The sequence below is a fragment of the Hoplias malabaricus genome, chromosome 1 (assembly GCF_029633855.1).
Source record: "Hoplias malabaricus isolate fHopMal1 chromosome 1, fHopMal1.hap1, whole genome shotgun sequence".
NCBI classification, from domain to species: Eukaryota; Metazoa; Chordata; class Actinopteri; order Characiformes; family Erythrinidae; genus Hoplias; species Hoplias malabaricus.
In genome coordinates this window covers 11754117-12042474 of record NC_089800.1, presented here as the reverse complement: position 1 = coordinate 12042474, position 288358 = coordinate 11754117, and the positions used below count along the sequence as shown (strand labels likewise).

The following is a 288358-nucleotide window of genomic DNA, read 5'->3' as shown; positions in this document are numbered from 1 at the left end:
TACATGCAGCACATGACCAACATGAATTCTTCCTATATGCCAAATAAACTTGGATGACATAGTACTATGGCCAGATATTTCAGTGCACAACCAGAGCTGTCTTTGTGATATACTGCCTCCCATACAATGCAGAAAAGCTCTTGGGATCAGTCCGTTTAGCTAAGCCCCAATTGTTGGTGTCTATTTCTACATTATAGGGTATACTGCATGCTCTTCCAAACACACTCAGCAAAATCGCAGAATTGTCATAAATCCTCAGAACTCTCTTGAATTCAAAGGTAAATGCACATAGTTACTCAACCAGGGATACTTCAGGATTTAGGTTAATAACTAACCTCGATGTACTGCATCACTGGAAATATTTTACATATGTCCAAAAAGTATCCAGACATCCATTCTTATTAGAAAAATAACTATATTATGGTGCAACCTTTGTTCACACCTTCATTAATTGATACAGCGCCTTAAAGTCTTTGCCAGTAAAATAAGATGAATTCAAGCAGATGCATATGAGTCTATGGGTTTTCAAACTCAATACCAAGTGTCAGCTTAAAGGGATTAAAAAGAAGCACTGGTTTGTGGAGCAGTTATGTAATGAAACTCAATATCCAATACTTTGGAATGAGTAGGAGTGGACATGTGATCCAGAGCTAATCATCAGTACATAGCCTCAATAATATGGTCAAGGCTGAAAGCAATTAAATTCTCATAGAAATGTTTCAAAATCTAGTCTTAAACATTCGCAGAAGACTGAAGGGTATTAATGCATCAACGAAACAAAATATCTATTAATACCCTTGATTTCATAAATGATGAGCAGAGTGTATTTGTTACTATTTATAATTTATATTAGTGTACACACATGTACACAGCAATTCACCAAGGAAAATCCCATGTGTGTGAGTGCACTTGTCCAGTTTACTCAAAATGTGCAGCTGTAAACAAACAAGGCAGTTGCAAAACATCGCTGTCCAATGTAAAACATGTATTTTCATTTTTGAAATTGTTTACAACATAATTTGAGCACATTGACTTCCATTTAGAGAGATATTTCCCCTTCTCCTGTAAACTTGCTATTTTTAGAGATGCATATTTTACATTGCTCAGTGAAGAGAGAACATGAAGGAAATGAAGGAAAAATCATCAGGATTCCAACAAAAAAAGAGAATCCCCAAAACCTCCCAGGCTCCCAGAATACAATATCCAAAAATAACACTACTTTCTGAAGTATTGTTGGATAGATGTTATTGGATTGACCCTGGCTGGATGGCCATCATCTCCACACACAGATACCGGCTTCCATCCAATGGCTCTGTTCACGTTTCTGTTGACCTACTTCAATTCTCCTTTTTCAATTACCTGCAGTATATTACCATTACAGCCATGAGTCAGGTGAGATAAATCACAGGGCCTAGAGCCCATGGCCATCCAGGACATGGCCCCATGCTGGGTTGATAGAGTGTCATGTCTAGGCTGGGTCTTGTCTGCCTCTTAAATATGGTTTACAGGCACACCAAATACAGGTGACCCATATATGAACTAATGGCTAATGGTTCGTACAACACAAGCTTCCCAAATCTCAATGAGTGTCTGTGCTTACTTCAGATTCCAGCTTTCCATGAGCAATATGTTATATTTATCACCACAAAAGGGATGATTTATCATTTGTCATGTTTACTTTTATTAGGCAAAAAAAATCTAATAGTTGTGTAGTTTTTGAAGCAATGTGTGCTGCATAGAGTTGGTACCCACACGAGGGCAGCCATATTTAAAATTAGTACAGGATTATTACAGAATGTGTGATACATGATCTTCCATGTGTTATACAGATAGTATAGCATGTTATGGGTCCTATTTTTAATAACAATATTTTAAGGTAAAATCTGTCACAATACATTACTCTTAAATTGCACAGTTCACAAAAACTATAATCCTGATATTTATACTCTCGGCAGGAACCCATTTCTCATGTTATTTTACTTAAAAGCTTGCAAACAAGTGGATTCAGCATAACACACCAAAAATAAACACATTGACAGAGAATCCTCAAATTTTATGGATGGGCCCAAAGGTTTGAGCTGACAAGCCAGACAGGAGCAGGCATGTGCAAGCTTACAATAGACAATATATGATATTTCTGACATTATTCACTCAGTAGTCTCAAAGACTGCATAGTGGAGCCTTGTTTCTTGGTCAGAACATCAGTAATGTTTATGAAGTATAGAATGCATGAGATGTGGAAGTCAGTCAAACTACTTTAACACAGAAACACCCAAACTTCCCACGAACTCTTCTGAGCTGAGTCGACTGGAAGTATGCGCACACACAGAAAAGATCCATTCTGCACAGTTCTCAGGTCATGTTTATGAACAGTGATGTAGGTGGTATTGAGTGAAGTTGCTTCTTATGTGGAAAACCAAAAAGTGGTTGACAGACAGCAAAATAATTACAGCTCAAGCTGAATGGTACTATATATCCATCGCTCTGCTACCCTCTGTAATTAGCAGAAGCACTGTACTTATGAAAGTAAGCTGCATTGTGACAAATCTGATAAAGGAGAAGATATTTCAGAGGTATATTATTTGCATTTAGTTTCTTAACAAAAAAAACCCCACTCAACTGTTTTTTCCTCAATTTTCTCCCATTACCAATTCCACCCACTATTTAGGTCTCCCCCAGTCACACAGTGCTGCTAAGCTAAGAGGGTGAACACTAGCAGCTGCTTCCTCCAAGAAATGAAGCCAAATACCAGTTTTTTGTGGCTAAAACTTACATTTAGGCTTGCAGCGTACTCTTGGTGTATTCCAGACATACACCTGCCCTCCTGAAGAGAATATGGCAAACTCATCTGATCATATCATGAGCCTTTTTTAAATTCAGATTGAGGTTCAGATTGAACCCACAAACCTTAGGACCCTACACGATCAGAAAAAAATGGTACTGTACAGGTAAATTTTTGTTCACTAAAGGTACAAACATTGTAAGAGTCCAGATGTCTTCCCTAAAGTTACTTTACATTATCTTCCCCAGAAAGATAGGTGAATATTTGCAAATGCTCATAACAAAGCTGTTTTTTACTGAAAGACATTATGACAGTCCTGGGGTTAAAAGGAGATTTATGAAATCAGTGGAACTTCAGAATCTAAAAGCATTAAATGTACTGAATACTACACTATAAAACTGCAACACAAGATACAGAAAATGTACATTGTATTTCCAAGGGTTATGCACTTTTCCAAAAAGCACTGCTAAATCTGGTGCACCATTGAGACCAACCACATATACTATGTCTAATTGTAGTAGATGCAACACACTTGTCAAGAAACCAAGAGTCCCTCTCACAGGACTGAGTGATTTCATGGGTTGTAATAGTTCTGGCAGTTTCTGTGAGATAACCAGCAGAGGCACTTTATGGGGGGGAACATTGACTGAACTGGGAAAACGCTGTCTGACAGAGGTGAGAACATCGATCCTTTTCCAGACTGAGGCTGAGACACAGCAGTGTGGGGATTTAAAACACAGAGGTGTGAGGACACTCTTTAATCAATGCCTCTGCTCTATTGGGGGCGCTCCTACTGTGGGAGAATGCGTCATGCATCACAGGACGTGACGCAGCAGGGCAATGGGAGCATGCTGTCTCTATTGCGCCAGTCTGCAGGACTGATATGGAGCAGTAGGTTCAGCTCTGTAATCATTCTTAGTGGCAGGAAAGCGCAAGCTTTGAACATCCATTCCATTGCCTCAGCCGCGAAGGGACCTGTGCTCTGCTTTTTAAGGTTTGCTTTAATTTGACATGTCTAAATCCAGAGATAAAGGGTCATTAGACTGCTGCAGTTTGTCACAAAGTGGTCAAAAGCTACTCCACTTCATCTCTAAGGTATTGAATGGGGTCCCATCACTCCAGGGAATAGCATTCCACTGTTCCACAATCCAATGCTCACTTTACAGGTCTACCCTCACACTTTAAATAAACTGCAGCTTGTGCAATAAGCAGCTGCCCAGCTTCTTACATTGACCTGTCTGCATCAGCATATCCCACCTATCCTCAAAAACCTGTGCTGGTCAGATAGAATCTGTTTTGCGTGTGGGACTAAACACCAGTCACTGGATTTTAAGTGATTGAGTATTCTCCTGATAACATCTGTGTCTGAACTTTTAAATCTCTTCTTAAAACTTTTTTCCTCACTTTACTGTAGTCTTTATTTTGCAATTCATATTTGACTATGCTACCTCACATATATTTATTCTTATTTGTTTTAAATGCCTCTACTATTGAGACATGATATACTGTGTAATATGCCTCTTTTTTATATAGACTTCCTTGTTATGTCTTTTACCTGTTTTCTTTATCAAAATGATTTCTCTAAATGGAAATATATTTTATTTTAATATAAAATGCATTTCTTCTGTTTTTGTTTAATATTCATTAAATGCTTTGAGCTGTTGGAAAAAATGCTATATAAATAAATTAATAAAATATCATATATATTATTATTATTATTATTAATATTAACTATAATACTGCTTATGATTTTTTCTAATATTTCTATGCTTATTTTATATTTTTGTTCATGATTGGTGGCACAGTGAGTGCCTAGTGACAATGCCCCTGGTCCCCTAGACACGCTTTCTGACTTTTTCTGTGACTCTGTTTTCATACCCAAATAAACCTAAGGTTCTTACATACAGAAGCCTTCCATACAGAAAACTCAACAAATAAATATTAAATCAACCTTTTGGATATAAAGTGTGTCCAGCCTGTCTTTATCATACTCTCCCGCTTGTTTTGCTGGATTCAATACATACTGCCAGATATCATTTGTCCGACTGGCTCTGTGCATGATCCAGTCAAGACACAGCTTTTCAAAGATTGCTTTGGGCATTATAAAATGCTGAATACTGAGAGGGTTTGAAAAGTGACTGTGCACTACGCTCTCCCAGAACTGTCTGGTGTGTTTGCATTTCAGCCCTTATATGAAGGGCACCGTCCGTCCTTCCCAGCATCTCTGAACTGCATCACAGCCATGAAGAGATTGCATATGGCTGTAAAAAATAAAATTCTGATCAAAGCAAAAACCCACTCTGATCTCTCCATCTCGCTTATTTCAGTGCTTCCCAAATCATGAAGCCTACTTTATCTACATCAAAATTTCTTTGCATAACTATAGTGTCAAAATCATAGTGGACACATTTCACTTTTTTTTGCAGACATTTCTTAATTGTGCATAAAATTGGCAGTATTTGTGAAGGGAAACCCAACTTAAATCTATCTGGATACAGCAGAAACTTGCATTGGATATTTCATAAATATGACCTCTTTGTTCTTGACCAAAAGCTAACTAACTAAATAAATTAATAAAAATACACTTATCACTACAACATGTAGAACTTAAACACAACATGTTTACCAGGTTAAAAAAAAAATATATTGAAAATCAGTTATTATTATCATTTAGCCTTAGCCAAATGCATAGAAAATCTCAAGGATCTTCTTCTGGTTGTACCACATTTTCTTGCTCCTGGCTAAATGCTCTACTGTCTTATATATATATATATATATATATATATATATATATATATATATATATATATATATGTGTGTATATATATATATATATATATATATATATATACACACACACACACACACACACACACACGCACACACACACACACTGGAACCTCTACCTATGAACTTGATCCGTTCCGTGACCCGGTTCGTAAGTAGAAAAGTTAGTTTCTCGAGTCAATTTTCCCCATTTAAAATAATGGAAAAGCAATTAATGCGTTCCAGCCCCCACCCTGAAAGACACCCTTTTTGCACTGATATATGTTTACAACACCCTCAAATTAGTAAAAAAAATACATGTTCATTAATAAAAATAAAAAAGAAATACAGTGGTAACAGTAATAAAAAAAGAAATAAAAAAGTTTTAAGTGGTTACACATCGCTACCTTGAAGACGTGACGACAGGCTGGAGCAGTAACACAGGCACTGGCTGTATGACGGGAGGTGGGGGGTGGAATAACGGAGAGTCGGCGGGTGAATGTGGGGAGACGAAGCATAGATATGGCTTAAGATAGCACGAATTTCGATGTCTGCTATTTACACTATCTCTATTACACTACAATTTGCTAATCTTAAAAGCTCACTCAAGTCTGGGCGCGCTGGGAGACTCGCCTATTGGGGTCAGTGGCCATTTCGGGGTTCGTTTCTAGAGTCATGGTTCGTTGGTGGAGGCAAAAAAAATTTTCAAATGCCCGGTTTGTATCTTGGAAAGTTCATTAGTATAGGTTCCACTATATATATATATATATATATATATATATATATATATATATATATATATATATATACATATATTGTCCTTGATAGCCCATGGACACCAGAAAATCTAAGTGAAAGCACAAGCAAACATCACTGTGTTGTGGGTTCGATTCCCGCTCGAGGTGACTGTGAGGTCTGTGAGGAGTGTGGTGTGTTCTCCCCGTGTCCACGTGGGTTTCCTCCAGGTGCTCCGGTTTCCTCCCACGGTCCAAAAACACACATTGGTAGGTGGATTGGCGACTCAAAAATGTCCATATGTGTGAGTGAGTGAGTGAGTGAGTGAGTGAATGTGTGTGTGTTGCCCTGTGAAGGACTGGTGCCCCCCCCAGGGTGTGAGGAGAGGAGTCACTGATCCAGGAGAGCGCTTCTAGTTCAGAGTCCACCTGGAGTCTTTCAGAAGCACTTAGTGATCTCCATATTGGAAAAGCCAGTCCAGCTTCGATTCTTGTCTTGTCTCACTCTGCGTTAGTTTCTCAGTTGAGCAACATCTGAAATGTTGTGCTGTCCTGAATATTTACTAATTGAATCCACCATCTTGCTTAGAGAAAGCTTGATGGGCGGTGCCGGTCTTATTGGGGAGAGTCCAAGTTTCCACAGGGCGGGACTATAGACCATCCCAAGTGTGAAAAGGCCTTGAGAACAGCAAAACTGAGCAAAGTGTGGATTCTTTGTGGATCAGGATGCCTCATCTCCAATACACCTTTACACTGAAATGAGCTGTAAAATCTCACACAGTGCACATTTCAAGTAAAGCATAATTATGCACAAGAAAATGAAATCTGAAATTATACACTGCTAAAATGCACTCTGGCAGTTCATGTCAAAAACGGTCAAACACTGCGATATCAATTAATGTGAATGAGATACAAAATTTTCCTTTCAAAACAACGCCGTGACTGAGCCTTTAATTAAATCATGCTATAATTATTAAGGCCTTTATGAGTTGAGACAGTTGCAGTAATAGCAAAAACAAACATGTCAAGTGTTTTTTAGATTGGGATCAGCGTTGACATGCAATCATGTTTTAATGCTGTTTTGATTCAAACAATGAATGACTTTACGTTCCTTTTATGGATTCCCTGTCTGTTTGTTTACTGAGTGTTGGCTAAACGATTTAAGCCCATATTATCTGAATGTTGGAGGTCCCTCCACTACCGGTAACATCGGGGCCTGAATGCAATCAAATCCTCAAAGCAATGTTGTAGTCTGTAGTGTAAAGAATCTGCTTCGAGTAGAAGCTGTTACTGCAGAAAAGGGAAACAAACACCCTACATTTCAGAAGGATTCAGGCCATCAAGTGTACTAGAAAATGCAAAACCGGCATGTCTGAGGAGAGGAGAAGCTCTATACCATTTGTGGTGTTGATCTGCAGATACACAGATGATGGAGGTAAGACAGAAGAGTGTAAAAGGGTCATACTTCATTTGTTTTCATTGCATTGCATCCTTTTAAAGACTAACTCGCTGAAGAAGATAGGGCCAATAGCTTTAACAGAATATTCCCAGCTTTAATGAAGCTGATAACTGTATTGTTTTTAATTAAACTCTGGCTCTGCGAGTCTAGCCTAAAAAAGAAAGGTCATAATTGTTGGTGTGGGGTGCAGGAATGTGTGTGTGTGTTTACAAGGAATATATCAAATGGTGGGGACCCAAATCTGTTTTCACACTCATGTTGTGTTCTTGCGGGAACCAGACAATTTAAAATGAAGACATTTTAAGGTTGGATTGCTTTTAGGGTTAATATTATAGAAAGTTTCATGGTAAGTCTCCATAAAATGAATGGCAGTCTATGTAATGTCCATGGAATTCATAGATACAAGATTATTAGTGTGTTTGTGCGTGTGTTCTCTACTGATTTCCAAACAATCTAGTCACATTTAATGGTTACATTCTTGTTATTTCTTATATTTTGAGCTGTAAAAATTAAACTACAGACATTATTTTTACTTCTGGTCAAAATAACAATTAAAGAGCACTATGTAGTATTTTTACCTTAAATTTACAGCTTTAAAATCATTGTAATGCTTCACTGACCTGTAATATGGAGAATAGAGCCTTGGTCATTGCTATTGCTGGCTCAGCATTCCAGAAACTGCTCTATGTAAGGAGGGCAAGATCTATTTTTCATATCATATCTATTTTCTCAGAAATAATTCCACAAAAATCAATAACTTGTTCTTAATGGCAGTTGTGACTGGCAATAAATGAAATATTGCAGCAAGTGATCTTTGAAGAACAAATCTTTGATTTCTGTCCCAGGTTTGAGAAGTAAGCCATGTTGGTCAAGTGTGCTCTACTGTGCCTTTTTCTTGGTAAAAAGTATGCCATGTTGCAACTTGGGATAAGGTGTTTTGATCAAGGGCAAAACATTGAGGGTCAAATAAAGGACAGTGAGAGACCTAGTCTTAAAAATCTAGGTCAGTCTTTGTGGTCCCCACCTGGGGTTCCACCCTGGTTTGGGTCCAGGATTTAAGCCTTGACCCTGTGAGGCAGTCAGAGCAAGTACAGCAGAAAGAATTGTGGAGTGCCATTAGAAAGCAAAAGCAGTGTGACAACAGTAGAAAAAGACAGCACTGAGGGCTAGACCGGCTAATTAGAATATGCCATAAATTCATAATAATATTGGCATTTGTATCTCTATGTAGTATTTGAGAACTGTTTTTTAAGTTATGCTGAAAGCAGTTGTTACAGCCTATGCATTGTAAATTCCTACGTGCCTGCATGTAAATTCGAATTTGAATCGCCACTGGTGCATAAGAGGTGGTGTGAGGGCACTCTTGACAGCACTTTAACTGAATGATTCAGTTCAGAGGTCAAACAAAGAGCACTAACTCAGGACGGAACTAACATTGGTTCTATCACTAGGAGATTGTGTGTTGATCTCCTGTAATGCCACTGCTCTCTATGCCCAGGAATCTGAAATAACTGTCCTCACTCTCTCTGATGGCACTCCTCCCTCACCATCACTCAGCACAATGCTAGCTAATGCAGGCACCTGAAGCAGAGTTGGGCAGTAAGTGCTGTCCTCCAAGCATGTTGATGTGCCATTTCATTGGGGGAAGTTTGAACAGAAGTTATGATTTATATATATATATATATATATATATATATATATTATTTTTTTTTAAATGAGGAATCTTTTGGCAACTTTCACTGTTCCAGCTTTGGGACTTCATGTGAATGTGACCTAGCTAGAAAATAAATCAATCAATAAATAATAATAATAATAAAATGAAACTTCCTTCATGAAACTTCCTTCTGTACACCACTAAGTGAGCTGGTTTGTTTTTGGCAGAGCTTTTGAGGAAATTTACCAGGATTTTGTGATGTCTCAGTAGTACACATACCAGATAAAACCCTACAAAGGTCATGTTAATCTCTTTGGGTTTTGTTGTATGAAGTCCTCCCCCAGCTGTAATTGCATTGTAGAATGAGAGTCTATCCCTGTTCTTCATACTATGTGAGAAGTTTGCTGGGTCATTTTGAAATTCAACAGGATAAATACTTGGGTTTACTTGTGTCAGTGCATATTTCTTTAATCTGTTTATCCTTAGGAGCTTTTTCAATAATTATAATATATATATATATATATATATATATATATGTCTCTGTCTTGATCTATGATATGGAAAAGAGCCAAAAGAGAAACAAAGTTAATAGTGTGGATAGACACCCCCATAACGATTGAATTCAGCTACTTTAAGGTGCTACATAGAGGGTAATATCACCATGCACAAAGACACTCGGGGGCTAGAGATTTAAATATACCCCCAACTCAAGGCTGTGGAACAGCAGAACCATGTTCTCTGGAGGGTTGCAGCACCACTGGAGTTTCACTCATGAGCCAGAAGTAAGTATATTTTTGGGGTCATGTAATGAGGTCAGTAAATCTGACCCATCACAGGAACTGTGAAGGGAAACTGGGACTATAAAGGGAAAATAGTGGTGTATGTAAAAAGATTAAATGTTTTACTAGAAATTTGCACATAAGGAACCAACTTGGTCTTCTATACTGGTCCTTAGGGGAGTACGGGCAACTTCCAGGGCTTCATTTATTCTAGTCAGTAGAGCCCACAGCTTTCTGTAGAAGGGGAGGAGGGGGTTTCCAGTTATTATTGTGGTATATTGATGTTAATGTACTTACTGGTAAACAAAAGTGAGAATTATATGTTTTATGTATGTTGTATTTGATGTGGTGTTAGTGTTTGGTGTCACTAAATCTATGTAACCCACTGGCACTAGGGAATAATGGGTGGGTGGGGGAGTGAGACACAGGGGATTTAGTTTCTCTTACTAAGGGCTGGGTAGAGCAATGGCAGGCTATGCCTATGTGGCCCCATGGCCCACGGCTTCTGACACAAGGTCTGGCTGAGGTCAAGCCAGTGGAAGTTGTAGAGATTGCTATAGGAAAACTAGGTTTCCTTTTTGTACAGTTTTTCTTTTCTCTTTTTCAGTTGTTCAGTTAGCACCTGTAAATAAAAACATCACTAACATCACTATTTGAGTGAAATTTACCTCTGGGGTTCAGCCTGAACTTTACTAAGAGAAACATCCCTTTGTCCTCCACACAGCTATACTACTGGTGCAGAATCACAACCCCAACTTTTCCACAGGTCTCCTTAAATATGGTTGTATTCGCTCAATAGATTGTTGAGTTTCGTTTTTTTATGTGTTTCCTAAATGCTATTGTTGACTCTCTGCGCCACTGTAACATTCCCTACCAAGTGAAGCAGTATAGCTGCTCTATGCTTGGTGAAAAATATGCAGATTAAAGCTCTAAGAGGCCAATTAAAAGGCTTCTACCTATAAAAGAAACAATTGTCAGTGAACACTGGCTTATCTGTTATTCTGCAGCATTAGGCATTCTGTTACATGTTGACTTGAACTAAAAGGTGAGAAAATCTTTTAACTGAAGTTTTGTGGAATAGCAAGGCTCCGTTTTGTACGTTGTGACTTTGTGCCACTGCATGCTTTTTCTCAACTGATTAATTTTTTAACAAATCCAACCAGTCAGAAATGAGAGTACACTATTTCTTCTTTGATTTTCCCGCTCCTCCTACGAAGGGGGTGCAACAGCAGATCATCATGAATGTATATTCAACTTGGAATGTTTTTACGGTGGACACAAGGAGTTTCTCCAAGCTCTGTAAGAAGAGAGTGGGTTTTCCCCAAATGAGGAGGCATTTCTGAAACTGTGATCTTTGTAGAAAAGGGGCTAGTCCACCCAAATGCAGGGGCGTGTCTGTCTCAGCCTCCACCCACCCACTCACTCACATTAGTGGGTAGCTTTGCATAACACATATACTTTTTATCGTGGGAGAAAATGCAAATTGTCCTCACTTTTTTTGCAGTAAGAGTTTGGCTTAGATTGCAAACAATGTTCATGATTAAAACATTCAACTAAAGCTGTTTCTTTCAAGTTCATTTTTGTGGTAGAAATGACTGGTTGCTCCTTTAAAGGCAGAGTAAGAAAGAGAGTGATTTTAATTGTAAAAGCAATTGTAAAAGCATGACACCAGCAGGGTGTGTTTGTGCTGTTAAGTTGTACCCATTGTTCCATTTTAACAGTGCTGTAGCTCCCACATATGGGATTTTTCTCTGGCTAAGAGACAGGTGACGCTCTTTATACTCAGCGGATCGTCTCTCAGATCAATCTACCCCTCTTCCTGTCCTTCTTCCCTCTGTGAGCCCCCAGTGTCAACTCAGCTTTGCCCATAAATAAGCTCAGCCCCCCAAAAATCAGGTGCATTATTACTGCCCACATCCTATCCCCCACTCCTCCATCCCTCAATATCCAATCTCACTCCACAAAGTCCTGCTGGGGGTTATCTTCTGCCGCCTGTGTGGAGTTAAGCCTCCCCCTCTCTAGCAGCAAGGAGCTGCAGAACCATGTTCTGACTCACTGCTTTATTGTTACACACCCAGCCCTGTAGGAGCAAGGATGTGTTTATGCCTGTGTAAATTGTAACACTTCTCTATCAATATCCCTGGGATAAATTGTACTTATGATCATTCTGGATAGAGAGAGGGAGAGACAGGGGCTGGGGAGTGAGAGAGAATACAGAGAGGCAAAGAAAACCAAGAGTGTGTGTGTGTGTGTGTGTGAGTGCGAGAGAGAGAGAGACAGACAGACAGACAAATAGAGAGAGTGACAGGGAGGGAGACAACAGAGAAGGACAGGGGAAGAGTGATTGAGAATATTCCTAAGATAATAACAAAGACAGAAAATATCCAAGGTGGAAGCAATAGATCACATAACATTAAAAACTAAATCTAAAATGCCGACAATGATGGTATAAAGTGCAGAATACAAATGTAACTGTAGAACACATGCAAACTGGTTTCAAAAGGTTAGATATTCAGAGTTTCAAAGACACATTTAACAAATATTGAAAGAAAGAAGTTTCAAAATATATTGCTGTGCAAAAATTATCTCAATAATATCCATATTATCGCTTTATCTTTGTTCAAGGTCGGGGTGTATCCAAAGCCTAGATGATGTCACCAGATGTAAGGCAGGAACACACCCAGGCATCAGTCCATCACACACTCACAAAGTCACATGAGTGAACAATTTTGCACTGTCAAACATTTGTTTGTGGACTGTGATGCCGGGAGAAGACATCAAACTCCTCACAGACAGTGACCCGAGGCAGCCTCAGAACCTTGGAGCTGTGTGGCAGCAGCTCTACCTGCAGCACCAAAATTTAAATGAAATTAAATCTAGGGAACCAATACTGGTGAAAAATATTTATCAGCCAGTATTACTGCCAACACAATATATTGATCAGACCCTAATTCATAATAATGAGTGACATTCGTATGTCTATATTAGAAAATATAATAAATCGATAATAGATTATGAAATAACCTGTGCGAATATTTGGGGTTTGGGCATAAGTCGACAATATGTTATCTTGTGGCCTCAACCTATTAATTTTTGGCTACAATATATACTTTTCTTGTCTTATATTATACCACGGCCACAATTTTATTATCCATCCATCCATCCATTATCTGTAACCGCTTATCCAGTTCAGGGTCACGGTGGGTCCAGAGCCTACCTGGAATCATTGGGCGCAAGGCAGGAATACACCCTGGAGGGGGCGCCAGTTCTTCACAGGGCAACACAGACAGACACACATTCACTCACACACACACTTACGGACACTTTTGAGTCGTCAATCCACCTACCAACGTGTGTTTTTTGACTGTGGGAGGAAACCGGAGCACCCGGAAGAACCCACACGGACATGGGGAGAACACACCAACTCCTCACAGACAGTCACCCGGAGCGGGAATCGAACCCACAACCTCCAGGCCCCTGGAGCTGTATGACTGCAACACTACCTGCTGCACCACTGTGACACCCCCACAATTTTATGTTATTTTTTATTTATATCTTATTAAAAACAACCCCCATGTAACCGTAGGGCCTCCATCCCAATCCCCATGGGTGTGGTCCAAGTGAACAAAATAGTACACAAGAAACAACAAGCCCAAGTCTAGGTTAAGTGACCAGTAACACTATATGACTGCAAACAATATAGGTGGAGGATTTGGGTGTGAGAATAACCTACATACTTGCTCTTCATCCTCTTTTCACTGTGTTGTAAATATCTTACATATTTAACCTTTCACGTTAAACCTTAACCTTTCACGTGACCTTCCACCTACACTGGAGGTCATCTCAGCAAAGAACGGCAGTGGCATTAGGAACTGGCTACTGCTTTATTGGAAACCTTTAGGACACGCAAAAGACAAATTAAGTTGAAGTTCTGGCTTGTGCTTTGTGTGCCCAAACAATCCAGTGATTTGGGGGTGGGGGGTGGGTGGATTCACAATTAATGCGATAGAGAAAAAGATCAATTGCAATTAGGTGTGTGTAACACACCCAGGGCTTGATAAGCATCCCGGCTATCGATCACCTCAGAGACGCGTCGTTGCTGTGGACGCGTATTTGCTCTCCTGACTCGAGAGAGAGATCGGCCTAGATGAGTTCATTCAGATGAAGCAGCAATTAGGTTCACAAGGTCAAAGTACAGCATTAATGCCTAGTGCTGCAGGTACACAGTGATAGGAAAGACTCTTTTATGAAGCAGTGTGGGGAGCAAAGCAGCATGTTCAGCACCAATTTAAAACACTCCTCCATACACACATATAATCACCCACACATCAAGTTTTATAAATGCAGATTTCTGTGATAGGCCATACATACACATTTCACTCTGTAGTGACAGTGGGCTTACAGGGTTTGGCAACACTTGACCGAGAATATCAGACAAATATCAGTCAGACACAGCCATACATGCAAGCCAAGAGCTCAGTTAACACAGAGCTGTCCTAACAGCCGACCATAAATTGCCCCCATATCAACATTTCTTAAAGCTTTTGTCATTGAGAGACAGGAGAAAGTCTCTCTCCACTCTTCTGCTATTTCTGTCCTTACCTCCCCTGTGAGAAACTAACAGTGCTATGTGCTATGTGTCTCAAACCATGTGTTAGTTGACTGGAGTTTTCACAGATGTGTAGCAGAATGATCTAGATTTTTGGATATAAAAGCAGGAGTATGAATGATGCTGAAACAATAAAAGACACCTTAGAATAACAAAGACCAATGAGAACAATGGACTATCCTAGAGGTGTGTGCAAAAAAATAATGAACGTAATTAAAGATCCCTTGCAGTGAAAATCTAATTTTTGCCTGCCATGCCCGTGCTGTGTTATTCATATGTTTTGGATCATGGGTTAAACGTGTTCAAACTGCAGGCAGGCGACAGACAGAGTAGTTGGAAGCTCAGTGTGGTATGAAGGTTGAATAACTGGCACTCAGGTGCAAAGTGCAGTTCAGAACATGAAAACAAACAAACAAACAAAAAACTGTGTAATGCACCTGTAAATAATTTGCATTACAGGATCAAACTAACAGTTGGTAAGATATAATGTAATATTAAAATAGCTAACACAAACACAGCTGCTGTGTTCAAATGATGTAGCAAATAAAAATATACAAAAATTGAGATACATGTTTTTCATTAGAGAGTAAGGATATGTTTACTATTGAACGAATAGTAGCACAATATAGGACTTTATTTCCCAATTCTACTTCAATAAATTATATTTTCTTTATGTGCTTGTTGAAGAGACTGCAGTAGGGGAGGCCAGTGCTTCAAGAGCAAGCAATGGTCTTTTTAACAATTTCTAATAGTCATTGAAGCAGGCTTTTTTTGCTCTGAGCACAGCCTCCAATAATACTCTGTTGTGACCAATGTTTTTTAAGTCTACAAAAGACGGTATGTAGCTCATATGGAAGACGTAAAAGAAAAAGAAGATTTGCCTACATTAATCCACTTGGGGAACTGTATTTTCTGCATTTAGCCCCCTCCAGGGTGTGTTCCTGTCATGTGCCCTGTGATTCCGGGTAGGCTCCGGACCCACTGCAACTCTGAACTGGATAGAAGTTACAGAAAATAAATGAATAGATAAAGACTGAGCTGGAGTGGGGTTTATGATCTCGAGCTACCACATCTCCAACATCATCACATCTTTGACCTCACTAATGCTTGTGACTAAATGCCCTCAGATCCCCACAGCAATGTTCCTAAATCTAGCATAAAGTTTCTCACAAGAGTAGAAGCTGTAACTGCACCAAAGGGCGAATTACCCTTTAATAACCTTCATTTCCAATTTACCACAGAAAGGCCTTTTGACTGAAGTAAACCTACTTTATCTATCACTCCTAATTTCACTTTGATTAGGAAGTCCATGAGAATGAGTCACTGTGTTTTTTTTAATACATATTGTTTTTTTCTTAACCTCAGAGTAAAGAGACTTTAGCAAATAAAAGTGTGTTTTGCTTAATGTTCTCTTCAACTGACAAAAAGACGTGAGACAGGCACTACCTGAAAGAGCAGTTGCTTAGTTTCTTAAAATTGTATTTACAGCCTTAATGTCACACTAGAGGACTTCATAAACCACATTAAATATAAAAATACACAAAAATCAATGCTGTAAAATAACAGCAATTTTTCAACAGTATTCTACTGTTGTTACTATAAAATGGCTCTCTACTGCAGAACTGTGGCTGTTTTTAGCTGTTTTTACAGGATTGCAGCATCATCAGAGGCAGCACCAGTGATCTAAGAACGAAAAACAGCTCTTTCCTATGAATCAATGCATCATTATACCCTAATAATTAGGTGTTTGTACCCTGAGAAAACACAATTATGAACTCCTTTTTTTGTTGGTGATTATTGTTGTATGTAGCTATTGTTGTGTAGTTTGGTGTGGCCATGTTTGTTGTTGTTATGTTTTGTCTACCGGGATGGTGGCATTTGGTGCTGTTTAATTTTGAATTTCTTCATATGTCTTTCGCTGAATTGTGAAAACCCACAACCAACACTTTATTTGAGGCTCTGTGCTCTTTCTGGAGCTTCTTTAGCACAACATCCTCACAAAATTAGGTTCACAAAAAAGGGCTATTAGGGTACACCTGCAGAGTTCTTTGTGGAATGAGGTCAATTTTTAAATTAATTTCCCTGCTGTTCTTATATATATTATAATACAACCCTGTGAACTGTAAAGCATTTAAAATTGCAAGAGTTTTCTGGGAGATGTGCTTCATCTTCTGAGAAAAGTGCAGAGGTGCCAATATTTTTGGCCATGACTGTACATTGTTTACACTCATTAAGTACGGTCCAGCTTTGCTATTTATGCTAATGCTGTTATTTAGCATCAGGCAGAACACCCAGAGTAAATATTTGGGAATATTTCAAGGGAAATTATTAATGTGTTTACTGCTGGGTGATTAGCCATGATTAGGGTAATTAAGATAATCTGAATGTGATAAGAGCACACCAATGGGGGATTAATCAGAGGATTTAAGGATGTAAACTTGATCTGCTTGTCCACTGCAGAGCAGTCTTTGATCTGTTCTGTGGCAGGCTTTGCGATTTCCTCATTATTTCCTCGGTAAAGAGCACCAGCACTAAGCCACATGTTTGTCTCTGTTCTCTGGAGACTGTAGTTTAATGTCATTTGAAACCTCTGGGCCCAACAAATTGCATATACCCTTACACACTCTAATGCCATTTTATTAGAAACACCTAGATTGTAGCTCCACCCTGGTGGTATACAGTTCTAGCCTGTTATCTGTCAATACAAAGTTTGTGTAAGCCACTCTCTATCTGTTCATCAGTGGTCATTTTGGAATGGTAGAACCAGTCAAGGCCAGATATTTCAGGTGCTGGACCACTAACAGTAAAAAACCCCAGGACCATTGCTGTGTCCAACTGATTCATATCAGCACCATTTACACAAACCATATCAGTGGCACTGCTGTGCTGAGAATTGTTCACTGTCCAAATATTATCCGCTCCACAAAAGCTGACCAAAAGATGACTAGCAATTTGGACTGCATCGAATAAATCAGAAAGTACTGTGCAAAAGTCAGAAACCAATGTCCTGTGATATACTGGTTGCCCTTTCCAGGGTGTGTTCTTGCCTTGCATCCAATCCGGATTACAGGATAATTACAGTCAAAATGGTCATTAAATACAAGCCATTCATTTTCCAATTGATATTTCTGAGGGGATCATGCGTTCTCAGGTGCAGCATGACAGCTTTGACTTTTCTGGGGAGGGTTTACACGTCATTTTGGAACATTTCTGTACAGGTAATATAATCAGCATCAGTAACAGGTGGACCTGAATTCACTGATGAAAAGGGATGTCTGCTGGACATATGGTGGATATTATATGCAGACCTAATTAAAAAATCAGTGAATGAAAGGTCAAAGCAAGTGAACTCGCAAATTGCATGGCCTCAGGAGTGGGGAATACAATAGATCAGATGTATCTGAACTGGGTTGCAGTGTGTTGTGTCAGAATTTAGCCTCCAGGGGATAAGACCCCTGAGCACTAGCCATCACTTCAGCAGCACCATGCTGTGGCCATTCACTTCTCCTCAGCCTCTGCAGCACACTTCAATTACACACTTTCCTGAGCATGTGATGACACAAGCTCAGTTGCCCTTTAAAGTGACCACTCTGTCAGTTTGCACACAATGTTTTCAAGCACAGTGTTCTAATTTTGAACTATCAAACAGCATGTGGACACATCATTCAGCCTTTAATACCATTTCTGTAATTCTCAGAAGGCTTTACACTAGGTGTTACAACATTAATGTGAGTATTTGATGGAATCCAGCCTTGAAACCATGAAATGGCAACCCAATTAGTATTGGGTGGTGCTCCATTCTTTAAAGATTCCAAGTTATACCCCTCTAGCTGACTCTTGGTACTGAGTATAGTGAAATTAAGCAGCGGCTCCAGGGCTTCCCATATCCTTGCATGCTTTTCTGGGGATATTTCTAGGGTTGTCCCGAATACCATTTTCAGGGCTTAGGAGCTTCAGTCATAATATACGGAGAATATTCAAATGTGTGTGTGGTTGTGGGGGATTATAAGTAAAGGCTGTTTTAGTGTGTACAATTTTTTAGGCTTCATTCATACAAGGACAAGCTTCGCTAGAGTGGAGGGTCCTGGAGACCATTTTTTTTCTTTAATAAAACAACGCTGGACAGAATACTAGTGGATTGGAGCTTTGGCTTTATTGCTAGCCACATTTATCCCCAAAAATGAATATCCTAATCTCAAAATTAAAAAACAAATACCTACCCAATGAACAAATATTTGAACAACCCAATATTTGGAGCCAGCCCTAAAGATTACCCAAGCTGTGCATGTAGAAATGAAACCCATTTTCTACAGTGGGCACAACTTTCAGCTGAATTCACTCATAATAAGGGTGTCTTATACAAATGTTTGGAGTTATAGTGTACCTTTCTCTTAAAAATATGATAAGTGAGAAACAGAAGAAAAAAGTCACCAGCTATTTATATACAGAACTCACCACATTCACTTCAGTGTAATTTATGGCCTGTCGTGCTTGTTATAGATGTTAGAGGTCTCGGGGAGTGAAGAATCTATTAAGAGTTAATTGCACTTGCATGCAAAAAAGAGGAAAAATAGAGACATGAGACCCTCTGAGCATTTCTTCTCACAGCAGGTGGTTTATATCTTTATTAAACATTTAGTTTACTCTTTTTCATTTTCTGTCTTTTTCCATTTCATAAAAAATGAGAAAAAAAAAACACTCCACATACTGCTGTCTTTTAATATAATTCTACTGAATAAACTAACAGCTCATGACTTCGGCATTGCATCAGTCTACATTTAACACATCTTTACCAATAGAATGGCAACTCCTTTAAGATTTCTTCAAGAATTTATGTCTAGACTTCGTCCTCATCTTTAGACAACTTAACTTTCACTTGATCAATAATGATGCAACCTTGCTCCACACGTGTAAGTAGCACATTCTACTCAAACGCAGAATTCAAGAACCACTGAAGAGCCTGGAATGAAATCTTTAATTGAATTTCATTTTAACCACAAAGTGAGTAAACCATATGTAATAATTAATCCTAATCTTGATTAAATTTTAGAGGGATGTTTATAAACTTTTGTAAAAAAATGTAGTCATTTCTGCTTGCATAAATCAAGTATTGGAGTTGACTACATTCATTCATTCATTGTCTGTAACTGCTTATCCATTTCAGGGGTGCGGTGGGTCCAGAGCCTACCCAGAGCCCCATCACTGGGTGCAAGGCGGGGACACAACCAGTTCTTCACAATGCGACACACACTCACATTTCCTCACACCTATCGTCATCCACAACATAATCCTCTTTCAGAAATAGCCTCTTTTATTAATCTTACATTGCCAGATTTTCTTGGGAGAGTCTGGGACCTTTCACCACTAAACACGGCCAAGAACTGGCTACTACTGCAGGAAAATAAATCTGATTGACCAATCACAAGTCTGCTATTTTGGCATTGATGTGTAGAATCAATCAATTGGTGGCAGATAGCCAATCAGAATGTGACTGGCAGAATCCTGACAATGAAGCTAACTTAACACACTGAAAGTGACAGACTCTCAACTTGTGTGCAGAGCATCTGTGGCTGAGACTACTCTACCATCAGAACCTCTGATGATGAGACCAGAACAGCTGCCAGTCTGCTTCCTTATCCAGTGAAAATGACCCAATCATGTTTCAAAAACAAAACGTAAATTATACCTAGATAAACGCAAAAATTTATTTAAAAAAATCGAATTCAATCAAGTCTCCAATTTTAAGACAATGTGTAAATCCAAACATTTATCAATATTAGTCAAGCAAGCCTCAAGCCATTATATTTAAATCAAGTGACGTGACTCGAGTCCTCCACCTCCGCAAATCAGGTACGTGCAAAAAAGGGTGTTGGGTCTAAAGTTTATCCATAAAACATTTTTATTGTCAAGACATAAAAAACATAAAAGTTTACAGTGTTTGGAGGCATGGTTTCATTTTATTGGCCACAGTGTGCAAATGTTTGCCTATAAAATTTTGTGTTATCTTTTTATTTTACCCTCACATTCCTGATTCATGATAATCTGTCTGTCTGTCTCTCTCTCTCTCTCTCTCTCTCTCTCTCTCTCTCTCTCTCTCTCTCTCTATCCCCTCCAGAAATATGGATTTAAAGGTGTTTTCACATATGGCAGGTTTGGTTAATTGAAGAAAAAAAAATACAAATAAACCCCTGATGTAGTTGCTTTGTTCAATAATTTTGAATGGCACCTATCACCAGGTGTCCAACAGAACATAAAAGGATGGCCCATCCTCCCTTTCCATCATTACACTCTCTTAAAATCTGTAGTGGTACCCTGAGGGATACGTCTTCAGTTCTTCAGCAAAATAAACTGGGGAGCAAAATTGTACCATACTCTATATTAAAGGAAGATAGTAACCTGCATTCATTTTTTTATTCAATGTCTCATTTCAAGCTTACAATCATTTATCTTTCTTTCTGCAGAAGAGTATATGATGTGTTTTTAGGGAGCATCAGTGGACTCTAAAAGCACGGTTGTACCACTGATGTACCTTTAAAAGGTATATATCCACTAGCTGACCTATATTTAGTGAACAAAAATGTACCTGTACAGTATTAGATTTTTTTTTAAACTGACAGTGTACACAAACAACTGAATGAACAGAACTGGGGTCTTTACTGTGACCTTGAAATGGATAAATTAAAATGGATCATGAAGATGAGACAAGTGTATTCTGGAATTCTACTAAAAGCATGTTGACTTTCCTGTACTTTCAGCAGTTTGAAACAAAGTGGTGGCTGGCTCACATGACGCATATATGCTTATCTATGTTTCTACACTCTAGTACACTGAAGGTACAAACAGCAAAAATGTACCTTTAAATGTACAACATTTGTTTGAAAATCCAGTTGTGTTCTCTTCTCCAGAAGGAGAGGTGACTATGTGTAAGAATAATTAATTACAGGATTATGTAATATAAAAGAACATAATAAAATACTTTTAGCTTGAAAGACCGAATCAATCATGTGAATGTTGATGAAGATCCATGTGAGCGTAGCAAAGGATGCAGACAACACAGACTTCAAAAACACATGCAGCGGTTTTTATTGAGGGTGGAACATTATTCCTGGGCACATCGATACCACACACACAAACACAGGCTCTAATCTCTTCTGAAGCTCATAAGCAGATGTACATCTGCCAGATTTTGATTGGGCCGTCCCAATATGGTTCTGCCTTATTAACTTTGACTGGTGTGTCTGGCATCTCCCCCTGTGAGGATGGAGAATGTCAGTACTACTCCCTGTCTCTCACACACTCGCACCAACTTATCTTCCAGTAACTTTGCTGTTATTTAGTCCTATTCAAAATGTAGACACGTTGGTCAAATAATTTTGTATTGATTTAGATATGACAGCTTAATATAACTTGTACAGGGAGCAAACAAAGACACATCTGAATAAAAATGACTGTTTATTTGGCAAATGTACATATGGGAAAATATATAAATGAACAAAAAGTCACTTGTGCTGTTCTTTTCTAGTAGGTTCTTTGCAGCCCATGCAATAAATGCAGAGGGACTGTTTATGATGCTGTTATTATTATTTTACTTATCACAGAGAGTTGTGATGAAATCCCCCACTGTTCTTCTTCAAGATGATCAGTGAGGCAACTCTAACACAAGGTGCTTGAATAATGAAGCATGGGAAAAAAATGTGCCAGCTGTGCCAGATGCAGAGGGAAAACAAGCTTGAATATGCATAACATCTTCATCTTCGTCTTAAGGTTAACAATACCAATGATACCAATGTCGTTTCTTAAGGTTAGAGTAAGAGGGGAGGGAAAGTGTGCGAGAGAGAGAGAGAGAGAGAGAGAGAGAGAGAGAGAGAGAGAGACAGCGCACATAGTGATTAATAACAGTCAACAGCCCTGGAGTTCAGGAAAAAACAATAGTAATCTATAAATATTTGTTGTGTTTTAAGCCACATGAAGGAGAATGCAATCACCCGTACACAACCACATCTATTCAGTCCCAGTCCTAAAAGGACAGCAAACAGAGACTGTTTCCTTTTGCTCTTTCATCTATGGAGAAGAACCAGCTGCAGCTTTCACTTTGCATTCTTGTTTGAATGAATTTCCCTCTCTTGTTTGTCCATGGTCACATGGGGGGGGGCACCAATTCTCACTCACAAACCCGCCTCCAACATACTAGCATCTAAGGCAAAGTGTGCAAAATACTTCATAAAGGTTCTTCTGGACATTGCACAAAGCTGGGACATTTGTTTTGGCATTGAATTTACCAGCTAATTATTTGTGTAGGTGAGAGTATTTATTTGTTTGTGTGTGTTGGGGGATTCATTAAGAAAAGCCGACCTCAGCTGCATTCTCCACATCTGTATTCATTTCAAAGGGCAGGACAGCCATTGAATAACTTGTTCCACAATCAAATTAAGTGCCTTGCTCTACTCACACACCGAAATGGCAGTAAAACTCTATGAGCTGTTGAGTGAGTGCATTAATCTGTGCACAATGGTCTGCATGACAGTGTTACTGGAACTCGTCTCAGTGCTTTACTCTAACAAGAGGACCTACATGACAAACTGAGGATTATGTGGCCCAAGGATTATGGCGAGTTTTGTTATCCACTAACACTGTCTGCCTCAAAAAATAACACAAATATATAGTTATTATTTTGGATGAAATGTTAAATTCACAATCTTAAGTATTAGTTGTTTCAAGAAGTGACATATGGCACTATACAAAACCCAAAAGACCACTACTTAAAATGGTCATTAAGTACAAGTAGCAATTTTTCTACAGATTAAACATAAGAACATACACTTGTTTAATGAATGGAAAATCAAAGGACAGTAAGTGAAAAGTTTCTGAAGCTGGAGATTGAAAATGTTCTAAGGTATATTCTAAGGTATAGAAAAAAATGCATTTACTTTATAATTCCGATTTTCTCTTGCACTTGCACACTGACAACTTGGAAGAGTACACCACCTACGCGTTCACAAATGGTCATTCACAGCACAAGGAGAGGAGCAGGCAATGAGTATCGAGTTTTTCCAGTCGGAAAACTTACATCCCGCTTAATTGATTTCTTTTGTGATTTGCACATGAACTCTACAATGTCACAGCACAAATAGGTGAAGATTTCAATGATCACAAGAGATGAACATTGAGTTATCCTTTTTCAACATTTATAACCATTGTGTAAGATATATATATATATATTTTAAAAAATAAATTACTACATGTTTTTTGACAATTCAAGCATTATTAATTTTTTTTTCGGCTTTCACATATAAACTGCTTTATCTGTTTTTGCCGTTGCTACTTGCCACTGTATTCTGGGCAAGTACAGCTTCTGAATTGGACATCAGAACATTGGACCCTCACCCCTCTGAAGACTCATTTGACACACTTCAGGTCATACATAAATAGACCGACCCCTAAGATGGTGTCTGGGATTCACCAGAGTGGAAATGGTTAGACAAAGTTAAAGTTTAGTGTTAAGCACTGCTGTAAACTGAGGTTGTGCGCTGTGTTCGTTTTGATTTTATGAGGCTATAGACAATAAAGAAATAGATATGTCATCATTTAAATATCATTCATTCATGGAACCGCTTATCCAGTTCAGGGTTTTGATGGGTCTGGAGGCTACCTGGAATCACTTGGTGCAAGGCAGGAACACACCCAGTCCATCGCAGGGCCACACACTAACACACTTTGGAGTAGCAAATCCACCTTCCAGCATCTGTTTTTGGACCATGGGAAACCGAAGCACCCGGAGGAAACCTATGCGGACACCAGGAAAACACACCAAACTCCTCATTGCCAGTCAGTCGGAGCAGGGCTAGAACCCACCACCCCAGGACCCTTTGTGACAACAACACTACCTGTAGTGCCACCGTGCCGCCCTATACTTTAATTGTGATTTCATATGAGTAAAAGTGCACATTGGATGGAATCAGTGGTGCATTCATTTTAACATCTTCATCATGGTTTGTCTTAGAAAGAAAAGGAAAGAAGTTTGGAATCTACTAAAAATTTACTACAAGCTGAAAACAGTAAACGATGGTGTGGGTGGGGCGAAATCAACATACGAAACTCTGCCAAACTCTCACCATTTTTTTAATGTAAAGACAAACTCAGAAGTATACATTGATGGGAAAAATAAGCCAAGATTCCTAAGGGCTACTTAATCATCCACATACATAAAGTGGACATGACCAACCAAGACCAGACTTGTGTTCAAACATTGCTTGAATAGGAGCCCAGTGAGCAAAGGGACAGAGTGGATCAGAGTGTTACTGCTGTTCTAAGAACAGTCCACCAATAAATATAAAATATTCAGCCAACAGAGTCCTGTGGGCAGCATCGTGTGTCCATGGATAAAGGTCTAAAGGAAAACCAACACAAATTGTGCAGCAACAGATACAGAACTTACATCTACAAGGTGGACCAAAAACTGTCTCAGTGGACAGTGACAGGACAGTGTGTTTCAAAACTCCAGCAGCCCTGCTGTGTCTGATCCACTCTTCCACGTCACACACTAACACGGCACCAACATCTCAGTGTCACTGCAGCACTCAGAATGATCCATCATTAAAATAACATTTGCTTTTAGTGGCCCTGGCCATTAAAGAACAATGAGAAAGAGGGTTGACAACATATTCAGAGCAACAGACGGACTACAGTATGTAACTGTAGAACTACAACATACACCTATATGGTCAGTGGAGCTGATAGAATGAACAGACAGTGAGGTGAAAAAAACAAGGAAAAAATGTAAAAGAGGAGAGAAATTACCAAGTCAATAGTTATGTTCCTGTAACCAATTGAACCTGTAGGATTGTCTGTGCTAAGAGCTAAAATGCTGTTTTCTAGACACCAATTGCTGGAAAAGTATGCATTGTCTCAGTATGCAGCTCTCAGTCTGAGTGAGCTCTCACTATCACACAATGGCTTTTTTAGAAAGAAGCACAGTGAAAAAACAGCAGCAAAATCACAACTTTATGTAGAAACTGAAGGCAAGGAAATGTCCATCTGAAGCAAGCTGCTCACCTAAAACAAACCATGTTTAGCTAGAGTTTCTGCATCTTATCCGTTCATTGGTTCCTGTAAACACAAGCTCCTCGTTTACTACCAAGTTTGGAAACATTCACTTTGAACAACTACAGTATTTATTGGGGTCTACTTTTGTTCCGGTCAAATTAGATTTTGTTGATATTCTAAGTGAAATAGTGACACCTCTTTTACAGTGAACATACACTCGCACAATGCTAATTTACTGTTTACTTGCTGAATTTGACATATTTCTGAAAATAAATGAAAAGTAAAATTAGTCACTGAGAAAAGCTGTGGCACATTCTGTTTCATGGGTTGTTTTTCCACCCAATGCGTGAAGCAAATATACAGAACGTGAACCAACTCTTGCAAGCAAATGCCATATTTAAGATCCCTGTAGAGGATGTGTTAACCTATTTTCACTCCCCAAAGAAACAGTAGAGTGAAATAATGGAGCCATCAACGAGATCAAGACAAAACAAAAAATGACAGTTCAGTGATGTAGAGACAGCAGTATTTTCCAAACAAAACATTCAACAAAAGTGGTATTTTATATTTAGAAAATAGAGTCTGTTAAAAAAGAAAAACAAGCCTAGTTTTGCTGGACTACCATTAGCCATACATCCATTGTCACAGATGTGTTTCTGGTGTTTCTAAAACAGGAAAGCCCAAAATACACACCATTGTCATTGGAAGGTCTGGAGAAGCTTTAGTGCTTCATATCAATGTCTTTATTTACATGTGGTTTTTATTATGTCATTGTGTTGTACAGAAAATATGGAGGGCAGGACTAATAAATGCAGAAATGAAAAGGAGCACAAAGTTTTGTTCATAATATATAACACCGGTATCAGTGTTTTCTTGTTCATTTTATTTTAAAATAATTACTAGGCGATATACCACCAACAGCGAATGTTCCTGTCTTATTTCATATTATACAGCCTTGGCTGACGCTGAAGAACATGCTTTTCTTTGGTTCCAGCTGAAACTGGTTTGCGAACCAGTTTATGTTGGTGGAAACACGCAGAACGGTTCCAAATTAGTTCACGAACTGGAATGTGAAATATGGCTGAACTAACAGATCCTATTCACACATGCGTGTTTCAGAATTAGGGGTCAGTCGGTCAGTCAGTAAGCGAAACTACCTCTCCTAGGCTGGCCCGGTAGGAGGTCTGGCAAAAAGAACATAAATAATATAAATAAATAAAAATAACACACCCGCAGACACATGCAGATTTTCACAGCAGCATTTCTACAACGTCTACTCACCAGCACAGAGAGTGTGTTATTCTGATCCCTGACCCTTTGGCTATCACCACTGTTAAAGAAATTCTCTCAACAATATGACTCTAACGCTCGTTGGCTCGGAGGGATTTTAGCCATACAGAATAACCTCAGCTGTGAGATGTTGGTGGGTTTCCCCACATGAACTGCTCGCTTCAAATCTTTCCATAACTTTTCTTTTGAAATAAGTTCAGGACTGACTTGGTCATTCCAAAACATTCCATTTATTTAGTTTTAACAATCCTTTGTTAGAATTATACATGGGCTTAGGTTCACTATCTTGCTGCATGACCCATGTTCTCTTGTCTCGCCTTGCCAGGATCTCTAGTACAGCCTACTACAGGAAAAAAAATGAGACTGACACGCAAAAGGACCAATCACAGGCCTGGTATATTGGCACGACATGTATGAGGAGGTAGTCTTTATGATTCACGTCGGAAGTGCGTATACGTGGATGTATAGAGAGCAATGCATCAGAATGCAACTGGCACAAACCTGACAGTGAGGACAGATTAGTGCACTGAGAGTATTTGTGTGACAATCAGATGATGGTTTAAGTCATATGTATGCAGAAATATAAAATATTCTTAAAAGGTTCACACACTTTCAAGCAACATTAGAAGGTTCAAATACTTCTGATTTGCACCTGAAACTCTTAACAGGCAGCCTGTAATAGCTGCCTATTGGGTTAGTTTTGGTATAATTTTTACAGGAATGCATATGTTGCTTGGGTACAAAAAATGAGTGAACAGGTAAAATGTATTATACTCCTCCATTGGATAAAATTAGAGAGAGAGAGAGAGAGAGAGAGAAAGAGAGAGAGCCTGAGTTTCTTTGTAGAGGACACTGCTGGGACGTAGTAGCTTTCCCTCTCTCTGACTATTGGAGAGGCAAAGCAGAATTAGTTTAACATGTCAGAGTCTCCTGCTGACAGTGTGTGTATGTGTGTGGGAGGCTGTATGCATGGCGACCTGACTGAAGTTTCTGTCTCTACACTGACAACGCAGAAGCAGCCAATGAGGTGAAGTGCACAAGAAAACATCTCCATTTTCTGCTGTCCACAGCCACTGTGATCATGCTCCAAACCTCGGCTCCAAGCCATTCCCCATGGCGTCGTAGCTGTTAGACAGATCACTGAAATCCTACTCTCTGCTGCTTCACGAAGTTGTTAGCGCAAGAAATGCTTTTGTTAAACTTGCACTGTGTTCCAGAGCCAGCGGCATGGCAGGAGATAACTATATTTCTATAAGAAAATGTAGAGCTTAGCTCTCAGACAGATGGGTTGTATTGGTTGGATGTATTGCAATTGTTTGTATTTGCATTTGTACTGAAGGTGTTTTCTTCTGGAGTTTTTTCTTAATTTCTCTTAGAAACCTTCACATTAACAACACCGCCAGGTCATCTTGATTTTATTAATAAAAGCAAGTCTGCTTCAAGGCTTCTGTGGGGTGCTTCCTCTTAAGTGTTGGCCTTTTCATTGGGAGATTACAAGATTAATGTCAGAGCCATCTGTATCCAGGAGTCCAAGAGGCCACAATTGTCCTCGCACACTCTAGAAAGACAGAATGACCTTCCTTGTTGACCTATCATTCAGCACACATCTAGCCAATACAGGCATTCCTTAAAGGCCGCCCACAAACATACAATTCCACCTTAAAAGGAATGGAACTTCTGAATGTAAACAAACCAGAAAGAACAGCGTTTGCCAGAGTCGTAGATATTCCCTTTAAATAAGCTTCATACTCAGTCAACAACGTCATGATGGGGGACTATTTAAAACCTTAGGTGTTCCTGTCCCTGATCATATTAAGCACATATTTAACATTCAGTCCTAATTTAATAAAATATATCATGTCATATAATTGATTTAAATAATTTTTAAAATGCTTGCTTCCAAACATCCAGCTTAAACAAGACAGTGCGGTTCCTTAAACATGTGAAAGGAGTAAAAAACAAGCCCACAACCAAAAAAAACCCCAATAAGCAGGCTTTGTCACGCTGTGTTAGAATCTCCGTGCATTGTCTCCTGAGGCCAGCACAAGTCATTCAGCAGCACCTGAGTAAACTACTGCCCCAGGTCATCTCTATCTGCACAGAACAGAATCTTCACATTCTTTTACTCTCTCTCTCACTCGCTCTCTCTCTCACACACACACACACACACACACACACACAAAACCAGCTATATACATCTTTGTAGAGCACAGTGGTGAGTTCGCAGGGAGAGATGAGGGCAGACAGAGAGGGAGACAAGATCAATTGCATGGGAAAGACAAAATGAATAAGAGAAAGAGAGAGGGGGAGAAGACAAAAATAATGATAGATATAGGGCAAGAGCGAGAGGAAAGTAAAAATGAGAAACAAAGAGAAACAGGAGAACAACCTGGAAAAAAAGAATGACAAGAAAGGAAAGACAAATATAGGAAACAGAAAAAGCATAAGTAAGTAAAGAGAGAGATGTAATGAAAAGAAAACAAAAAGTGAGTGCAATGGAGAGGTGGGAAAAATGAAGAAAGATATTGAGAGAGAGAGAGAGAGAGAAAAGAAAAGTGAGAGTTCAAGGGAGAGAACATGAGAGGAAAAAAAGGAGTTTGAGAGAAAGATAAATAGAAAAAAAATGAGAGAGAAGAGAGAGAACGAGATTTTCTACCCTGAGCTGGTGTGTTGTCTTTGGCTGTGTCTTTGTAGAGGACACTGCTGGGACAAAGTGGCAGCTGATACATGTTAATACTCTCTCTCTCTCTCTCTCTCTCTCTCTCTCTCTGATTGATGGCTCAGCAGAGTTCCACATTGATCAATCAGACGCAATCTGCGTCTCAATTGAAGCTCAGTGGAGGGAGCTGTGTATCCTAAACCAGAGTGGAGTGTCCCCACCGAGCGTCCAGATTGATCATCTGCAGCTTATTTGTGTAAATACTTCGTAAGCGTGTTCATTAATCATATTTAGCATCTTTACTCAATGTTGCCAAGTCAGTGTGAGCAGATTTAAAGAGCCCATATCTAACATAAATTCATGTACTTTATTACACACCCTGCCACCCCTCGAGATCCACTTAGAGGGTTTAATGTAATGTATAATGTAATGTGCCTTATTTAAGGTAAAATAATGTAATGAAAGCCATTTTAAACTGTTTCTATATGCTCTCTATCATGGCACAAAAAATAAAATTAAATATGGAAGCTTCTGTGTTCAAATATTACATAATATAAAATTTCTTACTTTCATTGTTGCTCTTTCTCTCCCTTTTCATTGTCTTTCCCATACAATTGATCTTCTTGTTCTCTCCTTTATCTACTCCCAGCTATATGTGCTTATGTCCATATAGTAAATAGACTGTGTGTGTGTGCACGTATAACACAAAACTACACAAAACTTGAATTTTTGACTGTTAATGACAGCTGGACACACACAAGTGGATTCCCACGTTTTTGTCTGGACAGCAACGATATTCTATTTGAAATGCAAAATTCTCTTTCTCATTTTGATCCTGATTTTTATTCTGATTTCAATAGAGTCATCACATTGCTGAAAACCACAGCGCTCCAGGGTGGCTGCTCTGAAATATGCGCATTTTTCCACAAGATGTGTGGTCGTATTATTCTGTGTACACACAACTCGTAGAGCAGGAAAACAATGGGCAGCTTGCTCCGCACACTGTGTGTGAGTGAAATCGTTCTGGGTGTTTGTCACTGGTGACTGACGTAATGTTGCCTGTGGTTGGAGTCAGAGGCCAAAAAGGATATGAGCAAGCATGCATTTTTAATGCCAAGTGCAGAGAAGAGCTATGAATGGAATCTGAATTGTGCAATGCCAGTCTGAGAATATGCTCAGGGCATTTACAAAGACTCTGCCTTTTTGTGTATGCCAAGAAGCACTGATAAATCAGTGTGTGTGTGTGTGTATGTGTGTGTGTACATTTTGGAGATTCAGGTCCCAGTGGCTCAGGGGTGTAGTTCTCTATCTGTGTTGGTACGGAGAAAAGTGTGGTTACTACAGTGGTAGATATATGCATTGGGTCGAAGGGTCGAATTATGCATTGGACTCTAGTCTTTGGCTTTAGCATGAAACACATCACAGCTACTGATGTCCATCCTATTGATATTTCATCCCCTTCATTGTCAGACAATGAAGTTTACAACCTTTTCTCAAGGATTTTTATCTTTTTTGTATTGTTTATGACAATATCTACCACGACCCTGAATGGAATAAGCAGTTACAGACAGTTACAGATGAATGAATGAATGACAATATCTTGACGGTAGCTCATATATCGGACCCATGAAAATAACTGCTTTGAAAGAATCACAAACATTAAAGTTATCTATTGAGATGGAGGCTGTCAGTTGCTTAGATGTTACATTGGTCTCATTTTTAACCCCTTTGCTAAACAACCACTTCAGGGGAGGGTAACACGTTGTAACCAGTCTGTCTTTAAATATGGCTTTGTTACCTTTTCCAGCCTCATGAACATCAACGACAATTATTCTGATGTTCTCAAACATTCCTTCTATGTTCCTGCCACAATACATTTCATTAGACATGTGCTGTAAAGATCAGACATCAATTAATCCCTGTTCAGTAAATAAAACAAGGCACTCCATTCAGTTGAGTGTCATTCCATTGATTGAAAACATATGACTCTAGTTTCACCTTAAATCATCTGATAGACACACTTTTGCCACTCACAGATCTGTAACATTGAATTGAATCAAATAAATGTTCCTTTGTCTTCCATCCATTATCTGTAACCGCTTATCCAATTTAGGGTCGCGGGGGGTCCAGAGCCTACCTGGAATCATTGGGCGCAAGGCGGGAATACACCCTGGAGGGGACGCCAGTCCTTCACAAGACAACACAGACACACACACACTCACACCTACGGACACTTTTGAGTCGCCAATCTACCTGCAACGTGTGTTTTTTGGACTTTGGAAACCGGAGCACCCAGAGGAAACCCACGCGGACACGGGGAGAACACACCAACTCCTCACAGACAGTCACCCGGAGCGGGAATCGAACCCACAACCTCCAGGTCCCTGGAGCTGTGTGACTGCGACACTACCTGCTGCGCCACCGTGCCGCCCTAGTTATTAAAGCATTATTTTCACATATATTTCTAAATACTTCACACATTTTCAAGCACTACTTGTTGTTTGTTGCTAAGATCAGTTCAAATAACACTGGCTTTTGACCCAAGCAGATTTTGTTATTCAGACATTCTTTTTATTTTTTAAATCTGACCACTCTGATTGGTCAGAGTTGATGATATTATATCTGTAATATTCCTTAAACCAAGCTTTACCTTTTTGTTAAAACCAGGTCCCTGTTAAAAGAATTCATGATTCTCTTATTAGATTCTTAGGTTGTAGCCCCAAAGCCTGTGTGTGTGCTTATCACATAGTTCTCACAATGCAATAGCCATTCATAGCCTATAGGCTACACTGTATATAGAGCCATATACTATGTTTAACTGCATTGCTGGGGTGGACAGACAGTTTTCTCACTTGTTGGAAACAGAAAATACAGTCTGTTCTGCACTGTGATGATGTTCTATCTCCCTCCCTCCCTCTCTCTCTCTCTTCCTCCCTCCCTCTGGTCTGTTGGCCTATTCTCCATCATTATAATAAGGGAGGCTCAATTAGACCTGCTCTAAAACGGGGGCTCGAAAATGTCACAGTGCAGGCCCGTGACATTTCTCTGTTTGATACGCTATCAGAACGGGAGTCGGCAAGTTCACAGACGGAACTAATCTGCAGTTACAAAATGACAAATCCCCTGCTCTGTTGGCTGGGAGGAAAAGCATGCCGGCAATACATCAGGGGCCTTACGTCCCAGCCATTACAACCACAATGCTGCTGTTCATATCGCCGCCTGATAAACCACTGAACTTTTGCGCTCTTGTCGAGGTAAATGTCTCATTTTAATGGGCTACCCGGGTTAACGATACGCATAATATTAGCAAATGTAAACATACAGACAGCAGCTACAACCCGACGCAATACATGGGGGACAGCCAAGCGATTAGCCAACATTAAATTATCTGTCAAACACAGAGGCAAGTGTTGAATGGAAATGCAAATAAGTAGCAAAAACAAAAGAATGAAACTAATTGCATGTTTATTTTCTCTATTCCAATACATTCAAAAAGACAAGCAGTACTGCCTAGTCAGTTAAAGATGTCTGTTAAAACTGAACTGATGATTAAATTCAGTTATTGTAATTAGAGTAGACTGAAATTGTTATTTATAAAATTATTTTTACTAAATCTTTGACACTTCAGCAATCAGGTAGGTATCAATGTTCCATCTTACACTATGATTTTACAATATTTGGTACATTACACCAAACGTTAAGGTAAGTTTAAAGAGGCTAATATCAATATGTACTTTTATTTTATTATAAAGCTTAATAGAAAGAAAAAGAAATAGTTATAAGAATATAAGAAAGAGAAATCAAGTTATTTCAGATCTGAAAAATTGCAGTTGACTTGCTCCATCTCTCCACTGTGAAAACATGACCCAAATCAATGGGTTTGAAAGAATGTGTAGATGTCAAAAAGTCACTACGAAGAAAAGGATAAAGACAGAAAAATTATAAAAGGTTCAAATCAAACAGAGAAGCTGCTGCTGTTACAAAAAGAATGTCTAAGACTGAAGGCAAGGACAAATATCCCTGCAGATTTCTTAAAAAAAAAAAGAAAAGAAAAGAAAAGAAAAGAAAATTAAAGCACATTCCTTGGAAATCATGGAAACTGTTCAGATTTATTTAAAGACATCTTCCAGTATAAATGGGGTTCTGTAACTTGTTAACATGTCCATGTCAGGTTTTTGTGCAAGAAGATATATTAGGGGATTTTTTTTTTCTTGGAAATATCTTGAAGAACAGAGGTGAGTTTTACGGGGTTTAATCAATGACTGAAAGTTAAATATAAGAAGGGTGGGTCCCTGACATTTGCAGAATAGATAGATAGAGGTGGATGAACACATTTAAATGTACAAAAGCCTTACATAGGCTCAAACAATAAACAGCTCTCTTTTCTAAGAATGTCCATTAAATACTGTTGTGTCATCATCTCACCATAGGGCACAGGCTTGGGGGCTTTGTGTAAATCTTTGTTCTGGTTTGGTCTCCTTGAAACACTGCATAATCGGAACAAACACAATCATTACCAAACACAATTATTCACTGTTTTTTTTTTTTATCTATCTTTTTTCCTTCTAAGAAACCATTGCTTTTGGCTGCCTGCGAGGAGCCTTGGCAGAGCACTCAAGTCGTTACACTTCAAAAACCTTTAATGGATTTGAGACACAAGGGTCACAAGGGGGTCCTCGTCACTTGTTGCCAAATACGAAGGCCTGGGCCTGCCTGGAGGCCCCTTTCTTTTGGTCTAAATGTCAAAAACAGACTGTACCCCCCTTATCACCCTCTGAAATAGTTTCCTCTCTGATGGATGCGAGCCGTACCCAGCCAGCAAAGATTCTAATAAGTGCCCTATTGTTAGCCAAGAGACAGAGGGAAACAGGGAAAGAAAGAGGGTGTGTGGTGTGAGAGAGGGAGGGAGAGCACGAGAGATGGTGCAAGAAAAGGATAGAAATCCATTTGTACTCCAGCCCTAGCTGTTTGCATGGAAAATAATGGCTTGAGTGTTAGGAGACAAGGGGGCCAGACAATACAACTACTGTTTGTTCTTCTCAAAGTTATTGAGAATGGGGTGAGGGGAGTGAAGTAGGGATGGGATGGAGGGAGAAAGGAGAAAGGGAGAGGTCGTCAGTGAACGGAGTTGGCCACTGTGAGCGGAGTGGGCATTAGCTTTTAGCCATTCGCTGAATTTGGTCAAGCTGTTTCTCACTTCTAGGCCACTTAAGGTTAACCAACTGGAGTGGAGAGAGGAGAGGTCAAACACTCAGGCCAGGTGAGTTTGCCTTTATTTTCTTTGGGAGAAGCAGCATGGGGTCTACCAGCAATGGAGGACATGGACCAATCATGATTTTCTTTCTTACAATCCACTTTGTGGGGTGGGGGTATGTCACTGAGTAAAAACCTTGACACTACTTATGCCTGACCATTACGTTTTACTCAAAAGGACTCGTCTTTAATCTTTATTCAAACAGATTATGATTTGAGATGTTAACCTGGGTTATATTGTTGTTAACATTGTTTTATATTCCATACTCTAAACATGAATTTGCTCATATGGACGATGCCTGTGAAGGGCAAAATGGGGAGGCAAACTCCTTGTATATGGTTGGAGTTCAGGGCGGCTTGGGGATGTGCATGAAGCCGAGCCCCTAATTGGGCAGGTAAATGCCAGAGAGGAAAAAGGTGGAAAAAAAGGTGTCCGTCACAGAAACGATGAGGCTAAGGGGTGTTTGGGCATGGTGCTACTCCCAAAATTTTGTTATAACTCCAAATAGTGTCAACTTAATGCCCAAATTGGAATGAAATCTCTTTTTAATGGAACCTCTTCATTCTTAATTTTTCCACAGCCTTCAATTTGTGACATTTTTATCAAGCAGTTGAAAACTTATTATTCAGACAAGGGCTCCCCAAATTGGTTAAATATATTCAAGCAATACATGTATTCCAAAGGTTACATTTATCCTTTGCTTCTTATGAAACTTTCTTTTACTAATACTTTTTTATTCAATAATTAAATCACTTTATATTTAAGTCTTTTAACAGGCCAGATTTGAGTTTCATTCTGATTAATTCTGTAAGATTTCACATTTATTCATAAAGATTTTATGTCAAAGCAGCTTTCTTGTATTTTGAAGTGTTTCCAATACTTTTACAATCAGATGTTTAGAAGTATACTGATCATTAAACTGACTGTGTCTTGTAGAAATACTGGGATAGTGACAAGCCATTTCAATTATGTTTACTGTGATTGGCTAAACAGGGAACAACGTGTTCTCCAGCTTGTATTGACTTGAATGAGTTTTTATAGAGACATGTAGTAAAATTAAATTGATAGTAGATTAGTGAGCTTACATTTTCCGGAAAAATACAACAGCATACACACACAGCAGACCTTCATGCTTTCTTTGTGGGCGTACCTTCCGAACAGAGTGAAATTAAATTGTATTTTCTTTTTTAACTACCTAACCATATTGTATGTACATCCAATGAGCACCTGAATGCATCATTAGATCCTCCGGTAGTTGAATACTTTAAAAACAGGTATTTTATTATATGAAAAGACAGGTAAAATATCAATTCAGACAGAAGAGTCAGACCTGTGGATGTTCTGTACATTCAGCTTGACCTTTCTCCTTTTCCTAAAAAAAAGCCTCTTCACACATCATTGAGCTGTTAATCACATCTCATCACTGAACGCTTCATTATCCAACATCACTCGACAGCTGCTGGGTCAATCAAATTAATCAGCTTAATCAAAATAAAGATGTTTTGTAGGCATAGAGGAGATTACAGGATGACAGCACGGTTTTTTGTATAGTGTTGAAAAGAGTTCTTTTAATAATACATTATAGAATCAAACGTTTTGACACTCAATAGCCCAAATATCTTCTCAGATCCAGGAGAGGACGCAGCTAGTACCATCTTTGCTGTAATAACAGCTTCTACCCTCCAGGGAGTAGAGGCTCTTCTACTGAGAAGGGTTTCCACTCGAAAGGGAATTGCTGTGAGGATCTGACAGCAGCCACAAGAACATTAATGAGTTCATGGACTAATTAAAGAATGATTTGTTTTGGATCACAAACATCACTCAAACATATCTGAATGCTGTTGGATGGCCCTCCACCACTCCAAAAAGCACATTGCTTAGCATTGGGAAAGTGACCTGTTAGCATTAGCATTAAAATTACGTTCTGTTCCACTCACATTGTCCAATTGATCAGCTTCACTGAATATACAGGAGTCATTTGTAGTTCATCTGTTCCTCTGCATACATCGTTAGGCTTGTTTCACCTGGTTTTCCAATGGTAAGGACCTCCACAAACCACCACAGAGCAGGTATTATTTGAGCAGTGGATCATTCTCAGTGCTCCAGTGACACTGACTTTGCGGTAGTGTGTTAGTGTGTCAGACACAGCAGTGCTGCTGGAGTTTGTAATCCCCAGTGTGAATTAGTGTCACTCCTGGGTTAGTCCCAAACAAAATCCAAACAAAAGTATCCAGCAAAACGTAAAATGTGCTGATTTTCTAACCAAAAATATGTTTACACATTCACTTGAGGAAACAAATGTAAATATATTTAACATATTGGAAAATATGCATCTAGAGATCTGAACTTAATTAATTGTAAATTCTGCAGCTGGGTGATGGTCTATGGAGAATGTGTTAATCCATTTTCCCTTGGAAAATCAACATGTAAATGTGACCAGTAGTGCCAAAATATCTGCATAAAAGCTGTCAGATTTTTGTGATTTCCAACTTTTCTTTGAAATCTGTGTGTTCAATCTCATCCGACAACAAATCTAAAGAAAAAGCTCTGGTATTCATATCTGGAGTTAATTGCTTTATGTTAGTGAGGAGTATGGGTGGTTACACAGTAAATATAAAGTGTCATTGCCCTTTGATGCACAAAGTAAACAACAGGTCCCAACATGAGCCCCCCAATGACCAATTAAACAGTGCTCAACTGCAGATGACTGTCTAGTTGCGGGACAGGAGTCTGGGGGGAAAAATAAGATAATTTACATTAAATGTGTCCCAAAAATGCACGAATAAACAAAGAATGTAGTTTGCTTTTTAGAATGATCTTGCCTTACACTATCTTCCGATTCTTAAACATTGGAAAACTGATTAACTATATCAACATTAATGCCCAAATAAATACAACCCCCAATTCTGTTTAATTACAAAAACATGTTTTATGCTATAAATATACATTTTATTTATTTTTTATTTAACGTTACACTTATACAGCGCCTTTCTAGAAACCCAAGGGCGCTTTACAATCAACACTCAATCCACACACACACACACTGGCGAGACATTTATTCCAAATTTGTTGCCTGCAACACCTCTCAAAATCTTTAGGGACAGGAGAAAGTTTACCCCCATGTTCCATCATTTTCCCATTTATAAACATTTAATAATCATTTGGGGGGAAAAAAAAGACGCCAATGGGTCCAGTTTTGGCAGCATATATTTCGGCCACTCTTGCATTGTACATGTCTGTACATGGCCATTTTTGTCATATTCTGCTCCACAACACTGAGACTTCTCCAGATTCCCTAAATATTTTGATAATACTTTGTGCTGTAGTGGGCGAAATACCTCAAATACCTACAACCACTCATAGCACTTTAACTGTTTTATTGTTTACTGGCACATTTTTGGCAAACTCAAAAGCCTTGACCCATCGTTCTGGGCAGAAGCCCAGTACCTACACATATACAATGACATTACTTTACAAAGTACATTACATATACAGAGGCATCTTTTTGTGACAGTCACAAAAAGAGCTGGTTTAACTGAAAATAAAAGTCCTTTAAGATTGCCACTGTTCTACAAAATTAGGGCAAATGTACAAATTACAAAATCTATACCAAATTACAAGTTTATCTACTGTCAAATCTCAAAGTAGTCATCTGCAAGAAACATAGATTTAAATGTTAAAGTTTTAGGAAACATAGTGGGAAATGTAGTACATAATGAAATATGTTAATATAAATAAATAATAATCATTTCCAAGTCTATATAGACAAGAGAATATATAGACTTGGCTATGATTTTTAGCCATGCTTCATAGCTTTTGCTTAATGTATTCAGCAGGATAACTGGCCTGGGGAAATATCAAATTTATTACAAAGATTCAGAAAGCACAATGGCATAAAAACAAGTGGCAGCAGAGTATAAATCTATGTATAGAGTGTTATAATGTGCTAGCTTGAAGCTATGTATAGGCTTGGCCATGGCAATATATAAGGTGTTTGCAAGCATTCTGAGCCATGGGTGGTCTGCGTTTACTTGTGGCTGATGCATTGTTTCTGAAGAATGGATGTCAAGTGCTGAGCTATGTGTGCAATGAACACAGTGCTTTGAGGATTGCAGATTGACATGAAAATAAAGCTTTGCGCTTTACTGTGACTTGATTTCCAGCTCCAATATTGTTTTTTTTTTTCCTTTGCATTTTGACATTTCACTATCTGGCTATTGAAGGATTCAGTAGTAGGGGTCAAAGAAAATTCTTGGACAACAAAAGGAGTGGCTTACAATAAACATAATTTGCTTTTAGGTATTATTCAGCACTCTTTGAAACATTTAAAAAGAACAAAAAAAAAAGATTATTCTTATTCTTATTCTAATTATGGCTTATTTAAAAAAAAAAAAAGTGTTTCTCTTACGGTGCTTACATACTTTAGAAAGTATCCTCAGCAGCAGAAAATGTCAAACAGAGAATACTAGATTTAGGCTTCCTCTCTGAGACTGAAATATCAAAACTTAACTGAAGAACAAAGATAAAATCCTATTAATGGATGTTATTTTCTGCAACAGCCCTTATTCTGAAACATTACTAAATGTTTAGGTTATTTTAGGTATATTTAGTCAATCCACCTAGCGATGTGTGTTTCTGGGCCGTAGGAGGAAACCAGAATACTCGGAGGAAACCCATGCAGACACAAGGAGAACACACCAAACACCTCACAGACCTCACAGAGTCACCTGGAGCGTGACTCGAACCCACTACCACAGGACCCTGCAGCTTTCTGACCGCAACATTGTTGTGCCACCACTGTGATACATGCAAAAGAGATATATTATATTAATGCATTTATTTATTTATTTGGCTCCTAGAATTCATTAGGCCTTCTCTGAGGACTCTAAACCATGTGAGTTTCCCAATGAAAATGGACCCTTGCAATAATATTGCTTTCAAGTTCATGGACAGCGGTAGTTCACGCCAGCAACACTTTAACTTTGCTTGCAGGTGTTTGCTTGCTCCAAAATCTCTGCCCAACATTTTCAGCACTTTCCTACTCGCTTATCTCCAGAGCCTGAGGTGGACGGCTAATGTGATGTGAGGTGCTGACAGCAGATTGGGTGTAAGTAACATTAGTGCTCCATAGCTTTACCCTGTGGCACTCGACTGTGGTGTTTGGCAGCCTTATGAGAGCTCGTCATTAGCTCACGATTCACTGGCCACTAATTGGAATGTCAGTCCAGTGCCAGGCCGGATACAAGCACACTTCCCCAAGACTTGCTCAGCCACAAACACACACACGCACACACACACCCTCATTTCTAAAGCAAATTGAATTTCAAAGAGGAAATTGGGCATCAGTAATTGATTTTTATCGTCGTGACATGGCGCAAAAGGGCCTTGACTGGCAGCTTACATCCACGAAGATGAAAACAGTCGTAATTACCCGGTCATCAGAACTTGACTAATTGCAAAGCCTATAACACCCAGATCAGTTCAAGCCCCTTCATAAGTATTAGCAAAGCTATCATACAAGAAAAGAAGCACAGATACTGCTAGTTCTGTTGTTCATAGTTCTGATATCCCTAGGATTGCCTCTACTAGTTTATAATAATATTCTTCCTCAGGAGTGTCATTCACTTGAACAAACATTGGTGACAATGGGCTATTACAGACAATATACACTGTGTGACCAAACATTTGATGCCCAAACATTTTTGGAGCAGCACCCCAGCAGCCTGACATCACTATGCTCAATACCAAGCTTTGGTTAGGGAAGTATTAGGTGTACAATTTAAGTAAAATGGCAAACATCAAGGAAAAAGCAAAAGCATGTGCATTGACTTGTTCTGTTCTTCAGGATAATACTGTATCCAAAAGTACATGTGAGTTTTGGTTTAAACACATTAAAGATTTGAATGCTAGTGTTGATGAACATTATTAACATGCTATTAACATGCTTTAATAGTTGTATGTATACCTATTTATTATATTTACTTTTTAATAAAATGACTTGTTTGTATTTAATAGATTGGCAATTATTAAAAAATAATTGTCCGTTTTTAAATTTTCCAACAGTTGCTACAAAAGACTAAAGAGATTGTTGGAATTTTTAATTACATTTACATATTACACGAAAATGCTTTAAAACAAATTTGTACACCTATATACCCTCCCGCCTTGTACCTAAGGAATTCCAGGTTGGCTCCGAACCCACCGCAACCCTGAACTAGATAAGTGGATACAGACAAAAAATGAATCAATGAATGACTGAATATAGACCCTACTGGCCTGTGCAACTGCATTCTCTGAAAACAGCTCCATTCAGTGTGATATGGGATGAGTTGGAGTGACTTTGTGAAACAGAACTAATTATACAACGCCAGCATTTGACCTCATGGCTGAAAGCCAAACCTTTACGCAAAAGTTACAGCATCTAATATAATGCTGCCTTTCCTGCAGAGTAGAAGCTGTAACGGCGTCAGAAGTGAAATACACAAATTGTATGAGCAGACTCATACTAAATCTGGGATATATTCTGTGAAAGTTTTTGGACACCTGTTAACATGCTCCATGCTCGTTCTGTTATTCAGAGACTTATAATTGCTGCTACCACTTAGATGCATGAAAATGAATAATGACCCATCTCTCTGGAGTGCCATCCACTTGAACAAACTTTGGTGGCAGAGGACTTTTAAGGATAATATACATCCTGCAAGAACTCATTTGTCTTAAGAAGAAATTTGCCAGTGATTTGAATGCATGGTGCATGCTTGTGTGTGTGCGCGTGTATGTATGTGTGGAGAAAATGATGAAGTAGTAGTCCGAGGTAAGACGTGCTCTTTTATCTGATGTAATAAAAGAGGGAAGGTGCAGTCCTTGGCTCAGTCGAGCAAAGTCAAATGTGTCGCATTGACATGATTAATGATTTTAATAGATATTTTTGGTGCGAGTGTTTTAAAGCAGAATGTCAGAAAGACTTGATAATACCCCTGGTGACAGGCAGAAAGGTTTTGATATTTCCCAATAATTGTTTGAGGTTCCAGTGGTCATTGGCTGTGGGAGATAATTAACTTTGAAAGAGTATCCAGTGTTGGAGGCCACACGCTGGCCTTTGATTTGAAGAATGCAGTGATAGGAAGGTCACTCTGGACAAAGTTTGCTTGAAGAACTTCATATCTCTGCACTAATTTAATTCATGCATCATTAAATCACAGTTTTTTTTGTGTGTTTTTTTTTTTTAATGAAGGTCTTGTACAAAGGCATGTGACAGTGCTGTTATTATATTAATATTATAATTCATTGTTTCTGTTGACCCTTTATTGATGACATACTCAGAAAATAGAAAAAGTATCTGACATTTAATGATGATGATAATAATATCAATAACATCAATAATAAAAAAAGAGATTCAATGCTTTGCTCTAACAACATTAAATAACAAATAACTTCTGAAATGTTCCCAAGAAGGTTTTTTAAAGCAAATACTGCATTTCTGTATAAGTGAGCTATGCTGTAAAACTCTCTCAGGATACCAAGTCTTTGTGAGGCAGTGACATTGCTCCATAAGTCAAGTCAGTACTGTGGCAGGAACATCTGCCACCCTGGGAGTTAGCCCTGGTTACCATACCAACAGTGTGCTATAGGATCCGGCTGGTATCTGTGCTAATGGTATTCCGGTCTAAGTGTGTGTAGTGTGTATGTGTGTGTAATGTCAACCTGCTGCAGGCCACTTCTCATTCAAAATCAATCAATGTGGAGGAAATCATTCTTGTTGCTGTTATTATGACCAGAGGTTTCAGTACAGTCCTCTGGGAAGCTCAGCTGCTTTAGACTTTCATTCTTCCCTACATTTAGATATAGCTGAGTCTGGAAATCCAGTGCTGGAGAATATCTGTCCCATTTGTTAGAATATCTGTTAGAAAACACTATGGGAAAATTAACCATGTGGATAGGTTGGTTGTCCCTAAGGAGAAGTTTGAACTTTTATTAAACTGATTTACAAAAATGCTCCCCCCGTGTCCGAGTGGGTTTCCTCCGGGTGCTCTGATTTCCTCCAACAGTCCAAAAACACACATTGGCAGGTGGATTGGTGACTCAAAAGTGTCCGTAGGTGTGAGTGTGTAAGTGAATATGTGAGTGTGTGTTGCCCTGTGAAGGACTGGCGCTCCCTCCAGGGTGTATTCCCACCTTGTGCCCAATGATTCCAGGTAGGTTCTGGACCCACCGCGACCCTAAACTGGATAAGCGCTTACAGATAATGAATTAATTAATTAATTAAATACACTAACTTTTAGGGCAAAACCCATTTTTAACCTATTTCTTTTTTTCTATATCACATATTCTCTACTGAAAATACAAAACAAAAAAAAGTCACTTGTATCTACACTCATTGTTCATTTTATCAGCTCCACTGATCATACAAAAGAACTTTGTCATATCCACACTGTGGATATTTTAGTTGGAGGAGGATGCTGAGTCCAGCAGTGACACCGTGGGCTTTAAAATCTCTAGCACGACTGCTGTGTCTGATCCATTCGTACCAATACAACACACACAACACCACCACCACCAGGTCAGTGTCACTGCCAGGCTGAGAATGATCCACCACCCAATCAAACCTGCTGTGTGCTGGTCCTGACCATTGAAAACTGGTTGAAATGGGGATAAGAACGTATGCAGAGAAACAGGTGAACAACAGATTGTAACTGTAGAGAGAAGGAAGGTGTTCCTAATCCTAATCTGACAAATCACATTCTTACCTCAGTGAAAGATTTTGTTGCAGTACACTTCTCAGAGCTGTAGATTCCAACATCCTGCCATAAAATACAAAACATATGGAGAAGCCTCTTTCTTTTATTATACACTTAGTCTGTTGAAAGTACTCTCTAAATAAAGTTTATGTTGTTATTAAACCTGCATTTTTATAATTGTTTACTTGTTCATTTACTGAATACAGCATATTGAACAGATTCTATATACACACACACACGCATATATTAACATATAAACATATGCTTGCACAGCTGATGAAGGACCTTTACCCAAAGCATCCTATTTTTTTTGGAAACATTGTTTAATACTTACTTTACAACATACAAATTTTACTACATTTTATCTACAACTCCTCAGTTCTCTCTCAAACTCTCAGTTACCCCCTCGAAAACCTTTTCTATATAATATCTAGAAGATGTTTTATCTAATGTTCACCTATAAAATCTAAATTTAATTTGACCAGGGGTGCCCACACATTTGCATAAAGCTGTAATTTTGTATACAGCTGTAATAAGGGACTTTTCCTCTGTAAAACTCTGCAGTGCTTTTCTCTTTGAATAGAGTGATTTAATTAAGGCTTTCCATTCAGCAGCTGGAGAACTTCATGTCTCAATAAATAGATTCGACTGAAAACGGCCCCCCCACAGACAATGCATGTTGTTGTCTCATAAATTCTGGGTAATGCCTTGGGAAACTCTTCTAATTTGGGTCTCGGATTTGACTGAGCCAGTCATTTGGTTCCTGGAACCCTTCAAAGTGCCCCAGAAATTGGCTTCTAGTTTTTATTGGCAATATATTTCTCCTGTGATTTCTTGGTCAAGAAATTGCGAAATTTTGAGCCATTTCTGTATTTTACCATGAGAACTCAGTCATTCTATACCCAGTGATACCTCAGGCATCTGAGGTCTTCCGCCTCTCCACACCACTTTGAAACAGAGCAGATGTGGGCTTATAGTGTTCTCCTCTAAGTATGCTAAACTGTGGAATTGTGCTAGGAGTCATTTGAAAAGTGGCGCTTAATTGTTTCGCATTCCTCAGAGGAAGCTTGAAGCTTTTGCCGTTTGGTAGCATTATGTGATCGATGTGTAAGTTCAATCTACTGCATAATAATGTGTAAAATAAATGTTAAAAATAATTATTATTTTTTATATTTATAAACCACAGAATGAAGTCCGATGTGACATTCTCCCAGTCAACACCCTCTTCGAGCATTTCCATGAACAACCCCAGTGTTTGGACGGAAAATTAAGCAGCTCCAGGGCTCTGACCACAACATCTGGAAAAAGGGCAAGAGCTAGAGACGGGAAGTTGTCAAACAATGGATTGCTGTTGTGTTCTACCAGTGTTCATCATGATCTCCATCATGCCTACTGTGGTGGGGAGTGAGCTAAGTATGTCCAGACAAGAAGAAAGTGATGTAACCAGGCCCAGAGCCAAACGAGGCTGGACCTGGAAGCAGCTGTTTGTTGAGGAAGAGGATCCCACACCAAAAATAATTGGTCAGGTAAAACATATTGAAAGGAGTGTCAGTTATTGAACTACTCAAGATTATTTTCATTTGGGTGTATATTGGAGTGGACACTATTTAAAAACTGAAGCAACACTGCTGTGTCTGATCCACTTATACAAGGCCAACACATACTAACACATCACCACCACATATACATAAATGAAATATCCTCTGCTTGGTTTTCCCTCTCTTAGCTGAAATCAACATATGACTCGGGAGACTTGTCCATTAGATACATTCTGTCTGGAGAAGGAGCCGGAGAGATCTTCACCATCGACAAGTACACCGGTGATATCCATAGTCTAAAAAGCGTGGACAGAGAAGAGAAGGCCTTCTATGTCCTACAAGCTCAAGCTTTTGACGTCAAGACTGGCCAGCCAGTGGAGCCTGAGTCTGAGTTTATCATCAAAGTCAAGGATATCAATGACAATGCCCCAGAGTTCATAAATGAGCCCTATGTGTCCAGTATTCCTGAGATGAGTCCAGTGGGTAAGGCTGCCTCTACCTCAAAGAGCTATTCATCTTCTGCATGTGCACTGAAGACTAAATAAAGAATATGTGAAATAGTGCTTTAGCTGAGTTAGTTGAGGAATATAAGAACAAGTAGCTTAATGTTCACCTGCTAAGATCCAGTTTCTGTATATAGAATATCCATTAGAAAATCAATTAGTATTACTTAGTTTCAGCATAATTCAATCAGTAAGAGATAAACAAATCCTTTGCATACCTTTTTAACTACATTAATAAATTACAAGTCAAAATGTTTGCAGACACTGAATATAATGGATGGATTTGGTTAATTTAGGGTGTGCCTATGTAATTGTGCATGCACAGCTGGTACAACATCGCAATCCAATGAAAAACATGCATCTCAAAAAATAACTTTATAGGAGAACAAAAAACAAGAAGAAGAAGAAGAAGAAAAGTTTGTGGTCCAGAACTGTCCAACATCAGTACCTGACTTCACCAATGTTCTTGTGGCTGGATACCCTCAAATTCTCACAGCATTAAATCAGCATCTAGTCCCAGAAATCCTTCCTAGAAAAGTAGAAACTGCAGAGAAGAGGGACAAGCTTCATACTGATAGCCTTGCTTTCAGAGGAACAGATTGCAGACGGTCTAAGTGACATTTGTGTTGTTTATACTCTTTCACTCCTTTTGATAGTTTCTGAAACGGAAATAATATTTTAGCTTTTATATTTCTTTTGCCATATCATTTTCCACATTTTTTCTCTCCTGCTGTGTCTTTGCTAAGATGCCCAGGCTTTTTCTCTGTGAAGGGGAGGCTTCTGCCACTTAAAAAGTATTGGTTTGAGATATGACACCCTCCTGAATCCATGGGAATATGATTTATTTCTGCCTAAATATTGTTATCATTACTATTGCCTTTTTATTGCACGCACATTACCATTTCAATTTGTACGTAATCTGTTTCGGCTGCATAATGTCTTTATTGCAATAAATCATACTGCAGGGAAGGAATGGAAAACTATAAGAGCGAAGGGGGGGGGGGTGGAGAGAGAGAGAGAGAGAGAGAGAGAGAGAGAGAGAGAGAGAGAGAGAGAGGTGAAAAGAAATAAAATTGGATACAGAAATAAGGAAAGCCTTATGCTGGAGAATACTGTGTTAGAACCTATTCAGAGAGGGAGAGAGAGACATTCACAGGAGGAGGGAGGGAGGGAGAGAGAGAGACATTCAGAGAAGGAGGGAGGGAGAGAGAGATTAACAGAAGGAGGGAGAGAGAGAGAGAGAGAGAGAGAGAGAAAGAGAGAGAGAAAACACAGAGCGTGAGATAAAAGAGCAAGATCAGCCTGAAAACAACAGAGAAACAGAGAATCACAGAGATGGACTGACTGGCAGAGAAGTTGAAAGAGAAAGAGATAAAGAAGATTGAGAAAGGAGACATGAAAAGGATGTGAAAACAGAGATTAAAAAATGTGGTAGAATGATAATGAAGAATAAGGGGACAAAAGATAAGTCTGTGTGTGTGTGTGCGTGAGAGAGAGAGGTGAGAATAGAAAGAATCGAGATATGTCACAGGGGCTCTGGAACTGTCATGATCTTCTACAATGCGGCTTATACACACAAATATGTTTCTGTGAATTGTGGGGACATTACCTAGAGTTCCATTCATTTTGTGGAACATTTACCTTAACCACAACCTAATCTTAAAAATCTTGTTACCATAAAAATTAAATTATTCACATGGCAAAGAATAGTTTGAGGACCCAACACGGATAAGAGGTACTTACAATGTGTGTGCATAAACAACACACTATTTACATGAGTCAAACTGTAGTGTTGACGGTGAATGTTGCCCTCTCTTTCCTTGCTCAGGGACCAAAGTAGTCCAGGTGACAGCCATAGATGCTGATGACCCCATGTCTGGGAATAATGCCAAACTCATCTACTCCATCCTGCAAGGAGAGCCCTACTTTTCAGTAGAACCAAAAACAGGTAGAGTTCTAATTATTATGCTCCCTTTAAGCTGCACTACAGTGATAATGCTCTTTAATGGAATATTTATTCATTTATAAACAAATCAGAAAATTGATCTGTTTATCAGATTTACATTTTACGTCAAATGTCACTCCATTTAAAATGTAGGATTACTTATTAATATGAAATATGAAATATAGTTGAGGAAAAAGTTCCCTCTACAAACAAACAATTGAGTTTAAAAATACAAATCCATTCATGTTTTACAAAGTAAATGTAACTACTATTAATGTCTTTAAAACAATGGGTATATCTGTATTTTTGACAGCAAAAATGTCAATCAAAAACTTTAGCTAATTTTGGCAACTGAAACTAAATCCACTATTACGCTAGCTAGCATTTTAACTATCAAAACTACACACTACGTAACAGTTTCAAGTTATTTGCCATTTTTTTTATTTTAACACCTGATACATTCATTATCAGGGATTTGTGTCTATAAAGGCTTATTTAAAACAGTATATTACCTAGAGCCAATGTGAGTTGTTGTATTAGCTTTCTGTTGCATAAGCTTTGATTACTTGTTAGCTACATTAGTATTTTCGCACCAGTCTAGAACTAAAACCATATGGATTAACTAACTAAAAACACTGGTAAGGTTTTTCATCTAAATAACTTTCATTTCTAATATATTTCCATGGTCCTTTGTTTTTAAATAAATCTATTCATCTGTCAAATGCAAGGCATTTCCATGTTCAAAAAGGCATCCTCAAAGTCATCTGTTTCAATTTTTTAAATGTGGGTTTACTGTATTGAACGCATTCTCTTACTTGTACTCTTCTAAGGCATAATCGTGACATCATGGCAAAATATGGACAGAGAAGCGAGTGAGACGTATCTGGTGGTGGTTGAAGTGAAGGATAAGCTTGGATTTCCTGGAGCATACAGCGCTTCGACCACAGTGACAGTGACCCTCTCTGATGTCAATGACAATGGCCCTACCTTTCAACACAGTGAGTCACAACTAAGATTGCAGTGTTCTCTTAAGGTCAACTTCCTCAATGCTAAGAGCCTACCAGAGGCGTGTAAAGCTCAACCCTGTCCCAGCAGGCGTTGTGAAGCTGTACTATATTGTTCTCTGGAGTGAAGTGGCACCATTCAATACATCTAAATTGTTGTGGAGAATTTATGATAAAAAAACTGTTTTCCAGCATCAGTATCTGTACATACGTCCTCAAATCCTCACAGCCATGTTTAAACATATAGTAGAAAAACATTTTTTAGAGTCGTAGAAATGTTTTACTGTAGGAAAGGGAACAGACCTACAGATGTAGATGTTTTAATAATGTATAAAGAAATGAAAGATGAACAAGTGGCTGTAGAGTGTATACCATGTTGCCAAAAAAGTATATACACCCATAGAGTCATTATGGCTTCAAATCCAATATTCCCTCAGTGTGTCATGTTTTACACTTTTAGAAAGGGTGCAAAATTCTTCAGAAAATCAAGGACACCGCAGATTCGATTAGAATTTTCAGTCAATTTCACCTCTGATTTGATTTGTGGAGAGCTTAGAAGGGTGGTACAAAGCTTAGTCTGAACTTGACCCATGGTTCAACTAGTATCTCCGTTGTTATTCTCTTTGAATCTACGTTTCCATGCTGTAGTTCTAAATATTTGAGCACAGAGTTCCTCTTTCAGATTGTGGTCCGATGTGTCTGCCCTCAGTTCTTGGTGGAACATTCTGTTTCTTTGATCCACTCTTTAAACTATTAAAGCTGGATCCCATGACTCAGCATGAATAAAAGGAACTTTCTAGAAGAGCTGGCTTTGAGGTGGACAAGAAAGAAAGCAGCACTTAGTTATGCACCTTCCATCTGAAAGAGAGGTAGAGGAATGACTGTTGAAGAACGTGTTTGAGAGAGGGTCCAAAAGGTCCTTAAAGGTGCACTATTTGTGTGTCCAAAACTGTTCTCCATTTACTATATAGTACACTATTTTGTGGGTCCGCCATTTTGTAGAAGTGTCTGAAAGCATTAGTGGACAATTTTCTGTGCACTCAAACAATTCCACAATGCACCACCAAAGGTAGTGTACAAACCAAAGGCTCTATTCTCCATACTACATGTCAGTTTTGAAGCCGTAATATTAAGGTAAAAACATTACATAATGTTAATTTAAGTTAAATTCCTATCTCTTCAGCAGCAAAAATGGAAAACCCTAGCTTTAATATAGATACCTCCACCTATTTTTCAGGAAGTAAGTCTGTCTGATATAGTGTGCCCTATTCCCATCACAATTCCTTATTGCTGATTTAATCAGGTTGTCTGACGCGCTGAAATGTTTCTTTAGCTGATTGTTGGTTTGGATTTTCTTTGCCGACTTGGTTCTTTCTTGACTGCAAACCTCCAGTGGGCTGGGTTTGATGCTGAAGTTCAAGCACATCTGTGTCCATCACCATAGTTACCGCTGATAGGCTCCAGGTGAGCGCAAGACTCTGTGTCCTCCAGCATTTCCCCTTCAACTTTGAGCCGCTTGTTTGTAAAGTACAGCACCCTGTGTGCAGCTCCTGTGTGGAACGGGAGTGTACTTTATTATTTACACTAACACCTCAGCCCAGTCAATGTTATTTTCTTTACTTTTTTCAGATCATATTGGAAATATGGTGTTTGTTTTTATTTTGAGAGAACATATTTTGTTTTTTTCTAGTCTCCATACAGTTTTGCTTTGCTTTAATGCACAAGAAATAGTCCCATGCCTCATTTAGAAAGCAGGCAGCACAGAAATGTACGGAACAAACTGTTAAGTTCAGACTGCAGTCCTCAGGGAAGCTGGATAAAACAAACTTCAGCCACGTGCTTCTGATGTCTGGATCCTGATGAAGGGTACACTGGCTTCCCGACAACCAGTAACAGCAAGATATTTAATCACTTCCTCCATATCTTCCACTCCAATTACCCTTCTACAAACAGTCTGCATTAACATTAATACTAACACTTCAACTGAAATGGGCAGATGTATGTAAATGTTTTCACAGCTGTGACCTCAGAACCATGATCAAATCAAAAGTGTTTTTGCAGCTTATTTTTCATTTATAAACTGCCTGCGCTGGGGAGTACATGTTATGCTTTGAAGCCTCACTGTTGAAATAAATCTATGCATTTTTCAAATCAGGAAGGGAAATGGTTCTCAATTATATAGGTATATTATATGCCGCCTGTTCCAACTAGATACCAAATGGCGCCTTTTCCCCTGCATGGAAACCTACTTGACTCGATTCTGCTCTTTTCCCTTTTCCACTAGCCAAATCTGGAGCCTGGTCTCTGGAACCGGGTACTTTGTCAGTCCCTGCTCTCACCTGGTTGGAAGTGAGCCGAGTAGATACTAAATGTGATGAGTAAATCTTGCAGAGAACTAATTGACCAGACCTCTGCACAAACTCGACGCTTGTATAAGCTCCAAGTTACAGCAGCGGTCACATGTGTTTTAACCCAACTCACAAAATCAGCTCATAAAATGACACTGTCATGTTTTGACGAGGTTCAAACGCTCCTTGGATTGGTGGCCAACACAAACTCCAACAAGAGCTGGACGTGCAACAAGGAAAACTCTGATAACCAGTGAGAACTGTGGTATGGAGCCATGTTGAGTCCAAAAAACAAAAACAACACTTGAATATACGAGTCAACAGCACCTAACGTTACCACAGTCATTTTTGTTATCACAGCTTACAGATGGCATTAGAGAACCAGTTTTGCAACATCACTGGCTAAATTTTGTAGGGGTGGTAGTGAAAAAGCGTGTTGAGCCGTGCTGAGCCAATTTGAGTAAAGCTGAGCAGATGCCTGCAGTACTGGAAAGCACCATAAGTCCCCTCAGTCACACAGTGCTACCAAGCTGGGAGGGTCATCACATTCTTTCAAACAGCTATTTTGAAAAGACCAAATGGTCAGCTCATCATGCTTGGAAGAGAACTATTGTGTTAAGTCACCTAACCTCTGTTGGTTAACACTGTACTAGGTCCTAGAACTTGACGCATACATATGTTTCTACAAGACCATTCTCAGTAGTTGTATAAAATGGATGAGACATATTTCTGTCAATATTACACATGCATGAGTAACAGCAAATGTCAAAATTGCTTCCTCTCTTTCCCCAGTGAGTGACTATTATGTTTGTAAAGAGGATTTATTTCCAAGTCCAGTGGGGGATGAGAGATTTATTATGTTTTACTTAGGTTAAAAAAAAACTTTAAATCATAAATTATGTTTGTACAAATGTTACAAATGTTTTGAGTACTTTTAGTCATGTTTATGGATTTTGCAATCCCTTGAACTATAGGGAGACCCAAACGGTGCAAAGCTACACTGCTGTCAACAACAACAATCACTGGATTAGGAATCACTACCTTGTATCTACACTCACTGTGTGTTTTATCAGCTCCACTGACCATCAAGGAGCACTTTGTAGTTCTACAACTACAGACTGTAGGTCACCTGTTCCAGTGCATACTTTCTTATCCCCATTTCGCCCTGTTAATCAATGGTCAAGACCCCCAAAGGACCACCATGGAGCAGGTATGATTCGGGTGGTGAATCATTTTCAGTGCTGCAGCAACACTGACGGTGGTGATGTGTTTGTGCATACTGTGCTGGTACAAGTAGATCAGACACAGCAGTACTACTAGAGTAGCCCCTCAGTGTCACTGCTGGATTGAGAACAGTCCAACAACCAAAAATATCCATGCAACAGCGTCCTGTGTCCATTGATGGACTAGAGGACAACCAACACACACTGTGCAGCAACAGATGAGCTACACACAATATCACTCCATCAATATGTCAGTGCCACTGCAACGATGAGAATGATCCAAAACCCAAATTATACCTGCTCTATGGTGATCCTGACCATTGAAGAGCAGGGGAAAATGAGGATGAGAAAAGGCATAGCTATAACACCACACTGATACATGTCTCACCATATGACAGCAGATGATTTTCATAAACAGCAGATTTTTTTTTCCTCAGACTTGTACACATTTGCCTTGGCTGAGTCGGCTCCTGTGGGCACTACTGTAGGCAGGGTCATGGCAGACGATGCTGATTTTGGGGCGAACGCCAGGATGAACTACAGCCTGGAAGACTTGGAGGAGACCGCCACCTTCAGAGTCCAAACAGACCCTGTCACTCAGGAAGGGATAGTGACGCTGGCCAAAGTGAGCATTCTCTGCCTCTGTGTTTAATTAAAATAATGTTAAAAGAATTAATAGACAGCGAAGGATATTATATTTCACCATTCAATGACTATTGGCAGGTGGTCAATTCAGAATGGTCTGTGAATGATTTAATTAAAAATGCCTGTCAGAATGGCAACCAGTCTTTTTCTCTGTCTATATTAAAGTAGTTTTCAAATTGAATTGGAAGGAATCCATGGCACATTCTCTTGGCATAAAAAACTGAGATTTTTACACATTTGGTTATGTATTTGATGGAAATGTTTTCTTTTCTTTTTTAGCCCCTGCTATCTGCCATTGCCCATTGAGCTCAGTTACACAGTGCAAGGTACTACTGTTGCCTCCTAAGTTTGATGAGATCAGCTCCCATTGTGGGTCTCATATTGAGCCGGTAGTGCCCTTCACAGCCTTGGTTTTATGTCTCCTGCTCAGCTGCTCATATCTATGAAGCAATGCTTGGGGGAATTGAATAGAGATTGAAGCGCCTTGTTATGGAAACGACTGGCTTGCCCCCTTCACTCCTTTTGGGAATGCATTAATGCTCTGCATGCTGTTTTTAACTAGCATCATCGCGTCTGTCAAAAAATTCAACATCGGTTAAGTACTAGCTCACAGCTGGCGGCTCATCAAGTTAGAATGAACCATTTTCTCATCAGATAGAAACTGGGGGAAAATGCTCCACAGATTGCTCTTGATTTTTTTTTCTTCTTCTTCTCTTTTTCCTTTTTCTTCTTCCCCAATAAAGTGCTACTGAGTTCACTTACCAATCTGGATCACTCTTGGTCTGCATCTGTAAACATTTACAAAGCAATCAGAAGGAGAGGGAGGTTTCCCATATGCAGCCCATCAACAGTTTGAGTATACATGCTGAGAGCTGTTTTTTTTTTAATTAATAGCTGGCATTGTTCTATAAAGTACATGCAGTAGTCATTGGTTTTCACTGGATTGAAACCCTGTGACAGGGCAGGTTTTTTAATTCAGTTTTGACTACCCATGGACTGGGTGAGTGTAGGATGTCCTGTGATGGGTTGGCGACCCAAATCAGGATGAAGCAATTACAGAAGATGGAATGATAACACATCTTTTGTTTTAAACAGCCCAATGCCTGTTCACATTGTCATTTTTTTTAAAGTTATTCATCAATTGGTAAAATCAAAGTCACCACATGCCATCCAATGTCTGCTAATTATTTGCATTCTGCTGACCATTGACACTGGAAAACTTACTCTCTGCAAAAAGTGTAAGCTGGAATAAGAGAAAAAGCTGTGTCAAATGAATCCGGGTAGGCTCTTGACCCAAGGATGAGGATGAGGGTGAAGGAATGAATGCATGGATGAATGATTACCCATGTAGATGAAAAAATAATACATAAAATGAGTGGTTAATTTTGAAAGTCTTTGTTATGAGCAGGTTTACTCAATCCTTTCAGTGAAATAACAGTGAATTGTAGTAGTAGTAATAATAATGATACCAATGTTAAATCCTTATAGTGACTTTCACAGGACCCAAGGATGGTTTACACATGCGTTCAATATGCGGCAGCCTAGTTGTAATCTGTGATGAATATTAATGCGCTATGCCCCTTTTTTTTTAGATGCGAATATTTGAGCCTCAAACTCTGCCAGACAGAAATCTCATAGAAATACAAGTATTTATGTGTATCATCTGGTCTCTCTTTTCCCTTCAGCCTTTAGACTATGAGAGCAAGAGACGCTTTTTCATCGCCATCGAGGCCATCAATGAGCAAGTGGACCTCAGGTTTCTGAGCTATGATGACTTCCATGACAGGACAATGATTAAAATTCTGGTGACGGATGTGGATGAGCCACCTATTTTTTCGGCTCCGTTGTTTGAGTGGAAAGTTCTAGAGAATGCAGCAGTTGGTTCTCAGGTGGGAACAGTCTCCGCCAGAGACACAGACACAGTCAACCATCCTATCAAGTAAGCCAACCGTCTACTCCTTTAGATTCTGTTCATTATAAAAAGAAATAATAAGATGTCACATGTTACATTCATAGCTTTTGATAGACGTTCATCTATCTACTCAAGATACAGATGTAGGTGAATGCTAGACCTTTTGTAGATTTTGTAACTCAGTGTGCTAACTTGAACTGGGATTTGAACTTTAATCATCATTCATATTCATACGCAGCAGTGTTACCACCTGCACTACACACCCCCAGATGTGCCAAACAATGCTTCATAAAAATGATAAAAATGCCTGTGTTTAAAAATAAGTTTAATATTAATAATATTAATAAGCTAACTTAAGATTATACTATAGCACAGTTCACAACATTTGTAAACACATTCTAATCCAACACTACTTCTGACATCCTGGATATCCACCCCCCCCCCTTTCTTGGAAAATTGTATGGCATACAACAACAAAGATTAGTGAAGTACAAATGTTGGATGACCACAAACAGCACTCCAATTAATTCCAAATGTGTTGGATGGCACCGTATGTAAGCCAAAGCTTGACATTGAGCATGGTGTTCTGAGGATTATGTGCAGGACTTAATTCAGTTCAGTTCATTCGTTTATTCACTCACTCATTGTCTGAAACTGCTCATCCAGTTCAGGGTCATGGTGTGTCTGGAGCCCACCCGGAATCACTGGGTACAAGGCAGGAACACACTCTGGAAAGGATGCCAGTCAATCAAAGGGTACCACACAGTCACAGCTATGGACATTATGCATGGCCAATCCCCTTACAAATGTGTGCTTTTTGGACTGTGGAAGGAAACCCACACTGAGAGAATACAACAGACAGTGACCCAAGGCTGGACTCAAACCCACAACTCCAGGACCCTGGAGCTATGTGAGAGCAACATTACCTGTCGCCACTATGCCAGTAAAACACTTTAAAGTTCAGGGTTTCAAAAGTAAGGAAACTCCTATTTAGAATAAAAATGGTTTGACAGACAGTTCTCAAATTTTAGACACAAGCCACTGGGGAGGGGGAAACCTGTGAGGCCATGTCACCTACATGGAACCAAAGATCAACATAAAAGAAAGAACTGTTGATGTTTGTGCTAGCATTACTGTGGCCCTTGTCAAAGATGCTTAGACCCTTACATTCGGCTATTTCAAGAATGAACTGTTCATTTGCTTCTGTGGCAATTTTTTTTGTTGGTGTTGGTTATGGGGTAGCTTGACTTTGATATAAACTTTGATTTGACTTGAACACATGTAGCGAGCAAAAGACATAGTTTTGTGCATATTTCAGCCTCTGAAATTACAAACTCATGCTTCCAGTTACCGACAACTTGACTAATGAATAAACATTATTCTAGTCCATAGATGTAATTTTACATGAATGTGCATTACATAGAGATGACTAAGGAGTGAGAATGTGTGCCTCAACAGACAAATGCATTACATTCTTAACTGGAAACAGAGGCAGGGGAAACAAAATTCATGCACTTACCAATAGACATCTTCATTAAAAAAAAACAAAAAAACAATGTGTCTGTTGTGGTTGAGAGTAAAGGCATCAATGTTTTTTTGCTTTCTAAAGCTCTTGTCCTCTCAGTGTTTATAACCAAAAGAGCCAGGTTACTGGTTTGAGAGTCCCCACTGCTGGTACTGAAGTAGTTTCCTCATCTCCAAACTCGGACCTTTCGGGGCCCTGTTCAGTGACTACTAGCATTGTGTCTGCATATAAAACATAGTATTCACACATTTTGAAGGAAATAAAAAATAAATAAAAAAAACAGTTAAATTTCTTGGGGGTGCTGAGTGGTGCTATGGCTATCCTAGGGGTACATACAGCACCACCAAGCCCCTCCCAGGTGCCACCTATATATCAAGGAGTATCATATATCAAGCTAATTAATGTCAGTGGTTTAAACTGAGGTTAACTGGTGTATTGTGTATTGATGCATTTAAAAGAATCAGCAAAATACATACACCAGTGTGTTACTGCTTCTCTATTTAGGGTGGAATGGCAAATTTGATCAGGAAGCTTGACTTCAACTTTGGATCATTCTGAAGAGTCAGCATAGGAATGTGTGTGGTAAAAATTACATTCTTAAAATAACACAATATTGTATACAGTATATTCTATATATCATCCATCATATTAAATGTCTGACCTCTGCAGCAACAGAACCCATCTGAAAAAAATATTCCCATGATAAGAACATGCAAACAGGCCTGACACTTCAAAGAAAACTAACAAACAAACAAAACACGCCTGTTTGATGCAGTGTCTCTTGAAACAGGCCTCCAGTCAGCATGTGTGATTTTTGGGCAGATTGTGTGTGTAGATATATGTATGAATGTATGTGTGTGAAAGAGAGAGAGAGAGAGAGAGAGAGAGAGATTTCTAAACAGCTTGCTCCCTTCACAGGGAAAGGAATCATTTTCTTTCTGACTTGACTTACCCACTCCCTGCGCTCCTCATCCTCAGCTCTTCATCTTAGCAGCTGCTTGCCACATGCTCATATTTATCGCATATTACTTTAGTAGGAAATGAGAGCTGCTGAATAAAACATAGGTCTTTCTCACTGTCTCTATCACTCTCTCTCTCTACACCCCTCTTTCACTACCTCTATGTCTCCCTTTCTCGCATTACAAAGCAGCCGGGCCTGGTTGTGCCAAAATAATAACTCTCAGTATGGGGTGGCATTTGGAATTCAGAACTGTGTACGTTTGTGGATTCGCAAGTGATGCACGCCTACAGAGAAAAGAGAGCAAGCAGCTCCATCACTGGCGCAGTGGAAGATGCTGAAAGAACAACCAGTCTAACCACAAGAGGCCTTTCAACAATTCTCCAAAGGGAAATTAATAAAAGGAGTAAAAATTAAACCTGCAGACTGAAACTTAAAGTCCAACTTTGTTCTGAGCACACACCAGCTCTGATTTTGCAGGAATCAAACGCATGAACGAGGTGCTGCTCATCATCTGCTAAGTTAGGACATTAATATGTCCCTGCATTGCTAAAGCAACAATCCCTAATCTTCTAGGAAAACTTTCAATACATGTGGGGAAGATATGCTTTAAGGTTGTGATTGTATTCAGTCACAAGGGCATTTGTTGTATCAGATACAGGTGTTGGATTATTAGATCTAGATAAAAAATCTTCCACATCCTCATCAAAGCCAATTGTTTTTGCATGTATGAGATGCTTGTTATTAATGGAATTCTTAAAATACATGCATTAATTATAATATGTTGTTTTTTCATGTGGCGTCAATGTACACAATTGGATCAGACAAGTCAATACAACTATTATCAATCTAATAAATTAGAGTCTATCCTGCCCCTAATGATCTACTTCCTAATAAGTTGTTTATGTCGGTCACCAACACGGTTTATATCTGTCACCAATATGATTTGTCACCAAATGTAATTTGTACCTCAAAAGCAGATTTGTGGTCCTTTAAAACCACCACCTTTGGCATGAGTGCAGACAAATTCGCAAGAATAACATCAAACAGAGATACTGGAAATAGATCACACAGCACACATTATTAACCCAGCCAGGAAATTTAGAAAAGAAATCTGAAATTCACATGGCCAGCCTGGCAAAACATGGGGGCCTGTTGAACTGTCCAAACTGCCCACAAAAATGTATTCTCTTGTTGCTTTCCATTGATCTTTTATCATTAATAGCAATTTCTCTCTAAAAAAAACTCATCAGCTCTCAAGTTCATGAAGCACAAAATGGCAGATTTTCACCGTAACAGCAGACAGTGTGCAGACCGTCAATCATCAAAACTATATAAATATATTAAATGGTGATGTACTAAAATTTTAAATATTTTGTTTAAAGTGTTCTTTTGATCTCTCAAGTAAACCACATGAACTTGAAGAAGGTTTATATCACACTACATTAGCAAGCCAATTCAACTGGAGGAAGAAAAAATAAATAAATAAGATTCCAAATTGGATAGCTACCTTTGACCTTTGCTCCCAACCATAGGGCAGCTAATTTGGTTAATTCCAGCTTGTTTAGTTGTTATGGCATCACAGCTGCTTACTACATTGCTTACTGAACTAGGGATCAGTGGTTATAGTTATGACACATTTCTTAACGGTCAGATTTGCACAGTAGAACAATATACACAATACAAAATACTAGCATTATAAAAGAAAGAGGAATGTTGCATCAGGAAGGGTATCCTGGGTTTGTTTATTTCCTAAGGTCACTGAGAATTGTTTAGTGTGGTCTCCCTTTATCTGCACAGGTTTCCTCCCCGAATCACATTTGTAGGTTTTATTCGCTGTGTGAATCAGCCCACAGCTGTGTGTGTGTGTGTGAGTGACTGGGTGAGTGTGTGATGCCTGCTATGGACCGGTGCCCTGTCCAGTCCATAACTCCTGGTAAGTTCCTAAACCACTGTGACCCTGATCAGGATGAAGGTAAATAAATGATGAATAAATTAATGAATTATTACAAATTACATTTCTTTTATTATTTCTTGTTATTGTTTTGTCATCCATTCGGAGTTATCTTATTAGAGACAAACGGAATTGCTCAAGTCTAAAAAGCAGGAAGCAGTGATAAGATATTGTCATCCTGTTTTCAAACACAGTAAGAGAAAGCAGTGATCCAAAAACATGTTTTCAATGGTAAAGAACTGAGTCTAAGTCCAGGTATGTGAGCCCTCACTTTTTAAAAACAGCCTAAATGATAACGATTTTTCCAAGATGCTGTGTTTAATTAGACCTCCAGGGCCATTATTTATTTACAAAGTCTGCAGTTATTTTAATGGCACTTGTGAAGAAAAATTGAACATGCCTGGCTATGACTCCTACAAGAAGTTCTCTGCAAGGTATTAGGTCTTTATTTTAGAATAAAAAAATAATATATTTCCGAGGCAGTAAGTCAGGCTGACAGATGGGGTGCTAGACAGTTCAGTGTCAATCTATTTAACTCCCTACTTTCTAGTAAGTATGCCTAGCTGAAGTCATAAATATGCATATTAGAGACCTAGACAGGTGACACAAATGAATACTCCCTTGAAGTAAACAGTGGTGTCACCATCTATAGCAGGTGCTTAGGGGTAACTTTTTTCTGTAGATACTTTTTCCAGGGTTCTTCCTAAAACCAAGAATATCAAATAGGCTTTTAATTTTTCATGATATGCTTGAACATTGTATTGTGGATTTGATTGCATTAAGCCACCCATATAAACATTAATGAACACTGATTTTGCAATTAGTTCTGAATCACAAATACCACTTCAACTCATCTTGGTTATTTAATAGGGCTCCACTCCATTGGCATCCAGTCGGCAGTTTTTACACCTTTTTAGCTGCAGCTTGGTATTGAGCATGTGTGAGATGTGTGCTACACACACACAAAAAACGCACAAAACTATGGGGATCTGAACAATCCTATGAAGCTAATAAATGATATTCCACTGACAGAATACAAACCTATAATCCCCAACAAGAAACTGTCCCACATATCAAGACGAAGTATTGTAAACAAGCATTCTATCTGTCTAATCATTCTATTTAATCTGCAAATGTTAATTTATTGGTCAATGGACAACATACAACAAAACGTGTACAGTGTATTCGTGTTCCGTGGCACTGAACACACCCCCTTCCTCTTCTCTCTTTTATGTCAAACACAAGGTGCTAGGAGTAGAAATGCTGTCTTTTAGTCACATTTGCCTTGTTCTCCTTCTTCTCTGTCCTTAGCAAATAGTTTCTGCCGCACTGGCTCAGTTTTTCATTCTATTATTTTCTGTTTAACCTTGTGCTCATACATAAATCCTGCTCCAGCTCAGTGACTGGAGAGACTTAGATGAGGAAGCAGGACAATTCTGAAGTGGCTGACAAAATCAGAACAACTAATTGTATCCCATGTTTTCTGACCCCACCCACACACAAACAAAAAAACAAATAAGTAAATACTGGGTTGTTTTGTTCACAGGTTGTATTAATTCACAATAATTCTAAAGGATGTTTACTGACTATTGGACATACCATGTATCAGTAAAGCTGAGATGTTTTCCTTGCTTTCCCCCCCCAGATATTCTGTATCTAAGAGCAGTGACTTGAGAAATATCTTCCGCATTGACCCCAACAATGGGACGGTGTCAGTGGCCAAACCTTTGGACCGAGAGACAGCAGCTTGGCATAATCTCACTGTCACAGCCAAAGAAACGAGTGAGTGGCCCCTTCTCCTTCTCTGACAGGGTGGGATGGTGGTGACATGGATGAATGCCAAATTCATTTCTCACTGTAAAAACTGTGCTGCACGCTGAGGCTGGTAACCTTAAACTGGAGGGCACAGTAGACATTGAGTTTAATGTGATATTTCAGCCAAAAATGAAAGCTAAATATTTGTCTTTAGTCCCCATGTAACCATTGAGCCAAGACATGCAAAATCAGCCAATGTGGAACTATCTGCAGGTGAAGTGTCTACAGGACTTCCTGTCACTTGCTGTTTCTTAGCCCTATTAAATATAATAATTAGACTAATTATATGCACAATATGAATACATTTAAATTGTATTTGATATTAGAACATTTAATGGTACAGCAACATAAACATAGAAGTTGTAGGGGTTTCAATTAGACACATGTTTTTACATTTCTAAATGTAGAATTGTATTAATTATCTGTTTAAATATTAGGGTACCCCTATGAAATAAGACTACACTTATAAAGTTTTATAAATTGTTTCAAAATCTGTTAATTAATATGGTTATTTATTAAGTTGTAAACACCTTAAAGGTCATTAATAAACATTTGTAACAGAGATAAAAAGGGAAATAGTCAAATCTTTTTTGTTTAATACTGAGTGTCAGACAACTTACTGAAAATGTCAAGGTAAAGAATAAGCTGAGAATTTACAAGGTAAATTTAGTCATTTCACATGTAAATGTGCACCACAGTCTCACCAGTGTCTAACAAGACATTCTATCCAAGACTAATTGATAAAACTTGGTTGTTGAATAATTACATTTCTCAACAAATATGTGCTGAAACTGAAAGGGTTAATGTTGATTGATGGAGAAAACAAAGTAAGGTAAATATCCAGAGATGTGAGATTTAACAGTGTAGACGAATGTGGGTTCACAAATTGACAAACAGCAGGTCACTGTTGCACTTCCTATCTATGGGATCTAAATGATTATTAATGACTTTTAATGCATTTACAACCTAATTAAATTCCATTAATAAACAGGTGGTTAACCATTTATAAGTGTAGCATTATTCTAAAATTATTCTTATCTGATAAGAAATGGCAGATTTGTAGAGCTGATAAAACTACAAAGAAAAAAATGTACTTGTTTATTTATTTATTTCAGATGAAAATCAGCTGTCCTCTACAGTGTCTGTGACTATCAAAGTTCTGGATATCAATGACAATATACCTACTCTATCCCAGGACTACCAGCCTTTTGTGTGTGAGGGCACAGAAGCAGGAGAGGTATAGTTGCACACATGACACACACCCACACACACACAAACATACCACACATATCAATCAAACGTTATTGGAAAACCACGCAAGAGACAAGCACATGTTTCTCTGTCGTTATAAGAGAGGAGCGTGTGAAGTATCAAGTGATTTTTTCCCCTCTCAAGCCTGAATTCAGTCAAACCCTGCTCTACTATGGAGTTGCTTCTTTCAATAGGTCAAAATTTGCCTGAATTCAGCAACAAAACCAAGGATGAATGACTACCACCGGCCATCTCAGCTGGAGGCTCCTAGCAACACTGCAATAAAAACATGTACCTACTTTGTCAGACTAAGCCTCGCAGGCAGCTGCAGAGCTGTGGACTTTACTTAAGCCTTCATCTCCCAATTTATATTCTATGTCCTACTAAACCATTGTCTTCCAGACGTTGTCCTTAAGCAGCATATGATCAATTAAGGCTGACATGGAGGATTGGGTGTTGGTGTGAAGCTAGGATCAATAGTGTGCAACAGATCTTGCTGTATTTATCTCACTACTGCCTTGTTCTCTGCTAACAGAGAGGACAACAGAGCTGGGAGGTGTAACCTCTATATCATATCAAGGTCAAGATAAACAACACAGTCCTGGGTCAGATTGTGCTAATTTGTACTTTAGAGATACATGCTAATATAGGCTTCTTTTTACTGAAGTTTAATTGATGGTAGATTCAAGGGCTAAATTAACTATTTTTCTGTATGTGATTTTAATGCACTGGATCCTTCTACAATCAAATAATCTAAAAATTTTTTAAAGATGCGGATTTTTCAATGTTTGCCCACAAGTGATAATGGCTATAAACTCATTGCATTTATAATTTACACTAAGGTAATAACGGTCCGCCATATTTGCAGTGCTTCTTTGTTCATTTTATAATAATAATCATTTGCATTCAGAGTCAATCCAAGCTCATGATTGCCTGATTTAGAACACATCTATAAAATGCAGAAAATGGAGCTGGGACTGTGGTCTGCAACTTTCAGACTCACGGTGAAGGAGAATATTAATGTGCTTGTGTTTCTTCATCCATAGAAGTCAGACTTGGTCTGAATCAAGATTGGCCCTAAAAGAGGATGTGTTCAGGTGTCAATGTTTAGTGCAGAGAATGTGTCTCAAGTTGCCTAAACATTGACTCAAGCCTTGAGACTCCCTTAAGTGATTAGCTAATTTTATGGTTACCAAAAAAACCCAAACAAACAATAAAAAAAAAAAAAAAAAACTTGGTTAATTTGTGGCGCTAACTTATATCTCTCTCTGTTTGTGTGAACAATCATTTCACTACAGACTACAATCATTTCACTACTAATGCGTGGGCTTACCTGGCCTTCAGCCTGGTTTGGCTATTATTACTATTATTATTATTATTATTATAATTATTATTATTATTTTATTTATGGCAATGCCTCAGGTTTACCAAACAATGGTTTTGTAAATTATTTACACATCATTCAAGTTTCTGGCTGTTGATTGCCCAGAGCTGTTGTAATATGATTGGTGGCATGTTAGAGTTATCAAAAAACCCATATCGAAAGCCCAAAAGAAAAGAATACAAGAGAACAGAACTTAATGTAAAAAAAAAAAAAAAAAAAAAAATAGATTTTTTATTCACTGTCAAATTCTGAATATTCAAGGTCAGTTTACCAGCGAGTGAGCGCCACTTGCCAAGATGCAGCACTATGTCGAATGGCAGCTAGCACAGGGAAACCAAAAAAGCTGGCATATGAGACACAGGATGTAGCTAGCACCTCAAAATCAATGTCGATGTCCACTACATCTCCTGTTATTATGGTAGCAGAAGACATTATTGCCAGGGTGCCGCCTGAGGCAACTGAACTCTTAAAACTTAAGACAAAGAAGATTTATTTTGTTTTTCCCAATGCTGACATTCCGCTATTCCTGTACTCCACTTTGCCAGTCACAAATGCCAGTGGAGAGCGGCCTTTTGTATAACTCTCTATAGTTAAATATAAACAGTGATCTACTATGCACCAAGAAAGAGTGAGCCATTTGATTTTATGTCTATTGAGAGTGACATTTTGAGAAGTCTGTTTGCACGACCAGACATAGCCCCTGGGCCCACAGACAGGTTAAATCACCTCTGACTCCATGGGACTAAAGCAGTCATTTCATTAAATGCTGCATTTTTAAGAAAAGCAGCACAACTTGAAATGGTTGGCTAGAATGTAGTTTCACTAGAATGCATTCCAGCTAACATGCTAGATCATTTACATGAAGCTGTCAGTGAGTCTAGCCTAAGTTTTCAAAGTTTTCTCAAAAATTTACTTTTTTGGCAATGTCTCCACTTAATGATATTAAACTAAAATGATCTACTCAAGACTCAATACTTGAGTCAGACTTATATTAAGAGACTTGTAATCATCTCTGGTTTGCAGTATCTTGTGTTTCTTTCTAAAGCTCCTCCAGATTATCAGTGCAGTGGATGCAGACGACCCAATAGAAGGCCATCACTTTTATTTCTCCATGGTGCCAGATAAACACATCAACCCCAACTTCACCATCAGGGACAACCAAGGTAGAGAACAGCATCATATCAAATAAACACACAAAAAAGCACAATATGCTCATATACTAGACATTGCCAAATATGTTGTATAATAACTGACAATATAATTTATTAATTTTACACTCAAACACTACACTGTGTCATTAATAAAAAATAGTTGCAGAAGACATTTACATAAAAATAGACAGTGCCCCTAGACATAAATTTAGTGTCTGAAAATGATCTAACTAATATATCAGCACATCTATAATATATCTGACAAGGAAGCAAATGATCACAAATTACTAAATGAGTTCTTAAACAAGGTTTGTGCTTTTCAGCACTTTAAATAAAGGTAATAGAAAACGTCCTTTGAATAATGTCATATAAAAACCACTTTTGTTTCCTTAAAGAACCATATTTTATAAAAAGAAATGAGTGTGAAACTTGATGTAAAGGTTCTTTACCGATTTTAAAATTATTAGTAAAAATGCTTTTTATGGAACCAAATGTGGTTTTTCTATGGCATCGCTCAAAGAACCCTTTATAACACCTTTTATTTGTAAGAGTGTGGGCTGGTAGGCTTCTATCTGTAGACATGGACAGAATTACATCACACAGCTAAGTCAATGCTAGCAGCCATGCTGTCTTGACCATTTCTTACATTTTAATAGGCAACAATACGCCAAACAATGTCAAGGCAGAAAATAAAATGTTTTGTGTGTGTGTGTGTGTGTGTACTAAGTGGAGTTATGATATAAGCATGATGCTAATCATTAGTTATAGACTTAGCCTCATATTGTCCAGGGCAAAATTAAAGACGCAACATAAAGCAACTACTTCAGGGATGTAGAGGAAAACTGTTTACCTGATTCATCAGTCAATGTGTCCCCCATGTCCTAGACTGACCAAACATTCATTAATTTACTTCCCACCTATTTGTCACAGATAACACAGCGGGCATTTTGACACGTCGTAGCATGTTTTCCCGTCGTGACCGGACACTCTATCATCTCCCTGTGGTCATAACAGACAGCGGCACTCCTGCACTGTCCAGCACTAGCACCCTGACCATTACTGTATGCGCCTGCCATCCTGCAGGACACTGCCCAACAAGTGGCGTGGAAGCACTGGCTCTTTATATGGGTTTAAGCACACAGACTCTACTAGGCCTGACTGTATGCCTCATAACACTCGTAGGTGAGTAATCATGGGTAATGTAATCTATTAAACGTTTATTTTCAGTGGCTGGTTATGAATCTTTCAGGCTTTGCATAATTTTGTTAATGATTACATGCTCATACAAGGAATGATGACAAATGATTTGTATTTTTACTTTTGCCACATTTAGGAGTATATATAAATAATCTATAAGCTGTTCACAACTATAAACCAATAAGCCAAAACATTAAAACGACCTGCATATTTCTACATTTATTTTCCATTTTACCAGTTCCTCTGACCATTAAACTCCAGCTGCACTGTTGTGTTTGATCCACTTGTACTAGAGCAACACACACTGTGCCAGCAGCATGTCAGTGTCACTGCAGTATAATAAGCACAGCTATTAAATTGTACAGCTATTAACTCTAATGTATTGGCTGATCTGATTGTAGTCCTGTTCTCAATATATTTTGGCTTGCCAAAACTGTGACTCTTGTGACACCTTTAAATTGTTTAGTTATTTATTGGTCATCACCGATATTTGATTACTTTGACCTAAAGCCCAGGCCTATTGTGTGCATTGACACAAAGTAAAACAAAACAACACCAAATGAAAAGGAACAGAGTATTACAGAGTGCCTTTTCTCAACAGAGAGCTTGTGACAGTGCAAGCTAATTCACTTCCACTTCACATCAAGCAGGCAAGTATGAAGAGAGTGGATATTTGACAAGCTAATCCATCCACATCCTAAAATACTCACCAGTGTGTTCCTAACATTGGCTCAGTAAGGCAATAATGATGAATGCATATTTGAAAATAATAATAATACAATTTCATGGAGCATGTACAGGTGGGAATACAAGTATTATATTCATACCACAGTGATAATTACTCTAATTAGGTTTGAATATGAAAGCAGACCATGTGTCTTCTTTATAATATAGAAAAATATTTTTACATTATCTAGTTCACTTCATGTACAATGACTGTGAAATGAAAACATCAAACAATTGAAACACTATTTATATAGAAAGGTTATTCTATTACAGTATATTTTTTGTTGTTACTTTTCTACTCATAAGTAGAAAGGTAACAAAAAATATACTGTAATAGAAGATACAAAACGAATAGTAATTAAATACAAAATTAGAATTAAACAATATCTACTAATAAGTTTATATTTAAAGAAAAATATATTTTAAAAGTTTATTTTTTATATATATTTTAATTTATAATTTTAATTAAATATTCAAACATTCTCCCACTCTTTTGTTATTTTATGGTAAATGTTGTATAGTTTAAAGTCTTTTTGTTATGTTTTGTCGTGTGTTATGATTTCCATTAAGGCAAAAGTTTTGCAAACCATGTGCATCGATTTGTTCTTTTCTTGGAATAATATTTTCTTGGAATAATGTCTAGATGTACATGTGAGTTTTGTTTTAGACAATTTAAAAATGTTGATTTTGATGTTGCCAATTGTGAAAATGGCGTATTATTGTTTTTTAAAATTACGCATTACGCAACAATTAGCATGAAATAAATAAGTGGGAATTTTTTTTCTTTTTTTTTATTGTGTTATTACAAATATACATCAAACAAAAATGCAGTAAAAATTATTTCAATTCCTAATACACTGCCTAATCCCATTTGGCAGATTGCACCAATTTTTAGTGTCTAAAAACAAAAGTCTGCCTGACCTTTTCTTTTTAGCTTTTGGCCAACCTGCATTACTACAACTTAGTAATATAAAGACTTATAATGAATAATATAAAAACTGACATACCTCATTTACATTACTATAGTTTTCAAATCCTTCATCATTTAATGCTTGATTTGTTGCCACAATGTAAAACATAACACTGCTGAGTAAGAAGGTCATCAGCTATGAATTTCTAAACACATGCTCTAGACAACGGTTAAAATGCCAATGATTGACAGATGAAGAACATCTAATAATTTCATCACTAATTCATCCTCAGACAGCCTGCTCATAAAAAACGTCATCCTGCAGCCTATAACTTGACGCATTACCTTAAAGGCAAAATTCGCAATTTTACTCTAAAAACACTTTTCTTAGCATTCTGAGGATGTTTCCTCACCATCTGCTGCTCTCTAGTCTGTTTGCATAACCAAAACTGGTCTAATGTGTTTACGAAGCCTCAGTGTCTTTAAATGGGTAATAAGCAGCTTCAGTCCATTATGCTAGGCTTTCTCTCATGGCAGAACAACAACCAAGACCCTCCAAACTTCGTATATGTATGTATGAAGGATGGGGAGGTGAGATTGGGAACCACACTGTGATGACTAAAAAGTAAGGTAATGGGCTAACTGTGATAATCATGATATTAAATATTCATACTGTTTCATGTCTAATATCTACTGTATATCTCAATCTTCATGTCCCGCAGTGCTGTCCTTACTAATGCTCGCAGTGTGGAGACACAGGACACTGAAGCAGCAGAAGCTAGTTTCCCAGGAGCTGGACACAGAGGAGTATTCTGAGAGAGTAATACACTACACCGAGGCTAATGCTATTCTGGATGAGGCAGTGTCCAGTCAGCCAGTGCCTCTGAGGCCTCATCCAAAGCGCAGGGAGAGAAGACTCCGCAGGGAGGAAGTGACCGCCAGTATCCGCATGTCCCTCTGCCAATCGCACCTCATTGGCCCAGAGGACGAGGTCTTTCGACAGTTCATTATGGACCGGTTGGAAGAGGCTGACCAGGACCCCTACGTGCCCCCATTTGACTGCCTGCGCACCTATGACTTTGAGGGGACAGGGTCACCTACCGGCTCCCTCAGCTCACTGGACTCCTTCACATTTGACCCCTGTGTGGATCGGCCCCGTGATCCAGGGTCACGAATCTTAAGACTGTCTCCCTGGCAAGGAACTGGAGAGGATGAGACTACATTCTGAACTGAGGAGAATGTCTAGTTTATTTGGGTACAGCTACAGTCCGCTCGGATGCAAACATTTGCTGACAAATGATTTGATTATATTTGTTAATCTTTAAGAATAAGTGTGCATGCTCCAGGAAAAAAAAAGAAAACAAAAAACATTTAAAAAAATAATAAAAACAATTATATATACACAATTCATTCATTCATTCACCTTCTATAATCAGGCACCTGAAAGAAACCCACACAGACACAGGGAGAACACCTCAAACTCCTCACACGCAGGGACTCGAAGCAGAGAATGAACACAAAGACCCAGAGACCCTGGAGATTTGCTTGTTCTAATTTTTGTTCTATGATAGCAAGGCTTTATGTTGGGACACTGGTGTGAGGATTTGATTGAATCCAGCAACATGAGCTTTACTGTTTACTGTGGTCATTTACTCATATTGAATGATTAGATCTAAATCACAAATGCCAACTCGTGAGCCCAAAGGAAACTCTTCCACTGCTTTACAGGCCAATGTTGGAGGGCTTCATACCCCTCACACCCCCCACCTTAGGCTTATATGTGGCTGCTCCACAATGTGTGTGTGCACAGTTCAATGTCTTTATCAGAAACAGATGTGTAAACAGAAATTGTGCACTAACATATGTTCCCTGTAAATAATTCATTATCATTCTTATAACTGTACCTCCACTCACTGAACTATAAATATCTACCATTTAGTTACACACTTTAGGTTCAGTAACTGACTGTTGCTGTTGCACAATTTATCACCCGCGCTATACCCCAATCAGCCATAACATTATGACCTCCTCCTTGTTTCGACACTCATTATCCATTCTCTCAGCTCCAATGACCCTACAGGAGCACTTTGTAGTTCTACAAAGATCAAGGTTAAACAGTCATGGATAATGAATGTATAAATGAAAAAAAAAAATGTATTATGTAGCAAGACATTGGCTACAGTTGCTTTAAATCCACAGATTACATATTACATTATGTGTTTCTGATTAAAAGTGTATAACCTACAACTACACTACAGTTAGGACTGTACACAAAGCAAAGAAATGTAAAACATAAATCGAAAACTTTTAATGGATTTATGGTCTTGGTATATATTTTGGTTTGACTAGAGATAATAGAAGTCAGTTATACTTTCTAATATCCAGTATGAATTACTATTTATTTTTTAAAGTATGTGCATCATAGACTGCATGTTATTGCTGGAGTATTTTGATTATTTGTTGTTGCTGAGACAAATTTGTTTATATGATGATGAAGGGAAAGCTTTATTTTTGCTCTGTTACATGCTCTCCATATTTCTCAGATAGATATGTAAATACATAGAAATAAAGTATCTGAAACATTTATAATAAACAAATATAAATGTGGCAAACTGCCACTTATATCATGAGATTTTATAGCCATTATGTGGGAAGAAGTTACTGATTTGAACTGTTTTTATTGCAAGAACAAGAGTTGCACAGACTGACAACAGACCTGCACACTAATTAATTCAGTTCAGCCCAAACAAAACTATTCTTGCACTTTGCAAGAACAATCAGCTTCACAGAATGCCTTATCACATGAAAATGTGATAAGTTTGAATGATCATTGGATCAGGAACACCAACCTTGTATCTACACTCATTGTCCATTTTATCAGCTTTATTGACCATACAGGACCACTTTGTAGTTCAACAATTACAGACTGTAGTCTACCTGTTTCTCTGCAAACTTTCTTATCCCATTTCACAATACCCTTCAAATGGTAAGGGCCCCCACAGAGCAGGTATGATTTGGGTGGTGGCTCATTCTCAGCGCTGCAGTGACACTGACATGATGGTGGTGTGTTAATGTGTTTTGTGCTGTTATGATTGGATTAGACACATCGTTGAATGCAGCACAACACACAAAAACATCACAACCATGGCAGTGTCACTGCAGTACTGTGGACTGTAGTCTGTAATTGTAGAACAACAAAGTGATCTTGTATAGTCAGTGGAGCTGATAAAGTGAACAGCGAGTGTAGATACAATCTTCATAATCCAGTGATCTTTCAGTGTATGGCTCAAATTTTTCTCAAATTGTACAGTCTGTCTTTTGGATTCTATTTTTTAAGATTGTATTTAGCTGACCTCCAGAGCTTTGAGGCTATGGATAGGGTTTGGGAAGTGAAATTCATGTCATCTGGCGCTCATCATATGCTGCATTTTATTGAAGAATTTGCTGAATTCATTAAACAACATTGTCATGATGATGCTGGGTGGATGATCAAAGTATAATGAAACCTTTTTTAATGCTAAATAGTTGGCAGTGTTATTTTATTTTTAAAAAATACTACTTTTTTTCCCTCAAAGATACCTTTAGTGAATGTAGCTGAGTTGTTCCATCTTTTACTTCATTAGTCTAGAGTAGTTATTTCCAAAATGTCTTGATTCCAAAAGGCTTGTCTGTTGTTTTACAACCCCATTTCCAGAGAACTTGGAAAGCTCAGCAAAATGTAAATCTAAATGTAATGAAATGATTATGTAAACATTATATTTCATTTAAAATAGTACAAAGTTAACATTTTAAATTTAGAAATTTTAAAAGTTTTTCTTTTTGTTTTTTGAAAAATATTTGCCCATGGTTTATTTGGAGCCCAGCAACATATTCCAAGAAAGTTGGGAGAGGGATATGTTTACCATTGTGGTGCATTAGCTCTTCTTTGAACAACACACTAAGCATTTGGGAACTGAGAAGACCAGTCGTTGTAGTTTTGAAAGTGAACTGTTTTCTGATTCTCGACTAGGATTTTAGCTTCGAAACAGCTCTGGGTTTCTGTTCTAGTGTTTTCCATCATATAATGCACCAGTTGTCCTGTGTGCATGACAGGTCTGGACTAGTTTAGCTCTGGGACTGCTTATGGTTCTTATTACTTACATATAGAGATTTCTCTAAATTCTTTGAAACTTTTAATGATTATATGCCATACATGATGAAATGCCCAAGTTCTTTACTATTTTAAGTTTGAAAATATTATCCTTGAATTATTTATTATTTGCCCATGCAGTCTTCACAGAGTGGTGAACCCCTCCCCATCTTTATTTCTCAAAAACTCTTTTTCATATGTCCAATAATCCTCATTCATTTTGTTTGTTTATTTAGCATTACACAACTGTTCCAGGCTTTGTTCCTAGTCACAAATATTTTTAGAATGTGTTGCTGGCATCAAATTAATAATGGGCAAATATTTTTCAAATTCAATAACATTTTCCAGTTTCAACATTTGAAATACTGTATTTGTAGTTTTTCAATTATATATTGGGTTTAAATGATTTGCACATGATTGTTTCTGTTTTTATTTACGTTTTGCTCAGCAACTTTTCTGAAAATGGCGTTGTACATGTTTGAGGTATTGACTTATGTATTGCAGCCTGTAAAACTTCTAACAATAACTCTGATGCAGATCGTGTTTGTGAAAGCACTTCCACACAGTAGAACAGTGCACTACACCACGTCTGCGTCAGGTATTTTGTTGCTATATGGAGGTTTTGCTTTGCCTTGCAATTCTACTGGAGAATTTTATTTTTAATTATTTTTAAAACAGTTTTTGCTTTGACTTCCACAGTTGGCCTTAAATGCCTTTCCAAATAAAGGGTATTGTGAACTGGAAGTGCTTCGATACCTTTTTAAAAAACCCCACGTCTTTGATGGCTTCGCATACTTAAGTCAGCTGCTTAGAAGAGCCCATGTTGAAGAATCATTGTTGAAGACTATATTAGAATAACAATTTATTAATCTACAGATATGAACATCTGATCATTCTTAATCAGACCTCTTGAGCGGCCTAACAAGTTAATTAAGAGTGTAAAAACATAGGCTTTATATTTAGTATAAATACATTTGTACATACCACTATTACTGTTTTATTTCCTATCATTTAAAGTCAATAAATGTAATAACATAAAAACAACATTGACAAACAACCATATACAAGAGAGCACCTGCAAATTGGTTCACTTGAAAGCAGCCCAGTCCAAAAACACAGCTTGCAATTGTTACATGTATGCATTAACTAAAGTGTGCAATACAGGAGCCATAAAGCATTCATTCCTTGTTTGTCAGACTCAGCAGGCTCTTAAAGGCATGATCACTGTATTTGGTCATCAGATATTTCTATAATAGATGAATGCAGCACAGTGAATTAGCTCAGAGCAATATGAATAGAGGCTCTGCACTATTCTCTTTCAGGCCACTAGAGTGAATAGGGCTTGATTATAGAATGCTCTCTAACCCAGAGTTCCATCATTATCAGGAGGTCTGAGTTTGCTATTTGTTCTCTGTGAATTAGCTGCATCTTCTGCTTGAGTGGGACATATTTTTGATGAGAAAACAGAAAAGAAGTAACAAGAGGGGAAAAAAAACAAAAAAAACAGGTTTGAAAGCAAGCTACAGGTATTTTGCATTGGCCTGTTTAACTTGTGCATGTGCACATTAAACATGATTTAAAACTTGTACAATTCTGTCCATAGAGTTCACATATTCCAATTGTGACATTCACGATTTTAATCAAAGAACACATTTTATGACATTCTGAGGGTATGTTCTCTCAATTTGCTAGCTCTCCAGTCTGTTTGCATACTCAAAACACATTTAATGTAACACATTTGTCTGTAAAAGTGTTCCAGTATGCCAGATTTTATCTCTGTGTTCACAGCAAACAAATAGCTTTTGAGAGAACTTCAAATGTTAAAAACCACAAATAGAGATGAGGATATTGCTCTATTCCTGCTCCATAGGTAGAGAAATATTGACACTACCTGCAGCACCACTGTGCCACCCCTACAAACGTGACGCTGCAAAGATCAAGATATTTACATGTTTAGCCCTGCCCAGCCAAACTTAAAAGGAACAACTAACCTCAGGTCTACACTGACTGTCCTTTTTATCAGCTCCACTGGCCATACAGGAGCACTTTGCAGTTCTACAATTACAGACAATGTAGTCAACATGTATCTATACTTTCATATCCCCACTTAACCCTGCTCTTCAAAGGTCAGGACTCCCACATGATTTGGGTGGTGGATCTTTTTTCTCTTAATGCAGTTTTAAAATCTCTAATATACAACTGTATACACAAGAGCATTTCTGAATTCTCTGACCCATGGGGGGAAAAAAGAAAAAGGGAAAAAAAAAACAACCAAAAAACTAAATTTGTAGCTAATCTTGAGAATGTGCCCAGTCTGATTGCTGTCCACCTTTCTGAGTGTGGGGAGGACAGCTGGAGATGTTGAGTGATTGGACGCTGCTATAGTCATCACAGCAAAGCCAGGTCCTTCGCTCAAACTCAGTTCCTTCACTAATTGGACACTTTTCTATCTGAGAGGGTCAAAGAAGGACAAGGACAGAGCACATCTGAGCAAGGTGAAGTGGACATTCTGTACCCAGCGAACCACATGCTTCTTGGTGTCCAGTGCATAATTAAAAATTAAGAAGGTTTTAAACTACAAATTACAATTGGCCATTGAGAGTTTTTATAGTGATTTCCATAAGATAATTTTAATAATATTTTGATTTGTCTTAGTTGGGACACCTGGTCGCTGAGCAGCAGTTTAAAACCAGCAGGTTCAGGTCAATGGCATTCAAGGCATGAGCTAATACTTTTTTGTTTTTTCTTTAGTGAGTGTGTTGTGCTTCAGTCGTTTTAACTGGGTTTCAGATGTATTTGTGATCAGTTGGCATGGGGTAAAGAAAAACTTTTGTTGAAAACATACAGGAATTTACAGGGGAAAAAATACACAAACTTTAGCTTATGTTTTAACTTTACAAAGACATAGCTATATGTATTAAATAGTTTTAAACGGAACATAATATCAAGTAATTATTGCCCACATATAGGCATTAACAGGGTAAATATTACACAAATTTAGGCATATGTAGCATGCGTCATTTTGCATGGGCAATATATCACTCAAATACTACCTATAATAGCCCTTCCTGAAAGGTGACATACCCATTATAGACATCTACAGTTTGTTAATGGGACTCATTTGGCCTTGAATGACGATGGTGTCTCAAGGTGAGTCTGGCTGCCTTAACTCACCCACAGGCCCATGTTATTTGGGCCATATATCAGGTGTGTTGTGAAACAAATCTGGACCAAATCAACATGTCTGGCCCACACAACACATGCCATAATCCAAGTCAAAACATCAAATATTTAGTCTTGGAATCCGCCATCCTGCTCAGAAAAAGCTTTGTGAGCAGGTCCAGTGTCACTGGGGAATGCAGAACATGTGGGGAGGAGCCCAGTTTCCACAGGGTGGGGCTATCTATTGTCCTGAAGGTGAAAACAAAGTCTTGAGAACAGCAATAGCAAAACAGAGCGCCTTAACTCCACTAGACATTTACACTGAAACAAGTCATCTGATGCTATATAAATGGGTAAAATCTCAGATAGTGCATCTTTAAGGTAGAACTGAAGGACATTGTTTTAATTGTGTGTGTGTTGTTGTGACACTAATTATGAATACAGAAAATAAAATTAAATTCAGTTTTGCTTGCTAATGAAGTGTTTGTCTGTTAAATATTAACTCCCAGTTAGTTCTCGCTGTTGTTTAGCTTGTTTCTACATAATGAGCTGTTTTAATTGCTATTAAATCAAATTACCTGAGCTTGGGAGCACAGTAGACTCTGTTTTATTGAGGCTTCTAATTACACTTAGTTAAAAATATCGTGGGACAGAAGCAGGCCATCGAAGACAGTGATTTATAACTTCTAAAGGCAGCGTGTTGTAGTGATGCAGTAATTGGACATTAGTTCTGGCAGCCTGGCATGCAATCAGCTAATTAAGTGCATGTGTATTTTACCTCAGTGACCGAGATTTTGCCACACTAAGCAACAGGAACAGGTTATTTCTGCATGGTAAAAGAACACAGGAAGAAACAACCTGATCTGTTTACAATCTTGCCTGCAAGGGCTTTTTCCATCTTTTATCCATATTTTACTCAGATCACTGTAATCATTTTTGTATGGTACAGGTGGCAACCTACATGCTACAAATGGAACCCTAGGACTGTAATTTTGATAACTGGTGCCAGGCATCTGAATCTTTGATTTACAAACAATTGCCTTCTCATTTACAGCATCACATTTTGTTTTTGGTTGCCTTGTTTGTTTTGCGGATCACCTTCAAACTTACATCCAACATGATGAACACAATACACTGAATCTGCTGCAAGATTCCAGCAATGCCCTGCAAACAGTGACTTTATATGGTAACAAGATATCGACTTTGATTCAGAAAAGGCTTGAATGGACTTAATCTACTGTATATACACCTGCAGGATGTATACCAAGTTTAGGTATGTGCCAGTATACTGACAAATGGTACACTGCAGTTTTAGAAATGTATGGTAATGACATTATGGACATTTCAATATACTGTCACTACATTTTAAAAAACTGCCTATTTCACTGGGGACACACAGCAGCCCTGTTTTAACAAGCTCACACACCCACTGCTGTGTGGCACTCTGATCATGTGGTACTCCCCTCACTGCTGTGAGAAAGATTTAAACAGAGAGAGAGAGAGAAAGAACCCGAGGAATGTGTCATGGCCCCCATGTCACTCTATAAAAAAAAAAAAGAACATTACATCAGGGAAATGAAGTAGAATAAAAAGGTGCGTTGACCGAGGATAGTTTGACCTTAAATGGTCCAGTTTGTAACTTCTGTGCTACTTAAGATGGAATGGAAAATTTGAATAAGAGATCAACGCTAGTTGTGTTAGCTGCACTCTACTGCAATCAAAAATGCATTGCAAGCATATGCTGTAGTATTTAAGGTGGAATGGAAAACTTTTAAAAAAAGAAGCAAACTCCAGCCTCAGCCTCTATACACACTGTAACATATTCTGACTTCTTATTTTAATATTTATGATTCAAGGATCTGTTTTTAATGGAACAATGTGAACTCTGTGGTTCATCAGACAATTTTTTTGTCTCTGTTTATAGACAGGATATTAATTATGAATATAAAGAAGAAGAAGGTAAAGTTTATTATTCCTCTGGAGGAAATTGAGCCGCACATATAGACAGAAACATGGAGCAGTGGGCAATCATCTATAGCACCCAGGGAGCAGTTGGCAGCTTAGGTGTTTTAGTGCTGAAATGCATTTTAGCTGAGGTTACATATTCGGCTCAAATAAGTGTGTCCCCACCTTAAAGTTGCCTTTTCAAGATCTGAAATCATAACCAAACAAGGGCAAATATTCTCCTGAGGAAATGGTAAGTACTGAAAGATTTTACATGTTTAGTAACAGCCCCAGAATGGGGTTGTTCAGTTTCAACAGAAGTCGATCAAAATACAGCATGAACAAATGGACTATGCTGAAGCCACCCCAGGAGGAAGACCGAGTTCATTTGTGGGTTTGTTTAGAGGGGTCCACGTTCATTTGATGTTCTCCATTTTTCAAAGGAAGCCATGACTCAGCAGTGGGAAACCTCTTAAAATTCAGAGGTGGTCCAAGTGTGGAATTGCCTTAAGAGGTTAACTCCATCAATAATAAAGTAGCAGAGGTCAAGCAAAGTTTATTTTTAGTTTGTATACTCAGCACTATCAGGACTATAGTTTATATCCACTCTCTTCATTTTAATGCAACAGTAAAGTCAGGGAAGTCAATTCATGAAAGGACTACAACTGTGATATAGATCTGCATACACAATAGCTTATCGACAGTTTATTTCTCACTCTTGAATTGCCAGTACCTTTTGCCAGTTAACGTGGCCAAGAACCGCCTTCTGCTGCAGGAAGAAATGTTTCCACTGCATGGTAACTACTTGACTCGGCACAGCTCAGTGCTACACGCTTTTTGGGACCTGGTCCCTGGTAGCTTTTCCATTACCACAGAGCCCCGTCCTTCCGGCAATTGTAGCCAGCGACATCTCAGTGGAGTTTTTTTGTTGGCCACAATTCCAAGGAGCATTTGGACCTTTTAAAAAATGTAATTTTAAAAGTTGTCGCTGAGTGTCAGATGAAACAAAATGTGATCTCTATAGTAGCTAGGAGATTTTACAAATGGATATAATTTGCTTGTGGATATAATTTCATTGTGATTGACAGGTTTCTCTTACCAATCAGTGCTCGGTGAGATTTAGTCCCTATTTGGCTCTAGGGATTTTAAAAAATATATCTTGTTCCAGGTACCAATTTTGCCTAACGGGAATGTAAAAACTGTGTAAAGCCAAGTCAAAACTGAGCATTCTACTTCAAGCATGCTGAGGCCTAAATAAATTATGTTCGCAGCAGTTTGAAAAGATGCAGTAGCTGGCTTCAGATCTGTTAACAGTAGCATGTCACAGTTGAAGCTTGAAAGTCTGACATGCATTAACAAAAAAGTTGCATGATCTATGAATGTACAAACTGTTTTCTTTTTCTCATAACTCAGCATATCTCTGAATCTCTGTGTGCATGCAGACTTCTCAATCTGTACATCAAGCATTCAGAACGCTGACCTCATCCCTAATCAGTGTACTCCTCTTCGGAGGCCTTAAGGCACAGGTTTACTAATTGCCTCTTTTGGGTCATCTACTCTTTGAGCTATGCCAGACCTCTCTTGATCCTTCTACATTCAATAATGGTATCAAGACCACTTAAACTTCATAATAAATTGCCCTCCAGTCCACTTGACTCACTTCTAAATTCGTTCCCTGAGGACTGCACCAGCTGTGCCCCTGCGCACACAACCTTTTACACATTCCATTCTAAAACATTTCAGGACATTGAATCTCCCAATGACGTCTCTTCATTCACCAAGTCACTCACTTTGCTTTGTACTCTTCTGCCCTTTCTTTCAATCCGAAATGTAACCTTGTCATTGTCTTTGTGTAATATAGCTGTGCAATAAATATCTAACAATAAAAAAGGACACAAATATTCACAGTTCACACATTTCTGGCAACCAATCAAACCCATCCACATCAAATTGTTTCAAAACAATGTCCAGCAAGCTTGCACCATTCCTGGCCACTTGAGTTGAGTTCCATCACATTTAACCCTTGAATGTTATCATCATCCTTGTGGACATTCCTTATTCTGTGTTCCACCCTCCTTACAATCAGCTATTTAATTCTGCAAGAGCAGTATATTGTAGTTTAGTAGTGCATTTTCTAGAGTGATGGAGCACCATTTACCTTTGGTACGGCCAGTAGTGGTGTTTGTGATTCAGAAGTAGCATTTGTTATCTATGGCTAAATCCAATCATAGTATTCCATCTCAGTGATGTTACTGGGACTGAATATAGTCAAACCTATGTAACAATGTTCCATCTAGCATAAAGATTTCTCAGAAGAATACTTACTGCAGCAAAAGTGTACAAACAACCTATTGATAGTATAATATGCTATTGCCTTGTGCAGTGCAACACATCTCCTTCGCATAGAGTTGATCAGGTTATTGATTGTGGCCTGCAGAAATGTTGGTCCGTTCCTCATCGATGACTGAGCGAAGATAATGTAGCACATGAGGTGATGGTTGTGGATGAATGGCACAACAATGGGCCTCAGGATCTCATTATGGTATCTCTATGCATTCAAAATGCCTTCAATAAAATGTACCTGTATTCGTGGTCCATAACATACACCTGCCCATACCATAACCCCACCGCCACCATGGGTCACTTGATTCACGTGTCTGACATCTGCCCTGTACAGTGAAAACTGGGATTCATCCATGAAGAGGACACCTTTTTAGTGGGCATTTGCCCACTCAAGTCGGATATGACGACAAACTGCAGTCAGGTGGAGACCCCAATCCCCAATAAGGACGACGAGCAGGTAGATGAGCTTCCCTGAGACGGGAATATATATACACATATTTTTTCCCCATTGTAAAACTGAACGACAAGGACGTGGCAAACTGAGTATGGGTTTTCTTTCCACACTGTACCAGTATTATTATTATTATTTTTTTTAAATCAAATTCAGTGAACATGTTGTATTGATTGAAAGCTAAGAATGTGCACTTCTGGCAAGATCTCTCCATTTTGTTCAATAAGCCACACATGAGAAATAATACTCATTGAACTCCAGCTATCGAACTCTCATGCTTTCATCAACGTCTAAGGTTTAAAGCTGGCTACTCTTAGCAGACACTTGTTGACCCTGCCTTTGTCAACAACCACCAGTCAGTATTACTGTTCCTGTCTCTCATAGTGCTTGAACAGCTCATTCTCAGCACAAAATTAGTTGGTGTACGAGGACTACATCTAGAGAGGCAATCACTTCACAATCACAATCGTGTAAAAGTTTAGTTTTCTTTGACCCTTCAGCCTTTGACATGAGGAAGCTGATGATTTCCACATTCTTTGGCAAGTTTCAGGAACTGTAACTTCATTGTTCACATCATATCTGGGTCAGCCTTGAAATCACTTACCCTTGTGTAAATATATCTTGCTATTCCTCATGTACAGCAATCACTGGTTACATGCGTGATTTGTGGCATTCATCACAGATGGTACAATGTCCATACAAAGCACTGATAACAGCTCAGTGTGTCCAATGGCAAGTGTCAGAGAGGTGTAAAGCCCTTCCCCCAGAATTTAGCTATGGAATAATAGATACGTGTTCAGTGAACTGATGGAACATCATCCAAACAAATTTTGTGATCCAGAACTAATTCTCTAACATCAGTACCTGAGCTCATTAATGTTCTCATCATCTTAGAAGAGTAGCAGCAAACTAATCCTACTAACATGATGATGGTTATTAGACTACCTATTAACAACCTTGATGTGAGAAGAAATGTTGAATGAGCTGGTGTATACAACTCTAAATCATAGCATTAAAGTTAATTGTGTTTATAACAGCGTACATTGTGTTGCAATAGGTTACTTCTCCAGCTGCCAATATGCAGTTTAACTCAAACTGGTTCAGATTTTACCTCAAGTTTATAAATGCACTACAAATTTTCAACTTTAAGGATTAACAGTAAACTCTTATATATATATATATATATATATATATGGAAGTATGCTCTTTTTAACAAGCCATGGGTTTTTAAAATCACGGAATGTTCCATTCATCTATCTTTTTGTAGCTGCCCCATCCTGATCATGGTCTCAGTGAGCCTACCCAGTACCATTGAACAAAAGGCAAGGACACCCCCTGGAGAGGGTGCCAGTTCATCGAAGGCTCTTCACACACTCACCCAGTCGCTCACATCCTCAATAGCACACAGCCAATGCTGGATATAGGTCACATTTAAAAGACAGTGTTAACATCATAACAGTAAAATCAAACTTGTACAGGAAATCAGTTGTGGGTAAAAGCATTTCTGTGAATTTAGCCTATGTGTTATCCTGAGTGAGGAACTGACATCCACCACATTATACAAACCGCTTGCTCAAATTCCTCAGAACTTTAGGGCAGCAAAAAATGTGTGGTTGTACTAACAGCCAATTTATATTGACTGATTTAGAGTTTCTCAACTCTGGAGGAATTTGAAGCCACTATGTGTTTAAGCAGGACTCTGACAGTCTGACAAGAGAACGAGTGAAGGAGAGCCACAGAGCAAAAGGGGAAAAAAAAAAGCGAGTTCAATCACCACTTACCCATTCTGCATGTGGCAGATTGTAATCAGCTGTGAATACTTTCTTGTAATGCCATTTTCAAAATGCTGTGGAACTTCTGAAGGCATTCTGAGGCTCTGAAAAGCCATTTAAGCTTTTAGACTCTCCTCTTTTATTACTGGCACAGAATATCACGCTTAATTTGACGAGAGGGCTCCCTTTCTTTACTCAATTATGTCTATTATGAGTGGGCAAAAAGGTTCTCCAGCCATCAGCTTGCCTTTTCTGCACCACGACACAGGCAATCAAACGTACCTTTCTCAAGCATATCCAAGCCAAGAGGACTGTCAAGTCCAGCACAATTTGGAGTTCTATCAGTACCACCTCACATTCGCCAAAAGAAAATAAAATATATTCTACACAAATAGGCACCAGTTTTTCCCCTGCTTTCCAAATGGGACAACTGCAACCTTCAACAATCATCTTCTGAAGGACAAGACGAGATGAGATTTCGGAGGAGAAAAGGACACCAAATTGACAGTGGTTACATGCCCATAATTTGTGAGCTATTGAGCGAAGATGTACGTAAAAGAGTGCGAAATGGGATTAACACAATATAAATGTGCCGGTGTCATCTGTCATATTTCCCGGCAGTGTGGATATGCTACATTGTTCACAGAAAGACACCATGAAATGCATAATAATGAGGAGAGACACTGTCTGCATATGTATGAGGAAACTGGAGAGGGCCTTTCAAAAATGACAAATCCTAAAGATAGTAAAGTACCCACGATTACACAGATCGCACTATTTTGATTGGAATTTAATGGATCTCATAACAATATCACATTTACACGTTTGTCACGGATGTGCAATAAAATTTAAATCACCTTCTGAAAAACAAACAACAAAAATAAATCTATTTGAGACAACACTATTAAAAGCATCCTGTTGTTGCAGTCAGTCCAAAAATATCCAAATTTCAACTGGAAATGTATTATACTTTGATGACCTGACCAACTACAATGTATTCAAACTGCTAGGATAATTGTACATTTAAGCTTGATTATTAAATTTGACATTAAAGCTGGAAATTTATTTTTAAATATTTTTGTTACATTTAAAAAAGAAATACTCTAAATAATTATCAACGTCTGACAAATAAATAAAAATGAAACCAGACAGAAATAAATGATTGGATGGCCTTTGTTGCCTCTACCTACCTACCATACAACCTATGCAGACGTGGACCCTCTTAAGTCTATATGCATACATTTGTGCATATACAGAGTCTTACACACACACACACAGATCAAAGCTAGCAAGCTAGTTGCACAAGAATAGAAAAGAACTTTCACTACCTACAGCATCTTGCACTGCTAAACATAAAGGGAAAAGAAAGTAGAAGGAAACCCTGCAGTCCTCTCTTTAAAGCATGCTCTCTCTGTGGATTCCTCCAGCTGTAGTCAGGGAATGTGTATTCAAGTGTTTTGGGTGAGTGGACATGGAAGAAGGGCTGGAAGGGGTGGATTACTTTCAGTTGGATATTTTTTGAGGGCAAACATTCAGTCCTCTTATTTTAGTTAGTTAGTAAGATTCCGAGAAACATTTATGATGGTGGAAAATAGGGACACACAAAAATGAGAAAACAACTTTCATGATGTTGACCAAAGCAGACATCTGTTAGCTGACTAAACAAAAGTATCCCCCTCCATGCATGTTGAGCCATCTATTTTTATTTATTTATTTATTTATAATTTTTGTGGCAGGTGGAAAAGAAAATTATATCTGATTTTGTTTGATTTGGCAGAATTCTAATTACACTGACAAACCACATACCAAAATTACAAATGCATTTCACAAATGAGGCACTGTTAATGTTGCAGATACTAAAGGATCAGTCTTGGATATGATTCATCAGAGCACTTTCCTTAAGTCCTGTAACCCACTGTGATCTCGACGCCAGGACACCATGTCACATGTAATATGCAGTAGAACATTATGCAGACTTTAATATTTCAGGATTTGTCCAATTCCCGTGGGTGAATAATTCATACAAACTTGAATACTCATGTTTTTTTTCAAATGGCATCCGAGACTTGATAAAAACAAGGGCCGGTGTGTTTTTAAAACTGTTAACTGTGAAGATGTGTAAAGGGGTGGGGGAATGTAAGTATGGTCATTAATCAATTAGGACGACTTCTCTTGTTCTTTAAAAGGGGATGTATTATGAAAAAAAAAAATCTTTTTCAATGCATTACAACATTAATCTTGGTATCTGGAGCCTATCAACCCACAAATTATGAAATAAGACCACCCAGTTAATTTTCCTGTGGGCTGCCTAAGCTACGAATCATTTTAAAACATTTTGTCTAAACCCAACAATTCTACTATTCTCTCCTCATTTCTGGGCTCTCACATTGAACTAAGCTGTGAAAACCGGATGTTCTGAACAGGGCTGTTTTGAGAGGGGCAGAATGCTCCTGTGGTGTTTATTCCTTGTGGTGTTTTGACCAATGCATGTCACAGGCACCAGAGCTGTCTAGAGCCCAACACAATTAAGACAGTAGTAGCATCTTAATCAGAAGTTATGAGCTTCTTTTTATTATTAGTACAGAGCAAAAATTGATCTCAGACTGAACTGAAACTTCTCCGTTTTGCCGTTGCCGTTCTCCGTTGAAGTCTCTCCCCCAATGATGAGGGGTCAAGTCTTTGAGCCTGATCTCCTCTTGAGAGCTGCTTCCACCACACATGGAATGAATTGTAGACAATTACATCTAGCCCCCCTTGATTTAATTTAATATCGCCGTTGCTGTCGGCCGGCTCCGTCAGGATGCCATTATAAAATATCACAGACACATGCAGCAAAGTCGGAAGCCCCATTAATGAGAGAGAGATTACTGAGGGTGACCATCAGGGGCCCTCATCTGGCTGCAGAGTCGATGCTTCCTCATTAGGGCGAGCTCTTGAAGGTGAAAAACCCTGTATCTCTCTCTCTTCTTTAAATCACAGAGTACGTGCCTGTGTATCTGTATCTGCACCAAGCTGAGTGTTTTTTTTTTTTTTTTTCACGTGTTGAATCTGCCAGCAAAAGATACACAGCCCTTCAAACATTCACGGACACCATGCCCGCCTTTTGAAAGTAATCTTTGATTTGCACTGTTATGTTCCAATTATGTTTAAAAAACACACACAAAAAAAAAGAGGATCCAAAAATGTTTCTCTGGAGGAACCGTTTTGGGTCCCTGAAGATATAAATGCAACATTTTTTTTGCTCCCATTTTTCATGAACTGACCTCAAAAATCTAAGACTTTTTCTATGTACACAAAAGGCCTTTTTCTCTCAAATAATTTTCACAAATTTCTCTAAATCTCTGTGTTTGTGGGCACTTCTCCTTTGCTGAGGTAATCCATCCACCTCCAGCGGTCCACATGCCACAGTCAACAACCTGATCAACTCTATGCAAAGGAGATGTGTGGCGCAGTGTGATGCAAATGGTGGTCAAACCAGATACTGACTGTTTTTCTGACCTCCACCTCCTGCATGCAAATCTGTGGTGTAATTTCTGTGTTGACTAGGGAGTAGTCAGCACTGCAGACCTGGCTAAAATGAACCCGGCATCAGGCTTTCAAACATGGAAGGAGGAAAGACAGTGTGAGAGCGAGACTTGTGACCCATTTCCCCCACAAAAAGGGCAAGCTAAGTGTCCCTAAAAGTAAAATATGCTGTATTAATGAATGCTAGCTCGCTAATATGTTATATTTGTGGGTAATATAAAGGGCAAGCTGATTGCTGAAGAGCAAAGAATGTCTTTCAGTAAAGCAGTTTGTTTATTATAAAAATATTTCTGCTGTCATCCCAAAACAAAGTTATCCTCAGCCCAGCAACTAACTCATAAAACGCAGTGTTAGTTCCAGAAGCAGCCACAGTCACTGAGGAAGGAGCAGGCACCTTTTCGTTTTCTGATGCACTGATACATAAAAAGCTCCCCAAAATAGGTGAATAGTGTTTAAGCTCCCAAGAACCCATTTCTTGAACAGAACTCATTACAGTGACATTAGGTATATTTACATATTATCTAAAGGAAACTAGATGTTAGTTTAATACGAGGATCAATAGCTAATTGCTGCAAGTTTAGCCCTACTTAGTCCCCTAATCTTAAATCAGTTAGTGTTCTCCTCCAAGTGTGTTGAGCTGTACTTCATATTGTGTTAGCAGCAGTTTAAAAGAATCAGTGTCTTGTTTCACTTATGTCACAGGTAACATGGGCTAGCCTTCACATTCCCAGCTTGGTAGTGCTTGGGGTAGACCTAAGCTGTGGATGGAACAGGCAAATTATGATCCTACCCTCCTCCAGAAGTTACATAGTGCAGTTTATATAGTGTTGAGCCCAGAATAGCAACGATAGAGACTCGATTTTCTCAATTAATGGTCAATGAAGCCTAACAATGATTTTGAAGCTGTAATTTTAAGGTAAAAATATTACGTACTGTTCCTTTAAACACAAAATAAAACATAGACTGGGGACGATGAGAGGATTAAGTGTTTGCAGCATTCCATTATTTCATTTGTAGGTTTTGCAAAGTGAAACTCTGTTTACCTGTTATGCGATTACAGAGTGAAGAATAAAACATGTTAAAAGTAACACAAACTGTGGGTAGCTGTGTGTAAATCGTGTGTGTGATGGGAAGAATATGTGTTATTTGGGGGGCTTGTGCTTAAACAGTGATGTGGATATGGTCTCAGGGTATTGGGAAGGCATATTGATGTAGCTGGTGTTTTTGGTGGTGACTCAGTCTGCTCCCCCCACAACCCCCCCAAACCCGTCTCTCTTTTTCTCCCTCTCTCAGGGCCGTGGGGGTTGTTGTTCAGTCAAACATAAAGGAGTCTCTGTGTTGTTTGGACCATCACTCAAAATGCACAGCTCCTGCCTGTCGCTTAGTGGAGCACGGAAATGAGAAATGACTCTACTCTTCTAGCCCTACTTCATTTTCACTTGCCTTATTACACACATTCACACTCACTCACTCACAAACACACACACGTTTTCATACACTGTCCCATGTTCTGTATTTATTATAGATGTGCGTGTAAGTATGTGTGTAATATAAGAGTAATAGATTATAGCTTGGTGGAGTTTGTCCCCTTTGCTCCAGTATTCTGGGCTTTATAGCATGTCATGGAACATTTCTGTGAAGATCTGGTGGCATTTCAATCTAAGTCAAGAAATGCCTGATTGAAAATGTATGAATACATTCACACACACACACACACACCTCTGTATGCCTTATTTCCATAATTGCACTAAACATGAAATTTAATTTAGGCAACTAATTACAGAGCACCAGCTATTATTTGGCTAGAGTGTGTTCATGCACTGAGTAACTGTGTGAAAACCACAACCGCACCATTCTACAGCCTGACATTCCCAGGAAAGAACAAGAAAAAACCCCCAAACAAATCCTAGACTGCTAATTAGCTGTCATTCATAATTGATTAAAGTCTAAATATAAATAATGAATGGGAAGCTAATTTTATTTGGGATGTTTTGTCATTTACAGTTACCTAAGGCATAACTGAGACAGCCTGCCACAAAACGTGCTGGCTTAATTACACTGTAATTTGCCAATTGTGTTTAGTGAAAATCTTGTTAAAGGGCAAACGTAGCCAGAGTCGGTCTCGCATTTTCCACAGGAGAGGTGCAATCTGATAAAGATTATTCCGGGTAGATTTACCTTTTAATACAGAAATAATGGAAGTGGGGATTTGTTTACACCTGTGGTCTTTGTGGAAAGAAAAGAAGACAAATAATTTGAGGAGACTCCCAAGTACTGTAGTGTGGATTTCAGGACACTCTCTGAATACACAATGAGTGCACTCAGAACACAAAGTGAATGTAAACTCACCCTGTTAAAAACCTTAGTTACAGAGAACGTAATGTTTCTCTGTAGGTTTGTTTACAAAATAAAAATGTTTATTTCTTCTGAATGTTTGAGATTGTTAGGTTTGTACTAAAATAAAATGTAAATAATTATAATTTAATAAGAAATTAAATATATTAAATGATTTAATTTAAATATTAAATTAATTTTGTGTGTGTTCTTGAAATTAATAAAATAATTTTTCTGTATCGTTTCCATATTGCCAAGAATTATCATTAAAATCGTTATTGCCCAAAAAAAAAAACCCTGAAATATCGTGATATTATTTTAGGATCATATTGCCCACTTCTAGTCACCACATTCAACACCAAGCATTAGCTAGAGAGTTATAAACCTTCCCAGAACTGGGCTGTGTATATTGTATTAGACAGAATGATAGAGCTCTATCCAATACCCTTGGGATGAGCTGGCATGTTGTTTGTGATCCAGCACTAATCACTTAACACACCGGTACTTGACCTCACTAATGCCCTCCAGGCAGAATGCCATCAGCTCCTTATAGACATGTTCCACCATCTATTGTAAAGCCTTACCAGGGGAATAGTACCTGTTACTGCAGAGGACAAACTACCAGTTAATACCCAGACAAAAGGCAGAATATATATTTGCCTGGTGAAAAACAAATTCACCTTCAAGTACCTTGTTCGTGTCTATGAATCCCCCCAGTATGTTCTAAGCCTGGTGCACAGGGTCATGTTGTAGACTACCAAGTACTTGTTTGTCTTACAGGGAAATATAAAAAGATCCTTACATCCACTCTGTTGATTTGCAATGTTATGCTTTATTTCCCGAGTTGGCTCACATTTGCTCAAGCACTACTTCATCAAATCAGCAGACAGTAGCCAACTGAGCCAGGACTGAGGGGAGAGAAGGATACACAGTTGAAAAGACAGCTGTTAGGTCACTTTAGAAAAGAAGCATTCACTCATTGGTCCCAGTATGTGATGGACAGTGGTTCTCCACCCACATCTAGAGGTAGAAATAGTAGTGGATGTTTGGTGTAGTGTGTTGCACAACTGACATCAACATTAGAGACCAGGGCTCAGTTCCTTGTCTGTGTAAGCACACCATGGTGCACTAGGAAGGGTGAATCCCATTTCACCCTTTAGCCCTAGCCATCCATTAGAGGTGAGCAATATGGCTCTAAAATGACATCATGATATTTCAGGGTATTTTGGTGATAACAATATAACAAAACACTGTAAAGTACTTTTGTGAATTTCAAGAACACACTATTGCGGCCGAAAAATGTGTATTTATATTAAATTATAATCTAAACCACCTCCACACTACTTAAATCTCCACACTTTTGGAGCACACCATATTTCGCATAACTGTGACGTGACACAATATGGTACGGCCTTCCTTTTTGCCTAGGGGTAGGCATGTCTCAATTCTTGTAGGGAAAGTGGGGTAGGGCTGAGTGGTATGACTATACATCCCTTGAAACAGATTTTTCAGGGGCACACTTCAAACGAAGGTTATGAATCACCGGCAAAATGGCGGCATAAGGGACCAAAAATATTAAAAGGTGATAAGATCATTTGACACGGCTCACCCAGAAGTGCCGACTATTTTGGCTCCCAAATGGCTTAGTACACTGAGGAGAAAATTACCCTAACACTCTGCCCTGATTACAAGAAGAAAGAAAGAAAGAAAGGAATGAATGAATAAAAGCCTGCTCCATCATTCAAGGCCTGGCTCGAAATGTGAGTTTGCAACCAATACACTGCTAGATAGTATGTGACTGCGATCTGCCAATATGTTTTCATGTGTGACTGGTCCCCCAGAAGACAGTGAGTCTGAGAGAACTCAACATGCCGAGAGGTTTAATGGCTAGAAACAACAAATACAAACAATGGATAAGACGAGGACAAAACCCACAAGTAGCCTCCTGCAAAGTCTTCAAAAAGCACCTGCGGCGTTTCACATTGGGACAGTCTGCACTCGAATCATGTGAATGTTATTGTGTTTATGTACACTGCTACCTGGCAAATTTGCAGGCTTAATGACGTGCACTGCATGGTACAATTGAGTAATGCTACTTCTCATGGCGTCACTTTCATGTCAGTACTAGAGGTGAAAACATAAACGTGCACGTTTAAATATTTCATGCACAAAGGCAAAAAATATAAACAGGTGACACGGTATGAAACATTGTTCTTCTGCTATTACCAAATACAGTTCTGATTGTTTATCATCCCTTTAATAAACATATATAAAAACTGAAGTAATAATTTTGATCATGTGTGTATTTGAATAAATATGCAGTGTACTGCAGCTGTAAGGTGCTGAAAATCTTGAAAATGGACCTTGAAAGTGCACGAATTTGACCTTGGGAAAAGCCATAAATGTCAGTATTTTCACCCTTTAAAAAAACATGATAACTAGTGTATTATCTTAGTTTAATGTAATTTTAATGCATTATGTCCCTTCATAACAAACAGAAAACACCATTAATAGTTTTCCCATTATTGTTTGAATTTCTAGTTCCACCTTAAATACTGACTACATTCTAATTCCTATGGCTACTGCAGCATTTAAGGTGGAACTTGGAAGTTTCAAACAAAAAGTGGGCTGGGATACTTCACTGTCATCCCCTTATAAAAATCATTTAACAAGTAGTTACGCCCACAAACTTGTAGAACAACTCCTTGTCTAAGACAAATTATCCTCCTCCTCCTCATCAGCTCAACGGCTTAGATGTCTGGGGACTGATTTCCCTCAACATAATACCTCTGATTAGCAGTGTATAACACCTCATTCCAGTTCATAATCAACAATGGACAGTTTATATTCAGTTTCCATCAGTGAATGTGGGTCATGAGTTGGCAGTGATTTTTTCCCCTCCTGTGAACTAGGAGAGTAAAGCCTTGGCAGAGAGACACTATAGTCTAATAGCACGTGAGACACACAGTACACTACACATCAAAGGCCAAGAGGGGCCCATGAGTATAAGACCACTGGGAGGATATTATAGCTTCAATGTCCTTTGAAAACTCAGTATCCTGTGATTTGGGGTGCATAATGATATTAACAGATTTTGCCATGCACTACTTCGCAGAAAGTGTGTAACAAATGAATAAAAACACTGAAATGTGATTTAATTAGATGCCACATACTGATATTTGTTTCAAATATGTTTCTTTACACTCTCAGAAAAACTGTCACAGTCGAGGTACATCTTAGTACATGAGGGAGCATAATTGTATTTATTTTAATTTCAGATGTGTATTTTGCTTTCATTTTATACACCTCATTTCAACTCCAGGCTTTTATTTTGGTTTTCTATTTAAACCAGGACTCTTGTGAAAACAAATATTCACCTTTCCTTCTTCCTTTAGGGAACACAAGCGGACCTTAAAGGAAATGTCTACCATTCTTGGGAATTGCAGGTCTCTCTGGTTTGTTTACGTTCAGGAGCTCCACGTCGTTTAAGGTGTAAAAGTATGTTTGAGGAGAGAGATAACTGTTGTTTGTAAGTTTGTAAGTATAATTTGTCAATAAATGCTTATTCACTAGGCATAAATTACCACAGATATTCGTTTGTAACTCAAGTTGTTCAGTTTTGTAGCTTTTTTTTTTTTTTTGTAATTTTATGCAGTTAGCAGCCTCCCTATTCAGGAGAGTGCGTTCCTAGGTAATTAATTGGAAACAGCAAAAATAAGCCAATATTACCCACATGTGGAGCATGAATAATGCAATATCCTCATCTCTTTTCATGATTTTAAACATTTGGGGGGCTCATTGCCTTTTTGATTTTTATTCTTGCTTTAAATTTAACTGTTTTTTTTTCTATAAAGCACTTTGAATTGGTTTTGTATGAAAGGTGCTCTATAAATAAACTTGCTTTGCCTTTTTTTTATGTATATACTGACAGCTGGGCTTCATTAATACATTAACAGGTGTCTGGTGTGCAAACTGAATTGAGATATGGCAAAGAGTGAGGAAAGATCTTTTGAAATTTGTGTCTTTTTCCATTGAAAACAGTATATAAACTATATTTAAAAGAACAGAAAATTAGAAAAAGGTGTTAAATGACACTTCCATATTTCATTTACTGATTAATAATGCTACAGTGGAGGCTTATTTTATCTTTAGCAATACTTCATTTCATCTGCCCAATCTGTTCACACAGAGCGCTGTACTAGCCCCAATAAATCAATGTGTCTTGTGGAGGAAAGGGCAAGGTTTGGAACAGGAGTCAAGGGGGCATTTTCAATCTGCATACACATGTATATTCATGTGTATGTTTAGGGGTGCTCTTACAGCATTTTTGCAGTTTCTTAGGCATGATTATATAAAAATGTAACATGTTGATTTACACGTTGGCGCAACATATATCATCACTGTCACACAACTCCAGGGTCTTGGGGTTCAGTATTTTATTTATAATTGGTTTACATTCAGACCAAGGCCAAATTATGATAGGGGTACCTACTATTAAGAAACAAACTGTACTAAAAATTTTAGTTTTGAAATGTTCACCTGTAAAATCATTGACAAACTGCAAAAACATATGACACTTTGGGATCTGAAAGTATTTTAGACCCCAGGAAACAGTTGGGTGTTGGGTACCTTGTTCTAAGGCACTTCAGCTGCGAATGTTCCATCACTCCCCCACACCCTCTACTGTCCTACTGGTGTTCTCTCCTACAGTCCTCCCTTTTCTCTCATATGCACCTTTCACACAGAATTTCTAGGGAAACTCCGGAGTATCAGGTCTGGAGATGTCCTGGAATGGTTGTTTACATATGCTTTTCACACCAGGAAAATTTCTGTCTCAGGTGCACTCTCGCAGTGGGAGATGAAACACGTGGTTTAGGCGTGGTGCACAGTGCTTGTACGGCAAACATTGCAGGTGGGTGTGTTCACACCCAGCTCTGGGTAAACTCCGGAACATTTCTGGCTTAATCAGCAAATGTTTGTGCTTCTATTTACTTGACATTTATAGTCAACCAATAATCGGAAGGAGAGAACTTGTAAATATATATATTGCTTATTGTGTGACAGTACTAGCTTAAGAAAAAGGAATAAAGCCATTTTATCCCCTGGTGGTGATGTCAGCACTCATCAGTTCTCCATCATTGCAGAAAAGGTTTGTTTAATAATAGTTAGGGTTAAAAATGACAATAATAATAATAATAATAAACATTGAAGTGAAAGCTGCTCTTCCTCCTGAGCAAGACACTGAACAAGCTGGAACATTTGGCTCAGAACAGTAACTGGATAGAATTAGTAAGTGTGTGTGCGTGCGCGAGTGTGAGAGAGGAAGAAAAGTCAAGAAACAGTCAGGTCGAGTGTGAGAGACAGACTGAAAGATATGAGTGGCTACAGAAAGAGAAGGAGAAATAGAGAGAGACCTACAGACAAAGAGAGACTGATTCAAAAAGGGAAAGGCAGAAAGACAGAGCAAATAGAAGAAAAGAAAGAGAAAATGATAAACAGACAGAACATGAGAAATGTTGAGGAAGCAAGAGAGAAGAGAGAGACAGAAAAAGAGAGAGGAGGGCATGGATGCAGTGTGCTGCAGTAGCACATCATTAATAACGCCAGGACCTTTGAAGATCCTGCATAAATGTCTAATTAGGTTTGGTAACCTTTAGGAAACTGGAGTGGGAGAATACTAAACAGAGTCAGAGCTGCTGTGCTGAATGGTAAACGGGAGCGGCGGACATGCTGAGGAGCTTGGACGCTGACACCGTGGAGCTGTGTCCCTGCCCCAGGCTCAAAGGCCAGGGTTTAAGAGCCGTGTTCTAGCCGATCAAAATCAGCAACTGGGGGTCAGTCCAATCCTAAGCAGACAGTCTGTGCGTAAAGTGCTGTATGGTTGTTGGGCTTGGGTGGAGTGGGGGTAGAATCAAGGTGAACTGATTAACTTTAATCTCCTTGTTCTGGCTGGATTTATTTGTTAAAATCATGACGAGCTTGCTGACAGCAGCACAATGGCAGCACATGCAAACAAAGGGAAAGTAATTGCCTTGATCTGTATCAGGCAAGAAGCCACACATTCGAATACACACTGTAACACACTGCCCATTTATCACACCAAGCCCCCCACCAACTCTTTTATTCATACTGGAAGCTTTCCCTCGCCAAACAAAGTCCAACAAACATTCAAAGAACCAACAGCCGATAAAACAACACACACAAATTAAATGGAATAACAATACTCAAGGACTAACCCTCAACTGGACGCAGGTGAAGAGAGACTAAAATCTCTCCGGAGGTAATTATTTGGAGTTAGCAGGTACATTTTCATCTTTTCGAATCCAGAACAAAAGCAGACAATCTTTGACATTTCAGTTTATTTTGCACAAGAAAATACGGGTTCAGTGGTTGTAATTTGCATGTCTATGGAACATGCATGTTTATGCTTTTTTATGCTTTATAATATCTTCCTAGTTAATCCTCGATAGAGATGTCCCTAGAGATTTATGTATTTATGATTTGCAGCAACACCACCAATGGGAACTGATATTAGCTATTTATCCCGGTACTACACTGTAACATCCATCAAACTTGCATGATTTTTTTTTTGTTTAATAAAAATGTATTTAAATGTTATTTTTATACATGTATTTAGACCAGAGTGAGTTATAATACTGTGTAAATGTTGCCGAGTTCAGGGCCGTCCTGCTGAGCTTTTGAACAAAGTGGAAACGTAACCAAGAGCCATGGCTCTGACCAACGCGTATGATAGCGCACCTAACAGCACCAGAAACACACAAAAACGGAGTATGTTCCTGTTTTATTCCCTATTATCTATTTATATGAAACATTGTAAATTACCAAGTCCAGCTCCACTGCATGATAACGCTGTATTTGAAGCTCTGTGCTCTTTCTTGATTTACTGAACCTCGAAACACCCGTGGACGTCACGGTTCGCGCTGAAGATCCAACTCTTCTTTGGTTCCAGCTGGGAACAAACTTTTCTGGTTTGCGAACCAATTCATGTCGGTGGAAACACGCAGAATGGTTCCAAATTTAGTTTACGGCCTGAAACCGTTCTGGTTCCTCGTTGGCGGAAATTGCGCATTTTAAGAGTTAGTTGCTAGGCTTAAGCTAACTTTGTTGGATTGTGAGGATTTGATGACCTTCAGTCAAAAGAACGTTCATGAGGTCAGGTACCTCCCAAGGTGGGGGAATTGGAATGACATTTGTTAATGATCCGCAACTAATCCTCCAACATATGCACCAGTCTTTTGTGACTGAATGCATTCAAATCTCTACAGCAATGTTCTGACTTCTTTTACTGCAGCACACAGAGGAAAGGGGAAGTGTCCTCATGAAAGTCCTTGATTTCAAGGAGACGCAAGAGAGATGAGGGATGACCAGAATTCTACTGATATGTCCGGCAAAGTGAATCATCAGGAACACAGTGACCTGCACCAAAATGACCAAGCTGATGTTACATCACATCCATGAGTAACTCAGAACAGGCTCTTTTTGCAGTTGTTTTCCATATATGAGCTGTGTGTAAGGGAGTGAAAAGTACTCTTAAAACTGCATGGAACCTACTCGACTCTGCTCAACTCTTTTGCTATATCTAGTACATGGTCCCTGGGATCGGGTACTTTTCTAGTCCCTGCTTGCGTCTGGTACGAACCAAGCTTTGTATGTACTAAAAGTCACAGTACAAACTCACCACTTGTATAATAAGTTACAGCACGGGTCACATTTGTTTTTATCCAATTCACAATGACAGGTCAAAACAGTACCTAGTGGTGTTTTGAAGAGTTTCAAACTCTCATTGGCTCTGTGGCTGAAGAAAAACTCCAGGGGGGCCTGGCATGCTGCTGATCTGTGAGAACTGAGGCTGAGTGTTCAGTCCCCCCCAAAAAAACATGTGAATACACAACGAACAGAAACTATAATTAGTCGTGCAGTTGCTGTGTTTTTCATAGCAGCTCTATTTCGTTGGGGGAGCTGTAGTAGTGAAAAAGAGACCAGGGATTAGCACATCAGGCTGTGCCAAGTCAAGTTGAGGCGATGCCATGCAGTGGTAAAACACCATATGGGACCTCTCAAGGGGTGAGATATTGAGATGTGTTAGGTACCAAGTGAGAAGGAAGTGGGGAAAAAGGGTAAGTACAAAGTTCAGAACTATTTTGATAGATTGTGATGGCTGGGTCACAGCTACTCCAAAATGGCATGTTCTGTGGGATGTTAGCACCTACCAAAAGTTGTATGTACTACCTACAGCAAAAACAACAACCAAAGAACTGTCAACATCATGATCATGAGTCCAAAGACAATGGAGCAATGCAAAAAGTTGGTGCATGTTGTTTATATTGAGAAACGATAACACCACTATGCATTATGGGAAACAAGCAAGCTGGCAGACGAAGTGTGATGCTCTAAGACACTCCCTCCTAGGAAACTTTGGCATTCTGGCATTTAACTACATATACCACCTACTTAAACATTGTTGAAGACCAAGTGTATCTGTGTTCCTTAGAGTAAGGCAGCACCACTCTGTCTTTGAAATGAGTTAGTGCAGAATTTGTGCCAGAACTAAACACCCAATATTAATACCTACCTCACCTCACTGATGTTTGTGTGTCTGAACATCATCAAATCCTCACAGCAATGTTCTGGAATCTAATACAAAACCTCTACAGATGAACACATGCTGGTACTGCATGAGAAGATGGAACAAACTATATCAGTGCCTTTGATTTCAAAAGAAAGGATGAGTGAATACGTGTCCTTTGCCTACTCCAGTGGATGCAATAGGCAGAGCTGATGGACCAATGAGAATATATAGAAGCTGGTGCAATTACACAAATCATTATTTCATATATCATACTGCATTTGATGTCCACCACTTCTTGTCAGTGCAGTTTAGCTGGTTAGGTGGTCATTTTTAGAACAAGATGAAGGGACTTGTGTGTGATTAAGGGAAGTTGTTTAATTATGACTTTGACCATTTAATACTTTGATTTGAAACCTCAAAAACCCTGCAACCAGTTCCAGACTAATAACTGATTTGATATTATTACTCGTAAATCATTTTTCTCAGACTGCACTAAATGAGCTGCTTACAGTGAATTGTTTCGTACAACAGAAGATCAATTATAACAAGTACTGGAAAGATACAGTGACACTAGACGTTTGCTGTTTGCATTGGGCACCAGGATGCCTTGTGTTTATGTACCATTGCATAACCTATATGTGTTATATACATCTTCAGGCATGCACATGGTTTAGTGAGGTTAGATACTGATGTTAGATTATCAATTATGGGTGACGAACAACTCTTCAACTCATAAAAAAGGTACACATCAAATTTCTCAGTGTTAATTAAGCACTTTAAGGGTTAATTAAAACGGTTAAATGTGCTGTGCACTTAAGTGCAGCATTTGCTAGCGCAGTAAAATAAGAAATGAGTAACCCATGATGGCCCTTGTATTTACCCACTTTTTGGCCAAAGAAACTGCACCCGTCATCATGGTTGACAAGAGCAAATTTCATGCTATGCTGCAAACATTTAATTGCCAGTATGACTTACCCAGTCGGACCGCAAACCTAAAACTCTTCAGTAAGGTTAAAGCAGAAGTAATGAGCACCAATCTGCAGTGCAGAACACGTGGGTTTTACTATAAATATGTGGTCAAGAAACACAACGACGCTGTACATGTCTGTTACTGCGCACTACATTGACAAGGATTGGAGAATGCAGTCAACATGCAGTCAAAATAACTTTTCAACATGACAGCCATATGCAACACTACCTGGCTGGGAATCTTTCAAGACAGTTGAAATGGCCATGGCTTAACTCTTCTGGGTATAACTTTAATGTTGCCATCAACAATTTACTTCAGTGAGAAATAAACAACAACATAAAACTGTACTCTGTTTTCTGCCATCAATGGAGATTCAATGGTTGGCACCAAAATCGCAAACAAAAAACACAAGAGCTCAAAAAACAGTGCATAATATGACAACAGTGCATCACAACTCTTGTGCATCAGTATGCATCTTGATCCTCGCCACAGAGGAAATAAAATGGGATGGAATTAGAAGAAATGAAGAGAGATCTGCTTGCCAAAATTATGGAAAGCTGTCAGCAAATAAACTAAAGACAATGTGTTTTAAAGACTAGAGACATTTAACACGTGTGTTAACTCCTAGGACTCTAGCTATTTTGGATTTGGTTATTCTGCTTTTTGTTTTTTTGTCAGTGTCTCTTTCAGCTGCATTTAAACAGTAATTATGTGACATGTGACATTCAATATGCTGCTTTCTTTACTAAAGAAATGTGTAATCACTTGAAGTTTAAATGCTAGGGTGTCTGTTAGTTGAAAACACACATTTCTGATGATAATTTATTACATGGCATATTGCTCTGACAAAATAAATGAGTAGCGTCAGATGGACTTATGTTTCTTGATATTCTCAGCTCTAGGATGGATGACTGATAAAACTGTCACAGCAGGCCCAGCTTTTGAGCATTTAGTTCAAGGCCAATACAGACAATATCCCAACTAATAAACATTATTTTGGTACATTGGCCACTTACTCAGCTGTATTTAATAGTAACAATTGGTATCATTATAATAATATTTTTAAAAATATGACGAAATAATGTTTATTTATAATACACAATGAAAGTTTGTTATTTGATGTGAAACTCCATACAAAAATTTGAAGCACTATAAATAAATAATAGTAGTAGAAATGAACAGAAAAGGTTGATGTCGTGACTCAAAACAAAACTGAAGGTAAACACCATTGTTATTGTGTTTGAGCAAAAACATAAGTTATAATAGCAGAATAAAAAAAAACATTTTGAAGGAACTACTTGGTTTTTTTTGGTGTTTTAATTACACTGGATTAGACTGCGATGAACATGCTATTTTTAGAAATGGTACAATCTGCTATTTCTAACAATATGCAGAGCACACCGATGTCTTCAGGCACTCATGAGCTAAAAAGCTGAGAAGACAAGGTGTGCTTTTACCCCGCAAAATGCGGGACTCGGGTTAAGGCACTTCTCAAATATTTTAGACCAAATACTACCACCCATTATCAAACCAAAATTTCTAAGTACCACCTATAAGTCATGTCACTGAAACACACACCCAAAGGAAAAAAAAACAAACAAAACAATAATAAAAAAAAAAACCTTCCATGCTGCGCTGTAGGAATGCACATGCATTTACGGCTTGCCAATTTAGTGAGAGGGCTGAGCCTAGCCATGCAGTGAAATGGAATAGATCAGTGAGCTTTAAAAACAGATCTAGTTCAGCATCCATTTTGTTACAGTACTTTGTCTTGGTCATCCCTTTGGCAAGTGGTAAACAAAGTTCTTCACACATTTTGTGTGGTGTACCTGCAGTCCACAAGATGTTTCTCTGGATTGGGAAACTGGGATAGCAGTATTATTCATTGTGGATTTGCACTGTTTCTGATCTTAAGCTGATATTTGCTCGTGTGTTCTTTTTTTTTTTTTTTTTTAAACATCAAATGCTTATTCATTTATTTTAAACTGAATTACTAAACATCTGAAACAAATGGTGTAAATTACTCAAAAAAAAAGGTTTTCAATAATGCAGTAATTCCTTTTTTTCACTGAATTCAATAAATTTCAGATGTCACCCGGCGTACCACCTCAATGCTTTGCGTACCTCCAGTGGTCCACATACCAGAGTGTGAGAACCAGAGAGGTATATGAGAGAGAGTAAAATGCACTAACCTGTTGTAATCCCAGGAAAAAACATGAAAGAACATGGGAACTCAACTTCGTCAGGTGAGAGTGAGGGAGAGTCCATTCACACTCTGAGAAGTGGGGGGTGGGGGGGTTCCTACTCGTACATCTAGACTTGATACCTGTTAAAAGAAAACAAAGTGAGCTAAGGTGTCAACATGCAATTAGAATTACAGGTTCATTTTGAGCTCTTTTACTGTTGTGTATATACTAAAAATACATTGGTAGTAGGAAATACCCTAGTGTAATATTGGTTTAACCCTTGGATTTCTGGCGGGAAAAGCAACACAAAAGCAACAGCAACCAATATAAAAGGGAAGGGGGGGCTCAATTAAACAGGGCTTTTTGAGGGAGGGAGCTTACTCTGATTGACAATGTTGTGTGAAAAGCTGTAGATAAAATTATTTTTCATATCAACACAAAATTTCCTGGAAAGTTTTTTTTATGCAAACCATTACAATTTTTATGAAGTTTTTTTTTTGCTCATGTGACGTGCAATTACTGCATGTCAACTATCAGTACTGGCCATAATTCTCTTTAAATAAAATACATTTGTGGCCAATATGAACACAAAAAATAAAGCAATGCACATCCACATAATAATAATAATAATAATAATAATAATAATAATATACTGTCACCCCAATTTCCAAACCCCAAAAAATATCTCATAATGCTTGCTTGAGGACTGCAAATGCAGGTAAGACATACAAAATTGTTGTAGAACTTTTGCCAATTGCTAAAGAGATGACAATAGTGAATTCCTTAACAAAATGTTACAGCACACACACACTTATTTGAGTCAACAATCCACCTACCAGTGTGTGTTTTTGGACCATGGGAGGAAACCGGAGCATGCGGCAGAAACCCACACAGACACTGGGAGAACACACTACACTCCTCACATACAGTCACCCAGAGCTGGGCTCGAACCCACAACCTCTAGGTCCCTGGAGCTGTGTGATTGCGACACTACCTGCTGCGCCAATGTGCCGCCCAAGTCCTCGTCATGTCCTGGCTCATTAGTGTAACATCACAAGTTAAGCACAAACAGCATTATGCTAGGACAAATCGATATATGTTGTTTTTCTATGCAAACACATCCAGGGTGGTTTCAGACACATCTAAATAGTCTCAAGAACTAATCAAACCCAGACTTTTCTGCAGGCAGTGTTCCTTTTGATTTTTAATGTCTAATTTATGGTTACAGTTGGAAAAGAGCAGAACTAGAACTAAAAACAAGTTAAATTACGACAGCATTGTTTACGTTTGTGACATTTTCCAAACACTCCTATACAAAGTGACTTAACGACTTAATCTCATTAGAGACATATGTGATTGCAGGGTTAGGGGCAGGACAAAGACTAATGATACTTTCTATTTTATACCAACCACCATATTCATGTAGATATAAAAAAGCCTAAGGGGTGGACATGTTCAAGATTCTGATGTGACAATGATTTCTATTCACCATTTCACTCTACTCTAGTGCACTAAAAGTAGGCAAATTATCCCTTATGACAGTGTTTGCTTACATTTAAATGCTGTTATCTAAAGTTACATACAAAAGTGCTTTAATTTTTTCAGAAAATAAATCCTCACAATTAATAGAGGATACCCAGTAAACAAGGAACGTCCCTGGACGTTCAAAATAGGTCTAAAAGTAGTCTGTCCATCAAGGACATATTTTAAACGTCAATGGACGTCCAAAATCCATCTTAATAAGTTAGTTAAGTGGTGACCAATCGATAATGTCAGTGGACGTTCAAAATGCGTTTTATACAAGTAATTTATTTCGGGACCAATTATTAACGTCAATGGACGTCCAAAATACGTCTAATAGTCGTCTTTTCAATGTCTGTGTTTGAAAGTAAGTTTTGTGAATTCAAACCTTAGTGGTTCTTTCGTAGATTCCAGTGTAGATTTGGACCAATGAGCTGCTGCGGGCTTTGAGCGGGACATATGGTATGGAATCAGATTTGTGCCAAAAAGAATAATTCATTCATTATCTGTAAGCGCTTATCCAGTTCAGAGTCGCGGTGGGTCCAGAGCCTACCTGGAATCATTGGGCGCAAGGCGGGAATACACCCTGGAGGGGGCGCCAGTCCTTCACAGGGCAACACACACACACACACTTTTGAGTGTGTTGGACTGTGGGAGGAAACCCACGCGGACACAGGGAGAACACACCAACTCCTCACAGACAGTCACCCGGAGCGGGAATCGAACCCACAACTTCCAGGCCTCGACGCTACCTGCTGCGCCACCGTGCCGCCCCCAAAAAGAATCGCACAAAAACATTATCTCAAACGTAAAACTTATAACTTGCAAACACAATATCTAGCTCTGACCTTTGTATGTGAGCTCTGAGTTCTGCACGTGCTCTGACTTTTCTGCGCATGCTCTCTGAGTTTTGTGTGCCAGCTGCACAAGTTCCGTGCGCGAGCTGAGTTTTGTGTGCCTGATCCCTGAGTTTTGAGAGCAGTTTTGGCACAAAGCTCTTGCGTGGGCGGGACTTCTCAGGGGAGCCTTTCCATTGGCTAATGACTTTTTGAGTGACAACTCAGTGCCCAAGGAATTCGTTGCAGCTCAGGAGCGGAGAGACAGGGAGGATTAAACATTAAAGATTTAGTAATTTTACACAAACACGAATTCTCTTTGTACTTTACTGTTTTAAAACGATGAAATGCCTGCAAACTCCGACAATCAAAGTAGATATTGAGGTAATGTTCTGTCTAAAACGAAACATTAAAGATTTTACTGTGAATACAAACCTGTTTGTCTCTCCAGATGTCTGTTTACTCAGGATGAAACAGAATAAATGAGCGTTTATTTCTTTATTTGTAAAGTATTATTCATGAGTGCTTCCCAGTAAACATTTAGCCGTTGATTCAACGTTGAAATAACGTAATGACTGCCGTCTAATCAACGTTCTCTTAAGGTTGAAAATGAAAATTGAAAAGACGTCCAAACACAGACATTGAAAGGACGACTATTAGACGTATTTTGGACGTCCACTGACGTTATCGATTGGTCACCACTTAACTAACTTATTAAGATGGATTTTGGACGTCCATTGACGTTTAAAATATGTCCTTGACGGTCAGACTACTTTTAGACCTATTTTGAACGTCCAGGGACGTTCCTTGTTTACTGGGTTGAGCCTCTGTTCAGAAACCTATCGTGTAACGTAGTGGGTCTTCGCTTTTCCATAATCGCTGTTAGATGGTTTAAATGCCCAAATTTTATTTTGAAGATCACAGTTAATCTGTTTTTAACAAATGCCTTATGTGCATTTTGTTACAGGAGGTCTCAGAGGAAAGAGAAACATCACAGACAAGAGTGTAAAGTTGTATCAAACTTCTGCAAAGTCCACTGTCATTTTGGATTTTGAGAGGAAATGTGAATGATTATTCATTCATTCATTCATTCATTATCTGTAAGCGCTTATCCAATTCAGGGTCGCGGTGGGTCCAGAGCCTACCTGGAATCATTGGGCGCAAGGTGGGAATACACCCTGGAGGGGGCGCCAGTCCTTCACAGGACAACACAGACACACACACACATTCACTCACACACTCACACCTACGGACACTTTTGAGTCTGTGAATGTTTAATAAATCATTAATCATTATCAACAATAATGAATTATTAATAATAACGATGATTATTAATACTAATATTGATAAACAAGAAGTCAAAATGTTCTAACAGTATACAGTTCAAGCAAAAAACTATCAGTTTTAAATATTATGAAAGAGGAAATTAATTAAATATCAGAGCTATTCAGCAACGTAAATGTTCATATGCGTTATATTCTGCAAACGCGGAGTCCCAAAGCCGAATACAAACGAATACAATGCTTGCTGCACTCAGAGTTGTGAACAACATTTAGGGCACTGAGATTTTTTTTCCGGCTGACAGTTCGCGCGCTCAGTTTGTTTGTTTGCTTGCTGCTGTTTACTACTGTTCCTAGGCTCTTTACTTAAAGTCTTTACTTTACTTTACTGTTAATACCTTGTTAACTTATCCTTATTAGTTGTGCTTAGTTGTACACTGTTAAATACCACTACCATTTTATTATTGTTGTTTTCATATTAATAACTTCTCTCAATTAATAACTCCTTCTCTCCTGATTATGGCGACCGCGGAGGAGCGATCCCTCTCCAGGCTCAGCACGGAGCTCGAGCAGTTGGGCCGCCGAATTCAGCGTCTCCTGGAGAAGCAGACGGAGCTCCAGCGGGAGAAGACGAGGCCGCCCGCGATGCCTCCTACGCGGCCGTTGGCACGCCAGCTCCTCCGTCGCGACGGCTCCCCGGGACGGCCATCTTCACTCCAGCCCCGAGCTGGGAGCGTCAGCGTGGGCGTGGGAAACCGAGGTCGTCTCCCCCTCTACCGCAGCCAGTCTTCACCTCTACTAACCGGTTTGAGGTGCTCAGCTCCTGGCCCTCACCTGCACCGAGAACTAAACAGGGCGGTATTCTTATCATCGGCGACTCTATAGTCAGACATTTAAGAGTCTCAGGCACAAAGAGTAACGCTACTGTGTCCTGTCTTCCAGGTGCTCGTGTCCTGGATGTTGCCAGGCGACTTCCCTCGGCGCTGCGGCAGCGTGAGGATCTCGGCACCGTCGTTCTCCACGTGGGGACGAACGACACTTCCGCCCGCCGCAGCGAGGTCCTGAAGGAGCATTACCGTTCGCTTCTGGATACCGCTCGGAAGAAGACGGACGCCAGGATCGTCGTCTCCGGCCCCCTACCCACCTACAGACGAGGATGTGAGGCGTACAGCAGGCTCTACGCACTCCACCCCTGGCTCCGGTTTGGTGTGGCACTGTCGGCGTGGACTACGTCGACCACTGGGAGTGTTTTCGGGAACGTCCTGCCCTCTACCGCCGGGATGGGCTTCACCCTAGTCGTCTAGGTTCTGCAGTTCTCTCTGGGAACATCGAGGATGTTCTTCGCCAGGCTTGACTAACCCCACCCACCAGCACAAACCAGGCAAGTAGATTACACAGCGAACAGGTAAGTGATTTTAAGGATACACTTACAGATAATGGCCATTTTTTTGCCCATAGTAAGGGTATATCTACAAAGCTTGCTTTAAGAAATATAAAAAATTGTTACAGTATCAAGACTGTGTCTGTCCCCTGAATCAAACTTAAACCCAAAAAATATCAAACAGCGTGCCCCAATAACCTAATCACTATTAAACCATCAGAAACAGAGGGTAGTTTCATCCCCACAGACCTAAAGTTTGGCCTACTCAATATAAGAGCACTTAACTCTAAAGCAGTCATTATACATGAAATAATAATGGATCAGAAACTTGATGTTTTATGCCTTAGTGAAACTTGGGTCAGAAATGATGAATATTTAGCACTAAATCAAGCCACTCCTACAGGCTATAAATATGTACACAGCCCCAGACTGACAGGCAAAGGGAGTGGATTATGTATAATTTACAAAAATAATTTAATTATTAACCAAAAACATGGTTACAACTTTACTTCCTTCGAAATCATGTACATTAACATAATTAACCCCGCCACAAATAAGAACACTATCTCCTTATTAAACATTTATAGACCACCAGGGCCCTATTCAGAATTTATAAAAGAATTTGGTGAACTAGCTGCTAATTTAGCAGTGTCATGTGATAAGTTAATAATTGTAGGAGACTTTAACATTCATTTTGAGAAAAGTGATGATCCCCTAAAAAAGGCGTTCACATCAATCATAGATTCTGTTGGGTTCACACAAAATGTATCAGGTCCTACTCATTATTGTAATCACACACTAAACTTGGTTTTGACCCTGGGCACGAACATAAAAAACCTAAATATTCTCCCTCATCCTTCCACGGTCTCAGACCACTACCTAATTTCATATGAACTGAGTTTAGATATTAAAAAGTGTGCATGCCCACATTATTATCTAAAGCGCTCACTAACCCCTTCTACAGCCCCTAAATTTACTGAAAACATCACTGATTTATTGACCTCAGTCAGTAGTCCAGCAGACCCACTGGAGCTGGACAGACTAACGGACTACTTAGATAAAACTCTCCGATCAACTTTAGATAGTGTAGCACCGCTTAAGCGTAAAAAGCTACAACAGAAAAAACTCGCTCCCTGGTATAATGAAGAAACACTCACCCTAAAACAAACCGTAAGGAAATTAGAGCGGAAATGGCGGTCGACTAAACTGGAAGTATTTCACTGTGCCTGGAAAGACAGCCTTATCCATTATAGAAGGGCACTCGTCAATGCACGTTCAGCACATCTGTCCTCACTGATTGAAAATAATAAACACAATCCTAGAGCACTCTTTAATGTAATCTCTAAACTTACAAACAATCAGGCAGCTACTGATCCACAGATCCCAGCCATTCACACCAGCAATGCTTTTATGGACTTTTTTAACAATAAGATTGAAAATATTAGACAAACAATAAATACCATATTACTAAATCCAGCCTGTCTGTCATCTGGTGTGGATGATATAGAATAAAACATAGAAGAAAGACTAGAGGACTTTGACCCACTACCACAGCTAGAACTGGAGAAAATCATCTACTCGTCAAATTGTACGACCTGCATACTTGATGCAATACCAACAAAACTATTTAAAGAAGTATTACCAGTCATAATCAATCCCATTTTAACAATCATAAATTCGTCCCTTAGACTAGGTCACATACCCAAAACATTTAAACTAGCAGTTATTAAACCCCTGATCAAAAAACCGAATCTTGATCCTAGTGTACTATCCAATTACAGACCCATCTCTAACCTTCCCTTCATATCTAAGATCTTAGAAAAAGTTGTGGCCCAACAACCTAGGTCATACTTGCATAAGAATAACATATATGAAAAATTTCAATCTGGTTTTAGGCCACACCATAGCACCGAAACAGCTTTAGTTAAGATAACAAACGACCTTCTTCTCGCCTCTGATCGAGGCTGCGTATCCATGCTAGTTCTACTCGACCTCAGTGCAGCTTTCAATACAATTGATCATACTATTCTGCTAGAAAGATTAAAAAACATGGTTGGAATAACAGGAACAGCCCTATCATGGTTTAAGTCTTACCTCACAGATCGCTATCAGTTTGTAAACGTAAATAATGTTTTTCTACTCATACAAAAATGAGATTTGGAGTTCCCCAAGGCTCCATTTTAGGACCTTTACTATTCATATTATACATGCTGCCACTGGGCAGAGTTATTAGCAGGCATGGCATTACCTTCCACGGTTATGCAGATGACACACAGTTATACATATCAGCCAAACCAGATGACAAACCTACACTAAAGAAAATGGAGAACTGTGTTAAAGAAGTGAAGCATTGGATGTCATACAATTTCCTTCTGCTAAACAGCGACAAAACCGAGGTTCTCCTTCTAGGTCCAAAACCTGCTATAAATAAGGTATCAGACTTAATACATAATTTTGACTTCCCTGTTCTCCCGAGCTCATCAGCTAAAAATCTGGGTGTTATAATTGATTCAGATCTATCATTTGATCAGCATATAGGTAACATCATAAAAACAGCTTTCCTACATATTCGGAACCTTGCTAAGTTAAGAAAGTCCTTATCCCTCCCAGATGCGGAAAAATTAGTTCACGCTTTTATTACATCAAGATTAGATTATTGCAATGCACTTTTATCAGGATGCTCCAGCAGAAACCTGAATAAACTCCAGTTAATTCAAAATGCTGCAGCCAGGGTCCTCACTAAAACTAGAAAATTTGATCATATCAGCCCAGTATTATCGGCCCTTCACTGGCTTCCTGTTAAATTCCGTATTGATTACAAAATTATTTTACTTACTTATAAATCCCTACACGGTCTCGCCCCTGAATACTTGCAAGACCTCATCACACACTATGAACCACCAAGATTACTCAGATCTCAGGGCACCGGCCTCTTACTAGTACCCAGAATTCATAAGACTTCAGCGGGGGGGAAAGCCTTCTCCTACAAAGCCCCTCAGCTCTGGAACAATCTTCCAGCTAGTGTTCGGGATGCAGACACAGTCACTATGTTTAAGTCTAGGCTCAAAACACACTTGTTGAGTTTAGCCTTTGGCAACTAACCTCTGTCTAGTTTAAGGTTGTCATTTCAGGAACTCATGGACATGGAGAATCAGGGTAAACCTGGATGATGTGCTCACAATTTCTCTTGCTTGGAACGAAAGGATGTCTTTGCCTGAGCTCCTTCTGGTTTCCCTCCTCCCAGTCTGTTACAGTCAGATCTGTCACTACACTAATGAAAATATTCACATGCTCTTATTCTCTGCTGCACTCAACTAAACTAACTGCTTCCCTTTTACTGTTTTACTGTTTTCTGAGAGAATGGTGGCCTACTGATGGAAGATTGTTTGCTGCATTCTCCTGCAGACCAGACCAGACCAGACCAGCTGCTCACCTTATTATTATTATTATTATTATTATTATTATTATTATTATTATTATTATGTAGCATAATGACACTTCATTGGTGATCATTTAAAATTCAATCTATAGTTTGATCAGAGGAGGATGGGTCCCCTTTGTGAGTCTTGGTTCCTCCCAAGGTTTCTTCCTCCAGCCTCGAGGGAGTTTTTCCTTGCCACTGTCGCCTTCGGCTTGCTCGCATTGGGCTTTGATTTAAATGTTCTGTTTTGAAACTGTGAAGCTGCTTTGTGACAACGTCAGTTGTAAAAGGCGCTATACAAATAAATTTGATTTGATTTGATTTGTCACTCAAAAACTCATTAGCCAATGGGAAGGCACCCCTGAGAAGTCCCACCCGAGAACTTTGTGCCAAAATTGCTCAACTCAGGCATCAGGCGCACAAAAGTCGTGGAGGTCAGAGCTGGATATTTTGTTTGCAAGTTCTAAGTTTTACGTTTGAGATAAAAAATTTTCATGCGATTCTTTTTGGCACAAATCTGATTCCATAATATGGAAGCAAATCTGTCTCATCAAACTTTGAAACATTACCACCTTTGAATTTGTAGGACTGAATTTTTTTTACACTGAAATTATGCATCTGAATTTTGAATCTGAATTCACATGCTATGTTCACAGGGCCATTACAAAAAATTTTCACAGTAAAATTTCTTCATCTTCAAGATATCAATGATCTGGTATATTGTGTCTTTAGTGAGCCTTTCAGATTTTTGAGACACTGAAAATAAAGAGATAATATCCGCGGAATGAAGCTAAACGTGTAGTTTTTCCACGGTGTGGAAGTTGTTTTCGTATTTCGCCATCTAACGGCGACATAATGCAACTAGTGCAGCATTTAAGGTGAAAGAGAAAATCCAAATGAATCGATTGCTCATCCTTGGTGTCCCGGATGTGTATCTGAATTTTATGTAACTCGTATTTTGATATCTGAATTTCGTCTACCGAATTTGAGCAACTTTGAAATATATTTAAACACTTTTTTAGCTTGATTTTTTAATCTGAATTTATTTACCTTGATTAATAACAGTGAAAACGTGTTCTTGAAAATTCACGAGTTCTATTCAAGAGCAATTATATTCAGATATCATAATTTCAATGCAAAAAAAATTCAGTGCTACAAAGTCAAAGGTGGTAATTCAAAGTCTGATGAAACAGATTTGCTTCCATAGGGACATATCGCCAACACATTAGTAGACTTATAACACATATAAGACCCTAGTGAATCGGAAAATATACTTTTAAAAATAGCACCCAAATATACTTTTTTGTTTTGGACTTATTTCTGTTATGAGAAATTAATGGAATTTAAATTACAAAAACAAAATCACGGAGGTGAATAAATATATTGATCCCTAACAGTCATCATGAATGATCATTGTGCTATATGTAGATTCTAAGATAAATAAGATCGTGTTAGATTGGATTAGTACAAACTGCTCAAAATTGAGCTGAAACCTGCCTCTGTGCTATGGGGTGTAATAATAAAAGAAGCAAGACTGATAGATAAAAAGAGAGAAATTTATAATCGTCACAGTCCACAGAAAACAATTATCTCCACAATTAAAAAACTTTACAGGAGAAAGAATTTTCAATGAAAATCAATGTTAAATTATTATATTTGAAGTAATTTTGGAGCAGTTCTAACGGTCCATTCATCATGAAATCACACAGCTTGAAGGACAGCTGCTGTGTTCAAACTAACCATAGACAAAAATGGAGATACATGTTTTTCCTTGAGTTTTTCTTCAGCGATATGCAGTATAAAACAACTATACATGCTAATACCTTGGGAAAGAAAAACACAGTATTGCAGCTCTAGACATTTCAGGTAGGGCAAAAAAAGTGTTCATTTAAATTCTGAAAAGAAAAAAAAAAAGAGCTGGGACTCTGCTGTTCTGAGAGCCAGTGGAAGTTTGTTTTGCCATCTGGGACTCAGGACTGAGAAGACTCCTGATGCTTGTCTTCCATGCTGAGACTTGAAGAATGATGGCTCAAGCTGAGCCATACTTGAATCGTGAAGGCTCTAGGCATGGACTGGGTCATGTAAGGAGAGTCTGGTCCATTCTTGGCTCTGTAAGTGAGCTTCAGGGTCTAAAATCTGATCTGATGTGAGCAGTTGCTCTAAGCCAGTGAAGGGAGCAGAACATTGGAGTAACATGAGTGAACCTCTGAAGATGCTGCATTCGGGGTCAGTTGCAGGGGTCTTGCTGGCCAGTAGAGAAAGACCAGTGAGGAATGAGTTGCAGTTGTCTAGACTTGAGGGGGCATGCTGCTAAAGAAGTAGTGACCACATAGTCCTTGACGGATAGGGTGGGGAATCATTATGAAGACCAGAAGTTCCCATGATGTGCACAGAGTTCAAAGACAGCTGGTTCCCTTTCAGGTCCTTGGTTAAGAGTTCAGTTCCTGTAAACAGGACTAAAGGAAAATATGCTCAGTTGTTTTTTTGTTTTGTTTTTTTGTAAACAGAAAAACATGAAAATGGAAATTGTACTTTTTTTGTTGTTGTACTGTGTGTCTTGACACAGCTGAAGGTCCTGGGGGACGGCCAATTTTCTGAATGAACAGTTCCAGAATGAGCTAATGATATGTTAATGTCGACTCAGAGGCATGAGGGAGACCAAGCGACAGCAATCAGCCTCGTCTCAGCGGCGAAGAGAGAGCCTTCAGAGGATTCGTCACGCAAATATACACCCTAAATACAAACAAGGTGCGAGACCACCTGAGCCGACAAGCAAGAGGGGATGCTTCCCAGAGGAACATGCCGAGCTTTGAGTCGAGGAACAAGGGACAGACGGAGAAAATAAAGCACGGGAACACACTCGGCAACCTGGAGGAATACTACAAAGACTTGGGGTGATGTCATTATTCTCTGCATACTGCCTCTGCGTGAATGAGAACTTTTTCCTGGAGTTTTCCTCATTAAAGATGGACTGGGTGTGCAGGATGTTGTGTTTTAAAATGTGTTTGTGTGTGTGTGTGTGTGTGTGATAGAGAGAGACAGGCTTGATTCTCTAGTCATGAATTATGCAGACTGAGCATGATGCAGAGAGAGAGAGAGAGAGAGAGAGAGAGGAGAGAAAGAGATACACCAATCAGCCATAAAATTAAAATCAAAATGCCCGCCTTTGTTTTTACACTCATTGTCCATTTAATCAGCTCTGCTTTCTGCAATTACACGCTGTAGTTCAGTTGTTGTTCTGCATATTTTTAAGCCCTTTTCAGCCGGTTCTTCAGATTCAGGATCCCCTGCAGAACAACCACAGAGCATGTATGATTTGGGTTGTGAATCATCCCCAGCACTGCAGTGACCCTGAAGTGGTGGTGGCGTGTTAGTGTGCATTGTGCTAGTATAAAGGGATCAGACACAGCAGTGCTGCTAGAGTTTCTTAAACAATTTGGTGTCACAAGCTGAGATATTGTAAGTGTATTTATTTTATTTTATTTTTTTGGTCAAAATGGGCAACATTATGAACCTTTGAACTTGGAAAATGCTCTTAGTGTCAAAATTACTTTTACTATATTACCAAAATTTCTATTTTAGATATGAAGCACTTCATGGAACTGGCTTGTAACACACTCAGTCACTCACAAACATACTCAATCACTCGCTCACAAACATACACACTCACCCAATCACCCAGCGACTTATACATATTCAGTCACTCACTCCCATTCACATACATACTCACTCACTCATGGTTCACCACAAAGAACATTGTTTCTCACAAACCCGCTCACATTCAGGAACGTCTGCAGACGAGGCTGTTATTTCAGTGCTTTGCGGAATATGTGTCCTTATTATATGGACTATAGTTTTCAATTTCCAAAATGTAAATGGAATGTTAATGTAATTCATTATATAAATAATGTGCAATTAATAACCTAACTGTGTAATTACACCTTAATGTTACATCAGACTGAAGAAATCAACAATAATTGGCATGAAGCATTAATAATCAGGGCAATGTACCAAGGAGCACTAAAGCAGGGCAGAAGATTAAGCTCGGCCTTAACATGAATCACCCTGAAATCTGTTCAGAATGAATAAACTAATGATGGCGCTCTTTCCACAATCTGTGTGGTGTCTGTCCTCCAGGAGAAAAAGAGATAAAGCCTGACCTGTGAGGCCCTATCTGTGCTAAAAATGAACCTTTTCACAAAACACCTTGAGTGGGTCCTTGACTATTAGCTCTGACCTAACGCTCTTCCAATCCACCCACATCTCATTACTTCTGCTTTTAGATCCAAGCCTCACTTCAAATCATTTATGACTCTGTGACTTCTGAACATAAGGAACTTCTGAAGGAACATAAATAATTAAAAAAAAATAATAGAGAAAACAAAGAGAGTGAGATGAGAAAATGAGAAAAAGTGTAAAAAGAGGGAAATATGAGTGAGAGAGAGATACAATGCAGGAATCTTTGCTCTGTGTTGCATGTAAATGGTTTTTTTTTGTGTCTACATGATAAGCTTATGCATACACACACACACACACACACATTACCCACACACCTCAGCTCAGCCATGTCTAATGATGACAAACATACAAAGCGTGAACAGTAGGTAATTAGCGATCAGTCTATCAGCTTCACTTCCACTTCTGCACATAACCCCCCTTACACACACACATACACACACAAGGACACACTGCAGAGAGAGAGAGAGAAAGTTTGAAGTACAATCATCACTGTTGCTAGGCTGTATAACTTGGATATTAAAGTATCTGTTATGGTTGTGCCTGTTTTCCTCTTTACTATTTGTAAGCATCCATTTTGTTACACTCTTAAACCTGAGCAGAATTCCACAACAAGAGGCAACAGTGACTTCTTTTGTCTAATACTGAAAGTGTCTTAACTTACTGAAAATGTCAAGGTAAAGAATAAGCTAACACTTGAGGAAGTGAATTTAGTCATTCAATATGTCAAGGTGCACCCCATTATTATCAGTGTCCATTTTATTGGTGGTTAATTGATTTAACTTAGTTGTTAAATGGTTAAAGGTTTTTTTTAACAAATATGTGATGAAGCTGACAGGCTTAATGTTTACTGATGAAGACAAAGTAAGGTCTCCATGGGGTATAACACTAGAGATGGATGTGGGTTCACTATCTGGCAAATAGTCACCTGTAGCCTTATACATCTATGTGTTTCAACTGATTATTAATGACTTTTAATGTGCTTACAACCTAATTAATAATCAGTTATCAGTTAATCAGTTATCCTTATGACTTTCTCCAGTGCTGTGCAAAAGTCAGAGACAAGTCTTCATTATTTCATTTGCAGTCAAACAGCCATTGAGCACAAATGATTCATTTTCCCTGAGGTATTTTAGTTCCTTTAAAGCATCGCTCCAAAGAATCCTTTTTGCACCTTATTTTAGAGTACTGTCAGGTTCTGGATGCCACGTGTAAAGTGCACAACTAAAATAACTTTGCATACCTAAGATTGCATACCTAAGTTTGGCAGCAGGCTGGTCACTGGTATAAAGTGGTATAGAGTGCTGTTGTGGATGAAATGCTTTTCATCAAACTTCTAAAATTGAATGTCTGTATCATCCAAGCTACACCATCAGGCCATTAAGTCTTAAGTAATTAATGACTATAATGACACAATAAGCACTACTATGTGTATATGTTCTGAAGATGGCCTGAGGTCAGAAACATTTGACTGGGGTTTATTGCTGAGAGCAAAATCTATGACCCTAAAATCATTCATTCATTGTCTTAAGCGCTTATCCACTTACGGGTCGAGGTGGGTCCGGAGACTACCCGGAATCACTGGGCGCAAGGTGGGAACACACCCTGAAGGGGGTGCCTGATCCTTCACAGGGCGACACACTCTTACATATTCACTCAAACCTATTGACACTTTTGAGTCACCAATCCACCTACCAACATGTGTTTTTTGGACCGTTGGAGGAAACCGGAGCACCCGGAGGAAACCCACATGGACATGGGGAGAACACACTAAACTCCTCACAGAGCAAGGATCGAACCCACAACCCCAGGACCATGGAGCTGTGTGACAGTGACACTACCTGCCAAATTGATGAAAATGGCTTGACTCAACACCACTAGTGTTACTTTTCCACTAGCACAGCTCCATGAAATGGAGCCAGTAATGTCTCAAAACCCTGTCTCTAACGGGAGCTGCATATTTTGAAAACTACAACAATGCTGGTGGTAAGGTTAGGTGCTGCTTGTTGAATATTCTTGTGTTGTTTTAGTTCTTGGACTGAACACGGCTCTGCGCCCCAGTTCTCACAGATCAGTTTTCACATTTGGCTTTCACTGGAGATTTTTGTTGACCACCAATCCAAGGAGCATTTGAACTTCTTCAGAACACCTCAGGTTAGTGTTACAAGCTGCTGTTGTGAGTCAGATAAAAACAAATGTGAAAGCTGCTGTAACTGGAGACATGGAACATGGGAATGAGATTTTACAAGCAGCGAGTTGGATGCTGGAGCTCTGCATTTCATGGTGATTGACACTTCTCTCTGGCCAATCAGTGCTCTGTAGTGTTTGCACAACATTTAGTACCTATTCAGCTCGTTTGAGCAAGTACCATATTTGGCCAGTTGAAAAGCAAAAAAAGACGAGTAAAGTTGTGTCATGCAGGTTCAAAAAGTAGAACAGCACCAGTGGTGACTTTCATAAGTTCCAGATCATGTTGGATAGATGACTAGGTTGTTCTACAGTGATTAGTACCTACTAAAAATGCCCCAAGGAAGGACCATCTGTGAACTGAAGAACATGGATGCCATAGTCTTAGTGAAGCAGGGAAATTGAAGACTAGCCTCTCTGGTCTGATCCCACAGAACTACAGTAGCACAAACTGTTAAACAAGTTAATGCTGCCTGTGTTAGGAGAGTTCCAGAACACTGTGCATCACATATTGCTGAGTGTGGGGTTAAATAGCTGCTGCTTGTTTCTGAACATCCATTAATTCCTGATGTGTCATATCAGCTGACAGATGCCTGAGCATTGAAATGGTGGGTGTGGGGGGTGAGGGGGGTGAGGGGGGTGCCATCCCGGTAACAGGGCCAGTGTTTAGAGAACTGTACCTGTTGAGACCCTTTAATTATCTGTTTACAATGATTACAGTAAGCTCTAGCTGCCTTCAGATGTCATCACCAGTGTTAAAATATGAGACATTTTGAAAGTTAATTGCAGCTTCTTGGTTAATAATTGAATTAATTCTGTTAATTATACTACAAAACTCTCATTACTCAGTTAATTTAGGCTTTGTCAGTAATTTTAGAATCATCTACAGCTTTATTTTAAATAATGGTGACATTTAAAACTCATCATTTGGTGTTTTTTCAGCTTGCTAATTATATGACTCTGTTATGGATCAGCAGACCGGGCAGATGTGAATGCTGGACGTGTTTGCCGCTATTTTATTTATTTTTTTTACAAATATTTAAAAAAAGAAAAGAAAACGACACTGAGCACAAGGGAACCCATGAGGATGAATAAAAGATAAAGATGGCAAAGGCAAACAAAAGCACAAACAGTGCAACAACTGTTTTTTGTATGCAGGCGCATACAAAAGAGACACACATATGACATGAGGAACAACAGACACTGGAGACATACCTGTGAAAGATAATGACCAAAGGGGGTTGCAAACTAAAGAGTTTATCACAGTGTCACTACTGAAGTTTACCGACAGCCATGTATATTCAGTTCTGTTTTTATCGATACCCAGTTTCAACTTGGTGCCATTTAAAGATATTCCAGAAATTCCAAACACCACTCTTTACATCTGCACGGTGTAAACGTTAGTTTAGACTCAAGGAATTAAGGAGAAAAATCATGGGAATTTTAAGCAGAGCTGCCAGACATACAACATGGGGCATCCACCCCCATGCTTCACAAATGACTGTGGATTAAAAGACTCACACTTCTCCTTAAAAAGAAACATTATTATTAAATTAAGGACAACATGTTCAGTTTATATTTCATTGGACCAAAGGGTCTGATAAGTTGGGCTATCCATATCTATTATGGATGGTTAAACAAGGTTTTAGGTCTTAGATGGCACTGCAATCCATGCCTTGTCTGCTTTCTCCCTGTGTCTGTGTGGATGCTCCATTTTTCTCCCACAGTCCAAAACCCTTGTTGGTAGGTGTATTGGCTGTACAAAAATGGTCTATATGTGTAAGAGCCTTTGATGTGAATGCCTTTGTGAGTGTGTAATGGCCTGTGATGGACTGGTGCCCTGTGCAGGGTGTCTTCCTACCTTGACCTCAAAGATTCCACACTCCGGACACACTTTGACTCTGAACAGAATGAAGCAGTTAGAGAAAATGAATGAATGCGTGATAATGAATGAACAACTGAAACCTAATTGAGTATGTTTCATTTAAACAGATGCTGCTGGCTCCTGGTTTGAACTCAGGTTCCTACCCCAGAGTGAAGCCCAGCTACAGTGTCCCCATGAGCTTGTGTAGAGGCAGGAGATCAAACCCCTTCACTTACCCCTCACTACAGAATTATTCATATGTTATGAAACTGGACAGGTTGCTCCTAATTTAGAGGGAGCCATCCCCAGCCCTCAAGCCTCAACATCCCTTAGGTATTCTCAGTGAGAAAGAGAGGGGAGTAAAAAAAAAAAAGAAAGAAAACAGAAAGAAAGCAAAAGCACAGCAAGAGAAAGAGAATAAAACATGGCCATGTGTGGATTCTTTGATCTGGTTCTCCTCCTCTTTCTGTTTTGGTGAGGAGCCGCTGAAGAGAACCGTCCCCTTGGCTCCTGGGACATGTAGCTCGACTGGCAAAGAGAGCAAGCTCCCAGAGATGTCTGGAAAGTTTTTAGAAAAAAAAACAAAAACAAAAACCCCTCCAAGTTTATTCCTCCGAGGCTAATCCCTGAACCCCGCAGAGACAAATGTGGAGCTAACACCATTTCACCTTTCCAGTTCACCTTTGATGCTCACACTGCGGTTGAAAGAACAGTAATGATCAGGAATTTATTTGTGAGAGAGAGAAATCTGGAGGTTTTCGTCATCTCAACACAGTGTTCATGCTGTAAGTAAAGTGTGCACTTTAAAAGTGAATTTTAAAGTGAACTGGAATCTGGATTGCTAGACTGACCGGTAGGAAAACTTCTTAGGCACCTCTGCAAAAGATTCTATGCATAAGAATGCACACAGTTGTAACTAATCCAATTTAGGGTCGCGGTGGGTCCAGAGCCTACCTGGAATCATTGGGTGCAAGGCGGGAATACACCCTGGAGGAGGCGCCAGTCCTTCACAGGGCAACACACACACTCACACATTCACTCACACCTACGGACACTTTTGAGTCTCCAATCCACCAACCAACGCATGTTTTTGGACTGTGGGAGGAAACCGGAGCACCCGGAGGAAACCCATACAGACACAGGGAGGACACACCAACTCCTCACAGACAGTCACCCGGAGCGGGAATCGAACCCACAACCTCCAGGTCCCTGGAGCTGTGTGACTGCGACACTACCTGCTGCGCCACCGTGCCACCTATGGAGGAAAATATAAATAAATAAATACATAAATATAAATGGAGGAAATAATAATTAAAAAATATTCTAAAACGTAGAATGTCTGTTGTGAGTTGGTGTAAAGAACAAATTTTGTTTCCAGACGTTCTCCTTGATTGTATGGATTTGTCAAATCATTAACACATTAACTTGATTGAACATAATGAGGTATTCAATAACTGATAAAACTAAATGTTGGATGATAACCTCAAATAATACTGCATTGTCACGAGGAGACATCTGAGAATTTCACACTTTTGAAACTGTGAACTGTGCAGTCACATGAGCTGAAGTAATATTTTACTCGAAGCTGGCCATGGCGGTGTCTCAGTGTTATGTTCAGATTAATTTCTCACTGAGATAAAAGGTGACAGCACTGTGTGGACAAACATGTTTTTAGCTCTAGCACTGAGAATGGATATCATTTGTGCATAGAATAACCAGAGCGCTCCTTTAGAGGCCATCTGGACATTCCAGTCCAGCCGTGAAAGTGGCTCTGATGTTAAGGGACAAAGGAAACCCAAGGGATTATTTTTTTTAAGGGTCGCATAACAATGCAGTGTGTTTTCGGGGCGTCTGCAGGAGGCAGGTTGTGGTAGGAAAGGCTTTGATTGTGGGGGAGGCGTCTGGTTGCGTGTGACAGGCTTGTTTGCAGAGCAGTGTGTGTCATATTGTGGAGTGAAGCGTGTGGGAGGGAATCGAATGCACTACCCACTGATACTCACAGCTATCATTTCTGTTTGAAGTGCAGAAAAACGCAAAGTGCACGTAAATGGAAGCACTTTTCTCTTTTTTTCTTCTCAGACAACTTGAACCAAAATAGAAGTTTCTATCAACTTTCCAGATATGAAATTACATTTGTAAGTTACTTTTCAGCTTAGTTGCTCTCTTACAATAAAGATCCCTGGATTTTCTTGGATTACATGTCCAGTTCTAAGAATAAAACTTTAATTAGTATTCAACAGGGGTGTCCAAACTTTTTTCAGAAGAGGCCACATTGGACAATTTTGTAAAATGTGAGGACCAATCCCATCAATAATGTAAATAAATTAATTCCAAATATGCAACATGCCATACATCTATCTGTTTTACTCAAAACATGAACATATGACATGCAACATCTCCAAATTTAATACTCCAAATGCTTTGTAAAGTCAACTTATAACATTTACACATTCAAAGATATTTTTAATTGACCATTTCCAAATTGTGTTTTGTTTTGTCTGTACTTTTAAACAAATTTGTATTTTTTGTATTTTCATTCAATTCAATTCAATTGCTTTTTTCTGCTCCTGAAATACCTTCATCTTGTTTTATTTTTATTGTTGCCGTCCAATGAAAAGGCCAAAATAAGAATAGACCTTCTAAGCGTTCAAGGGAAGTTAGTGTAAAAAGATGTTTTTCCAAGTCATTTTGGAGCATTTCTATTGGTCCAGTCATCACATAAAAAAAAAAATATATATATATATATATATATATATATATATATATATATATATATATAAAGGAGAGCTGCAGTGTTCAAAAGATGTAGTAAACTAAAATTCAGCAGAAACAGATCAGCAATGAATCAGTAAGATGTTCGTAGCTTTTCTGTGTTATGTCAAACTCAGAGACCTCCTGTCCACTGGTGGTGCTGTTTCACAAAATATACACAAAATCTAAAGTACCTGGTTTACAATAATGCTGGAAATTGTTTGCTGGTCATCATTACATGGGAGAATCTCATACTGTCTCTAACCTTTTGGAGATTACACTCAGACACTGGGTTTAGGCTTAAGTTTATAGTTAGGGTTAGAGATAGGGCCATGTTTAAAGATGATTTTTGACACTCAATAGCTTTCAGAATTGCACTTGTACATCCACAACAGGTGAGCTATATCCACCCTCTTTGGAATAGAGGTGCAGAACTATTTAACATTAAAGAAAACTGGAATATCCAACCTGGAATATCATATAATCAAACTTACAGTTTGGGTTAAATAATAAATATATAAATTAAAACCTTCAGGAAATTCTTGGAACATCCATCACAACATATCTGTACTCCATGACATTTCGAGTGCTTTCATAACCATAGAAACCATGAAAAAAGCAAAGAAAATTCTCTTTTTTTGAGATTTGGGCCTTATATCTTATAGATAAGGAGAAAAATGTCCTTGAAACTTGTTCAGAAGACTTCCCAAGAACCTTTGCACACACACACACACACACACACACACATCTATACCAACCCAAAGATAAAGAGTGAGGGGTCTAAACGGTCTTGTCCTCACTCTCTATTTCTTTCTCAATTTTGAACGAACACACACTTAAACTCTCTCTCTCTCTCTCTCTCTCTCTCTCTCTCTCTCTCTCTCTCTCTCACACACACACACACACACCCACTCACACACATACAGACTGGCAGGTGTAATCTGGTGGGGAGCAGATTGCCATGGCGATAATGAGAGGGCTCTGATTGCTCTAACAGACCCTGAGGGCTGCAGGCTCTAAAGATGGCCTTGTGCTGATTTTGATGGACAGGTGCAGTCAGGATTGTGTCCATCAACAGCTTGACCCCAGTCTTCTGGGAAAATAATCACAAAAAGCTGAACAGAAGCATTAGCTTCATCCAGCTTTTGCTCATTTCACATACACAAATACTGCTAACAGCTCTTAATGAACCACTGTTCCACAGCATGGCACTGGTTAGCAGTCACTGCAGTGTGAGGGACTGTATTTGTAAAGCTCTGAATGCCCTGGGATGTGTCTGAGATCTTAGATGAAAGGAAATGACAGCTCTCAGATCTGTAAGGTCAACTTTACAGCATATCCCGACTGTCCCTACACTTTAAGGTGACTTATTATACCACTTTACACAAGCTTACACCGTGCCCTGTGGTCTTAATGAAATGTCTCCTCAAATAACCACAAGGACCCAACAACACAGCACCTTATCTCCCTGTCTGAACAGCCCTTTTCAGAATGAATAATTTCAGTGCCTGTTACTTAAATGACAATGAGCCACAGCTCAGTTCAAAAACGGCCACCAAGGAGTGAAGGGAGAGGAGCAGAAGCTGAGGTTTTTAACCATTTTCACTTGCATATTTTTTGTTCGTAATATTTTTTTTTGCTTCATCATATTTAATTAATGCACATATTTCTCCATGTTTATTGTGTTTGTTTTGCTCCGTTTAACTTTGTGTTCTCACATAAATGTGGGGAATGGAGACACTCAAAAAAAAGGCTTTGGGTGGGTGGGTGTGGTTACATAAATGGTACATAGAGCAGGTTCTGCAGTGCTGATGCCAAAGTAATAGTGAGAGAAGTTTCATTCTCTACAGTTCAATGAAGGCCAACCTTTAAATTCATGCATTTTAGGGTTGAATGTTGCTCCTTGATATTGAGTTGCAAGTTGTAGTTATTAAAATTTTACTCTACGAAACAGGACAACCCTTCAAGAGCCTTATACATCATCAGGACACAAAAAAAGCTGCCCTACAGTGGTGCTCTGCTGCCTGCTTCTGGACTTTAACATAGTTAGATTTAGGGCATGATGCCTTCAAACGTGTTCCACAATCATATATGATTAATTCTATAGTGGCCACAGGTGACAGAAGGTGATTGCTTTACCATTTAAGGTGAAACTGGAATTTCTGAGATATCTGCAAAATACCATACCATTACCACAGTTTTTTGAAGGAGAAAACACTGACATTTGTGGTTTGTTTGTCGCTTGCGCCACCATCTTGTTGCTGAGCTACAAGACGATCATAGCCCTTCCTTTGGAGTGTGCCCTCTGAAATATCTCCTTTTAAAGTGGTATATAGCCCTCCCTTTTGGCCCTACCCCTCTTTCCTAAAAAAAAACTGAGACACCCTACCCCAAGGCAAAACAAAGGGGTAGAGCTAAGTGGTAGGATTACAGGATGAAAACGGATTTATAAAATTTCCCAATTATTTCCAGTTTCTATCTCATGTTACCACTGAACAGCACACCTTCCCTACAAGTTAACAGGATTGGTTTCATAGGTTTATGAGGTAAGAGATCCTAGCAGTGATTTTTCATTCTCTCTTTGAGATTACATTTGGAACACAACATTTTCAAATGGTCATCCTTGTGGCGGACTGCTAATTTCACTCATGATTCGTCTTCTAGCTTATAAACACCACATGGGCATGTTAGCAATGTTAAACACTCGATTTTCATTAGAGGGGGTCATTTATTATCATAAAACTACCAGAAAGGGAGGAATTTTGAGTCTAAATACATCTAATACAAAAAAAAAGGAAAAAATAAATCCCCACTGACTTGAGTGGCAAGTTAATCCTCAGCTCATTTCTGCTTGTCTTGTTCATCCCCCAGCTGTGTTTTACCTACATTTATTATTATTTTTGAAAGATCTCAAAGACATGAGCGAATTAAAGTGCTGCCCTGAGAGTCACTAATACAGTAAGAGCCAGTGTTTCAGTCTGTCTGTCTGCTGTAATTCTTCTCCCTGCAGAGTGAGCAGCTGAGAAGGTTTAGTCCATGGATGACTCCAGCATTTAGACCTTTAATCCCACTTAGTACTTACACAATTGGCCCTGACACACGTTCCTCTGATGTCTCGTAACTTTGGGTTGATGGTTTGTACAGTAGGCCCCTGTGCAACTTCAAAGCCTAGCAGGCAAAAAAAAAAAAAAAAAAAAACTTGCAAGCCGACAATTTACAGCTGTACAAGGAGATGAGAAACATCCTTGTTGCTCTGGGTTGCATCACAGCAAATGAGAGCAGCAGCAGCCTATTGGAGTCATGGCTCAACACACTTGGAGGAGAATACAATATGCTACCTAGCATCATGCTGACAAGAGAGAGCCAGGCCAATAATGATATTCTGGACTTCTTATCACAGTCGGTTGGGACACCTGGCATTCAACTTGTGATCTGTGAATGACTGGGACAATATGTGGACAGTTGCACAACCCAGGACCCCCGACTATATCAACTGAAGCCTTTGTGATGGCAGTTTTAAAGTCTTTTGTGGCACAAGCTCCTGGAGGATAGACAGAGGGAGCTTGCTAAAGCCATACCATTGACATTGAGATGTCTCTCCACATATTGTATGCTGGAATGGTATGTTGGAGGAGAAAAACAACTGTTGTTTGTATGTCTGAATTTTAACTACATTTAAATGTAGTTTTTATTTGCTGTTTGAATTGCTTTTCAAAGTTTTGAGTGCACTCCTTAGTCTAAAAACCTCCAGATGCCATTTCTGTGCTCTGAGCAGACAGAGGGAGAGGGGAAAAGCCTAGCATACTGGACTGAGACTATTTGTTTTTTGTTTTTTTTAATTCATTTTCTGACACCAGGGCTTTGTAAACACATTAGGCCAATTTTGAGCAGACTTTTTAGTTTAGAAGAAGTATACAAAGTTTATAAGGGACATAAATATAGAGTGAACAACTGAGAGGGCTTTTTCCCTACTCCAGCATTTCGACCTTTAATTCCACTTAGCACTTACCCAATTAGCTCCAACACACGTTCCTCTGATGTCTGGCAACTCTGGTCTGTTGGTTTGTACAGTAGGCCCCTGTCTTCCTTCAAAGCCTGGCAGACACTATCAATATCTGCAAGCATGCGTCTTATTTACGGCTGTAGGTAGAGATAAGACAGTTCCTCGTTGCTCCATGTTGCATCACAGCAAATTAAAACAGCGGCCCGTTGTAGTTGCGGCTCCGCACTGACAACATCTCGCTCCTTGTCGGCGACCCCCAATAAGCTCGCCACAGCTGCCACCATTGCATCACGCCGCTCAATCAATCCCATCCTGCTGCCTCCTCTCCCCCATACAGCCAGTGGAGGATATGACAGGACATCCCAACTTGTAATGGTTGTGTCTGCTTACAAACATGTTACCGTGATGCAACGCAGAGGCCATAACACCTGGACACCAGTAGTGCTTCACACTAACTTTCTAACCCAGGAAAATGGGATTATTTATGGCCTTAACTGGAAATAAGCAAAAGAAAGTTTGGAATTTTTAAACATTTCAAGCAAGCACAATTAACCCGTAATATTTAACATTCTGCCCCATTATTTTAGACATTTGCTTATACCACCCACTAATTACGCTAAGGTAATTATATGGTAAAACTGCAAGCTGATTAAGGTCCTTTGCATCATTGCAGTTATAACATATTGGTGTCCAGTGGTTCTGGGAAGGCTCCGGACCCACCGAGACCCTGAACCGGATAAACACTTACAGACAATGAATGAATGAATGTGACTATATTTCATTTGTACCTACATGTACTTTTACTCTGGGGAAACAGATGTAACACTGTAAATATTTTAACCTTTACATTTGTTCAAGGTCTTAATGCAGCAGGTTGTGAAGCACTGAAGTTCTTTTAAACATGGATTAAAGTGGATTTACAAATCACTATTTTTGGTATTCGTTTGTATTTCACATTCTCCACCATTGTCATTTTCAGAAGAGTTTTCTTCTGCTGGAGTTGGAGAGCTTTTTCACTGGGCTGGCTAAATGAAAAACATACACTCCATATTTGAACTATAAGAAGGAGTGAGAACGTGCATGAGTGGGTGTGAACATGTTAATTAATATGTTGGAATGTCCTCGAACGTCACGGCTCATGTGGTATGCGTGAGCGACGCATTCATAAATAGTTGTACGCAGCGACGTGGACAGACTCATTTTCAGTTTGAGCTGCTTTAAGTGTGCGGCCCATCACACACGGCTCAGCGGGGGGATGCCAGCCCCAGCACTTTTTCTCCAGCTCGCCTTTCAACTACAAAGCCCTGTCGAGAGGAGATGAGAAACAAACAGATAGCTCCCTCCCTCTCTCCACACACTAACACCGCATAGCAAATGTCTGTTTGCAGGGCTCAAGCTTTTCATCAGTGGGCAAAGAGGCAGCTTCCCACTGGCCCCTCCCACTACGAAATAGGAAAAAGAGTCTTTTCTTTTTCTCTTTTCTTCCTCCTGCACCCAAAACCCTGAGCTGCTTCACCTTGATAAGATAATTACAGCAAACCGCATGGCACATATTAGAGATGCTTCTCTTTTTTTCCAACTACGTTCAAAAGAATCTGAGGCATCCCAGAGGTCTTTGAAGAACCGATGTCCTTTTTATTGTCAGCAAAAAATAGAAGAAATGAATAAAAAGAAAGATTATCAACATTTGTCACATTCTTTCCTTCCCTCGCATCTGAGAAATAAATTAGAGACTCGATTATAACACGTCAAAGTTCAGGAGCAACTGCAAAGAAAAAAAAGGCATTTCATTTGATCACTCAAGCACTGCTTTACCTTCACCATTGGTGTCTCATTTTCCCACCACAATCTCGTCAATAAACAACATATGCAACAGCCGTCCTTGATTTCACTCTGGCACAAGGAGACATTTCAATAACAGCCATGCCACATTCCTATTCTTCAAAAGCCCATTTTCAGATCTGTGAGTTAAGCCTTTCATTCAGAGGTGGCTGCATCAGAAATAACTTTGTTGTATTTAACAATACGTAACAAAGTAACTCACAGAACCTCTTTTGAAGAGTAAGGGAGGCTTATTTTTTTTTTTTTTTTACAAATGTAAGAAAAAAAAGGAAACGAAAAAAGAAACAAACAAAAGTTGTGTATTGTTACTATTCAAGTCAAAGTACCCAAGTTTATCTTATCCATTGGCTTCACTGCGTTACAATTTATGACACTTAGAACAGCTAAACAAAACTTTGAGCCAGAAAAACCACACGGTTACGTCTGCAGAACACCACCAGGCATCAGGTCAGATCTATGATAGATCTATCGGCAAAACGCCATCTGCTTTTTCACAACATGTCAAACCAAACAGAAGAACAAGAAGAAGAAGAAACGCAAAGTCACGGTCCTTCCTGAATGAAGGGTGCTGTCTTCCACACATTCAGGTTTCCATGAAGTCCTGTTAGGAATGGGAAGCAGAAACAAAACACTGATGCTCTTGACGAAGCTCACGCACAAGAAGTTCAGTCGATAATTAAAAGACTGAGCAATTTTTGAGTGAGAGGGAAAAAAATAAAAGGTCCCCAAGTTCTCAGCACAATATCAGTCGAAAGACTCAGGGCCTTTTCCTTTTTTTTTTGTGTGACAAGATGAAGTCCCACACATCAAGATCCCCTCATCAGACGTAGAGGAGATTTGTGGCTGGCTAAACATTTTTTTTTTAAAGTCTTTCCCTCAAAGCTTGTCCCTGCCTGGCAGATCACAGCATTTTAACCGCCAAGCTTCATTAATCGCACTACTTCAAACCTTATACGTGTAAACAACAATCTCCATAATTCCCCCCACCCCCGAGCTTTCTTCTTTACTGTGATCTAAATCGAGGGACTGGCCCACATTCTCCACCATTTTGGAACGGACTACGTTCAAGAAAGTTCTCTAAAACATTCATATTGGTAAAGCTATCAAACACTAGTTTGAACCCAGGTACTCTGCTTTACCCATCTATCCTGAAGGATGTCAAGTTCTTGTCGGAATGTAAGTGAGGCTACGAGAAAACGCCACTTCCTTCCATGGTGCCGTAAAGGTCGGCCAGTTTTTTGAAGCGTGGCCCCCAGTTGCTGAGATAATCGTAGCTCTGTTCTGAGTCCGAGCTGAGGGATTCCAGTGAGCTGAGCGATTCTGCCACAGAACCGGTGCCTTCAAAAGCGTAGGTCTGCAGCGAATCATAAGGTGGCGCCGTAGGGTCCACGTCAGCCTCCTTCAGTCGGTCCCAGATGAATTCCCGGAACAGAAGGTTGTCTGGAAGTGTCTTGTACACTGCTCTGGACGCTGTGGATGGTGCATAGGAGAAAAATGTGGGTGTCTCAGGGGTGACATCCCGCCGGATTTTGGGATCACGCATGATGTTGAGGTTTCGGAGAGTGACCATGTCAAAAGCTTCAGTGTCTTCCTCGCCACCACCTTCATCATCGTACCGGACAATATTCTCTCGGACATCTCGTTCGTCCTCTAGGATCAGAGGCTCCTTCCGTCTCCGCCGCATGGTCACAATCAACAAGACGAGCACTGGAAAACATACAGAGAGCAAAATGTTCAGTTATGATCAATACATAATCCAATTTAGTGGAGTGCTATGGTTCTCAAGAAGCACCATCAGAACTGACTTTTTGATATTAACAATAATGTGCTATGTATTTTATGCTATATATATATATTGTGTACAAAATGTATTTGAGCAATTCTTTTAATAAAACATAATAAATGTACAACATAATGTTTTTTATTTAATGCAGTTAAAACAAGAATCTGGGATTTTATTAATTCTCTTGGAGCTGTGAAATATGTAACAGTACAAAGAAAATATTTTAGATGTTTTCACTAACCAAGGTGAAAGTATTTTTTAAATATAAAAAGAATGCAGAATTTGATGCCTGCAACACACACAAAGTCAGGACAGAAGCAAACTAGAAATGAACATTTTGGAAAATACATCCTTGCATCATGGCAGGTGAAAATAAAATTTATAAATGTACAAACAGTTCATTTACAAACAGTTTTTTACAAACAAAAAGAACATTTCTCTGCAAAACACTGCAATAAAGTTAGGTCTTTTGTTATCTTCTGGACCAAATATTGTAGAAAGATTTAGGAAATATCAGTCCATTCAGGGCAAGGCCAAAAACACTCCAAAATGTGCCTTACCTTTGAGCCCTCGGATGGCACTGCATGAGTCTCGAAACTGTTTTTATAAAAACAAAAACTACTTAACAGAGACCACTGGTGATTTAAGAAGAGCAACCTGAAATGTCACTACACAAGAACAATTTGTATGCAGAGTTCTCTGAGCCTGAGTTCATCTGAGATGGTCTGAAAGACAGTGGAAATGTATGGTGTGGTCAAATGAGTCCATGTTTCAGCTTGTACTTAAGAAAAAAAAGTTCACTGTGCCAAAAATAAAAAAGGGCCATCCAGACTGTTACCAGTGATAGGTGCAAAAGTCAACAATGTCATTACTATGGCAATGTAAGATCTCATACTGTATGTGCTACGACAGCATGATTTCCTAGACTCTGTTTGTGCTGTCCAGATCTGTCTCTGAAATTGCATTATGAAGAGGAGAATTATGCAAAAGGGGCCATGGATTCTTGAAGTCATTTATTAAGACAAAATGAGTAAAAACTCCACTTGCACAACTACAACAATTAGTATCCTCAGTTCCCAAATGTCCCAAGTGTAAAGGGAAGGGAAAATGATGTAATACAGTGATAAACATGCCCCTGTCCCAGCCTTTTCTGTGTGTTTCAGGCATTATTTTCAAAATGTAATCAAAAAACCTTTGTATATACAGGGGTTGGACAATGAAACTGAAACACCTGTCATTTTAGTGTGGGAGGTTTCATGGCTAAATTGGAGCAGCCTGATGGCCAATCTTCATTAACTCCACATTGCACCAGTAAGACCATGTGCATTCAATGGTTCAAACATTGTGTCCTGAAGGTGGTGTCGTGTATCAGGACGACAATGCACCAATACACACAGCAAGACTGGTGAAAGATTGGTTTGATGAACATGAAAGTGAAGTTGAACGTCTCCCATGGCCTGCACAGTCACCAGATCTAAATATTATTGAGCCACTTTGGGGTGTTTTGGAGGAGCGAGTCAGGAAACGTTTTCCTCCACCAGCATCACATAGTGACCTGGCCACTATCCTGCAAGAAGAATGGCTTAAAATCCCTCTGACCACTGTGCAGGACTTGTATATGTCATTTCCAAGATGAATTGACGCTGTATTGGCCGCAAAAGCAGGCCCTACACCACACTAATAAACTATTGTGGTCTAAAACCAGGTGTTTCAGTTTCGTTGTCCAACCCCTGTATGTCAGTTAAATAAAGGTGCAAGAGAAATAATAAACGGGACATTTGTTTTAATTACATTTTATATAGAATCCTACATTTTCAGGAATAGGGTTTTAATAAATTAGTAATTCCCACTTATTTTCAATTTTATTATACTTCACTTAAACTGTATAGGAACTAAATTTACAGATTTAAAGATGTTCCCTTGTAGGTGTAGACAGCAGTGCTGCTTGTGTTTTTAGACACTAAAACCACTCATTGTCCACTCTGTTAGAAAACACTTACCTCATTGGTCCACCCTGTAGATGTAAAGTCAGAGACAATAGCTCACAGTTTGTGTTGGTCATTCTGGACTCAGGGCGCTGCCCACAGGGCACCCTTTACTGAATATTTTTGTTGGTGGACTATTCTCCGTCCAGTGACACTGAAGGCTTTAATCCACTCGCCCCAGCATAACACACACCAACACATCACTACCGTGTCAGTGTCACTGCAGCACTGAGAATGATCCACCACCAAGTTATTCACACACATAAACATAGCCAATCACAAGAAACATAGTTTGTACAAAGGCTGTATTCTATGTAACTGAACAAGACTCTTAATTATGCTTTATATATAAAGAGTTATAAACAACTCTATATCAGATGCTCGGTTTGTCCCTATACTTACCATGAACCTATACTAAATAATCAGTGTTTTGAATGGCTTGGTATAATAGTCTTCTGGGCCAAAAAAGTCAACCAGTTGGAGATACAATAATACACCCTTATACTTTATTTGAGCAGGTCCCCAATATGTTTCCATATAACTACCATAATTAAAAGAATGGCACACGACAGAACAATCCAACAGGCAGCACTCTGACAAAACGTGTTGAAAACAAGATGCTTTTTTGCTGGTGCCATGTCAGAATGTAAACTTGGCTGTGGCAATTAGATCTGGTTTTGCTGTCAGTAGCCCACTGTGCAGCTTCTTGCTTCTAAAAAAAACAATCCACCAAACAATCCTGCCAAAAAACAGTCCAACAATAACAATCAAATTAACCCTGGAAGTCACAGCTATCCCGAGTGATAATAAAAGCATATCACTCACTCTTAATTAATTTACTCTGAGGGCCCATTGCAACAAGCTGAGAAAGTGTTGGGCATACAATTATTGTTTTAGAGAAGATAAAAACACTGCATAAAACAACTACGAACTTGGCAAGTAATAATCTAGACAAAAACTATCTCTGAAAATTTATAGAAATATTCTTATTCAACACTGATATATCTCCTGGATCTTATTCATCAAAGTTGCAAATCTGACCACACTGAATGAAGCTTGAGCTATTCATCATCTGATTCAAGAATGTTTGTATAATGTGGAAACCAGCAGAGTTTTGAGCACAGTTGATGAATCAGGTACAATGTGTCAAATAAAGCTCCACCCACCAGGCCTCATTTGCATTCACCCATGCCCTGCATGCCCTGTTCCACGCAAACGATTCTGTAGAAAGACAGTGAAAATATGGAATGTGTGAATGTAATTATTGGAGTATATTACAGGCCTTTAATGCATTACCTATATTTATGCTTTATTTATTTATTTATTTATTGGTGGAGAGATGGTCTCAGTTTATAGACACAAAATTGAGTAGGTTCAGCATTTGTTTATATCACTGTCCATGTAAAACAATAATGATATCCACTTTGGAGCTTTGATGTATATGGGTCTATATGTGCTGTTCAGTCACCATAGAAAACATTTTTCAGTAGAAAAAGACTCCAAAGTGGAGAGTGTGTAGCTACTGTGAGAGTCAAATGGATTATAGCAATAAGCCACCAGAGGCTGTGTTTTACTGTGATTTTATCAGGAGGAAGGGTGTTTCTGGCATGAACTAAGCAGAGTCTCAATTGGCTTATTGCTTTTACAAAATGGTGATTAATTTCATCACTTTAAACACATGAATATTCATGGATATATATATATATATATATATATTTTTTTTTTTTAATACTCATAAACTATTCTTCCACCACACAACGTAGTCTGTAGTCTGTTAACAGTGAGCAATGTCGCAAGGCAACATGGACATGAAGATTTAACTGTATTAATGTGACATACCCACTTCATGAAACTAAATCTGTGTAAAATTCATGTGTATTCAATATTTTTTAGTTGACTGCGAAATATTTGAATTTTGTTTTCTTTCAGGGACTCTTATCCTGCAAGTTGCAGCAATTAGAACTGACTTAAGCAAGCAACATATAGCACAGTTATTCTGTCCTGTTACCACTCTGTTTAGGGACATGTGAAACTGAAGTAGTGCATTAATATGGAATTCCATTTTGTTTTGATGTGGTCATGGGCGTGTGTATATCATACATTTTACAAGAGCCTCGACTGGCCAAACAGATTTTTAAGACTGGACCATATGTTTTATATTCGTTCATTCATTGTCTCTAACCGCTTCTTCAATTCAGGGTCATGGTGCGTCCGAAGCCTACCCAACATCACTGGGCACAAGATGGAGACACACACTGAAAGGCAAGGCAGCACACACTCACACCTATAAACACTTTTGTAAATATGCGCCACTGCAGAAAACGTTGAGATCTTCTGCCCTATAGCAACTCGAACTAAGGTCATCATGCTCTTTAGCAAGCATTAATTTAATTCATTAATGTTCAAATGGTTGAATACCATCAAATCCTCACAGAAAAGTTCCAACCTCTATTTTTAAAGCCTAGCAGCACAGATCCAGTAGAGCACAACCATTCAACCATTCAATATCTAGAACCTCTTGGGTATGCCAGTATAATTTAACCATGATGTCTTTCAAAATAATGACCTTGCTCAGTACTTCACCATTACCTGGTTAATACCTAAAGCAAAATGGATCATAATAGAAGAAATGTAATAACTTCCATGTCTCAGCTTTTACAGGCGTGGTCTGTACTAGCAAACAAACATTCACACTAATAACATGCCTAATGGCAATTTTGAGCATAAATAGAATAAACAAATGCTGTTCTGCCTTTTTTAGGAAGAAAAAGTACCAGAACTGCAGTATATCTTCAGGTGAAAGTCCTCCCCTTGTCCTACTGACACACAAGTGTGGTGAAAAGTGGGAGGCACCATCTTGTGGCATTTTCTAGCCTCATAACCTCTCTCACCCATCCCTTCCTCATCATCCCACTCCCTCCCCCACCCTTATACTGAGTCTGAAAATAACCAAGAGTGCCTGATGTTGACTGGCAAATGCCTAATGATCCTCCATCCATCAACCTCTCAGCAGGAGAGAGTGAAAAAAAATCACTCCCTGGGCTCAATATGTTTCTGCACCACAGTCTGTGGAATCCACAGTGTGTGAAGCTCCTGAAGGCACATGGGAAAGGGAGATAGGGGGTGGTGGTGGAAGTGGGTGCTGTGTGGTAGATGCTGAAGCCGATGCTAACACCATGATGCAGGTGTCAAGGCGCTGGACGGGAGCTGGTGACTCAGGTGTCAGATGCCAGTCTTGCTGTTGCACGCGCTAACAAGATGCACTGAAGTTCAGGCGTCAAAAGGAGTGCCAGAGGAGCAGAGGCTTTTACATCATTGTGATTTTTAACACTTGCTCGGGTGCCTACACTTGATCCAGCTTTTTTAGGCCTCCAGAAATTCTCAAAAGAAAGGAGATAGAGATAAATATTCATAGAAGGGACCTTTAATCAAGGGAGGGCCTGGATTAGTAGTGTCCTTTGTGATTTTTTAACACTTAAACTTATCCAGTAATCTCAACTGATTTTGATCTTGTGTCTTAGACCCACAGAACCTCTTCAAAGCCATGGCACAGAGTTCTGTAGTGTTTGCATAAGATAAGACGTACTTAGGGATTCTTAAGTAACTCCCAGTCTAAAAAGAACTTGTAGGGTGTTTCTAATCAGTGTAAAAAGTGATTTACTTTATTGTTGAATGAAATGGACATTTTTACACATTTTTACTCATTGATATTTGTAACATACAGTTCAGATATGGGATGTAGCTGGGTGCAGAATTCTGTACAACGCTCCTAATAGCCAGGACTATGTCTGGCATGAGGCCACTCCAGTGCATAATTTCTTAAATGCTGTGTTTCTTTTAATGACATTGTGTTCTCGTGGTTGTATTTCTCATCTGTAGTTCTGTCATCACATTTGTATTTGCATGTATTCTCTGTTAATGCTGTTATGTTCTCAGCTTTTGTTTGATTTGTAAATGCTGTTGTGATATGACTCAGCAGCCCATGGTAGTAGAATCAGGGTGAACCGTCCCAGCAGAGGAGAGAATGATACTACAGCGAAGTATGGACAAAGTACCAAAAGTATTGGAATATTCCTACAATTTCTGAAAGTATTTGACTGCATTCAGCCACAAGACAAATAACAGGTCATTCTTGATGACAAACCGCACACTAACTCATGCCCAAGTTGCCCTAGAATTCCAGAAACTAAAGCTCCACTGCTTCACAGCCCATTACAACTTGGTCTCATGCCCCTCTAACCAACACTTGTCATAGGGCATGGTGACCTTAGCCTCATGTGCTCCAAAGAGGCAGAGGCAGGTGTTTCTAACCAAGTAAGACGTGTTGAACCTCATTCTTAAAACCTTTTTATTCCTGCTCTTGTTTGACTCTCAAGGCTTCCAGGTGTTTCAGTGCATCACTTGACATTTCCAGGGAGAAGGGAATAGATTTCCACTCCCGGAGGGTTTATGAATACAAGCCCTGACCAGACTGCTCACAGAAGCTTAGTCAATAATCATCTTCAAAAAAGCATTTCAGCAGCTGTATTTGTTGTGAATGTTCAGTTCATGTTAATACATCCCGACAGCAGCAGGTCACAGGGGTTATGGCTGTGTTTGCACACTATAACAAAGCTCTGTAGATGGAATTACAAACCACACAGGATTTGAAGGTTTACCACTGAATGCTGACTAATTGTAGCACTCATTTCCAGCTCGGAAGGCCAAACACTAGATGCTGGAACATTTCTGTGAAGATTTGTTGTCACAAAAAATGTGTTAGTTACTCAAATTGCTCCCAAATGCTACTCCAACTCATTCTAAAATTATTGGATAGTGTGCTATCATTCCAGAGATCACAGTTCCACTGCTCTACAGCCCAGTGCTTCATGCTCTACACACAGAGTAAAACTAAAGTAAACGACACACAGCTGTAATGCTGCACACTATAGTTAAAACAATCGATTACTGATTATTCATGCCAAATAATCAATACTGGACAATCATCATTCTCCCATTCTTAGGGAAATTAGTCTCTAAGCCTCTTTTGTTCAGTATAGAACCTAATAATGCACACAGACTGTTAATAAAGTCCTACTTGATCCAGAACTCACTGCAGTGTCCTCTGGGGGAAGATGGCCTGAGGCTGACCATAACTCCAGGACAAATCTCACTGATTTCTCACTCCCAAAAACTGTACACTCACAGAGCATCAACCAGAGAGGGGAGATTAGGCATAAGATATGTATATTAGGGATATGGATCAATAAAAACACAAAATATGCTGCGATTAATCACAATATCCCTTTGTAAGATTGAAGCTTTTAATAATGGAAATTTAAATGTCAAATAAATAAATCAATCTAAGATTAACACAGTGGAATATTATTGGTGTTTATCTATTTTTAAAAACTGTAATCACAGCAATACTTCTTTGTATTTTTGGGTGGGAGATAAATGTGTAGTGCACTATGCATGAAAAACTGGCTAGAGTTTTTACTTTAGTGAAAAAAAATGTAGTTTTAAATTAGAACTTCTTAACATATTGAGTAAAAGTTTCAGCACAGCTCATGGCTCACATCAAACATGGATTAAGTGAGGTAGAAGGAAAACCACAGAACCAGGGACAATCTCTCTCTCTGGGTGCATGTGTGTGAGTGTGTGTGTGTGAGAGAGAGAGAGAGGGAGAAAGAGAGAGGGGTGGGTAAGATGGAGATTTACTTATGGTATTTAATGCACATTTCAGCATGAATAAAATATAATCTTCTACTCTGTGTTTACATCGCTAAATGAAACTGTTAATATTCACAAGGTTCTGTAAAAAAAGTGAATTATGGGAGGCAGTTGTGGCCAAATTTGTTAAAATTATAAATTAATATTAAAAAAGAATTATACATCCAATTCCCACGTGTGGTCACATGTTATATTATGAAAATAGGGGAAGAGAGAGAGAGAGAGAGAGAGACAGAGAGAGAGAGAGAGAGAGAGAGAGAGAGAGAGGGAGAGAGAGAGAGAGAGAGAAAGAGATAGAGGGTATTATTACAATAATGTTAAAGTAATGTAGTCCAAAAAAAAGTAAATGTGAAGAAGAGGAAGATAAATCAAGGGCAGGATGATGACACATAGGGATGAAGATAAAGAGAAAATCAGTCTGATATGAAAAAGTAGGCCCAGCTAGGGCTGAGATGTTTAAAAAGATGAACATACAGAGGCAGAAAAAAAAAAATAATCCACATAATGAGGCTTGAAGGTGCATGAGGCTGGAGGCCACTCATCAATGACCACTGGCCTGGGGCAGCGCTACAAAGAGCAGGGGAAGGGTTTCATTATCACGGGCAGAATCTTTCGCCACAGGACAACTCCCTTGCTCCTCATGCTCCTTTGAAGTCATCATTTCACCAAAAACCACAAGGATTTCACGACTCAGAACAGGGGCAATGTCGAAGACACAGAATGTCCTAAGTTTCTCCACCGCAAACTGCTGTAGTTCATTATATATTCAGTATAAGGATGCGGAGCAGCTGCTTAGGACAAAAGTCTACCCAGTTATTGTAAGTGATATACTATGCCTCGTTTTCTTAATGAAATGTCTGTGACAAGCTTTGATCAAAATACCACAAGGATCAAACACCAAAGCATCATTCACTTACTGTCTACATAAAACAATTCAGAATGACAAGTTTCAGCGCTGTTCCTTTAAACGAGGATGAGACACGGCTCAGTTCCGCGTGAGTAAAGAGCAGACGTTCTGGTTTTTGGTCATATTTACTTGCTACTCGACCCCCCCTCACCACTACTCCCAAAAGGAGCTCCAAGTCTCCACTCTAAGAAGAACCCACTGGTCGTATGAGCGAGAACAACAGACTACCCACTTGGAGAAGATGGAACCATTCAATTATACACAAAGGTGTGTGTTTTCTTAAAGGATTTGATGGCATTCAGCTACAAATGAGGTCAGGTACTGATGTCTGTAAGGTTTCTCAAACATACCGTTCTCTCACCGGCGTAAAGCACAGAGGAGCAATTAAAGAAAGACTCAATATGCAACAGGACAAATGGCAATACTTTTCCAAAAAAAAAAAAAAGGAAGTGTGTTACAAATGGTAAAAACAGGATAAATCATGAGGCACAGGGGACAGCAATCAGTTCTCAGGTCAGGGATCACTGAAGAGTTAGGATTGGCTTGTCGCGGTTTTGTGATCGTGCTGCCATACTGTGAGGGATTCTGGGAAATGTAGTGAATGGACTTAGCAGAGATGAATGGAGAACTCAGAAGTGTGAAATCCAGAGAATACAGTTCCACCAACTTCCCAGCCCCATGCTGGTGACACTAAGGTTATGTGCAGATATATCCCATAGCAATGGCAATGCTTTTCTGTGCAGATTAAATAAGCTCTTTGAGAGCAGATATCTGTGTGTGTGTGAGTAATGCAGTGCACTAAAGCAGTAGAAATGACTCATACTCATGATTGTCCCATATTTGAATGCTCACCCAAAATAGTGGCAAATCCTAAACATTTTTTTCTACATCATATGTGTCACAACATTTCAAAGTTATTAAAATACTTAAAGTTCTAATAAGCTGTTTATTTCTAGATTTACTTGAAAACAATCCCATATTTTCAGCGTGGCCTGAGACATTTGGACTTCATTTTGCTTAAATAATCCCTAATCACTTTCCTTAATAATCCCATACAGAAAACAGATATAGGGCCATATATAAACATATATTATAAGGGACTGTGTATTGTCTTGGGGAACTGGTCTACCACAGATCCTGCACCCTGTACCTCAAGAAACTCTGAAACATGGGACGTGGGGGAAATTCCAAAGGCCAGCCCAAAGCTGGGTTGTGAACCAGGTTCAAACTATGTCACAGACCAAAACTCTATTAACTGAGCCAGCGCATTTCACATCCCACCTCTGCAAGCTCTCAAGATTATGTGTTCAACTTCCGCTTAATGGAGGGGATGCCCTGCTTCTCCACTCAAGTCCCACAGCCTATTCTTCCAGGTTGGAGTTTCCCTAACCAGGGGTGTCTCGAGTTTCAGAATTCCTGGGGGTCCATGGGGCTGGATTTTTGGTAGAGCAATTAAATTTCCCCATGCGAAAGGTGTATGTTTTAAAAAAAATAATTCTTAAAGTGGGGTTACCCTGGTTCTCTTGATGTTTCAATCTCCAGCTGTCCCTGTGGAACTGAGCAGGAAAGCTTCGTTTGTTCTGAGAGATTTGAAGGGGTTTTGATAGAAGTGACAGAGGAGAGGAGGTTGTTTAAGATGCTGATCACATTGATGCTGGTGAGTTAATTGGCTTTCCTTCATCAGCGGTGTTGGAAGTGATAGAAATTGTCTTTTTTTGGCATGTCGCAGTATGGCGCTGATGAGCTGAAAACGAAGCCACAGGCTAGATAAGCCTCGGCGTAGGGTCTTGAAAACACTGTCAAATATATTACAATGCACTTTGGCATTTGGAGAGTACTACCATTATAGAGTTCAGTGATGTGCAGATCATTTACACCATATATTTAACGGAAATAAAAAATTTAAACAGAGGATAATTGTGTTTTTATTTTTTAATAAAGAGGTGATGATCACAGTTTTAATCCAATGAAGTGTTTAAAAAATTCAGAAAATGTTTCCACACATGTGCTAGCCCTCTGGTCTGTTTGTGTGCTGGAAAAATGTTCAGTGTTTGTATGCAGCACTGTCTCTGTAAATGGGAAACAATGTGTCTTGGTCCTAACTGGCTCAGGAGTTCTCTCCCTTCATTGCCTGCTCAGGTTAATGTGAAATGAAAATCATGAATAAAGATTTAGATGTTGCTCTATTCCTGCTCCATTTGTGGCTAACACTGAGTGTTTTTCCTGTTTCAGGTTCATTACTTAATGTGGAACTGATTCTAAATTCAGGAGACTGCTAAATACATGCAATTAAATGCAATACCGAAAGTGATACAAAACTAAGCAGTTTTGGTGGTAATTCAAATAGTGAATAAAAACTTATAGTAAAAAAATATAAAAGTTAAACTTCAACCACAAACACGTTACAGTCAGTTTCTTACTCCATTCCACCTTAAATGATGTGGAGCTACTGAAAGTACAAAGGCTGGGACAAGTTTGTTTTCCAGTGAGCACAGTAGTTCTCAAGAAGTTTCTTTTAAATGCCTATTTTTAGTGCAACAACTCAAGAATAACGTGTCTCACTGTAAAATTGCTATCCATTTCATCCATGGCACATAATACCACAATATAATGTAGAAACCTCAGACAATTCTTTAGGTGAAATCAATCAATTATAATTTATTTTTTATTGTAAATCACAGATGCCATGCACTCCAGGCTAAAGAGGAAAGGGTTATTTTAAAATGAAATACAGAATTTAAAAGATATGCACGTCTTTTTTATTATTATTTACCATTTGTATCCCAATTTATTTTAGAAATTGAGCTGTAATAATAATAATAATAATACGCACACACAGCTTGAATAATCTATTACAAAAAAAAGACTGAAACAAAACCACACACTGTGGAGCAGCTGCACTTGAACATATTTTCACCATGCCAAAGGCCAAATGTTGGCTAGAGCCCTGGAGTAGGGGAACTGCATTCTCTGGAGTAAATGGATACTGTGCAATACAACTGGGAGGAACAATCAAATCCTCACAGTGAAGCCTTCCTAGAACAGTTGAAAAGATGATAAACTTGCTATTGTTATCATTGCTATTAATGTAGCATGAGCAGGTTTTGGCAAACTTTGTGCCATATAATACAGTTTGACATTTGACATTTGTAATAAATATCAGAATGTACATTGTTATATATCATCCTGGAAGGGTGACAGTAAGAACATCCGAAGACAACTACTACTTCTATTTGTGCTGCCAATAACACCTTGCCAATGGACAGTTCAGCACGCTTGTAGGAGATCTGTAATGCCTGCTAACCGACGCCCATGCTGGCTAGCATTGTGCTAAATGTCCACCCAGAGAGGAAGGAAAATTGTGCACTCTGACTCTGTGTCGGCCTGATTTCAGGGCTAAAGTCAGTTCATGAATGTATTGGTAGATGTTCCAAAACCTAAAGAGCAGTTACAAGACATATTCTCCCACAGCAGGAAGATGCAATGAAGTCAGGAAACGTCTAAAAAGCTTTACATCTGCACTATTTGACCCAAAGGCTCAGTGCAGAAATACTATTAAGATTTTATATTATAAGCCCTTTCAAAGAGATAGGAATTCATTTTTGATGAATTTTACTTAGAGCCTTGGAGTATTGTCTGGATGACTACAATGAGTTTGCTAAAGAATTTGTTTTGTGATAATGCCTTACCAAGCAGTGTGAAGATACAGCCGAGGATAGCAAGCAGAGCTCCGGTGCTGAGTCCTGCTGGGAGTGTGTACGCCACCGCACCGCAGGCCTGAGGAACACCGTCACCATCGCAGTCACACACTCGCACAGAGAGTGTGTTGGTGCTGCTGAGGGCAGGGCTTCCACTGTCTACAATCAGCACAGGCAGCTGATACAATGCCTGCTCTCTCCTGCGGAATCCTCCACGTTTAGTCAACACAGATGCTGTATTATCTGCAAGAGAGAGACCACACAGTTCAAGAAAAGGTCAAAGTCAAGATGAATATGCGTTACGGAATTACTGGAAAGACTCATTTATTTATTTGTTTAATGTCACATCTACATATTGGTTATCAAAATGGCAATACTTTTTTCTCTATGGAATATTTTTTCATTTCTGTATCACTACATACGGCCACTGCATTGAAAAAAAAAACTGATTCCAAGGTAAAATATTCAAGGAATAAATAATAAAGTCTGAGCACAAATGAAGAATAATTCTGATAATAAATGAAATATTCTAACTTTAAACTTGGAATTATTCAGAGAATAAAATCAGAACCCAGACAGCAGACACATTTAGGCCACATCTGTCTCACATTGGCAATTACAGCTTTTTGCACAGGTAAATGTCCTGTGGGCTGGATATGAGCCAAATGTCATGAGTCAGGCTTCACCTGGGTTATGGTACATGTTGTGTGGGCCAAATGTCACCCATAGAAAGTGGACCCATGTTAAACAATAATTCTGTTCACTGGCACTTCACTTACAGGATTTTTCCACAACTCATTCTAAACTGGCACACACACTGGGTGTCTAACAGCTATCTAAAAATTAAGATAAATCTCATAATCCAAAACAGTATTCTGACTTTATTTTCAGAATTAGTCTGACCTGATTCTTGGCATTATTCCAACATTAATCTCAGCATAACTCTGAATTTTGTTCTTGGAATTATTTTGAAGCAACAATTCTCAGAATATTTTTTCTTGATACAATGACCCTAAGACTCATCATATTTCTGTTTGTGTTTGTACTTTACCATTATTATATCCCTGCAAATACTTAATTTTAATCCCACATACTACATTCACTGAGCCCTTTACATGAACGAACTGACAGATGGATGACCTGGAGTATAAATGTATGGATGAGAAGATGGATGAATAGGGAATATCAATGGTTGCATGTAAAATATTGCAGAACACAGGAAGCAGAGCAATCCAGCTACACAACACTGAGCAATCACGCTAAAGATAAAAATCAGTCAGCAAGGACCTGACAGAAATCATATGAGTCACAGTGACAATGTCCTCCAAAAAAATCTGAACCTTATAAATATCCCACTTTGGATTCTCAGCTGTGACAGAAGTTGACAATGGGCAAAAACAAGAAACAAATCAGATGCACAGAAACAGTGTGCTTGTCTCTGCGAGACGGAAAATAGAAAAAAAAATGCGTATAGCACAATTTTTTTTTGGTTCAAGTAGAGAAGGTTTAGTCAGAGATTAAATTATACTTTCAAATGGCTCTGTTATACTTAAAAGATCCGATCTGTTTGTGTCCCCACATTGCAAAAAAACAGCAATTAACATTCATGGCTGCTCTAATCCCAAAAACAGCATTCAAAGGTGAGGCAAACCAGCTGAGAGTTTTATCCATGGATGACGAGCTGAAGTGTGGGATTTGTAGAATGCAGAGCTAGACTAAATTAACATCTGAAAGGCAATGTTCTCAGTGTTTGTTTGTAGCACCTTATGTACAGTAACAGGATTTGTCTAGTTCATTTAATTTATAAACTTGACCCTTACCTTGAACAGATTGTACGGCCAGAGGTGAGTAAAGTCAGTAGCAGCAGTTTAATCTGGCTCCAAAGTCCAATCAGTTTTGTATAAAAAATATAAATGGGGATTCTGAGAGCAACTTTCTAAACATCCAAGGCTGGACACAGATGTACATTTAACTTTATTCTCTCTGGGTAAGTTGGATGCTCATTGATATTTATGCATCCCCCATCACTTATGCGGTTCTGGTCAGTGTGAGTGTCTACCTTGTATTTACACTCATTGTCCATTTTATCAGCTCCATTGTCCACAGTAGTTCTTTGTAGTTCTACAATTATAGACTGTTTCTCTGCATACTTTTTTATCCACATTTCACCCTGCTCTTCAATGATCTGGACCCCTACATGTCCACAACTGAGCAGCTATTATTTGAGTGGTGGGTCATTCTCAGTGCTGCAGTGATACTGACGTGGTTAATGTGTTAGTGTGTGTTTGGCTGGGGTGAGTGGATCAGACACAGCAGCAGGTGGGTGGAGTTTTTAAAGCTGGACTGAGAATAGCCCACAAATCAAAAATTTAAAAAGGTTTTTAAAACGGTTAAATTAAAATGTAACTGGTTTATTCCATCATAAAAAGGTAGATATTATATATAGATAATTATCTATTATCTATTAGCTTTATAAAAATCTAATATATTCCACATTTTTACATAATGCTTCCTAGTTATTTTACATTCACCAAGTGTGAGCTCCCATCCCCCGGTGGTGCTGTTTTGCTAAATCCACTGAAACTCTCTTAGGTAACCAAAGAAATATCACAGAAAGGGACATGTAAACTTTTTAGGGAGAATGTTACACAGGTGAAAATCCTGTTTTTAAACGTTGGTGCTCACATAAAGGCTTTAGGTTAAGTTTAGGATTAGAATTAGAATCATAGTTTCAAAATGTTTAGGCTCAAGGAAACAAAGAAGTGGATGTACATGCAGAGATTCAGATTATTTATTTATTTATTTAACACAATAATACACAGAATAAAAACTATGAAAACAGAAAACACCTAGAAGAACAATGTATTAAACAAAAATTAGAAAAAAAAACAGACAAAAGGAAGAACAAAGGACCAAAATAATATTATAATTAAATTAGAAGGGACCAGAATGTAAACAGTAATAAACAAGTAATGGCAACTAAAATAAACAGCTACTTACAAGAAACAGGGTAATGAGCTAAGACAGAGAATGATAACGAGGAGAAGCAAAAACAAAGTAAATATAACATTTAAATGAACGAAGGATGGGAACTAGATAACTATCAAATGAGCTTAATAAACAATACCAGGAGAGAACACAGACCTTGAATAAATACAGTCTACGAGGAATGTGAACAAAAATAGCAAAAACCACAAAGGAATGCACTAAAGTAGAACCATAACTACACAAGAGAACCCTAAGTGAGAGAAAACATTAGCAAACACACCATAAAGAGAAACAGCACAAGGAAAAAACTAAGATTACACAAAATACAAAGAGAGAGAGAGAGAAAAAAGGAAAAAGCGAGGAATGACCCACAAAATTAGAAGGAGGACTCAGTTTTTAAAGGCTACTTAGAGAAATACACAAAGAAATACACAAAGAATCCAAGGAGGAGAACAGAACCTAACAGGGAAACACGACAGAGACATGGAGAACGAGCAACCAAATGTGACATTATTTTAAACCTGATTATTCACACTGGATAGCCGCCAGAAATTTGTATATACAATCTGTGAAAGATTACCTACAATTTATATGACTCCTTGTACAATGGCTGGGAACGGGCTTCTAGTGAAACATGTACAAGTTCATATTCAGACCAGGCTGCTTGTTATTACAGGGGTTTTCTCAACAATAAGACTTCGGAGACCCTAACACAAATTAGACCTTGTTTAATAAGGTGAAGGGAAATAGATGCAAATGGCTGCCTCAAGCTGCTCAAAGCTGAATAAATCGAGCCAAACAGAACTTCAGCTGAACTAAGGCCAATTTCACAAACAGGCAGCTAAAACAAGCAATGAAAATTCAACTTGGAGCCCTTTTCTCACCGGCACCTTAACCCAGAACTTTTCCAGAGTTGTATGTGTTATGGGCGCAAATGTCCATAACAGGTGAACTTTACCTGGATTTTATCCTGCCAGGCCCATGGTACAGAGTGCAGCTGATGTATAATTCAGGCCCTGGGCCTGTAATGTTCATTATTACATACATTTCTATTTGTCTTTATTTGGAGAAGTGATACATGTCAAAAGCCAATAAAAATTCCAGTTTGATTTAGTAATACAATTGTGATCCTATATTTAGAAAAGAGATGTATCAGGTTGAATGGGTGACTTTTAGATCACACACATGCATTAAATGTGATGTTAATGGACGTTAACACTACACATCTATGATTTCATTATTATACGAGAGGCTCCAGACAGCACTTCAGATGCTGGGCTTACCTTTGTTGTCTCTCAGGGTGAAGTTGTGGTTGCTGGCAGCAGGCAGAGCTAGAGAGAAGTAGAAGCGATGACCACTGGGAGGTTCATCTTTATCTACCGCACTGATGGTCTGGATCACCTGAGGACAAAGATCCAGACAAAAGCAACTTCAGACAGCTTTACACCTCAGACACTCCTGACGGTGCATACATGATGTGACAGAGGGCCTTCAGACTAATCCCAAACCCAAACTTGTAAACAAAAATGTGGTTTGTTCATTTGACACACTTATGTCCAGTTTTCCAAAATTCCATATTGTGAAAAATTCCCAGATATGCTTTATATAAATAAATAATTCAAATTTCGTCCATTGTAGACACAAATATTAAGTGCAAACACCACATACAAGCATGAAACACATGCCGTTCTCTGGAGCAGTTGTACATCACCATGCTCATTGCCAAGTATCGGCAATATGGATATAAACTAGTACTGTGAGAATTAACGTTAGTGCATGTTAATGAATGTGGGAATAACACTTTTGTTTAGCGCTGATTAATAATTTTAACCAAATTTGGCCACAACTTCAACCCATAATTCACTCTCTTTACAGAGCTTAGTGTTGTACTGTTGAGTTCAGAATATAGATTACATATATAATTTTTTTGAGTATTTCTCACTCTTAAAGTTTCTTCTCTTTCTTTCTCACACACAAACACACATTTCCATGTTTGAGCCATGAGCTATGCTATAGCATTATTTTGTTTTAGTCATGCTTCTATATCTGATGCTAAAGTACTCCCTGAAACTTTTCTCTGCAAATTACAGGATTCTAATTAAAAATCATACAAACTACACTGAGATATAATGAATTTAAAAAGAATGATTTTCTTTAGCCAGTTTGTTCCCTACCAAAAATACAAGGATGTTCTAGCATTAGCATTTAACTCTATTGTTGTGATTACATTTTTAATCGATTGACACGACTACTAATATAAATGTAATTCCATTGTGTGCTTCTTACAATTATTGACATTTTAATATCCATTATTAAAAACATTTTTTAATTCAGTCTTATGAAGGGACAATGCATTTAATTGTGATTAAATGCAGCAAAGTGTGCGGTTATGTAATTTTATGTATTTATTTATTTACTTTTTAATTGATTGTCAGCACTAGTAAAACCAGTCCCCTTCACTGTGGAGCAGTTAAATATTCTCTAGAGATGGAACACAATTTAGTGTTTTTAGGGTGATTTGAAGCAATGTTTTTGATACAGGACTTGTCTTCCAGCATCGGTATCTGACCCTGCTAATGGTCTAGTGACTGCCATTAAACCCTCACAGCGATATTCCAATCTAATGGATAGTAGTGTGTGTCCAACTATTCATTAATTTACAATTAATAATGAAGTTTTCCCAAAATTTGAATAGGAACTTTTGTCTTAACAGGTGTTGTCTATGCAGTCTTTGCCTATTCATGTCAAAATGAAATTAATTAGTAGAAAATTCATTAAAAAAGTCACCAGATCTTTATTCTTTGATAAAGAGCAGATACATCTGGCTCTGGGCATGTGGCACTGAAAAGGCCATCAATAATTAAACTGTTCAGTGACAGAAACAACACCCAGAAATGCTCTAATCCTGCAGTGTGTGTGATCTGTGATGAAAAGCAGGAGTATAATCTATCATATGTGTTTACTATCATATATTTTCTCAGCTACACTCTGTATACACTCTGTTGCTCTGTATATGTTGTTTGCTCCCTTTCACCCTGCTCCTCAATGGTCAGCGCAGGTATGATTTGGGTTACGGATCATTCCCAGTGCTACAGTGACATTGTGGATTGTTTACGAGTGGATTAGACACAGCTTTGTTTCACTGCTGGGCTGAGAATAGTCAGCCAATCAAATGTACCCAGTCAACATGGTCCTGTGTCCACTGATGAAAGACTAGTGGATGAACAACACAAATTGTGCAGCAACCAACACTAACACACCACAATCGCGTCAGTGTCACTGCAGCGCTGAGAATGATCCACCACCTGAAAATTACCTGTTCTGTGGTGGTTCTGTGGGGAGTCCTGACCATTTAAGAAAAGAGTGAACGGAGGCCAAAAAAGTAGGCAGAACAACATCTGGACCTCAGTCTGTAAATGTAGAACTACAAAGTGCTCCTGTATGGTCAGTGGGGCCATGAGTTGTTTACATGAAGATAATGATCAATGTTTCAGACTTTCCCTCAAACATCAACTTTTAATAAGCTATTTTATTTCACTGACACGTTTTAATAAAGATCTCTGTGTAATTTGTCCTGGCCCCGTTGATCGCCCACTCTCATAAATTGCGTTATTATTAATATCGGCGAGTTAAGATGGAGGCCGGTGGCAGATAAACTGCATCGTGATTTATGCCAGGGATTGAAGTTGATTCATTCTGAAAGAGGCTAAAGTTTGAAGCATAAGTGATACCACTTATCGCTTATAATTGTACTAAGTGGTTATTTGGCAGCAGCAGCAGCCTGATCTAGAAAGGGGAATCTTTTTAAGCTGATCTATATCTTGGGAGGTGGACAAGGATCGATACTGTCTGATTAACTTATGAGGACACAGTTCTATTATGAAGAGGTTGCAGGCTCTAGCCAGCTGGACATTGATCTAGATAATGGTACACAAATGAAAGCTAGGGGAGACAACAGTGGGCTAAACTTGTGTAAAAACAAGAGCTGCAGGATAGAATCGGACAGTACATCTTCTCCTGAAACATACTGGCTTCTCTGGTGCTATTTATTTGCAGCCTATAGATACCATCATTATCACTAAATGATGTGTGCCATGTTTCCTCTGAAATGAGAGGTTTGTCCCTATTTTCACTCCAGTAACTGCTTTTATTCCTTAGAGAAAGGTGTTAAAGGGATGGGGACATTACTGTGAGGATGTGATGGCATTCAAACCTGAATAGGATGGTTAGTTCTGGATCACAAAAGCCACTAGCTTTTATATTTCATTGTTTCCATTATTTCATTAGCTGACTCTCTAAATATAAGTGGGGTCTATTGTACCATTATAACCCAGTCTAGCTCCATTTTCCATTGCACATGTTTGTGTGTTGCCCTGCCTCTGTTCTCCTCTAACCATTTTCTACCTGTTCCTGAACCGGTTCTATTCAGAACTCAGAACCGTGGTGCTATCAAACAAACAGACCCGCTTTTCCACTAGTTTTGATGGGAACCAAAGATACATAATCAGTTGGAGTGGGGCTCGGTTGTTGTAGGAGTCCTCAGTTCCAGAGTCATTTTAGCTGAATTTAGCACCAATGCCAGAGCTATAGATAAATGAATAAAGTCGGGACAGAGGCATGGTTTATCAGAGTAGGTTCAGAGTAGGTTTGGATCTGGTTCATTGATCTTTTACCCAGCATGCCATAGAGAACAATATAACATGCTCCATTCTCAGATGAATTATACAATAGAAGTACAATATTGTCACTAACAATATAAATGTACCTTTAAAAGTACAACAGTGGTTTTAAAGTATGGTTGTGTTACATAAAGGTGCATTGCATTCACTTCACCAGAAGGTGAGGTGAAAATTGGTAAGGTAAAATTATGTTGACTAAGTTATAGGTACTGAATTTGCACCCTCGAGGGTTCCACTACCATAACAGCATAAGGTACCACTGCAGTAACAGTTTTTCTAACAATGTTCACATGTCCACATCCACCTCCACAACTTTTAAAAGGCTTTGTACTCTTTCTTTAGCTTGACACACACAGGCATTGTCACAGTTTGTGCCGAAGAACTTAACATTATTTGATACAAACTGGCAGCTAACTTTTCTGGTTAACCAATTTTGTTGGCTGGCAGCCAAACAGTTACAAATTAGGTTCATAAATTCCACATTGGTGGAAAAGGGTTACTTATATTATCCCTTTGTATTCCCTGTCAAACCATTACCTGAACTTGTGAACTCTCTGTGGTCATGTGACAGACCTCTCAGGTGTTTCTTGTTATCATTATGTCTAAATGCCCGGTGACTTCATCCCAATCTTGTCAGTCACTGTGTGTGTGTGTTTTACCCTTCCTTATATTTCACCTGTGTTTAGTAAACCAGATTCACTCCTGTATCCTGTTTTATCATCCTCTCCAAGTTCCATCCACAAATGTATGGACATTAAGAAATGGTTTCCCAGACAGCGATTAAGCCTAGTCCTGGACACAGCATTTTGGATTGTGATTTTTTCATTGAATGGAGGATATTGTCAAAGATTAAACTTAATCCCTTACTGCAAGGCCAGCCAATAGCGGACTACTTGATTTAATGCAGCAGAATGTCAGTCAGTAAAATCAATTCTATAAAGAAGTTAGTAGACACAGGTACTAGGAATTTAGAGCAAGCTGAAAAGTTTCATAGCTCTTAACTTGCTGTCTCTAAACTCTTTACAAAATATAATAAGCCACAGATGTTCACTTTGCATTGGGAACCTGATGTACTCAGTCTCATCATCAGTACAACTTTCATTTCTGGATCTGGATCACACTGTGTACAGTGTGTTTCCCCTAATACAGACAGGAGCTCACAAAACCACTGCCAGTCGTTGTGCAGCCATATTGCTGCTTATTTCTCAAAGTGAGAAAATTAGATAGAGAGACAGAGATGCAGGAAAGATCCACTCTAATAATAACCCTCTTGGACAAACAGTGCAACACTTTCACACATTCTCAATTTGGGATTTTGCCAGTGATTACCAACACTTGTTTTCGCCCTGATGATTTTCCCACTCTCTTCGAGGTATGTTTTCACACCAATTCATCACACAAGTGTATTCAAGCTCGGGAAAATTAAATAAGCACGTATTAGTCTGTTAATTTATAATTAACACTGACCAATGGTGGCCGTTCTGGAGTGCTGAATTAATAGCGCCCTTCAGAGACCAGTTTCAGCACTTTAGGGATACATTGTAATATCAGGAGTATGTCCTTGTTAGTGTTACTAGAATTATAGGTCTTTCAGTAAAGAAACAGATCAGCACAGAGACACAATATTCACTACATCCCACACCCAGCACATAGAGTAAAGGATGGTCTGTCTTTCTATCTATTTATGTATATATCTTATGTTATACATGTCACAACAAACACAGATAAATACATGTTTATGACAGCACAACCATGATGAAGATGTAAATCCTTGGCCTGTTTTAAAAAGAACAGCAGCACAAGGCAGCCAATCAGAATGGTTATAATTTACATAATTTACATCAGTCTTAAGGCCTTGTTGTTTTACTTTTCTTCATGACAGTAAATTAATTGGAACCCCTTATAACTGATGGTATCTAAGTTTGACTTTTGCAAATTTTTGCTGCTGACAAAGACTCACCGACCAAGCACTGCCACAACCAGCCAATCGGCTAATTGGATTTGTGTCTTAACTCTCAGTAGATTGACAAAAGAGCACAGAATTGTTTAAAAAAAAGTGCTCAGCCCATGACCGTATTTGCTTGACAAAAATTGGTGGACATCCATTATAAACCATTAAATACATCAAAAACTATGAATGAAATACTGTTTATTGTTTTTATGTAAAGGTAACGCATGCAGATGTTTCACATTCTTGTGTTGCTATTTCACATCGTGTTTGGGGTGTGTAACTCAGTTGGCGACTCCCTTGACAACCCCCACCCCACCCCCCGCCACCACATTACATGACATCCCTAAAAATTAGGAGGGGAGCCTGGGATTTGTTTCTGGTCCGTATCTGCATGCAATTTTTGTAAGGTTAATACAGATCTGCAGGTCTGCCTTGACACTATCTTCCTTGAGATGATTCCTCTCATTTCTCCATGCTGTGCTCCTCACTGTAAACACAGAGGGTGTCACGGATCACGGGCGGACTGACGGAGACGGACGCACTTGCTAAAACACAGAACACGTTTAATTATAACGAAAGAAATAACAAAACAACGACAGGTGACAGTTGATACAACAAAACACGAAATGAAACGAAACTAACACATAGACAGACTAGACTGGGGAACGAAACGGTGAAAGGAAACGAAACAACTGGATTTGAAACAACTAAAGTCAAATTGCAGAGACAGACAGACAAACTAAATAATACGACTAAGGTCAAAGGAGAAATGTACGACAAACAGGACGTAAAACAAGAGGGCTTAAATACCGACACAAACGAGACACACCTGGACAGATAACGAGGAGGACGGGTTAACACATGACACGGACGAGGAGGCGGAACAAAGGCGGGACGAGGGCGGAGACAAGGACATAAACAAAACATAGCCATGTCCTAAAAAGAGCACATGACCGGGGACAACAGACTTGACAGGACGAAGGCGTGACAGAGGGACAGCAAGCTACAAGTTCCAATGATGCTGTTAAACCTGTTAAAAACAAGGTATTATATTTCTTCTGATATTTGTGTGAGGCAATAAAAATGCACAAAACAAAGGCAAAGTGAAAAAATCCCATAGTTCACTCCATGAAGGAAGACTGGAGGCTGAAAAACTGTCCATCCTAAAGAAGGAGGTTGAGCTACTCTAGATGGAACGGTATATTTGAATAAAAAGATGAGTGTACCTTGCTTGTGGTATAAATCCTCTCTCTGACTGTTGCACAGAACTGACTCCACAGTGAGGCTCATTATAGCAATACAGAGGTCTCTTTGACCGGAGCTCACTCGCTCATTTCCACTGTTCTGTCACTTTTCACACAGTGAACACTGAAATTACGCCAGTCTGGTCCCTACCATGGCTACAGAATGAAATATAAATGTATGGAGAGACTCTACTAGCAATGACCATGATTACAGTTTGGACAGTGGGAGATAGAAGAAAGACTATGTGGACCATGCCAAGTTTAAAGACCACCCCTGCATTCCACAGAGCTGTTTTTGGCGTAAGTGTGGAGTTAATGACCTAAATAAACATCCACATTCACACTAGGCAGGCGGTTTAAGCTCACTACGCAACAAGATCTCAGAGAGCACATATATGATGAAAGTGAGCACCCCAGATATATATAACACTATTTATGATTTGTAGTTTTAACATGTAGCCATTGCTGTCTCCCCTAGTGGTCTTCACATTCACCCACAAGCTTAATGACACAACACCCTCTAAGGTCATTAAATGTATGTAATATGCATCTAAAGATTTTAGAAAGGCCGAGTTTGGGTACTGATGGCTTACAGCATGACTTGGCTATGGCAAAAAATTATAATGCCGCTCTGAAAATGAGCAGCGGATGAGTGAGTGTCCCGCTATAATCTGAATCTGAAGAAGCATAGAGAAAGGGAGCGGTGCTCTACAGAAGCCATTAAAGCCATTCAAGCAAATCATTACACTTTAACGCTCTGTAGAGTCTTTCTTAAGCACAGCCTAATGACACAGCATGTGGGATTAATATGCAAATTACATCATAGCTTCTGATGTAGCACTTACACATGAGTCTGAAGTCACCCGGCCCAATGCTAAGTGTTAACTAGAGAGGTGTAAGGCCCCCCAAGAGTTCCCAGCTTAAAAACAAAAATGAATACAGATGTTAGTAATATAGATGGAAATACATTTATAGTGTCCCAAGTGCATATGCACATGGTGCAACAATACAGTTAAATACAACCCAGAGACTAAATCCTAAACCTGACCCCAGCCCTAACACTAGGCAACAACCCTAACACTAATCCTAAAACTATATCATGCAGGTAATTTTCCTTACAGTGCGTAGACTTCCAAGTACACTAATGTTTTACATTTTTTAGATGTAATATCAAGTGATCTCTGCAGTGATGGCATTCAATCTAACATCTCTGGGTTGAGTTGGAGTGGCCTATGCAATCCACAACTACTCTTCCAAAAAAGCTGACATAACCAATGATTATGGGGATCTTAAATACAGACAGAACCCCACAGCAATATACCAATCTAATAATCAAAATCACATTTTATATATAAAAACCAAGGCTGAATACCAAATGTCTTTCTACACACCCTGTAGTGTCAGTAATAAAATAACTGCAATCATTTGTGTTGAAAATAATTCTTAGTCACCTATAAAGTTCATGGTTCCATGTCAAATTAGTGTCTTCTTACTGCATGAGTGTTGTATTTCTAGCATTATTATCTGTGATGTGCACTATATGTGCCATTTGCGACGCCATCCAAGCTCTTCTAGTAACTGATACAGATGGGCAAAGCTTTGTTTAAACATGTGGTGCAGATAAATAGGTCAGGCATCCATACTTACATTTCTTTCATTTTAATATCTAAATAAGGACTAAAAGTATTGAAAGAAGCAATAAAAATATTTTAACCTCACAGTTTTTGAGCTGTGTGTTTGGGTGAAGAGTAAGTACCCAATATGGCAGCTATTATACACAGTGATATCAGCTGTAGTCCATGCAATCTCCAAAAGAGCTGGATTCACATTGCCCTAAAACACTGTCCTAAGCCGTGGGCAACTTCTGTTTTTACTGTTATAGCTAACGTTAGTACTGTTAGTTTGAAGATATACAATGGTCAGACAACATGCATTGCTGCTGTCGTTAAAGAGATGGGTTAAGTGAAAGCAGTGGTCTGTAAAATGCCCACAGTCCCCTGGTTTAGCACTTGTTTCCTGATAAAACTCATTTGAAATTAATCCCAATGAATGGAATACAGAAAAAAAATATGTGACATTATAGGCATATGACTGACAGCTCTCCAAATCTGCTTGCTTTTGAATGTTTCTCTACTGCATATCCCTAGAGATGCAAAATCAATCTTCTTGCACTTAGTCCAAGAAAAATATTCAGTACTACATATGCAACAGGTGTGCTAGGCTCTTAATATTCCATTACTGACATCCTAACATGAACATATTCATCCTCACTGAGTGTTCCATCCTGACTGTCACGAAGAACCTGCCATATCATATCATGGAAGAGCATTTGTAATTTGACCAGCTAAAAGGCTATAACCCTCAACCCTCACATCACTAGGTTGTGGAGCTATGGAACTGCATTCTCCTGAGTGGTGGAGTACCATCTAATTCATCTAGAATGAGTTGGAGTAGTGTTTGATAGCCAATCACACAACATTGGTGCTTCTCATTAGTATTGTAAAATGTCTTTGGGACCAAAATCACAACAAAAATGTAGCCAGACTGTTAGTTTCCAAAGGAACGCTGGGTGATAGTCCACATACTTTTGGTCATATTGTGTACTTGATCCTGAAAATGGTCATTAAAATGTGTGCACGCTGGCCACCTCACTTTTCCCTCTGGTTATGCAAATGACCCCACACCCGTTTTGTGTCAAAGTCATCAGCTGCCATAGAGTCTGACTGTTTCTAGGGTGAAGCACTGATGACCTCCACTGTGCGTGTAGGTCTTCGGTGGTTTTCTTTTTTTCCAAACCTGCGACAAATACGACAAATCCCAGCCAGCCACCGTCTAGGTGAGGTGTGATTTTTAGCCCCATTCGTTAGCACCAACCATTAGCTGGGGTACATAAGAAAGCATGACTACAGTATGTTATTAAGCACGTCACAGGTTTAACATCTCTCTGCACTTGTGTCCATTCTTTTAATAACAGTGTGCCATATAGTGTCAGAGGGCAAGGAAGTCTTCCTAGGGGGCTCACCACTCAAAACATTGACCCCTATTATCAGGAGATTGCTTGTTCAATTCCTGGTGATGACAAAGCCAACTGAAGTCTGGAGTCCAAGAGAGCACAACTGGCTTCACTCTCTAGGTGGGTAGGATGGCAGCCATTCTTCTCTCATCTCCATGTGAATCAGTCAGCTCATGTGAGAGGACTGGGCACTCAGCGCTCAACTTCAGTGGCTGGCTTCAAACTGTTTGTTTCAGAGAAAGCATGTGCTTGCTTTCACACTCCCAGGCTGGTGGCATTGTGTGCAATTGGGAGAAGTCCTAGCAGTCTGGCCTCAATGTGAAATTGTGAACTTGTACATATTTTACTAACAGATCATGGATTCACACAGTGTGTACTAAATATAAATGGCACACTTAAAACGTGTACTAAATGTATTTGTGATGTTCATGTGAATTTTTAGCAACCCAGCGTACAAAATCAGCTTTAGAACTTAATAAACTAACGCTAAACCTAAATTTAACCCTAAACTTAAACATAAACTCTAAGTTCCAAAACAGTAGAAATGGAAAGTATAATTAACAAACTTAAGCTCTGTTTCTGTAACTCTTCTTCAGGTAAATAATAGGAGTAAAATATCTATGAATTATGGTGAAGCAAAATGTACAAATGTTATAAATGACTGGTAACTTGTGGAGCAAACCACTTTGAGACATATGGTGGATGGGGATGCAATCCTGCAAAATCTAATAATGACTTTCTTGCATCAATAATTAATAAGTTTTTCAGTGCACATTATTATTTAAAATTAAATGTTTTATGTTTACAAGGATAATTGGGGGGGGATATCTCCCAATAAGAATATTCCCCAGATAACCTCCCCTGAAATTTGATGAAAACAGTTGAAAAATATATTCTAATTAGTGCTGTCATAATTAACATATTAATGCAAGTGAGAATTTAGCGTGTTCATATTTTATAGGCTAAATAATCATTCATTCATTATCTGTAACCGCTTATCCAATTCAGGGTCGCGGTGGGTCCAGAGCCTACCTGGAATCATTGGGCGCAAGGCGGGAATACACCCTGGAGGGGGCGCCAGTCCTTCACAGGGCAACACAGACACACACACACATTCACTCACACACTCACACCTACGGACACTTTTGAGTCGTCAATCCACCTGCATCATGTGTTTTTGGACTCGGGGAGGAAACCGGAGCACCCGGAAGAAACCCACGCGGACACGGGAAGAACACACCAACTCCTCACAGACAGCCACCCGGAGCGGGAATCGAACCCACAACCTCCAGGCCCCTGGAGCTGTGTGACTGCGAAACTACCTTCTGCATCACCGTGCCGCCGGCTAAATAATCATTCTACCAAATTTCACCATTTTCTCCAGCGCCAATTATTTTTTCATTATTATTTTATTTTTATTTATTTTTGTTTTTTAACAGAGCCTAGTGATGTATTAGCAGGTTTATGTAGTGATGTAAGTACAATCTGATTTCCTCAGGTTGCTCTTGGTCCTGGATCTGCTTTGTAAATGTAGTTCCAGGAACAACAACTATCATATCCAATCAGATTTAGCGTCTCTATGATGTCATTAGGACCGCAACCATGTAAAAGAACCACCAAGATTCAGATGACAGTTCATCTTGTTTCCAAAGTCAAAACGGACTGCACTGCGTACGAGCAGGTAAGATCGTTGATTTTCTGTAATTCGTGGTAATATATATATATTTTTTAAGTGAACTACAGGTTTTAGGCTTTAAATTTTTGTATAGATGCATAATTTGAAAGAGATTATATACACACCATAGCCCTGTTTTGGGAAGATGATTTTAATGCTAACTTGCTGATATTAGTTTATTGTCTCACTTTACATTTTCAAAGGCAAATGGATTAATTGGAACTTAGTATCAAAAATTTTTTTTTAAATGATAATCTGTATCACAGCTTGATAAACTGAGTAACATCACATTAAAAGTAGCTTTTTACTGTTTACTTCTGAACTGTTTGTTAACTTAACATCTTTATTGCACTGCAAGAACGGCAATTTATTTTTCCATTGAAATCCAGTATTATATAAATTCAGCCATCATACTGCATTTATGGCTATGCATTCTAAGTTCTCAGTGCCAGGTATAGTTTTTGGTTCTGGATCTGCAGTTCCAGGAACAAAAAAAAAAAAAAAAAAAGCAATTGGAGTTGTGGGGACCAATCAACCATCCTTAAAAAAAGTGACGTATTTCTTAACTTGCGAGGACATCTGGACATAAGTGCAAAAGCAAAGTTTCCTTTAGCCAAGTTGTCATACATATCACACCACATATTTATCTCCCTCACAAAAATACAAGGATTGTTTATGCAGAGGAATGCTATCAAATAAACACTGAATACTAAACACTGAATGCCCTCTACTTGAATATGAACTGTAGGTTGGTCTCTGACTTTTGAGCATTCCTGTATACAATATGAGGGCAAACTTTTTATGCATAAATAAGACATAAAAAATAAACTTTAGCTGAGTAGGCTGATAATATGTAAAAAGGCTGAGAATATGTAAAAAAGGTTTCAGAAGATTTGTATCTGCCAATCAGCAGTGTAAACATCCACAGATGGTCTGTCCACCTCTATCGGACTTTGGCATGTCGGCCTCTCCAGTGGAGCAATGCCATATCTGGGCGAAAGCTTCATGGCAGGGTTGCACATTGGCAGAGTTAATGTGTATGTGATGATTACAGATCTTGACCCCTGCTTTCCCTTAGCTATGTCCCACTATGTCAAACCTGGACAGCCCCATGGTAATATCAATTAATATTATGGCACCAGACAGACACACTGCTGATCCACAATGCCCCGCACCAGGCACCCAGGGACCTGCTGGAGCTCGGGTGCCTATAATTAGGAAGGGAGAAATGGCAGCTTATTATGAGGCTGAATCTTCCCAGTTTAAACTGAAAATGCTGAAGGACCGCAGTGTCCAACCAGCTGGCCAAAATACTTTGGACTGGCTGAGTCCTGAAGAAGCCCTGAAGCCGTGCCAAAGTAGGGACCAGCAGGTCAGCAAAGCTCTGGGGAAGCACAAGCCAGATTAGATGAGAATATTTTTGCATGGCTGAAGTTGCAGAACGAGGCAGAATCATCTGTGCTTTTACAAACAGACCTTTGACTGTAATTAATCTATAATCATCTTTACATGGAAATTTTCCACATCTATTTATCCCTTAGAAGTGTGCACAACTTGTATAATCAGCATGGAAAAACATGAAATTTAATGAAATGTTCAGCAGCTTAAGGTCAGCATGATCAATGCCAAATATTGGCTAGAGGGGCAAAAAACTCATCAGCACTGGACTGGGATACTGAGAGTGAATTCTCTGAAGTAATGGAGCACCATCGAATGCCATCAAATCTTCACAGAAATGTTCTAGGCTCTAGTCTATAATCCTCAGAGAAGACTGGCTGAAAAGTATATTATGACCTTACAGTAAGTAATATTTGAATACTTTCTATATATATATATATATATATATATATGGGATCTGATGCCTACCAAACCACACACTGTGAAAAATACAACTAATGGAGCTTTCCCACTGTATGGTACCTACACTCTTTGACTCTATTTGCTTTTTGGTGCCTGGTTGGCTTTCCTCTACCACAGCTGTTGTGAAGTGAATAAAACCAAATGTAATCACTGCTGTAGCTTGGAGACTTTAAAAATTGTCTAGATTTTTGCTGGATGTCTGATTCTCTCTGGCCAATCAACACTCTGCAAGTTTACACATCACATTTGTTCACACTCATCTCACTTGGAACCACAAGTGAGTAAGTACTAATAACATACCCAGTTCCAGGTAGCACATTTGTCTAATGGAAAAGCAAAAAAGCAGAGTACAGCCACGCTGAGTTGAACAGTGAAGGTACTGTGCAAATAATAAAAACAGTCAGATTTTTGTGGTAGGCATAACCTAAAGAGTAAGAGTAAGGTTGGTAAAAGTCTAGTTCAAGATTCCAGCACTCAGAATTCCACAGGGGGATCACTGGTCTGCTTTCTGTACCACAGGTCCAAACCCCAAGGACTCCAAAGAACTTGGAGCCTCAAGAGGTGTGCAAGGCTACCCGCTTCCTCCAGTTGAGGTTTTAGCAGGGTGTGAGGCCCACCCTTGCTTTTCTCCTCACCTTGAGTCTCAGGAGGCTCTGTGGTAGAGCAAACAGACCAGTGGTCCTCCCATAACACCCACAAAAAACATATAAGCTTCCTATAAACTTCCTAAAGTACAAAACTCAAATCCTACACTTCCCAGGATTCCATTGAAGTCACAGTTTCAGTAGGTGAGGACTTGACTATTTCAGCAATTCATGGATGTGGCCACACCCACCATTTACTGCAAGTCTTTTGAGCATTGTAACTCTACATTTACATTTCAGTGACATGTGTTGAAATATGAGCTTATATCTCACACCACCAGACGATTGTGAAAGTGGTACCAGTTAAAATAGTTCCCACAGTTAAAAATAGCTTGAACTGTGAGAAAACACAACATATGCATTGAGAAGAGGTTTTGTGTGTGTGTGTGTGTGTGTGTGCTGAAAAATCTTCAAGCCAGAACACCTTAAGAAGAATAAGAAATTGTGACTTTTCAATTAGCACCTGATCCAGATTGTTGGACTTTTAACCAGTAAACCCTCTATCTCTGTGGCCTCACTTGTAGATGAGAAATGTTTGAGCAAAGTTACTTGGAATAAACTGAGATAAGCTTATTTCACATCGTTAGCTACCTTCTTAGACTGTACTCTGTGGTCTCCTCTTATTCCCCCTGGCTCCTTTCATTTTCTTTTTAATCACCACTCAAAATTAACCATAAACAAAAATTAAGCAGCCTGATTTCAATGTGATACATATTTGCCTAAATGGCCATTCCAAAATTCCTACGCTATGTATCAAATAATGTTTGCACACATACAATGTGAACAAAATATACTTCACCCTACTTATACTTAACTTTTGTAAGTAAGCCTCTTTCTAAATCAGCCATTAACATTAACCCTATCCCAATCCTAACAATAAACCTACACTTAAGCCTAACTTCAAGCTCCAAAATGTTACAAACAGCAGGATTTGTTCCCATCACAGGGTATGACACACATGCCCGGTAACTCAGAGACTCAAACTGTCAGGAGCGAGGGGCGGATAGAGGGAGGCGGACGCACTCGCTAAAACACAGTATATTTAATAAAGGCTTATAACAACACAACGAGACTTAAACAGAACGAAAACAAACGGAGCAAAGCAGGCTAAATTAACACGGGTAACTAGACAGGGTAAGCGTGACAGACGGACAAACAGCGAAAACAACGACAACGGAAAAGAGACGGGGAGAAGCTGTGGAGACAGACAAGAAAACACGACCGACTAGAGATGAGAAATGTACGACAAACAGGACGTGACACAATAGGGCTTAAATACAGACAAACGAGACACACCTGGACAGATAACGAGGACGGGTTAACACATGACACGGACGAGGAGGCGGGACGAGGGCGGAGACAAGGATATAAACAAAACATAGCCATGTGCTAAAAGCACATGGCCGGGGACAACAGACATGACAGGACGAAGGCGTGACAGATGACCCCCCCAAGAACGCGCAACTCCCGGGCGCGTACTCCTAAACCCCCCAGGAGCTGGCACAGGAGAGGGCACGGAAAACAAGACAGGACAACAAACCAACGGGTGACAGGACTCAGGACAATACGGGAACAGACACTGGAGCTGGGGACACAACAGGACCGAATATCTGAGACGGGACATGGGACATGACAGGTGACTGACAAAGGGAGGTAACAAAAGACTGGAACGAACTGGACATGACGGGAGTGGACACATGAGACTTGACAGGGTTTTTGACATTGGACATGACACTGGATGGAAACAGGGACTGGACAGAAGACGGGACAGGTGACAGGACTTGGTGCTGGGACTGGACGGGAGCAGAGACTGGTGACAAGACACTGGACAGGATAGGAACGTTAGACTGGACAGGGGTACGTGATTGGACAGAAGACAGGACAGGTGACATGACACTAGACTGAAACGGAGATGGGACTGGAGACTGGACAGGGGATTGAAAGGGAAACTGGACCGGAGACAAGACAGGTGACTGGACATTGGACGGATACGGGAACTGGACGTGAGACAAGACAGAGGGTTGAAACAGGGACTGGACAGGACTGACAGGGGGCTGGACAGGAGACGGGACTTGAGACAGGACCGAGGGTTGGAACGGGGACAAGACAGAGGGTTGAAACGGGGACTGGACCGGAGACAAGACGGGTGACTGGACATGACTAACAGGGGACTGAACCGGGGGTTGAAACATAGACTGGACAGGGCTGACAGGGGACTGGACAGGACTCACAGGAGACTGGACTGGACTTGGTAAGGGAACAGGGACCAAGACATTCAGGGGGACAGACACGAACACAGTGACAGGGACTGGGACAGAGACAAAAGCTGACACGGGTACTGGGACAAGGACAGAGACAGGAACCAAGACTGGGACAGACAAGGGAACCAATATAACAGGGGGGTGCCCAGGACTGGCTAATGTCTGTGGGGCAGTCTGAGGAACCAGCCTGGGCACAGTTCTGGGGATCGGCCCTGAAGTCCTTCGGGCCGACCTACGGACATGGACAGGAGCGGCCGTAGCCACAGTCACGGGGACAGGAGAGGCCGTAGCCACAGTCACGGGGACAGGAGAGGCCGTAGCCACAGTCACGGGGACAGGAGAGGCCGTAGCCACAGTCACGGGGACAGGAGAGGCCGTAGCCACAGTCACGGGGACAGGAGAGGCCGTAGCCACAGTCACGGGGACAGGAGAGGCCGTAGCCACAGTCACGGGGACAGGAGAGGCCGTAGCCACAGTCACGGGGACAGGAGAGGCCGTAGCCACAGTCACGGGGACAGGAGAGGCCGTAGCCACAGTCACGGGGACAGGAGCGGCCGTAGCCACAGTCACGGGGACAGGAGAGGCCGTAGCCACAGTCATGGGGACAGGAGCGGCGGGTGCCGCCATCACCGAGACAGGAGCGGCGGGTGCCGCCATCACCGAGACAGGAGCGGCGGGTGCCGCCATCACCGAGACAGTAGCGGCGGGTGCCGCCATCACCGAGACAGGAGCGGCGGGTGCCGCCATCACCGAGACAGGAGCGGCGGGTGCCGCCATCACCGAGACAGGAGCGGCGGGTGCCGCCATTACCGAGACAGGAAGCCCTGCAGCGACGTCCACGGAGGCAGGGGAACCTGCGACGTCGTCCACGGAGGCAGGGGAACCTGCGACGTCGTCCACGGAGGCAGGGGGGCCTGCGACGTCGTCCACGGAGGCAGGGGGGCCTGCGACGACGTCCAAGGAGGCAGGGGGGCCTGCGACGACGTCCAAGGAGGCAGGGGGGCCTGCGACGACGTCCAAGGAGACAGGAGACAGTGTGACGACGTCCACGGAGGCAGAGGAATCTGCGACGTCGTCCACGGAGACTGGAGAACGTGCGACGACGTCCACGGAGGCAGAGGAATCTGCGCCGTCGTCCACGGAGACTGGGAAACATGCGACGACGTCCACGGAGGCAGAGGAATCTGCGCCGTCGTCCACGGAGACTGGGAAACGTGCGACGACGTCCACGGAGGCAGAGGAATCTGCGCCGTCGTCCACGGAGACAGGAGAGGCACGCGTCGCGCTCACGAAGACAGGAGAGGCGCGCGCCGCGCTCTCGAGGACAGGCTGGAGGCGCCGCGTTAATGAAGACAGGCGCGGCCGTTGGAGCCGCTTTTACAAGGACAGGAGTTCGTGCTGCTCGCCGGGCTCGCGCTGGAGCTGTAAAGGGTTTAGGGGGTTTCACAGGCGCACCCATTAGATCCCCTCGAGGTGCGCCCCTGTTAGCCTCAGACCTCAGAGGTGAGGCTAAAAGCCCCTACCCTTAACGCCCCCCGAAAAATTTCCCCGGAACTGAGGGGGTAATCCCCCAGCGAGGGGGGGACTCCAGCACGCTTTTTCCGCCGACTCTTACGACTTACGCTGGCGTAATTACTCGATTCACGAGCTGCCTCCTCCTGTAGGCGTTGATTAACGCTGGCGTGTATCTGCCGGAGCCGGCTACTCCACATCGCAGCCCTGTCGAACATATTTTCTGTGCTAGCTGCGTCCTGGGGGTCGTACATTCTGTCAGGAGCGAGGGGCGGATAGAGGGAGGCGGACGCACTCGCTAAAACACAGTATATTTAATAAAGGCTTATAACAACACAACGAGACTTAAACAGAACGAAAACAAACGGAGCAAAGCAGGCTAAATTAACACGGGTAACTAGACAGGGTAAGCGTGACAGACAGACAAAAAGCGAAAACAACGACAACGGAAAAGAGACGGGGAGAAGCTGTGGAGACAGACGGACGGACAGACAAGAAAACACGACCGACTAGAGACATGAGAAATGAGAAATGTACGACAAACAGGACGTGACACAATAGGGCTTAAATACAGACACAAACGAGACACACCTGGACAGATAACGAGGACGGGTTAACACATGACACGGACGAGGAGGCGGGACGAGGGCGGAGACAAGGATATAAACAAAACATAGCCATGTGCTAAAAGCACATGGCCGGGGACAACAGACATGACAGGACGAAGGCGTGACACAAACCAATGCACTTTTTTGTGCATATTGCCAATCCATCAGCCAATGTTTGTTTGTTGCTCTTGAAGGAAACCCACAGTATACTAACAGTAAATTACCAGTAGCTAAGTTACCGTAAATTGCACATGGAATTATTATTATCTGTTGTACAAATACATTTTAAAGTGATTTGAGCAATGAATAATTGTAATTTAAAATTCAAACACTCTCCAACTGTCACTTTATAAATTTTGCATAGAATTAAAAAGGAAAATTAATTTTTTTTATTAAAAAGCATCTAATACTTATGTATTACTTTACTTTCAAAATTGTCTTTATCAAATTGTTTAAAACAAGATGCCCATGTATTTTGGGTACAATATTATTCCCAAGAATGGAATAAATCGAAACACATGTTTTTGCAGCACTTTTTCCTTGATGGAACAAAGGCAGTGACGAATAAATTTTTCACGCTTGCCATTTTCAAACTAATTAATTTCTTAATTAATTACTTACTTTTAGGTTATTTTTTGTTGATTAAAAGGTTTGTTCCTGCCTTGCAACCAGTGATTCTGGGCACACACCACAACACTGAATAAAATGAAGTAACTAAAGAAGATAAATGAACTATTTTACTGGGTTGGTTTCACTTTTTTCTTTTTAAATGGATAGAACTAATTGCAATAGATATCATTTTCAATATTTCTTAGCAAATGACATTCTATCTGGAGATGTGGTTTAAGAAGAAGAACATATTTATTGATACCCTTAGGGGAGTAGCTTCTCTGCATTCTACCCATCTGTGGTAGTGAACTCACACACAGCTGGAGCAGGGGGCTGCCAACCACCTTTGTGCCTGGGGAACAGTTTGGGGGTTAGGTGACTTCTTGAAGGGCACTTTAGCTGAAGTTTCCTTGCCAGTCCCAGGAACTGAAACAGTGAACCTTTGGCCTCAAGCTCAATTCTCTAACCCCAAGGCTATTGCTGCCCCCTGGAGTGTAGTTCTTCTTTTTCTTCTTCTTCTTCTTCTTCTTCTTCTTCTTCTTATTATTATTATTATTATTATTAGTGTAGTTTAGTTTTGTAATAATGTTTATAATAAGAATAAAAATCCTTGTCATTTCAAGCGCCAATTACAAATACACCGCAGCAGAACTCAGGCAGGGGTCTATAGATTAAATATCATCAGATATCAGGAAATATTTGAAACAATATTATGATCTTATTAATACCTACCCACACAAGGTGCTCACAATGATGAGCACAGGTTGATCTTATACCTGATTTTAGTACAGTTCCATCATTATAAATAATGAGAAAAGTATTGTGCATTTAGCAAAACAGAAGCACTTAGATCTTTAAAAAGTGAAATTTACCAATGAAACAATAAGATGATTGCCAGATGGCTGCTCGACTAACTTTAAACCTGTTCCCCTGGCTTTGTCTGCATTGTTTCTTAGTCAGTCTCTTCACAATAAGCTTCCTTAGTCAAAGAACACTTCTGTTGTTTCTCCAAACAAAAGCAGATAGTCCTGAAAGTGTTGAGGTTAATCTGTAGACCCCAGCGCGTTCATCAAATATTTGGAAATCAAAGATAATAATAGAGAGATTGCTGCCTGACAGAGTCTATTTTTCTGGAAAGTTTTAAACCAGGTGTTGACATGGATGAATCCTTATTTGTTTTGATCTGGATCATCAACCCCATTGCAACTTTGGGCTGTGGAGCATTTGAACTGAATTCTCTGGAGTAATGGAGTGCCATCCAGTACATGAGAGAAATAGTATAATACAATAGTATTTACATTTACAATAAGTAATGAACCAATAGAAAGTGTCCAAAATAATTTAAAGAAATAAAAATCTTGTTTCCCCAAGTCCCATTCAAAGTTGTGAGGTTTATAGAATAGTGCTGAGAAGAGTGAAGGAACAGTGCTTTCTCCTCCCTCAACGTTCATGGCTATAATGCTCTGGAGCAGGAGTATTTAATTATTTAAAAATGTCCAGTTATAGGAAATTTCCTAAAGCCATCTTATTAAACATCTTATTGTCAAACTCACATTATGATTAGTGCCATTTCCAGTACATAAGCAACAAGTTGATTGGCTCTTCTGCTGAAGGGCAGGACTTCCCTCCCATTCATATATTTCCTTATTTATAATTTCTGGTTTCATCACACACAACACTGTCATCCTGAAAGTGCTTTTATCTTATCCTGTTGGCTATTTGTCCTGTGTGTGTGTCTTTCAATTGAGTCCTGGCTCTCATCATATTGCACAGATCTAAATGGCTGACAGCATCATGTTTGATGTGTACAATGCATGCTATTGGTCTGTGAGTTTCCTGGACCGCTAACCTGTACTTCAATTGTTAAAAGAGTTATATCAGTTAAAACAAAACTCAGAATTTAGTTCTCAATAGTTCTGGTTTAAACTCCTTGGCGGTAGGGCCCCGGGGGTGGATGAGGTTCACCCCGGGTTCCTCAAGGCTCTGGATGTTGTGGGGCTGTCCTGGTTGACACGTCTTTGCAACATCGCGTGGACATCGGGGGCAGTGCCTCTGGACTGGCAGACTGGGGTGGTGGTTCCCCTTTTTAAAAAGGGGGATCGGAGGGTGTGTTCCAACTATAGGGGGATCACACTCCTCAGCCTCCCCGGTAAGGTCTATGCGGGGGTACTGGAGAAGAGAGTCCGACCGATAGTTGAACCTCGGATCCAGGAGGAACAATGCGGATTCCGCCCCGGTCGTGGAACACAGGACCAACTCTTTACCCTCGCTAGGATCCTGGAGGGTGCATGGGAGTTTGCTCAACCAGTCTACATGTGTTTTGTGGATCTGGAGAAGGCATTCGACCGTGTCCCTCTGGGTATTCTGTGGGGGGTGCTCAGGGAGTATGGGGTACTGGGCTCTTTGTTACGAGCTATCCAGTCCCTGTACAAACAGAGCAGGAGTCTGGTTCGTATGGCTGGCAGTAAGTCCGACTGGTTTCCAGTCGGAGTTGGACTCCGTCAGGGCTGCCCGTTGTCACCGGTTCTGTTCACAATTTTTATGGACAGAATTTCTCGGCGTAGCCAAGTGGCGGAGGGTGTCCGGTTTGGTGGTCTCAGGATCCCATGTCTGCTTTTTGCAGATGATGTGGTCTTGTTGGCTTCATCGAGCCGGGACCTCCAGCTCTTGCTGGACCAGTTTGCAGCCGAGTGTGAAGCGGTAGGGATGAGGATCAGTACCTCCAAGTCCGAGTCCATGGTACTCAGTCGGAAAAGGGTGGAGTGCTCTCTCCAGGTTGGAAGTGAGATCCTGCCTCAAGTGGAGGAGTTTAAATACCTCGGGGTCTTGTTCACGAGTGAGGGAAAGATGGAGCGTGAGATTGACAGGCGGATCGGTGCAGCGTCAGCAGTAATGCGGGCTCTGTACCGGTCCGTTGTGGTGAAGAAAGAGCTGAGCAGAAAAGCAAAGCTCTCGATTTACCGGTCAATCTATGTCCCAACCCTCACCTATGGTCACGAGCTTTGGGTAGTGACCGAAAGAACGAGATCGCGGGTACAAGCGGCTGAAATGAGTTTTCTCCGCAGGATGTCTGGACTCTCCCTTAGAGACAGGGTTAGGAGCTCGGACATCCGGGAGAGACTCGGAGTGGAGCCGCTGCTCCTCCACGTCGAGAGGAGCCAGTTGAGATGGTTCGGGCATCTGGTTCGGATGCCTCCTGGACGCCTTCCTGGAGAGGTGTTCCGGGCATGTCCAACGGGGAGGAGGCCCCGGGGCAGACCAAGAACACGCTGGAGAGACTATATGTCTCGACTGGCCTGGGAACGCCTCGGTATACCCCCGGAGGAGCTGGCGTCGGTGGCTGGGGAGAGGGAGGTCTGGGGTTCTTTGCTCCGACTGCTTCCCCCGCGACCCGGACCCGGATAAGCGGTGGATAATGGATGAATGGATGGATAGTTCTGGTTTAGTTCTGGTCCAGGTCTTCTGGACTGCACTCTGCCTATTAGTGACCCCTGCAAAGCAAGTAATCCCCAAATGGTCCCCAGGTGCTGTGGCTGCCTGGCTGTCTCTCCAGGTTTATGTGTGTCTATTCACTGCCCCTATTGTGTATTGTAACTTCTACCTAGTGTGTGTGTGTGTGTCTATATGTGTTTACTCCCACAGATGGGTTCAATGCAGAGTGTCAGGTCCATTGTACTGCTGTGCAATGACAGTATAAAGCATTCTAAATCTAACTCCGTGTATAGGAAGCCAGGAGCACAATGACAAAAACAAAGTACAAGGAGATCCAATGCAAAGTCTTTAAAAAAAAAAAGAGCAAACCCCTAATGGCCATTTCTGTACCAGTGCATCATTTTGATCTATTGCACTTACTTTCCTTTCCAATCTGGCTTTTTTCCCTCCCTCCTCCTGTTTCCTGATTGTATTTTCCAAATGCCAGGAGCAGACAGATCACTAGCCGTGATATATTCAGTCATTTAGCTACAAAAAGGGCAAATGCTAAATAACTGATATGTAATGCACGACGGCGTTCGACTGCGCAGACCTGCGTCTCCCGCGGGTGAATCAAATCCCACTCTGGCTTGGTTACTTGTTTAATTTTTTACTTTTTTTTCCCCTTTCGTGTTTCATCCTTTTCTGTACATGCGGGTGCATATTAAAGTTAAACAAACAGCCCATGCCACCTTTTGGAATAATGGGATTCCAAGGTATCTGATCTTACCAGGACCTGTCTTGTCACTGTTTGACTGCAGCTCGTGTACTCTGTCATGTTACAGATGATGGACAGGCATGTAGGAGATGGCATTACCATAATAGGACAAAGGTGCAAAAAAAAAACATAACTCTGTGAGCCATGTGGAAGTGCTGTTCCTCACCTGTCCAGGAAACACATTCTCACACATACGCGTCTCATATTCAATGGCAAAAACTGGAGCGTTGTCATTGATGTCCATCACCGTAATGACTGCTATGCCTTTGCCCACCTGAGATGGGTCCTCTGAAGGAGAGAGAGAGAGAGAGAGAGAGAGAGAGAGAGAGAGAGACAGGGAGGGAGGGAGGTGTTTACTGTATAGTTGACAGTTAGCAGAGTTTACAAACCACAAAGTAATGAGGCTATATGTTAATGCCCGTAATCCTGAGAGGTAAAGGTGTGTATTATCACACTCTGTCACAAGTGTTTTGCTGCTAATTCAATATTTACTGTATTTTTTGTCCTAGAGTATACATTTTAACATGTATGAAAATGCTACAAGTTTAATAGGTGCATCCCAGTCCTAAAATGGTTGCTTGGGAACAGCGGAGAAACACATACATTGACTAACTGCCTGACGGTGTCCTGACGAAACTCATCGCACCGACTAACTGTATCTGACATGAGGACAAGAGGAACACTGTTTGTGAAACTACAGAAACAGAAATCAATCAGGGGTTTACTTTAATATTAGAGAAATTTTAACTGAGGCCTGTTAAAAGAAAAGAAGTAAGACGGAGGAAAATAAGGAAATAAAATCTATATTCACCCATTTATGCACTCACTCATTACCCAAGCACTCACTCATCCATGTGCACACTCAGCCAATCTTTTACTCACCCATTCATTGATTCACTCATTTATTCACACACTCATCCACTTTCACATTCGTTCACTCACCCATTCACTAATTCACTTCCTCCCTCAACCATTCACACACTCATAAATAAATACATTTACATATCTATACAAGTAAATATACACTGATCTTCCTGGAATATTTACACTTGGTATCTAAAGCCTGTCCTGCATCGGGTGTTTTTTAGAAGCTCAGATGTGACTCATAACCTCTTCTTTTCCAAAACCATTTTCAAAACTACCCACTCACCTCCAAAACCTTTTTTTTGCATTTTTCATAGCACCAGCACCACACTTTGCCCCCAAAACACCTTCCTAAGGAGTCACTGACCTGTTAAACATGCTTCCAAAGCAAATGGCCAAGTCTTTCAATAAAAACCTGATCCAGAAAGCTACAGTATGTGTCATTAAATGTCAAAGACTATTCAAATTGTGCGAAAGTATCATAAAAAATATGTCCAAAAATACAAAATAAAAAAATAAAACCAAAAGTTATGTGGACATCTGCTCATCCAAGATTTCTTCTGAAATGAAGGGTACTATTTTCCTGAAGTGTGTATATATATATATATATACCATCATACTTATATCTCAGTATATAAGACCCTGGACACTCAAAGAACCTTTTGCATAATTAAAGTGTTCTTTGCATCATGAAAGTCTTATTCACACTGATGGAGAATGTGCTATAGATGGTTCTATATGCCACCAAAATGGTTTCTTCTACAGTAACAAGCTTACTTGTAATAAAAGACGCAGCATAGTTGGTGTAATATAGAATCCTTTCTAAAAGGTACTATATAGAACAATCTATAGCACATTCTCCATCAATCTGAAGAACACTTTCACAATGCACAGTACCCTTTAAAATGCAAAGGTCTCTCTAAATGCTGTTGGAACTATTTCCTTTAACAAACAACCCTTGAAGGACCCTTTGGTTCCATAAAGAACAATTTTTGCTAATAACTTCTAAATAAGTAAAGAGCCTTTACATCAAGGGGATGTTTTTCCTCCTTTACATATTAAAAAAACCTTTAAATGCTTCTTCCCACTGGTACATCTTTTAAACAAAACTGGTTCTTTATGGAATCAAGAGAGGCATTGCTCAAGGTACCCTTTGTAGCACCTTTATTTTTAAGAGTGAACGATTAATAATTAAACTGATTCTTCATCTAAAAAAAAAGAAAACAAATTATAAATATTCAGTTCATAAATATTATTTGCTAGTTGTTTGTAGTCAAAACATCTTAACTGTGATCAAAACGTCTTTAAACTGAAGGTCAGTTTCTCTGCTTCATATTAAGCATGAAAACTCTGAGTAGACAGCCACCTTCGTCCTTGAAACTGGTGGTGTTCTATTTCCGAATGCTTCTCTATATGGTCCGCACCTGTCGGCTGTCAAGGGAAATCTCGTTTGCATATTCGGACCGTAAACAAGCCCACCCCCTTGCCTTTGTCAGTAGCTCGGCTCTCATTCGCTACTGTCAGTTTGTCACAGCCAATCCAAGGGCTAAATCTGCATAGCAGTCCATGACAGCCCTGGTATTCTTCTTATTGCCACATCACTTACAAACACTATATAGCCACATGTTTGGACACATACACATCCAAAAAGTCCACTGAACTGAAGGGTATTAAGGCAGTTAAGGTAGTGAAGTGCTCTGAAATGATGCCGCACCAATTACCATCCTTTTGGGTGAGATACAGTTGTGTTTGCATTCTAGAACTAATCATCTCAGGGAAGTAGAAAGTTTAGCTTGGATAGGAAATATACTGTATTTTGAGTGGATTTCTAACTTTTTTTGTCAAATGCTTTAACGTTTTGTAGCTGGTAGAGTTTTGAAAAACTAAGATTTGCACTCAGGTTACTCGAAATTACATAAAATATTTCATAAAAGTCTGTAGAAAATTGAAATGTGTGTTTTGAGAAGAGCCAAAAGTTGATATGACAGGGCTGGAGACAGAAGCATATTTAAGGTTGCATGTTTTACGTGACCCTGACTATGCTGTTGATAACAGCTGCAGAGAAAAATGGATTAAAAAAACATCTATTGAGAACAACACGAGAACACCCAAGACTCTCTGAGGAGATTTATCTTGCCTTGACTGTATACAACATGCCTTCAGCACATATTCTCTTCTTAAAAGAAGCATTCAACAACTCCTTTTTCTCATCTTCTTACAGTAACTGCCATTCGGTTAGACATCTCTTCTTTACCAAGGCTTGGTTTTCAAATATATTCATACACTGCTAAAGGCATTTGAAAATCTATAAGTCTTTTGCTCCATTGTGATGATAGACTGATATTCAGTGCAGTTTTACAGTACAATGCGTGTCCAAACAATAGTAGACACATGCCATATTCTCCAAAGAAAAAACATTAAACATAATGGGATACATTCATTCATTGTATGACTGCTTATCCAATTCAGGGTCGCAGTGGGTCCAGAGCCTACCCAGAATCTAATGGGATAACTGAGGTCAACATTCTCAGTGCCAGAAGTATATGAGTTGGACTGGAGTTTGTGTTATAGAATGAATCATCCGCCATCAGCACCTGACCTTGCCATGTTTCTCGTGGCTGAATGCCATCAAATCTTAATGGAAATGGTCCAATATCTACTTCCCAGAACTGCTGATATACATTTTCTTTTGATATTAGTTGATTTTGCAGATATTACAAGAGAGTTCAGTGACATTTGGTGCAGTAACTTTTGCTTTGAATGCTTTAGACAAGATGTTGGAATATTTCTATGAGTATCTGATAGCATTCAGCAAAAAGAACATTGACAATTTCAGGTACCCGCACCATAATATCAGCCATAAGATTAAAAATACATTCCTTGTTGTGTTCTTCTTCTTCACTGATTGACCAAAATGACAGAACTTTGTAGAAAATGCCCATTCATGAGACCTGGCTTAACATAAAGCTCAGTTTGGCTGGAGCCATTGTCTTTTCATGCGGGTTTGTGTCTTTGCTACATAAATTCCAGTAAAGGGAGGTAGTGTTAAAATATACAGTGCATTTGTCAAACTCAGCTCTCCCCCAAAATCCTCCACTCATGACTGCATTCAAGATACACAAAAATATAGCTCCGTATGCCTGGTGCTACCTTAAAACCTCTGGCTCAAGGTCGCAGCTCAGTCAAACTCTATTGAAGTACATTCTTTACGCGGCTCCTATCGATTTTATTTATTTTAATTGTATTAATATTAGTTGCTAGTAGAATGATGACTTTCCACCTTAGATGGCCAAACAGAACTTTTAACAAAGTATTTGTGTAAACAAAAAACTCTGATTCTTTGAATCAGTGAAACATTGGTCATGCTCCTTAAACATTTACACAGAACAATTCAAGAATAAAAACACAATAATTAATTCAAGAATTTTTATTTATTTATATATTTATTTATTTATTAACCTGAATGAATGAATGAATTTCTCAGTACTGTATACGGGTTAATATTTAGACCCACACTGCCTGTCCTATGTGTACTGTCCCTGTATTCTTTATTTGTTTGTTGTACACTCTTCTGTGCTGCACCATGGTCCTGGAGGAACGTTGCCTCATTTCAGTGTATTTGTACACAGCTGGAATGGCAATAAAGCCTCTTGAGCTGGAACTTGACCTATGGCTCAGTGAATCATATGTCCTATGAAGAGTATTTTGGCACTTTTCCACAGCATGGTATCTACTCGACTGGAATTGGCTCTACTTTGTGGTTCTGCTTGTCCATTAGGCAAACCTGGCACCTGCTACATGGAACGGGGTAATTTTGAACTTGTCTGGTTTCTAGCTATCTGAGCAGGCATGTGGTTCGTCAACCTTGCAGAGTTCTGATTGGCCAGAGAGACTTGGCTACATATCGACTAGCACCCACGTTTGTTATTATCAGACTCACAACGGCTGCTCATAAAATTATGATGTGAACCAAAAACCAAGCAAGGAGAGTTGAGTAGAGCTGTGTAGTATTAGTACAGTTGGTACCACATGGCTTAAAATACAACACCTTTAAACATGTGTTTGACATCAGAGTGTTAGCTCCTCTATTGGAAATATACGATGGGACTCTATACTCACGGCTCTCCATGGCGAAGATGGTGATGTTGTGGATGGAGTTGACCTCCCTGTCCAGTGGCTTGGCTGTGCTGATGACACCAGTATTGGCCTCCACGTTAAAGAAGCGCTCCAGATCTGTGTTTCGGTCTATAGAGTACCTGCGGAAAAGAGACAGCAGAGAAATGGCCAGGGGCTTAGTTCTTTTAAAGTGTTTCTCTTAGTCTATAATTCACTAAATGGCCTAGATCCTATATATGTCACCAATACTGCACAACCCTTATAGCCATTGGTTTAGGTCAGTAAGTAGTAGCTAGAACCCAAACTCAACATGGCAAAATTTTGTTAGCATGTGTGTGCAGCACCTAAGTACTTTTGCTTGTTTAATATTTTTTATTCAGATTTATAGTGTTAGTCTAAATTAAAACCTGTTATTTATCATAGTATATTAAGCACATTGAATCACAGTGCGAAGTTATGTAAACAAAAGACAACAAAGTCTCAGATAATAGGTAAATTTATGATGAAATGGACCAGGCGAGATATTCCTAATTTTTTTTAGGCTAATCAAAGTTATTTTGCAATTTTTAAGCGTGTACCGTGGTGGTGCTGTTCCATAAGTAAATAAAATAAATAAAGAAATAAAAATCCACATGTGGCTGAAGAAGAATCACAGAAAGACCGTTATAAAATCCTTGGGGGACTGTCAGACAGCACGATGGCAAAAGAAAACAACTTAGGCTTAATCTTAGGCTAAAGGTTATGGATTGGTTATGTCTTACAGTGGTGTTTAAAAGTTTGTGAACCCTTTAGAATGTTCAATATTTCTGCCTATATTTTACTGAAAACTTCATCAGATTTGATGGAAAACACAGAAGCATTGTGTAACTACCATGTAATTATTTTTGAATAAAGTGGCAAAACAAAGATAATTGCTCTGGAATTTAATTTGTAGGTTTGTGCCATGTCAGGAAAAACAATTCTATTAGTTTAGATTAGTTTAGATTAAATTTGTCTTTAGAAAAACAGTGACACATTTTAGGCAGAATTTTGTAATTATTTGTGAATGCATATAAAGTGAAGTATAACCTCTGTTTGTGTGTGTGTGTGTGTGTGTGTTTGTTCGTGCAGATGCATGCTTATGTGCATGCGCTAATGAGGATGCGTCACGCTGGAAGTTTCTGCTCCTCATTAAAACGTCCCATTCAGTACTGAGCTGATGTCGAGCCTTTCATTCACTCCTTATCTTTCAGCAGATGCTGCAGTCATTAAGATGATCCACCTGATTAGCAAGTCCGACGCTACCGTCACCGCAATTCAAAGCCCAATTAAAACCCGCTATCAACAAGTTTCTTCTTTGCTAATTAGGAATTATTTTTCAGATTTTCTGCCATCTGGCCCTTGATAGATAGGATGCATAATGTTTGTATTACTTCTATAACTTCAGTTACCTCTGTTTAGCTACACTGCAAATGGATCCTCCAAGTTCACACATGCAAAGTGTCCAGAAGCTCTCAAAGACTTGAAATATTTCTGCTTAATGTGGTAAACTCTTTTCTGTGCAAATGAGCTTAGAGTGGTGTAGAGGGAAAGTGCGGAGGCCAAAAATAAAAGGCAATTTATAACCACAATGGCCGTCTAATTTGATTTTCAGATTAAAATTGCAGGCACTCATAACGGTCTGTGCAATGGAGATTTAGGGCCACGGTGCTTGAAGAAAAAAAAATAAAATAAAATTCTGAGAATAACTTCAGAATTCTGAGAAAAGTCTTGGATTAACTGAGTAAAAAGGTCTGTATAATTCCAAGAATATTGTCAGGTTATTTAGAGAAACACTATTTTGGGTTATTATTTATTATAACATGTAGACAGACTTACAGTCTGTGCGCCATGAGTGAGTTGGGAAAGAAGCAATCAGTGAAGTGAACAGAATTATTTATTAAATGCATCCACACAACATCAAGATTAAACCCATCAGTGCAGCCCCTGACTGCAATGCATACGGCTTTAGATTTTTGTACGAGTCCAGGCCGTAACGTGATGGAGCGACAGAATCGTAAAGCTCCCCTAAGGTGGGAAGTAAAGGTTTGCGGGTCCTGAAGCCTGCTCTTTCCCGGAGTGGCTTAAAATGTTAATCATATTTAAATGGGAGGCAAATGCAGAGTTAAGAGTCTTGCCCAGGGTCAATCATTTAATGTTTTATGTGTAAAAGTAAGATTTTACATGTTATTCCTGGTAACAAATTATTCTAATCCAAAGCCAAATGTTCTTACGCTTTTCTGTCATTTGTAAATTTTGTGTAGTGTTAAACATGACAATTCTCATTTTATTCAATAGAAAATAATCTAAAAATGTAATATTTGCCCTTAAATGGACACACTACCCCTCCAGGGTGTTCCTGCCTTGCACCTTGCACCCAGTGATCCCAGGTAGGCTCCGGACACACCGTGACCCTGAACTGCATAAACAGTTACTGACAATGGATTAATTAATTTTAAAAAAATATTGCAAAGTTAGCAATCATAAATCTTGCATATTATTTTTTTTATATATATATTTATTTATTTTAATAAAATGTCAGTTGCCCTTTTTAATACAATGTGGCAGATACATTCATGTAATAACTTGTGTAAAATCTGGTTTGGCTACATATTTGCATTTACTGAAGCTGTACTACTGTAATCTATTTGTAACAGCAGATGCATCAGCAGTAGTTACAAAGTTATTACATGTGTACTTAATGCTTAATAATACTGTTATTAAAGTCATTTAACATAAAACGGGATGAAATTTATTTGTACACTTAATATATGGCATTCCTGCCTAAAGGGTATCAAAACCCAGTCTGCTCTGTAAAGGACAGTGCCATTTTGTATGGCATCATCTGTAAGACCATGTTGAGAATTCAATTCCTGACTACAACCACACTATACATACCAATAAGAGACCTTGGGCATGGTTCCTAATGCTGCATTAGTCTATATCTGTAACAAGATTAAAACTGTTGCTTTGGATAATCACTATCTTTCAGATTCCTTACATTTAAACACAGTTGGGTTATTCACTATACCAGCTACACAAACCACACACACCCTATCATTCTGTACTATCTCAATGGCACAACACCTACTGTCCTTGTGTAGGTAATGGTCCTCTCAGCACCAGCGGAATATCCTCTGGCTGAAAAGACCAGATAAAGTCATGCCACATAAATGTTGTCAACTTGGGAGGATTTACCATGTCTCTCCAAACTGAATTTTCTGTCTAAAAAAGTTACAAATATGACACTCTTCTGGCCCCTAGAGCACATCTAGAACTTCTGAGCCAAACAGAGATGTACCCTGTTGCTGCATGTTAACCTAGTTTTGACTGTTTTCCCCACTCTGTTCCTCTAGTTTTGTGTGAAAATAAGCCCATATCTTCCACTGTAAACATCTCTACACATTCATGCCCAATTCGTAATGTTAGAATATTAAAATGTTATTATTATTTTATTTATTTTGGATGTTTACCCCATTTTCACCCCAATTTTAGTCAGTGCAATTTCCACGTGTGTTTTGTATTTTTATTTTAGGCTAATTGTACGCTTCCAACTGCACTGCTTTTTTGCCATATTCCTCCATGCCACATGATTCTGCTCACCATTTCTTTATTGTCATACAGGCAAGGGGAAAAATGTGGGGTGCAAAAACCAGAACCAGACTGCAGTCTGCTCTCTTTGTTTGGCTTAATGCCATGTGACAAGAGCAAAGACTCTCTGGGTCGGAGAGCCGAGAATGCAACTTAGCTGGTTCTGGTTAGTGAGCACCAGACTGTTTACTTTGTGATATTCAGCCAGCAGCCTAGTGATTATTATTTCCTGATTATTACACCAGTTGGTGTGGGAAGCTGTGCTCGGAAAAAACAAAACAAAAAAACAAACAAACAAACAAAAAAAAAAAAACGTGTTTGAGTAAATCTAAAGGAAAACAAAGGCAACTCTGACATTTTCATGTCGTCAAGATGTAATGCTACAATAAACATTAGGGAAGTTGACTATGGTATTCCTAATTAAGGCCATTTTAGGTACAAAAATCAATGCTTAAATAAGTGATTTTTTCTAAACATATACTTTACAGAAAGTGTATTACAAATTAACAAATAAAGAAAATAAATAAATAAAAATGAATACTAGTGCACTGTTTCCAGTTGAAAGCATGTCCCCCACCCCCCTTTCAAATTTGTATGTTTAACATTCATAACAAATCCTAAAGTGCTGATTGATACCAATGCCAATATAAAATCAATATGTTATTTATTAAACTGTCAGGAAAAAAAGTTTTTAAAAAGACAAACCAACAGGATTTATGTCTTCAATAGAACTTAAAAATCTACAATTACAATATAATGTGGTGTAATGATGTTCCAAAATTAAAGGTACAGTGAGTTACTGAGAGCATACTGTCAGAAATCCACTGTATGGTGTGAGGTATAGGGCTGCATAGTGTCAATCAATCAGCATATATATATATATATATATATATATATATATATATATATATAAACTCCAAGTAGTTCTAATGAGCATTGTTCTCTTTTTAAATTCCCCTAAGCTGCTGTGTGTTATTCTAAATGTGAGTGCTATGCATTAAAGAGTGCTTTTTGACCATAAAAGTCCACATTACTGTTTCATAACCTGTGTTGCTGCAGAGCTAGTGTTGCCAGGGGTCCTGATAGCACAGAGGGAGTCTTTCTCTGAGAGAATGAAAGACTGCAGGGTTTTCTCTCCTGCTTCGATTTGTCGCGTGGCTGCCAAGCAGGTGTCTGTTCGTTCTCTTAATCCTCAGCCTCTCAGGCTGGAAAGGGCATGACTTTTACAGGCAAAAAGGTGTAGAGCAAGAGATAAAATCTTTCTTTTTAACTCACAGTAGACTCTAGCTTTGTTTCATGCACCTGTCCATCATGATATTGACCCATACAAACCTCTAGGGTACAGGGTTGTACCTACAGGACTGATTCCCCAGATACAGGTTAAGCCTAGTTTAATACCATTAAGGAGTTGTAATACTGTGTTAACTAAAGGATAATAATAATAATAATAATAATGTAATTTTTTAAATAATAAAATAAAGCCATTTTTATAACACCGTGACCCTGAAATGGATAAGTGGAAAAGATGATGATGTTGATAATTTTTGAATAAATATATATTTCCCAACAAGACCTTTATACACAAAAAGAACTCAGACCAACTATGCTACCCCTACAAAGAAAGATCTTGCCTCAATCCTAGTCAATTTTACTAAACTAGCAAAAAAGTCTGCAGCTCAAGTCTAGTCAACTGAAAGTCCAAGGACAGGTTTAGGCTTAGACCTGAAATCTGTGCACTAGCACTCAAATGTTCACTTGCAATTTGTCACATTAATATTTGCTTGTTTTTCTCAGTACTGATGTATACAGTTAATAGGCACTTTGCACAATTCAACAAGAAGATTTATTATGTTCTTCAATATTCATATGAGGATATGATGACATACAGCAAACTGCAATTCACCATAGGAAGTGTAGAGGGCAGAATGGCTCCTGATGTGCCTTATTCATAGCAATAAAAATTAATTTGTTTGATTTACATTATTTAAAAAAATGTTAGGAACTACACTCAAGCAGCTGGAGTTAAGCTTGCTCTATTGTGGATACTCAGAGTATCAAACACCGTAATATTTGTACAGAGTCTTAAAGGGGGCATATTATGAAAAGCTCACTTTGTCTGTGCATATGCACAAACATTTCTGTATCTGGAGCCTATACCAACCCACAAAATGTGAAACAAAACCAACCAGCTAGTTTTTGTGAGCTGGCCCTGACAAAGATAGCAGAGGATAAAACGAGCAATTCTTATTGTGCACCACTTCTAATATCAAGCGTGGAGACCTTAGTATTGTATCACCCCCTTGTCTCAATGTTTTCAAACATTGTGCCAGACTTATCTTTATGTGAGAAATTCAAAATTAAGTGAAGGACAAAATCCAAGCTTCACACTGCTGCTTGTTAGAGGTGAACTGTGTGTGGCTCAGTTTCATTTAAATGATAAGACACTAAAACCTGTTGTGTTCTTTATTCTTTTGGTATTTTGACCAAAGCATGTCAGAGACAAGTTCAAGATTTTAATCCAATACACTTTTTTTATGAAATTCAGAGAATATCTCCTTACCATTTACTAGCTCTCCAGTCTGTTTGTGCACTGGAAAATATCTGGTTTTTATACATAACCCTGGCTCAATAAATGGGAAAGAAACTAATGGCTCGGTTAGAAATTTCTCTCTCTGTGTTAATGGCTAACCCACAGACGAGAAACATAATTTGGAGGCATTTAGAGGGGGGAGAGACCTCGAAATGTGAAAGGATGTGACATGTATGACAAGGGTTGACAATGTTGTTCTAGTCCCGCTCCACAGGTGGGTAATATTGACTTACTTTTGCTGTTTCAGATATTTTACTTAATTTAAGGTGAAAGTACCTCCGACTGCTAACATTCCATAAAATTAAATGCATACTGAATGTACTACAAACCAACAACTCGATTTATAAATGAGTTTAAGTGAATAAAATATAACAGACATGTTCAACTTCAGCCACGAACAAGCTACAGTTGGTTTCTTACTCAAACATAATGTAATAACATTAAGTATATTTTGCCAGGGAACTGTGCTAACTTGTGGAAATGTGTCCTCTTTAGAAGATGTCCCCTTTAGAAGATGTCCCTTATGTCCCCTTTAGAAGATTTGTGGACGCTGTAGTTGTCATTACACAAATTTTAATTCTAAAAGTCCTAAAATAAAATAATTATAATAACACTCTTTAATATGTTTCAGATGCAGTAAGGGAAACATAAATTTTATTTTGTTCGTACTTGATTGCACTGTTCGCAGCATCAGGATCATGAGCTGTGACCGTGCCGATGATGGTGCCCACCCTGGCAGCTTCGGAAACAGTCATCTTACTGACCGGACTGGTGAAGACCGGGGGTTCATTAACATCTTCCACGTTGACCTTTATTGCCGTGACATCGCTGAAGGGGCCTTTGTTCAGGAAATGGGGATCAATATTCCGATTAGTGACCTCGATCCGCAGAGAGAATGCGCTCTTGGTCTCGTAGTCAAGAGGCTGTGGAGCAAAGAGAAAGGTTAGTGAGGGAGAAAGGGAGACGTGAAGGAAAGGATGGGAGAATGAGTGAGAGAGAGAGAGAGAGAGAGAAAGAGAAAGTGAGGGAGAGAGAGCTCTGCTCACTTCGCTTTGGAAAACATCTGGAATAAAGCAAAACAAGTCCTTGAAGATCTGCAATGAAAAGTAGTTCTTACTCTATAATGCAGCCTATACTAAGTGAACAAATACGTTTTAAAGCGTTCTATTGTGTAACTATCTATTGTATTATTGTGAGTCAGAATTCAAACATTCTCCTGCTCTTTTGTCATTTTATGGCATTTTATTCAACAAATAATACACTTACAATTAGGTAGTTTGGAAATTGTAAGAAGAATTTATTTGTCACTGCATCCAACTATGACAATTGTCATTTTAAAACTACATAACAGTAGGAGTGTGTGGTACAATGGTAATAATGTATAATGCAGTGTTTAAAAAATATGGGCAGTATCTTGAAACAAGCACGGTTTTTCAAAATGATAGCATGTCTGGTGTGTCAAAGTTCTGCTGATGTATAATCGAAATGTATAATTGTTTAAAAATGCTTTAAAAATAATTTGTATTCCTTAAATCATTACATCATATTACTTCAGATGTTATTTGCCAGGTTAAATGCCCTTTTATTTCATTTATATATTTATTTTTTGCTTCTGGCTTTCTTTGTTGTCCTTGCGAACAAGAGACTGAGAGTCCAATAAAGTTCAATAACCTCCAGCGAACTCACACACCCCCAAAAGCCATTCTCTAATACATCTTGCATTTGGAAGTTTTTGCTATTGACTCGGCTGAGGGCAAAACTATTGATTGGTCTGTAAAAAAAAAAAGAGAAAAATAAAGGAGTGAGAAAAGGCCAGAATGAAAAGCTTAATGAAACTGAGACATTGGAGCATTGGAGGAAATATAAAAAAAAAACTTGCTCGTGTCCTGCTCAAACACCTCTGTTATACATTGATTTTATTATCATTATTACTATTATTATTTGGCAGTTTCCTTTTTTATATTTAATCCCCATAAATAGCCGCTACAGTAATGATTTTTTTTCCAGATAGCATCCTTAAACAGATGTTTACTGTATGCACAGAGAACATTTGCATAACATTTACATTTTGGTGGAGTACTACAGTCTGTTTGTTTGAACACCAAGGACCACTGCCCACTTAGTGAGGGTTTAGTCAGTGCTATTTCTCAGAACATATGGCACAAGTTCAAGTGCTGGGAGTTGTGTGTGAGCTTGCCACAGGTGCTGGAGTCCACCGACCTTGGACAAACACCTCCATTATCACCAGCCACTTTAATCTGCAGCCAACCTTAAAGCTGAGGCAGGAAAGACTGTCTTCGACAGGTAAAGTGTAGGCAGGCATCCAAACTTTCCGCACCTGAGGCCACACTTCATCCACACTGTCTGCAAGCCAACACTACACTGTTTTTGCCTTTCAAGCCACTGAATATTTCAAAAGGCAATATTTACATGAGGCACTTTGATCCTATTCATATGTTATCTTCACCTTCACATCCCATACAACGTCTGGTATTTCCATCATAGAGCCTGGAGCTGTGTGTGGAAAATACTTGATGAATATGAATGGATATATTGGCCTTCATTTATTTTCATTTTTATTTTTTTATTCAATTTTTGATGTATTGATTTGAAGTAATTTTCTGTAAAATATATTTTTAAGCTTTTGTAAAACCTTTTTCTTTTTGCAGTAGCCTTTTTGACTGGACATTAGATCACTGATAATTGTCTTCTGTCTGTTTGTTGGGGATTTATTTTTTTTATGTAAACAGGGTAAGGAGGGAACAATAAAAATCCAACAATCCAACCCATGTGTTACCTCTGGGAAATCAAATAGACCTTTGAGAAATATAACACACAATAAAATTATAATATAAGGACCTTTTAAAGATGATGTTTTAAACTTTGCTGCATTTTACAATAATCCCCTCAGAGGGAAATCACTGTAATTCAGGGCCTATTGTGGCTTGTGGGTTAATTCTGCTGGGTCCTTCTCTCTCTGTGAAGGTGTGTTATCTCACCCTCTGCAGAATGATGACTCCCTCTTGGGTCTCCTCATCCGTGCTGATGTTGAACATGCCGGGGCCATCTCCATCCACTATGCGGTAGTCCATCTCAGCGTTAGATCCAATATCTGCATCTGCTGCCTTCAGTTTGGCCACCACAGATGCCACAGGTAGAGATTCCAGCACAGAATTCTGATACAGCTCTGGAAACATACAACCCAGCACATGTTAATTCTACATTGTGTAACTATTTATATTGTACTCTGTATACTGTATTTTGTGTAACAGTATTGCATGTTGTGTAACAGTATATTCTACATTAGGTAGTACAATAATACATATATCTCAGAAAGGCTGAGTCTTTCAGAAATAAAGATGGGGAGTAGTTCACTGCAATTTTAACAAAAACAAAACAAACAAACAAAAAAAACTGGGCAAATAGTAAATCAGTTAAAGAATAAAGTTTCTCAACATAAGATTGAAAATAGCGTGTATAACCCACACTGACACGGGGACAACACACCACAGACAGTCACCCACAGCGGGGCTCAAACCCACAACCCCAGAACCCCAGAGCTGTGTGACAGCTACACTACCTGATGCACCACTGCACAACTGAAACACACACAGACACTGGGAGAACACAAATTTGAACAGATTTGGAATTCTTTTTGGAAATTATGAGTGCCGTGTCCATTGGGGAGGGATCATCCAACTTATTTTGATTTCACAGTTCAAAAGCCAGTATCTGGGATAATTTCGGGGTGCAGATTTGAAGCTGAAACTACAATGTTCAGAAATATGTGCCTTCTGTATTAACACAACTGTGGCAGTACACACTCACCCACACACACACAAGCACACACTAGTGCACTAGGGGCAGCAAGCACATACACCCAACATAGTGGGCAGCCATCTAAGCACCCAGGAAGTAGGTGGTACCTTGCTCTAGGCTACCTCAGTCAGTTGTGGGTATAGAACCAGCAACTTTCGGGACCTAAGCCATTAGGCCACGGCTGCTGACACGACTGCCCGCCCTGAAAGACCGGTTCTGGAACAATATGCTGCAATGCTGCAATAGGACAAAATTTAAACTGCTTCATTATGATAAACATTTTAAGATTATTTTAATAAACATCACCCAAAATGAAGGTGCTGGTAACAATTTGCCGGGGGTTGTGAGTTCACAAATCTTGCAGATTCGCATTGCAATTAAGGAAACTAAAGTATTTCATTACATAAGCTATTGCAAAATCACCTTTAGGCTCTTTCTAGGTATCTATCTATGTTCTAATCTGAGCAAGAATAAATATTCTGGTATTTGCAATAATAGATATTCTATTAATTGCAATGGTAGATGTTCTACTATGTGCAATGCTACTTATTCTGCTATGTGGGATGATGGTTGTAATGATATATGGATTCCATTCAATCTCCACCAGAGCCATGGCTGAAAGAACTCCATCATTAGAACTCCTTCGAGGATACATTAGAATATCATTATTAGAATCCCATTAGAATCCATCAGAACTCCTAGATTTGCTACCAGAACTGTGTATGCATTACGTAGACAAGGGCAGGGTTTATATTTAAACAGTTGCTTCTAAATTTACAGATCATTTTAAGAAGGTTTCTAATTGGGGTGTATAATAGCTCATGATCGTGGTAATGATTGGCAGGGCCCTGAGAGAGAGAGAGAGAGAGATCATCAGTGTAACTGTCAGGGCTCTTTCCTTCAGTGTCTGAGGCAGGATCTCCTGCCTGCTGCTCATTTCTCTCACTCCTCTCTCATTGTGCGCCTGAGCCTAATGCTTCTAATGGCTTTCTAATTTGCCATGGAACGGAGGCTGTACCAAAGCCCAAAAATTGCTTTTACACCTCTCTTCATACTTTCTTTTCCCTCTGAGTTCTCCTTCTGCTTTCTCCATTGTCTTTTTCTTTCACTCTGCTTTTGTCTGCTCTTGTGATTTTTTTCTCTCTCTCTCTGTCCATGAAATGATCTCTTCTTTACCACTGTGCCATCTTAAAAACACAGCAACCAAGCAGCATCTGAGTTGCCAGGAAAACATCGTCTGCTATACATGCTCCTACAATATGGCAAAATTCATCCCCGAGCCTAAACCCTACACATTGCCCTTAACACTAGGCTGATAACTGTACCCTAAGACTAACCCTAACCATAGCCATCATATGGGGAGTTTTAATAGCTGTGTATAAAAGGGATACATCCCGTCTTAAAATCTGATTGGCTGATCTGCGTTTGAAATCATTGTATAATACACTTTACATGCACACACACACACACACACACACACGCACACACACACACACACACATTTGACCACTTCAAAACTGGATTCCATATGAATGTACCACTGTTTTAAACCCTGTTAATTTAATTCAAATGTCTCTGACAAAGGGACATCTGTAGAGATTTCTGAGTGGAGAGTGAGGGCTTACAGTAACTAAAACCGATGTAATTACGTCAATGACACAAAGATTGGTATCAGGACAGAAAAACAGTGCTACAGATGATTCAGACAGGTGAATGGTTTTAGTTTAAGGCTGACACAGCCCCAGATGAGGCTTTCTTCAATTTCTTCCTTAGTGTATGCATACATTCAGAAAAAGGACAAAAATGTATGTGTTTGAAAACACATGAACAGATTTTAAGTAGCCAATTTTATGGAGTGGCTATGCTACATTAACATAGTTAAAAGTTCACCCTCATGTTACCTAGCAACAGTACACAATGTTAACAGAAAACAGTGTGTGGCAGAAAAGTAGTTTGTTATGAATGTGTTTGTATTAGTGTATGTTAATATATTTTATAATTTTATATGTAACTCTGCTTTATGTTTTGCCAAAAAAAACTTTCCTTGTGATGAATTTGCAGGAATGCATGGTGCTAATTGCTTCAGAATGTGTTTCCTACTTTAGTAGCATATTAACGTGACACTGACACATGAGCCTAACTTGGAAATATGTATATTAAATGTTTTCGGTATGATATTCAGATGTATAAGTTATGTACTAATATTACAGACACAGTGCTGTAAACAGTGGGTGAGAAAAATACAAAGGAGAGAACCCTGCATTTCGAATCCTTTGGAGCTCACACATTGGCTTAACCTATGGTTTACGACTAGAGTTAGGTTTAGAGTTAGTGTTAAATTTGGGGTGTAAATATAAGGCTGATTTTCACCACAATGTAAATGTCAGAAATTCAAGTTCTTTTAGACAAATATAAACAAATTCATGCTAAGGAGGGGATTCTTCATTATTATCTAATAAACAAAAGGAATTAACTGTCACTAAATGGTCGCATTTTATTGATAAATATTTTCATACATTCCATGTGCTCTGTATATGTTTGTATGTACTGACATTCAGAATCCATAAATTACAATTTGTACAGTTACTGATGAGGGGTTTAATAAAGTTGATTTTTCTTCTTTTTAAAAATAAATGAATGAGACTAAATGATAACGTTCAGGAAGTGTTATTCTTTTCCAGATTGTCCCAGCAGTAGAAACAAGCACAGCTACTCCAGTTTAAGCCACAGTGGCTGTTGGAAATTGAGCCAATCACATCGACTGATTACTCTGTGTAGCCACTTAATTTGAAGATGAATGGATGTAGCATGTTCACTCTTCCTGCAGCTGGTTTTAAACCAGTGTGTGGTCTGGCATTACTCAAAAGCAGAAATATGAAGTCTCAACCTAAGGCCAAGCAACAATTTTGAGACTTTTGCTGGTAGCTCATTTTAGGAACTAGACCTGAATTTTAATTGAATATGCTTATCATAAAATTATTGCAGGACATTTGTTAAAAATTACATATCCATTAAAAAAAATTTCATAATACTGTAAGTCAATAAAGAATTTATTTAATACATGATCACATCTGTGTAGTACTAGCCAACTAACTAGATTTGGAACTAAATTGAGCTGCCTGCTGGAATTGCATTTGTAGAAGTTACCCTAGTGTTGTAGCCTCGTTTCATATATCAAAAGAAGCAAGTTGCATTGCTAGAATTGGCAGAATTATCTAAATATCTTTGATTATTGCAATTCACATGTTTTTGGATCTAACCTTCATACTTGATTTTTTCGACCTTCTACCCTATCCCAGACCACCAACATCATTCTCTATTCTCTCCATCTACACCTTCTCCAATAGTCTCTCTCTCCTCATCTTTCACCGCCAGGTCTGCCTAGGAGTTCACTTGACTCCATTCTTTCTTTCTTAGTGACAATCAGTAATGTGCTATCGATTGCGACTGGCATCCTCACATATCCATCCTCTGTCACCAGAGCAAAGGGTTAACCCACTGCTGTCAAAAGCCTATACAGCAAATTCAGACCCCTTTCAGCCACTTCTCTCACAACTCCAGCTCACCTCCAGCTCTGCGAAATTGACTCGACTTCATACAGAGTCCAGAGACCAGCTTTTGCAGGCTTGTAGCAATGGTCAGAAAAAAAAAAAAAAAAAAGATTATGGACAAGCAGGGATTATCAAGTAAGGCACCCCCCTCCCCCCAACTTCTTCTATTCCCCCAGCCTCGCCTGCAACCCATTTGCCAGCCCATGAAATAGGCTGATCGTGACGAATTGGATGGAAGAAAAAAGTTGATGGCTCAAGTTGCCCAGGTTTCTATGACACCCTCCAGCATTTTGGCCCAAAAGAGGCTGACTTGCAAAGAAAGGTGAGGTGCCTGCGGAGCTTTTTGAAACTGTCCAAGCCTGGCGTTCGCATTTCCACAGAGGTCGCAGATGCAAGGCTAGGGAAAAGTGAAATATACTGCAACAAGGTTTCCAAGCAGTAATAAACATATCTATAACTGTATTTATACACAGTATTTTAGTACATTAAATGATAGTAAATTTAATTAAAAAACAAATACCTCATTTTAGTCATGTATTTGGAAAGGTTTTACTATTTTAGAATATAATTTTTAACAAAATTTCAGAAACAATAGCTTAAAAATTGTTACACTTAAAAACATTTTAACATCCAAAATTATGGAAGGAATATGCACTGTTGTTTCCTCAAATATAGTTTGCATTTATTTAACAATAACCTTTTAGGTTCAAAGCGTTGCAGAAGGTGAGACTGAGCAGACTCCAAGCGTTAATCTGAATCATTGGCCAAACATTTTTTATTATATTTTCCAATAGGTGCACATTATTAACTGAATGTAAAAATAAATAAATAAATAAATAAATAATGGAGGGTCCACAAATGTGTGTCTACATGTTGTATTTCTGGGATAAAAAAAAATAAGAGGATTCTTAAAATCCCTCAGGTGCCTGTGACTCTCTCTCATTTCCCCAAGAAGCTGACATGCACAGAGGCGAGGCACCTGGGGAGGTTTTATAAACTGTCCAAGCCTGGCGTTAACAATTTGACAGAAGCCTCAGATACAAGGTTAAAAGAAATAATAACATATCCTACATCCTACACATATAGCAACACACACACACACACACACACACACACACACACACAGTATTTTCTAGGTATTATTTGGGTGGTGGATCATTCTCAACGCTGCGCTGAAGTTTTTGTCCACTCGTTGTCTGCTCTATTAGACATCCCTAACTTATTGGTCCGCCTTGTAGATACACAGTCAGCTACACTACAGTAAAGTCAGATACAGTTGCTCATCTTTTGCTGAAAAGTTTGTGTTTGTCGTCCTCCTTCATCAGTGTTCCCTGGACGGTGCCCAAAGCAGGGACACTTAGGCGTTTGAAAAACCTGTCTGATCCACTTGGAACAGTACTCTGGAGATCCTGACCATTAAAAAAACTGTAAGCAGACACTTTAAAGAGCGTAGAAAGAAGATGGCTTAGTTTAAAACAGTTTTACAAGAAGTTCCTAGGAATTTGCAACTTAGTCTAGACATCTTATCAACTGAAATGACATCACTGCCCCAGTAGATATATTTTTTTACTTGCTTCAAGACATAAAGCTTGATGGAAATAAATCAGTGCTTTGAAATGATCACAATAGGGTCACTTTATTTCAATAAAACTGTCAAGATACTGGTTGAATTGTGTCATATGAGAATATTACATACATTCTTTATATAGAGATGTTTACACAAGAGAACATGAAGTCAATAGATGTTTGTTCTATGCTGTCATGTCAATCTGAAAGATATTAATAGCTGTGTAACCTGGCATACACATTGCTACGGATATTAACTCAGTTTTAGAGGATATTCAGATGAAGTTGTCAAATGCATTTTGATGTAATCTGTCCAGTTTTACCTCTGTCTTTATGGTACGCTGTGTTTAGAATCTGGATGCTTATAAGTTTGTTTAATTGACTATGCCCAAGATGCAGATTTTGTCTTTGTGCAGGTAAATATATGAGTATAAAAAATATATGTTTACATACACCCTTATTAGTAAATCAGGCAGTTCAGTTACTTCAAGGTGCATTTGTTGCAGATACAAATGTTCATCTCTTCTCCTGCAACTTATATATAACGTATCATTTTTATAGAATAGCAGGCCATGATGCTCTGAAGCAGTTGCATATGAGCAACAAACTCTGTCCATTTATAAAGCACAAGTACAATGCTGTAGAGCAGTGTAACTGTGTCTTCTGCACTTGTTCACTCTCTTGTAAATGCATCATTTTGAAGATACCAGGTTTGATTGTTCTGACTTTGGACAATATGCAACTGAAAAACTTCCACATAGTGTACAAGCCCTAGTGCACAAAGGACATACCATATGTGTTTATACTATAGGTGTCAATTGATAAAAATAATCATGTTAATCACAACAATATTCCGTGAGTAACCCTGTGACACACACTCATGCTTTCACACCTACGGACACTTTTGATTCGCCAGTCCACCTATCCAACGTGTGGTTTTGGACAGTGGGAGGACACTGGAGCACCTGGAGGAAACCTACGTGGACAAGGTGAGAACACACCAAACTCTTCACACACAGTCACCCTGAGCAGGACTTGAACCCACAACCTCCAGGTCCCTGAAGCTCTGTGACTGCGCCACTGCGCCACCGTGCTGTCCATCATTGAATTAGAATCTCTTAATTTGCTGAGTAAATGTTTCAGGGAGAGCTTTAGCCTTGAACACGATGAAGCTCAGGCGAAGAAGATTTAACAGAGTATATGAAGGTTACTGCAGCACAGCTCACTGCTCAAACAATAAAAAACCCTCCATATTCCAGCTTCAACAAACTTATAAGGGATAACTGTATGCAATAAGCGAGGCAGGAGAAAACACAAGCAACACTTTGTGTTTACAAAGCTGGATAAAACCACGTTGCAGTTTGGTGACAGTGGCGAGTCTATTCTATCAGTAATCAAACAAACAAAAATAATCAAACAAACAAAAAACACACAGTGTTCTTACTGCGAGAGAATCGTGGCGGGTTGTCGTTGACGTCTGTCAGAGTGACTGTTACAGTGGTGGTGCCGGACAGACCGCCAAGCTGCCCCATCATATCCTTGGCTTGGATGACCAGCACGTACTGGTCCCGACTCTCACGGTCCATATTGGGCAGAGCTGTACGAACAATTCCTGCGAAGAAACAGACATATATGTAAATTGAAAGAAAATCTGATTAGACCAAATTTGTATAGACACCCACTTACCCAAAAATTCCTTGAAATGAACGGCATTGAGAAGTAGCTTGACTTTTGTGTCTATTGGTAAAACATGAACTTCTGTTTTATTATTTTCCAGATGGCTCTAGACTAGGTTTGGAACATTGCTGTGAGGATTTGATTGCATTCGTACCAACATTCATTAGTGAGCTCAATATCTTCTATTGGATGTTTATAACCCCTCTAGCCCATGCTTTTCATTGGGCTTGATGACCATAGGCTCATGTGTGGTTGCTCCAGAGCATCTGGCAATACATTTCTATGGAGGTTATACAAGCAGTATGCACAGTTGAACGCATGTGTTAGCTGTGGCCTTAAAGGCACCAAATTGACTGCAATATAAGGGGTGTCTAGAAACTATACAGCACTAGTCAAAGGTTTGGGCACACCTTCCCATTCAGTGGTATTTCTTTATTTTTAATATTTTCTACATTGCAGGTTAGTATTGAAGACTATGAAGGAATGTCTAGTAGGAAATATCCAGTAATCATCATCATCATCATAATCTTTTCTGCTTAATCCATTTCAGGGTCGTGAAGGGAATAGAGCACGTCCTGGTGGGAACCTGCAGGTGTTCCCAACAGCCCACCGTGAACCTGAAAATGGATTAAGCAGTAATGATGATGATTATGATGATGATGTTATGTAGATCATTCTATATGTGTTCTGTCATAGTTTGGATGTCTGCAGCATTCAGTAATATATGTTAAATTGACCAGGGCGTAAAGATTAAGGAAAATGACAACTTATTACACTTCCCATTTTAAAAGCTTGGTGTCAGAATTACAGTGCACAGAACACAGTTCAACCAGTCATGTCCAATAACACTGAAACATTGAATTAATGTTTTGATTATTAAAAATATTTAATTGCCAATAGATTGCAAAGATTTGTAGTAGTTATGACATCTGAAGATAAAAAAAAAGGTCTCCAGTCCAACCTGTGCTGTTGATCTATTACATCAAACTTACTAGATTCTGAATGTAACTTCTACTTTTGTATGTCACATTAACACTATTTGGGCCAAATAAATGTGCAGCCAAATGGAGTTTAATGCCACATAAAGACCTTAGTCATTTGACTTTGCCTTTCATCCTTGCACCACTTTGTAAAGGTAGAGCCCTCTGTCATCTAGACCCTTTAGTTGTCTTTTTTTTTTTTTTTTTTTTGGATTCTGGTGTTGTAATTTTCACTGCAAACAGACTCCTGCTGAGACGTTCCCAAGACAAGCCTCACATCACTGTGGAAAGACAGATCCTAATAAATCTCCAGACTGATGGAAGCATTTAGTTTTACCATGAAAAAGCTGCATTGATTAAAAGCTGGAGATGGTACTGAACAAGACGACCTCCAATATGTCGGCATGTCGGATTCTAAAAGGATGCCAAAACAAATTTGGAGCTAAAGGCAACTTAAGAGAGAGAGTGCGGACCATCGCCTGAACAATTGGCTTAATTATGTGGGCTTCACACAGCTGGGGAGTAAAACACCAGTGTATACTCACACTTTCAGTACTGTACTGCCCAAGAACCATTCACTGAATGAAAACTGCTTATCCAGTCTTTGTTACTTGAGGGGATGCAGGGTGACACACACTCACACATTCACTCACACTCAACTATGGAAACGTTTGAATCGCCAATCCATCTACCAACTTGTTTTTGCACCATAGGAGGAAACCCATGTGGACACGGGGAGAACACGCCAAACTCCTGTAGCACAGTAGCACACCATTGTTGAGCAGTCCCTAAATATGAGTGAGTGAATGAGTGAAGATGAGTGCATAAGTGAGTGACAGTGAGTATTTGATTGAGTATAAATGAATGAGTGAAAGTATATGTGTGTGTGAATGAGTGGGTAATTATGCATGTATGTGAGTATGCATACGTATGTTAGAGTGAGTGAATGAGTATGTATGTATGTATGTGAGTGAGCACATGGATATAAATGAGTGAGGATTAGCATGCATATGCGAGTGAGTGTGTGCTAGTTAGTGAGAGTGCATTTGTGTGAATGAATGGGTACTTGAGAGAGTTAGCTAGTGAGTGAGTGAGTCAGTATGTATGTTAGTGAATGAGTATTTGAGTGAGGGCATACGTGTGTAATTGGGTGATAGTGAGAATGTATGACTATGTGAGTGAATGAGTATGTATGAGTGAATATGAATGCATGTAACTGACTTAGTATGTATGTTAGTGTATGAGTGAGAGAGTGAGTGAGTTAAAGGCCAGTTCTGTTAGGTTCTTTTCATCTAAAAACAAAATAATTCTACTTCAGAAGTTCTGAAGTGGAACAAACTCCCCAAGGACTAACTCGTTACTAAAAAAAACATTACTAATGAAATTGAAATCCACATCACCACTTCACTGCAGATGGAAATCATAATTATCCAACCAAAATGACTAAGGGTGGGGGGTGCTTTTAATGCAGAACAAGGTTTATAATCCTCCTCAGGCAATTATTATTGGATTCAAAGTTAATGACTTCAAGTATTTATATGTAATCTATTTATGTGGAAAAAGGCGAGATTAGCTAAAGTGTAGGGAGGGATAAAAGGGATGAGGCGACATGAAAGATGTGTTTCGGGTTTCCACATGAAATAAAGTCCCACAGTTTTGTTATGTATTGCTAATGGGATGTCTTAAAAAAAAAAAAAAAGCAGTGTATGCAAGCAGACAACAACCCCCCCCTTACTTCTGTATGTACTTCTCTAGACCTTGTCTCGACTCCAGCCAGAGACATCATTCACAGAAGCCAACCCAGCTAACCTTTATTTAAACTACAGGTCATTACTTACAAATGCTTTTTTTCAGCAGGTCACTTTGACATCGCCTCTGGCCTGAGCCCTATTGACAGCAGGAGAAAAGATTCATACTGTAAAGGCAGCTCTATTAATCAGCAAGGCTGCAAAACCATTATGTCCACTTCCACATAAACCTACACTGAGCCCTTCTGATTAAACCAGGGCTCATAAACAACACCCATGCTCGAATTAATGCTGTAGCATTAAGAGAGACCACAGGAAAATGGTAAACAAATGGCATCCAAATGTAATCCGGCCTGGAAAGGTCAACGAATTGATCTGACATGGTGCCATATTTGCATCTTGGTATTTAATTTAATGAAAAAAAAAACCTGTGATATTTCAACAAAAAGAAATAATTAAGTACTGATGGGAGCATTTTTGCTATCTTTAATGGCTCAGGTGGTGTAAATTTGAGTTTTAAGCAGAGTCAAACCATATTCAGATACAGCAATAATTCATGTTCTATATATATATATATATATATATATATATATGTATGTGTGTGTGTGTGTGTGTATGTGTGAACAACAAGCAATACTTACATTTTATATTCATTAAAAGATTATAGCAGTGCTGTAAGCCTGAATAAATTAGCATAACTAAAAATATTAAGGCAATCTGTTGCCATAAAATTTTGAAATTCATAAACGCAAATGTCAGAAGTATGCATACACATTTAATTTAAGTGTCTACAACTTCTTTTAATGCTTAATACAACTAAAAACACATTTATGGTACTCAATACTATTAAGTACTATTAACTAATTTAACCATAAATTGATTAATTGTCTGTAACCAAGGTGCCAGTCCATCACAGGGCACCACACACTCACACCTATGGACACGCCTGCACAGCCAGTCCATCTACCACTGTGTGTTTTTACACTGTGGGGGAACACACCAAACTCCTCAGGGCAGTGACCCAATGCGGGTCTCGAACCCACGACCCCAGGACTCTGGAGCCATGTGACAGTGATTCTACCTGTTGAGCCTCTGCCTCTCATACTGAAATAAACACACAAACCTGTCCACATTCACTAAAAGCAGTGTATCCCAGACCATCTGCCATCTCAGCTGAAAATTACTGCACTAGCCCCGTGTCTGTGACTTCTGTGATGTTATAAAATGTAATAAAAACAAGGATCTGTAGTTTATTAATCCTGTTGCAGTTTTGTGTAACAGGCAAAACAAGGTAAACATTTTCACTAACGTTTTTTGATTATATTTTGAAATTAAAATATATATAAAAAAAAAAGACTGGCAACACACTTCAAAAACTTTAGGACAGAGGCAAAATAAGACTGTAATTTAAGCTCTTTTCAAGCACTCCACAGTAAGCAGTAGAATATAACAGATGCATTCAGTAAAGGCCATGGGTTATGGCTCATTACTCTGTGGTAAACTTCATGAGAGTATTGACAAACTTTTCTCAACCCAAGATCAGAATATATTTATTTTTTATTTCACCACTGAGGGTCTATTGTATTATGAAAATATTCAGGAAGTCCATATAGGGCAAGGTTGGAAAAAACTGTTAAATATTTATGACCTTCAAGCCCTCTAATGCCACTACATGAGTAACTGACATGCTGCTGTGATAAATATAGTCACATGAGCTCAAGAGGACTTTGGACACTCATTGTCACAAAACATTGTCTGCTTCTGCATCAAGAAATGAAACACGACACTCATGCAATGCAGGCAACGAGAAAGCCATTATATCAAATATATGCCGAAATGTCACAAAGATCTCTAGGCCCAAACTTGTATCAAATGTCTGAAAGACACTGGAAAAATAATCTGTTAGAGGATTTTCAGTTTGTTTTTAGAAAAAATGGATGACAGGTTGCAAAAGACAAGGGACTAGCCACCTGGGTTATTTTCACCTCTGTTGTGTGAAAGTTCCACTGACACAGAGAGGTGTATTACATTATTTTAGAAAGTATTATAAGCTGCCATCAAGGTAATGCGTTATCCTGGGAAGTTCATGGTTATTTCAGCAGGACAATTCAAAACATATTTCTGTATGTGCTACCACAATATGGTTTATAGACCTGCTTCTTTGGCCTTTTCTGTCTCCTATTGGAGATGTATGGGATTTTTTAATTATTTTGTCTATACTTTAAGGGAATTACTGCAATTTAAAGGAAATGGAGTTTGCATGCTGTGTCAATGTCGCACATTGTTAAAAAAAAAAGACTCGCACACTTTTTTCTGAATGTTTTTATGCACATCTACATGGAAGAAAACAACGTCCGGAGCAGACAGGAATCATTCTGCCATTTTCTGGATTTGTTTATTAACCCATTAATGGCCATATGTGACATTTTTCATTTCCTCTTCTCCATATGTTCTCTGAACTTGTCTGAGCGTAAACACATATCAGGACATTTTTCAATTCCGTCAAACCATATGGCTAAAAAGGCCATATGTTTTCATGACTACATAGGAAACATATTAATTTCCCTCTGAAGGGTCACATGGCATGATGAAAATTAAGGTTAAATATTCACACTAGATTTTGGATGATTGTTTTGAGTATTTGTTTATAAAGAGTTGCAAAGTTTTCCTCAAAATATAAGGGTGATCAATTTGACAGGGTGAGATTCATAAAATATCACCTTTGAGACTTAGGTTGCCGAACAGGTGTTTTTTTTTTTTTCAAACTGCCAACAACTCAATAGCACAGGAAAGCTCAACACACTTAGAAGAGAATACTAAATTCTCAGTTCAGCCACATCACCTAACAGACACTTGTGTTGGTTAAGATTACACTGATTGATGGTACAAGATAAAGGACCCCATGGGGTTTTCTACTGAATGGTACCAACATAACTAGCAGACTATTGTCCCTGGTACCTGGAACCATGTACTTTTTTTAGTACCTGCTCACATGTGGTTACAAGCAAGTCAAATAAGGACTAAACTGTGATGTGTGAACCTTGCAGAGAACTGATTGTTCAGAGGGCATGTCAGTCATGATGACATGCAGACATCCAGCACAAACAAGCCTTGTGTAAATTCTCAAAGCTACATTAGAGATCACATTTGTTTTTATTTGACTCACAATTCCAGACTGCAAAATTACACCATGGTCTTTTAAAGAAGTTCAAACGTTCTTTGATTAGTGGCCAACAAATGTCCCCAGTGAGAGCTGGAGAGTGCAACAAGGATAGAAACAACTCTTCTGATATGTCTGAATTGATGTGTGGTTAAGCCATGTTCTGTCCCAAATAACAAAAATAGCAAGCAAATATTTGATGAGAAAATAGCGTAACATTGCTCCCACTGTTGTTTTGGATTGCAAAGCCCATTGTTTCTTGACATCACTGGCTACATTTTGAAGGGGTGCCATTGTAGAGGAAAACAAACCATCAGGTACCAGGTACTAAAATAAACAAATAGAGCTAAATAAGCAGATTAGAGCTAAGTTAAGTAGATTAGGTTCTATTAAGTGAAACACTGCCAAAAGAGAGAGAGAGGCTGGCCATAGGTGACAGTTGCATCAGAAGGGAAAATAATCATAATTTTCCAAGGGTGGAGCCAATACTTACAAACACAATACAGTTTCACCAATCCAGGGCTCAAAAACTCATTATTAAACTCCAGGAACATTTTGCACACCTTTAGAGCCACTCTTATCAAATCAAGTACTTTTCACATTTCACAATGGCCCTATATGTTTGAGCCCTTAGAATAAGCAAATCCAAACAGGACAGCTCATTGTTAGACCTTGGGGCAAGGCGCATACGCAGATGTCTCTAATGGCCACATTAATAAAAGCCAGAGGCTTCTGGAAAATTTTAATCAAGTTGGAAGGGAACATTGTCACGAGTCAGAAAGCAGCAGTAAGTAAAGTGGTTGATGTTATTTAGCAAATATAAGCTTTGCAGGCTTATGTCGTAAACCCGGAAAACCTATTTAGATTAGCCACACATATGATGGCTGCTGAGACACAAAGATGTTTTAATGATGTTATGAATCCTGATTCCATCAGGACCAGTGGCACTGTGACACTCCGCTGTTTTATTTTTTTTTACTTCCTCCACTCTGGGTATGTTTTCAAATTCTGTCCATGTGTCCAGTGCTAATGTTCGTATTTCTCCAAGCCCAGCAGCTTTCTGCTAAACCCTACAGCTGTTCATCTATTCCAATTCACTCTCCCATGACATTATCACCTTATCATACTGCTGTCCCTTCCCTTGACTTCCCTCCCTACCACTTTCTGTTCAAATATTCCTTCATTTTTTGTCTCTTTCTGAATCAGATACTTGGATACATGATTGGAGTGATATCTAGTGTTGATGTAGAGTTAGAGTTTTGTATTGGTTTGGTTGTAGGCTCGGGATTGCAGTTTGTTGTGGCATGTGCATTTCACTTACACTAGCAATGACATGTTACTGTGTGTATTTTGTACTTTAACCATGATACTGGACTGACAAGTAAGCTATATTCTGATTAACATGACCTTTGTTTTAAAAGGAAATACTCTTTCTAGACATCAACTGTTATTCTTTTTAAAAATGTTTTACATCTTTATTTATCACAGAAGGACATTTTGGAATGAAAGGAGTCCTATGTAATATATATTGAAATGTTCTTAAAAAAAGAAAGATATGAGCAAAAGTCCTGGAAACAAAGAAAGAAAGAAAGAAAGAAAGAAAGAAAATAAAGAAAATATATTGATAGAAATTAATAAAGCTAAAAGATGTTGAAAGTCAAACAGAAAAAAGAAAGAAAGAAAGAAATTTGGACAGAAGGAAAGAAAGAGAAAAGAAAAATATTGACAGAGAAAGAAAGAACAATTTACAGAATGAAATATTGACAGCAGTAAATACATGTTGACAGAAAGGAATGAAATGTAAGAAAGAAAAATTCAAGAAAACAAAGAAATAAAAAAAGAAAAATTAAAGAAAGTAGTCAGAAAGAAAAAAAATGATAGTAAAAAGAACGAGTCCAATGTGATATCAAGACAAGCTTCGAGAAATAGAAAAATTACAGAATGTACTGGATTTGTTAGAGATGGTCAGTGAGATGGTCCTGTCTGTCTTCTGTGTCTATATTGGAGAGGCTAGAGAAGGAAAGCTGATTTCAGTGTGGAGCTGGCTGCAAAAGCTGCTGCCCATGGCCTGTGGTCAGACTACTGATTGCAGTCCTGATAGACCAGACGCTTCCATGAACTGAAAGGCCATCAAACCAAATTGGGTCTGAGCAAAAAACCCAGCCTGGAGAAAATCTGGAGGATGGTATATCTCTGCTTAGTGGTGGAGTTTAAGAGATGAGGTGAAACACACTAAATCTGGAACCTAGTGTTGGGAGGCCAAAGACACGCCATGCCAGAGCTGAGGGCAAAACATGGGTTTTGGCAAAACTCTTAGCAGGATACTGAAGGACTAGGGTCTGAAACACTGCACAGTGGAAGTCAACATGTAAGGACAGAATTGCACATGTCATACACAAGGTTCTGTTCAGGTCTGAAGGGTGTTCAAGTTGTGCTGAAAGTATAACAAAATATCAACCGCTGTATTCTTCTCTATGTGCTAACACATGGTCAGCCATTTTGGAATCTCCTATGAATGAAAACAAGTCTATGATGAGAGACCACTTGGTGAAGAGAATTATGTTGGTGTTGACCAGTTGCTTTCTTGTTCAGGTAGAACCTTGGTCTACCAACAAACCACAGATGCCAGTTAATTTGCAAGCAAACATCAACCTACAAATCGATGTTCAACTTGGTCAAGCTTGTTAAGTTCGTCAAGCAGCTTGACAAAGCTGGTCATTCAGGTTGAGAAGCTTGGTCAAACAGCCTGTCTTGGTCAAATTCCAGCTTGGTCAAATTCATAATGTTGGTCAAGCAGTTTGGTTAAGCTGTTTAACCTGGTCAAGCAGCTTGATCAACTTTACCATTCAGGTTAAGTAGCTTGGTCAAAAGGTTAGTCCTTGTCAAAGAGCTTGGTCAAACTGACCATGTTGGTGAAGCAAATTTGTCAAGCTAAACTAGTCAAGTAACTTGATCAGACTGGTTATTCAGGTTAAGTAGCATGATCAAAAAGCTTGTTCTGATCAAGCAGCTTGGATAAACTGATCATGATGAATCTTGCAGATCTGAAGGCATTATGAGTATCATAATGTGAATCTTTCTTGATTCTGCTGCTTGGAAACACTGCATAAAGAGTTAAGTGCTTTCATGAATACTCTGCTTCATGTTTCTTTATAATAGCACTTGAAGAAGACTAGAAGGGGACCAGTAGTATGTAGCTATTGTGTATGAGCCTCAAACACAGATCAAAAATCCAGAAGCCAGTCCTTTAATGCAGATTGAACTGGATAAACAGTTACAGATGATGAATGAATGAATGAATGACTGATGAATGAACTGACACTCACTCACATAAATACTCAGTCACTCAAGTGGGAATAAAACCACATTGTGTGTTATAAATCTCCCAAACTAACTCACACTCTTTGTCTGTGTAAAAGCTTGGAATACTTGATGAAACATGTGAAACAGAGCCATAAAGGCTCTGAAAACAGGGGACAAGTGTTAAACCCCAGCATCGTTTGCTCACAGCACACACACTCCTTGGCAGACTTTGGCATTCTGTACCCATCTTACTGTGGGCAAAATGCCAGCAGCTCCAGCTGACAGCGTTTGTCTGCTGTGACTTTCTGTCCAAAGAGACTAGTGAGGGGCCTGGGGATATGTAGGAAGGCAATACTCCCAGCCACAAGACCCCCATCCCTGACATTGGTGTGGGTAACTGAGGAAACACACAGGCGTTTGTGTGTGGCTGGACTTTATCGGGGTCAATTCAGCCCAGAGCACTGGGTCATGAGGAAAGCCGCAGGCAGCTGAATGAAGCCCGACTGAGCCTTAAGGCTGGACACAGACAAGAGGAATCACCAGCCTGGAGAAACAGCATCAAACACACAAGCACACACACACACACAGCCACAAATTCTGGACTTTGATATTAATGCTCTTCCTTCTCCTTAATATAATGAAAATCAGTAGAAAATACTGCTAGATCCAGTATGAATCTATATTGAATAATGTGGATCAGTATAATATTAGGATTGACATAGGACAATCTGAACTGATTGGGATAGTCCAGTGCTAATTTTGTTAATGGGAATGATAAGATAAATATTGATGATGATTACCTATTTTTCACTATGAAAACGAGACAAAAGCAAAATAAAAATATTAATTTGAAGATGAGCATAATAACAAAATGTTTAGCACTTTTCATCAAAATATAAATACAAAGTGAACATGTGAAAACTATTAAATGAGCTGCTATATCTGATCTGAAAACAGAAAATTCACAGGAGAAAAACACAACAAAGCAGAAGATGCTCAGACTGTTTGCTGTTGTTAGGGCAATGAGTGTGGCTCTCTCTCTGAAAACTCGTGGATTCGATTCAGTCTCAGTTTGCAAGTGCCTTCTGCAGCGTACTTTGAAATTTAAATATTAATGTTAAATAATAGCAAAATGTATTTTTAAGAAAAAAGAAAAGAAATAAATATTTACATAAATTTGGATGTAAACAAATTGTTAAATGTAACAACTTTTAAGCTATTATTTATGAAAGTTAATAGTAAATATTACTTCAAAAATGGTAAAGGTTTAAACCTAAATGAGTAAAATTAGGCTATTTTTAATGGCTGAAAACTAGACTAAAATAATTTTAGAAAACTAGACAAAAAACTAAATTGAGATTAAATACTAATACACATTTTTTGTCAAAAGACTAATACTTAACCACACACTCTCACACACCCACTCTCTCAAAACTGTGGGAATGCCTAGTCAGCTCAATCAACCAGTATATGTGTTGTTTTTTGTTTTGTTTTTTATTGTGGGAGCAATGTGGAGCACAAAGTGGACACAGAGAGACACCAAACTCCTCAGTGGCAATGAATGAAGGTAAGGATTGACCTCAGGACGCTAAGACCCTGAAGCTGTGTAGCAGTGACACTATCTGTATGTCACAGGTATATCTCCAGTATGGACCAGTGTAGGCCAGTATGGAATAATATAAACGGATATCGACATAGATGTGGACCAAGTATGGACCAACACAAACAAAACAAATCCTTTAATCAGTATGAAGCATCACTGAAAACACCCAAATACACAGTGAGGGAAGGCTTAAGATTGAAGTGATGCTCCAGAACATCCGATGTTCCACAGCAGTTCAACACTTCAATAGGGTGCACCCACTTCCCATGTAGCGGTCTTATCATATCATTTCATATTCCATGTCACCCACTCTCTCGGTCCCACTCAACAAAGATAAAACAGGCTACGCTCCGACAATCCTCTCACACACACATGGCCCTGAACACAACGCACCATCTCACCCAACGTAATAGAGGAAGGGGAAAAGCATCTTTACCGTGGAGACACATCTTAAAAAGAGTGTGACTACTTTATCAGGTCGGCAAACATGAAAATCCAGTCTTCATGCCTCCTAAAGGCCAGCTCCATAGCTTAATAAAAGAGGGATTATGGGTATTGAAGTCTTCTTAAAGCCAGAGCTTTTTGGTCTCGTAGCAGCTCAGACACGAGAGTGCTGCTCTCTGGCTTCCCCTCAATGGAGCCGCGCACATTCAATTAAACCCAGCTTCCTCAATGAGAACCAAAAAAGGGCTGAGGCAGATAAAGGGCACGGTGCAATAATATCAGCCAGACTTTTATGGTTGTTTATTTCACATTACCTCGAGAGGAACATGTCATGAGTCTGCAACAAACGTGTCTGTAGAACATCTTTAGACAGAAGAATTTATAAGGTGGGACACACAGGAATTGCAAAGGGTTGGAGATGGGGGAGGGGGTGTTTTTTTTTTTTCATACTCTGATGCTTTATTTTCCACACTTTAAAGTAAAGTAAACATTGGTTATTTTTAACAGTAAACGTTTCCTTTACTTTTTTTTGCCTCTTTTATTAATATATCTTTCCTTATTTTTAACATACGTCAAAGTACCGAATAGAATAAGTACTGTACGGACCCACTTATGATCAAGTTTACATTTCATTACGTTAGCCAGTTTATAATTCTCAATCAAAGTTTTGGACATATAGGACCGGATTTGTTAGACGCTGGGGTAGTTCACGTATTGACAAGGTTCTTATTTTAGTTGCGGGGGGTTTCCTGATTTCTCTAAAAACAGGCAAGTGGGGCCTATAGATTACTATGTTTGAATACCTCTACTCTGAGAAATGGTATCTGCAGGATTTCAGATCACTCACGTTCTAGGGAGTGCAATTCTTGGCATCACATTACCAGTGTAGCTAACTATATAGGGAGCATTTTTCACTTTGATGCTCCCCTGGCAATGCATTTTGTCAGGCAGGTGCAGGTTAATTAAAAATAGCATAAACAATAACCAATGCAGATGAGCTCAAAACCCAGATAAACAATTCAAGGAGACCACCTTAAGAGGTGGAAAGTTAGAATTAAACATAGAAACAATTTATTTCATAAATAAACAGGCCAGAGTTGGAATGCACATGGAATGCAGACATAGGCTCAAAACAAGGACAACAAGAAATGCATGGCTGACAATACTATGCAAAACACAATATCTGTTTTTTTTTCCAAAACAAGAACATAAAGAATTGACTTGTATTCTACAGAAGAATGGGTCTGGGAATTAAGTCCTTGGGAAATCAGCTGACAATAGTGAATTCATGACTCTGCGGTGAATGATGGGACTTTCGGGTCATTCTCGTTGACGAGTCATGATCTGTGTTAAGGATCAAGAACGGCATCTGATACTTTAACTAGTCTCAGATTTTGTGCTCTTTAATACTGGTATGTAACTTGGGCTGAGGAATGTGACATCAAGTGCGCCACAAGAACTAAAGAATACACAGAATGTATATTGAGATACAACTGATGTGGGGTCTAGTGTTTAAACACTTTACTAACGTGCTGTGAAATTAGAAGCAGAGTAAACTGGTATCAGATATATATTTTTTAATAGGTGGACCTTTAGTGATTGTCTCTAAAGAGGGCTCTTCTGTTTATTCTCTACGGAATGTGTTATAACCTTAGACAGACCATTTCCATAGATCTTTCACCCTGTATTTCCTAAGACATCTCATTTTTGTCACATATGAACTGTCATTATATTTTAGCCTGAATAATTTTATCTTATCATGTTTTCGCATTCTCAGGAAATGCTTGGTAAACTGTTTGCTTATTTATATTTCTGTTCTTTTTAAAAGCCCCACCTTCATCTGACTTCAGCCAGGAAACACAGAATAGGGGATTAAACACAGATCTGATGTATGCAAATGTTCCAAGTTTTACAGAATATGAAGGGAAATATTGATACATTCAAATTTACATATACATTTATAGATAATTAATCTGTGATGTTCATGAATTGAGTCAATACACTTAAAAAATGTCAGAGAATGTTTCCACAACATTTCCTAAAATGGTCTAGTGTTTATACAACGTCCTGGATCAGTAAATGGACAAAAAAAATTATTGTCTCAGTTCAAAATGGTTGGATGAGCCACGGCTGAGAAATGGCATCTGGAGGTGTTTGGACAGTGAAGAGACCTCAGAACTTTAAAAAGGATGATGATTTTTTGGGATTTTTGATGTTGGTCTTTGCTCCATATGTGGGTCTGGTTAAATCAAACTCTGGTTCGTTTTCACCCTTGGTGCTGTTAGCTTGGGCTGGTGTGAAAGAAGTAATCTCACTCGGATGCGGACCAAAACAAGTGCACGAGACCCTTGAGAGGAGGTGGTTTTGGTTCGCTCCCAAACGAACCCTGGTGTGGTTAATTTCTGGTGAGAACGTGATCCAACCCAACAATAAGGTGTATGCCGCAGGTCTGTGATAAATGGCATTCTTAGCCAGGGTGTGCTTCGCATATTTGACGCAGTTGGCAGGAAAACAGAGAACTGGTTAAAGTTTAGCTGCAAATCAGAGTAATGGATCAGAAACGCACTAGTACAGAACACAGGACCTTCTTCCTGTGTTTAAATTCTTGCTCAGTCAGGTCTGACCAATCAGCGGTGAGAACATTCTGAAGTGGTTTGTGGTGACGCATTTTGATGCACTTGGATTTTTCAGGGGAAAACACTCGAAGATTATGAGCTTCTTAACTGATTCAGACCAGAACAAATTAACTATGGGTGTGTAAACGCCCTTAATTTTGCTGTTTCAGATATATGGCTTAAGGTTGGACTGACCACTAACTTTCTATAAAAGAACATGCTACACAACTAAACAATTCCTATTACAAATGAGTTTTTGTGGTAATTTAAACGGTAAATAAAAACAAACAGACAAGTTAAACTTCAACCAATAACAAGGCCCACTCAGCTTCTTACTCACATAAACCGTTCCACATTAAAGTATGCAGAACTACTGTGAAAATAGTAGTTCTCCAGAACTGTCTACAGTGTGCTGGTCATACATTATTCTAATCCAAATATGCATTCCTAATTCCTAAAGCATTACAATATCCTACAATACACTTTTCCATGAGTCTAAAATATAGCATGCTTAATGGAGAAATGTATACAGTGTGTCCATTTCCAGTGAATATTTTTCATATGGCTTGGAGCAGGATGAGTGGACCTTCCTGGACTTAAGCCCATTTTCCTTAGAGAACCTCAGGGATGCAATTTAGGATTAAGGATTTTAGTAAAGAGACTCACTGAACTGTGTGAGACGCACCAATTTTGTCCTTCAGGTCACGACCGTTGCGCCTAGAGAGCCACTTCTCATTCAGTTAATCATTCATTCCACACTTCAATACTGCTAAATAGTTTTTATCCATTTGCATCTCTTATGCATTCTCTCTTAAATACAGCCTTTGGCCTTATTCTATAAATCCCATTAAGTTTGTATTTATTTATTTATTTTTTTCCATCCACAAAATTTGACAGAACTAATTGAATTTTAACGTTAGTTTAAAGGACAAATCTGATTCAGTTAATTACTCATTCAGTTAAAAAGCTTGGTTTTAGATACATCATCGGTCCAAAAGTTTCTAAACGACCTGACTCATCTACTTTTAAGGGGCTCTGTAAGCGCTTATCCAGTTCAGGGTCATGGTGGGTCCAGAGCCTACCCGAAATCACTGGGTGCAGGGCGGAAACACACCCTGGAGGGAGCTTCAGTCCATCACAGGACATCACAGACTCACTGCTACTTTCCCACAATCCACCTACCGATGTGTTTCTAGACTACATGCAGAAACTGGAGCACCTAGAGGAAACCCACGCAGGCACTGGGAGAACACACCAAACTTCTCACAGACAGAACACACAACCCAAGGACTGGGGAACTGTGTGACAGTGACACTGCAGCGCAACCACTGAAATTACTGAGCTGCATGAGCTAATCTTTTCTGTGGTGTATTGTTGTAGGAAAAACCTTTATTATGTATTTTTTTTACCCATGTTCCAACACACCTACATTAAGAACAGTGGTGCCTGGTAGAAAATATATTCTACGTGGGTCTGTGTGTGCCACCCTGTCAGTTTCAACAAACACCCCAATACAATTTAACACATACTGCAGGACATCAAAGCTTGGTGAAAATCAGTCACTTTTAATTGTTATCAAACGGATCATAAATTGCAGCTCTAATGTGCTCAAATATTACATTACTCTTCAGAAACATACAGATATATTAACAAAAACACTAAAAAGACAATGTTAGGAATTTCTAGAGTGTTATATATTGCTAGATCTCACAGTATCTACACACAAATGTTTATGTATATGTTTCTGGATCTAACTCTTTGACCTTTACTTTCTTCCCCATAGTTTTTGGAGATTTTGGAGAAGAGAGAGATCTTATTTAATCTGGAGGCTGCTGGAATCCTGCACCTTGAATAACATCAGGTTTTACTCTCCCACCAACTGACATTCCTTGGGGTGACTGACAATTTCTTGGGAATTGTCTCATTTGCTGAATTAATGTCGCTATATGCTTATTTACTCTCAGCAACGCTTCTGCACTGACCCAGCCCAGAGCAGGCACCTGAAATTCCACCCACTGCAGCAGAGTAGCCAATGGAAACATTGCCTTTTAGCAACATAGATGAAAAGGAAGCTCTCTTTTCTCAACATATTTGATATATTACACATTATTTTACATTAATAAATCAAACAAGTAGTTAATGATTATAGAAAAACAAATATTTAATGAAGTAAAACTTATTTACACCAGACAGGGTGTTAATAGGGCCATCTATTGATCAGAAACCCTGTTTATTCATCACTGATAGCCTCTACAGTGAAATGATTCATGTTCTTGCTTTGTTCCTATGTATTAGAAGTTGTGTTGAAGCAAAAGTCTGACCCTTCTGGGATTCCTCAAAATCCAGACTCGGGACCACTGCTGTAAATATGCTGTCTATTCCAAGAATTCCTTCCCACTTATGCTTGTAAAGGAATCAAATCATCTTAAATTCCTGCAGAAAAGAGATGTGACTGGATTAAATCAACTGTTTAACACAGAAATTCAGCCCTTCAATTCCTTTCTGCACTGGGGTCTGGAGTCAATATTTCCTACAAAAACACCAGTTAAGCTGCTGCTAGGTTTGAGAGCTCTATTCATAAGGGCACACGCAGACACACACTCACTCACCCAGCCACCCACACACAGAGCAAATGCTTAATATTTCATTGAGACTAATATTCATATTCATCGGAATGGCATTAACACTTATCTGCATTCTTCAAAACTGTTAGGAAGTTTTTTAAAAGTAGTAATTAACATTAACATAAACTTTAGAAGTAGCCCATAATCGAGGGAACAAAGGTCATTATCCGCTGTTCTCAAGCATGGGCTTGGAAGTGGAAAAATACTTTAATGGTCTAATGGGCGTTAATAGTGGGACGCCACACTGGTATATCATCATGCGGTCTAAATAGAGACCTTTGAATGATTGAGGGTAAAAAAGAAAAAAAAAACACATTTAGTATGGAAAAGATGAAGCTAGAGTTTGAGAGCTGTTCTCTTCAGCTATAGGCAGGCAGTGGAACGTGTGCTGAAGGTGGTGACCACTACCCAGGTCAGGAATATTTTGCACATTATAATTAATAATAGCTGTATTGTTAACAACAGAGGTTTTGTCAACAAGGAGGAACAAAAACACAAGCTGGATTTCTTACAAACTGGCTTCACATTAAGGATCTGTACTGAAAGCATATGTTCATCACCAGACACCATCTGATTGGCTGCCTTGCGTCATGCATTATTCAAAAATCTGTTTGAATTCATTCATTGTCTGTAACCACTTATCCGCAGTTCAGGGTGGCGGCGGAGCCTACACGGAATCACTGGGTGCATGGCTGTAACACACCCTGAAGGGGTCACCAGCATTTGCAGGGCTTGTAGACACCTATGGACAGTTTTGAGTCACAGATCCACCTACCAGCTTGTGTTTTTGAAAACGCACATTGACACTGAGACAGTCACCTGGAGGTGGACTCGAACCCACAACCCCAGGACCCTGGAACTGTGTGACAGAGACACTACTGTTGTGCCACTATGATGCCCCCACTTCATTTCTACATTGAACTTAATGTTACAAAGCGTGCCTTGCATTCAAAAGTAATGCATTTGTTTTATTTAGTGTTATCACATAACTGATACATTTTGGAATGTACTATAAATAAGCCCAGTTTAGCAGAATACATTGAATCATTCTATAACATGAACAGTAAAATCACTACTACTGAAAGTATAAAAGACTGGACAGAGTTACGAGTGTAGATCTCTAGAAGACTATGAGATGAGAAGGAGATGGACCCATGAGCAAACACTGGACAACAGTATTATGGTAAGGGTTGTCAGAACGGACAGTGGACAGAACACGGACCTTGACAGGGTCTTGTCAAACCAAGCCTTGTTTTACTGTGCCAACGCAGGGCTAAATGTTCCTCACATGCATTGTCTGGCAAACAGCCCACAGGGCAAACCCTGAACCAACTGCTTTCTCTTTTATTACCATAAGTCAGACTGGAAATATGGGCAATTCCACTATGCTTTTATGTTCTCACTGTCTTACCACTTTTCCTGGCTCATTTATGTTGAGTTTTAAATACGTATATGGATATGAGCAGAGCCTTCTGTCAGTACTCGGTTCTGTCCTTGTTTTTATGCATGGTTTCTGAAAGCTAGTGCATTCGGATGAAACAGAGCAGTACCACTGGAAAGTGTGGTGGCTGTTTTTATGGTTAGAGAAGTGGGTTTGGAACTGGACGGTTGCCAGTTTGATCCCCATGACCAGCATGGGGTTGATGGAACAGCACTGTCTCCTCCCTCAACTTATATGGCTTAGGTGCCTTGAGCAAGGGCCCTAACTCCCAATTGTTCCTCATGAACTGGGATGGCTACTTTGAGCTCTCTCTATGTGTGTGTGTGTGTGTGTGTGTGTGTGTGTGTGTGTGTTGTATCTTACTGACAAGTTAATGTTTCATATAACAAGTTAAACTCCTCTGTATCCACCATCACCATATTTGATGTTGTCTGAAACTTGTGACCTGAACTGTGCCCACTAGATGATGTGTTCCTAAATATTCATCCCTATGCAAAGGACACTTGCAAGTACTAACTCATTTTTTGTTGTACATCAAGGGAGCCTAAATGTGCCACCACCCACCCGCTCTCCTTAAAAAAAAAACCCTGTCACTCTGGTGGTACCTTTTATTTTAACAGTTGATATTTACACTGAGAGCATATTTAGCAATCCCATTTCAACTCCAGACTTATATTATGAAAACCAACACACATTCTACTCTCCATCTGGAGGGAGGGACGACTAGTACTTTATAACTGTTTATTATTCTGTCGAACTATTATTTATACCTCTTACATCTTTTAGAATTTGAATTCTTTTACTGTTCTAATACCTTTGGACCTGTTTACACCTGGCATTAATGTGCAGCTTGTGTCCGGATAGTATCTAGATTTACTTTGTCTGGATTCTGTTTACACTTATTAAAACGCATTCCCAACCTGACCAGGTGGGATCAGATTTTGCTTTCCCACATAAAAAGCAAACCTCCATGTACATCATTGCCGTTTTCCTTTCTTTTAAACAGCTGTCAACCTTCCCACCTGCTGCTACCAGGGTATTACATGCTCAAACCTCAGGAATAAATGTTTATAACAGGCAGTGAATCATACAAGATTAAAAAGCTTAACAAGCAAGTTGTAAACCCAGGAAATATTTCTCCTTAATGAATGAGCAATTTGGTTTCATTACAATATTCACCATATTCCTCCAGCTCATTAGAAATGCATTGCTAGCACTGTCCAGCTCTTCAGCAGCTGGAAAACACTGACCAAACTTTTTATTTATAATGCATTTATAATACATTAACAATAATATAAGTCTGTTTAATTACCCATAAATAGATGTAACGTACCTTTAAAGGTATATTTACACTTTGTACCTATAGTGACCAATAATGTACTTCTACTGAAACTTTAATGTTACACTTATATAGAGCCTTTCTAGAAACCCAAGGACGCTTTACAATCAACACTCAACATTCTATCCACACACACACTGGCGAGAAGTGTCAGCCAAACGCGCACAGTGTACTTTCAACCGGGAAAGACCGTCCACCTGGAGGACTGCATCGGGTACTAGTGTTTCACCCAGGACAGAGCCAATCCATATCTGGGCACACACACATTTACTCACACACAAACAGACATTCATTCACATACACACTCTTTCACTCACACACCAGGACAGTTATGAGAGAAGCCAATTCACCTAACCTCCATGTTTTTGGACTGTGTGAGGAAACCAGTGACGCAGACACGGGGAGAACATGGAAACTCCACCCAGATGGGACTTTAATGGGGTTTTAAAGCGGTATAATATCCATTCAAAAGAACATCATACATCCTGTAGCAGCACTACAGAGCTCCCAGCATGCACCACAGCCTCCCCCCTATTGTTTTGGGGTATTGTGTGATTGGTGTTTGTTATGTGGTTGGGGGATGTTCTTTTGTGTGTTTGTGTGTGTGCCCAGTGTGTGACAGTTGACAAGGGCAGAGAAGCACTCATGGCATGGGAGATGAGTGTGGTGCTGGATGAGGCTCTGCCACTCTTCATATATCAAGCCCAAATACAGCCTTGTTCCCTTGTTCCCTATTCCCTTATTAGGGTAATAAAGGACACTTGCTGGAAGAATGGCCTTGTCTCAACATCCTCCAATCTAGCTGTATATGATGAGCCTTATTTATCGCCACTCAAGTCTCCCAGATGGTGAATACTGCTCTTAGACACACACACACACACACATACACCCACACACACACACACACATACACCCACACACACACACACAAAACAACAGCCCCCAAACACATAACAATGACACAATGGCCCATAATAACCTCTAAAAACTTAAAATGTGGGAGGCTGCGCTGCTACAGTATGTAGCCTGTGCTTATGAACAGATATTATAATGCATTAACACTTGCCTTTATAAAGTCACACACTGTCATACCTTATAAAGTGTCATGAATGTAGCTATATCAATTTATAAGTAATAATACGGGCTTATAGTAGTCATTATAAGGTTTTATGTATGCATTATGAATAAAGTATTCACAGGAAGTGTATACCCAATAGATATTTAAATTCTGAAGCCTATGACTAAAATGTACATGATTTTTAAAAAAAATTTGTCTTTAAACATGGCTCTTTAGGTAAGAGCAGTATTTTCCTATACCTAATCACCAACAGAACTCTTTGTGGAATTCTTAGATCTGGAGCTTGATTTTCTCCCACAGATTCACTGTTTATATGAGGGTTTAAGCTTTATTAGTCTACCAGGTCATGTATGATTGTTAAGACTCCCATTTTCAGTAATAAATCCTTGTTTCATCATAGCAGCATTTACGTGAATATCATTCCTCCAATCGCGTAGGTTGCCAAGTATTGGCAGAATGAAACGCTGTGCAATCTCAGCGCCATAAAACCTATGCTTGTGTGTTTACATGGCGGCGCAGTTGTTTACAGTGCAGGTGTAATGCGTTCTCTAATGAGCGAGGTTGGGGGGAGCGAGGTTGTGGGGGGAGGGAGGGAGGGAGAGAGGAAGGAAGGGTAAAGAGAAAAAGAACAGGCTGGAGAACAGGCCTGCTGCCTCCTGTTTCAGCTTCACACCCAGTGTGCATTACAGGTGGCAGCTGGAGCTCAGTGGGACGGTGGGTAATGAGGCAGTGCTAGGAACACCAGCAAAATCTAGACACACACACACACACACACATACATATATTCCTTAACCCTCAGGAAGCAGGCAATTTACAGCATTTGCTGGGCTGCATTGTTTACGTTCATGTTCACTTCACACGTAAAGACAGAAAAGGCGCTCAAAGATATTATAACTCAGCATGGTCCAAATGAAAAATATGAACAAAAACAATTTACCAAGCTGGAAACATGAAAACTAAAAGATAAGCTATACCAAGAGATGTCAAGAGTGGCAAAATGCCTATATGAATGTGCACATCATGGCTCCTAAACCTCCAAGTGTGTTTTTTGTTGATATTTTTAATAGATATTGTGTAATAATATTATAATAAAGCGATAATATAATAATAACATTTTGTATTCTTTCATCAATAAAACTCACTTTCTAAATTGTTACTAAATAATTTGTGAGTAATTGCTCATGAAAGAAGTTTTGTATTTTAAGATATACCTCCTGTGCAGTATTTCTGCAGAAATTCTATGTGAGTATAAAATCCAGTTCTAATTAGTGACTGAATTTACTAAATGGAGCTCCACGTTATCTGAGCTGTAAATTGCAAACTCATTTTGCTCATTTACATTCAGCTACTACGTCTCACATCAGGTAATGACATCAGAATTGTGTGGGTGGCTGCTGTAGTAGTAGGAAAAAGCATGATGATTGGGGTTGAATGCTCTGTTTTGAGTACAAGACTGGCAGTAAGCGTAATGTTTTGTATGGGTAAACACAACTTGCAGCAACAATATTACAATTATTACTCATTTATTACTGGGCTACAATCATATTATTAACTAATTAATTGAATTTGCTGTACTTAAACTCAATGTTTAGTTTGGAAAAGCATCAGAATATGGTTGTCATTCACCAAACTGCTAAACATTGAGAATTATGAGAATGAGACAGTTCTTTCCACATTATTTTCAAAACGTGACACATCCAAATTAATTTCGAGTTTAACTTATCCATTGAATTACTTTTAATTTGTTTCCTTTTTGAAATATTTAACACACCCTTCCCATCCAGATTAACCTAGAGATATTGAGCTTTCTGACAATGATATATTCATTCCTTCTTTCATTGTCCGTAACCAATTATTCAGTTCAGTCGCAGTGGATCAGGAGCCTAATCAGTGGACACAAGGCAGGGAGAACACACTAAATTCCTCACAGTTACCTAGAGCAGGGCTCGAACCCACAAACCCAGGGCCCTGGACCATGTGACAGCGGCACTACCTGCTGCCAGACAATGACAGTCTTTTTTTTTTATTTTTTTATTTATGTGTATATGTTTAAGGATTGATTTTGATTTGAAGATTAGTGATGGAACACAGGCGGCACGGTGACGCAGCAGGTAGTGTCGCAGTCACACAGCTCCAGGGGCCTGGAGGTTGTGGGTTCTAGTCCCGCTCTGGGTGACTGTCTGTGAGGAGTTGGTGTGTTCTCCCCGTGTCCGCGTGTGTTTCCTCCGGGTGCTCCGGTTTCCTTCCACAGTCCAAAAACACACGTTGGTAGATGGATTGGCGACTCAAAATTGTCCGTAGGTGTGAGTGTGTGAGTGAATGTGTGTGTGTGTGTTGCCCTGTGAAGGACTGGCGCCCCCTCCAGGGTGTATTCCCACCTTGCGCCCAATGATTCCAGGTAGGCTCTGGACCCACCGTGACCCTGAACTGGATAAGCGGTTACAGATAATGAATGAATGAATGATGGAACATAAATAATGTTTGATGGCAGTACTGAAGAAGCCAGGAGAAATGTCATGAGTGAAATGTGGCACTGTACAGCTAGAGACTACATATTAAGCAGGACAGTAAAAGTGTATGGAATGCCTACTGAAAGTACAAGGATATGGTCACAAACCAGTACATTTGGACACATAGTGAGGCTTTTATGTGATTCCTATCATGTCATAAAAGGAGTAAAATTTTACACTAATCATTCACATTGTATGTTCTGCATTTTGCTCTACTTATGTTGCTGTTTTTATTGTTAATAAAAATAATTTCAGCATTTGAGAGGGTTGATGTGGTTTCTGTTTTATTTGTGCCTTAAATTTGCAGTTTATTTGAACATCTGAGGTGTTGGAAGTAATATAGGACTCCAGTGGCATTCAGTTTTAAAGGAAATAAACTGCAACCATGGCTGTACTACAATGAGTACAATGGCAAAATATTTAATACATTTTAATATAAAAAAATTAGTGTCACTATTTGTAATATAGATTCATTTCATTAAGGTAGCATTTATTAGCATGAATTGCTATGAGCAAAGCAAACCCTCCTCTAATTATTCCATTGCCAGATAAGTATTACTCACATTTAATTATTGGGGTTACACAGTTTATACTGAGTGTTTAATTATTAGGGTATTTTGCAATCCCACTCCCCTCAGAGTTACACCTGTGGTGTAATATATCACCATTTGAAAAAACAAAGCTATGCCCAGACGATCACTTTCTGGTTAAAGGTATGATCTAATGTTTCATTAACATCATGAGCACGAATTGAAGTTATCTTTAAAGGTTCAAGCTTCACAGGCTTCAGTATTTTCAGTTTGGCAGCAATATGCCCCAAACCTGCGTGTGCATGCTAATGGCTGCTCTATCGTACTACTCCGATCAGTCGTTTTAGTTATTTATTTTTCATTTTCTGCCATGTAGCCTCATTTTGACTGATCCGGTCCCATCATTCATCAGGGGATGTTGATTGGTCCATGCAAAAAAAAAAAAAAAAAAAGTAGTAGAGATAATTACTTTGTTTATTTATTTCATTTTTTAAAGCAAGCCGACAGTTGCAGAGCCAAAATCTAAATAAATAAATAAAAATACAAACAAATAACAGCAACAACAACAACAAAAAAAAGCCCTAAAATGAAGTTCAAACTCCATTTCCTCCACATATTCCCCACCAGGCGTCCAGGTGCTACAGGAACCCTCCCTATGACTCCAACTTCCTCAAAGCAAAGAGTCAGTCAAACAAACTTAACAGCCATTGCCAACTCTGCCTCCAACTTCAGCAAAAACTGTTCAAAGCAAAGCATTTTAGGGTGCAGGTGTGTCTGTGAGATGTGAGAGTAGCTAGTTAGCTTCCTCTAGGAGATAGTAAATAAAGATACTGAAACACTTTCTGTGCCAACATATTTTGCCTGTTTAACTGACCACATTTTAAACACGGTAAAATGAGGAAAAAAAGCATATAAGTAAAATATTCAAGTCAAATATGATTTAATATACTGTAAAGTGTTCACAGCCCTTGGCTTCAAAACTGTTAGCTTGCTATGTTATTAATAATGGATATAAAACCATATAGATATGAAAATCACTGCTGCTGTCTCCAGGGTTGTGGTGGGATACAAACCCTCCAATAAATCAAAGTTAAAAATCTCATGCAGCCACTTGGTTTATAATTTGTCAATAAATCTCATTTTTCAAAAATCTATGAATCTGCTTTTTCTGCTCTGATAAACTTTGGAAATTTTACCAGTAAGATTCATTCATTCATTCATTATCTGTAACCACTTATCCAGTACAGGGTCACGGTGGGTCCGGAGCCTACCCGGAATCATTGGGCACAAGGAAGGAATACACCCTGGAGGGGGTGCCATTACCAGTAAGATGCTAATTAATACTTTATTTTACTTTATATTTATTATTTTGGTGTGTGTGTGTGTGTGTGTGTGTGCGTGTGTGTGTGTTTGTCCTCACAGAGCTTTTCCTGAACTAACAAATTGTAGTGGCAAAATCACTGACATGAAAGTAAAATAATTTTAGACTGAATACTTTGGATTGCCTTTCAGTTCTGCTCACACCTCAAAATTTGCACCATGTGTGAGTGATTAATTTTTGAGAACTGACATGACGCCAATAAACAACTTTGGGATGAACTGTGGAACTTTTTTTCTTATTTTATAATGAAAACAGTCTTTATAATTTCGAAGAAACATGGGTGTAGTTAGTCCATCCTAAACATACACTAAATGCTCAGCAGTGTGTAGGAAGTTCTTAGAATTAATTAGTCCAACTAATTTAATAGTCAATGGTGATTTAATAGTGAATGCTTGCAAAATTACTCCAGAAAAACTCAAGAAAAGTAAACATGCTCTGATGCAGTTTCATAGGAACTTTCATAGGAACTTAATGCTACACATTGGCGAAAGTTGTGTAAAGCTCCCTTTTGTACTTTTGTGCTGAGATGTTATAGTATTTTGGATCATTCCCTGAACTCTCTAATGTTTATGTGACAGGATACTATCAGATACTCGGTGCAATGTTCCTAAATCTATTGTACAGCCTTTCCACAATAGTGGAAGTTGCTACTGCATCAAATGGAGGACAAATTAATTAATAACCTTTGATTCAGATTAGATGCTGGGTGTCTACAAAACTGTGAAAAATGTAGTGTGTTTTCTATATAAAAGGCTCCCAAACACTGACATTTCCATTTCAATTTGTAAAAATGGGTGGATCTCAATCATCTCAATTTGTTCTTATATTACTAGGCATTTAGAAACACGCTAAAAATGCAGAGTGCCTCTACCAACATGAATTTTCAAATAGGTTTCCATCAAGTAAAAGTTTCATAAGTTCCAGTGGGAATTGCTAGTTTTCACATTGCACCGAATTTCAAAATCTGCTCTGGCCCATAGAGACGCCATGTACCAGAACTATGTAAACATCAACAGTAGGCTAAAAAAACAGAAAGCATAGAGAGGAATGAAATATAAGTGAATTTAGAGTCAGTTTGAGTAACTGTATTTGCTTGGTTTTCCAACCCAGTATTCCTTCACCTGCTGAGGAGTTAATAGTATTCAATTCTATTTGTAAGTGAAAATATTATATTTCAGATTGTTTTGTTGACACTTCAGGGGCCAGAGAAGATGTGATCTGTTTTTTCCCAATGTGCATTTATTTAACAAGTTTTTGAAAAGAATAATCTACAAAAGATACTATTGAACAGTATTAATGTTATGACTAATATGACTTATATAAAAATATCTTTATTTACAAAAATATATAATTTATTTTTTTTGTATAATTTACAATAAATGCACTAATTTATTAAAGAAATGAAATAGAAAATATTTTCAATTATGCAATTTTTATTCTCTTCAGTGAAATATTTTGAAAATAATATATTAATGAAAATGATAAATAATGCATCAATTAATATATAAATGTTTTTGAATACGGGTAAAATGAAATAAAAATAATAAAATGATTATACATATAATGCATATACAGCACTGATATTTCTTGTGTTTCAGAGTGTTAAACCCATATATATATATATATATATATAGTATTCAGTGTACTCTAACATATACACATTTTTCCAGCCTTCTAGTTACAAGGGGTATTAAATATATTAACATTTGCAGTAATACTATCTGGGAAGGCTCTTCACTGAGGACTTGACAGCATTCACTAATAAAAAAAATAACTTTGTGAGGTAAGTTACTGATGGTACTGAATGTGTTCTTTAAAGAATCTCTCAAACTCTCTAAATGTGTTAAAATAGAAACCCAAATAAATGTCTTTCTGAGGCTGTTGCAGGCCCCAGGCAGGCGGGTCCACCAGCACCCACTGACTGATGCCCCTACGGGGCTGATACTGACACACACCCTGGAAATGTCATCTGTCTTTAGAGTCAAACCTCACAAAATACACAACAAATCACACAGTGTATCATTTAAGACTTTCAATGTCCAAATGTCTGACCATTACATATTTTATGGAGCAGCTTATTTAGGGTGGAAGGGATATAGCCTTGTTCACTTTTTAAAAAAAAAGGTGCTATAAAAGGTTTTTGAGCAATGCTGGAGAAGAAGCTTTTTTTTTTTTTTTTTTTGCTAATATGTTTAAATGGATAAAGAAACTTAAGATGGATTGATGGATTTTTACAAGGTTGTTCACACTCATGCATCTCTTGAAGAAACCAAAAATGGAACCAAAAGCGGTCCTTCTATGGCATTGCTCAAAGAACCCTTTGTAGTTTATTTTGAAGAGTGTTTTGAAGAGTCAATATTTCTTGGGTGAATTCGCTATAATATACCCAAAGCTCCGTCTTAGAAATTGGTTGGATTACCTGCTTGTCACTATTTGAGAGCTCCAAAGCATGCTCAGCGATGGTGAGGGATAAACCTGCAAGGGACAGTCTTCACATGTGAATGTAGATGACAATGAAGGGAAAGTGGAGAGTGAAAAGACTGCAGTTAGTGTGAATGACTGGCACCGAAACCTTCACTAGCCGCTGGGCTTTCAGTCAGAAATTCCAGAACAGTGGGCCATACAGACGTCTGAAAACATGCAATTGTCCAGCACTTTAAAGGCATGGAATTTACTGTACGGGTCTCCATCTCCGAGATGCACTCTCCATCATTCCTGAACGGAATTCAGTAAACTGAGTGCCGCGATTGGAGTAGAATCGCAAAGCACTCAGAGACTCAGACAGGGGCGCTGACCTTTGTAAGCTCTTGTTTACAGTCAGTGTTTGGTGATTCTTCTTAAACTGAAAGGGAGAGTGTGTTTGATTTGTGTGACTGTGTGTGTGTGCTGGCAGAGTTTATATCAGAGTTTGTATTTCCGACCATACAGAATCTCAGAGGGTGTGTATACACAATGCCCCACTGTTACAGGTGCCACAACATTGGTTGCATTCTTATTACCCAGCTCCCTCTGCTCCTGTCAAACACACAGCCACACAGCACTTGCCTTTATTTGTCACTTGGTTTGTCAGATCAGAAGCAACATAAATTGTTGTTGGCTTTAGGAAAGGACATGTGTTGCTCAGTGAAGGACAAATCTAAAGGTACAAGCCTGGTGTCAAAACAAGTGATTTACTTTTAGTAACAATGGAAGGAAACTGATCTCAAAACAGACTGGAGCTCTTTGCAAAGCTATTATTGTCATCTGTTCTACTCCAAAAATTATTGACATCTAGTGATGTGAAAGGGAACCATAGAAAAACACCATCTGCACGGACACTGATGTGGTGGGGGCACAGGCAACATGGGCAGTATGTATATAATAATAATATATAATAATAATAATAATAATAACAATAATAATAATAATAAAAAGTGTGGTGTGTTCTCCCTGTGTCTGCGTGGGTTTCCTCCGGGTGACTGTCTGTGAGGAGTGTGGTGTGTTCTCCCTGTGTCTGCGTGGGTTTCCTCCGGGTGACTGTCTGTGAGGAGTTGGTGTGTTCTCCCTGTGTCTGCATGGGTTTACTCCAGGTGACTGTCTGTGAGGAGTGTGGTGTGTTCTCCCTGTGTCTGCGTGGGTTTCCTCCAGGTGACTGTCTGTGAGGAGTGTGGTGTGTTCTCCCTGTGTGGGTTTCCCCCAGGTGACTGTCTATGAGGAGTTGGTGTGTTCTCCCTGTGTCTGCGTGGGTTTCCTCCGGGTGACTGTCTGTGAGGAGTGTGGTGTGTCCTCACTGTGTCTGTGTGGGTTTCCTCCAGGTGACTGTCTGTGAGGAGTTGGTGTGTTCTCCCTGTGTCTGCGTGGGTTTCCTCCGGGTGACTGTCTGTGAGGAGTGTGGTGTGTCCTCACTGTGTCTGTGTGGGTTTCCTCCAGGTGACTGTCTGTGAGGAGTTGGTGTGTTCTCCCTGTGTCTGCGTGAGTTTCCTCCGGGTGTCCGTAGGTGTGAGTGTGTGAGTGAATGTGTGAGTGTTTGTGTTGCCCCGTGAAGACCTGGCGCCATCTCCAGGGTGTATTCCCGCCTTGCACCCAATGATTCCAGGTAGGCTCTGGACCCACCGTGACCCTGAACAGGATAAGCGCTTACAGATAATGAATGAATGAATGAACGAATTAATGAAATGCTAAATAATACTGAATACTAATCAAGATTAGTGCTTTGAGCTCTGTAACTCTGACATGTTTATATGCGCAGCCCTGCCTCTTTTTCACATGTAAGTACAAGCATACACTTCACAAAAGAGCTGTGGAATTTTTGTTTTGTTGGTTCTCTTCATTTTCATATCTTTTAAATTTTCTTAAAATGTAATTCACTTTTACAACACTGTGCTACTATTCACCAAACATTACACAGGGCAGTTTCTATAACAGGTCAGTGGAGAATCAAGTCAATGATTTTGAAGCTGCAATTTTAATGTAAATATATTACATAGTGCTTCTTTAATATCCACTAAAGAAGGAGGCATTATGATACGATCTTTGCTGCATTTTTATTTTTTTTTTCTTGAACCAGGTCAGTGTTTGCAGATAAACTCGCCCATTTCCAGTTGAGCGCACATCCTGACCTGACTTAAACTGAATTTCTTGCACTGAAACAGAATGAAGCTCTTTCTTATTTTGTCTTTATTTCAGAGCACTCCCAATTTCATTTAGGATTCATGAGCCCTGTGGTGAAGCTCTCACCTTCCTAGGGCTATGATTCTAAAGAAGTACCTGTTTTGGGCTCCACGGAGAAGTACGGCTGCCCCTGGATAATGCTGTACACCACTCTGGCGCTGTGGCCGTATGTGGGGTCATCTGCGTCCGTCGCCGCCACCTGGACCACCATGGTGCCTTGGAGGAGAAATAGAGAGCAAGAAAGAGTGAGTAAAATATAGAAGAAAGGAAACCAAACAAAACTTACTATGGGTTACCATGGCGATACAGCATCCTGTCTCTGAGCGAGAGCAGTGCGGAGCAGATTGTGGGAGCAATGTGCACGTTTTGACAGTGCAGTTTCAGGACAATGAATAAGAGTCCTGGATAGCCAATTCCAGGGGGGGGGGTTCATTTGCTGATGCATGGGTTATTTGCATCCAGCTGATCGTGCAGACGTTGCATCACGAGCCTTATTTTAAGCTGACGCCTGCTTCCTGGCATTTTGACAAAAGCTGCAATTAGCCATGGTCCCAAACATAAATGTAACCCTGGAGTAATAGCCCCACTCTTTGCCTCCTGATCTAGAGCCCTTTTAGGTTTACATATTTCACGCTGAGAGCCACGCTGCTCTGCTTTTTCCTGGATCGCTGGACATAAATGAGACTGTTGCTTTAAAAGTGGCTGATGTTTTTATTTCACAGAAAACAACCGCTCCCTCACACTCCAGTCCTGTCCAATAAAAAATCAAAGAGGAGTTGCACTTTACAAGCTTTCACCAAATGAATCCAATGCAACGCAAAATACAGGCTCAGAGCTAATCCTCCACTCCCATCATGAAGCAGCATCATTGGGCCACCTGCAGATTCATGGAGCCTGAGATATCTCCAGCTATCCAAAGGCTGCTATAAATTTCCCTAAACAAACAGCCACAAAGTGACACACAAATCTGCCAAAAACTTTTACACGGCTGATTAAAATGAGCTCACGTAAAAGGCCTGGCTGTAAAAGACTGCACTGTTCTGAAGGGCTCAGCGTGCTCCTTGCAGACAGAAGGTTTTTGTGAGGGTTGCTTGAAGCTTAAAGCAACTTCACGAGTTCAAAAGCTCACTTTGTTTGTGTGGTTTCACTTCTGCCTGTCGATCATTTACAGGATTTGTCGTCCATGGAGTTGGCCCGGCTGCCATGTGCACCACACAGCGAGCAAAGCCTCTGCGGCTTTCCTCTTTCTCCACAATTATGTCGTATTGTTCGCCAAAGCCAAGCAAACATCCTCCATGCAGAAGGGTTTTATTCTGTTAAACCTGGCAAGGAACATGATTAAAGGTTACATTGATGATTCGAATAATAAAAATTATGACACACAGGGCGACACACACACTCACATTCACTCACTCACTTACACCTACGGACACTTTTGAGTCACCAATCCACCTACCAACATGTGTTATTTTTGGACTGTGGGAGGAAACCGGAGCACCTGGAGGAAACCCTCGCAGACACCGAGAGAACACTCCAAACATCTGTGTCAACTCTTTCCCCCCTCCAAGGGCTCATTTAAAATAACATGTTTCACTTTAGTCCACACTGGAATGGACCAGGCGTCAGGGAATTCCCGAGGGGAAGTGACGAAATGAAGGCAAGGGCAAGTTAAATCCAGAAACTAAACTCAGAGCATGTGTATGGCTGCTTTATTTTCTAATTAAGAGATAAATATCCATCCACAACAAGTGAACACACACCACAAATGCAGCAGACACAGACTGGGTTAAAAAAAAAAAAAGCCAGAATAACCCTTTAAGAATTCCCCTCCCACCGAATACCATTGAGATGCATAGGCTTAGTCAATCAAACAAGCCCTAATGAATTAATAAACAGCCTGAGTCGCTTTGTGCACCTGTCGACACAGCAAAGTGACATTAAGGGCATCTGTTCAGGTCAGTCAAAACAAATCAGAGAAAGTCTAAGCTTTATAAATAGTCTTCTATGTCTGGTGATGATATAGATTGGAAAATAAATAAATAAATAAACAACAGACGGTTCTCTTGTACACAGACTGAATACATGTATCTCCTGGTATCAGCAGGTGCAGCTGTCTCCCTAATTACTATTTCCCTCTCGTTCTGTCACTTCTCATTTGTCCATCTTTATTGCCGTGATTGATCAAATCCCCACCGTTTTCCTTCCCCCCTTTATTTGTTTATTTATTTATTTATATATACATTTTTTTCTTTATTTTCCTTCCCAGGCTCCTAGACCCAGTCATCAATCCTGGGTTCCAGGCGGCCGATTGTCATCTGACAGTAATGAAAATAAATATACCCAGACTAATTCTAGGATATGACATGTTTTCATAAACAACCCATAAAAAAAAAATAGGAGCTGTAATTTGACCGTTCTGGTCAAGGAATCTCATTTCCAAGAGTGCGCGGGCGAAGGGGCGCATACTCAAGAAGGATTCGAGATTTCATATCAGTCATTTCTTGGGGAAATATTTTCCGAGTCACACTTGTTGGGGTGTTTGTTTTTGCTGTTGTTGTTGTTGTTGTTTACATCTCAGGCAGACAATGCAGCAAAGTCTGGCTGTTCTGAAAAGCAAGTGTTGGAAAGTTTCACATACGGCCTTCTGTCTCCAAACTGACTCACTGCATCTGCTAACAATTCGTCTCCACATCTTGACGAGTAACTCCTACCAGTTCAGTGCAATTTGCTGCAGTTTTAAAAACCTTTAAAAACAGTCTGCTTTTATGGACCTCATTTGGGAATGTTTACATTATGAAATTGAAAATATGGATATTATAATTTATTATATTGTATACATTCCACCACTTTTTGGCAAGTAAACATGTAAAAATGATTTTGGGGTCTTAAAGAAACGTCTGTGACATCCTTTGGTCAAAATACCACAAAGATCAAACACCATGGCACTGTTGTCAAAACCACAAACTAAATCTTCTGGGATGTGTTGGAGAGCAGACGCAATGCTTACATGCTCATGGCTGTATGCCATCAAATGCTCACAGCAATGCTTAAGTGCATGATATTGGGATGTAAACATATTGGACGACTAATGCCACTTTCACACATAATTTCTGGAGACTTTCTAGAAAAATTTGGCAGTATCAGGTGTGGAGATGTGCCAGAGTGGTATTTCACACATGCAAACGGTTCTTCTACTGCAATAGGCTTGACATCTTAACAACAGAAGAACCTTTTTGGTGCCATATAGAACCTATTTCTCAAAGGTGCTACATAGATCCATATACAGAACATTGTCTATCAATCTGAAGAAGCCCTTCATTAAACAAAGAGCACTTTAATCTTGCACAGTGCTATTTAAGTGCGAATAATTCTATAAAGAACCATTTCCTTCGATAAAAAACCCTCAAAAAATATTCTTTTTAAAGTGTACCTTTGTAAACGTTTGCATTATAACCAAGTTGAATACAGCAGAAACTGATTTCTGCATGACAAACATAATAAACAAACATAATGAGAATATAAAAGATAACAGCATGGAAATAACCATTACTCTAATTTAAAAATAAAATGGTAAAGATGATATTTAACCCTCTATTTCAGGACGGAGGACTTGATGAGCTTTCCGTATTTTACTCTTTCTTATTAAAGTGATTACATTCGGGTAATTTCACACCTGCTCCCCTCCACTCTATAGAACGGAGGATTATTACGGAAAATGAGCTAACGAGCTTCAGTAATTGTGCTGTCGACAAATTTATGAGGAATCCGAAACAATGGAAAGCTTATAGTCAATGCTTGATCTTCCTCCTGGACTTGCTCATTGACTGATGTGTTCCAGTGGGACTTTATTGCACATTAAGAAGCTTCCATGGGAAATCGTCAAGCCGTGGTGTAAATACATCAATTAGAAGCAATTTAGCCTTGATAACGGCTCTGAAAACCCACCGCGCCTTCAGCAGCGCAGTCTTTAATTCACCCCAAAAGTTCCATAATTAAATGCTCCATTCTGTCCTCGATCTGAGGACGTATGAATTAGCCCGGAGCACTGTTGGCTGAGGACGCTCGTGCTGGAGATTTAAAGATGTTGGCCTTGCTTTGACTCTCTAATAAACCCTCAGTCAATCTTGATTTCTCTCAAAAAAAAAATAAAAATCCACAACTACCATTGGACAACGGGGTCCAGCAGAGCCTTGGTTTCCACGCCGATCAAGGCTTGATGAAGACAAAAGTCCTAGCCCATCTTCAGTCCAGAAGGTCTCTGTGTGTATGGGCAAGAGCCCGCACCTAATTACTATAATTAATTCAATTCATGATGCCCGCTTAATTGAAGCCATTTATCACCCCACCACGGGGCCATTAATGATTTAAACACAGCCATAAAGGAGATATCCAGCAGGAGAAAGGCCTGGCCACTGTCCTGTACTTTACCTCAACGCCTCGGATATTTACGCTGTATGTGCTGATGATTGTAGTCACCCATTAAAATAAGTGCGCTCATCTAAACTCACTACTCACAGGCACTAAGCTGTTCATGCAGAGGTTGTAAAATCGTCCCCTCAAAAAATATATTACAGTCTTGTGGATGATGCAATCAAATCTTAATAGCAATGTTCCAACCTCTATGGTAAGCACTATAGAAGAGGGACACTGGTGTCTACTTTTGACTTTTAGACACAGTATATGATAGGTTTTCATATTTCAAATCCAGATTTTGATCCAGGTTCCAGGCTGGGATTTTACAACACCCCGTATGACACTATACCTGGCCAGTCAGGTCAGCAGTTTCAGCTTTCCATGGTTTGCAGGTGACATTGTTGTGTGCAGCAGCCACCACATTGATTGCTTAGTTATAAATCCACAACTCAAATAAAGACTGTGATGTTTAAATTGTTCTATTCCTTCTTTCAACATTTTAGTCCTTTATATATTAGTTCTGTTCATCTCTCAGTAGAGGAGCTTGGGCTCTATACCAACTAGTATCACACTACCTACATAATGCACATCAAAAGTAAAATTAAAATGCAGCACACACAGTAATTCAACAGGAAAACAGGAACCTTAGTTGACTAAATGCTATTTTTGACATACAATGCATTATGTGTGGGTACATGTTATGACCACCATTATGGAGGGTGTAGAGAGACATTTGGGATTCAGCTTTACTAAATATCTTTCACTGATCACTCACATTTTCAGACAATGAGAACTAACATGTTAAACTTTAAGCTAAAGAAGATAAATAATTTAGACAGAATTATTATCCTCCAAAAATCTGTTCTACCCTCAGGGAGAATAGAAATGAGACAAAAGAATGTGCCTTGTGCCCATACACTCTAAAACAAAACATGAGTTACCGAAGCTTGTACACAATCTTTGTATGAACAACTCACACAGATTCTGTCACAAGAGCAGAAAAATATATTGGAGTTTAACATGCTAACAGGTTTGCATTATTAAGAAAATGCTAATATGGCTAACAGAGGATTACAGTCTTTCCCTTTTCATTATGGAACACCATGGGACATTTTACTCCGCTGATGCAAAGAGACGGTGTGCTTCAGAGTGTAGTGAGACTCTCCAGAGGAGGGAGAGGAGCTGTGTATGAGATAAATATATCCATCTTTCACATCAGTTTACATTAGTTCTGTGCTCTGAAACCAGACACTAAGCAGTTACCAAGCCCAGTGCCAAATGTTAGCAAGAGGGGCATGAAACCCCTTAACATTTGCAGGCTTTCTCCTCTCTGTTTCTCTTTCTCTCTCTATTTTTTCTTTGTCTCTCTCACTTTTTCCCATTTGCTCTCTCTCTCACTCACTCTCTCTTTCTCTCTCTCATGGGATAAAAGATGATAAACTCCTTCTTAATCCAGAGATATCTGTGAAACGCGTGGTGGACCCCTGTGGATGGCTAGCCATTAAATCCTGACAATGTCGCCTCTTTCTCTCTCTCTCTTTCTCTCTCTCGTAAAACGCTGAGCTAAAGCTGAAGTTCAGTAACTCAGAGAGTGATCTCATGAGCCCTTCCTCTCATCCCCGCTGGGAAACAGACAGTGTCTCTCCTCCTCTGAGGATAGGCGCCACACTCAGTAGCTGTAAAGTCAGCGGTCTCACACTATTTTTTAACCGTTTATACTGGACCTCTTTTCATTACTCATCCTCCATTTGCTTTAGTCCATGAGACTGTTCAGTAAGGCCTTAATGATCCAATCATGGTTGTCCCATGTTGGTTATTACGCAATAATAAAGCGAGACATAATGGGTAACAATCTTGGTTTAATAAATTTGACTATAAATGCATCTGATCCCTATATATTTCATATGAAAATAATAAGAACAATTCCAGGTATATTCCCACATAGTATTATCACGAAAATCAACATGAAATAACATCTAGAAGAGTGTGGAGCTTAAGAATTTATAACGGGGTGTGAATAGTCTCGAATTTTTCAAATCTTGTTTAGAACACTGCAAAACAATATACCCAGAATTAAATCGCTTTCAGCAAAACAAACCCCCTCACTCCCCACTCCTGTTTGAGTTCATTCAGGAGCACTGCATCTTTTAACCTGGAATGTTTGAGCATGATGCGGAGTGTAGTTTGCAGTCAGTTCCACATTAAAAAACTGGAACAGTAACAGGAATAGAGCAACGTCATTATCTCTTTTCATGCTTTTCAACATTCTGAGCTCTATCTACCATCCAAAGGCCTCTAGATATTTTACTTGCATTTGGGGCCTGTTATTGGTTAATTTTCCTCTTCAACAGCTCCCCATGGAAATGCAGCTGGTGATATCTCAAAACACTGTCTTTAGCAGGAACAACAGACTTGGGAAAGCACATCAATGTCAGAAGTAACATTTAGTCTTGTTTACTCATAGTGTATTCATGTGTTTTATTTGTTAGGACTGAAAGCAGATGTGCACATCAGTTCAGAGAGATCAGTAGAGTTTGATGGTTCCTTGTTGGCCCATCCAGCTCTCTCTGAATTCTTTCGTCATCCACTATTCCAAGGAGTGTCTGGACCTCTTCGAAAGTCCATGATGTGATGTGATCTCTACTGTAGCTTGTAAATTAAAGAGATGACAAAATTGTGCTGGGGGTCTGCGTTTCATCATGATTGAGAACTCTCTCTGGCCATTGAGTGATCTGCAAGGTTTACACGTCAAGTTTCCCAAGTCTGTTGTTTAGTCCCTGCTTGGCTCACTTGGAATCAGGAAAAAGACAAACTGCCAAGTACCAAATTTGCCTAATGGGAAAACAACCATAGCAAAGAAAAGTATGGCGAACCAAGTAGAGAGTACATACCATGCAGTACCAAAATAGTGCCAAAAGTCCCCATGATCAGAACACACATGTTCACCAGTCACAGACATCAGAATCGGTTTCCTATTGATTTGTGCAGCATTTATGAACAGTTCTGCTTTTGAAGAAAATCACGTAGGTTTGATATTTATGTGAGGCAATTTAAAAGGGAAAATCAGTATTGTAAGTATTGATCACTTCAGTATCGATCCACTTGCTTCTATTGGTCTTTTCTCTCAGTGTAGCTCGTTTCTGAAGAAAGTGGAGGGCCTATATTTTTATCATTGTCACATCACTTCCAGCAGGCATTCCTCGCCACTGTCTGCCAATCAGAGCCGCTCGCACCTTCTCCTGGCAGACTGTCAGAGAAATTTCCGGTGCAGCTTTCTATTCCGTATTTTCCTGTTACGACAGGACTGGCGGAGGGGTCCCGAGGCGATGAGCGCTAAGCTCCGGTTTCCACAGCGGAAAACACTCAGGGAGGCATTCTGTTCCACGTCCCGTTCGATTTGAATAATCTGCCATCTGAACCCAAAGCTCTGTGGCAGCTCCCGGCTTTGTGTTTCATTTTTGTGACAGTGTCTTTTTCCTTTTCTATCATTTAACACTCTCACACACACACAAACACATATGCAGGCACATTGTTCCAGGGTGCAGAGACTCTGTCCTTGAGATCTTGGGGGGCGCTTATTGTTTTCTGCCAAACTTGATTCACTCAATACTTTTTTACATTCCCTTATTTAATTATTTATTTTTGTTCTTTTCTTCTCCTTGGACATGAGGCCTTGTAGGGCTCTAAAATTCACTCTCAGTGTAGTAACACAACCTTGACGATAATACTCATAATAGAGAATAGGTCATGATGTAAAATATACAAGGTAAAATTTAGGGAAATTCTGGGACAATACGAGAAACCCATCTAGTACATGACATTTTATATTTGAGCTTTTGTTGCTTCAATAAACATGATGTGGCCTTCAGATTTGTGCGTAGAGAGCTTTATGGAATGGGTTTTCAAGGTTGAGCAGCTGCATTCAAGCCTTAAATCACCAAGCACAATGAATTCCTCTGAATTGAGGAATCACCTTTCTCTATCTGGCGGTCAGATGGACAAGTCTGGGTTTGGCGGTTGCCAGGAGAATGGTACTTGTCTGAAAGTGTAAAGTTTGGTTAAGGGAGGGGATTATGGTGGGGTTGTTTTTCAGGAGGTGGGCTTGGCTCATAGTTCCAGGGAAAGGAACTCTTAATGCTTCAGCATATCAAGAGATTTTAGACAATTTTATGCTCCCAATTTTGTGGGAACAGTTTGGGGATGGCCCCTTCCTGTTCCAACATGACTGTGCACCTGTGCACAAGGCAAGGTCCTTAAAGACATGGATGAGCAAGTTTGGCGTGGAAGAACTTTACTACATCAGCTCGGCACACCACATTTGGGATAATTTAGAGCAGAGACTGTGAGGCCTTCTCATCCAAAAATCAGGGTCTGACCTCACAAATGCGCTTCTGGAAGAATGGTCAAAAATTTCCATAAACCCAGCAGGAGCAGCAGTGATGCTGAGGGCTTTAAAAACTCCAACAGCACTGCTGTATCTGATCGACTCCTACCAGCACGACACACACTAATACAGCAGCAGCATGTCAGTGTCACGGCAGCGCTGAGAATGATCCATGGGGTCTAGATCATTGGACTAACCTGTAATTGTAGAACTACAAAGTGCTCCTGTAGGGTCAGTGGAGCTGATTAAATGAACAATTAGTGTAGATGCAAGGCAGGTGTTCCTAATCCAGTGATGGTCATTGTCTAGTTTTATTTATTCATTTAAATATGCCATGTTGATGAGTATAGTCATATCAGAAGTGGGTACTCTGTTCTCCTCCAAGTGTGTTGAACTATGACATTGTAATCTTGGTGATGACTATGTTGTCAGTAAATGAAGTGTAGTGATATGCATCATGCCTAATGCACATTCCTTTACAATAATTCAGGCAAAGACATACACTTACGTTAAGCAAGACAAATTCAGCAGTACTCCTAAACACAGCCCCAGAAATGAAGCGTGTACTTGTCTCATTTCCTACTATTTATTTTTATGGAACATTGTAAATGACCCTGTCCAGCTCCTCTGGGCGATAATGCTGTGTTTGAGGTTCTGAGCTCTTTCTTGAGTTACTGAACCTGAACCTACTGAACCTACACTTCTTTGGTTCCAGCTGGGAACTAATTGTTCTGGTTCGCAAACCAGTTTATGTTGGTGGAAACATGCCGAACGGTTCCAAATTTAGCTCACGAAGTGGAACTGTCCCTGTTCCTTGTTGGAAAAGCACAATGTGAAATATGGGTGAACTAACAGTTCCTACTCGCACATGCATGTTTCAACATTAGGAGTCAGTCATTCAGTCAGTAAGAGAATAATGCCTCTTCTAGGTCGGACCGCCTACCGATCAAGTGCAAAGACTTTATAGATTGTACCATACCAACTGAAATTACCCAGCCTAGTGTACACATCCTCCGAATTCAGTGGTACAGTCATTTTAAATGGAGAGACAGAACAAGAATGTTTCTATTTATATAACTCTGTCACTACGGAGCACAGAAAAAGACTTTAGAATAATTGCTATCATTATTGCCAAGCAGAACCTCAGCATATCAGTTTCATCAGCTGCCTTACGGTCAATTTACAGAAAATAAAGGTTTTTGCCGAAAGTAAAGCCAGCATTATTGCTATTACTGAGGTCAATTCAAAAAGGACTGCATCCCGCTGACTGTGAGCGCTCCCCCATTCTAGAGCTATTACTGAGCAGAAGTTAAAAACACTAAAAGGTGACTGAGTGCGTTAACGGTTAAAGGAAGAAAGAGGAAAATATCAAGTGCAGTTAACTTCCAACAGCAAAGATGTCTCACATTTATAAAACTTAGTGTGTCTCTGCAAATTCGTGGGCTTCCTGCCACATGCTCAGCATGTGCAAATGTGCCCAGACTTTCACACTGGTTGCATTACACATAAATAGAGGTGGGTAATAACTAGTGATATTTACTTGTGTAACGTGTTGGTAAGGTTTGTACTGTGCTGAGAATTTTTTACACTGTAATATTTGAGCTCTACTCTGGAGCAGCTGCATATGAGGATAAGCCCACCATGCCCAATTCCAAGTATCACAGAGAAGTGTATAAAACTCCCCAAACTCCCAGCTGTGTTTCAGTGTAATTACTCTTTGGAAGCTGCTCTACACACCTCTGAACACTGAGGGAAAGAAAAACGAAAACACAAACTTCAAATCCCAGCACCCAATTCTTGCTGTTGGAGTTTCATAAGCAGGTCTTTTTTTTCCCCTGTAGTTTTCTTGGCAGAAACTTTGAAAGTGAGCTCTAGTTGAACAAGTGCTACTCCAACGATATACAGCTCCTCTACTGAAGAGCCCTCACTGAACAGCTTCTCCAGAAACTGCTCTCCAAAATGCTTATCGGAGCCTTGGCTGAGGCCATCAACATATAAATACACCTGGAGACAGCTATGGATTAGCATACTGATTAGAGCAGAGCCTCTGATGTGGTGAAGGAAGCTCTTTACAATGCTCAGGAGCTCATATCTCAGCATCACAAGCAACTGCATTAACATGGATCAGAAACTGAGAAAGATCAGAGCCTCGTTTCCAGTTCACTGATGAAAACTGACAAAACACACCACAGGTCTGAGGGTACAAAATTTACATCAGAATAAAACACGGTCAGAAAAATATGTATATATGTATATATTTACTAAAGGTACATATAGTGTAAATGGACTTTTAAAGGTACAACAGTGGTTTAAAGTCCAGTTGTGTTCCCTAAGGAACCAGAAGGAGAGATGAATAGTTGTAAGATTTAATTACAGACCTCTGTAAAATCAAAAGGACATAAGTCCTGGGGCATAGGAAATCAAAACAATTTTAAGGTTTACAACTATAATTAAATAAGGTACAACTGTGTAACATTAACGGTACTGTGACAGTTTTTCTGACAGTGTACATCCTGTCCACTAGACGCCAGCTTCTTGGTTGTTTCCTAACATGTCAAAATACTTGGATTGCCCTTGACGTTTTTAAACAATCCCAGAATTAAATTTACTTACCTAGTGGGGACATCTCAGGGACTCCTGCGGTGTAGGGTCCATCTGGAAACTTGGGTTCATTGTCGTTGATGTCCTGCACCTTCACTATAAACTCAGACTCATCCTCCACTGGGATGTTGGTTTCACGGTCCACCGCTTGAGCCCTCAGGGTGTAGTATCCCTTCTCTTCTCGGTCCAGGCGCTTCGTGGCGTGGATGTCCCCTGTGTTTTCGTCGATGGTGAAGATGGAGGATGCTCCTTCACCGGTCAAGACGTACTTCACGTTTCCATTTCCCTTATCCATGTCCGAGTGCAGCTGGGAAGAGGAGGAGGTGAAGGAAAATGGCAGAGTCAGAGGCTAAGAACTTTGAAACACTTCAGGAGAGATGTTCTGTGACAAAAAATGACTAGAAATTAGAATGGAAATGTGAAAAAAATACACTGACATTCACCAAGTGTCAAAAACAGAGAGGAATGTACAGGCACCATGAGGTTTCACTGAGCTGTGAAGAAACGCAGCATGTTTAAGTGATGCATTTACAAAGTAGAAAACACACTGGATTACAAGGTCACATTAATGCTTTATTACAGGATAAAAACAAGCCAACACCTATGTAGCAATGCTGTCAAAGAAGTAGTCTCTTTTAATTCAATAGCTCTACTTCACTGGAAAACAGACATCATTATACTGACACCTATTGGCCTGGATGTATCATAGATCACACTGCCTCTTCTATGGATCATAAACTCATTACTTCAGGGACTCCAAAGCACTTTAATTCATTCTCTTATATGAACTGATCTTTATAGAACAGAATAAATAATCATTTTCATAACCTACTGTGTGCTACTTTATGTTGGTACAAATGACTGACTGCTCCTTTATGATTCAGACTTAATCTACAGTGGCTTTTCAGAATATATCACACTGAAATGAGAAATATTTCAGATTTTGTTTTTTTCCCCTATGGCACCAATCTGTTTATAAAACTATGAACAGAAGACTGAAAGGTGCACTCAGTGATATGCACTTGTGTCTGCTACTCTTCCACTGCCCTGAGTCAAACCTTCAGTGAGTCATCTCAAGAGAGGGAAGACACTGAAGTACTGAGGGACAGTATTTATAGCAACACCATTGTCTCACAATATGTTGTTGTGCTGATAGTTTTTATTTCAGAAAAAGGAAAGGAATGGGTGTGGATCCTCTAACTACATAATAATAAAGCATTCAATAATACCCCTTCAGGAACACAAGCAGAGGGAAATTATATATAAATGATTCCACTAAAATAACTGATTAGATAAGTAGATGTCGATAAGTAGCGGCCCAGCTATTCATAGCATTTCTACATTGATTCGTTATGATTCATAGTTGTTTTTAATCCCTAAGTGAAGTTTCACCAAAACAAAACAAGCTCTCTGTTATTTCCCCCAAAAAGCAATCACGAGAACAGTGCTAGGTTCCAGGTAGGCTCTGGACTCACCGAGACCCTGAACTGGATAAGCTGTTACGGACTGAACAGTGTTATAAACAGCTGTCACACAGGAGGAAACCGTTTCTAAACTTAGCTTTAGTGTTATATTTCCTTCCCACTTATTAACTTCACTTGATTAATTCACACTTATATCCGCAAAAGGCAGACTACTTTGTACTATTTTGTACACACTTTATAAATCCTGAAAATGGATTAAACTAGATGTAATATCTTGTTTTTAAGCACTTTTTCGATCTGGCTTGCAAGTTACACAAAATGATTCATATAAAACTTTATTAAAATTCCAGTGTTTACAATGATAAACTTAATTTATATATATACATGGTCCAAAACACATGTTGGCAGATGGACTGGCGACTCAAAAGTGTCCTTAGGTGTGAGTGAGTGAGTGTGTGTGTGTGTGTCGCCCTGTGAAGGACTCAGGGGCCCTCCAGGGTGTGTTCACACGTTGCGCCCGTTGCGCACACAAAGCTTGAGCTACACAACTCTATGGTCTGTAGCACCGTTGTCTAATTCTTCTCTTCATGATGCAGCACACCGATCTGGACTGCAGGCAGGTCACAGAAGCTCACGCACTCTATGTCATCAAAGCCATGCTGTTGTAACTCATGCCTGGGAAAAGGTGTCATTTTGACGGCAGGATGTGCCTTTCCAAAATACTAATATCATACAATAATACTAATACACCTGTGCTGTGGGTACTGATCCTGTGCCATCAAAGATGCAGGTTTTGGCTCTTTTCATTGGTAACCGTCAGGATGGTCTTTTCTTCTTTGGCATGTAAAATCCAATGTCCATTTTTTTTGTGCTCAAAGTTGATAAATGGGTTCTTTTTTGCATGGTGCAGTTTTAGGATGCATTTCTTGATGCAGCAGCAGACTGTGGTAAGAGACAATAATTTTCCAAAATGCTCCTACACTGCAAAAAATTTGTTAAGCAATAAATCATGACAACATCTTTTTGTCACTTACCTTAACTTATCAAATTAAGCTTTATGCTTTCAACTGGATTTTATGAGTGTTCATATTATTTGGGGGATTTATTTTCATTGTTGTGTGCAGTGAGGGTGGGAGTAATATATGGATTGTTTACTGGTGTTTGGGCCAATTGGGTCTTTCTTTGTAGCGAGAACTGTATTTTGTCCAAAGCCTCACCCTCAGGGTGAAACACAGCAGCTTTCATGAGGTTCCGGCTGAGTCTCTTTAAACACCACGCCCAAATGCTGCCTGTCGCTTCTTCTTATTCTCTGATGTTCTATACAGAGAGTTTTAATAAAGTGTGTTAAAGGCAGTGATGAAGACAGATAGTTCTTCTTGACACCGGTCGTCACAAAAATTAAATTTAAGAAAAGTAATGATATTACTTTAAACTTAAATACAGATGTTGAATGGAAAAATTCCACGACTTTCAACGACTTTCAATGTAGGCAGTTAAATTGAAACAACAATCAGTTTAAATTCAAATCAACTTGAAGAAAGGAATTCACAGCCAAACGTGGCTTAAAGTCATGAGCTGAAATAAATAATCATTCTATTTTGATTTAACTTCAGATTTTTGAGGCAGCTTTTGAACTTACATTTTTGAGTTGAAGCTGGTGAAATATTTTACATTGTGAGCCTATGGGGCTAAGGGGGGGCTAAGAAAGTATGCAGAGCAATGGGTGGACACACACACACACACAGACAGTTTGGATTTAAAAATGTGAAAATGTCATGTAGCTATACAGTTGCTTGTCTTGCAGAAATGGAAATGCTGGCTCTATTTAAGGATATGTTTCTGTTAGCAATGGAGAAGGGGGTGTCAAGGGGTGAATGGAAAAGAACCCTCTCCGCAAATCAATGCTGACACTCTGAGACGCTCAGTATGTAAACAGGCCTGGAGGAGAGATCTCATGACGCGCTCCACTGTCTGTTTACTTTCCACCTGAAGTGATGGGTGAAGATTCAGAGGCTACAAGTGTCACCAACACATCTCTCTGCTTCCTCAAAGTTCGTGGTACCTCCTCACCTTGTGCTTTTTACTCTTGAACCTTCAGGAATATAGGAACTACATATATCCTCAGGTTCATGAGGAACTCTACTTCATTCTAGATAGTTATGAATGAAAATAAAGTTAAGGACACCATGTTCAATGCCAGCTAAGCATAACTGATATAAAGGTTATACCAATGAGATCTGAAACTCAATGTGGACATATCTACTCATAGTTGGGCTTTCCCTGTTTACCTGACTTCTAAGAAATCAGCATAGTGTAATGAAACAAAGAGAATTATTCAAAGTTTATTTACAGTCAACATGTAACCAAGTATGAAACAGATATAAAACATGGTTTTATACCCATCTGGTCAGCATTAGGTTTTGAGCATGGTGACTTTAGGCTCATGTGCTGCTGCTCCAAAGTGTCACATTTCTATAGAGCAGCGGTATTTAATTAAAGTTCATTCAAGGTCCAGTCAGAGAAAATTTCCTGAAGATAAGATCCAGAACATCATAATGTCTAACCTGCATTATGATAAGTTCCTTAAATCAAATCAAATTACAATTACAGCTATAATTCAATATATTTCAACAATATTTGTCAGTTTTCACATGGAATTACATGAAATATAAACAACAAATACTGTAAATAAAATGTTCATTCCTCATTTTAAGTAAAATTCCAAAACAAAACCATGCTTTTGAAAAAATAAAAATATACATATTAATATTTAAGTTGCCTAAAGACTTGTATGTACTCGTATGCATGTATAATCGTGTGTACACTCCTCCATTCACTGCATAATGTTTGATTGATCATTGTGGTATTTGGACAAAACCATGTCATAACACTGTTTAAAATAGATGAATTCAAAGTATGTCTATACAAAGTGGATGTATAGAATCAATCAGTCACAGTCACATCATAGAGGACAAGGAATATTTATTGGGCTGGTGAGCTTTCTTCTTGCTTATTAATGTAGACAGACATAATGTATTACTTATTTCTACAGTCGCAGCAGTAGCAGAGGAACACTCCCTCTGTAATGCTAACAGCAGAGCAGAGTGTAATCAGTTCTTGTTTTCTATTGCAATTAATAATTCCAAAACCAACAAACATCATTCAACGGTTTACATATGGTGTCAGTGCTATACAGAGGTGTGAATATAAAGTTATCACAACAGGACAATGTTGTTGAATGATGAAAAATATCCAAACAAAAAACTGTATCATGTCCAAATATTAATTAAAAGTCTGAATACATGTGGCCAGTGCATATATAAACCCTACAATCACAACACAGAATCTACACTTAAATGTTCAGTTCATACTTTGAGCTACTTGTTAGGATTAAAATAAGGGTCAAGGCAAACTATTAAGACCACTTTTTTTTTTACTTGGGGATTCCAGATATCCACATGTCTGTCACACACAATCTGCAAATACCTGGATTGGTCTTTCAATAAAATATTTATGTTTCCACAATGACACCAGGTTTAATCTGAGAGTATTATAATAAGATTAGCGCATATTTTAATTCATTATGATAGAAATATTTAACTAGTAAGGGATACACATATACTAGTTGCAGTACAAAATAAAACTTATTAAGTATATTTATATAAACTTAAAACTGGCCTAGTACCAAGAAATTCTGAAAAAGTATACTTACTATAATAGTATATTACTAATATATTGATATTGTTAGACTTACTGCATAAAACATATTTGAGAAATATATTTCAACTTTACACATTTTCAAATTAAAAAGAATGAACTATAAGTATATTTTTTGTGTTTGTTAGATTTTTGTTTGTTTGTTTGTTTTGTAAAGGTACTGTACTTCAGTCCAATCAGCTGAGAAACCTCAGTTGTCAGTTGAAAGTGTAATATCTGGACAACTGTCCTGCATAAATGTGTTTTTCCCTTCTTATAAATGGGTATGTTTACAGTCTTCACTTTTTCAGAGAGTGTTAACTGTTGGTTATCAGCATGTTGGGATTTTTTTGCCAGTGCTGGCAAGGGAAATTGTGACATTTTAATTAATATGCAGACACTTTCCTTGTTGAACGTCCCAGCAATTACACGAGCACGACAGCGAACGTGGCGCAGTACAAGCTGCAATACATTTTGTATTCTTTTTCCCCACACAGCACTGCTCCCTGGAGCTTTCTGAATTCAACGATGGTTGAATATATACATACTTGTATGTATGTATTATATATATAAATAATGTAATGATATATATATATATATATATATTAAATCATTACATTTTATATGTATTTATTTATTTATATATATATATATATATACATATATGTAAAAGTTTTAGTCTTTGTATCTCATTGTTCCCCCAGGGTGGTGGAGCTCAGTTTTTTTTTTTCTTTTTCTGACTCTACACCCTTTTCTTGTCAAGCAAAAAAACACAAAATCCATACCCACAAGCATTCACCAGCGAATGAGACTGGCAGCCATTCTCCCAACCAGGCTGCTCAACATACCCCCTTAAATCAACAATCGCCGGCAGAAAATAAATAAATAAATATATAAATAAATAAAAAGTACGCTACTTCCACTGTACTCCAAACATAGCCCAGAATACAATGCCCTTGAAAAGGCAGAGGCTTTATTTTTGTTGTTGATGTTGTTGCTTTTTCAGAAGTACAGTGCAACCACGAAGGCATCTGAAGAAGCAAATAACCTGAATTTAAACCTACTCTAAGATTTCAGAACATTCAGCAGGAGAAACACTGAAAGATACACCAATCAATGCAGCCGCGGGTGGGAGCTGGCTGGTTTTCTTTATGAAGCAGAATTTGAGGGGGTTTTCTTTACCTCATAGAACTGACTTATGTTTCGGCTGACTGTGTAGACTTGTGTTGAAAGTTGGCATTTCAATCAAAATTCAAAATTTGAAAATGCGAAAAGAAAAAAAAACAGAGAAGGCTTGTACCACTTGTAGGAATGCTCAGGATGCAAGAAATATACAAAATAGGCTTGCGCCACCAGTTTGAACACACAAGGTGCTGAGTGAAGTCCTTGGACCTAGGATCCAAGCTGGGATTTTAATGTGACCAGCTGGTATGACCGGCCAAGTAAAATCCTGGCCTGGAACCTGGATCAAAATTTGTGCGCATAATCGTTCAGTTAAATTTGAAATGTATACATTTACATTCTCTGCTTAAATTTATCCAACAACCTTGATCTATTCTCTGTGCAATTGACTTTTGATTGATTTTTTGATTGTTTTTTTTACTGTGGAAATGTAGTCCACAATGAAAGAGTTCATACTAACAGTACACTTTCAAGGACTATATTTTAAAGCTACAAAATTAAATAAAAAAATAAAAAAAATGGAAATATGAATTTGGCCGAGCACACAGGTCATAACTGAGCCATCGGAAAAAATCATCTATTTAAGTTCATCTTTTATTTCATGGCTTCTTGCTGTGAAGGATATTGCATGGACTTCAAATAATGAAGCAAATTGTGCTGTTTTATTCACACGCATTGAATCGACTTTTGGAATACATCAACATATTTACTTTTATTAAGGATTTTAAATCTGACTATAGGACAATATTGGTATTGATCCATTATTGGGTTTCAGTGTTGATCTAATAGCAACAGGAAATGTTGAATAGGAAATCAGAGGTGAGAAAATAGGAGTTCACGTCAGATTTCATAATGCAGTACTAAGTCTAATGTCCAGAGCATTTTTATAAATATTAAATTTAAATAAGCAACATACATAAGAAAAATGACCGGAATTCCACAAACTGGATGATATGGACTCCTGGAAGACCATTACAACTGCCTCCATGTTATAAACAGCGCCACCAGCTCTGAGAAACAGGAGAGATTAAAGCTCTGCCTTTGTTTCAGACCTGAAGTGTTTTCATCAATCCTGCCAGAAAACTCAGCACTGTGGGGGTTAATGAATGCATGAATGTCAAAAAGCCCAGGTAAAGTTCTTTTGGTGATTATATTTTTTTCAGAATTGCAGGTCCGGCTTCATACGCAATCATAAGCCACACTGAACTCTCCCCAAAGACTTTTGAGTTCACCTCCCCATTTCAGCCTCTATGGGCGGGGTCCGTACTAGCAAATTACTGTTAATCTGTAGTCTATCAGGCGTATAAAAAAGTCTTAGCTTTTGTTGTGTAATGTATAACTGTAAATCAAAATCCAACATTCTCCTGCTCTTTTGTCATTTTATGTTAACAGTTGCATAGTATAAAAAAGACAATTGTCTTTTTATTCAACAATAATTAACCTAAAATAAAGAAAAAGGTGAGCGAGAAGGATTTATTGGTCACTGCATTCATCACTGAGTTCTATCAGGATAAAGCATAAAGGCATGTGCATTGATTTGATTTGTTCTTGGGGATAATATTGTGTCTAAATGTATGTGTGTGTTTTCGTGTAGACGATTTAAAGATGGTGATTTTGATGTTACTGTTTGTGAATATAGAGAATTAATATTTCATTTATATTTAGTTATTTATTTAATAAAATGAGAGTTGTCATTACACAACAGTTACCATGAAATGACAAACCAGCAGGAGACTGTTTGAATTTTTAATTCAATTATACATTACAATAAAATGATTTAATATTCTCATATTAACAGTCTCTTGTGATCATGTGTAAATATGATAAATATTTGTTCTCTGTGATTTCTCCAAGATTTTATAGTGTCCTTAGGTACCTTGAAATGTGCTCATAAATCAAATGTTATTAGAATAACAATTATTATTGAGATTTTGGAAATGAATGGAATGTTAAGAAACAAAAATGACAAAACTAATTTTGGAGAATTTTTAAGAATAATATGAAGTGTATATTTGAAACAATATGGTAAAGTAAATGGAAATAGAATAGACATGGTAGTAGCAAAACCAAGCTAATTTACTAGGCACACATTGCACCATTGTTATAGTTACACCTGGTGTAAATATGTGTCCTTGAAGGGTACAGCAATTGTGCTGGGTGTGTAATCTCTCCTGTAAATTGTGATTATGGAGTGGTTGAGAAATTTTAAGTTTGAGCTTGGTTCTGTTACATTTAGAGTCAGAAGTCTCCACATAAAAAAGACTCATATAATGCTTCCAACTGTTCTTCAAGGATCCATCTCAAGATCTGTTTTGATTTCAGCTTTGATTCTCAAGGTGAAACTATGCCACCTCTGTGAGGTACACGTCTTTGAGAACATTACTGAGGGGTCAGAGGGTCATGTCCAACAAAAGTGCGTAATGCTACACCGACTATTATTCCTATGCCTTGGCTTTGTTACATAAATTGTCACCTTGCTTTGAAACTCTGCCGAGCTTATTCGCTTGATTGTATTACACTTCAAACTCCATTTGCGTTCAGCAATTTTAGCAGAAAAGGGCTTTACTTTAAATCATCTCATCTGTGCTGTTCTGAAAATCTGCAAAAATTGCTGTACTTGATTCCACTGAATCACTTCAGAAAATTGTTGAGTGACTAACTTACAGAGGAGAGTGCATGCATTTCATAGTCAGGCCCTGCTAATGTCTGCTAATGTGTTAGTGCAGACAGCAGGGAAGCAGGGTCAGTGCGACCTCAGCCTCGGCTTAGGCCACTCTGTAAGTGAATATAAATGAAAACTAAATTCAGTTCCAAAACAGGTGCAAGAGTAAGTGAACATAAACAAAAACAGGAAGCAGTGATTAGTAACTCCCCTTTGATTCAGATTTTAATGAAAATGGCCCATTGTTTTTTTTTTTTCCAGCCTGGTCTCAGATTGTTCATATTTAATTGAAGAGGACATCTATGATTGTGTGGGAACACTGTTCTCTCTGATTTGTTCATGTTCTGAAGCTCCACATCTTTTAAGATGGAATAGTATATTTGAAGGAAATAAACAACTGTTTTATGAAGTTACTGTTTGAATTTCCACAGAAACTCATTTGTAACTTGAATCATTTAGTTTTGAAGCATTCTGTAATGCAGTTAGTCATCACCTTAAATGATTGGTAACAGCAAAAATAAAGTCAGTATTACCCAATGAAGCAGGAACAGAGTAATATCCTTATCTCCATTTAAGCTTTTCAATATTTGGAGTTCTCTCCATTGTCTAAAAATTCCAGATGCCTCTGCCATGAGGGGGGAGAGAGAGAGAGAGAGAGAGAGAGAGAGAGAGAGAGAGAGAGAAAGAGAGAGAGAGAGAAAAAGAGAGAGAGAGAGAGAGAGAGAGAGAAAAAGAGAGAGAGAGAGAGAGAGAGAGAGAGAGAGAGAGAGAGAGAGAAATAGTAAGAGAAAGCATGGCATACTGGATGGAGTCAGTTTTTGTTTTTTCTTTTCAATTAAAGACACTGGGGCTTTGTAAACACATTAGACCCGTTTCAAACATGCAAATAGACTGGAGAGCTAAATAGCATAGCAAAATTAGCTATGGTCTCCTGAATTTCAAGACTTTTGTAGTGCAACAAAAAATAAGTCAGCATTATCCACCTATGAGGCAGAAATGCTTTTCAATATTTTGAGGTTTCTGCACTTTCCAAATGCCTTCAGATGTCTTTTTTAACCCTAAGAATGCAACGGCTGGAGAGAACTCCAGAGCCAATTGGGACAAGATACTTTATATGTTTTCCATTTTCTGAGTCAGGGCTGAGTACAAACAATTGACCTTTTTTCTAGTACACAAACATTAGAGTGCTAGCAAATGGTGACTTCTGACTTTTATATAAATTGTATTGGATTAAAATTGGGTACATAAGTCAAACATATTTTTCAAAATGTCCTTTGCTCTTCCCAACTATAAACATAACCCTGACCCTAATCCCAAAACCCTAACCCTATCCTTCTACCATAAGAGTATCCAGTTCTTCTTTGAGTACATTAAGACAGGATGTGATGATTTAATGAAACAGTGCCACCAGTGGACAGGAGATTCTTGTCTTGTCTGTTATTTCGTGTTATTTAATTATCTGCATTTTTAGTTGTATATGCACTAATTCTCCGCAATCTTATTTCATTTATGAGCCCACCAGCTCTCTGTAGCTGAGTCTGGGACTCGGTTTATATTTAATCTTCATTTGTATTCATTGACAGGACTGTCAATAAGTATAACAGCAATTTCTTAACAGCGCACATACAGAATGAACACAGGCCTGGCTGGTTTCAGTTTGAATTAAATGTAACTTCCACATCGATGGAGCTGTGTGTAGGTGTACAGTGTAATTTACACTTGTGAGACACAAGATGAAGACCATACTGAGATATTTCCTTCAAATTATTGATCAAGAACACAGTCCAGAGTTCAGCTTGCCTTTTGATCTCCAAGGGCATTACTGAAAAGAGCAAAACCTGTGAAGTCAATGTCTAGGTCCGAGTTAACGTCTGTCTCATGACTGACTTCAGAACAGAAATAGACAGAAACATAGGTATCAGTTTCCATTGTCCAGTTTTGGCACGTCCAGTTCCAAAAAAGTGGGGCTGTATGTGAAATTACCAGGTAACGTCACAGTCAGAGAAACATAACTCCATGTTAAATCAGTACTCTTATTTCACTGCATTCAGTGGTTCCTCTTCTTAAACGTATTTTTGAGCTCTCACATAAACACGGGTCCAGCACTGTGATTCGAGATGCTCAGACAAGGGTGTAGGACAACCCTAAAGTCTTGGTACTCAATATAAGAACCAGCACATGTCAGTATGGCTGTTTTACTTATTTAGGCTCTTATTTAGAAAACTGACAGGGTGGTCTTAATTGTGTTTTCGTTGTCTTGAGAGAAAAAAAATGATGTGCTAATGCCCTGAAATAAAAAGTGCTTTTCATAATTCTGCCCACATTTAACTGCCTCCCATCCCAGATGTTTTGAAACATCTTACAAGCCTTGATTATTTAATGAATATTTGAATATTGAATGATGATTGAATTCAATATTTACAAAAACTAAAAAAAAAATTCAAGAACATCAAAACAGATGTGCATAATTCTTCTGTGCTAAGACATTTAACAAAGGCAATTATTTTATGATTATTAAGTGACCTCCTGTCAAGCTTAGTGTTAGGGTTAAGTTTAGGGTTAGAGTCAGGGTTAGGGGTGTATCCACTGTATTTACTAAGAGCAAGCTATATTTCATAAACATTGGAAGAATGTCTGCAATGGTCTATTTGCTAAATATTTACACATTTATTTTGTGACCAGACTGGATAAATGTGGTGTGTTTATGAGTTTGCATCAGTGTCAGACAGGAAACCTTGTAGTCGAATATAAGAAGTTGCAGTGGTTGGTATTTGTCACTAAATTATTTAAAGATGGGAAAAGTCTGAAGTAACCGAGTGAGGATTCTCCAGGAGTTTCCACAACATAAAGGCATTAAAGTGGAGAGAAAATGAGCTCCACTCTCGATTTATATCAGAAACAGCCACAGGTTTCTGTCCAGCCTTCCACTGTGAGAAGACAACTCAGCACTCGGCTTCTGAAAGGCTGCTAAGCTGCCATTAATATGCTACTTAGAGTATGTGCACTGCTTATAGTTAATTTGTAATTGGGATTAATTGGAAATTGCAACCAACTTCTAAGACTGAGATTAGGATTTTGAATGTGGACCAATGTCCTTGTGAATTATTTATTTATTTAGTTATTTTTTAGGTAAAAATAAGTCTTGTGAAAAGAATGGAAGCGGTGATTGAAACTGACAGTAAATAATGAAAAATGTAATATTATTTTTAGTTCTAGAATATCCATTGATTAATTCAATGTTCTGTCACAGTGGGTCCAGAGCCTACACATAATCACTGGGCACAAGGAAGGAAGACATGTCCGATGCATCTGGAGGAAACCCACACACACACAAGGAGAACACACCAAAACCTTCACAGACACAGAAAGCCAAGGACCCTGGAGCTGTGTGATAATTGTAGTTTACATTTGTACAGCAGGCCATTGTCCAAAAGCCTACATTAGACCTACATAGGCCCCATCTGGACCTATAGACACTTCTATAAATGGTTATTCCAATGGCTTTCAGTTGTTCTTTGATAATACAGGATTGTCTATAAGTTAAATACTGAAGGTTCACTACGAGGCAGTCCTTTAGATGTAATATGGCACATTTTGCAAATATAACAGAAACGATAAGAGTGGTTAAAAAGAGGCCGCTCCGAAGCAACAGCCAGAGTCCAGAATGCAGAGTTGCTGGGGCACACAAAGCTTCTTATCTTAAATTAGCCACAGGGCTCTTGTGATCGATATCAAATTGAGGGGGAATGAGAAGGAGAGAGGTAAAAAAACAGGATGAGAGGGAAAGAAAGAAAGGATGAGAGAGAGAGAGAGAGAGAGAGAGAGAGAGAGAGCGAGTGAGTGAGTGAGTGAGTGTAAGCACCACTTGGACACTTGGCTAAAAATCTAATATTGCAATTTAACATAGCCCAAATTTGAAAGCAGTGCAACTATCATTTTAATCAGGCAGCGAGTCGCAGGGAATTATCGCTTAAGTAAAATGTGAATAGCTCTTCCAAAAAAAAGAAAAGAAAAAGAAAAAGAAAACAAAAAAGGAGGATGATTCCAATCTGATTTCTTGTGAAATGTGAAATTGTGAAAGATCCATCTCCTCACCAGCAAATGTAAATAAAAAAGAGAGGCTGTAGTCAGTGAAATTGCAAGATTATTTAGCATTGAGCTGAGAGAAGGGAGAAGGGAGGAAAACTCACTCTCAGTAGGTTATGATTACTTTTCTACAGTTTTATTTCAATGGCTTATGATTAATTTTGCTGACGCACGCTTTCATTTCTGCAGAAATCATCCTTGATTAAACATCATACAATAATTAAATGGCCCATAGCATAGGTTTTTTTCCCCTTTATTTTATTTGGGATATATAAAGTTGATGCGTATTCGATTGTATTTCAACCATTTCAATACCTATTTCTAGGGTAAAATATTATGTAAATATGCTCAGTTCTTATTGGCTTCCCTGTTTAGTGACTAAATCTAATCTGGTAACACATTCAGGTGGACACCAGAGACAGAGTGAAAAGAATGAAGGTATGATTAGATATAGCCAATAGTCGTCTGCTACCTTGTCCAACTTTGTGGGACTGACCACAGTCCACAGATCCATACAGGTTTCCCCTCGAGGCAGTGGAAGCATGACAATGAAATGAACATGGGTTGTGTGTGTGTGTGTGTGAGAGAGAGAGAGAGAGAGAGAGTCACTCTGAATAACTCTTTCTGAATGATGACAGATAGAAAGCCATTCCATCAACAGCAACACAATAGAGAGCAGAGTAAAAAAAAATCCGGACACTAGACTGGAACACTGGTTGAAAGGTTGGTATTCACAAGTTGTCACTGGAGAAACAAAACCTTGCACCTCTGTTATTGTCATTTCTGACATTATTTGAAAATGCCATTTATATTGTTAAAGCATCATGTGGAATGGTTCCAGTAGAATTAATGCAAAGTGACTTGTTACATTAACCTGGGCTGAAAGGCAAAAATGTAATTTTGTTCCTTTTCAAAGAATGTGAAACATGCTGTAATTGTATTTGCACAGAGGTATGACAAGGTATTTACCCCAGCGGGTGAAAAGACAAATGATTAGGTGCAGCAGCAGGTCGCCATTTCAATGCATGGAAAGCAGTTAGGGGGTTTGTCTTAGTCAACAGCACTTCTGTCGTGGATGCTGAGGGAGGTTAAAGCACTGTTTAGTCATTTCTCCCTCCCCCATGGATCCTGACGGAACAATTGAAGCATCCTTTTGGCCACTGAATACAACATTAGATCTGGTTGGGCATGGAGGCATCCAGGTCCCATATGACATTCTGCAGCATATTTGCTGGGCCTGTAGATCCTGCGCACACCTAGGTTGCTGATCCCATAGCTGGTCACACAACTGCTTGATTGGTGATAAGTTTGGGGACCGGTCAGGCCAAGGAAGTGCTATATGACATCATTGCTTTCAACACCCCCTAACAGCTTGGTCAGAATGACCTAGATGACAGGTAATTCGTCGAAATGACCATCCAGCTTCTCTAAGTCCAATGAAGTGCCCTGTCACAAAGTCTTCAAGAGGAATTTCTAGTAGTCAACCATGTGTCACCAAGAGGTTCACTACCCAAATGTAGCCTCTGAGAGCCTTTTTATAGGGCAGCGGGTGGAAAGCAGTTTTACATGTCGGATCAGACCACACCTGTAATCATTTATGTATCCGCATGAGAGGTAACTGCATGTCGAGTTCTGCAGCAACACTGATTGCCTCATTATAACAGCACCTGTACAGGGGTGGGATAAATAAGGCAGCAAGTGAACAGACACTTCTTGTGATGTGATAGAAGCAGCAGAATCTGAGCGATTCTGACAAAACTGTGATGTTTATAATATTTTTGAAAGCGCATAGAATGTTCCCAGTGTACACTGGTCAGTACAAAATGGACCAAGGAGGGACAACAGGTGAACTGCCTACAAGGCCAGGGAAACCCAAAAGCTTGTTGATGTGCAAGGGGAGATAAGGCTAGCCTGTCTGTTCTGATCCCACAGAAGAGCTGCAGTAGAACAAGCTGCTGAAAAATGTATGCTGGCTCTGATAGAAAGTTGTTAGAACAGACTCTGTACTCCGGGGGTGATGGACCTCTGTTCAATTCCTTTGGGATGAGCTGGAGCGGTATCTGAGGTCTAAATGTAGCTTTACAACATTAGTACCTGACCTCAGTAATATTTATAAGGTTGAATGCAATCTTGTCCTCTCATCAATGCTCCAATAGCTGGCTTAAAAACAATCACAGAATAGGAGACCTGGTAGAAAAAGAGAGCGAGACATCCTCATAATATCCTTAGATTTCCTGACCCACCAAGGTAACCTGTTGCGGAGGAATCATTAGGGGTCACTGAGGGATGTCTGCAGTCGTTCCACTCTTGAGTGTGTATCAGAGGTCTAGAAACAGCTAGCAAAGGTGCGCGCTTCAGTTTAAAGGACAGGGGAGAGTTTAGGAGAGAGGGAAGAAATGCAATAGAGAAAGAGACAAAATAACACCCTTTAATATATGTTGTGATTAATCGTGTCCTCTCTTAAGACTGAAGCTTTACACAATGGTTATTTACAGGTAAAACTGAATCAAACAGTCATGAGGCCCTGTAAAAATAGTGAAGCATAGCAAGAAGTGGCCAAATTTGGTAAATGATAAATTAGCACTAAAAAATTTAATTCCTTAAATTCCTGCCTGGGCGGCGGTGGTGCAGCAGGTAGTGTTGCAGTCACACAGCTCCAGGGACCTGGAGGTTGTGGGTTCGATTCCTGCTCCGGGTGACTGTCTGTGAGGAGTGTGGTGTGTTCTCCCTGTGTCCGCATGGGTTTCCTCCGGGTGCTCCGGTTTCCTCCCACAGTCCAAAAACACACGTTGGTAGGTGGATTGGTGAATCAAAAGTGTCCGTAGGTGTGAGTGTGTCTGTGTTGCCCTGTGAAGGACTGGCGCCCCCTCCAGGGTGTATTCCCGCCTTGCACCCAATGATTCCAGGTAGGCTCTGGACGCACTGCGACCCTGAACTGGATAAGCGCTTACAGATAATGAATGAATGAATGAATGAATTCCTGCCTGCATTGAAATTAATTTGATCAACTCATTAATGCAGGGTTACATATAACATACTTGCTCACTCACAAACATACTCAGATTTATGAACTGTGGTCCCACATTCGGCATTTTGTCACTGTAACACATGACCTTTTTCTTTAAAATAATATTTTTCAAAAATTACAAAATTAAAAAGGTAGTGGGTAGAACTACTAGGAAAATTATGATTCAGTTGATTCACAGCCTTAGTTCTCTATTCTACTCTTCCTTCCCTCCCTTTTCATGATTGCATCCTTAGAATTTGACAAGGTTGAATTAAACAGTCATGACCACAGACATGTATGGCCTACTGCTCCTTAATTCTAGAAAGCACTGCTGTATAGTGTTAATCGCAATTATCACAAGGTTACACATTCACAGGCTTTTAATATTTCACAAATTCAAACCATCTCACACAAACACACAGTAAATCTATTCTTCTGAAAGTGTGTGTGTTGATCACTCACATTCACAGATGGAATGGCCATGCTCCTAAAGATCCTCAGGAGAAACACAATAAGGCTAAAGGAGACATCGGAAAGGTCAGGCCCAGATAAAAACGATTATACAGTCTGCCCTCCACACTCACTTTGGTCAGGGATACAAACATCTCTGAACCCTCCACAGACCTTCACTTTTGACCATACGTAACACACAAACAGGCAATGCATTCCACAGAACTGCAACAGCAGCAGCAGGTACACTGTACAAAGCATATAATAAAAAAGTAGTCTCCTTTTGTAAGGTCTTCCCTTCCTCTGAAGCACTCAAAACATTATGAGGATAATTTATATCAATAAACATGCACAATTTGTGAGAAACATGAGGTGCACTGCACGCTGAGAGAAAAAGCAAAGGCAAGCTTATATCTTTAAAATATGTTATAAAACATGTCTCAATATATTTATATAGTGGTAAATGATGAGATACATTAATACAATATGCACCTCATAATAGCATATTATGCGGGCGGCAGTCCTTTGCAGCGTGCTCCGGTTTACTCCCACAGTCCAAAACCACACATTTGTAGATGAATTGGTGACTCAAATGTGTCCTAAGGAGTGACAGAATGTGTGTGTGTGTGTCGCACCATGCAAAGGACAGGTGGCCCCTCCAGGTTGTGTTCCCGCCTTGTGCCCAGTGATTCCTGGTAGGCTCCGGATCCAACGTGACCCTGAACTGGATAAGCGCTTACAGACAATGAATGAATGAAGGATGAAAGAATGATGCACTACATGTTTAAGACAAAGTTCAGTTTCAAGTTATGTTTTCTAGTCTACGTGCGTTTTCTGCAATTTTCACAGTATGCAGGAAATAAAGAAAGAAAGAAATTTAATTATTTATCGCATTTAACTGAGAAATAATCAAATCCATTTAAGATAAACCTGTTGGTGTTGCTTTTAATAATTTAAAGCATCAAAACTGAGAAGTTGTGCATGAGGAAAAAAAAATTAATTGCTCATAAACGGGAGTGTTATTATCTCAGCAAATCTAAGGAATCACAGAATGAGAGTTCCACTAAAATTTAAGGAGTGTAACATATGAGAATCTGGAACTCTGTCTCAGGAGAAATAGCTGAAAAGCAGACGTCCTTTCATCTCACTGCTGTCTATGGCATACTACAGAGACATCAAAGTAGAAATAAGCCATTTTTTTTTAAAAAATGATTTTGTTTTCTGTTTTAAAACAATTATATTGACACCTAGTTTGCTAAACTAATTTTAAACATGGCTGCCTCCGTGTAGGGGACCCATTCTACAGAGCATAATAGAAATCTCTTCTTTGAGTTTTCTGTACTATGGGCATGCATACAAACACACACACACACACACACACACACACACACACACACACACACACACACACACACCAGCTGAGAAGACAGACAGACTGAGTAGTTCACACACACATTTCACTCCTAATATATCACAGAGCACACCTCCACTGCCAACAGTCTGTCCCTCTCCATGCTTGGAGAGGCGTGAAAGACTAGCGTCCCGGTGCCTTTACGGTGACATATAATCCTATTGAATCTCATGCTAAATTAAGCTAATGCCTTAATAAAATGACCTGTCAGGGTGGACTTTTCACTGAGGTTAAAAGAGGCTCTGCAGCGAAGAAAATACCTTCTCCTTTATCCATCACAGAGAGAGCATCAAGGTTATCATGGGGAACATATTGCCCTGTAATATATGAAGCAAATGAATGGTGAGTGCTCACAAGAATTTGTATTAAGAGGAGCATATTTTTTTTAGTTTTTTTTTTATGTTCATCCAAGACCAAGACAATATTACACTTCAAATTTTTTGTAATTTCTGTAAATGCCATTATTTGGCATTATTATTATTATATTTAGTAGTAGTAGTCCAATTCAAATGTAACATCATGCTCCATAGAGCGGGTCACCCACATGGAGATGGCTATGGTTAAAATCCATTTGGTAAATAATTAATTTATTCTTATTTTATAGTTATAATTATGGCAATTTTCTAGACACAAAGAATCTCTGATACTTCCAGACCTTGGTTAGAACCATAAACATAATCCCAACCATGACCCTAAATCTAAGCTGTGAACCGTTCTAGTGTAAAGTTCTACCACAAACTCAAGAGTTATTTTGCTGTAAAATATGGGTACATGGGTATATTCATTTCTATATAGAAATGGCACCAAAAGAGGATGGGAGCTTTCTTAGTGTTCATGAGTTCATAACAGTCAAATGTTACATGTATCTGTGTTGCTTATTTTAGCAGTATATATGCTGATTTTTGGAGATATTGCTACCTCCAAATGCTTCTATGTACTAGGGTATTATTAAACGATTACTAATACTTTATTAATCACTAAGACCACCTTAGAAGTATCAGTTACCATTGTATGGTCCCTGCTGAATCAGCTCATTATCTCATCAGCTAATCATCGAGGCGTGGGTGTTAGCGTATTCATTTGGAGCTTAATGTGCTAAAATACGGTTTTCTAAGAACTGAACCGAGAAACACTGACCTATATATTCACAAGTGATTGTATTCTCATGGGCTAAGTTTGAAACGGCTCCCCACTCCCTGCATAATCTATTATTTAGGGAATAAAATACTACACTCCTGCACTCAAACCTATTAGAATCTGTCTGAGAAAAAGACAATTTAGTGTGTACACAGCACTTTTCTGGACAAATAGTGCACTATCTGGGTGTACAGGACAGTAATTCATAACTCATATAGTGCCCTATATAGAGGGAGTCATTCAGTCTTTAGAAATTGGAATTGTTTTTATTTAACCACTAATATACAGAACCAGAGTGCGACAGAGAGAGAGGGAAAGAGAGAGAGAGAGAAAGAGAGAGAGAGAGAGAGAAAGAGAGAGAGAGAGAGAGAGAAAGAGAGAGAGAGAGAGAGAGAGAGAGAGAGAGAGAGAGAGAGAGAGAGAGAGAGATACATTTTGTGAATAAAGCACAATGTCATTCAGAGTGGTCTGATGTAAATTGGTACATTGTGGAGGGGCACACTGACTCAGATTTCTTTATAATGGTGGTGAAAGGAACCAGGGACGGTCTACAATAAAAATATACCCTTTATAGTTATCCATGGGTTGTACCTGACGTCACTGTGCATAGTAACCACCATATTTGTGACCTTCTCATTACTCAAACGCACAACTCATATAAAAATCAAGATATTTAAGTAGTTTTATTGTTTCTGTCAAAAAAAAGTGTTCTGTCGGACACTTTTCAATCCTCTATTCGTTATGCCTCCTCAACCTTATCTAAAACAGAGCTTAATTCTCACATTTGAGGAATGAAATTGGAAATTGTAGACAAGGAAGTCTGTGTTTTGTTGTTAAATGATGTGAGGTTTGTATTTTTTTTAGATGATTTAGATGAACAGCTCTATGGTCAATGTAAGTTGTTTTAAAAGAGCTTTATAATTAAATTTACTACTTATTTACTAGCATACTTTATCAGCACAACAATGTGTGCATTAGCTAGGCACTGACTAGGAAAAATAACTAGCTAAACATTTACTATGTGATGGTAGCTATGTACACCCAGTCTAATTTAACTGACCACTGATAGTACACTAAAGGACAGCTGTTCTCTGGCTGATTGTGGGCAAATGTCCAGGGTCAGTTTCCTTATCCCAGTCCATCTCTGCTAGCCACTTTGAACATCAGATATCTCACACAGAGGTAATTAGATAGTTAGCATCCAAGCTCTTACAGTTACGTTTGTCCACATGGCAGTTGTCATGGCAACGGCCTTGAGCAATTATCTTCAGTCTTAAAAAAACAGGGTCTTCTATACTTCAGCAGGGACAGTGCTTTAAACCCAGCACTAAAGGTTCAACCCTTGTTTCAAAACATGCGTGGTTTGAAATTAACAGTAATAATGCTTATTTTTGTCCCCTCTTTACTGCAGTAACTGCCTATCTACTTTTCTGGGAATGCTTTAGATATTAGTTACCAGAACATCGTTGTGGGGATTTGATGGCATTCAGCCATGTTAGCATTTAGTGAAGTGAAGTTGTGATGTTGGATAATTAGCTTCAGATCACAAACACTATTCAAATCCATCTCAAAATATTTCCATCACCACAAACAACACAGCTTCACTGCTCCCTAGTCCAGTGCTAGGGAACTTCATGCCCCATTAGCTGATACCTGACATTAAGCATATTGAGCTTAGGCCTATCTTTCTCTGTGCCACTGTTTTCACTTTAATTTCATGCTTTTCAATAGGAATCATACAAACTAAGTGTATGCAAATTAACATTTGTGTCCAGAATGTGTGCATTTTAAAATGAAATGAGCTGAATTCACTGATTATAAGAGGTGTGTTCAACTCTTCATCATTCTAAGGATATGAGAGCTCTGGCTTAGACCCACTTAAAACATTTTTGTGATCAGCTCTTTCTAGTGAAGGGCAGGACGTCTCATAATACAACAGCCAGGGTGAGCATTACGAGCTCCTGTTCATATTTCAGCCAGTGAACTCCTCTGATAATGTCTCTGTTAGCATTTAACGGGCTGGCTGTATGAGCTGTGGCATTTCAGAAAGAAGTGCCACACTCACACATCAGCGAGAACAAGAAAGAGTGGCCATCTGCATTGATGTTATTGAGTATAGGTTTAAAAAATTATGATAGTCTCATAAAACTGCCAATTATATATATTGTATATTTACGTATTTCTAGAAATTTCCACTGATATTAAATGAAACAGAATCATTCACATTGTATTCTATTTTATTTTTTATTATTATTATCAATGTATTTTTACCAAATCCAGAACAGAAACACAATTGTGAGAACAGGAACACAAAATGGAAAAATGTTTCAGAACAGATGACACCAAAATAGAACTCGGTAGATAGAAAATGGTTTAAAGAGAAAGTAGCAGAAATATGATACATCTGTGAAACATGGTGGTGGAAGTATCAAGGTTGGGGGCTTTTTGCTGCAACTCTGCTTTTCATCATTAATTGAACAATGAATTGTGAGTTATATCATGGGCATCAGCAATTGAATCTTATAAAAATGTGGGTGATACAGCAAGAGAAAAAAGAGCATAAGCACACAAGTAGTTCCACACAAGTAGCTGTCTGGAGGATGGTTAAAGTAGGATAAAATGAACATTTTGGGGTGGCAAAATCAAAGTCCTGAGCTTATTTCAACAGAATAAAAACTGGAGGTAGGCCTGAAGCAAGCAGATCAAATGAGGAAGCCAACCAACATAATAGAGCTGAACCCACTTTCTATAGAGAGATGAGTCAATGTGCAGCAATAATAAGCAGTTACATGTTTAGCTGCAGATCATTTTGCACACAGGACTCACACCACATTCTGAAAACAAATGTTCACTTACTTTTGTGGCTCACAGATCTGAAATACTGGAACATCAATCCCTACTTTCACCAATCGGGTGAAAATCTAATGATGTTTTAGATCATATTTCTAGAGAAATATGGAAACTTCTAAAGGGTTCACACATTTTCAAGCATCATTCTGCACAAGCATTTAACATCTACAAGACCTTATTCCAAAAAGCATTAGTTGTAATTAAAACTACTTTAGACAATTAACCTTAAATGTTTTATGTAACAGACTGCGCCATAATTAAATAATGACTCATCATCTCTTCTTCAGTACTGACATAAACTGGCACCGAAGCTACCTGTATAGATCTCAGTGTAAATCAGATGCTTAACTGTACACAGTAAACATGCTGCCTGCTCTTGCTCAACATTGTACTCTCTCTCCTTCCCTGGGTGACAAAACCAATTTGCGGTAACTGGCTCTTAAGAGAGGTTAGCAGTGTTTTGAGTGTCTTTCAGCTTGGCACGGCCCTTCCATGTGTATAATAACTTGACAGTAGCTCTAAAGAAACTGGAAATGGGCCTTTTTTGAAGGCTAAATGGGAAAATATCTCCAGACAGGCCTCTGCGAGGATAAGGCAGGCTTCAGCACTCACCGGAGCTGCGTACACGAAGCCAATCAGCTTTCCATCAAAGTCAGAATTGATTTTCAGAACTCTGATTATATGCTCCCCCCCCCTCCACTACTCTGAGCCAGGAGAGGAGACTTCATATTTGGAGGCAACTATGTGCGTCCAAGTATGGCGAGACTACAGTCTTGTTAGCAGAACAATAGTAAAGGAGAGACAGAGGAAGAGAGAGAGAAAGAAAAGAGCGGCTACAGCAGAAGGACAAGCCGAAAATATATGATTCAGGTTTTTGAATTCAGGTGACATATGACACAGAATTGATTTAATCAGACTCAAAGCAATTAGACGTCATTTGGCAACCACACAGGCAACACTAATGGCAAGCACTCTCCCAAATAATAAAAGCACATACACTCCAAAAAGCATCCTTATTTTCATCTACTTCCATCAAATTTGCTGTAAAATGCTTGATTAAGCTCCAACGAAATGGACAGCCAACTGGACCATATTGGATACATCTCCAGGGTCATGATATAATTAGAGACACTCAAAGCTTTGCACTTAAGTGTCTGCTTTCGGCACTTTGTTTAGATTTGAACTCATACCTTTGTAAATATGCATCTGCTCTAAGCCTATTATTGCAGTCTAGCTAATGGCACTGAGTTTAAGTGACAGCATTATTTTAGTTAAATGCCCCATATTATGGAAATCTACATAATCTTAATGCGTCTCATTTTCTTTAAAAATAACTGTATGATTATAGCTATTTTAAGGTGGATGTAGACATTAAGTTTGTATGTGCATTTTGTATAATCGCCATAGCAACACTTAAAATTGCATAGGAGCCTAAACAAGCCTGCTTAAATGCAGAATTAAGCCGAAGGTCAGGAATCTCACATGATTTGGCTGGTGGATCATTCTCATCTTGTTGCGCTGTTTTGAGTGAATCAGACACAGCAGGGCTGCTCAGGTTTTTAAAACCCACAACGTCACTAATGGATTGAGAATACTCCACCACCTAAAATGATCTAAGCAACAGTGTCATGTGGGTGGTGTCCTGTGTCCAATGATGAAGGACTAGAAGAAGCTTAACACAAACTGTGCAGCAACAGATGAGCTACTGTCTCTGACTTTACATATACAAGGTTGAACAACGAGGTAGGCGTGTGTAACAGGAAGGATATAATTTATTTTTTTAATTTATTTATTGCTCTTTGTACACAGCTATTTTGTACAGACATTGGTTACTGTTTCTTTAAGTCTATATATATTTTGACTGTTGCTCACCGGAATCTCTGGAAAAACAAAAGAATAAAATACAAGCAACAAGCACAAGGGAGCACCTTAAACTCAAAGTGATGGGTAGCATTCAGAGATTTCAAGGCTAAAATGGAATGATGGAGCTTTATTTAACTTCACACAAAGAATTACGTGGGTTCAATGCGTGTATGTTGATCCATGCATGAATCCTGCCGTTCTCCTTTATGTGATCCATATCGGGTTTACGACACAACGCCATTGCTAACGGGCTAGCCCTAGGGGCGTCACTGTAGCAGTATAATATAAATGCAAATTACACATGCATTGAGCCTGCTGCACTACACACAGTAATTCAGGTCTACTTCCTATCTCTCTCTCTCTCTCTCTCTCTCCACCCCCCCACTCTAATGTATCTCGGCTGTCAGCTCTCAGCTCTATCATTTCCCAAATAGGAAAAAAAGGTCATAGATATTGTATCAACGAGGTGCAGGTAAGAAGCGGTAGAGTGGGGAGGCGGGGGTGGAGGGGGGTGGGCTTTGATTCCCACCCACATAATTCTTTGAGAGTCTTGCTTGCCTGCTGGTGCTCTATGTTTGTCCTAAGTTTGCTGGGAGTAGGATCCACTTCTTTTCCACTGCACAGCTTGTATAATCAGAATAACAAAACCTGAAATTAAACGAGGCATTCCTAAAATCAAGTCCAAATCCAAGCTTCAGCAAGAGGGGTATATATATGCCCCCCAGCATTGGGCTGTGAAGCCATAGGCCTGCATTCTCTGGACCATTAGTCAGTAATTTTGGGATATGCTGGGGTGGTGTTTGTGATCATTACATGACCTCACTACAGCTCTCATGGATTAATGCAATCACATCCTTATAGCAATGTTCCAATCTCTTTTCTAAAACCTATCCAGAACAGTAGAAACTGACTGCTGCAAAGAAGATACAAACTATCTATTAATATACTTTTGTCCTTATAGTAAACCCTAGGTGTCGTGGAATGATATACGACATGTTTCCACTTGATAACAGGAGATAATGACTTGCTTTGTCAAAGTAACCAAGTATTAAAGTATTTAAGTAAGTCATTTTTCAGTTTTAAATATTATATCATTATTTTGAGTTAAAATCTCAGGAAAGAAGCTATTACTCGGTGTACAGTGATTAACAGTTTTTAAGACCAGCCTGGTCTCAAGCTGAACAAAACTCAGGCTTTGTACCAATTGTACAAAATATAGCGTACCCTTTATAGATGTACACATGAATACCTAAGGTTTATCCATTGTGAACAAAATAGTCCTGAACCTGCCTTTCATACCACAGCAAACAATAGCTAAGGACACAATAGTTTTAATGCAATACAAATGTGACAACAGAAATACAAATGTGAGAACTACAAACGTGAGGATATTCAAATGTGAGAACAGAACAGTGTTAAGAGAGAATGCAATGCAAATACATACACAACAACAGATTTCCAAAGTCAAGGACAGAACTACAAAAATAAGTACACAGCTACAAACACGAGTACAGATCTAAAAGATGAGTACAGATCTTTTTTAGTAGTTTATGTTGTATTGCTTACAGTTGTTGCAAGTTGCTTATATTTTGTGATCCTATGTCAACAGTTTGCCACGCTGTCATCTGAAAACATTTTTTTCCGTTTTAAAATACTGAATATTAGGACTTATTTGAAGTGAAGTTGGAAATTGTGCTTGCACAATTAAACATGTGTCCACTACTGATACATATTTCCCTAAGAAAAGAAAAGTATACACATACTTCAATATATATATATATATATATATATATATATATATATATATATATATATATATATATATATATATATATATATATATGTACTATTATATACTTGTAAGTACGCTATTTCAATACTCCTTGGAAGTAAATTGGCCCAATTTTTAGTTTATAAAAAGAGTAAGAGTAGTAAACATTGAGTAAACAACAAGTTTATTTGTACTGCAAATATGCTAAAAGTAAACTGATATATACATACGCTTTACTAGTTATATATCTATATGCTACATGTAATAGATGTAATGGTGATGGATTATATTATAAATTAATCCTGCTACAATACTCTGAAACCCAACTGGTTAACACTGTGCACATCTGGTTCACTTACACACATGTAATATTTACTCCCAGCTATTCCACCCCAAATTACAAGCCAAATATAATTCAACTTTATATATAAGGCAAGAACACTTAAATATATTTTACAGAATGTCAATTAAAAGATTTAGTACAAGTGAGAATACACTGACTTTTCTGTATACATGTCAATATAAGCCAAGGTTATTTAAGTATAATTGTGTGTAGTAAATCAATCACTGATAAAAATAGTAAACTGAAAACATACTTGCTTATTTTTTCTTTTAATCTTTTTTTTTGTTGTTGTTGTTTAAACAAAGTATCCTAATAGCACACATGAATTAACCTACTTTATATAAGGGTTGAAACCATTTGAACTTCAAAATATGGCAGTAGTGAAAGTACTTTTAATAAACAAAACAACAACAGAGCTATTGTTTCAAGAACGGCAGCACTTCCTCTCACAAAAAAACCCATAAACAGCCTCTTTTCCACAAGAGTAAGCCCCACCCACTCACTGAATCTTAAAGAGTCAAATGCCTATATCAGTCCCAGTCTGTTAGCCCATGCAGAACTGAAGCACATGCCCAAAACTTTATAGCAGTCATGAATTCATAGTTTAAAGGTAGCTGAGAATGACCGGTTACAGCTCCTGTTCCTTTAACACAAGACCGCTGTGCTTATACCTACAGACTAATATTATACTAATACTATACAGTCCGGCAGGTTAGTACACATTATATTAACAAACTGTTGCTATGACAATGAATACCATACCAAGCTGCAGCTGCGATGCTGTCCACCATTTATTTTCAAAGTTTGAAAGTCAGATATCTTGCTCCACACTACATAGTGCACAATGTAGGTCATAAAATAACTGTTTCTGCACAGAAATATTGCATTGTATAACAGATAATAAAAATATTTATATTCTATATAAGCTTCATGTCCTTCTCTCTAATTTTTGTGCAATTTGTGTAGCTGTAGTAGTTTTAAAATCTGTGGCCCACTATGTAGGGCACTATTTGGGAGAGGACCAATATTTTCCTGATGTAAGAAGCTCTTCCTTAAAGTTTTTTCTTGTTGGATTTCTTGTTGTGGTCTAAGAGTGTCCATTGATACCATACTCAAAAATCAACTGGTTCTATACGCCTTGTGGATTTTATTTTGTATACTCAACCTTCACATTTTTAACTCAAGCAGCACTGCTGCGTCTGATCCACTCATACCAGCACAACCCAATAACACATCCCTACCAGGTCAGTGTCACTGCAGCACTGACAATGATCCACCACCCAGATTATACCTGTGGGGCTCGGTGGTGTTCCTGTGGGGGTCTTGATCATTGAAGAGCAGGGTGAAATGGGGATGAGAAAGTATGCAGAGAAACAGGTGGACTACAGTCTGTAATTGTGCTCTCCTATGTTCAGTGGAGCTGATATAATGAACAATGAGTGTAGATCCAAGGTAGCTGTTTCTAATCCAGTGATCATTTAGTGTAAATATTTTGTAACATTTTATGTTTGATTTTCTAAAACCTGTAATTGTTACCACAGCAACCATAGACTACTGATATATGCGAATGCTCTGGTATAGTGCAATGGATCTTCTGCACATCAGAAAACAGAGCTGGAGCAGGTAGAGACAGGTGCTTTTTTTTGCATAATAATTTAAATTTCCCCTCAACACAAAAGTGCTGAGGAGTTCAGCCTTGACAAACACACAACTCACTCGGATTAGACACGGGTTCAGAGAAGAGCCCTTGGCTCTCGGGTCTTCCTGAAGCAGGCACTTAACGTGCACATGATCTCAGTACTTTCTCTTCACTGTGAGCCCACTTCTCTCTCTCTCTCTCTCTCTCTCTCTCTCTCTCTCTCACAAAGGCCCAGGGCTCTATTGAGTTTTCAGAAGAGAAATCTGAAGCATCACTGGTGCCCTTCTATCCTGCCGTCCACTTCATTTGAGTTCAGTCTGGAGGGCATGTAAAGCCACTAATAGGTTTCAGTGCTACACATTCCATTCGATCAAGGGAGAGATGCTAAAGAATGGACCGGCTTTCCACTTTGTTTACATGATGGAGGTCAGCCTGCGATTATCACATATTGAGCTGTCTTTTCGATTTGAGAGAAGACCTTTTTTACATGAACAACAATCCAGATTCTTGGGTTGCTCTCCTGAAGAAATTCATAGATAAAACCAACAGTCACCGAACAAGACACCTGCTCTTTCAACATGGCTTCTGTAATCAAGGGCACTAATAGATAGTATAAAGCAGTAATAGCCTCTAGCCTTCTGAGAAAGCTGTAGTGTAGAGGTTGGAACATGAACTTGAGGCCAACAACTCTTGGTATGCTGAAGCATTAAGAGTTCCTTTCACTGGAACTAAGGGGGCGAGCCCCGCTCTTGAAAACCAACCACCTCCACCAAACTTTACATTTGGCAAAATGCTGTCAGAAAAGGATGGTTCTCTTGGCAACTGCCAAGCCAAAGCCAGACATGTCCATTGGATTGCCTGACGGAGAGTAAAGGAGGTGAAAACGCTCCATTTCCTCAGTGTGCCAGATTGGAAAAGTAGCTTTGTTCTGCTGGGACAGGCAACCTTAAAACTTATGTCAAAGCTGTGAAATTTGATCAGCACTCTGACTGTTTGCCGGCTGACATTTGTTGAAAATGGCCTTTAGTAAAAGTCATAGACAGACCGTGGATGGACTCTGCAATCAGAGCGTGGTTGTGCATGTGTTTGGGCATGTGTGTGTGTGTGTGTATATATACTCTGGGGGTCACAGGTTCAGGGACACAGAGTGTGTGCCTGGTTTTGTTGATACATGTATTTCTCTTGTTTAGCTCTTTCATTCTGCACTGAGCACAAGAGCAAGCAGAAGGCTGCACAGAGCCCCGACTTTCCACCCCCAACCCACAAAAAAACATCAATTTTCCAACATATGTCAAGCCTTACCTGAAAGAATAGAAGCTTTTTTATGAATTGGGTGCTGGATTTGGTTTTGCTGGTACAAGTGGATCAGACACAGTAGTGTGACTGGAGTTTTTAAACCGAGAATGGTCCACCACCCAAAAGTATTGGCAGTGTCCACTGAGTCCAAACTAAGTCTGATGAGCAATAGATGGACTACAGCCTATATAGAGCAAAAAGCACATCTATGTGATCAGAGCAGCTGATAACAGGAAGCCATTTTCAAGTTTTAGTGATGTATATAATATAAACTCTGTGTTCACTTTATTGTACCAATTACACCATGCTCTGTTCTCTATTGCTGAGGAAATTTATTTGCTTTGCACTATTTATATTGGTATGTTTTTTATGCAACATTCACATGGATAATTCTGTTGGCACTGTCAGTTGGAAAAACAAGGAAATATGCCAATGATTTACTTTATAGCAGCGACGTAGCTTGGAAAAAAAGCAAAAAACGTGTCTTGAAAAACATCCAGATATTCATTACCTGTATTGTAATGGATTATCAACACAAACAGCTTAACTGTAGCAATGCCATGATAATAGTCCTCTGTGGAAAAAAGAGTTAAGTGCATGCAGAGTTTTCTCACAGCATTTTCACACCACAATGGTACAAATGTATGTATTATTATAAGCCTTATGATGCAGGAGGACATACATTATTATCCCCTATAAGAATTGGTGGGGTTTAACTTACTTTCAATAAAGTAGCGTCTTAAATGCAGTCTCAAACGATGACTGTTGCTTTTTTTGGGCCACTACTCAGAATGAGTGCCCTAGAGTAAGAGCTTGCACTATATGCTTTCTTTTCTCAACTTGATATTTTTTTTTCCCCACTGAAAAAAAAAAAGAACACCACCATCTTCCGCGCTTGAAAATGACACACCTGGCAACACAGCGATGAAAGTTTCAGGTCATGGATGCTTCAGATTTTTACTGAACATCTCTCTCTCTCTCTCCCTCTCTCTCTCTCTCTCTCTCTCTCTCTCTCTCTCTCTCTCCCCCACTCTGGAATAGAGGCCTAAAGGAATATTTTAACCAACAATTGATTCATCTTTTACTTTAGAAGTTGGATAAATAAAAGAAAAAAAATAATAAGAAGAAAATAATAAAATAAAGATATTGGCTTCATTCCAAACACTGCAAGACTTCAGAGAAATGCTGCCTCTCTCTCTGGGACATGGAATGAGTTAGCTTGACAAAAAAAAAAGACATAAAATAGCATTGCCTACTCCCTCACTTCAGATGTGGAACGATACGTTTACGCAAACCATCAGGAAGGTTTCTGACTCCAATGGACTGCCAGCAGATGTCATCCTCCCCCTGGTAAGATCTTAGAAACCTGGGTCAAATTAGCCTCATCAGCTGAGGACACGTACAGAACAAGCAGTTTGGCCTCGTAAAGCATTGAATAGTGGAAGTAGAATTTGACGGCGTCCAAAAAACACGGCAACTTTCCGTTTCTACCCAAAGCTATTCAGCCCTTTGCAGTCTTTCATTAAGCAGATTAAAAATTCACCTGTAAACTTTTCTTTCTGATAGTCACTTGCCTTTAACCGTAAGGTTTGGCAAGCCGAGTAGATGGTGTGGTACTTTGATCACTGCTTTTTCCACCACGGCTTTTTGAAATTTGTCACCTTAAAGCCTTTCAGCATTCTCTGAAGTTGACATACATGGACAGTAATATCTGCATCCAATTACTGTTCACCTGCTCATCACAGTCTTCACATAATCGCTAAACAGCATGTAAATATGGTGAAAACGAGTAGGCCACATGCTGTGATGACTGGGGTATCTTTCAGAAACGGAGATGTGTGCTTTGAAATAAACATCTTTCAGCCTTTAGATTACATCAGATCCAGGGGCTGATATAAATGGACTTCTAAGATTTCATTTCTGGCGTCCACATGTCCGAATGTAGTGTTAGTAAATGACTAAATATTATTTACTCTTCTGTGGATTTAAGGATAGGAGGACCACCAAAAGTATATGTAAAAAATATGAATTGGTTAAGATATTAATACAAATGTCTAAGCATTAGGACCATCATCGAGAAATAGTAAGGTGGGTCCCAGTGATACCTCGGGTATGTGTAGCCAACAGTCCCAAAGGGCAGCCACAGTAACAGAATTGGTGATGGGGGCAGCCATGGCCTGGTGGTTAGGGAACTGGGCTTATAACTGGAAGGTTGCCAGTTCAATCCCCAGAGCTGGCAGGTCATGACTGAAGTGCCCTTGAGCAAGGCACCTAACCCCCCACTGCCTCCCAGTCGCTGTGGCTAGGGCTGCCCACCGCTCTGGGTATGTGTGCTCACTGCCCCTGGCGTTCACTAACGGATTGGGTTAAACGCGGAGAACAAATTCTTCCTCAGTTAAAAAAAAATACATTAAACAGCTTACGCAGTTTTTTTGTTTTTCACTTGTAAAGTTGGAGACTCTTTTGGAACATTCTGTTCCAACAAGGATATTGTAAAAACCCGGTCTTTAAAACAATTCACAGTCACAAATCTCACGTTCAATAAAGTCTGCTTAATGGAGTATCCATTGAGGGTCCTTTCTTGAATGAAATGTGGATCTTTTTTAGTGTCGATCCTAAGAACCCTGATAATGGATTATCAGGAGACAGGCCAGTTTGACTTTAATTGGATGTAATAATAAAAGCTTAATTTCTATATCAGTTTTCCCACATATAATCTAATTCAATAATTGCTTAATGCCAAAGATGCTTCACAGATGGTTTAAAGACGAAGAAATGGGAATAATAAAAATATCAAATCACACAGCAATAGGAATATGGTTAAAATGACATATTGCAAGCCATATTCTGAGCACTGAAATGAAATTAGCAACCGTAGTAAAACTCAAAGTCTGATGGAGTAACACGTAGTACCTATTGTGAAAATGTATATATAGTTACATTTTGCTGAAAGAGTACCTTTAGCTAAGAGTTAGTTAACATAATTGTACCTTATTCTATTATAACTGTAGACTTTAAAGTTGTGTTGATTTCATACGTCCCATTTCATCTCAAGGACTTAGATTGTGTTTTTTTTTTTTTTTAGATAGTTCTCCTTTGTTGTCCTGAGTTAGCAAGCGGGTGTATTACCTGCTTTAGGTGTAAAACCTGCTTGATATGAGATGATTAATAGAACTGACCGGTCGTCATGTTCAAACCTAAGTGCAGGCTAGAGAGATGTAACATACTGGGGGCCTCTGAATGATGTTGTCGGGAGTACAACATTTGTGATAAGTTGGAGTGATATTCCAAACGACCGTACAACATCAGTTCTTGACTTCACTTAATGTTCTCATAGTTGAACACAATCAATTCCCCACAGCAAAGTAAAGCCTTTCCAGAAGATTGGAGGCTAAGGGGTGCAGTTTTCCTCTTAATATCCTTCATTTCAGAAGCAATATTGGATGAGCAGGTGCCAAATAATGCATCATGTGCTGTTAAAATTTCTTTGAGCGCTGTATTCTCTACACCTTCCTCCACACAAGTCCTGCTCAGAAGCACAGGGGCAGTTTAACTAGAGGCAGTTCCAACAGGAGCAAGTCAATATTCAGTTACACTTCACATTTTCTATCCCTGTTCCTTAGCAACACATAAACACTTCTCCATAAAGTAGGTAAATAAAACCCAAGGATAATTCTCGCAGCCCAACCAGAGGCTGGAACAAAGGTTTGGACGTAATCAGGCTCAATGTTTTCATGCATATGTCACTCGTTTTAAACCTGACATTCGCCCCACTACTTTCATACCTACTGCGGTGGGTCTGGATTCCCAGAACGGTAACGGACAACGAAACTCAGCCTGTCAGTCAAAGCCTGGATACAAGCTGGAGAACGGACGTTTCTGTGATCTTTGTAAGCTGCAAGTCTGTCTGTCGATCAGACTTCATCCTTTCCCTCCTCTTATCTCCACTGGAGCGCTCCTTCCCTTCCCTTCCTGCTGTGCAAGTGAAGGCTTCAAGTGTCAATAAAGTCTGTTCTCGGGAAGCCAGTTGAGTCGAGCTCTGGTAGAAAGTAAGTTTCTACCATCACCTCCACTGACTACAGACTCAAATACTTCACACAAACACAAAAAAACACCCCACAATACCTCACCAAGAAGTAGTTGTTGGATTCAAATGAATGATGTAATAATATATGTAAGTGATCACAATTCGAGTTTAAAAGGATAAGCTCATTGGTTAACTCTCTAGTACCGCGTTGGGCCATCTCTAGTCTGGATAGAACATGAGATACAGATGAGCATGGAAGCATACAGGTTCCATATGGCATTCTACAGCACAAATGCCTGCAGTTGTTGCAGCTAGGCCTGTAGATCCTGCACACTTTAAGGTTGCCGAAGCTGGCATCCCAGCTGATTCTATAAACGTGCAATTGCCGATAAGTCTGGCGCGCCAAGGAAGTGTATTGATCATTCACAACACCACTGCTCTCATAACATACTAACAGCTTGGTCAGATCAGCCTAGATGGTGGCAAATCTTTGAAACGACCATCCTGTTCCTCTCAAATGATGCACCCCCTCTCAAAGTCTCTCAACTGGGCAACTTTTTTTAGGTCAGCAGGGGAAGGATGTTACACACTCTTGTTGCAAGACCCAGTGTCTAATCAGACCACACCTGTAATCATTTACATATCTGCCTGAGACCTAACAGCATGTCAAGTTGTTGCATGTAAAGTGGTATCTAGGTCATTATGATGATATTATCATGACTTGCATGCCAAAACTACAAAGTTGTATGCACTAGAAATCCAAACATTTGTGGATGCCTGCACATCAATGATATTCTTATATAAATTAAGAGTATTAATAGCGACCTGTTATTCCACAAGCCCTGCTGTGAGGACCTGATTGCATTCTACCATAAACCCATTGGGTTGCATGGTGGCTAGCACGTTCGCCTCTCTGCCCACAGTTCAAGTTCCAACTGACTGGAGTTTTAATGTTCTCCCTGTGTCAGTACGGGTTTTTCCGTGGGGTCTCAGATTTCCACCTTTAGGTGAAATAGTAACTCTAAAAATAAAAAAAAAACTCTCCAGGTGGACATCGTTTAGCTACCACTTCTCACCAGTGTGTGTGCTGATTGAGTATTGAATGGAATGGTGTTCTCTGCAGTGCTGATTTCTCCAAACACCAGTGCTGGAGTGGTTTTATACCAAACTAGCCGATCCTTGGTACTGGGCATGGTGACCTTAGGCTTAGGTTTGGCTTCTCCAATTCATCCCACTCAGTAATGTGTTGGGTGAACACTGCACAGTTGAACCCCAGACAACTTAATGTAGCAGAAAGTACAACATTCTGGACATAAAGTGCATCACAGCCATGCTGAAAATGTTCCATCGTCCAAACAATACCTGCTCAGTGAGGTTAGAGGGCCGTGCAGCAACAGATGGGCTACAGTCTGTAAATTTCAAACCTCAAGGAGTACATATATGGAAGAGCCACTTAGTGGAGATACAAGGTAAGAACACCTGTGAACTTTTTGAAAGAGGAAAAAAGGATGGCATGTCCTAACCTTGATCCTTGGCTTTGAAAAGTACAAGGTAAAAGGTTTGCTTCAGGCTGAATGCTTCCAATCCAGAATGAATACAGTGAGTGGACACTTGCTTTAGCCTTCTGTTTTGAAGCCACTGTCCATTAAAGAAAAGTGGGCAACCATTGGACTGTAGGTTGAGTTGGAATGGTACTTGTTTTTGAACAGTACCTGACTTCACTAATCCTCTTTTGGCTTAATACTACTACATCCGGACAGAAATATTCCAGCACTGAAATGTAGAGGCTGTTTCTGCCTCAACAAAAGCACAACTGTATTTATATTTACAGCACATAATGGCCACTCTAATCCTAATTGTGTCAATTGAATGTAAGCCTGAGTGACTTACATTCCCAGTCCAGTTGTATTTCAATGTACAAATAAGTTATAAAACAGTTTTTTGTGTAATGTATAATTGCAATTCAGAATTCAAACATTCTTCTGCAGTCTCAAAGCACGCTACAAACCAACAGAGTTTCAACTTGATAATGATTTTCTTGTGATTTTCTATTTTCAAATCAGAAATAACAAGTCATTTATCACGTATCATTTGTTTGCTTTATATTCATGGATGAGAACTGCAATTCATTAAGGTTCTCATCTTCAAATACTTGTCTAGTTTTTTTTAATTAAAAATAGGTCATCAATGAATATATTTTCCTCCATTTCTGTTAATGAAATTAACATTAGTACCCACACTTGACATGGCGCAGGATGACTTGGATTGCCCCAATCTACTGGCAATGCATTTCTATGAAGATTTCCCAAACTGAGCACGTTAAACCTGCTGAAATATCTCAATAGAAGAGTGGTCTTCAAACATCCCTGTAGACTCACTCATTCTCATGCTTTTTTTAGAAACTGGGGAAGGGATGGTTTTCCAGGCTGTGAAAAGGCAGATAAAAGCTATGCTCTTGTGTAAACTCTGCCATACCAAATTGAATAGAGTAAAATAAGTGGACAGTTACTGTACCTTTCTGGAGCCTGGCACTAAAAAAATAAGCTGCACTCTCACTCTAACACATGGACTGTGGACTGGAGTGTGCTTGATATGACCAAGCACGTTTGGTATGAGTGCACACTCTGCCCCAGGGGCTGATGGGAGGGATGCACTAGGTCCATTGAGATGTGAAGAGAAACGAGGAAAAGGGCAATGTTTGACTCTTCAGCAAACCTGGAACAGATTGGAAAATGGCTATCCCAAGCTAATTCCCAAGCCTGCCTTTGAAAGTCATCCAATTCTATTGGATTTAAAGCTGTAGCTGTTTGAATATCACTCTAGTACACATATTCATGCAGAGTGAATATCGTGCCCCATTACATAAATCACTTATGTGCATTTTATGTCCAAACGTGTGAACACAGCCGACACGCATATTTAATTGTGCCCTCTGTAATCTGCATAGGAAATCACTGACATAAGAATGGGATCCAGTTGAGCAGCTGTACACAAGCCTAAAGTCACTATACTAAATACCAAGTGTCAGTTAGAGGTCTATAAAGCCCCCAGCATTGGGCTGTGCATCAGTGGAGTTGCATCCTATTGAGTGATGGAGCTCTATCCGGTACTGCCAATTCATAACAGTAAGTTACCTTATTATATGTGCCTGAATGCAATCAAATCTTCACAGCAATGTTTGAATAAAGACCGCATAGTCTCCCAGAACAGTGGAGAGGGCGAGAGGGGGGTGGGGGTTAAAAAAAGTAAAAACACTATTCATACTCTTCATTTTATATTAAAAATTGGTCTTGAGAGACATTACTTGAATCATAAAAAGATTCTAAGACCTTTTAAGGACTTTTTTTTTAGCAGCATCTTCATCTCGATATCTTCATATGGAACATATCAGGCTGGACTTAAGCTCAGTTTGTACAAATTAGACTAGAAACACTGTTCTCATGGTTCATACAATGTGTACTACTTATAAATGTCACATTTTACAAACTACATTTGTGGATGTTCACATGAATTGCTTCCAACCTGGTGTGGAAAAAATAAATAATTAAAATCAGCCTTAAACCTTCCCCAATCCCTAACACTAAAGTTAACCCAAAGACTAAACTTAACAGTAAATCTAACTTTAAACTTCAAAAGATCAGAGATGACAGCATTAGAGTGAAATGTTCACACAGATTTTTTATTTGGGTACATGACATTTGACTGGCTTTAGCCACAAGTGGACTGAAGCTGATTTTGTGATCATGAAATAACCACAAACAATAAATATTCATAATGTAAAAAAATTATGAATATTTGGAGTTGTCTTTAATGTAATAGATATATTTTTTAAAATAAATCAATAAATAAATGCAAGCATTTACAAAGGTTCATGGGATTTCTGTGTAATGTTCTGTTGAATGTATGTACCTAAACCTGAATCATTTACACTTCATGTTCAGCTGGATTGGAATGAAACGGAATCAAATGGTGATCACTGACATTTGCACTGCACTTTCAATCCTACTATGTTTATCTACATGAATCATGTAGTATACTGCATCACTTTATATTTAATATGGTAATATAGTCCACATTTCCGTGCATGTGTGTTTATGTGTGTGCGCACGTGTGGGGGTGTGTGCGTCCTGTAGTCTGCTCTGTTCTAGCTGCTGTCCGGCATTGGGAAGGGCTCTCATACCCTGAGCACAGAGGCACTGCATAAGCAGACAGTTGGCTTCTGAAAGTCAGAATCTGACAGAATGCATTAAAGCCTAAGCAGAAAGGTGTGGGAGGGTTAGGCTCTGGCTGAAATTATGTGAGTCCATGGTCTTTCTGTAAAGCTTTTGTACAGCTTTCTCTAGGCTCTACTGTGTAGAAACAGAGATATGAAAATGTACTGGAAACGTCTTTAAACAGTTGAATGCAAATGTTTCTAAATCTCTGGTCAAAGTTAATTTTTATGCGTGTTAAAATATATGCATTAGTTTAAATGTAAGAAATATAAAGATGAATATTTCAGTGCACAGATTTTTTCAGTGCAGTTTATTTATTTATATTTTTAATATTGCACAAGCCATAGTTCTAGTCAGAAAAGAAACAGCAAATGACCATAAAAGTGTGCAGAATTGTGTACGCTGTGAACACAGGATGACCATTTAATGACCATTTTCATGATTTATAAAAGTGTACAAAATATAACTTACAGTTTTGTAATGTGTACAAAAAATATATTTCGGAATATCCATGTGAATTTCTGTCTTCCCAGTCTGAGAAATATCAGCCTTGAAACTTCCCAAACCCTGATCTTGAACCTAACCCTAACACAAAACAGTGCCACCTGTGGACGGGAGGCCAAGTTCCAGTCAACATTCTCCTGTTGACCTGTATTAAACAGTCTTTGCCCCACAAGCAAACAATGGACCAAACCAATGTCCACACCAAACTGAGTTCATTAAATCTGTTGTAGATTCAGTGCAATATTATTAAACCATAATAGCATAAAACATAATAAAACCCTACATAAAGCAACTCTGAGGACAGAAGAACTCTCATCATGTTAAATCTATAGAAAGTTTGCTGAGCTTTGTGGTTTGATATTAGTGCTGTTGATGTTAACTTCTGGTCAGCGATTTCAAATTTGCCTCAGGCCTCAGTTTAAAAGGATCAAAGAGAATTCCAGACAAATGTAGCCACCAAATGGAATGTACACATATAATTTATTCAGTAGCCAACAGATTATTACACTGGATACAGATCTGTTTGGCTCCATTTGCATATCACCTCACTCATCACTAACCAATGAACAACAGGATAAAAAAAGTCTTAATTTGTGCACTTTGTGCCGCACAGACTGAGAGATCTGCTTCTTTATGATGCACCTACTGTGGGCAGCCAGAGAAATGTATATAATGGAGTGCCCTGGAGAACATGAGTTGATGGTCAATGCTGAGTATTAGTTAAAGAGGCTTAAACCACTCCTGCACTGGGCTGTGAAGCACTGGAATCCAGTGCTGTGATTGGAGAATCTCAGAGGAGGAGGCGGAGCAGACATAACCAGATCACAAAAAATAATTTATTATTATTATTATTTTTTATTTTTTATTTTTTTTATTATAATTTTTTTTTTAACATTGCATGTGTTGACTTCAGACCCCCAAATCAATATATATATATATATATATATATATATATATATATATATATATATATATATATTACCTTTAGAAAGTATAGACATATTTTGATGGGAAAAAAAAGGGCATGTCCTCATATGCTCCCAAACAAACACAGTTTAGGCTGAAAGTTTATTATCCACACTTTCGATAGGATTTCTCTGTTTGTTTCAGTGGGCCCCAGAGTGAGAAATAATGCGTATCAAATTACTGGATATCGAAGGAGTCAACGCTGGAGCTCTTCTTGAAGGCTCTAAATCAAGCTCATCAGCTGGAGGTCGACCTACTAACTCAGACTCCCACACCCTTTTTGGCATCAATTCTTTCAATTACTCTCTCTGTTCAGTCAATTCCTCTGTCCAAACAAATTCCGAATAAGCAGTGTATTCTCCTCTACACTTCATTACACTTGAATAGAAATTGACCACTTGCCTCCAACCACAAAGCTCTCCTTAGGTCCGCAGTGACCAAAAACAAATCATCACTGCCCAAAGAAGTCATATATATTTTACTAAAAGACTATTTCCATTTCCATGAATATATTTTGCAAGAATTATGATTCACACTTGTTAAATGTGTACTATGAATATTTGCAGGTATTCGTGTGAATGTCTGGCAACCCAGCATGAGGGACCAGCCTTGACCCTAACTCTGAACCACAACCCTAAACCTAACACTAAACTACAAAGGATTAGACACTACATTGTTTTAAGTGGACTGTATCAAATTAAATATTAAACCCTAAACTTAACTCTTAATCAAAATTAAGCAAAAGTTACAGTTTATTAGACACTACTTTATTTTTACGATATCACTGACAACAAACCCTACACCTAACCCTTAACCTAACCTTAAACCTAGCATTAACCCCAAAACCTCACCTTAAACCTGCCTCTAAAAATACATTATATATATAAATCTTTTCTTTGTGAAGTATTTATTAAGTTTTAGACATGATATTATAGTTCATATTGAGCAGAATTCATTATTCCATATAATTCCAAATACTAAATTCCTTGCAATGTTTACTCAGCGTAGTGATATATTCTTCTTGTAAAAACCCCTATAACATGTAATGACATGCCCACATCTGTGGGCATAGAAACCAATAATGTCACACCATATTTTCTGTGTATCGGCCTCCACCTCATCCAGTCAGTACAAACACTGATCTAGCTCATGGTCAATTCATTAATGAACGACTCCGGATTCGACTCATCCCCTCAAGAGAATCATGAGCAGGAAATGGCTATGTTTGCTCGCTACCAATAATAATGAATCCTGTTCCTACAATAACAAGACTGTGACATTTTCACGTTACGAAGAGTGTAGGATAATAGACAATTTATTGAGTGCATTTCAAGCCAGACTGATTCAAGAATCACATTGAACATGAAATGGGTTTCACCCTGCCACTGTAATTGACAAATAAGCAAATGCAATCAGTGTACACTGTTGTGCCTCATCTGGACTAAAGGGTTGAAGGACAATAATGACTAAACTAATGCCTTAAATGTAATAAGAGAAAGTTATAAGAATTACTCATAACATGAAAATGAAAAAGAATCAGTTGAATCTCATGATTTGTCTAAATGATTATCAAGGTATACTCATGTGGTACAACTCTTTGTTTACATAGGTTCTACTACTAGAATCCATTTTTGTTACATTATTAATATAATATATTAATAGAACAGTTATTAGAGATGCTGAATATCAAGTGATAAAAAGAAATATTAATTAGGTAAGTAAGTAAGTAAAAAAGGTTGGGATTAATCTTACCTTGCCAACGTACGTTGGGTCCGTGCCAGTGAATTCCTCCAATACAAAGAACTGGTTCCATACCCAGTTTCTTTTCTGCCTTTGCAGGCTACCCCAAGGGCCTCCAGTAGGTCTCGGGGTCTCGGTTGTAGTGGCCTTCACCCCTGTGCTCAACCCCCAGTTGCCCAAGTTGACTAGGGGGAGCAGTAGAACCGCTAAACAGACGGCAGTAGACATCAGGTCACTGCAGTTATACATCTGGAGAGGCCCTATGCAATCCAAGAGATTAAAAAAAAAATGCCTACACCAATGGAGAAACTGTGGGCAGCCGTGTGCTCTCTTGGGGCAAAATGTCTTCGTTCAACTGAGTCGAGTGAAAAAAGTGAGAAAGTAAGAAAAATGCAGTCATTGAAAAAGTAAGAGCGAGGGAGGAAATATAAAACGCAGACCTTTGCAGTTTTGCCGTTTGCTTCTGGTGTTGCTTGTGTGATTTAAAGTGATGAAACTCCTCAGGCTTTGAAGAACAACGAGGCTCCTCTGTGAGGCCTGGAGAATGAAGGTCATTGAGGAAATCTCTTCTTCTTCTTCTTCTTCTTCTTGGAATGGAAGAAGGACCAGCACCTATTGGAAAGGACACAGAGATTGAGCAATGTTAGGATGTATGATAGAGAGAGAGAGACAGAGTGTGTATGTGTGAGAGAGAGAGAGAGAGAGAGAGAGAGAGAGAGAGAGAGAGAGAGAGAATGAGAAGTAGAGGAAAAGAAAGAAAAGTACGTCAAACACAAATAAACTCAGTAAAATAAAGTCAGTAAAACAGATAACAGGAGAAAATAAGTTACAACAAACCAATAAGATAAGAGAGAGAAAGAGAGAGAGAGAGAAAAGTGAAAAGAAAAACCAAGTGAGAAAGAATGTGTGGGAGAAAGAGAGAGAGAGAGATGGACAGAAAAAGAGAGAGAGAGATGTTTAGAAAAAGAGATCATTAAAGCAGAGGGCAAGAATGTGAGAGGAAAAGAGAGAGAGAGAGAGAGAGAAAGATAAACGAAGGGAGAGAGAGAGAAGAAGCCAAAGGAAAAAGGAACTGTCGTCAGCAGAATTATCCCGGTGACCGCAGTCACTTTATCCAGAGTGCATTAAGTATGCTGATGCAATTCTAATGAGAAGTGATGAGGAAGAGGAGGCTGTCCGGGGCCGAGCGAGAACAGAACAAACCCAGTAAATCAACACTGTCCTTGGTGTAAACGATCTCATCTCAGCAAAAACAAGCGCAGGCCAGGGTGTTAATAAGAAGTCTCTGATATTAAAGCGCTGCACTAACCTGGCTTTGATTCCATACACAAACACAAGGCATGCTGTTGTTGTTATAGTCCCATTTTATTCTGCTTATAATTAGCAACATCAGTGTTTATTCAAGTAATTGCACAAGAATAGCTTGGTTACAATATAATTTCATTTCATTTTACATCTGAAGCATATACATCAGCATACGTTGCACTATTGTGATCATCAATAGTCAGTATATTACAAGTAATTAGTATACTTGTATTTTTAATGTGCAATAACTCCATTATTAAATAATGAAATATAGATTCATGTTCCATTGTTTGTTTTTGTGTAATACGCTAAAAAAAATTTGGAATGAGAGTTGTTATATCCAGTTTTTGCAATGAGTGCACAGACCCATAGGGGTGACGTTGTGAAGGACCACCCAAGTAAATGTATTCTCTATATTTGGGAATGTTTATTTGAATTTCTGTCAACTCCAACTTCTCCAAACCTAAACCTAACCATGATCCTAACACTAAACTTACTGTAATCTCCAGAAGGTTTGATTCAGCAGGATGTTCTCTGGAATAACTTCCTGAATTCTTACATACAAGAAGTTTGCACTGTTTCTGTGATTGTTTTTCTGGAAGATTTTGTGTCGTTTTAGTGAAACTGCACCAATGGGGAACCATTTATAGCACATTCGTCATCAATCTAAAGAAACCTTTTATGATTCAAAAGATTCTTCAAGTCTTCAGGGTTATACAACCATCTTTACCAAAGAACACTTGTAGAACCATCATTTTTAAGTGTGTAGGATGTTCCTTTTTTTGTAGTTTATGCCCCACGTTTAATATTCTTGGGATCTTTTTACCTCCTGCCCCTTTGGAATGAGTCAGAGTGAGGACTGTGAACTGGAACTAATCCCCCAACATCAGGTGTCTGACTGCACGAATGTTCCTGGAACTAAATGCCATTAAATCTTTACAGAAACATTTCAACATTTAGTGTAAAAGCCTCCCAGAGGAGTCTAGAGGAGAGAAGAAAGGCTACCAAACTGAGAAATGCTGAAGGAGCAAGGGTTAGCAAACTTTTGGCAATGGGGGTTGATATGTGCGTGCCGTTTTTTAAAAAAGACATAAAGAAATTAAATGAAACATCCAGAATATAAAGGTGAGCTAAGGTCAAGGAAATTAGCAAGCCGACCATGCACACACGGACCTAAACACACACACACACACACACACACACAGCATCTGTGAGGAAAGGGCAGAGGGACGAGGCTGTTTGGAATATCAATTGGGATTTGTTGGGACTCTTTGTGTAGAATGCTCCATTATGGAGGGGTGGGGGGGGGCTTACCTTGGCAAGGTCATTAACTGTGTGTTTTTGCCCCACCGCAAGCTTCCAGGGAGGAAAGCCACAAGCCACATGATCTGTGTTGCCGTCGTCCAGTGGATTAAAAATAGATTGGAGCTGTCAGCAACATGACGGACTCTCTCTCCATCTCTCTTTCCCTCTCTCAGTGCTGACCTTTAGTCCTCAGCGCGTACAGTAGTCCCACATTCGGCCACACAACGCCATTAAGTACATGTGGAGGAGCCTGCGGTCAACACCGTTTTCTTGACATCTCACCCTCGTCTCGGAGAGAAATAGTGCCCCTCCGACCGCTCTGGTTTTGATGTTTCTCACTTCATCTTTAATGGTTCCGAGATGTGCTGAGCTCTCTTGACGCCTCCCAGGGGGGAGGGATTACTGCTGACCACTCTCCTTCTCCCTGTTTTTCCTCTCTCTCTCAAAAGTGGTGCAAGCTAAACAGTGGTTTTGACAGGGCCTGACAAGACAACAGTTAAATCCCTGCTACATAGCCCATAGTTCACCTCACACCTTCCTCTCTCTCTCTCTCTCTCTCTCTCTCTTAGTGTGGAGTTCCCTTCACTCCAGGTTAATTTACTGCACTTTCCTGTGAACGTCAGGGTCAATTACAAAGAGATTCAGTCCAGTTCACTCCAATTCAGTTTGATTCCATTCAACTCAATTGAACACATTAAACTGACAATCCCTACAGTACGCTGTATGTTTAAATATGGGTGAGCATCCCTAAAAATTGTTAATTTTTAAACAAAGTGTTGTTTAGTAAATATTTCACTAAATGCCTGTCCCCAGTCTAATACTACAATGTGTGCCAAATGCAACTGCCACTTGTAAAAATGTGTGCTAATAGATGTGGATGTCTTTTGTAAATACCTGGCAACCCCGCAGGAAAAACCATAAACTTACCGCCTTACCTTTAACCCTAAGCCTGAACTTAACCCTACATTTTTACTAAAAACCCTTTAATACAAAACCGTGATCCTAACCCTGACCATAAACATAAGTCTAAATTAAATTAAAGTAAACCTGACAACAGATTACAGCTCTGTTTCTGTCGCTCTTCTTCAGTGACATAACAGAGATTTACTGTGGGATTACAGCGCCCCCAGTGAGAGCAAAATTATGATGAATTTTGATTCATCCAAATGAATAAAGTTTATGGATATCAAGAGTGCTCTTTGTAGATGTATATTCAATAGTATTTGACTGATAACGTATTAATTTATGAGTTGTATTTTCTTCATTTCACTACATTCCATTACTACACCAGCATGATTCAATTTACATTACCGCCAATCACAGGTGTCACTTTTAATTACCTACAGACTTAATCTGGAGTTAATGTAATCATTAAACAATAATGAATTCTTTACGGCTATCCCTAACCACTCAATTATCAATTTCTACGTTCATTCAATTCACTAGAGTGAAAATATTTGGTCATTTTGTTGGCATGCTCATAACGGAGACAAATTTAGACTCAGTGCTAGAGAGAAATGACATGTTATTTGATATAGTTCATGCCATTTATAACTAAACCAATTTAAATGGTTGACTGTTACCTAGAGATAAATAGTTAATAAAAAATGTACTCTGTGTAATGATAACTATTTTGCTCTGTGTGTATCATTTAGCAATTCCTCCATTATTCCTGTCTATCTTTCCAGACTGGTCAATTCTCTTCCCTTCTCTTAATTTCTGGCATCACTGTATGCGGGTGCCTTGGCAAATCAGTGTCAGGGTGATATTAACAGGAATGTCAGATCCAATTACAATCTGCTTTTGTTTTCAGTGTTTAATAATTAAGTCAATACTAAATTATAAACTATAACCTATTACTAATTAATGATCAATTCCCAGTGACAACCACATGTTCTCTCTCTCACTCTGTCTGTCTCTCTCTCTCTCTCTCTCTCTCTCTCTGTGTGTGGGTGTGTGTGTTACAATTATTAATGTCTTCATCATTTTGAGTTCTTTCTGTAATACATGAACTAACTGAAACCTTTTGCATTCTGTTCAATACAATTGTGTTTACTCACATTACTCTATTAAGTTACATTATTGGAAAAGCATGCTTTTGTATTTCTACTTGCGTCTCTACAGCTCCTATAATCATATGCTTCTATGAGCAGTTTGGATGGCTCCCTTATTGTACAGCAGATTAAAAGCTGCTGAGGTGCAAGAATTCCAGACGAACATGCGTTGTGATGTCACAATAAGAAAATTTGCATAGAACCACCCTGGCACCACCCCTCACCTGTGTAAACATGGGTGGGGCGTGGCCAGCAACAGCATATTTGCATAAAAGTGACAGAGCCCTTAAAAGTGACTGAAATTGGCAAGAATACAGCTGGTAAGATCTCTTTATGTGAGACTGATTTTGTGCAAATAACTAATATTTTTTTCCATTGTTAATAAAATGACATTTCTTTTTAAATAATGTGCAAGAGTTTTTTATTAAATGACAAAGCATGTGAGAGAATGTTTCAATTTTGATTAAGACATATACAATTTAAGATGCACTTCTACTCTTACTTGTATAACTTGTATAACTCGTTTGCTGTTTTTAGAAAAGGAAAGGAGATTTCAGGAATGGTCGATTGGCAATTCTAAGAAACTGTAAGCTACCAGAAAGATCAACAGGTCCATTGAGCTGTTCTCTCCATCACCGTCACTTATTCTCTTCTTCCTTGTTTGCGCTTTTTATTTCACACACTCGCTCTCTGTCTCATTAGCTTCACATTAGGTAACAGAGCCAGTCTTAAAGAAACCCTGAGAGCTACTCTGATCTCTCCTTCTGACTGTAGTAATAACAGACCCATGCATGATAAAACCCCAGCCTTTCTCATACTCTCATCAGGGATCTATTTCTGCGAGTGGCTGAGGAAAGAAGCAGCTCGGGTCAATTCCTGTTTACCAGAGAGAAATGAGCGTAAATAGCAGATCAAAAGCTGCCGAGGTGCAAGGATTCCAGACGAACACGAGTCCATGTCCCTCGATGACCTCCCTGCCTTTCTCTTCTGGACACTGTCAGGGCGATATAGATAATTACTTCAGACCACCGTGACCCCTCTCATCCTACTCACTCTCTCTCTTTCTTCATTTATCCTCCCTTTCTATGCCTCAGGCAAAAGGAAAAACAGCTAATGCTGTTGCTACATTTGGAAGTGTTTGTCTCCTTCCAAACAGATTTCTCACTTGGTTGAATGCCATCAAATCCTCACAGAAGAAGAGAAGCTGTGACAACGTGGGGTCAAATTGCCCATTGATACACGGTATAAAGCCACCCAGTATAGTGGAACCCTTTTCCGCAGTGATAAAACTCAGCTTAGCACTTTGGGATGAGCTGGACTAACTGAATGCCATCAGAGCCTCGCAGCAGCGTTCTGATATCTAGTTTGAAGAGGACGGAGGCAGCAGAAGATGTAGACCTGCTTTCTACATTTCAACACTTATTGTAACTAGAGAAACATTCCAGGTCAGTGTCCTTGTCTTCCAGCTATGAAACCTTTAAAAATCTTTAAGAAAGTGGTGTACAGAAACACACACACACACACATATAACGATGATGTGCTTGTTCTTGTGTATGTTTGGCCAATTTTAATGACAGTGGAGAAAGTAGAACATATCTAGCCAAGGGGAAGAAATGAGAAAATATATATTTAGAGAGAGAGAGAGAGAGAGAGAGAGAGAGAGAGAGAGATAGGCGCCCAGGTGGCCTTCGTTTAATGCATTGGCAAGTATTGGTGTGAGGTCAGTGAAATAGACAGAGTGAAATGAATGCCTCTTATTGGTCTAATCCAAGAGCCCCACCCCCAGGGAGCCATCAGTTGCAGGCAAAAAGAGAGAGGGAGAGAGAGAGAGAGAGAGAGAGAAAGAGAGAGTAAACAACAGCCAATACATTCAGCAGCAATCCCGCACACACTAAAACTGTCCGGTTTATTGAGACGTCTTATACATACACTGCAGCAACAAGAGCCCTTCTTCACATGCTGAAGGCTAAAGATCGATCTCACTGTAAATATGGCTTCTGTCTCGCCTCTGGTATAACACAACAGGCTCTCCTCAAGTTTCAAATGCATCTGTTTTGTTTCTTGAAGAAAACCATGTACCTCCACTTTTGACTTTGATCTTTTTTTCTTTCAGGTTTTTAAAACCCACAACAGTGCTTTTCACTGTGGAAAAGTTTAATAATGAATGGAATAGGGGTGGGCGATATGGCCCTAAAAAATAATATCACAATATTTCAGGGTGTTTTGGCAATAACGATATTCTTGGCGATATGAACACATTACTGCAACAAAATAAATGTTATATTATAAGTACAATATCATATTAAATATATTAAATATATTTAATATACTAATAGCATTAAATAGCGTTTTATTTACTAAATAAATTTATTTACTAAATAGATTTATTTACTACAAATGTAACATTTCAAATATTCAAATATGAAGAAGTGACAAAAGAAATTGGTAAACATTTGCTTATTTTGTAAACAACAGTAATTTTATATATATATATATATATATATATATACTATTCCACAGTTACCATAAAATGACAAATTTATACACTCACTCACAATCTCATACATTTTAATGGCCAATCCACCAGCCTGTGTTTTGGACTATGGAAGGAAACACCCAGAGGAAACCCACGCAGACGCAGAGAGAACACCCCAAACTCCCCACAGTCAGCTGTAATTTAGCAGCTTTATTAATATTAACTGAATAAGCGCTAGCTCCTTGTCTCATCCTGTTTACGGTTTTCTGGCAAAGCAGCTGAAATCTCAGAGGTCCTGTAGGACTGTCTAGGCAGGAGAGCACGAGGTTCAGACTGGCTTTAGGGAGGGGACAGGAGAGGTCTGATAGACTGCAGCAAGCTCCAGCTACATTTCTACTTTAATTCTGTTCACTGAGATATTCTCCTGCTGGGTCTGTCTTGTGTAGGCACCTGTGTACATCATAGTGCAGAATTACTAAGAGTTGTACTGGTTTTTAACCTAAAATATGAGTTTAAAGTATTGCAGAAGCATTGATTAAAAAAAATCTCTTTTTAACTCTTTTCTTCTTACTGTGTTAAGTGTGTGGGTGGATACATGCTGAAGGGTTTAGAATGCATTGTCTATGTGTGTATATTTTTCCTATGGGAATATATTCCAAAGCACACTATTGGATTTGTAGGAACAGGACTAATTTATTTATTTATGTTACATACGTAACATTTGTAATTATTAATTATTATTATTATTATTATTATTATTAATATTCTATTATATAATACAGCAGGCTATAAAACTAAAAAAAAGCAGCACAGGGCACCGTTTCAGTGTAATTGCTGTTTCAAAAATGGATTTACAAGAATTAAGACTAGACTTAAACCTAGCCTAGCCCTCAGAGCCATGTGAAGTGAAGGGGGAATCCCCAACAGCAGGTGTTCAGGGAGGTGTGGTGAGTAAGAGAGGTGGTGGTGGTATAAAGACTGTGCTGATTTGGTGTAAAAAACACCAGGTAAAAAAACAGAGTGAGTGCTAATACACAGAGCAGCCACACTGCGAACACTACAACTGTGAGAGGGAAAGACCACCTCTGACTCACATATTACCTCATTCATTCACACACACACCTCATCACGACGCCATCATAGAGAGAGCAGGGGAGGGAGGGAGGGAGGGAGGGAGAGAGAGAGAGAGAGAGAGAGAGAAACAAAAACTAAAGTAGGAGAACAAAGTAGGAGAGTAAATAAGTAAAAATGAGAGCATCAAAACATGGTAAAAGAATCAAGAGAAAGAATGAAATAAAGAAAATTAAAAGCAAAAGATGGAAAAGAAAAGGAGAAAGAAAATGGAAGCAAAAAAGAAAGACAGGTATAAAAATGGCTTAGGCAAAGAAGAAAGAAAGAAAGAAAAAAGACAAAGAAAAAAAATGAAAGAAAGAAAACGAAAAAAAGAAAAAGAAAGAAAGACTGGAAGAAAGAAATGTGAAAAGAAGGGCATAAGAGTAAGAGAAAAAAAGACTAAAAAAGAAAAAGAAAGACAGAAAGAAAAAAGACAGAAAGAAAAAAGAAAGAAAGAAAAAATAAAGACAGAAAAAAGTAAGAATGGAGTGAGAAAAGAAGGGCAAAACTAAGAAATAAAGACTGCATAGGCAAAGAAAGAGAGTGATTTAAAAAGGACGACAGCAAAAATACAGAAAAATACAGAAAACGACTGACATGCAAAAAGGAAAATAAAGGACAATCAGAACCAGAGGAGTGAGAGAGAGAGAAAAGGAGAGAGACAAAGGTTGTGTCCACAAATATATTATCTCTCTCTCTCTCTCTCTCTCTCGTTTCTCTATCACTTTTCAGCCTTCAGCTGAATTCATACCTTGGAGACCATGGCGAATTGAAACCAAGGTCAGTTCAGTTCATTGTGGACATTACAGAGAAGCGCACACCACTGTCCCCCACATTTCACGCCGTACCTTCACCTAGCGCCTCAACACGGCGGGAAGGTCAAAGGGTCGAACGCCCTCAATAACCTGACGTAAAGGGGCTTAAGGCTGAGAGAGATTTGTGGGGATAACTCGTCTCTTTACCATTAGCCTGAAGAGATCCGACAGCCGTCCGCTCCTATCTCCCATCTCCATCTTTTACATCACTCTGTACACGGAGCGTCCACCAGCCGGACCCAGCCGGACACAGCCGGCGCACAAAAGGACCCTGGAATGAGCTTTATGTTTTAAAAAAGGCTCTGTCCAAATCTTACACAGGATCAAGTTCAACACCCTGGCAGCAAGTTTCAGACAGAACACCGGCAGACTGGCTTTGAAGTTCCGCAGCAGAAATGATGAAAAGCTTGTGTCAGAAGTGCGAGCAGTTGGTGATAATCAGCCTATGCTCTGACTGCAACAAGGTCTCCACCAATTAGATCATTAGTAACATAAGCACCCCAGATATTCATAACAGTTCTATGTTTTGAATCATTATATTAGGCGTACAAGTCACTCCAAGCAATTGTGTGTGTGTGTGTGTGTGTGTGGGTGTGTGTGTAATGTAACCAATTCATTCAAACATTCTCCCACTCTTATGTTATATTATGATAACTTCTATGTAGCATTAAAATGGAAAAAAAGAAACGATTGTTTGAAAATGGCAAGCTAGAAGAATTCCATCAAGAAAAAAGTGCTGAAAAACACATGTACCCATTTGTACTGTTCTTGGGGATAAAAATATTTCCATCAGTATTTGTGTTAGTTTTTGTTTAGATTAAGTATAAATGGTGATATCAAAGTTAGTTGATCATGAATGTAGCATACTAACACTTGATTTTTAACATTAATATTTAAATTAATTGAGCCGGAGAATGTTGGAATTCTGAATTCCAATCATTTGTTACAAAAACAAACAAAAAAAAAACACAAAAAAATGCTTTAAAACTTTTTGCACACCTAATAATTTGCAGCAATTTCATGTTCACGTAGTGAGCTCCTGTTCACTGGTGGCGCTGTGTCACTAACTACATTCAAACTCTCTTATGTGCTTGAAGAAAAGTTTCAAATCAGCACCGTTATCTGTCTGGGAGAGTGTTACACAAACACAACACAATGTCGTGTCTTATCTTTAGGAGTTTACAGTTAGGTTTACAGTTAGGTTTAGGGTTAAGGGTCCTTTGAGCAATGCCACTGGAGAACCACACTTGGTTCCATAAAGAAACCTGGTTGTTTAAGAGATGTTTGAGAGTGAAAAACCTTTTACAGTAAAAAAAATAAAAAAAATAAAAATAAAAAATAGAAGGGTTAAGGCTATATGGCCCCCTCAAGCCGATTATTTAGCATTTGTATTATCTTAACTTAATGTAGTTTTAATGTATAATGGCCCTTTACTTCATAACCACTTTAAAACACTACTAGAAGTATGCTGATGTCTCAGGAAATGTTCAGTTACACTTTAAATGATGAAGCAATTACATTCCAGTGCCTCCGGTTATTGCAACATTTAAGGTGGAACTGGAAGGTTTTAACAAAAGCTGCTAAATGTGAAGCAGAATATAGAAGATAATATAATTTTCCAAACACTACTGAAAGCACATGATGCCCTAAATTTAGCTCAAGTGCTTGTGGCCTGGGAATAAAGAGCTGTTCATTTTTATTTGTGTCCTGACCTATCAGGTGCTTGAGGAATTGTTGCATTGTTTATAGGAGGGTTTTAATCATTACACCAAGAGAAAGGGTGTCACTGAAAAAAAGGGGTAGGGTAAAAATAGGAAATGGGTTTCATTTTCAGTGTTGGGGTAAGTTTAGGGTTATGTGAGGGGTCGGGTGGTGTTAGTGTTGGGGTAGGTGTAGTGTTAGGTGAGGGGTTGGGTGGTGTTAGTGTTGGGGTAGGTTTAGGGTTATGTGAGGGGTCAGGTGGTGTTAGTGTTGGGATAGGTGTAGGGTTATGTGAGGGGTCAGGTGGTGTTAGTGTTGGGGTAGGTGTAGGGTTATGTGAGGGGTCAGGTGGTGTTAGTGTTGGGGTAGGTTTAGGGTTATGTGAGGGGTTGGGTGGTGTTAGTGTTGGGGTAGGTGTAGGGTTATGTGAGGGGTCAGGTGGTGTTAGTGTTGGGGTAGGTGTAGGGTTATGTGAGGGGTCAGGTGGTGTAAGTGTTGGGGTAGGTTTAGGGTTATGTGAGGGGTCAGGTGGTGTTAGTGTTGGGGTAGGTGTGGGGTTATGTGAGGGGTCAGGTGGTGTTAGTGTTGGGGTAGGTTTAGGGTTATGTGAGGGGTCAGGTGGTGTTAGTGTTGGGGTAGGTGTGGGGTTATGTGAGGGGTCAGGTGGTGTTAGTGTTGGGGTAGGTGTAGGGTTATGTGAGGGGTCAGGTGGTGTTAGTGTTGGGGTAGGTTTAGGGTTATGTGAGGGGTAGATTTAATGTTAGAGTTATGTGAAGGGTCAGGGTGGCATTATTATTGGGGTAGGCTGGGGTAGGTTCCAAACACATAATCCATAAAATTACCATCAGATTATCCAAAAACATTGCTGTGTTTTGGGATTGTGTAACTTTATCACTAGCAGAGAACTCTGCTGTTTTAGTAGTTCTTCTGTAAGTACATAACAAGAGAATTTGAATGTTTTAAGTGAAACAGCACCCCCAGTAGTTGGGGGCTCACTTAGTGAACATACAAATTATTACGAAGCCCTCAAGAGTCCTCAAATTACACGTGACAAAGGTCTTTCAGTAGTACATTTTACATTTTATACCATATTGAGAAAAGCATGAAATGAAATGGGATGGTTTCATGGTTATCATGTGTTGACTAGAGGGGTATAACCACCCCCAGCATTGTGGAACTGTCTTCCCTGGAGTGCTGTTGCACCCCTTAATAGTTTTGGAACAAGCTGTTATGTGTGTGTGACCTCATTCAACATTTCTTCTGACCTCAAAAGCCTTGGAAGCTAGAGCTAGTTGGTCTTCCTTTGCCCCAGTAACAGCCTCTTGTCGAGCAAGGCTTAATAATACAAGCTGGATGGAACATTGCTGTGAGGGTGCGATTGCAGAATAGTAGAAAAATAGTAGAAAAAGACAAGAGGCCTAAAAATAACTTTTACTTCAGTAGAAATGATGGATGTGTTCGGAATCATTAGGTCCTCTGTATCGGTCAGAATTTCTGTTAGCTCACATTTAAAGCACACTATAATTGAAGGACACTTTTAATTAAAGGATCAGTTTAATGCTGTGCATATGGCTCTAAATGCACTCTGTGATTTTAATCAGAAATGCACTTATGTTTGACCCTCATTCTATAACTACCAGTAATGAACGATCTGGGAATGAATCATACACTTTGAATGACTCTTAAGTGAAGCTGATGAGCTGACTGTCTTTGCATTTACATCCACAGATAAGCAAAGCTATATACGAGCTAATAGCTGTAATTAAGCTAGTTTTAATTATGCATATTTCCAAACGGGTTTTGTACTTCACTTGTGCTGTGGCCATAAAACACACGTAGCTTTTGACCCCTTTACTCATTGGTCCTTATTTAAATACGATATACCAAGGACCGATTAACAGCTTCGAGGCTGGTATTACTTCAAAATAAGATATGACTCTCTTATGGCTGCTATTCATTAGGTGAAAGCGATATATTTTAGTGCTCTTCCTCACTCAGGGTGCTGAAAATCACTCGAGTAAATGTTCTCCCAATCTATCAAATCTTGAAGGTTTTAAAACTTGCTAGCACTGGGTTTCTCAGGAATTCATTCACAGTTTAGAGGTGCTCTTCCTCACTTAGATTACAGTAAAACTCTATTATAATCTTTCTGTTAATTGTTTAATATTTATTTTAATTTTAACTATCCATGGGAAAGCTTTTCTGATGTCATAGACCTGAGGAATGTTCTAATACTTGTTCTAATCCAATTAAAATTAATTTTTAATCATGTGTTTTTTTTATCTATTGCATTACTGACTTTGTAAAAACAAAATATATCAAATTAACAAATATAAATGTAGTGAATTGGTATTTATTTCTCACTAAAATTATTCAATAAAACATTGTGCAGGACCATGACACCGCATTCATTAATTCATCCTTTAGTCATTATCTGTAACCGCTTATCAAGTACACAATGAGGGAACACACCCTGGAGAGGGCGTCTGTCCTTTGCAGGGTGACACACACTCACACATTCACTCACACCTATGGACACTTGTGTAGCCTATCCAAGTACCGTAGGAAACCAGAGTAGCCAGAGGAAACCCACGCCGACACAGGGAGAAATGACACATCATTCAAATCGAAAATAAAATAAGGAGTCAAAGTTTATTTAAAATAGACTCAATAAAACAAAAACTAGTCAAGATTAGTCAAAACTGAAAATATGCAGCTTCACTCTGCCAGACGCTTTTCTTATTTTTAATAACATGGTCAAAAAACTTGCATCATTTGTTTTTCAGATATTGCAAGCTGCCATTGATTCACTGCCATCTCTCACAATGATCTAAAAATATATTTGGTTTCATATACCTGTATATATTTGAAAAGTAGATCATTCAAGGCTTCTGGGTATGCATTTATTATGTTTCTAGGACAAAACGTTGCAGATGTATTTAAGTGTTTTGCCTCCGGCAGAAAGTATGTGAGGATTCTGATGGATTTCATCATTGTCTGAAGAAAAATTGTATCTCTGAAAGAGTAACTTTACATGAGAGGGAAAAAAAAAAATTTGCGCTCACAAAATGCTCTGGAGCAGCCATACATTTCCAACGCCCAGCCTGCACTAGGCGTAAGGCACTAGATCCATGTCCTCGGGTGTAACACAGCTCTGTCCTATGCCTCTGTCATGAGTTAGAGTGGGGTTTGTGATTCAGATCTAATCCATCCATGCCCAAACTCACTAAATTATATGTGCCTGAATGCCATCAAAACCTCACAACACTGTTCTAATATTTAATGCAAATATTCATTCACTGTCTGTAACCGCTTATCCAGTTCAGGGTCGTATTGGGTCCAGACCCTAAAAGGAGTCATTGGGCGCAAGGCGGGAATACACCCTGGAGGGGGCGCCAGTCGTTAACAGGGCAAAATTGACTGGCATATTTTTCCCATATCTCTAAATGTTAGTGTAAGAAGCTGCTGAATGTTAATGCACAGTTCAATGCCCATTAGAAAATATTTATTAAGAATTTGTTCAGCAGCAAGATAATGACCCTAAACAAACTGCAAAACCAAGACATATTTATCAAACACAGCAGCTGCTTGTGTTCTTGGAACAGTGGACTAGCCAACCCAGATTAAATAATGTTGAGGTTACAAGAACACAAGCAGCTGCCGTGTTTGGTAATAATGTCTTGGTTTTGCAGTTTGTTTAGGGTCATTATCTTGCTGCTGAAGAAATTTTATTCTTATTATATATTTATTAATGGGTACTGAAGTATGCATTAAATAGATTTTGTCAGTGTCTAAAGAAAAACCTGTATTTCCAAAATAATAACTTTAGAGGAAAAGGGGAAAAAAAAGAAATATCAAAATTTTCAATGAAAGCCAATGTTAAAATATTTAATTTCAAGAAAATTTTGGTACATTTCTATTGATCTATCCATCATGAAATCTTCACACAATGTGAAGCACAGCTGTTGTGTTCAAATGACATAGTAAACTAAAAATCAAAAACAAAAATGGAGATACATGTTTTTCTTTTGTACAGTGATAATTTGTACTTCAACCCAAAACAAATCTCTAAAAATGTTTATTCCTTAGTAAACATCACTGATCCTGCTGAAACTAAAGCAGCATATTAATATTATGTTACTTATTACTAAGTAGCAATAAATCAAAACTAAATGTGATTGGTGTTTCTTGTTTAACTGAACACAGTACAAATAGATACAAATAGATTTCAAGATTTCAAAATATTTAAAAATAATGAATAGTCTGAACCCTAATCTTCTTACTTTGAAGTATGTGTAATGGAAAAGTTGTTAAAAAAAAAAGTTAGCAATTATCTAGTTAAAGTAAAATCTGTACACTTTAAACTTGACTCTAAACTTGGCTTAATGTTTCATTAAAATGTATTCAAACGTTCTTTGAAACTACAGTCGGCAGGAGCATGTCTGTGCGGTGATCTTATCACAGTAAAATCCAGCTGTTATCAGTGAAAACAAGCCATTTTTTCATCATCAAATAACATAATAATATGCATCTACTTGTGAATAACTGGTTCCCATTCACTTCAATTCGCCGCACTTCAGAGTATTGTTAGAAATCCTTTAATAGCGTAGGGTCAGACTTAGACACGCTCAAAAAGCTACATATTATCAGACAAAGCTTTTCTTCCCAAATCTGATAAGAGAATCTGAGCTGTGGTGCTCTGCTCCCATACACATTGCCAGAAGAGCTGCACCACAGAGCTTATCTTTAACTGGGAGGCTCTAAGAAGTTTCAAAATAGCGGCTATTCAAGACTTTCTAGAATCTGCCGAGGGTGAAAATAGAGCTGCGAGAGTTTTTCATTGTTACTACACTTTCAATGCTCAGTGTGTATAGGAAGAGGAAGATTCCAGTTTTAAATAAATCTACTTGCAGAAGTTCTGTAAATAAAAGGTAATGAATGGTATATTACAACACCTACATTATTATCCTATATTATAACCTATAATTACACACTTGTAATTGTGAAAGATGTATCAGATTTGAAATTCACACAAGGATCAAACAACACAGAACCATTCCCGACACCACCCTACCACCCCCCCACCCCCCCCCCCCCCCCCCGACCCCATTCTGTCCCTTTTACTGAGAATAAGCCGCAGCTCTCTTCAGCATGAGTGCCCAGAAGTGAGGAGACATTTTAACCATTTGCACTTCTTTCTCATTTCCTTCATATATATAAATGCACAGTGTACAAGCACCGTATGTGATTTTGATTGTAAGTTTGAGAAAGCCTGCAGTAAGCTCAGAGACATTTACGTAGCACTGAAGGCTCAAGTCTCTTGATGTCTCTAATTACTGCCATTTCAAGGCTGTCCTCTCCTCCAGCACATGACCAAGAAACAGATCACAATCGGCCATCTTATCAATCCCTGACCAATCAGACCTCCAAATGCACTCACAGGATGCAAAGAGTGAGGAGGCTTCCCGAGCAAGGAAACACAGGTGTGTCCCAGGAGGAAGACATTGCTGTGGATTTCTTTGGGTTGTGCTTCCACACAAGCCAAGTGAATGAATTATATAATGCATATGTCCAACCCTGCTCTATCTGTGAGGAGCTTGGTGTGTTCTCCCTGTGTACGTGTGGATTTCCTCAGGGTGTCCAAGTTATCTCCCACAGTCCAAAAACACGCGCTGGAACATGGCTTGGTGACTCAAAGTGCCCATAGATGTGAGTGGCCCTCCAGGGTGTGTTACTGCCTTGCGCCCAGTAATTCTCTGTAGGCTTCAGACCCACCATGAACCTGAACGGGATAAATGGTTACAGACAATGAACGAATGAATGAATGAATTAACTGATAAAGTCCAAAGTGTATATCATAAAACATTTTCCATTTTTAATATGATTTATAATCTGTGAAATTCAGCTAATAAACCAACTGAAAAAAAATCATTCATTCATTAATTAATTGTCTGTAATCGCTTATCCAGTTACAGGTCCGGAACCTTCCCGGAATCATTGGGTGCAAGGCAGGAGAGCATCCTGGAGTGACTGCGACGCTACCTGCTGCTACCATGCTGCCCAAATCAAAATTAAAATTAGTCCATTCACACCTATCATAAAATAGAACTACTCTGCTGAACCCCATGCTTAGTTCACTTGCTCTAGTAGGATTTCCTAATATTTACTTTATTGCATCTTACAGCAAAATTCATAGTCTTCAGTGCGCCTACAAAGCATCAAAGGGTATGAAAGGTATCCATCAAACAATATCCAGGTCATTACATTTACCAAGAGACAGAGTGAAGATGGTCATCAACAGAGAATTTACCAAAAGCTGGATGTCCCTACAAAACTGATGGAAGCACAAGTAGTAAACTGGTCTGGGAGGCTGCCAAGAGCCCCAGCAACAAAAAAGTGCTATGGGTGTTTCTGCCAAGTACTGGTTGTGTACTACATGTGACAAAGAACAACGTACAAATCTGGCTATATTTTGCAGATACCTGCCAAAAATTGTGTCTGGGAGAACGTCTTAGGGTCTGATGGGAAGGTTTCTCTGAAGCAATATAATATACTAGTCCTGCAGGTTACTTTATGATCATTTTAGGAAGTGATACTTTGAATGTATAGACAAAACAATTTTAAATGACTAATATTGCTGCAACTGCAAAACAAACTAAATCATCATGAAAAAGATAAGTATTGTGTACAACTGTGAACTCATATTCCTACACTCTACAGTCTACTGTTCTCAGATTTGAAGAAAGACCTCAGTAGAAAGTGATTTTCTGGGGAAAAAAAAAAAACATTATATATATATATATTTTTGTTTTATTTTATTATTTTTTTGGGGCAAAGAGTTTTTTTTTTTTCTCCAGGGAATTAAAAATATATAACACATTTATGGAAAGATGAGGCGCAGCAAGTAGTGTCGCAGTCACAGAGCTCCAGGGACCTGGAGGTTGTGGGTTCGATTCCCGCTCCGGGTGACTGCCTGTGAGGAGTTGGTGTGTTTTCCCAGTGTTCGCGTGGGTTTCCTCCGGGTGCTCCGGTTTCCTCCCACAGTCCAAAAACACACGTTGGTAGGTGGATTGGTGACTCAAAAGTGTCCGTAGGTGTGAGTGTGTGTGTTTCCCTGTGAAGGGCTGGCGCCCGCTCCAGGGTGTATTCCTGCCTTGCGCCCAATGATTCCAGGTAGACTCTGGACCCACCGCGACCCTGAACTGGATCAGCGCTTACAGATAATGAATGAATGAATGAATGAATGAATGGGTAAGTTACTGAGGTGTAATTTGGTCCTTCATGTGGTGGTGGAGGTGCGGAAGGGTGAGGGGGTGTTTGGTGCCATCCTGAACAAAAAGCTCAGAATGTTCCCTACCACACGTGGTCCTGAATTTGCAGAAGTTCTAAAGAGAACATGGTGCTAAAAGTCCACCCCCACCCCACCTCTCTTAACCAGAACTCTGAAGTCACATCATATTCTCATCACACTTGACCACATGACACATTCAAGAATTCAGTGACAGAAAACAGCGAAAGGTCAGGGACTTTAGGACCTAGGGGATTTTGACATTTCCGCTGCTTTAGTGGACCATGAAGCGGTCTGCACCTCTGACCTCTCCCCACAGTCCAAGCCCACAGCTTCCAGAAATATGATATTAAATACCTTTATTATTCTAATGCTGCTTTGGTCTCTAAGGAGTGCAAAAGAAGGGACACTTGCTCAACCCAAATTTCTGTTGAGGGTATTACCGTACCCTGTTTCTCTACCCAAAAGCTGATGTGTGGTGAGTGCACTGGTGTGGATTGGCTGCCGTTGCATCAGCCAGGTGGATGCTGCACATTGGCAGTGGCTGAGTCGACTCCCTAATGTCCCAAAGAAAGTAGAGCACTTTGAGTGTCTAGAAAAGTGATGTACACTGAACCGTCACTGGATTAGGAACTCACTGTCATTTCTCTCAGCCCTACTGACCATACAGGAGCACTTTGTAGTTCTACAATTACAGACTGTAGTCCACCTGTTTCTCTGCATACTTCCTTACCCCCAATCCACCATGCTCTTCAATGATCAGGACCTCCCCAAAGGACCGCCGCAGCTCCGCAGTGACACTGACGTGTTGGTTATGTGTTAGCATGTGTTGTGCTGGTATGAGTGGATCAGACACAGCACAGTGCTGCTTGAGTTTTTAAACACATGCCCACTCTCTGTCCACTTTGTTAGACACACCTACCTCATTGGTCCATCTTGAAGATGTAATGTCTGTGTTGGTCGTCCTCTTGTCCTTCATGTGGACGCTTTTGGTTGATGGCTTTAAAATGTCGAGCAGCACTGCTGTGTCAGATCCACTTGTACCAGCACAACACACACTAACATATCACCACTACGCCAGTGTCAATGCAGCGCTTAGAAGGATCCACCTCCCATATCACTGGTTGGGCATACTTTCCGGTAGAAGCCGTGAGCAAAATTGATCATCCGTGTCCATAATGAGTGCACCTTAAAGTATGTGAATTCATTAATTATAGAAGCTAATGAGTGTCTAAAGAAAAAAAAGGAACAGAATTAGTCAGTAGTGTGTGATCATTTGGCTGATGACCGCACTGAAAATATTTTTAAATAATGAGCAGCCATGATTAATTTATAATTTCATCTGTGTATAGTAATTATCAAATTAATAACAATAATTTTAAAAAAATCCTATGCAAAGATGTAAATTAGAAATAACTCTTGGGAAAAAGGCCCAGAACGGATGGCACTCAATTAATCCCAAAATCCTCAGATGATTTGGAACAGTCAACAAATATAATGGACTGGTTTTATAGGACCCTCAAAAACATCTCCATTTTTTTGTAAATTTTTACTTTACTACATCATTTAAACACAGCAGCTGTTTTATATTTTTAAAACATTCATTTTTTTTATTGGGCAGTGACAATAATATTA

At 39.1% G+C, this 288358-nt stretch overlaps 2 protein-coding genes across 3 annotated transcripts; one reads left to right on the top strand and one right to left on the bottom strand.

The window, feature by feature from the left end:
* The first annotated feature begins 34911 nt into the window (after nt 1-34911).
* cdh19 (cadherin 19, type 2) lies at nt 34912-72597 on the top strand. 2 transcript variants are annotated; one of them, XM_066646780.1, is made up of 12 exons: nt 34912-35035; nt 44954-45293; nt 45494-45788; nt 47637-47756; nt 48584-48751; nt 52766-52953; nt 54659-54912; nt 60968-61104; nt 62253-62374; nt 64818-64935; nt 65854-66105; nt 68479-72597. In XM_066646780.1, the coding sequence occupies exons 2-12, from the start codon at nt 45108-45110 to the stop codon at nt 68982-68984; spliced, it is 2346 nt and encodes a 781-aa protein (XP_066502877.1). In that variant the 5' UTR covers nt 34912-35035; nt 44954-45107; the 3' UTR covers nt 68985-72597. The 2 variants fall into 2 exon arrangements, with proteins under 2 accessions (XP_066502877.1, XP_066502878.1); XM_066646781.1 differs by lacking the exon at nt 68479-72597 and adding an exon at nt 66722-67051.
* A 51697-nt stretch (nt 72598-124294) lies between these two features.
* LOC136701676 (cadherin-7-like) lies at nt 124295-269072 on the bottom strand. Its single transcript, XM_066676312.1, has 11 exons — nt 268679-269072; nt 228411-228705; nt 217097-217216; nt 187362-187529; nt 179981-180168; nt 177651-177904; nt 170786-170922; nt 165969-166090; nt 142841-142958; nt 138561-138812; nt 124295-126191 (listed from the first exon to the last, which is right to left on the bottom strand). Exons 1-11 carry the CDS (start codon nt 268913-268915, stop codon nt 125671-125673), a joined length of 2412 nt encoding a protein of 803 aa, XP_066532409.1. The 5' UTR covers nt 268916-269072; the 3' UTR covers nt 124295-125670.
* Nucleotides 269073-288358: the final 19286 nt, after the last annotated feature.

Bases quoted from the DNA above. Each gene is read 5' to 3' on its own strand.
- cdh19 (XM_066646780.1), top strand. From the start codon at position 45,108: ATGGATTGCTGTTGTGTTCTACCAGTGTTCATCATGATCTCCATCATG. The intron at 54,913-60,967 runs GTAAGCCAACCG...TTCCCCCCCCAG, and splicing joins ACAGTCAACCATCCTATCAA to ATATTCTGTATCTAAGAGCA. The intron at 64,936-65,853 runs GTAGAGAACAGC...TATTTGTCACAG, and splicing joins CACCATCAGGGACAACCAAG to ATAACACAGCGGGCATTTTG.
- LOC136701676 (XM_066676312.1), bottom strand. From the start codon at position 268,915: ATGTATAACTGCAGTGACCTGATGTCTACTGCCGTCTGTTTAGCGGTT. The intron at 170,923-177,650 runs GTACGAACAAAA...TCTTTTCCGCAG, and splicing joins GCTGCGAACAGTGCAATCAA to GTACTCTATAGACCGAAACA. The intron at 142,959-165,968 runs GTGAGGAACAGC...CTTTGTCCTCAG, and splicing joins AGAATGTGTTTCCTGGACAG to GTGATCCAGACCATCAGTGC.